This window comes from Neovison vison, chromosome 11 (assembly GCF_020171115.1).
Source record: "Neovison vison isolate M4711 chromosome 11, ASM_NN_V1, whole genome shotgun sequence".
NCBI lineage: Eukaryota > Metazoa > Chordata > Mammalia > Carnivora > Mustelidae > Neogale > Neogale vison.
Genome location: NC_058101.1, coordinates 185,538,582 through 185,826,939, shown reverse-complemented (window position 1 = coordinate 185,826,939; position 288,358 = coordinate 185,538,582). Strand labels below are relative to the sequence as shown.

Below are 288,358 nucleotides of genomic sequence, written 5' to 3'. Positions count from 1 at the left end.
TTTTTATCATTTCACAGTTTCCATGCTGTGCTATTATTTGAAAATGGAGTGATTTAATTTTCAAATCCATAGTTCGTATATCAAACACTCCACAAATAAATAATAATCTCACAGTTTTCTCTTTGCAAAAATCAATTTCATATATATTAAAACAAGTGGGAAAACGTGGACCTCTTCTCTACTGTATCCTCTTATATATCCTACTGTTATGGTTCTAGAATTTTATGGCTTAAACTTTGTTTTTGTTTTATTGTTTTTGTTTTGTTTTTTAAACACAGTTATTGCTTTGGGCTATTTCCTGTGTGAAGAATCATGAAGTGTGAAAAAGAAAACAGATTGAGTGGATCTCTAGCATTAGAACCCAGCACATTTGCGGAAGTAGCGGAGAGATGCATAAGCCTTAGATATTTGAAGGCAGATGTGTTTAGAAAAAAAATAGCCAAACTTTAAATGTTTGGTGGCAGAGATAATAACCAGACAGATCTCTTACATCTTTTTTTTTTCTCCAGAGAGATAAGAATGTTAATGAGGTCAGAGAGCAGCTTAGTGATGGCATAATAAGTCACAGAGCTATTGCACTGAAGAAAACATGAAAAGAAGTTTAAGGAAGGAAATAAGATTTTAACCTTTGGGTTTGAAAGGCCTTCACCATTACTCACACTAGGATTACTTATTTTGGACTAAATAGCAGGCCCAATAGCATTTGATTCTGTAGCTTATATTCCATCAGTACTGATATTAAATTACTGCATTTCAGACTTCAGAAATTGCATATAGATGTACAATAATGTTCTGGGTCACTTTGCTACAAAAGGTCCCAGAAAATTTATGACACGTTTTGGGGAGGAAAAAGAGGAGACATGTTTTAGCTCAGAGCATCCACGTTCTAACAGCCCTGAAGCAGAACCACTTTGTCAACATAGACAGGCTTCTTCATTGCCATCAAGACGGTCTTGGGTTTCTCCATCTGTTGTTTTTGTGCATTGTAAGAACAGAAAGTCTCAGTATTTGGAATTCACTAACTAGTCAGTGAGACTAGGCCAGCATTTTACATTTGTCATTTCCAAAAGCTATTTGGAGAGTCCTTTTAGGATATGTCCAATTTTTTTTAAAGATTTTATTTATTCATTTTACAGAAAGAGAGAGAGAGAGAGCACAAGCAGGGGAAGTGGCAGGCAAAAGGAGAGGGAGAAGCAGCTCCCCTCTGAACAGAGAGCCCAACTTGGGGCTTGATCCCAAGACCCTGGGATCATAACCTGAGCCGAAGGCAGAGGCCTAACCAACTAATCTACCCAGGTGCCCCAGGATATGTCCAATTTTTATCTGATGATTTTGATCAGTAATGTATACTTCAACTATCTAGCTCTCTTACCTATTTACCAGAACAGGTTTTGTGTTCAGACTATGAGTTCATGTATATAATAGCATTTTATAAACGAGGTGCCATCTGAAAATGAGTTGCTATCATTTTAGAGCAGATATGTAGGAAGCCAGCCTTGTAGATTACTGAGCAGAGGCTGGACCCATGTCCTCCTGAACACAGGTAAACCTGTAACACTAGACACTCAAGGAATTTGGACTTCCCTTTCTTCAAAATTAAGAGGTGGTTGAATTAATGATCATCATGATTCTTTTCATCTTAAATATTCAATGTTAGAATATGTAAATCCAGTGGAAATTCAAGCGGCATGAAGGTGGAATGGGTAAAAAATAATATAACCAATTCAACTATAAAAAGAAATACCGACACATGCTATGACATAGGGCACCTCAAATAGCTATGCTAAGTGAAAGGAGGCAGACACAAAACACTACAGGGTTTTACAATTCCATTTATGTGAAACGTTCAGAATAAGCAAACCCATAGAGACAGAAAGTGGATGAGAGGTTGTGTGGCATCATGGCTGAAGGATGTATAAGATTTCTTTTTGGAATAATAAAAATATTCTAAAATTGGTTGTGGTGATAGATGCACAACTCTGTGTGTCCACTAAAAGCCAACTGTGGACATGGGCATTTAAATGGGTGAATTGTGCAGCATGTCAATTATATCTCATTAAAACTGTTCAAAAAGCCACGTAGCTTTAATAGTCCCAAGAATACACTTTGGAAGGATCTCAGTGGTTCTCTTTTACTGGGATGCCCGTCTCTGATTAAAAATTTCTTGGGCGCCTGGGTGGCTCAGTGGGTTAAGCCGCTGCCTTCGGCTCGGGTCATGATCTTGGGGTCCCGGGATCGAGTCCTGCATCGGGCTCTCTGCTCAGCAGGGAGCCTGCTTCCTCCTCTCTCTCTGCCTGCCTCTCTGCCTACTCGTGATCTCTGTCTGTTAAATAAATAAATAAAATCTTTAAAAAAAAATTTCTTGATTGTTCTCACCAGTGAAAGTGATCATTAATGTGGGAAATACAAGATAGAGATAAATAAGTGCTTTCTTACTGACTCCTATCAACCCCTTGCAGTGCCTTTACCTGCTATTAGCATTATTGTTTTCTTTTGCTCTCATTTGACAATGAAGTCTTTATTGTCATGGCCTCTTACTTTCAAACCCATACTTCTGTTTGTAGCCACTTCCACCTGTGGCAACCATGGAACTGGATTTTATCTGAGCAATAAACACTGAGCTGCGGAAAGGGTGATTCACAGGTAAGCGATGGTTACACATGTATTTGCACAGCACAGGAATCATCGAATTTTCTCTTGTAGTTCTGTGATGAGAGGAGATATTATTGTCCTCAATTTAGGGAGAAGGGACCAGGGACCAGAGAAGTTAAATGTTTTGTGTAAGGTCAACAGCTATTACGTTGCCAATCCTGGATCAGAATTTAATCCTACCTGATATCAAGAGCCAAGTTCTTTCTTTCACATTCTGCTGACTCTTTTACCAAGATGAAAAACAGCTATCCTTTTGGAATGCTCTATACTTTTAAAATAGCGTTGTTATATAAAACCTCCTAGTAATACAAATAATCCAGGAAGCTTGGAGAGAAACTGAAACTTTAAAAATCTATCTAACAAAGATCTAGGAAAAATCTGCCTTCAGTTTTATAGAGAGTCTATACAGAGTGTCTTTACAAGAAGTGTTCCCATATGAATTTAGAGTACAATTCAATTTACAGAAATCAGAGGCAGTAGCAATGTTGAAATATTAATCAGAGAACCTTATTTTAAGTCCAGTTATTCCACCGTCTATTTGAGTAAATTGTGAAGTTACATGTGCTTCAGTTTCCTCAATAATAAAACACGAGTGGGGACATTATCTTTTATTCATTCATCTGTCCACTCACTCACTCACTCATTCATTCATCAGTTACATGCCTGGTTTTCTTCTAAGTGATATGAATTCCACAGTGAGGAAGACAGAACAAAACCTTTCTGTGACAGTCACTTGCTACTTTGCTTTGTTTCCAACTTTCTCATATTCTGCTCTTTGTGGTGGGGCTCAACATTTCCTCAGGCTCACTTGCATTCTGACTCTGGATAAGCTCAGCCTATAGGAGGTACTGGCAGAGCAGGGAGTAGGAGGTGTGGAAAAACCAAAGTATTTCTCTCCCAGTTATTCTTCTTTAATGAGCCCTGCCCCTGCTAGGAAATCCCACTATGATTCTGCTTCTAGAAATACTACTTCTTTCCACTATCTCTACAGTCATAGGAGTAATAAGAGCTTCCCACCAATGCTAATATCTCAGTTCCTCATGATCCCAACTTTTGAAGAAAAAGTATAGTCTGTCATTCCAAGGAACCCTGCAAGCACCAAGCAAGATAATCACCATGGAAAACACATCAATGTGTATTATAACCAAACTGTTGAAAACCAGTTATAAAGAGAAATTCTTGAAACAAGAGATCAAAGAAAGAGAAAGATAAGAAATATTGCTGTATTTTCGTCAGAGACAATGAAAGTAAGACAACAAGATGTCTTTAAAGTACTGAAAAAAATGAGCAAAAGACCCTCTCAACCTAGAATTCTATATCTAGCAAAAATGTAGCTCAAAACTTAAGCTGCCAGGTGCCTGAGTGGCTCAGTCAGTTAAGCATCTGCCTGTGTGGCTCAGGTTGTGATCCCAGGTTCTGGGACTGACCCTGGCTTCAGGGTCCTTGCTCAGTGGGAGTCCACTTATCCCTCTCCCTCTGCCCTTCCCCCCACTCATGTGTGCTCTTTCTTTCTCTCCCTCAAATAAAGAAATAAATAAATCTTTTTTAAAAAATGAAGGTAAAATAAAGAGATTTTCAAAAAAGAACTGAGAGAATCAGCCTACAGCCGACCAGCCTGTAAGAAATGTTAAGGGAAGTTCTTCGAGCTGAAGGAAAATTATCCTGGATGAAAAATTAATTCTGTGTGAATGAATGAAGAATGACAGAAATGGTATCTGTATAGGCAAATATAAAAAACTCTCTTGTTTTTAAAATGTCTTTATAAAATTGTTTTAAAAATAATAATAGTGACAACATATTGTGGGTTTTCTAAAAGACACAGAAAGTAAAGTGAAAGGTATGAAAATATAGCCCAAGTAATGAGGTGAGGGGGCAGGGATGGTAGGAAGTATAATTTCATGAGATTCTTATATTCTACACAAAGTATTATAATACTGTGAGAAGATAAAGATGCATATTATAAATCTTACAGCAACCTCTAATAAAAAAGAGAAAAAAAGGATTATAAGTAATAAACAACACGAAGATTTAAAATCTTTATGATTCTACAAGCAGTTTCTCAGCAACAAATATATTCCATTTGCTAAAATACACCTGCTTAGGTTTCATTCAATGCCTTGCTTAATTTGTGATTCTTCTGTATTTCAAATATAAAATTGTAAAGAGGATATACATGTTACTAATTTCTGTCCAGGAAGAAAAACTAGAAGAAATATATAGGTAAGAATTGGAGAAACCTCAATACCCTTCAGGTAATTCACTCATACCTCCTCAAAGAATGCTGGTCATTTGACCATTTCAACTCTATTCATGGAGGTGCTTCTTCAATGACATTAGAACCTCGGTTCTAATAGTTATTAGTTATTGTGTGATACTGTGCTACCAGCACTACATCTATTAACTTTTTTAAGGTCTTTGATATTTCCATGACTGTGTAGTTATAATATTTAGGTGTTCTTGATTGAATAGGTTTCATTTATTCAAGTAGAGTTCTGATTAATTTTAGGTTTCAGTGTTAAGCCTACAGCACACGATATAATTTTGACTTCTGTCTGGCACATTGTCACAGGGCTGGAGAGCTTCTGTGTTGTTGAGAACTTAAGATCAGAAAGATGATATGCATGTTCTCAAAGCCTTGCTGGGGAAACAAGTAAAAATACCAAAATTACAAATTATTTGGCTGATATTAAAAAAAAAACCCAGGATGTTTTATAGAATTTCTATGTAATTCTTCTGTTGCTCTTTTTAAAGTTGAGGAATACATAGTTATACATTAAGAGTCCTTTATGAAATATAGTAGTAATTCTATTAATCTTAGTATGTTTTGTTTTGAAATTTCACTAAGACTTTAATAAATACAGATTACAATTTTAGGTGCAGCACCTCAAAATTTTGTATTTGATGCTGTTCATCACATTTTCAAGAAGTTTGTGAATAAGAAAGGATTAACCTTGGCAACACAAAGACTTTCAAAATGAATTCTAGGCCAATTATCATACCAAGACAACATTCATTCATAGTGGAACAAGCACTTATTAAAAATCTCATTTATGCTAAGTGCTGTAAGGGGCACCTTCATGCGCTAAAGGCTCATATCTACATATGTATATTAGAATATGTATGGAAGTATATTTGAGAAAGAATATTCAAAGTAAAAAAAAAGATGGAATATGGTTGGAATGGAGAAAGAGGGAGAGACTTGAGACAGAGTTAGAGAGAGAGAGAGAGAGAGAGAGAGAGATAACAAGTGCAAAGTAATTACCGGAGTAATTGAAAAATACTTTTACTTTCTTTATACTTTCTGATTTGGGGTTAGATAATTAAACCAAAGAAATGTGGATCAAGTCATTGTAGCAAATTTAGTGTAGCCTTTTGATATCTCCTTCGAGGGTTAAATGTACACTGACATCTTAACAATGGCTAAGTGTGCTTGCCAACTTTGGCTCACAAATTTGGTTAAAGAGAGACAGATGAAAAGAAAGGAAAGGACTTTGAAGGAGACAGGAACAAAAGAGAAAAATATAATTTGTTCTTTCTCATCCATCAAATGAAGGACGAGTTTACATTAAGTTTTCTTAAGAGAAAAATTAATCACTATATAGTCTTATAGTTCTTTGTAATTTTCAGATGGTTGTGGTTGATATTTCAAATATGAAATAAAAATTGTGCACTTATTTACACACATGGAAATGTGCAGAAGATATTGAATAGAGATATGTATTTGATTCCAAATCTATTTTCTTAAAGGAAATAATTCAACCAGCAGAATAAATATAAATAAATATATCCCATTTGCAAAATCATAACAGTAGAAATTATATTGTTTCAGAGAATATGGAAATTGGAGACCTTTTTATATTTTTATTAATGTGAAACTGAATTTTTTTTCTATTCTGCATTTGATTGATTAATTCATTCAGTTACATTTGTGCTCTGTCTTGAGATTGAGCATGACTCATGTACATATTTTTTGAAAACAAAAGTCCAGTATGTAATTTTTTTTTAAGATTTTATTTATTTATTAGACAGAGAGAAAGAGAGCACGAGTGGGAAGGGCAAAGGGAGTAGGAGAAGCAGACTCCCCACTGAGCAGGGAGCCCGTGCAGGGCTGGACACCTGGACCCTGAGATCATGACCTGAGCCAAACCAGATGCTTAACCCACTGCACCACACAGGTGCCCCAGCAAGTAATCTTCCATATGCTGAAAGCATGAATTTTTCTAAAGAGGCCCTAGAAATAGGAAAGACCAGTATTTTGAGATTAGCTATCTTGTATCAGGGCATGTTGTCATAGGCACATACACAAACTACTATGTAACAATCACTCCAAGTCAATGGCTTCAAACATTTTTTTTTCCCTTTCTAGTTTGAGGATTGGTGGATCCAGACAAGACAAGGAAGGAAAATTCTAGTTCATCTCACACATATGTGGCAGGCCCAGGGTTGGCTAGCTTGGTTGGGTTGGAACACCCAAGTGGAGGAGTGTTTTATCCTCCTCCTGGGACCCAAGAGCTCACTGGAGCAGAAGCACAATAGAGCAAGGAGGAACAGGCAAGTCCTCTGGCGCTCAGGCACACTGTCAGTTATATCTCATTCTAGAGCTGATCATACTGCAGGACTGAGTCATCTATTGTGTAAGGAATTGCAAAGTCATAGAGCAAGGAAGCTGGAAACAGGGAAGAGTGAATAATTGAAGTAATCAATGAAATCTACCTTGTCGATGCTACAAATGGAAAGACGTGTAAGACACATTTCAAAGTGCGCTAACTCTGAATAATCCATTGATATTAAGAGGATCTACTTCTCGGGGTACCTGGATGGCTCAGTTGGTTAAGTGTCTGACTTAAGCTCAAGTCATTATCCCAGGGTTCTGGGATCGAGGCTTGCATCAAGCTCTGTGCTCAGTGGGGAGTCTGCTTCTCCTTCTACCTCTCTACACCTCCCTGTGTACGTTTCCTGTTTGTGCTCTCTCTCACTCTCTCCCTCATTCTCAAATAAATAAGTTAAATCTTCAAAAAATATGATAATCTACTTCTCAAGTCTCTGTAACTAGGATCCCACCATTCAAGGCCTTCACCGGGCATGTCGTTGCTTTTTGTCTAATACTTTCAAGTTACCTTTGGAAATAGTTCAGTGCCCCATAAGTGGAATGATCACAAAATTGTATGCATTGTAGTATATATGGTACTGGGGGTGTTATGTATACATTGCATTTTGCTACCATATACTGATCCATGCATCTTGTATCCCAGCGTTTGTACAAGTCTCATTACTATAATATTTTATTGTCCTTCTTTCTACTAGTTCTGTTGTAAATAGAAAGTATGAAAATAATTCCATCTAAAGAAAAGTTCATTTTGTGGTTATTCTTGCATTTCCCTCTAACTCCTCTAGGAAACAATATCAAGAAAAGAAATCAGGATTTGGGGATTAGAAAGCAACAAAGAAATGTTTTTCTTTAATAGGTTGATGGACTGTTAGGACAAAGATTGGCAAAGGAAAGGAGGTTCCCCAAAGATTTACATTTTCATTTATATTTTATTTCCCTTCCTATATTTATCTTTTAACACATAAAATTTAAAAAGTTCTTATTTGCCTATGAGATATTCAGATCCTTTATGTTCTCAGAATAAATAGCAGTTGTTAAAAATAATCTGACTGCAAAACCATCAATATATGCTAGTTCTTATTCACACACTCTGTTCTAATTATGCCAATAAAGTATTTTAAAATAAATCATCTTATGAAATATATTCTCTTTTTCACTTATACTTTATTTTCTTCATTTTTTTTTTTTTTACAGCAAATGAAACCTAAAGCTGCAAAAAGAAACAAAATAACTGTTTTGGTGCCGACTAGTGTTTTCTAGACTTTTAAATTAAAACTTCTCTACTGTAATAGTTTAATAGATTAAAATATTATCTTCTATGAAAGCTGAATAGTTTTCTATTTAATTAGTTTTCGTTTTCAAGCAACCATGGATGAGTGTTAAGGTTGTTTTTCTTTTTTCTTTTTCTTTTATTTTTTTCAATTATAAAAATGAAGCAGTACCATGATCAATTCACTTAGCAATGTTCTTTCAGTTAGATCTCTTTCTTTCCTTTTTCATCATACATCTTAAAATTACTGAGTAACACACAGTAGTGAAACATGAATTAAAATGTTTCATAAAAATGTCAGGAAGATGTTAAGATTAAAGGTATAGTTATATATTTATAATTCACTCAAACAATATTCTTTTCTGTTTAAAGCTACAGGAGGTAATCTCTAAATAATAACTAACATTTGAGCAATCTTTTCCAGTTTGCAAAGCACTTTCAATTCTACTTAGCTGTAGTTCAGAGAAAAGAATTGTTTAAAGTTGCCTAGCAAATAAGATGCAGAATCCACAGCCACATTTTCTGATTTTTAAATTTTCATGTCGCTGAAAGCAGTCTGCCATCTCCATAACCTTGCATGATCTCTCCACTCCTTACCCTTTTTTCCTCAAATTTATATAAACTGAGTTTATGCTGCATACATTGGCAAGACTTGCCTCAATTTTTATTTGGATGATATGTTCGGTCTTCATAACTAAACTGGGAAGGTTATTGCTAGTAGAGATTTCTTGTGCTGTTTCTTTCATCTTTCTCTCCAGTGCCCACAAGTCCTTAACCTCTTCAGGCTCATTATATGCTCAGTAACATTTGGCGACTGGATTTAAAAAACTGTTTAGTCATTAGTGTAATTTATAGCATTTCATAGTTCAAACTAATTTGAAGTTTCTTTGATTTCAGTACATGTGGGCATGTCTCTAAACCAAGGATTCCATAGCAATAAATGGCATTGAGTTTCTGGAATATATGGAAAGAATCTGATTAAAGCAGACTTTGAAGAATTTTGTTGATCCAAACTATCTTTCCTGAAATATAGGTTAATTTTCTCACTTTCCGTTCAGTGAAGTTCCTAAATCTCCTTCTTAAAAAATAAATTTACGTTTTTCTGCACCGAATGTTGAAAGGTTTCCAAAGGTCCTGAAAGCACCGTATTTCATCTCCTAGAGTTTCAATGAACTTTTTCTTTTCTTAATAGCTCAGTGAAACTGGAGAATAATTACTTTTTCGGTTAATGTTAAACTGATGGCATTTTTAAATAAAAAGCTGGCAGCAAATATGATGTCAAGCTATAGTGCACTGAAGAGTGGTTTGGCCACTTTGCAACTCACCTTGGAGACATCAGACTTCCTCTGTCGTGCCAAGTGAAGCATTAAGGAATAACACAATGGAAATGGAGGGGGATGCTGGCATTTTTTTTTTCCCTCTAGGTGTAGAATTCTGTATCTCCATGTACTGTTGCATGAGACTGTCTTTCCAATCTTTTTATAACCAGGCAGTCCTTTTGCAAAGACCCCAAATATCTGTTTTCCCACAATCTAAAAAAAAAAAACAAGTAGATATAAAAAAAGTTAACATTAATAAGCCACGATAGTGCTTTAACTTTTCTTCTGTTTGTTGATAACTTGGGATTGATTCAGAGTCTTTAGTCACACCTTTTGAAATGCCTTAAGAAGACAAGAAAGCAGGGTTTTCCAGCAATGGATCAAGCATCTCTGTGCACTGTACTGGTAACTGGAATGAGCTATTGCAGAGTCAACCCACTGATATAATCATAACAGATATTTCAAGGAGGACACATCTGAAAACGTACTTTTTTATGAGCTCAGTTCTGTGTTGAATGCTGTAGGGGACATCCAGTAAGGATGAAACAGTTGGAATTAGGATACTACACAAATAATTATATTTAATACATCATAGAAAGCATTATGTTTACTAGTACATGTGCAGATGAAATACTTTGTGAGCAGTAATGAAGAAGTGGTGATTTCCTCTTTGAACGGGCTGAGAAGTGGTGAGACAGGAGTGGGGGCAGAGCCAGGAGACCTGGGTCAGGATGGCAGGTGAGGTGACCTGAACTGTGGATTTCCACCAGAAACAAACAGGAGAGAAAGAATTCAAAGTGGGAGAGATTGATTTTAAGCCATAAGTGCAGGTCAGGAATAAAGATGGGGCTCGCAGAGTTGGGAGTTCAGAGCTGGGCACATGACACTGAGGATAGAGAGGATTAGAATGAGAAGGTTTGGGAACCAGTAAGGGTGGTGCCAAAGGAAAAAAATCACCATTACCATGACTTGAGGAGCTTGCCTTAGGTTGGCTCCTTTATGGGGCATAAGAGTCCCATGGAGGAGATGCTATGTGATTAGGGAAAGGTTATGCCCACTTTTCCTGGCACTGCTAGCTGTCTTACTTGTGTGTATGGATTATGTTTGAGGAAGGACTGTATCATTTGTGCTGCAGATTATGTGATTACCACCATATTTATGCATGAAATACAACTTTCTGTGATAGAAAACAGTTAACTAAAGAATATATCATTCAGAATCCAAATATCACTTAAAGCTGAAATTATCCGTATTGGTTAGGTTGAGATTATCAACTGGATTAGATAATTTTTAGTCCTAACTTTGTGTAAATGCTATTACAGTGGACATAGCTGCTCTAAATTTATAAAAGAGACAGTGAGAAAATGGGTATCTATTGTCCGCAGTTCCGTCACCTTTTTTTTAAAGAACTTCGCTGTGGCATATTGTACGTATTATGAACTTCACCCATTTCGGGTATACAATTTGATGATTTTTGGTCACTAACAAGTGGCATTAACATCACCTAAATCAGTTTTAGGACATTTCCTATCCCATCTAAGATCCCTCCTGCTTATTTACAATTAATCCTTCTTTCCACCTAGTGACTCCCCAGGCAATTGCTAATATACTACTTTTTTTTAAAGATTTTATTTATTTATTTGACAGAGAAAGATTACAAGTAGGCAGAGAGGCAGGCAGAGAGAGAGAGGAGGAAGCGGGACTCGATCCCAGGACCCTGAGATCATGACCTGAGCCGAAGGCAGCGGCTTAACCCACTGAGCCACCCGGCGCCCCCAACTAATATACTGTCTTTATAAATTTGCCATTTCTGGACATTTTATATAAATGGAATCATAAGTCTGTCATCTCTTATGTCTGGTTTCTTTCACATAGCATGATGTTCTTGAGGTTCATGTATGATGTAACTTGTGTCCATAGTTCATTCTTTTTTTATTACCGAATAGTATTCCACCACATGGACATACCACCTTTTGTTTATCCATTTACCAATCGATGGATAGTTTGGTTGTTTCCAGATGTGGACAATTATGTATAATGCTGCCATGAATCTTTCTGTGCAAGTCTTTGTGTGGATGTATGTTTCATTTCTCTTACGTAGATACCTAGAATTGGAATTGCCATGTGATATGATAGTTTTATGTTTAATATTTTGGGGAAAAAAAGTGCCCAGTTGCTTTTCGAAGTGTCTGTAGCAGTCCTGTTACCTTTATGTTGACAATGAAGATCGTGTCTGCTATTTACTTCTACGTGGTATTTGTTTGATCCATGGGCCCTATGTCGAATTACATAGATGTAGATATATAGATAATTTATAGGTCTACTCACTCTTTCCTTCCAGTTCTCACAAAAATTCCATGGGTAGGCACCAATGTTAGTATTTTCATATATATCTTTCACTGTGTTCATCTTTTCAATTGCTCCAATATTACTAGCCCAGAATATAAGAAGCATACCTACTATGTCAAGGGAAAGGAGCTCATGTGGTCTAAGAGAAAACAGGGAAGTATCAATATTTGTTGATACTAGGAAGCAAGGTCATTTATGAAGAATCTAAAATCATGTGTGGATGAATAGAATGGGATGCATGAAGAGGTGCATTTCCTTATTTAAGCAAGAAATGGAGTACATTTTAGAAGATAAAAAATCACACTGATACCTAAGAAGTATCCTGTGTTTGGTACTGTCTCAGGCTGACTGTGACTCACACTTAGTTCTTGCCAGCCCATAGATAAGTGGGTGAATTCTTCCAAGGCAGAAACTAGTTCTGTTTATTGTTTTATCCTTGATAACTACATCACAATAGAGACACAGTGCATACTCTGTTGATCAAATGTGGCAACAAATAAATATGTATCTTCCAGAGATATTCTCAGAGGTGTTAGAATTATATTGCGGTGAGTACGCAGCAAATAGAAGTAACATTGAGGGTTATCCAAATCACGAGATTGATTGATTATCATTTGTTAAAATAAAACCATTTCAGCAAGGTAACCTCGCTTCTGTGCTTTAAATTTACCATTATGAATTTCTTCCCAAGGTCAAACTAAGTCTTTGGGGGTACTTTAATTGTGTATATCATGTATACTTGGTTTCAAAGAAAAAACCAAAGTTAAAGATGGCCGAGTGCTGTGGAGTTTAGGGTACAGCAAGCTTTTATTGGGAGGGGGAAAAGGTTATCCCCACCTGTGTGCATTGTAGTAACCTAAGCAAAATAGTATCTGGTTAAAGACATTAGTACTCAATCCAGTTAAGATTTAGGCTTAGGTCCTAATAGCTTCTCCAATATTTATTTATTATATTAAAGGGTTTTAACTTAATAAATACTTAATAATTTTTCCTATTTCTTTCTCTTAATTGACTTAGAATGAAGAGAGACAAAAAGCAGATAAATAATTCCAGCAAAGAGTCTGATTGATTAATGCCATTAATGTATTTTTGGATTAAAGCTAGAATGAATCTGATAGCATTAAGACAATACATGATTGATATTTTCATACACTGCCTCAGCACTGAGTTGGGAAACAACTTGGCAATGACCATTAAAAGCCTTAAAAACCCTTGTGCCTGTGAGAAGGTAATCCCTCTTCTTGAAGTTTACCCTACGAACATAAAGATAAATATACGAAATATGGAAATACTTGGGAAAAGCTATCTGTATAAAAATATTAATCACTGGCTCTACTTTATACTTTTAGGCCCTGGAAACAACTTATATAAACAATAGGGAGTGATTAGGTGTCTATAAAATGACCCATTTGGTGGCATATAAGAGATCCATGGGCCACTTGAAGGGCCTGTACCCCAGCCTGCTGAAGGCTGCCCTCTCCACCCCCTTGGTGTTCTCGTAGGAGCTCTTCTGTAACCTCTTCCACCACATGAAGAAGGCGGACAGCTAGCTCTGAGGGCAGGAAGGACGGCCCCTGAAGAAAGGCAGACTCCTCTACCATCTTTTGTTGCACTGAGAGCTGTTGCCTGTGCCCTGCCTGCCAGCCAGCTGGGCCGTCACCAGAAGGCCAGCGCTTTCTCGGGGAGAAGGCAGGACTTGGCCCGTGGGGACCGTGGCATATAAGGCAGCCATCAATAATGCTAGTGATTACAACCTCGTAGCTCACAAGAAGATGGTTGTGATACAAAGTCTCACATGCATTTTGATGTATATATTTATTTTTTAAAACGCATGAAGGAAAAAATCCTGGAAAAGAAATTTACCAAAATACTAATAGAATCAGGCTTCTATGTTAAGCATACTTTGTCTTTTTTGGTTTTGTTTCTGTGTGTGGTTATGCTATATCCAGGACAACAAAACATGACCATGAAATTACTCATTAAACTTTTAGTTCAAAATAAATCTTTAATTTTCTTCTCTTTTCTTTTTTTCTCTTTCTTTCTTTCTTTCTTTCTTTCTTCCCCCCCCCCCCCAGTGTAAGATCTATTCACTGCCAATCATGGGCTGTATAGCAGGCTTCTATATATCATATTATTTAATTCTATTACTACTTCATGGTACAGATACTATTCTTCACTTCATTTCATTGAGTGGGAAATTCTAGCTTATAGAATTAATCGTGTTAAGTGAGGTAAAGTGAGAGGGTTTAAGTGTAGCATTGAGTGAAATCCTAATCCTGGCCAGTTCCCTCCAGAGCATCACCTCTTAACCAATACATTGTCTACATCAAAATGGGAACTGGGGATTTAGGAGATAAACTTGAGAATTTACAGATCAAGTGTCTGAAAAGAAAGGAAAGGTATGATCCTTTTAGATTTTGGTTTTGCATGAAAAGAATATTCATGTCTGCATTTTTCACTTACGGTCGGGACATCTGGCAACATGAGCTCAGATGCGGGGGATTCTAAAGTCAGAACAAGCAAAAGGCTTTGGCATGTTTCCTCATGAAGAGTTTTACTTGTTCACCTGACTCAACTCCAGACTGCCATCAGATTCTCGCTTGATCTCAGGGATCACTCAGTAAGGTTTCCTGGGGACAGGAGCGACTGCCTGGCCACATTGGGTATTTCTGTACACCTTTGTCTTCTATAAAGGAGACTTGGGGAAAACATACCATCTGGACACAAGGAAACAGGAGTATTTCCAGCCCAGTAAATTGTAAAGACAGAGACGTGCGTGTGCCCCACCCTGATTCAAGGGCCAGGGCAAGGGACCTTTCTTGTGAGCCTTTCAAGGAGTGGGTGGGTGGTATTTCCCTTTCTCTTTCCTTGAGATTATCTGTCTCACCCTGTCTGATCAGCTGAGACAATCCCCTGAGAACAACTCTGAATGAGAATTACAGTAACAGCCTTTGTCTGACAGCAAAGAGATTTCCGTGAGCCAGTGCATTTGGCCTGGAGATGAGCCCAAAGCAGTTTTACACTAGAGCAGTTGAATTTGTCTCAAAAAAATATTTGTTTGCACCGACTGTTTGGAATTTGAATGGGGAGTGGGAGGATCCAGCTGGTGGCTGCGAAGTGTGACAGTGTTTATTCGAATTAGATGGCTTAAAAGGAGTATCTATTCAAGGGAGGAACTCCTTTCTCTGCGAAATGTCCCTGCATCCAATCTCTGTGTGACTCTCCCACTCTCGCAGTTAGAATGGATTTGACACTTTTGTTTAGGCTTAAACAAAAACAAAAACAAGCAAAAAGAGGAAGCCACTATCACATCTCCCACTCTCTTCCTATCACATTAGCACAGCAGCCAGGAGTGCCTTCTGGGATTACAGAAAGAGAACAGCTCAGTTTCCATGTTGTTTGGAACAGTTTGTGCTAGAGCCCGAAGGCACGTCCTTTAGAAAAATGAGGAACTGAGTAGATTCGGGTGGAAGGGTGTCCAGCACTGGTACCATCGGATCACAGTGTGGGTGAGGAGGAAGAGCACTGCCTGCCGTCTGTACATGTGCCTCACTCCCCCTCTGCTTCACTTGCTAAAATTTCACCCACTAAAGGAGATTTAGCCTTCATCTCCAAGTTCATATATCCCTGTTCCTCCTGCCCCAGAGTGAGCAATTTGTAACAATTTGCCCAGTGATAAATAAATGATCATATTGGAATGAAACAAATGGACTTTAATCACGGAATGTTTGCTGTAGGCTTAATAAATATTGATTACCATCTTGATTATAAGGATGTGATCTGTTACAATAAATTTTTATATAAACAACACTACTACACCTGCACGCAACCAGAGGAAGATTTGCTATCAATCCAGCAACAAAAGTTCTCTTCCCAACCTTCTGTGTTCTCAGCTGCCATTCCTTTTGAAAGGGATTTTAAAGGAACGTTAAATATTTTGCAAACTTGCTTTTTGCACTCAATAATTTATTTCTTGTTAGAACGGTTTTCCAGGCTAATTAAGATAAATCGTTTGTAATGAACAGAAACCTGGCATTCATCGACTGGCTGGAAGTCTGAATTCTGAACGACTGAGGAACCCTGAAATTAGGAAGTGATTACTTATTCTATAATTTGCTGGTCCAAGAGAGTACATAGTCACGATTCAGATTACTGTCCACATGTAAGTTATGTTTTATATGGCAGTGTTAATATTTAAAATAAAACTTGCTGGCCAATTCATGGGTTAAAAATCATTTTAAAAGTTCAGAAGTCCAATTTGAGTGCATCTTGACAGATTAAGCCTTTTCTCTGAAATGGGTCCGTTGACTTTCTTCAGAGATCTGTTTCTTTCTTTTTGCTTTCTATTTTCAGATTTTCTTCCATTTCTTCAGTGCCTCAGCTAAATGACATTTTAGAAGGAAAAGCACGCTCAACAGACTGAACTCAGGGGCCCTGGTGAAATGACATATTTTTTCTTTTCTATAAGGGCATGGGGTTGAACTAGACAATCTTTTCAGACCCTTTCAACCCGGAAATTCCATAATTCCAAGTAGTATTTCTTCATTCTCACGTATTCTCATTGCATTCTGACTAAATTCCATGCTGTTGTTTGCAGTCTCTGAGGATCTAGCCCAGTGATTCTAGGACCAAATTATAGCCAACCAAGAAGCACGGGTGAGGGAAAGGTGTTAACATTCAGATTCCTTGCTTCTGTGCCTAGTGCTTTAGGTTTAACAGATCCAGGGTGGTCTTCGGAATTAGCATGTTGAGGGAACACCTGTTGTCATTTCGGCAGCAGATATCTTGTGGATCCTTCCTTTGGGGAAGAAAAAATGGTTTCCTGGCTTATTGATCAGTTTTATTTAATACCAAACCATTCAATTGCAGGCTGTGTGACTACCAGCTGACTTCATCCTGATCATCGTCTATTACAAGCAAACAAAACTTACTTAACATCAAAAAAGAAATCGGAGGGGGAGACAAACCATGAGAGACTGTGGACTCTGAGAAACAAACTGAGGGTTTTGGAGAGGAGGGGGTCTGGGTGTTGGGTGAGCCTGATGGTGGGAATTATGGAAGGCACGTATTGCATGGAGCACTGGGTGTGGTGCATAAACAGTGAATTTTGGAACACTGAAAAAAATTAAATTAAATTTTAAAAAAGAAAATCAACCCTGAAAAAAAAAAACACCAGTTTTTACAGAACTCTGCTTTATTAAGATGTCTCTTTTTCTTGAAACAGCTTTTTATAAAAGGATATAAAAGGGAGCGGATATTGAGGCAGAGATAAAAACTTCAGTTCTAACTACCAGAAAATCATTTCTCAGTCTTTGTGGGGAGAAAAATATGGTTCAGGATTTAGGATTCCATGTGGCTTAGCCAGGTATGAATTAAGATAGCCGATGAATGCCTGGCTACTTTAAGCCATCCAAAAAAAAAAAAAAAAAAAAGCTGGGTCATTTTGTTTACATTTTATCACATTGCATTCCAAAGCACTGCAAGACATCTGGAGTGGAGCTCCTTGGGTTTACTGCATGTCAACACAACTCTTGCTTCTTGCTGCCCCTCAGACAATTGAATGAACTTGACAGCCTATGAATCCAAGGTTCAAAGCATGGATTCTTCTGTGCCTTGTCCATACAGGTTGTCTCTGTGGCTGCTTGGATGTCGATCTGTCCTTCACTATTCTCCTGGGAAACCCACTATCGTTGAAACTTTCCTCATTGTTAAGACTTTTACTGAAGATTTGAAGAGACCAGGAAAATGCTTGAGTCATGCATTCTTTGACTTCTTTACCCGTCTCTCTACTGTTCTCCTTCACTTTTTTAAAGTCTTTAATGTAGAAGATGCCCTATTGTTTCAGAAAGGACAGCATCCCTGATACACAATTTCTTTTCATTGTGACATGTTTTCTGGAAAACTTGGTCAGACGAATGTTTCTCCTTCCCCACCTGGTTACCTGTGGGACCTCTGCCGTGTTAATATATTATTTCATATAAAAAGTTTAGAAGACTACTTTATTATTTAATTCTAAAATTTTTCAACCCCCCCTTTTTTTAAAAGATTTTATTTATTTATTGACACAGAGAGAGAGATCACAAGTAGGCAGAGAGGCAGGCAGAGAGAGAGGGGAAGCAGACTCCCTGCCGAGCAGAGAGCCCAATGTGGGGCTTGATCCCAGGACCCTGAGATCACGAAGCAAGCTGAAGGCAGAGGCTTTAACCCATTGAGCCACCCAGGTGCCCCAACTTTTCAAACCTTTTAATTGGTTATTGGATTGTGTGCATTTCCATGGATGGGGGCAGGTTTGAGAACTATAATACTCTACTTTGGCCCGACACATAAAATTTCTCCTCCCCCTTCCCCCACCATGGAACCCTTTATGACATCTCATAATACATTAGTGTCCTGTAGAGCAGTTTTAGAAACCTATTTCAGGAAAAGGTGGTGCTGATTTTCCACTGTGTGCTAATGAGGAATGTGAACCAGGGAGAATACAGAAGGCATAGCCTGGCTTATTGGGCTGTACTTGAATTTTAGGCAATGGAATATGGTGTAGCCAGAAGGTAAAATGGGCCATGTCCGGTTTTTCCATCAGGATCCTCTTGTTAAGTGGTTCTCAGCCTTTGCGAATATCAGGACTCCTCTTTCACATCAAACTTTTGACGATTCCCACATGATTAAGTTATTATACTTTATGTATTGAAAAATATGTAATAGTAGAAGCTGCTATAATAAAACAAGATAAAACGACACACCTATAAGAAAGTTAATATCGAGAACACTGATGATGCCAAATGCTTGCAGGGATGTGGAGAAACAGGAAATCTTTCTTATTGCTGGTGGGAATGCAAAAGAGTATAGCCACTTTGGAAGTACTTAGAAAATTAAACAGTTTCTTACAAAATTAAGCAGACTCTTACCATATGACCCAGTGGTTGCCCTCCTTGATATTTACCCAAACGAACTGAAAACATTTCCCCACAAAGACCTGCACACTAATGTTTATAGTAGCTTTATTCATAATTGCCAAACTTCAAGGGCATCTTAATTGCTTTGGGCGAATGGAAACATAAACTATGGTAGAGCCAGACAATGGAATATTATTTAGCAATAAAAAGAAATGAACTATCAAGCGAGGAAATTTAAATGTACATTCCTAAGTGAAAGAAGACAATCTGTAAATGCTACCTACTATATGATTCCAGCTATAGGACGTTCTGGAAAAGGCAAAACTACAGAAACAGTGAAAAGGTCAATGGTTGTCAGGTGTTCAGAGGGAGAGGGAGAAATAGACACAACACAGAGGATTTTTAGGGCAGTGAAACTACTCTGTATGATACTACAAATGGTGGGTTAAGATCATTATACATTAATCAAAACCCAAAGAATGTACCCAACCAAGAATAAACTGTAATGTAAATTATAGACTTTAGGTGATAATGATATATCAATGTCTACTCATTGATTGTAACTCCAGGGCAGGATGTTGATAGTGGGGGAAGCTGTGCATGTGTGGAAGCAAAGGGGTTAGGGAAACTCTCTATACTTATTGTACACAAGCTATTAGGACCTTAGCAATCTCTTTAAGTCACTTTACTACCTGTCATTCAGAATAGCAGCTTGTGAGTCCTTGGAAAATAGTACTTGGTGCAGTTGTCAAATGAGGGACGCCTTGGTTTGCCGGGGACTGGTAGATTAGGAACCATTGCCTCATGGCAAAATGTCCTGATTTGGAGCTTTTGTGATTCTAACATCAACGTTTATTTCACACGGGTTATTTGCATCAGATAGGCATCATTTTGAGTTTCTGCACCCATATGCTACTTGCATATTGATATTTTTAGCCAAATACTTCAATGAAGAGGAATGATCACCTCAGCTCAGCCTCAGTGTCAGCACCAATCACATATAAAACATCTTTCTTGGACTCCCTTTTCTCATTCTGAGGGTATGAAGTTTGAACCCAGACGTCTCTCAGGACATCCGTGGCTGCTCACGAAGTCCCATGTGCCCTACAACAGCAATACCCTTCATCTGAAGGGTTTTGTTTTTGTTGTTGTTTTTAATATTCAGTTAACCAGCATATAGTACATCATTAGTTTTTAATATAGTGTTCAACGGTTCATTACTTGCATATAGCAGCCAGTGCTCGCTTCCCCTAAAGAGCTAACAGGTTGTTAGGAATGTTTCATTGAGATATTTGCTACTTTGGCATTTACATAATTTATTCGTGGTCAGAGTGTATCTCCTTAATCATTTGGTAAACATTTAATTTAGTGTACATTAGCATGCATTTATTGTTCTTATTTCCATACTTGTAATATACATACCCTTTGTAGAGTACTTTCTGTGTATTGGGAAACTATTTTGGTGGTTTATATTTGGAATGAACATACATTAAACATCTCATAATAACCTTGCAAAATAGGTATTGTACCATTTTACGGATTAAAATACTATAAGGCTCAACAAGGTGAGGAAATTTGATAATGGTGACGAGCTCATAAATAGCAGAACAATGATTTGACTCCAAAGCTAGCTACAATTTAAGTGATAGTAGTTTTGACTTATTTCACTCAAACAGAGAGAGTCAATTATCATATGGTTTCACTTATTTGTGGAGCATAACAAATAGCATGGAGGACATTGGGAGTTAGAGAGGAGAAGGGAGTTGCAGGAAATTGGAAGGGGAGGTGAACCATGAGAGACTATGGACTCTGAAAAACAATCTGAGGGTTTTGAAGGGGCAGAGGGTGGGAGGATGGGGTACCAGGTGGTGGGTATTATAGAGGGCACGGATTGCATGGAGCACTGGGTGTGGTGCAAAAATAATGAATACTGTTATGCTGAAAATAAATAAATTTAATTTAAAAAAAAGGAAAAATGATCTCAGGGTCCTGGGATCAAGCCCCACATTGGGCTCTCTGCTCAGCAGGGAGTCTGCTTCCCCCTCTCTCTCTGCCTGCCTCTCTGTCTACTTGTAATCTTTCTCTGTCAAATAAATAAGTAAAATCTTTAAAAAAAAAAAAAAAAGCATATAGCATCTTTTTTATTGCAGGGAATATGAGAATATTCTTATCTCTTTATTTATAATTTGGTACCTGGGATAATTTAGTGTCAGTTTGATAAGGACTCAAGGCATTATAAAGTAGGTTTAGAAATGTATTTGCAAGTCCTAATATTCTATAAGAAAAATATCTTAAAACATCAAGCTTGCTCTATGTTAGGTTACAGTTTAAAATTACATTAGTTGTAGAAATATCAACTTTGCTGACATCAGATACATTTCTCCCTGAGAGGAAGATTGAAAACAGCATTATAAGATAGTTAACCAGAGCAAGATGCTATATTTTTGACACAACCTGATATTCCTTCATTGGACTAATATGATTATATTCGGCATCTCACATAAGAAATACACTCATTCATACACATAAAAAATATGTATGTATATATGTATTAACTTCTTTGTGGCAGAATCCAGTACACAAACTCTATTACTGGTCTTTTAAGATCAGAATTCACATCTCTACAACTGTTTTCAAACTACCACCTTTTACCCTGGGGTTGTACTTTTCTTTGATCTTAAAAAGAATCTTTTTTGTTTTTCCAACAGTAACATGGAAACACCCAAATACAAGTGAGCTCCAACTCTGTATCCAAGGAAGATGATTTTACGCAGACTAGATCTAATGCCACTGGGGTAAATGGCATGGGAGGTGTTTCATTTTGTGTTCGGTCATTAGAAATCATATATATGAGAGAAATTAGGGTCTTTTAAGTTATGACCCAGAATACTATTTATACTACTTAATAATTAACTTATAATTTATTTCAAAAGTAGAAGTTTATAGGGTAATTTGGAGAAAACATTCCAGATATTTAGGTAAACAGTTGCCATGAACAGGCTTTAGTTATTTCATCTCCTATGTAGTGGACTAAACATATATGCCATGTGAGAGGGGTTTAATGAGGAAAATAAGAACAAAGGTAAAGCATTCCTAAAATGAAAACACTCCATAAGAACTTATCAGGTGAGAGCTGGCAAGAGATGCAAACAGAATGTTTCTTCTCTTGCTTCTAGAACCCCGAGGAGAGGCTTACGTCAGAAAGAGAATGTGCATCTTATTAAAAACTGTAGCCTTAAATAGCTGTAAATCTTTTATTTCCAGCTCAAGAATGTAGTGCTCTTGCAGCCTGGCAGAGAAAGAGAAAGGAAACATGGTTTTTCTTCCTTTCTTAAGGTAATTAAGAGTCTGATGTATCTTTAAACTGTTTTATTCTTGCAAAGAAAGAAAATGATGGAAATTGTGCTTATAAATGTAATAGATTCTTCTTAAAGAAATGAACATAATGTATTTGGGAATAAGATCACAGCAAAATGAAAATTTTAGCTCTCTCATTTTAAACTTGCATAGCCAGATGAGCGTGGCTGGCGAAGGTGGACCTAAATAATATTCTGTGAGTACCTACAGCGTTTGTGGAAATGTCTGACTACAGTAATTGACTCATTTAGATAGAGTGTTGAAGCAGGATATATCTATTTGATTGGAATCTGAGTTGGTTAAATTCGAAATGGAGAATTGTGATAAAACTGGAAATGAGGACACTTAGTAGATAAATGTCGTCAGTAACAAAATGCATTTATAGCAATAAAATACTACAAGAAAATTACTTCAGAATATTGAAGAATGAATTCAGGAAATGGTGGTTGGGCTCCATGAAAAGAGCTGATAGACTCAATCTGGTTCTTAGTGCTTTATTGTAAGGGTGACCACCACATGAAAAATTCACAAAGGAAGAACCAAAGAGACCTGAACAGAACCGTTGGTTGATTTACCTACTTCTTTCTCACTCCCTCTAGAAAATCTGTGAAAATCTTGCCAATTAGGCCTGCAAAGAAAACAAACACATGTGTGGTTCAATTGGAGGAACAAGAAAGCTCTGGTGACCCATAAGAGCACATTCCATATATTGGCAGCACCATGTCGGTTAGTAATTATATCACAATCCATTTAGAACATACTAAAAAAATAAGAAAAAAATCCAGAATCATGCATAAACTATTTAGTACCAGCCTGAAAACTCTTTAGTATGTATTGCCACCAAATAAACATATAAATTAAAAGTCGTGTTGAGAAAATTTTATAGCAATTTAACAGGATAATTTTATGTTTATTGATTCTAATAATAAAGAAAATAGGGGTTACATGTTGATTTTTTTTTAATTTTAATTTTCTAGTAATTCAGTTTTTATTTTACTTAACAAAGTATTGATTCTACAGCAAATAGGAAAAAACAAACAAAACAAAACCTGATTTTTAACCATAGATAGTCAAGAAATCTAAGTTTAGATTGTAGCTAAATGAGACAGCAGGAGTCCAAAAACTACAACCTGCAGTACTGACCCTGTCCACCTCCTGTCCTGGTTTTGGTTATGTTATTATTGTTGTTGTTGTTGTTTTAGTTGGTCCACAAAGAACCTGCCTTCACATATGAATGTTTGCAATTGATTGAATAATAAGGAGTACTACTTTTGTTTTTTGTTTTTGTTTTTGCTTATAAAGATTTTATTTATTTATTTGACGGAGAGGGAGAGGCAGCAAGAGAGGGAATACAAGCAGAGGGAGTGGGAGAAAGAGAAGTAGGCTTCTCGCTGAGGAGAGAGCCTGATGCGGGGCTTGCTGCAAGGATGGATCCTTGAAATCTGGGATCATGACCTGAGCCCAAGGCAGACATTTTAGGACTGAGATACCCAGGTGCCCCTTGATGATAGGGAGTACTAACTTTGAACCTCAACTATGCACAATGTTATCCCCTCCTCCAAAAAAATTCTATTCATCTCATTAGTAGGGTATTTTTTTAATTAGTGGATTTGTATTACAAATATGTATCTTCAACAATAAAAATTTGTATAAATTTTTCTCTCATATTAAATATGTACCTACATGGTATCCTTGATTTTTTTTCCTGTTGATCCACAAAGCCTAAAATATTTATAACCTAGTCCTTTAAAGAAAGTTTGTCCACCACTGAGATAGAGACAGGTTTTTCAACTTTTAAGAGTTCTTACAAGTGCAAAAATGTGTATATTCTTCAAGTTCAAACAATAAATATTTTATATATATGTGTGTAATATAGTTCAAATACGTATAGATACAGTTGTAAACTCATTAAAAAGAGAGGTAGAAGACATGAACAGACACTTCTCCAAGGAAGACATGCAAATGGGTAACAGACACATGAAAAAATCTTCATCATTAGCCATCAGGGAAATCAAATCAAAACCACATTGAGATATCACCTTACACTCCTTAGAATGGCAAAAATTGACAAGGCAAGAAACAACAAATGTTGGAGAGGCTGTGGAGACAGGGGAACCCTCTTACACTGTTGGTGGGAAGGCAAGTTGGTGCAGCCACTTTGGAAAACAGTGTGGAGGTTCCTCAAAAAGTTAAAAATAGAGCTACACTATGACCCAGAAATTGCATTACTGGGTATTTACCCCCAATACAGATACAGATATAGTGAAAAGAAGGGCCATATGCACCCCAATGTTCAAAGCATCAATGTCCACAACAGCTAAACTGTGGAAGGAGCCGAGATGCCCTTCAATAGACAAATGGATAAAGAACATGTGGTTTATATAGACAATGGACTATTACACAGCCATCAGAAAGAATGAATACCAATATTTGCATCAACATGTATGGAACTGAGGGGATTATCCTAAGTGAAATAGGTCAAACAGAGAAAGACAATTATCATATTGCTTAACTTATTTGTGCAACATAAGGAATAGCATGGAGGTCATTAGGGAAGGGGAGGGAATGAAGCAGGGGAGAATCAGAGAGGGAAATGAACCATGAAAGACTATGGACTCTAAGAATCAGGGTTTTAGAGGGGAGAAGGTGGAAGCGTAGGCAAGCCTGGTGATGGGTGTTAAGGAGGGCACAGATTGTGTGGAGCACTGTGTGTTAAACACAAACAATGAATCATGGAATACTACATCCAAGACTAATGATTTACTGTATGGTGACTAACATAACATAATAAAAAATTGTAAGATAAATAGATAGATTAGATTTTTAATTAAAGTCTTAAATACCATGTTAGACACCATGTGTAAGCAAATGACCTTTGGTTTGAAAAGCATGGATGGATATACAGCTCAAAACTGCATTTTATGCTTCTCACTTCATATGTAATGCCTGATACACTTATCTATTCCCCAGGTTCTTCTACATCTCTAGTAGTATCTATATCCCAGTTCCAAAACTTTCTATTTTCTCTCTCTTTTTTTTTTTTTAATTTAAAAGATCTTTGTATGATAATCTCTCAATACCCTCACTCAACATGATGCCTACTCAGTACCAAATACATTGGATTTTGGAATTTCCAAAAAGTTCTAATTTTTGTTTGTTTGGTTGGTTAGCTTTGTGAAATGGCTCTTTGGTATTGTTTAAACTTGTGAACTTCTAAAGAGTCAGAAAGTATCTTTTTCATTTTTTTGTGCAGTGCTTTGCATGTTGTAGATACAATAAAGGCTTATAGATTTAATTAAATATGCTACTATCATCTATTCAAGACTTGGTTAAAAACAGGTAGATTCTCCATTCCCTGGACTTTTATTTTCTTTCTAATCACTTATCTTGGAGTCATACTTCTCCAAATACTATCTTTACCTTCAATTTTACTGAAATCTCCTAGTCTTCTGAGAACTTCCCCTGAAGCACTCTTGGGCTTTTTTTTTTTTTTTTTTTTTCCCCACAATCCAGTTGTATTTGTCCCTGTTGGGGTGATTGTTATCCTTCTCCCTTCCTATAACTATACTCTCACTGGGAGAGTGGTAGGAGGGGAGGACAGAGAAGTAGCTGCTGATCTTTTTTCCAACCCTGGACATCATTCTTGAAGATTTCAGGATCCACTAATCTTAGCTTCTAAACTCCGGTATTTAGATTTTTTTTTTTGCCTCAAAATTGCCCCTTCCTCTCAGCATTCTCTTGATCATAATCTAGACTACAAGTTTTCCAAATTAAACCTTCAAGCTTCTAAATTGCTGACAACCACCTGATATCTTTCCAAGTTACTCCAAAATGCTTCAAGCAAACTCCATCAGAACCTCAAATCTATGTGCCCCTTTTATGGCTCATTGTTTCCCTCACACCCTCCTTTCCCCACTTGGCTTAGAATTGGTAGCTCATCATTACGGGACTATAAATCCCTTTTCCACAATCCTTGGGAACAAATGTGTTTCAGAATTCAAGATTTTTTAAAAAATTATAATAAAATATACATAACATAAAATTTATCCTTGTAACTATTCTTAAGGGTACATTAATTCATATTAAGAGCATTCACATTCTAGCACAATCTCCAGAACTCTTTTCATCTTGCAAAACTGAAACTCTATACCCATAAAGCAGGAACTGTCCACCCCTCATCTCCTCTTAGCCCCTGGCAACAACCCTTATAATTGCTTTCTTTATGAATTTGATTATTCTAGATACCTCATATAAGTGAAATCATATAGTATTAGTCTTTTTGAAGCTGGTTTATTTCTCCTAGCATAATGTCCTCAAGTTTTATCCATATTGCAGCTTGTATCAGAATTTTCTATCTTCTTAAGGCTGAATAATTTCCCATTTTATGTATAAACAATATTCTGCTTATCATTCATCTGTTAGTGGACACTTAAGTTGCTTACAATTTTTGACTGTGGAGAACAATGTTGCTCTGAATATGAGTGTAAAATATTTCTTCCATGCCGTTTTCGGTTCTTTTGGGTGTGTACCCAAAAATAGGATTGCTGGATCCTACGGTAACTCGAATTTCAATGTTTTGAGGAACTGCCATCTTGTTTTCCAGAGCAGCTACACCATCTTACATTCCAACTAACAGTGTGCCAGCATTCCAATTTCTTCACATTTTCACAAACACTTGTTAATTCCTGTTTGTTTGTTTGTTTGTTTTTTGTAATAATCATCCTAATTGGTGTGAGGTGGTATCTCCTGTGCTTTTGATTTGCATTTCCCTAATGGTTAGTGATGTTGAGCATCTTTTTATGTTCTTATCCATTTTCTATTTAATCATTTTCATGATGCCTTGCAATCTCTATAATCACTTAAAACTATACTTGTGAACCCAGTTATTGTTGTGTACAACTTATTACACTTATTAGACTAAACCACAACACTATGGACTATTATTTGAGGTTGTACGTGTTTATTGTTTTCTGGGACTGAATGACTTATTTTCATGGCATTGGAATTGTTGTAATCTAAGTCTTAAAGGGAAGGGAATGTTCTAATGACTAGTTTTATTTATTTTTTGACAGATTGTCAAATTTTTAGGAGCCACATGATGACTATAAGTATATAGCAGTCAAGAATTATAGAAATGCTTTTATTTTAAATACCTAATTTGTTTGGTTTTATTACAAAATTTATCTAGACAACTAAATAAGAGAGTAAAATCAATATAATTTTCCACATTTATGGACTCTGTAAATTGAAGGGATATCTTTATAATGTATATAATCAAATAAAATATAAAAATAATAAGCTCATGATGCAATATAATCTTAAAATTCCACTTACTTATATAAAATTACATAAGCTATATATTTTTCAATGAGCATTTAAAAACAAACATTTAGTAGGTCAGAAATTTATCTCCAAAGAAATAAAAAACTATTAATAAGGAACTCTCTTGTTTAATAGATATCAGCTTAATTTGAAATTAAAGAACTACCTAGTAATATTCCTGACATAATTGTACTTTCTAAATCAGTATTTTCATTACTTTTTCACAGCCTAAATTGTGACTTCCTGTAATGTTTATGTTGAACAAAACAAGGTTGCTTGAGAATTTACATGCAAATAATATATATAATTATGTATATAATATATACTTTACATTTAATATATAATTATATATTATATATAAGTATAAGTAAGTATACTTATATTTATATATAAATATATATATATTTTTTCATATCCTGAAAGAATTATACAGGGTAAAATAGGGTGAAAAATGCTCTAAATGACCAACTTATTTTCTCACACACCACTTAGATATGTAGTCAGGCCTTATATAAGAGCAAAATTCTCAACCAGCCAATATGGCAGAGGACACAATACTAATGAAGACTTGAATAGTAAGTTAGGTACAGATACCAAATTAAGAGACTGAGTCACATGGTAGGAAGAAAAGCTTGCTAAAAATCAAAGTGTTACTATAAGATCTAGGATTATAAAGAACAGACCCTAAATTTCCAGGGAGTTATTTAGACCTTGCTCAAACTGTTCCTACAGATCTGTGTAGGTAGCTCTGTTAGTGGGCAGGTAACAGAAACTGACTCTGATTAAATTAGGCAGAAAATAAGAAAGTAGAATGTTGGAGAGTTCACAGAATCAAGGTAGAGTTTGGAAATTCAGGCTCTATAACCAGAGAAGAACCAAAAGAATAGCAAACTCAGCCAAGGTCAAACCATGAGAACACAGTGGTTAAAATGGATTTCTAGGACACTTGATGTTCTTGCTGGTAAATTCAAGAGTCCAGGGCTAGTGCTGGGATTTTTTTTTTTTTTTAAAGATTTTATTTATTTAATTGACCCAGAGAGACACAGCGAGAGAGGGAGCACAAGCAGGGTCAGGGAGAGGGAGAAGCAGGCTTCCTGCTGAGTGAGGAGCCAGATGTGGGGCTCAATCCCAGGACTGTGGATCATGACCTGAGCTGAAGGCAGATGCTTAACGACTGATCCTTCCAGGTGCCCCAGTTCTGGGATTTTTTTAAACTGTACTTTATTAACATCTAATTTACATAGAATTAATATACACAATTTTAATGTATAGTTAATCAAGTTTTGATGACTGTGTATACTTCTGTAATTACCATCCTTATCAAGACAGAACATTGTTATGCCCCAGAACATTCCCTTCAGTCAATCTCTATTCTCATATCTCAAACAAAAACTGATCTATTTTTATCACTTTTGATTAATTCTGCCTGTTCTAGAAGTTTATATAAATGGAAGGAGTACACCATGTCATCTTTTGCATATGGCAATTGTCAATTAGCATAATGTTTGGGGATTTGTCCATATTATTATGTTAGTTCTTATCAGTTTCATTTTAGTGTGAAGTAGTAGTCCATTATAAGTAATGATAACAAATAAATAAAAGCTAATCTCTCTAAAAAATAAAATAAATGAAGATATCATAATCAGCTCAAGCATTCTTCAGTTGATGGGCATTTGGATTAGTTCTACCTTTGAAATATTATGAACGGTGCTGCTATCAACTTTCTTATAAAAACCTTTGTATAAATATATGGTTTAATTTCTTTTGGACAAATACATAAGTGGAATCGCTGTATCAAATTGTAGGTGTTTGCTTAACATGAAACTGGCAAAGAGTTCTCAGAGACCATTGTTATCATTTCAGAGTTCTGTTGGCAATATTCCAGGTCTGGTTTTCACCAGTATCTCATACCATCACTCTTTTTAATTTTATCCATCCTAGTGAGTGCTAAGTAGTGTATTATCAAGGTTTTCGTTTGTATTTCACTGTTAACTAATAAGATAGACCATATTTTCACATGTTTGTTTCATGTGCTCATGTTTATTGCCTGTTGTTCATCTTTTGGGTGTGTCTGTTTAAGTCTCTTGACTATCTTTAACCCACTGAGCCACCCAGGTGCCCCGTCTCTTGTCTATCTTGTATTTGGGTTAGTTTGTTTCATGATTGAGTTGTGAGGGTTTTCTTAGTATTCTGGACACTAGCACTTTGTCAGATACATGACTGCAGATATTTCTCCTAGACTGGCTAGAATTTTTGTGATTTTTAAAGAACAGAATTAATATAAAGTCCATTCTATCATTAAACAAATGTTTAGTGCTTTTTTGCACTCTTCAAGAAATTGTTGCCTATGTCAAGGTCATGACTTTTTTTTCTATTTTTTTTCTATTTTTTCCTTTTTAAGTATATATATATATATATATATATATATATATATATTTAGGATTTACATTTAGGTCTATGATCCATTTTGAATTGATGTTTGTGTTGGTGTGAGATAGAGTCGGGGTTTGATTCTATTTTTGTTTCCCGTTTGGATGTTATGCTTTTCCACTATTGTTGAAAATAGCCTATTTTTTGTTCTTCCTAAATTACTTTAATTGTTTTATTTTAAAAAAATCAATTGCTCAGGGCACCTAGATGGCTCAGTGGGTTAAAGCCTCTGCCTTCGGCTCAGGTCATGATCTCAGGGTCCTGGGATTGAGCCCCACATCGGGCTCTCTGCTCGTCGGGGAGCCTGCTTCCCTTCTTCTCTCTCTCTCTGTGTGCTTCTCTGCCTACTTGTGATCTCTGTCTGTCAAATAAATAAATAGAATCTTTTAAAAAAACCAATCAATTGCTCAGGTAGGTGGGCCCACGTTGGACTCTGTGGTGATCCCTGTGCCAACACCAAATTCTCTTGTTCCCTATAACTCTATACTATGTCCTGGTGTCAGGTAGGCTAAATATTCTAACTTTATTGTTGTTGTTCTTATTCTCTCCCCTCTTTTTAATAGAAAATTGGGGTTTGCTACGTCCTTTGATTTTATATTAAATTTAGAATCAGTTTACCAATTTCAAAAATAAATAAAAGCCTGGTGAAGTTTTGATTGACATTGCATTGAAATTCTAGATGTGAAGGAATGGGTTTCTTGTTAATAGTGAGTCTCTCCAGTACTTTGCCCTGCAAATACCCATCCCTTTATCAGTCTCAGACTCTGACCTCCACTTGTCATCTCAGTGGGACCCTCATTCTTTACATGGACTCTAGCAACTTGTGTTTCTGTCAGAAAATTGTTCCAGGCTGAAAGCTGTGTGTGGGGTTGCGGTAACTGGGTATCATCTCCTGGACCTCCCCCTCTCTCAGGGATCATAACCTTTTTCTCCTGTTATCGCCTGGAAACCATTTTATTGTGTATTCTATCCAATTTTACGGTTGATCATACCAACATTTACTTTAGCATGATTGGCAGTATAAATGAACTAATGCTCAAATCTTGGTGCTCATCATGTCATTGGACTTTCATATCTGATTGCCATCAATACTAAACCAACTGGGCTTTTGTCTTTGAGCTTCAAATCTGTGCTATAAAATGTGAAAAATAAGTCTCTACTTCATAAAGTTGTTGTAAATATTAAACTAGTAAAGCATTTAAAAACATGGTCTAAAACATAAGAAGTATATGAATATTAGTTATCTTATTTTTGAATCACTACTGAAGACTCAGTAGTCCCAAACAGAATCATGTAATTGGCAGAACCTAGTTCATGTGCTCTGCTGACTTCCCTGATGCCAAGAAGTTAGAGTATCTAGTGCTTTTAACTTCATAATCAGGGAATCTCTAGAGAAAGAAAGGGCTTGAGATATTGGGTACCAGAAATTGAAAAAATATCCTCTAATACACGTAGGAAGGGTTTTGAACATGGAACCGTGGAAAAGTAAAATCAGTGAAGGTGCCTGTGAAGGTTCTATTTAGCATCATTTATGATCTAACCATAAGAATATAATGAAATGTGTATAGAATATAGTAAAATACATAATAAAAAAACCTCAAAGGCATTTTTCCACAATCTACCAACATATCTTTTGTGTTTCTCAAATTGCTTTTAGAAATTATGTGTGTGCATGTATGTGTCTGTGTATTTTAACAAAGAGTGGAGTTCTTAGGTTTTGTAAATAAAATGTCCCTCATAGAACCAATAATCATGTTAATGTTTAGCGAATGAATAAGATTTCTTTTAGAATTCATTTTCTATAATTCAAAGCACTTTCCTTGTTAAATATATATCACACAAATGCATATATTTATCCATTAATTTTCTCAACCCTAAAATGTTTAAATTGTGCTTTGAAAGAATTCTAAGATACTCAGTTTTTCAAAATGCTGCAAACTAGGGGAAGGCACAGAAGAATAAAGACATGATCAGACACTTGAGAGAGCAGACAAGGAAGAAAAGAAGAAAAAGAATTATCAAAACAATTGGATGGATTCAGAGGAACCATGTCAGTTTTTTCTATACCCCTGGGTTGGTGCTTCTGTTATATGTAGGTGTCTGCGTGCTGAGAGTGAGGGTTGAGTGGGAAAAGAAAGGAACGGTGAAGGAGAGGAACATGACCTTAGCTTTAAAGATAACACATTCCTCTACCATCAGTAGATAAAGCTCACCATTCTCTCTCAACTTCAGGTAGACAGCTTCCCTGAGAGACCTCATCACAGAATTTTCCTTGCTCTAAGTGAGCAACCAGGGACAGTAGCAAAATCCAGGATCAATCCCATCATTTTTTGCAAAAGCAAGTAACTTCCCAATAGCAGGTATTTGACATAAAGGATTGCTTGGGATCTTTTCACCTTTTATCTTGTTCACTATATCCCAATTGTTTGTATCCCCTTGTCTATGAAGCACAAGTACTTTGTGGAAACTGACTGTCTTGCCTTCCTTCATTGGAATCAGAGCACAATTTGGGCAAATGCAAATTGTGACATTTTCTGCAGATTTCTTGGAAAGAAGTTGGGTTGTTTTTCCAAGAAGTATACTGGGAGAAACAATCTTTCTTCCTACTGAGTATAATTAAGTAAGCATGTCTCTCCTGTTAGCAGCTGGTCTCCATCTTTTGACCAGAAGGAGAGGTTTAGATTAAAGTTAGAGCCAGTTTTGAATTGAAATAATACCACTGAAGACAGAGAGGGAAGAGATGGGAGAAGTTTGGGTTTGGTAATATCATCATGCCACCTGACCAAGTCTTCTGAGCCAGTGATTCAATGACAATTTGAATTTAATTTATCATTACATGCGAAAGTTTCCTAAATAATACACTCCCATAGAATGACAACTTCTGGTCACGCTCTACCTGAAAATATTTATTGACAGAGAATTCTTATGCCCTTTTTTCCAATATTAAAAAAATAGTAATTGGCAGTCATAGCTGTGTCTGCTCAAGTTTAGCCATTTTCTCACCATAAAATGTAATTTCAGTTATTTGAACAAAATCCCATATGTCTACTTTTAAGTTTAAATTGTCCTCTGTTTTTGATATTTCTCTTACATAACTAGGTATTTCTTAGTCAACACTGGCCATTTCTTCTCCAGCAATCTTATTATATGTGGACCTTCCCTCTCATATTCCTCATTACAGCAGTGTTACAAGTTCAAATATAAGCAATCAGAGAGCTTACTAAAGCTACCATTTATCTTAAAAGGATGAGTGACCTAATGTCTAGTGAAAGTAAGTTTACATGATGGAGAAGATTAATATTAGAAAACTAACATTAAGGTATTCTATTAAATAGAAAATAAAAGCAGTCACTTTTATGGCTATTATCGTAGTGATTGGGAGTACTATTCCCTTTTGGTTACTAAAGAAATAAATATATTTTGGCTATTTTTCCAACTCCCTTCAAGTCTTTCTTAATTTCTTCGTTTTTCAATACCTATAATTTGAGTATATAATTGGAATGCAAAATTTGCTAGGTTTGTGCCTTTTCACAAAGCTAGCAAATTTTTCATGTTTTCATGTTAGCAAAAAATTTCATGTTTTGAAAAAGTTGTGATAAAGAGTAGACAAAAAAGTTTTTGACACTAACCAAAGGAATAAACAATGACAAATTAATAGGATACAATGACTAGCAAAAGCTGCCGTGAGGCAATGATCTGGATTCGTAGGGGTAGTGAGAGTCTTCTTAGTCCTGGAAACTGATCACTTGATTTTATTAACATTATAACAGTTTATCCTTACATTTCTATTATGAATATTTACTTTGTGATATTATGAAAAAACAGACTTCCAAAGGTAATTTTGTTCCTTATCAAAGTTATCTCTGTTCTTCATCTAATTCAGATTTTTTCTTTTCCCAGTAGAATCAGAGCTAAGTGGAGATAGGTGGTCTACAGATTAATCTGTTGGAATAAAATATAACACTATAGGGAGAAGTTGAAGATCCTTTGCATTAGAGGTAGCTAATCCCTGTCCAACTAAAAGTAAAGTGAGAACAGAATTAGGACAGAGGCTGCATTATGCTTCTATGATTCGGTGTTCATGTGTTTGTGTGTGTGGGTTCAGTATGACTCAGTTTAGAGAAAGGGACAATTTTTTTAAATGCATAGGAAGATCTTAAATACCTGAGGAAATAAAAGAAAACACTTGCTTTCTGTCTATATCTATGATTTTTTCTCATTATTAAAAGTTTCCTAGTATATGGAAAAATATTAAGAGGTGGGATTATTCTCAAGTTTTTAAAGTATACTTTATGCAGGGCATCAGACATTTTTGCAATAAAAACAAAGAGCTGTCTATTGTAGATAGAAAAAGCCCAAATTCAATAGAAAATATATACGAAGTGCTTTTCCAGTCATATGGATGGATTTGTGTTGTACAACATAGTTTCTCACCTCTTGGTCCCTGACTGATACATTACATATATTTTCAAGTAGATGGTCAAAATGAAAGAAGGCTCTAGAAACAAGTGACCCAAAGACCAACAGAATTACCTTGGTGAGCTGAAGTAAATGAAACACATGGGCACCTCTTTTGGATGTAGTCATAGAAAAGTATATGCAAATATAGTGAGACATTCTCCAGAGAAGAAACGTCTTCTGAGAAGGTATTATTCTTTTCCATTATAGGATACTGGGTCCCCTTGTTCTCTTTTCAATTTCTGTATTTTGCAATTAAAATAAAAAGATGAGCCATGACAGATAGGAGATTTTTTAAAATAAGAATAGAGTATATTATTATAAAATCACACAAGCCATCATATACTAGCAGAATTTTTAAAAAAAGAACAGTACTTTTTCAATCACATTAAAATATTTCTTAATTAAAATGTTTGTGATAAATGCCCTTTTCTGTTCATGTATATGCACCCAATCCTGGTTGATCTTATATTTATTGCCAGTCATAAAACTTTCTGCATATTTGGGAGGAATTCTTAATGCTGGCAAGGCTTTGTAAAAGAATGCATTAGCGTTTGAAAGGGACAGCAGAGCTGACCTTGGGAGCCCACTGAAAAATGTTTCACTGAACCAAACAGGAGCCCGAAAAGCAATTGAAGGGTAGAGATTGAGTGATGAGAAAATGGGGAAGGAAAGTAAAGTGAAAACAGGAAAGAGTTTGGGAGGGAGCCTATTAGTAGAAACAAATTAAAAATAAATCATTAGGCACCCAGTGTGATTGTAAAGAAATGAGATAAATGTTCCTGTGTGGCTTATGGAAATGTCTTCTTACTTCAGAATCACACCATGCTCTTAAATCTGCTCACATTTGTCTCATGCTGATCCCCATAGCAACGAATTTCCCATTAAGCAAACTTTGAAAATATGAAAAGTCTTAATTTATGAACTTCTCAAGGGCAAAAATGGTGTCCTTTGTAATTGCATAGCCAATCCCAAACACAGTGTGTGGCACATTGGGGACATTCAGTAAATATTTAGTGAGAAAATAAATTAATAAAAAAGAACTATTTTGTAATAGAAATTGAAATAATAATTACACTTAAAACTTAATATTTATAAGTTCTCTCAATTCTCTTTTTCCCTGAGTTTGAGCTAATTTATTTCACATGGTTAATTTATCTTTGAAACTGTTTATTAAAGATTAACAAATTTTAATTAGTTTTTCAGAAAATATAAATAAAACATTTTCAGTAATTAATGTGCTCTATTCTTTCTTCTAACACTAAATATTGTAGCAAAAAGGCCTTGACTTTGAATTCCTATTTCTGGGCTTAGATTTCTGATCCACCACTCATGTCATCCTGGGGAAATCATTCATTTCTGAATCTTTAAATCCATACAAAATAACCTTTAGTATTACTATTGTTAGGATTAAATGAGATAATGGGTGAGGTGATATATATATAGATATAGATATATACAAATTTTTTTCTTTCTTCTCTTCTAAATTTTGAGACAACTGACTGACTTATAGGGAAGAAATGACCTCTCAATTATAGGGAAGAAATGACCTCTCAGAATTTGTTTATTTTTTGTTGAAAGCTGCTGTATTTCTCTATTTCTTTGAGGTTGTGTCAGAAATATGTTCTTCTCTTCTCAGTGTATCTCCATTGATCAAATTTCTATTACTGTTCTTTTAAAATTCAAATGCCTATTTATTTGCTGAAAATAGACTTACCTAGTGGGAAATAGTGGTTTAGGTTTATATTCCTGTGGAAATATATTTAAATAGTTTTCTAGAAGTAAAAAGCCAAAGTTTCGAAAGCCAGATGTTATAATATATTGTCTTCCCTTGTCATTACCAATTTGCCCTTCAATGCCCAACTGGAGCAGATCATTTTCCACAAAGAAGCCCTCATCTACTTGGGCAAGAGTTCTTTTTTTCCCTTAACTCCTTAATTTCTTATTCAGTTTGTTTTCAGCCATATGTGGTGATATTTTTATTTAATTAACACATATATATTAAAAACCAACACTGAATCAGGCTGGGAATACAAAGAACAGAGAAGACTCAAGTCCAACCATTCAATGTGATATTTACAATGAAGCTACATTTATTTTAGTTCTTCTTTATAATTAACCACCTCATCTTTACTGCATTTACAGAGGGTTGTGTAAAACTTTGCTATATACAATTTTCCTTTCATATTTTACAATTAAAAGAAAACCCACAAAAAATTTTAAATGTTATAAACAATAGTTCTTATGATTAAATTTCTTTCTGAATCAGATGTGTTTGCATTCTTGCAGTTGTATAGAATTGAGACCAAATTTTCAGTCTTAAACTTACTCTTACCAAGGTCAAAAGTAAAATGCTCAAAAACACATCAGATGATTATCAACCTTATTCTCTTCTTTTCAGATGCTATTAATGATTCTGGTACTCATCCTCTCTGTTCATGTACAATGAGTTCTCAAATTCAGAATTGAAACCAGTATTATACTGCATGCATTGTATTCTAGCAGTCTTTCATTTGCCCTAACAGACTTTGAGAATCATTTAAAATTCTATAAATTAGTTAGAAGTCAACCCCCTCCCCATTCCAGCTGGAATCTCAATACAATACAGCTTAAAGTCAAATGCAATAGATTAATGTACGTTGCATCCCTGGTTCAAAAGTAGATTCTCTACTGTATGATAATTCATTTATACTTGTGCTTTTTATAAACACAAAATATATCTCTTTTTCATGTTCATCACTCCCAAAGTCATAATGAACATAGAATAACCATTAGTAGCTATTGATAATGAAGGATCCATTAGATCCTTGGTCATGCTTGTCTGATGTAGTTAATTTAAAATGCTTAAGTATGTAAATAATTCACTATCTTCCTTCATTGTAGCTTTTTAAAAATCCTTTTAAAAATATACTACCTTAACTCATTACACTCCCGGTCTGTTTCTGCATAAAAAGTAGTAAAATAAGTGGCCACTAAATCTCCCCTTTTGTGCAAGTTGCCATTAACTCTCCTTATTTTCTGTAATAATTAAAAATGACAATGTCACTATTAAATGATGCATTTTAGATAAGCAGATAAAGACACTAGGGATATTAGAAACAAAATTGGAGTTTACATGAAGGAACACAACTGACAGGGTTATACATTTTCTCTGGAACTTGTTTGATGATAAAAGAAATGTGTTCAAGTAGCAAAGTCCAACTAAGGTTTATTGAAATCAACTATCTTGCAGAAGAGTAAATGGAAATCTGACTAATTAATTTACAGATTATTTAAATGCAGATCTTAATACTTGATCAGCAGCTTTTAAGTGAAATTCATATGTGAAGTTGCAGTACTTCTGGGTTATTAAAAGACATTAATCATTGATTTGCTCAAGAAGATTTGCAGATAAATCTACAATATTTGCAATATCCGTATCAATATTAGGGAAGGACAGAAATAGACAATAGGGGTGCCTGGATGGCTCAGTGGGTTGAAGCCTTTGTCTTCGGTTCAAGTCATGATCCCAGTGCCCTGGGATTGAGCCCCACATTGGGCTCTCTGCTCAGCAGGGAACCTGCTTCCCCCTCTCTCTCTGCCTGCCTCTTTGCCTACTTGTGATCTCTGTCTGTCAAATAAATAAATAAATAAATCTTTAAAAAAAAAAGAAAGAAAGAAAGAAAAAAGAAATAGACAATAATTTTTTCTTCACAAAGTTAGAGATGAATACTCACTGATGAGCTGCCTTTAATGCAAAGGTCTTGTTTTCTAGGCATAAAATAATCTTTTAAGAAAGTTACATGTGGGTACATCAATATTATCATAATAACAGTTTTCTTTTTAGTAGACTTGCAAAGATCTGTTGGTGCTTCTGAAATTCACTTTCCTCCAAAATGATTTAAAAAAATTAATTTTGGCCTTACTTAAATATGTAAATATTATTGCCACTAAAATTTTGATCGCTATAGGCAAAATAAATCCCAAATCTATAATTAACAAAGTAATTGTATATGTATGTGTGTGTGAATTATTTTAGTGCACTAACATCACCCTCTGTAGAATTTGTGTCATTCCTACCACAGTTGTCCCTCTATTACAACAGGCAGAGAAAGGAAGAAAATAGCCTCTGCATTGTGAAACATAGTTACAGAAATATTTCACAAGTGGAAACTAACTGTGGCAGAGGGGAATTCCTCAAATGGCTTTCAAAGTGGCTTCCAGGCAGAATCTTCCTGGGCGTTATCATCTGCCACGAGTAATTAAACCTTTCTCTTCCAGCAGTCACCGGAAGAGAAAGGGTCGAAACCAGAACATTTCATTGCCGATCTGTCCCAGGAAAGGGCTGAGCCAGAAATTTAGAGAGATAAGGAAATTCTGCTCCAGGCTCCTGTTTCTCATCAGTATGTTAAGTGATTCATTCGGTTTTCAGCGGTGCGGGGTGAGGAAGGGTGGAATTACTGAAGAGCGGGAGAGGGGTCTGATACCAGCATCCTTTCTTTCAGCTCTTCCCAATAAATCTCCCACAGGGTTGCTTTTGTCATTTACATAGAATAGCTAAACATCCACGGTGCCTACATTCAAATGTAAATATTAAAGTATATTCCCAAGGAAAATGTAAAATGCATTTTGGTCCATTTGGTGACTTAAATTATCTGCTCGATTGCTTCTATCCATTAGTGTGGATAAGAGAGAATTGACTGAATATTTCTATGCAAGAACAATCGAATTAGGCCTTCCGTCTACAAAATGACTATCACAACTACTGAATGTGCATATTGCCCACCATAAATCCTTCCTGAAAGTAGATAAAGAATAAATAATAACTCCTTGAGGTATTTAATAGATTTAATAGCTGGGAAAAGGGAAATGAAATACCATAATTATTAAAGATTGTAAGGGAAAAAAAGACAATTTGTGGTCTGCCCAAACTCAGAGAGCTACAGGCTTGCTTTATTAAAGTAAACATAAGTTAGAGCTTCCTAAACAATAGTCTAGCCACCACACCAGACCTGAGCTCCTAAATATTTATGAAAAACTTTATAAGAAAGTAAGAAAGATGTAGTCTACTCCAAAAAGTTCTTTACAAAGATTCTGCTCTAGAAAATACTCATAGCGTATTCTCGAAAGACCATCCTTGAGGTAGGAGCTATAAAGAGCATTTCCATGACCAGTAAAATCATAACAATTTAATGTGCTATCAACATACATAGTTGTACTTGAAGACTACCCCTGTGGGAAGAAAAAAAAAGAGATTTGAATAATATTAAAAATTAACTATAGTTTGTCGTTAGCCTTCTCTCTCTCTCACTCTCTCTTTGTGGGTGTCTCCCTCTTTCTTAAGAATTTAAGATTGTATTTGACATCTGTGCTAAAAATACAGCAGACTAAGACATGGAGGTGATTTAAGTATTTCACGTCTACAGATTAATATTTAAAAGACAAGCAAGCTACGTATTAAATATGTCATAGGAAAAAATCTCCAAAGGCCTGACTTCCACAGCCTAATAGCAGTTGGTGCTTGTATCATTGACCCCGTTCTTTGTTTTACAAAAGGTGGAGAATTCAAGGTTCCTAGAGAAGATTCACTGAGCTGTTCAATGTCACACAGCTAGATGGTAGAAGAGTCCAGCTGAGAACAAAAATCTGAGCTCTGTTGATAAAGTTATTTTGAGAAACATCTAAAACACTCAGAAAACAAATGCCTCGATCAAAGACCTACTTATTCTATTTTGTTGTTTAGTAGTATGTCGGTCATGCACTTTTTTTTTTTTTAATATCTTGAATCTTAATCAATTTGTGTGTGTATAATTTACGTATCCTGACTTTCTACCAAATTCTTAGTTTGTCAAACTCGTGTGCAGTAAGGAACATTCCGCTTGTCAACTCAGCAAACCTCCAACTATCCAGGGGAAAATACCAGTACAAGTGCCCTGAAATGTGATATTTCAGAAGGTCAGGATGGCATTTTGTTCTTATTTTGTATCCTAGCCACTAGCCATATGTGGGTATTTAACTAAATGCTTCAACTAATTAAAAGTACATAATTAAAATTCATTTTCTTAGTGACAAAAAGCCACATTTGAAGTGCTCCAGCCCTTGTGAAAGTTCAGGAACTCCAGTGTGGTTGGTGGTCACTGGATGGGATAGTGACCACCAACCAATTGCCAGCGTTGAAGAAAGTTCTATTGAACACGGACAGTGTTGGTAGAGATGAGGAATAAAGATGGATACAGTATGTTAGAGATCAGAGAGTCATAAACATAGAGGGAGAGAGTTGACAGACTAGATAGACGGCAGATAAAGAGGGAAGGAAGGAAAGAGGGTGAAAGAAAGGACGGGAGAGAGGGAGGAAGGGAAGACCAAGACAAGGGCAACAGAGATAACAAGCTGAGATGCTGAAGTATTTCAGATCTGTTCTGCTGCCGGGTAACTGCGTGGGAAGCTGGCTCGACAACACTTTTCTAAGCCTGATAAAATGTGAATCAAATCCTCAGTGCACAGCGCAGAGGAGTCTTGACTTCTTCTTACAGGCACTTCCTTCACTTCAATTAATTCAGCCTACCCACCATGAGGTAGGTGCCTTGAAGCCGAGTAGAACATAGTGGCTTTCCAATTCTTCAGGCAAAAAGGAGACAAAAACGGCAGTAATGATAATTTAGGGCATGGAGCCTCTGACATTTATTTTAGTGGCAGAGGGATACAAAAATGATAAAAAATGTCTGTATATCTGTGGCTTAAATCCATATTTATAATGTTTCCTTGAAGATTGTATACTGCATTCCCTCTGCACTCATCTTTCTGTCATTTCCTACTGGTTTTAACATCATATTATTATATCATCCGTAGAATTAAGTTTAACGTCTTACAAGCCATTTACCAGAGCTAATCTGCATTTGTTATTAAGTAGCACATATTACCAATGAAGATTATGATCCTTGTCTAATGACTACATGAGGGATTTTTTTTTTATTTCTTAGAAATATATAAAATGAAAAATCTTGAAAAATGAATCTAGTAGTTACATAATCCTTTCCCAGAGAGGAATAGTTTTCCAAAGAATAGTCTCAGTGGTTTTTTACTATGTCAGCCCAGTTAGAAAGGCCCATATGTGCTGGGCTGGTTGCCTCTTCCCTCCCGGGAAGCTACTGGGTCTAGAATGCAAGCTCCAAGCCATCATAGAATCCTGTGGTGGCTGAGTGGGGTTTTCCCACCATACAATAAAAAAGGAACTTGAGCTACCTAAAACAAAAGACTTTAAAAAGTTTTTATTAAATATCTTCTAAATCTATATTTACTTTTTGCTTTGAACTTATATTTTTTTAATTTTCATTCGAATTATTAAATTGTTCTAATGGGAAAGTATCTTAGCTTTTCTTCAGAAAAGGTGACACTCACAAAAAGATTTCAGAAAGATAGATAGATACTTCAGAAAGATAGTTTACATTTAGATATGTATACTAAAATATCAGTATACTGAAATATCTTCAAAAGTCAACAATATGACCCACAAGGCAACTTACACCGATGTTAATGGATATTATCCAGACTCAAGATCCATTTGCCTTTATAGCAAAGAATCCTTTCAATCCAAGGAAAACTTTCAAGTGATCTCTTTCTGTAAGTAGGCAAAATTTATGTTAGTTTCCATCATACAAGTTTTTTCTTCTGGGTTGTATGTTGGTTTTTGGGTTTTTTGTTTTTGTTTTCTTGAGAGAGAGAGTGTGTGTGTATTGTGGGGGGAGGAGCAGAGGAAGAGGGAGACAGAATCTCAAGCAGGCTCCACACTTGGCATGGAGCTGGGCACGGGGCTCCATCTCGCAACCCTGAGATCATAAACTAAGATGAAATCAAGAGCTGGATTAGAGACTGGCACTCCTAGGATTTTTTTATCTATTCAATTAACAAATTGAATAAATAAAATATCTAATTCAATTAACAAATATTTTGCTATGCGAACTATATGCTAATTCTGTGGCAGTGAATAAGAAATTATAGTCTCTTGTTCTCTAGAGCTTAGAGTTTAGTTGTGAACACAGAGATCAACCATGTACTATGTAATATATATCCTACTATATATAATATACATTTATATTTATATTTCATATTATATATTTTTTAAATTTGTTTTTAATGAGGGAGAATTACTGGCTGCCAGAGGAGTGTATAGCAGGTGGACTGGACTAAGCCAAGAGGTCAAAGTGGCCCTCCTGAGCAAATGGTATTTAAGCTGAGTGGGTATTTCCATGAGAAAGGCTAGGGAAGAGCATTCCAAAGAGAGGAAAGAGCATGTGAAAAAGAGAGTAGAGAATATTCTAGGAACTGAAGGGGCATGTGCTTAGAATGAAAGAGAATGTGTACACTCTGAGCTGGAGAGGGGGGCTGAGACTGGCAATGGAAATTGAGGAGTAGTGGATCTGGGGAGCAAGGAAAGAAGCCTGAGGCTGCCATGGAGTGTGGAGTACATGCTTCTCAGAGGCTCAGGGGGATGAGGACTCAGAGATGCCTTGTATGGAAGACAGCATGTGCCTCCGGCAAATAGAATTTTGGTGTAGATGGATGACCATGGTGAGCCAAAATGAAATGGGTTGGTAGTAAATGCGAGGTAGAGAGGAGGCGATAAAAACCATAATTAATGCTTTTGAAAAATTTGGCTTTGAAAAGGAGAGATAAAACCACAGTTGCAGGGAGTAGTTTTGTTTTTATTTTTTTTAATTTTAATTTTTATTTTTTTTTAGTTATGTTTTTATTTTTAAAGATGGCAGATACTAAGTTTGATTTAAGTGTTTTTGGAAAGGGTCCAGCAGAGAGGGGGAAGAAAATGGAGATAGAAAAACAATAGAGGATAATCACTTGCATAAGGAGATACAGAAAGAATGGGATTTTAAATAGATATGACTCTTTAAAATATTATACATGTTATTCTGGAAAAATATTCTACTCCATGTTAGGTCATGGAAAGTCTCTTTGTAGTTCTCACTCTTCTAATATTAATTAATTTAATTTTACTATTTAATCATTTGGCATTGAATTGTTTACTATGCTTTGTCCTGAAATTATTCATAACACTTTTGACTAATAGTGTCTTATATTAACTTAGCATTCTCCTATTACAAATAAATTCCTAGGTCATATCAGCTCATATGACTAATAAATTGTTGACTTAATTGGGAACTTTCAGTAGTTTGTTTTTATTCTCAGATGGAACCTTGTTCTTGGGACTGAACCGGCCTTTGTTATACAGCAGAGTGAATCTCTTGATCCTCTGAATAGAGCAGGAAAACAAAGAGTAGAGGTGGATCTAGGGAAGATGGCAGCTCTATCCAATCACCAGATATGGCCACTGGGGCCACAGAGAGGCAGGAGAGGGTGCCAGGAGCAAATAGAGCCAAGGGCTTCTCTGGGTATGGTTAGAGCAAGCTTTTCTCTGTGAGCTAAGGCAAACCAAAGAAACAGTGTCTAAGAGCTCTGGGTGACAGTCCTAGAGAGAGATCAGCAAAGAACTTTCCTGATCTATGAAAAGCAAAGATGGTGTCTGAGCATTTTGAGGAAGGTCATGCTAATCTTGCAGAAACATGGAGAAGTCACAGGATCTGAATAGGTAATCAGAGTCCTGTCTCCCCTTGACATCAGAACATCAGGGGATGTTCACCTTTGAATCTGGAATATTAAAGCAAAAAAAAAAAAAAAATCAATTGAATTCTTATGTAACAGCAATCAATATCTAGAATGTATAATTTTAAAATATTTCATTGGCAAAAGCAGAAGCAGGAGAAGAGTCGCAGGAGGAGGAGGAAGAGGAGGGATGGGGGAGAGAACAGGAGAAAAACTTGATTTCACTCTTAATGATGACTTGAGGCCTGCCACTTGATGGAAGACTTCATAGAACCTGTAGGATCTTCTTTGGAATTGACATTCTCTATTGTAATTTTGCTTCAGTCTATTTTAAGATTTTCTTTTTGTTCACTGGAAAGGAAAGATCACGTTAAGTTTTAAACATGTAAAGTGTTGCAAGTTGCTTTGTTGAAATAATAGTAAATGTGCACACACACAGAAAGAGAATTTATTACAAACTTACTATAAAACTTTATTGAGATCTATTAAAGGAGACTGAAATATATGGTAAGCTCAATCATATCTTGGATACAAAAATTCTGGCAAAAATTTTGGAAATAAAAATTGAATTTATACAGATCCCGTGACCTGTATAAAGAACTAAGTACTTTGAACTTGTATAAAGAACTAAGTACTTTGTACTAAGAACTTCTGTTCTTAGATGTGTAGGTTGGGGAAACTCTGATATACATAAACACAAAGAAATGGCATCGTTATCACCACTACCATCATCATCATCATCCCTATCGTCACAGTTAACAATGACTGAGTATTTACCATTTAGTTACAATGTTAAACATGTGTGTATCAACTCATAGGAATTTGTACCATATGAAAATGCTGATATTTGACTCTCTTTGGCCTACAGAAATCACAATTACATATGCTTCAAGCTGATCATCTCAATGTTCTTATGAAGTAAATTTTATCTCCATTTTAAAATGGGAAACTGAGGCCTAGAGAGATTAAATAACTTTGCCAAGGTTGCTCAGCTATTTTTTTTTTAAAGATTTTGTTTATTTATTTGACAGACAGAGATCACAAGTAGGCAGAGAGGCAGGCAGAGAGAGAGAGAGAGAGAGGAGGAAGCAAGCTCCCTGCAGAGCAGAGAGCCCGATGTGGGGCTCGATTTCAGGACCCTGAGATCATGATCTGAGCCGAAGGCAAAGGCTTTAACCCACTGAGCCACCCAGGTACCCCAGTTGCTTAGCTATTAAATGGACTTCCATGTGGCAGATTCATGGCGGTGCAGTTGGTGTTCAAACTGCTATGCTGCACTGCCTTTCAACTTGAAAAGAATATTTAGGGCAATGTATCTCAGGGTAGCAAAAAAGCTGGAAGCAATACCAATATCCATTAACAGGGGACTAGATAAACAGCAGACTAGCATGCTACAAAATAGCAAACATGAGCAAGCTAGAGTTACTCTTATCCCATGGAGCCACAAAAAGAGAAGTTCCAGAAAAATAAATAAATTGTGATTATTTGTATGAAGGTAGAAAACATATAAAACTGTTACATGTTGTTGAGGGACAAAGATGTATATGACGTGTGGTTAAGGATAATTATGTTAGTGACAAATACCAAATTATGATGGTGGTTAACATGTGGGAGGGAGGGGGAGATATCAGCTGTGTTATGATATTTCAGTTTTAGTGAGGTGATGGTTACACGGATGCTTTTGGTCTCGTTCTTAAGGCAATTCTGCATTCAAAGGAGGAGAAAGAAGTACTCACAATAAGCAACGCTAGGTAAATGATATGAGGGATAAAAAGAAAAAAATAAGAGCACTTACGAGGGCAGAATGAAAAAAGACAACATTAAAAATTTCCAAAATGTAAACAGGAAGTGGGATACGATTCCATTTATGTGAATTTAGTCTACATCTGCATGTATGTTCAAAGAGGGACATGGAATAGGAATGTCAGGATCTTAACAGTGGTTGTCTCAGTGTGATAAGATTTCAGAGTGATTTATACATGTGCAATTTTCAAGTGTTTTACAGTGTGCTTGCAGAAAAATATAAAATAAAATATAAAATGCAGTCAGAAAAATATACAGCATTACAGACAAATGATAAAAACAAGGTCTAGTCCACACTTAACTTTCCCTTCAAGCTAGGCGAATGCAGTTTTTGCTCTCATTTAGTGGGACAAGCAATCAGTATCTTCCACCAAGTTCATGCATCAGGTTGGAATTCCAGGTCTAGCAGGTCAGTCTAATTAATTATTTAAATAGGCCCTGAGGAATGGTTGGGCTGGGATCTTATCTTCTTCCAGGATATGCTTATATCTTTGACATGCTGGAAGCCATTGATTTTAACTAGAATGGCTGGAAAAGGGAGAAGCGACTTTGGTAACTGGGAGAAAGAAAGAATTTTTAATTCCAAGCAGTGATATATTTTAGGAGGTTGATTAGCATGGGAAACAGATTATTTAGAGGACAGCATGGGAGGAGGGGCTTGAAGTTCTACGTCGGGGCACGGTTTAGGAGAACAGTAGGAGGCTCTACCTCTCCCTCATGGAAATGGTCTGTTCCACACATGCCCCTTGAACCATGAGTGAGCCTTGGGTTACCCCAGAGAGGACCAGAATTTGACAATGCTCTTTTTCATGAAGAATTGAGATGAGCATAGATACAAAACTACCTCATTGCCCAGATAACGAAGTAGGATTTGTTCAAGAGGAAGTCATCTTCCCTACCTCTACTGGGAATTGGGAGATTCTTTGACGCCCTAAAGCTGGGTTTTCATCAGCATCTGGAGTCTGTGTCTTACAGGGTCAGTGACCTCCTCTAGAAGGGCAGATGAGAGGTCAAGCTGCCCAGATGGCTTCCAGGGGAGCCAAAGAGAAAGTGCAAACGAAGTTTCTGGGAGGCTTGGGATCTCCTGCTGACAGACCAGGTTGTGAGCAATTGCTTTTGAGTACTCCTAAAAATTCCTGGAAGACTTAAGGAAGCTAATTTTTGATACGAGAAAGATGGATCATCTGTTCATTGCTAGCGAATATATCTCATTGTATAAGACCATGGTTACAAGGAGAAATATGGGTCATACTTATTTTGTTAAATTCATAACTATGTACTGTATATTGAAGCATGTTAGCAGTGCTGCTCAGGGTTGTGAAGGATGACTTTTTAGAAAGTTAGTAGACATTTCTAATTTGGTTTATTTTATCTCATTTATTTATTTTTTTAATCATGGAGTAAACGAGAGAAAGGGCAATAGAGTAAGAGGGATAAAAGCTAGAGAGAGAGGCAGAGGAAGAAGGGAAGAGGGAAAAAAAGACCTGGAGTTAGACCCAGAAGCAGAGCGGATGGGGAGGAGGGAGGGAGGCCCGTGATAGCTCTTCAGTCTGTTTTTATGGAAGTAAACGGTCCTTCACAGTGAAAGCACAGAGCAGAAACTTGAAAGCTGAAAGGAGTTTTAGATTTCATAAATTCCAAAGAGCTCGTTATGCTGATTAGGAGACACATCTAAGGACTTCCTCAGAAGAACAGTATCAGAGTGAACAGATTCCCGTCGAATGTCATGTGTTAACGAAAGGCTTAATATATGTATTGTTAGCATTTTCTGAACGGAGTTTCCAGCAAATCAGTAACAAATGAATCATCCATAATTACCCGTGTTGGATTAAAGGAGAATGTTTTCCTACTTAAAAGGTAGGCTGGGGTCAGTTTTATGGCAGCATTATTTATGTTTATGCATAAAGACACCTGGTGGCCTGAAATTTCCATTTCCACTTCCATTCCTTTAATGTTTTCACAGGTTTGTACATGCCGAACAGAAATGTCTGCTTCCTGCTAAATCCATTAGAAACTGATACAAGGGCGAGAAGAACGGATGTAACGAAACAGGTAAGGTATTCGAATTTAAAAGAATGTAGAACAACAGACCAGACTGTGGCAAACATGGGTAAAGAAAAGTCTCATCTTCGGAATGGAAAAACTAAGGCACCAAAAGTTAAATCGGCTACCCAACCTCGTATTTAGTAAGGCACACCGCTCAGGCAGGTGTGAAATACTGTCTCACTGTCGTTCCGGTTGGCACTCCTCTGACTGCCGTGGAGGGGGGCATGTTTTCATCTGTGAGGCATCAGTTGTGCCTCCTTATCTGGGAAACTCCCATTCATATCTCTTGCCAATTGCTGTGTAATTTCTTGCTTTTTCACTTTATTTGTAAGAATTCTTTACACGCTCTTCCCACAAAACCTTTGCTGGTACAACTTTGTTCTGCAAATACATTCTTCCTACTTGTCCACTCACTTTATTATTATTGTTATTATTTTATTTATTTTTTTTAAAAGATTTTATTAATTTATCAGAGAGAGAGAGGGGGAGAGAGCGAGCACAGGCAGTCGGAGAGGCAGGCAGAGGCAGAGGGAGAAGCAGGCCCCCTGCCGAGCAAGGAGCCCGATGTGGGACTCGATCCCAGGACGCTGGAATCATGACCTGAGCCGAAGGCAGCTGCTTAACCAACTGAGCCACCCAGGCGTCCCTATTGTTATTATTTTAAAGATTTTACTTATTTATTTAATTTATTAGAGAGAGAGAGAGATAGAGAGAGAGTGTGTGCAAGTGGGGGGACGGCCAGAGGGAGAGAGACAGACAATCTCTAGCAGACTCCCCACTTAGCCCAGAGCCCAACGTGGGGCTTGATCCCAAGACAGTGAGATCACCACCTGAGCCAAAACTAGGAGTCTGGCGCTCAACGGACTGTGCCACCCAGGGACCCCTTGTCCTCTCACTTTTTTTTTTTTTTTTTAATGGGTTTGGGTTTTGTTTTTTTTTTTTAATGTTATGTTAGTCACCATACAGTGCATCATTTGTTGATGTAGTGTTTCATGATTCATTAGTTCCATATAACACCCAGTGCTCAGCACAACATGTGCCCTCCTTAATACCAATCACCCAGCTACCCCATCTCCCCACCCTGCTCCCTTCTGTAACCCTCAGTTTCGTTCCCAGAGTCCATGATCTCTCATAGTTAATCTCCCTCTCTGATTTCTTCCCATTCATTTTTCCCTCCCTTCCCCTGTGGTCCTCCGAGCTATTCCTTATGTTCCACATATGAGTGAAACCATAGGAAAATTGACTCTCTCTGCTTAACTTATTTCACTCAGCATCATACCCTCCAGTTCCATCTATGTCAATGCAAATTGTGGGTATTCATCCTTTCTGATGACTGAGTAATATTCCCTTGTATATATGAATCCCATCTTCTTTACCCATTCATCTGTTGAAGGGCATCTCAGCTCCTTCCAGAATTTGGCTGTTGTGGACATTGCTGCTATGAACATTGGGGTGCATGTGCCCCTTCTTTTCACTTCATCTTTATATTTGGGATAAATACCCAGTAGTGCAATTGCTGGGTCATAGGTTAGCTCTTTTTTTAACTTTCTGAGGAACCTCCACACTTTTCCAAAGTATGTACCAGCTTGCATTCCCACCAACCGTGTAGGAGGGTTCCCTTTTCTCCACATCCTTGCCAGCATTTGTTTCCTGCCTTGTTAATTTTGGCCATTCTAACTGGTGTAAGGTGGTATCTCAATGTGGTTTTGATTTGAATTTCCTCAATGGCTAATGATGTTGAACATTTTTTTCATGTGTCTGTTAGCCATTTGTATGTCTGCTTTGGAGAAGGTTCATGTCTTCTGCCTCTCTTTTTAATGAGTTCTTTTGATGATCAGGAGTCCTTTATTTTCATGTAGTGAAATTATCAATCTTTCTTTTATGGTTAGTTCTTTCATGCTTTTTAAAAAATGCTCTATCTTGAAGTAATTAAGATATTCCTTATAAGGTCTTTTAAAAGTTTGTCATATTGCCTGAAATATTTAATTCTGTCACTTACCTTAAGGTCATACATGTAGAGGATGTGAAGTTGAAATGTAATCTTCATGATTTTGTATCTAAAACTAAACATGCTAGTGCTGTTTATAGACAGTTCCTCCATTTACCCTTTAGCTTTAAGCCCAGTTTCATTAATTATCAGATTTGTATATGTGGGTTTTGTACCCGGAGTTTCTATTTGGCTTCCTTGGCCAATTTGTCTGTCTCCAGACAAATCTTGTGCTATCTTAATTACCTTTGCATTGCAATAAGTTTCGAGATGTGTCTGGCAGTAAGCCCCCACTTGCTTGGCCCTTTACTGTTTAAATCTTAGAATCAACTTGTCAAAATATGTGAAAAAATATTTTGGGCTTTTTATTGGCATTGTACTGAATCTGTAGATATATTTGGGGAGGATGGATATTTTTATGATTTTAAGTTTTTAAAGTCTATTTACAGTTTCTGATGGGAAAGACATTATTTTCTTAGGCCAATAGGAATAATTCTTTTAAATTATTCACAATAGCTTATAGCTGAAGCAGAACTTAATAAACTTGAATTTAAAACAGAATTCGTATTTATAAAAATAAGAAGCTCTTCTCCAATACTAGAAGTTTACAAAAACTCTGTAAACAGAGACACATTCTGTAAAGCACTTGTTACCTGAGACACTTGTTCTTTGTAAAATTCACTGAGTTATAAGAAGAGAAAATCAGTTTTTGTAATTTTAAAGAGCTTAATTTATCTGCTGTGAGTTCATAGATATAATATTCGTAGATGTAATATTAACGTAGAAAGTCCCTCTACAGGCTGCGAAAAGTTTATGCTCTTTTGAATTTAGTTATAGTTCCTGTATGGAATTACTTTTTTTTTTAAAAGATTTTATTTATTTATTTGACAGAAAGAGATCACAAGTAGGCAGAGAGTTAGGCAGAGAGGGGGAAGCAGGCTCCCTGCTGAGCAGAGAGCCAGATGCAGGACTCGATCCTAGGACCCTGAGATCATGACCTGAGCCGAAGGCAAAGGCTTAACCCACTGAGCCGCCCAGGTGCCCCAGGAATTACTTTTTTTTTTTTTTTTTTAATAGCACATTTTTTCCCCACAAATAATTATATCTTGAATAGCAGTCTTCTCAGAAGATTCTCTTATTTATGCATTTCTGATTTTATGCTTTCCCTCTCACGGTGAGATTAACAAACAACTGAGCTTAAAAAGGTCAAAACTCAAGAAGTCTTTTTTTCTGAAATGTGGGACTCAAAATTCACTTACAGATTCAAAACTAACCCAAAGTTCTTATTTGAACTATGAATATGAAGCTTCCTATTCCCTCCCACAAAAAGCAGTTCTTCCAGCCTGGGGGGCTGTGGTTGGCTGACCTCGGAGTAGGTAGGCCAGACTCCCTGTTCAGCAGGGAATCTGTAATCACAGGCGTGTGGGCACTGTGGTGGGTGGGCTTCCCTGAAGGGGTCCCAGCTCAGGTGAATACAAGGAAGGACAATGCAGTTGGGAAGAGAGTTGGACCTTCCCTCACACCATGGACAAAGACCTAACTCTTACACATAAGAAGAGCAGGAAATGAAGGTCAACCCACAGCCTGAGTGCTCAGTAATGGAAAGAGAAAGGATGGGAGGACTTTAAGCTTGTCTTGAGGGCAAAGTACCTGCTCTGGTTACCAAAATGGAGTCCAGTACAACTCTGGTGTTCTGATCCTTGGTAGGAAAGAGAAAATAAGGGTAGAGAGAGAGAACTGGGTAGAAGTTCTCAGCTTCAAAACCACCAGCTCAGAACCCTGCATCTAGATCAGACTAAGGCTTTCTTCCTTTTGCAGCCTGAAATTGACAACCATGTCCACACCCAGTGGGCATGACATTTTCTAGTTTATATCTGTGTCAGTTCTTCTCACAGCTACTTGTACGGCAGACGTGACTTTCAATCTGTACTACAATCAGCGCTATGTGTCTTATCTTCTCTAGTAGATTGAACGTTCTCCAAGGACATGGCTCATGCCTCGTAAAGTGTGTTTCTTCCCCTGCACATAAAACACTGCAGTATCTTGTGAAGAATCATGGTCACAAGTCATACTGGTCTCAAGGCCCCCCCTGCACAGAAGTCTACATGCAGGTCTGTGGACTAATGCATCCTAAGGGATATGAGGCTATGGCAAACAAAAATATGGTTTAAAATAACATCATTGTTCTAAAAGGGAAAGACTGGATCTGAAGGTCTAGTTCTGACTGTTCCCTAACTTAGTGTTCATGGAATTTACAAACAGGTTAAGACTACTGGGGAGAAAAATAAAAATAAAAAATTAACAAAGCAAATGGAACTGAGGTGCACATGAGCTTATCTTTGTGGTGTAGAGGGTATCGGATAGTTATATTAAGTGTTTTCAGTGAATGGGGGACTCCAAAAGATACAGCATATTTTCATCTAGCACATTCAGAGTCCAAGGGCTTCCATGACTAGAGGCATACCAATCCTCAGGGAGACCACCATCACCTGAGTGAATGCCTTGAGTGTAAGGTGACCCTTTTGGCACTGAGGTCAAATCCATGACCAGATTCAAATGCTAACTGAATTCATGAGATGCTTTGTGTTTTCTTGTACAGAAATTGCCTCAGGCATTAGAAGAAACTAAGAAAATTACTCATGCACTTATTTGAAATATTTGTGCTTATAGATGTAGAAATTTTAAAGAGATCTCAGGACTGGAGATCCACAGTGGTAAAGGAGACAAGGAAGAAACACTGAGGATGAGATATAGTAGCTAGAGGAAAACTTGCTTTACTTGTGCATACGAGAGGCACAAAAAATATTTGTTGACTAATAACCAACCTTCAAAATTTTATTTCTATAAGAAACCAACTTGGAACGGGGCACCTGGGTGGCTCAGTGGGTTGAGCCACTGCCTTCGGCTCAGGTCATGATCTCGGGGTCCTGGGATCGAGTCCCGCATTGGGCCCTCTGCTCAGCAGGGAGCCTGCTTCCTCCTCTCTCTCTCTCTGCCTCTCTGCCTACTTGTGATTTCTCTCTGTCAAATAAATAAATAAAATCTTAAAAAAAAAAAAAAGAAAGAAACCAACTTGGAAGTTTCAGAAAGTCATTGAAAAACACAAAATACAAAGAAATGAAGAGAGTTTTATTTCTTACATTATGTTTTCTTTACCTCTTTGATTGTCTTCATCAGTTTTGAATTTGGATTTCCAGATTTCGATTTATGGAAGCTCATTTTTTCTCTCCTGACTTTATAGCTACAATATATCCAACAAGTATAAACCTTGGATTATGACTCTATGGTTCCAACAACCACATATCTGTGGCTAGAATTGCTAGATACGAGAACCTTTATCTTGTATTACATTCAATTAAGCTTTTTCTATAAAATACCATGATTTACTAAAATAGTAAATATAAAATGTTAATCAGTCTTAAATTATTTGCTCTAGGGACGCCTGGGTGGCGCAGTTGGTTGGACGACTGCCTTCGACTCAGGGCGTGATCCTGGAGTCCCAGGATCGAGTCCCACATCAGGCTCCCAGCTCCATGGGGAGTCTGCTTCACTCTCTGACCTTCTCCTCGCTCATGCTCTTTCTCACTGTCTCTCTCTCAAATAAAAAAAAAAAAAAAAAAAAAATTATTTGCTCTAAACAAATGGACAGAACATAAGATAAAGTTAAACAATATCTATATCTAAGTTAATTGCATCTTTTGAAATGAATGTGAAATGATTTCTTTCATTATTTCATCCAACCCTAACATTCCTTAAAAATTAAAACCATTTAACTTTTTCTCACTCTTCAGGCATCAACAGTTCCAGAGACTTGGGATGTAATAAAACTTGAGTGCCCATGAATTTTCCTACTGCAAATAAGTGAGATTTCACAGCAGTTTAATGATATCTCATGGTCTTGTGAGACTTACCTGAAAGATGATTTTGATTTGCCCATCTGATAGTCCTACTGAGCTCTGGAATATTGTATTTACCCCTTTTCAGCAAAAGGACCAACACCTGCCCCTCCCCCCTTTTCCTGCTTATTGCATTTTTCTGCTTCCTTTCATTTCAGAACAAAACTAGAGAATTCAGAATAGCAACCACAAAAACAAAACAAACACAAAACCCATAACATCCTAACTGGTCAAGCATGTCCCTAAGTCATAATCCTTTATCTACTTTTTTTAAAAAAATTACAATCAGATTTTTATTCCTGACACCTGAATACCATATCGCTTACTCTAATTAAGGGCTTAGTCCTTTCATATGCTCTACTTCAGTAATTAAGATTGTGAAACAACCAGCCTAGGAGATTTATAACATATATTTAAGCTCAATTCTTAACAGAGCTCTGCATTTTTCTCTCTTTGACCATTATAAAGTTCAGTCCAACAGAAGTACTTACAAATGTTCTACTCAAAGAGTTTCCTCTGTTCTCTCACTCTGCTTTAGGACCTTACTTTATATGCCTAATTTTCTTATTTCTTTCATTGAATAGAAAAATAACAACTTTGTAGCCCAGAATATATTAATGTACTTTTTAAAAGCTAAATGATAGTCATACAGAATTATAAATTACAGATAGGTGTATAAATTATGGTAGGTGTGACGTGACTGAACAGATTATTTCAAGAAAGGACTTTGGCTTTAACATTCTATCAATTGCTAAAGTAGAAAAAAAATAATTTTTGGCTCGGGGCACCTGGGTGGCTCAGTGGGTTAAGTCTCTGCCTTCAGCTCAGGTTGTGATCCCAAGGTCCTGGGATCGAGCCCCACATCAGGCTCTCTGCTCAGCAGGGAGCTTGCTTCCTCCTCTTTCTCTGCCTGCTTCTCTGCCTACTTGTGATCTCTGTCTGTCAAATAAGTAAATAAAATCTTTAGAAAAAAATAATAATTTTTGGCTCTTTAGTTGTAGAAAAACAATTACATATAAATCACTATTACTTCTTAAGAAAATACTTCTCTGTCACAAATCAACAGCACAAATACAACATATGGCAGTATTATCACTATTTTAGCAAAATGTACTTTTCAAAATCTCAAGTTTATGTTCCTTTTTTTTTTTTTTCCTTAATGGTAACAAAGTGGCTCCAAGTCCTGGAAAAACCCCTCTTCAAATGGTCTATACTTTAGAAATGCTTTTTTTTTTTTTCTTTTTAAGATTTTATTTATTTATTTGACAGAGATTACAAGTAGACAGAGAGGCAGGCAGAGAGAGAGGAGGAAGCAGGCTCCCTGCTGAGCAGAGAGCCTGATGCAGGACTTGATTCCAGGATCCTGGGATCATGACCTGAGTCGAAAGCAGAGGCTTTAACCTACTGAGCCACCCAGGTGCCCTTAGAAATACTTTTAAAACATCAGTATTCTCAGCAGAAGTCTGATCTTTAAAAACTAAAAATTGGAAAGGCATGGCAAACATCATGATGGTCAAACCTTAGGAAAAATGGAAAGGATTAGGGTAACCATATTATAGTATAAATCTAACAATGATGTTTTTGATCCTTATGTTGCATATATAAGTCTCTTTTTAAAAGCTGAAGATACAGTATTTTGATTAGAAATAAAGTTCTAAGACAGATATTTATCTTCCCCACAGGGAGACATTGTTAAAATAAGAAAGAAAAATATGCATGAGTTCAGTCTAGCACTGAACTGAAACTACCACTTGGTCTCAAAAATCAAGAAATATCTAACATTACAGTCTCCTTGTTGTTTGTTTTCTCTCATTTAGTTGCATCATGTTTTTAAATTTATTTTTAAAGATTTTATTTTATTTATTTGTAAGAGAGAGAGATAGTGCGTGCAAGCAAGGGAGAAACAGGTAGAGAGAGAAACAGATTCCCCGATGAGCAAAGAGCCGTATGTGGGACGTGATCCCAGGATTCTGGGATCATGACCTGAGCTGAAGGCAGCCACATAACCTACTGAGCCACAAAAAACATGTGTCCCTGTATCATTCTTTTTTAAAAAGTGAAATAATCTGAGTCCACAGTGTCTTCTCTAACCCTTTGGAACTCCCACATGGATGCCCATTTTGGAAATTTATGAAAGCAGGACACATGATTTGCTTTCATATGACCAATCTTTTCTTTCAGATGATCAATCTTTTTGTGATGGCAAAATCGGGAGTTGTCTTTTGAATTTTAGTTTCATCCTCTAAGTAGCTTTAGTTGGGATGTCTAGAAATCATGTTGCCCCCCTACCTCCATCTATTCTAATCTTTCCAGGGAAGCCTGCTCCCAAACCCTGCCCCAGTGCTGATGGAGAATGGGAAAATTCTACTGTCATGGAAATAGGAGGCTCTTTATTCCACTATTATTCAAGATAAACTGTGGGTGCCCTACTATTTCTCAGTATATACTTGCCTTTTGGGAGGATAAATTCCAGACCTGGCACATTCCTAACTCTCTGGAGACTAAAAGTTCTGGTTTGTCCAGGATTGTCCCAACATAATTATGCCCCAACATAATTGTTAACACTGACCCTTCCACTTTCAAAAGTGTCCCCATTTGGAGAATAATTTATTATTCCGCCTTACCTATGGATCTATACTTATATTCAACTTTTACAAAAGAGCAAGTGAATTGAGGCCTGAAAAGAGAACATGGGTTTTAGTGATTGGAATATTTCAGTGGTCTTTGAGAAAGCCATTTATCTGGAGATTTGTGAAGCTTGAAATTAAAGAGTAAAACTGAAAAAAGGAAACCTAGTTTTAAATGGAAATGGAAGGCCAGAAGGGGGCGCTCCCCTGACTACCACTCCTTGCCGCCTGAGGCAGAACCAACCAGAAGGAGCCTGTACTTTCCCTGCCCTAGCAGGGGGAAAGTAGCTTTTCTCCACCCCTGTTAACAGTCCAGCCAATGAGAGACTGTCAAGGCTCAGCCAATGAGAAGCCACGGCACTTTAAACTCCCACTTTACTCTTTTTTTGTTTACAGCAGCCCCTCTCAAATCCTTACTCTCCAACTTTTCTGCATAAAAGAGTGTTCTTCTCCTTTAGTCTCTGGATTTGCCTATGGTTTTGCCTTAACTTGCGTAATCTGAATTGCAATTCTCCACTACTCCCGAATAAACACTTTTGCTACTATAATAACTGGCAGTTTTATTAAGGTAGGTTGATAAGAGTGAATGAGATGTGAAGAGAGGATCATAGCTGAAGGGGTAGGTAAGATCTTTCACAATGAATCAAAGCAATTCAGATTCAGCATTTCCAAAATAAGCCTGATCATTTCCTCCCCACCTTCTCTTGCTAGTGGCTAAGTACAATTTTCTTTGTTGACTCTCATGTCTCTTTGCAACTAACCCTAACCCTACCCCCATCAATATCTACCCAGGCTGTGCCTAGAATCTGCAGTATCTTCTTTGATTTTTTTTCTCCACATACAGTTACTCTTCCATTTTGGTCTATTCCAACTCTTTTGTCATAAAACTTGAATCAAAGAATTTCATTGGTTTTGCCACTGTTTGGATCATTGCCACAACCTGCTGACCAGTTTCTCCTCCTTTCTAACTCATCTTCCACACTATTGATAGGCTACTACTTCCTGGAGAATATTTATCCGGTCCCAGCCTCCTTTAAAACTTTTGTCTGCTTTCTATGGACAACAAAGTAAAGATCAACCTGCTTAACAGGGCATGGGAGATCTTTCAAAATCTAATCCCAATGTAGGTTTTCCACTGTAGTCCTTAAACTTTGTTCATGAAAGTGAAACTCTGGCCATGCTAATATCTTTCTCATCCCACCTCACTCTCTTCTCTGCCTCATAAATGTCCATATAGCCCTCAAGGCCCAAACTCAAATGCCATCTTCTATCTAAATCTTTTTCCAACTTTTTTTTAAGTAGAAGTTTGTGTTACCTTCTTTTTGTCCCAATGCACTTTTAAAAAAACGCCTCCATTCCATAACTTACAGTGTAGGCCCTCCTGGGTAAGTGACTATCTTACTTTCAATTGTCCAAAACTTTCAGGGCAGTGGCCAAGCTTTATTTGTCTCTGTAGTGAGAAAAGTTAACATTTTCTAGTACATAATTGGGACTCACTCTGTATTTGTTGATAAAGAGGAAGACTTGCCATAAATGTCACCCTCGAGAAATCTCTGTATCTAATTTCTGCCTTTCATTGGGAAACATGTATTCACTTTATTTTTATTTATTTATTTATTTATTTATTTATTTAAAGATTTTACTTATTTGACAGAGAGAGACACAGAGAGAAGGAACACAAACAGGGGGAGTGGAAGAGGAAGAAGTGGGCTTCTTGCTGAGCAGGGAGCCCTATGTGGGGCTCTATCCCAGGACCCTGGGATCATTACCTAAGCCCAAGGCAGATGCTTAATGACTGAGCCACCCAGGCATCCCAACATGTATTCACTTTAGTTTTTATTTAAATTGATTCTGCTTCTCTTCAGTCTTATAATTTTGTTTGTTTTGTTTTGTTTTATTTTGTTTCTCAAACTTAAGAATTTTCAGGATCCCAAGATGACCTCAAGGGTTCTGCTGATAGCAGTTGGGGAAATTCATTATAAATGAATTTTTATATTTTTGGTGATTATTAGTAATACAGAGATAATATACAATAATACCTATTGTGGGTACTGAAATTTTACACCAATACCCAAGCATTAGGTGGTCATCCAGGTGACTGAGAAAATGCTTGTATGAATTTTCAAACTATTTTTTCAAAACTAAAGCACAAAATGAAAGAGTCTTTTAGAGAATCCCTAGACCTCTGACAGACCCCTAATGCCATTTGGAGAACCACTGCTATGTGGAGAACCCTCTTCTTGTGTGCATTGTCAGTTAATCATCCAGAGAACCCATCAAGGGCCACAAAATAAATAACTATGGATGTTTGCCCATCGAGAGAGCTTACACCACTTTCACGGTTGTACCTCACCAGAGAAGAAAAAGTGTTTGACCATGGGACAGAACTAAAACTAGAAGAGAAGGAGGATGGAGAGAAGAAGATCATGAATGAGAGAGGAAGAGCCATAGAAGCAAAGCAAAGAAGCGAACGGGCTTGGATAGAGGCTAAGCATGTCCATCTTCACAGATGGGGACATAATGCACCATAGGATCTTGAAGTCTGCCTTGAACAACCTGCCATGGCATTTCTGCAATTAGAAACTGCAGCATTCAATGTCAGAGGCCATTTCTTGCTTCGGGTAGGAAAATGGCCTCCAGAAATTCTCTGAAAAAGTGTCTTATGTATTACAGGAAAAACCCAACCAAACAAAAATCAGACCAAGTACTGGTTTAATTTTCTCCAATAATTTGTTAGTTTAGACTGATTTCTTTTTAACCACCTGTGCTCTTCAGAGGGATGAGTAATTGATGCTGTAACCCATAACAGCAGCTACAACAAATATAATAATACAAAACATTTGGTAGAAGTTTAAGTGCTGTAGGGGGATGTTCTGCATCTTTTAGATATATGAAATCATTCAGGCCATAAAATTACCTTACGTATTAGGTGCTATTGTAACTAACATTTTAGAGATGGGGAAACTGCCAAACATCACATCTATTGATTTTGCATTATGTTCGTCTTGTCTTCTTTTCAAGAAAACCTCCATTTGGGAACAGGGCTAAAGGTAAGGACAAGATGACTCAGAAAAGACACATCTGTACAGCTAGAAGTAAACTTTGAGCAAATACCCAATGGAATAGAGTATTTTTAATCAATTTAACCAAAATAAATATTCATTCAGTGTAAATGCGTTAAGCTTGAACTTACAAGCATGGAACTGGGAGCTGAAAATAGATAGATGTAATATAAATAAAAATTGAGAAATATATGTGAAACTATCCTATGTATCAAAAGCAATCTATCATCAAGGAGCAATATTTTATGCATAAAACCTTCAGAGCTATTCCTTTCTCCAGGCTTTTAGTCTATTCTTTCTAGCCCCATCAAAGAATGGGGAAGAAGCAAAAGCATTTTTACTTCAAAATAGGTTATTTCTACTCCTTGGGTCTGAAGATCAAAACTAGGTATCACTTGCTCTTTGATCGAATTGACCAGAGAATATTACACTGTATTTATTTATTTTAAAGATTTTCTTTATTTGAGAGAGGGAGAGCAGATGTGCCTGCGTGTGCAGGGGTAGGGTGGAGAAGAAGAGAGGGAGGGAGAGGCATAGGGAGATCATCTCCAGAAGACTCCACACTAGAAGCCTGACCTGGGGCTTGATCCATGACCTTGAGACCATGACCTGAGCCAAATCCCAAAGTCAGCCACTTAACCAATTGAGCCCCCTACACACTCTTGTACCATATTTAGACAAGACTTTCATTTGTACAGTCAAAAATTTTTGTTGAGCATCTAATCTCTGCTGGGCACTGATAGGTTCTATTTATGACAGCAGTGAGTAAGACAGAAATGGTTCTGAGTCTCGTGAACTTTACTGCCGAATGTGGGCTTTGGTGGGCGACAGCTAAGTGAAAAAACATCTGTTGTAAATCAACAAAGTTACTTATTCAAATTGCCAGCAGTAAGGTGGCACACCTCCAGTGATTTATTGTGCAGGAATCCCTCTTGCTGTGCGTGTTCCTGCAAAGTCTCATTAAGACCTTTAAACTAAAAATATCTGATCCAGCTAAATTTTGGAAAAGGAAACTATTATTTGAGGAATTCATTTTCAGCAGCTGAGTGCCTCAGGAAGTTAGTAATGCCCTATGGAGCTTTATGCTTCTGGTCCTCTCATTTGAAACCAGTAGAGGTTGGAACAGTTCTTAGTTATTAACATCTAATGGCTGTTTTGTGACTTCTCAAGTGCATTGGACTCCTCCTTCCAAGTCCCAGGGAATGGAAAGATACTTATTTGAATTTAATTAACTCAGAGGAGATTCAGCCTAAAGGATAGCAATGGAATGTACGGAGTACTGCATGTTCCTACATCATCCCTAAAACTTTATGATGGATTTGTTGGACTCCTAATTGCCAGGAGTTTGTGGAATAGAAATACTGCCTAGAAGTAAAGCCCAGGGTAGGAATTGACTATCACCGCTGCTCTCCCTCGGTGCCTACATTATGTTCTCACCTCTGGCTGCATGCATCTTACTGCAGAACCGCCCTTGCAGAAAGCCTCCTTGTAGGCCAGGATCAAGTTCTGCCAAACACAGGTGAATGGCAACTGATGATACTTCCAATCTCTGCTTTTACTTTGGTGCAAACTCTCAGTATATCTTTCTCTCCTAAACGTGTGTATGCAAATGTCACTCTGCTAACCTAAAAAGTACTTTCATTTTGGTAAGAGTCTTTGAAAACTTCCTCTCTGCCACCCAAATTCATATTTATACTGAAGAGTTGCTATAGGTAGACACAATGGGATCTTCAAGATTCTGTGTGAAAACTTGTAAAAGTAATTCATTTTCATATTCATTCATTCTTGAATATTCTCAAGCATCTATTGCCAATGTGCTGCATATCAGATATTGTGTTAGGTATTGTAGACCTCACACAGAGCAAGAAGTTATAATTATAGCTCTTAGGGCATTTCCAAACCCAGACGTATATTTATTTACTTACCTACTTAACTAATATGTATCATGTGCTTAGGTGTTGTTTAAGGGATCATGGAAAATTCCAAAATAAGAAAGAAATTATTCTAAGGAAGAAGGGCAGGTTCCCTGGACTAGGAGAATAGCAATGGGATCAGAAAAGGGGACATGAGTCTGCGGAGATAGTTTGGGGGTAGAGTCAACACTGGATGAATTCTGGGAAGTGGAGGAAGGGGAGATGTTGATGTGGGGGAGAAATTGAAGTTATTTCGTGCTTTTTACCAAAGATATTTGGGAGAATTGCTGATGCTATTCAACCAAATTAGAAGAGGGAAGAAGAGAAGCCAGTGGAGGGCAAGTTTCAGGGGGAGAAAAGAGTAATAATGGAGGGAGAATGAGAAAAACTTCAAGTGTGACTGAATTTGAGAGGATCACCCACCATGTCCTTTTACACTCAACAAGGGACTGTGAGCAATTCTCATCTCAAGAAAGAATTGTTTCACCAGATACCCGTATTAGATACTATTTGTTTTTATTCTATATCTTGTTTCCCGAGGATTTTTGGTAGCTTAAAAAGCCAACAGAATAAAGTAGGATAAAATGGAAATGAGGAGTTCAGGACTATGATGGATATTTCTATAAAATAAATCCCCCTCACAAAATAAAAATCGTTAGTTTTTGCTATTTATATATCAGGAGCTTCTTGGATCTCATCCTATCCAAAGTTTGGTTGTTTGACTTTTCCTTCAGTTCTGTGAGATAATCTAGACCTTTTTCAACTTCTGTTCCCTCCAGTCAGCCAGAGAGGGTTTTTCTAGCTTTCACCCAAGGAACCCTACCCTGATGTTTAAAAAGTTCCTAGAAGTGAGGTTTTGCAAATCGCAGAATCTTAACTATGTCACCAGCTGAGCCGAAGTAACATGAGGCACAAAGAGAACCCTCTCCTGGACTGGAAAGTTGGGAATCCTGTGACATAGCCAAGTGGTTGGTTAAAGTCTATGTCTTGTGCCTTGGGCAATCAGTCCACATACTCCCTAGGCTAGAGATGAGTGACTTGGTAGAAAAATAACAGAGTCTGGCATATGCTGACTGATTTTCAAAGATTCTGTAAAAAGAGACACTAATCTTTAGTTACAACTTGATTGTGTAAAAACAAAAAGTAAAAATAATTTGTGTTTTGCTTTATTTGTCTATTCATGAGCCCTTTTCTGCCTACGGCTGGAAATTTATGAGCTAAGAGATTGGAGTCTTGGAAGATACACAGCTAGGCTTGATGAGCTCAGCTACAGTCAGTGTCCAAAAAGCAGGAAGGTAAGAAATAGAGTGGAGGATAAGATAGGAAGATAATAAATATGGCAGGCCCACCCAAGCACCTCCTCCTAAACGTCTTCATCCACAGAAGCCAAGATTAAACATGAAGCCTGGGCGCCTGGGTGGCTCAGTGGGTTAAGCCGCTGCCTTCGGCTCAGGTCATGATCTCAGGGTCCTGGGATCGAGTCCCGCATCGGGCTCTCTGCTCCGCAGGGAGCCTGCTTCCTCCTCTCTCTCTCTTTGCCTGCTTGTGATCTCTCTCTGTCAAATAAATTAAAAAAAAATAAATAAATAAAATAAAATAAAATCTTAAACATGAAGCCTGAGGGCCAAGGACAGGTCACTTTGGACTCCTAACCTAAGGCTTCTTCTTTAATACTGCTGGAGGCCCAGATGAGCTCAATACTAGCTAACAGAGAAGCCCCAGTGGAGAATTCTATTTAGGTCATCTCAGATGTGCCTATGGAAGTAAACAGAGAAGATGCTCACAGAAAGAAGAATTGGAACAGACGGGCTGGTGAACCAGGAAACTCGTTCTGCTAGGAGGACTCTAGTTCTTCTTTGCAGTGGACCCATGACCATTCTGCTGTTTTCCGTTAGCTTCTTTTCAAAAGGAGAATAGGAATTTGTTTTATTTTATAATTATTCTTTTTTAATTCCACCATTGCATATTATGTGTATTGGGGATAGCTAAATACATCATTTAAATATATTTAAATCTATCCTTTAACTACAGGTTGCTCCACCAGTAGAGGTTAATCGGGATTTGACCTAGAAACATTCCCAGCACTCAGAAATCCTGACCTTTGCTCTGCAGGCAGATCCTTGTCTGCAGGGCAAGATTTTATGATTTCTTTCCTTGGGGAGGAATTGAGTGGGTTTTAGAGCAATATTTAATATATGCATTAAATTTGGCGTGGATATTTTTTAAATTTATGTTTGAAAAGAAGAATCAACGTGCTTGTTGGAATGAGATGAGTAGTTATTGTGAACATCTGTTGTTTTGCCTATTTTATCAGTCAGTTTAGGCTAAGAATTAGTTTGTGTTCAACCCAGTATTCAGTGGCTTACAACAACAAAGGCATATTTCTTGCTCACATTATAAGTTCTCATGCCAGGATCCACACGGATAGAGCTGCTCTTGTCTGGAATCCTGCAGTGGGATGAGAGAGCATGGACGAACACACCTAGGTTCTTAAAACTTGCACTTAGAAATGACACATATCACTTCCGTTCTCTGGTCATTTGCCAAAGCAAGTCACAAGCCAATGCTGACAACACTGAGGTGGGGATGGATAATCTTCTCAAGAGGAAAGGCATTATTAGGAAGGATTCTCAATAGTCTTCCTTTCTCTGGTAATAGTCACCCAATTTTCTCTTGAAGAATAACCTCTAACTCTCAGCCAATATGGGTTTGACAGAGTTGACCCAGGTTCAGAGAAAGCATGAGAGCTCGGGTTAGCTAACCAGAGGTTTCCATTCTTCTGGCCAAAGCAAATCCAATTAAATTCAGTTCCTGAATGGAAAAACTCTTTTTGTGTTGGAGCTGCAAAGAAGATAGGCTGTCATCCTGGATTACAAGGAGTCATCTAAAGACAGAATCTGCCTAAGAATAAAATCATCATAGAGGCAAACAAAACAGAGAATGGATAAACTGAGGTCTGATGTCAGTATTTGAGTTCCTGTATCTATGCACACCATAAGAAAAGGTCTAAATCTGGTATTCCTCATTATGTAAGTCTATTTTTTTCTTAAGCCAGTCAATTTAGGTCTTGGTTTCTTATAACTTAAAGATTCCTTACTTATAAAGAGGGGAAGTTAGTGCCTAAAATATGTTCCTTATAAATGGTTCTGTGTGCTTTGTTATGAGAGAGGGGCACAGTTTTAGTTACAAGCCACCTGGCTCTCAACTCAAAGAAAAAACTCTGAAGGGACATCTGGGTGGCTCAGTCAGTTAGGCATCTGCTTTCAGCTCAGGTCATGATCTCAGGGTCCTGGGATTGAGCACCCTATCAGACCCCCTGCTCAGGGGGGAGTCTGTTTCTTCCTCTTCCTTTGCCCCTCCCTCCCCAGGTTATGCATATTCTCTTTCTCAAATAAATAAATAAAATCTTAAGAAAACTCTGATTATAGTATACCATTGCTATACCATATCTATTATTACAAGAAATTGTAATGATGTATGTTAAAAGATGCTTCAACATTGATAATTTCATATGGTCCAAACCAGTGCAATTCACAGTACTACATAATGAATAAAAAACTGCCATCAATTGCAGCTTTTCTGAAAGTAAATTTCTACCATGGGACACTGATACAGCTTGCTGTACAAAGTGTGGTCCAAAGAGCATCAACATCATCATCACTGGGAATTTCCTATAAATCCAGAAACACGGATTCCACCATCCCACCCAGACTTACTAAATCAGAATGTGCACTTTTACAATGTCCCCAAGTGACTTTTTGCACATTAAATCTGAGAGGCATCTATATATAAAACTCCTTGTGATATGCTAAAAAGCTTCAAGAGCACCCCTATAATAAATGTACTTAAATATTTATAAGTTACTACAACATTTTTCATTATAACTCAGTGGTATATTGTCAGGTAATTCTAGGAGGGTTGAAAAAAAATTGTAGGAGATCGTCTTTGGAAGTAGTTTAGATTATATGATCCAGATATATATTTATTGTGTTTCCAAAAACCAAAACAATAGATACGGTCACCAATTAGTGGCCTCCCTAATCTCCCCATACCACAATGAAGGGAGCCCCAAAACTTCATTGATTCAAGTAAAATGTGGGTCATGTATGGCATGGTCCACTCCCTGTTTCCAGTCTGGCCTATAGTTTATTTCACCTGATGGATTTGTCCACTTACTTTTAAATACAGCTGGATATTCTGGGTCTTGTGACTCCCTGTGACTCCCAGGACACCAGTAGTGAGGTTAGCTGGTGGCATCAGTTCATCAGCCTGTCAGCCTCATACTGGGTTGATTCAGCCTGGACAGTCAGGGGCTGATTCCTTCTCCATGCTTCCCAGACCAAGTTGCTGGCCATGTCACAGCCCAGCTGGCCCTCCTACTTTTCCTCCACCATCACAAGGTAAGAATTTGTACTTGCCAGGTTAAAGAATCATCTAAAGAGAAGTCAGAGCCAATCTCACATTATGTTCAAATACAGTTACCACTGCGATATATGAGATTCTTATTTTCATATAGAGAGAATAATTCCACTAAGGAGAAAACTAATAAGAAAGGGGCAGTTGCTTTTATTAGGGCTGCATTCTCAATGCACGGTAGTCATTGCTGTGAGCATTGGTGTGTCAGATTACACACTGCAAATGTTTTGCCTTTCCATTAATCAGAGATTGGATTATGCTGCGAACCCGGGGAGAGCGGTATATGTGAGCACAGCTAACCTGCCTTCAGACAGAGCTCCTGGGTACCAAGCACCAAACAGAGGTATAAAGCATCTGGTGAAAATCATTAAAAAAAAAAAGTAGATTTTTAAATCTCTCCACTTCAGCTCCTGGGATAAATTTGCAGTTGGGGAGATCTTTATATACAGACTTAAGCTTCTAATTAGTGAAGGTAACGTTTGGGTATATTTTATCCAGCATAAGTAAACACTCCAAGCTCTTTCATTTGAAACCAACAAAAATATTTCTTCCTTTCTGTCATTGCTTCTGACTTTTTTGGAGGGGAATTTTTAATTCAGTATCTCTGCCATTTGAACAAAAGATGGCACTAGAGAAACTTACTTTTCTGAATTAGAATCTATTTATTTGATTGGGACTAAACAATAGAATGAAAATTGATAGTGCAGATATATTTCCTCACCATTGATATGAATGAGTATTTTGGACATGTACTCAGATCATTTTGCCAGCATAACAACTTAAAATCAAAAGGACCAAATGCCAAGAGCTTGGCAAGTGTATGTGTCTCCTTTTCTATTCCTTCTGCATTCATGAATGCTTAATAAGGTGATGTGATGGTGTTAATTCAAAAGTATCCCAAGAACCAATGTGGATGAGCACGGAGGCTAAAAATAGATAATATCTGGGGTAATACTGATGTAATATTTTAAAAATCTATTTTAAAAATCACTTTATCTTTACTTATATAGTGAAGTGAAATTTTTTGGTGTGGTTAGTTTTAACCAACGTTTCTTTCAAACAGCTGTAAATTCTTTGATTGAAGGATTGGTCTGAGAAAAGTTTATGCAAATTCTTAACTAATTAATATATCCATTTTGGTAAGATGATTTAAAAAAAACAAGACCTTGGCGCACCTGGGTGGCTTAGTGGGTTAAAGCCTCTGTCTTCCGCACAGGTCATGATGCCAGGACCCTTTTGAGTCCTGCATCGGACTCAGCAGGGAGCCTGCTTCCTCCTCTCTCTCTGCCTGCTTCTCTGCCTACTTGTGATCTCTGTCTGTCAAATAAATAACTGAAAATCTTAAAAAAAAAAAAAAGAAAGACCTCATGACTATAAAAGTGGGGATATACAAAATAGGAAGTAAAGCTTATGAGAAACACTTTATAACTTAGTCCTATGTTTTAGAAATCAAATATCACTTAGTTTAACAGAATTTATCCTTCTTTCTTTTCTTTCTGTAAGTTATTTTCTTTCTCATTTTTTTCTAGAGAATACTAATAAATTAGTCTAAAAATAACTTTAAATGTCCAAAACTCAGTGTTCTGGGGCATACCCTTAAGTTTAAAGAAATAATTATTTTGATGGGACCGATATATTAAAAGAAACAAACATACACTATTATGTAGTCAGATATGTTCATTTTTAAAAAACAAAGACTACCAAACTTCCGTGTGTGTTTTACTGAGCACTTACTTTGTGTCCTATACTTCTTCCATGTACATGTGAAGTTAAGCTTTACACCAACCTCTGGGAATTACTTCTCCTTCAAAGTCAGAGGGTCTTGGGAGAAAGGTTCCATTGGGCAGGCAACCAGGACAGTGTTCCTTGATTTTCCAGACCAGAAAAGTGAACAAAGGATCTCAAAGTAACAGATTAAGAAAGTTAAATACAGAGTTTCCAAGTAGGAAAGTAGAGATTTGATGGAGGACTCTCTGATACCGACACCTATATTTCTACGGAGAGTACCTTTTAGTTTCTTGAAAGCAAAGGATTGTGTGTATTTACCTTTACTAGTTCATGCCAGCACAGCCCCTGTAAGTATTCAATAAATGCTGTGGATTTTTATCTTTTCACCATATTTCCTCACTATTCCCTCAGCTCCTTTTAAGCCCCAGTTCTGCACATTAGGTCATTCCCTCATGTGGACAATTGCAAAAAAATCTGAAGTAGTTTCATCCATCTCTTCCTTTTTTTCTTCGGTCCATGTGATTCATGCCCTACTTGCCCAGTACCTCCTCACATTACCATACATACTTTACAGTGGAGTCATGAAGCTCCTTAGTGTTCTCTGAACAGCCCATGTAAATCCTATGACAATATTCCTCCATGGCAATACCCCTTTTTCTCTTTACTGGAATGGCCTTGTCTGCCTGAAAAATCCTGACTTACCTTCAGGACTCATTCTGAAGTTTCCTCTTTGAGATTCTTTTGAACCTACCCAGAATTGCCAACTCTTTTCTTTTTGCTTGGATTGAGTTGGGTTTGTTTTTGTTTTTGTTTTTAAGATTTTATTTATTTATTTGACACAGAGAGAGAAAGAGATCACAAGTAGGCAGAGAGGCAGGCAGAGAGAGAGAGGGGGAAGCAGGCTCCCTGCTGAGCAGAGAGCCGGATTCGGGGCTCCATCCCAGGACCCTGAGATCACGACCTGTGCCAAAGGCAGAGGCTTAACCCACTGAGCCACCCAGAGGCCCCAGAACTGAGTCTTTTATGAACACTGTTACTTCAGCTATTACACTCTGTTATAATGATTTGGTCTATATTTGTTTCCTCTAACAAACTGGAAATTCTTGGAGGCTGGGGCATCTTATTTGTCACTATATCCTTACAATACATGCCCTTGAACTAAATAAATGTTGTTTAATGAATTTTCATTGACCAAATGTATATATAATTCTATGCTTTAGCATTAGGACACTAACAAGTGCCAAAAGGACATGGTTTTCCTTATTAGAGCTAATAATCTCTGACAAAGAAATTTATCTGTAGACATAGCATGAATTCAAACAACTCTTGAGTCTCTTGGAATGCAGGGAATAGCAGTATGACAGCGTGTATCTTGGGAAATTGTGAGCAGGATGACATATTAACCTTTACACTACCTAGAAATCCACACAGTTTTCACTACATTGTCTAAAATCAACATTAGACTTTGAGCAAGAATATTGCTCAGTGGAATGGTATGGTTAGGTCAAGAAAACCAGAGTTCACATGGAAAGAAAATCTAAAAATAATGGCCTGAGAAGTTACAGTCCTTCTCTCTAAGATACAACTGATTTGGAAGGGTATTTCTTACTATTGGCAAGTTGAGAATAACTTTAGAATCAATAGATCAAAGTTGGATAAAAACATTTGCACCACCTGGTTCCAGCTTCTTATTCTGGAAAGATGCTGATTCAGATTCAACTTGAGCACTTCCACAGTGATGGGAATCTCATTGTTTTGGAAGCGACTCTTTAATTTTGAATTACTTGAGTTAACTTAAAATCTGTTCTTTTATAATTTATTCTGTTTATTTTTACTATTTTTTGAAACGACATCTAATTGTTTTTCTGTATGAAAACCTTACATGTATTTGAACACAGCTATCATTTTTCCCAAAGCTTCCTTTCTCCAAGATTAGAAACACTCCATTTCGTGTAATAATTTCTTACGTGATTTTAGCTTAAAGACTTTCATCTCTCTTTGGTTATACTCTAATGGACAAACTCCAGTAGGTGCTCAAATATGAAAACAGATCTGCAGACATAGTTTAAGCATAGTAACCTGTAAGGAGACATTCCTCACTTTATATGTATATACAACTTTATTGTAATAAAATATTGTATTAGATTCAGTGAATAAAGGGATCAAAATACTATTTGCCAAGAATTGTTCTTGGGGCTGAATTAGAAAGATGAGTAAGCAGAATCTTTGCTTCAAGAAGGCTACAACCTAACACAAACTAAAAATGCCCTCTTTTTTTAATGTTCTTGAGTTAATTGCTTATTAACCGACTATAGCAAATGGTTATTTATTATTATTATTATTTATTTGATAGACAGAGATTACAAGTAGTCAGAGAGAGGAGGAAGCAGGCTCCCTGCTAAGCAGAAAGCCTGATGCGGGGCTCAATCCCAGGACCCTGGGATCATGACCTGAGCCATGGGCAGAGGCTTTAACCCACTGAGCCACCCAGGCACCCCTAAAAATACCCTCTTAATAAATTCTGATATTATCAAAATACAATTCTTAAGGTATAAGCAAAATATGATCATCAAATGAACTCATACATTAGGTTTTTAGACAATTGAATATCTGCGGGTTTGGGTTTTTTTTTTTCCACGTGATTTGATAATCATCAAGATCACCCTAATTCAAACTTGTGCAGCTGATTTTTTAAAGTCTAAATGTCAGGGGTACCTGGGTGGTGCAGTTGGTTAAATGTTCTGCTCTTCGCTTTGGCTCAAATTTTGATCTCATCGTCCTGGTTTTGAGCCCGGAGTAGGGCTCTGTGCTCAGTGTGAAGTTAGCTTGAGATTCTCTCTCTCCCTCTGCCCCTCCTGCCCATGCCCCACCCCCGAAATAAATAAAACCTTTTTCAAAAAATGTAAATGTTAGACTTATACATATATCTTTCCTAATTTTATCTTGTTGATTTTGTTATATTTCCAGCATGTCAAAGTCTTTTAAATCTTTATTCTGTCATCAAGTACATTAGTTTTCCTTTTTAAGCTCTGTGTCACCTCTAAGTCTGATAGCAACAGAGAAATTGGCTGCTCTTTACATGAACAAAATGGTTGGTGTTCTGTTTTCCCAGCAGAAATATGTGTTTGGGAATTTGGTTAATGGGAAGTGGTAAGGCATATATTTAGAAAAGGGGTTTATTCACCCTAGACAAATATAGACACTTGGAATTCTATCTGCCATGACTCATAGAAAGCACAGAGGTTTCTCATCCTCTAACTGCTACACGGTCTTAGCTTGTTGGCATATAGTGAAGTTAGGATCTGAGAAACAGGCAAAAGGATGGGAATGGTTGACTTTTTCACACCAGTTTATGACTGTTTTGCAAGTTGAATGGTCACCTCAATTCCAGCCATCCAAAGTAGCTTACAATGTGCTCATAATAATCAAACTTTCTTTCCATCTCCTTTTGAACAACATCTTGCAAAGGTGTCTTCGCATGATGATTTTATACATGTGCTATATATAGCAACATCTCTGCTTCTACACTCCTTGTCCTTTGCCCTGCACTGTTTCCCATGGCTCTTATCACTATCTGGCATACTACCTATGTCTTCCTTGTTTCTTATGCGGATCTCTTCATCTCCCCTGCCCCTATGCAATGGAATATAAATTCTATGAAAGCACAGGTTTGGTTAACTTACTGCAGCGTCCTCACAGCTTTGAACAGTTCCTGGTACTAGCACATGTTCCCTGCTATGTGCTCAGTAAATATTTGTTGAGGAAATGAATGACTGTGGTGGTAAATTGTTCATGTATTTGTCTGGCAAAAGATTAAAAAAACTATGGCTGATAGAAAAATGAGAGGGTCAAGTTTATGTGATCCTTGGAGAGATAAGAATAACTATACAAAGAATTTTGAGCTTCTCTACATAAAAGAAACTCATATATACTTTTAGTGTTGGATGATGTTATTTAGTGATATGTACGAAAGGGTTTATGAAATAGTAGTAATAGATACCCATTTACCAAATACCAAGTAATGGGCTAACTGCTTGACATTTATTTTGTGATTAAGTATCACAATATTCTCATAAAGTAGATTGTATTGTGCATTTTGTTGACACAAAAATGGAGGCTCAAAGAAACTTACCCACTTATGACCCACCACTCAGGGTGCCAGAGCTCCAAACCATGTCTGTTAAAACTCCTTCCTCCTTGCAACATTTACTCACAAGTAATAAGCAAAGAAACAAATGTCTCTTCCTTATATGAAACTTCTTAGTACAGCTGCTGCACAAACTGGGGAATTTATCTCCAGGTGAGGCTTTGGTGATACAGAGGTCTGCAGTGAGTATAACTGCATAATCAAGATGGCTGTGCTTAGGAAAGTGAACCCCTAAATGACATCTGGATATTTTCTACTCCCAGCTTTTCTTACAAATTGAATTTGCCAAGAAAATCAGGTAAAGTAATGTTTTTGAGGCTGTCAGCATTCTTTACATCTGAAACAAGTTATGTGTTTTCTATCACATTCATCACCCCCTCAGCAAAGATTTTATAATCCAAATGGGAGAGCTATGTGAAGAAAAGTTTGCTCTTTTCTCTTGCTGGCAATTTTGTTAGGTAAGATAAACTACAAAGCTTGCTCTTCAGACCCTATCTGAATTTTGAAACTCTCAAAGAAGCAATTTTCACCCAGGGGTTACCAGAAGGAACTAAAGAGGTTGCTCATAAACCAGGCAGATATTACCAGGAAGGGACAGAAAACAGGAGCATACTATGACATGGACTTTTTACAAGCTACTCTTTCAGTTTCACCTATACCAAATTGCCTATGCCAGCAATGACCTTGGATATCTGACCTTGTGGAAACCACTAAATGGAGATTCTCCAGGTTTTGCACCTCTCATGCATGGCGTAATTATTGATCCCATTCTCCTACACTTTGTTGACATGGATGTGGTCTGTACTTCTCTTGAGGTCATCTCTTTCCCTTTCCCTTTTTGAAAACTCACATGTCCAAGTATCATGTGTTTGCTGTCATCACCACTTATACAGAGAAGTAAAATGGATGAGAAGGAAGTAGGAAAAACTTGACACTCAGCAAAGACTACACCAAGGTGCAATTTCTCACCCAATTTCTTTGGCACTGCCCTTGGAGGTCCCTTCTCTATAAACAGTTCTGGGATGGATGAGTTGATTCTCAGAGCAGCTGCTGTGACTCAATGTTCCACCAAAGATGGTGGAATCTTTGGTGGATCCAAAGATCCACCAGGCATGCTGTTGCCCTTCCCCTCATCAAGAATGCCTTTCCCTCATTAATCTTGAATAACTTCTCATTTTTTTTAAAGACTCAACTTCAGCCTCCTTCTAGAAGTCTTTTCTTAGTTTCTTACATAAACTCAAACATTTATTCTTCAGATATCCTATGAAACATTACTTCTATCAGAGTTTGAAAGAAAATTGTTGTAAGTCACAGTCTTTATACTAGAATGTGTGCTTCTTGAGAATGAGCAGTGTCTGTTGCCTCTGTTTCATTAGCATGTATCCCAGCGTCTGCTATCTCTAGCCCTTAAAATTGTTGTTCAGTAGATTAATAGTGAAAAGAGTAAAAGATGATGCAAAATATTTAACAAAGCAGGGAAAGAATGCTGTAAGAGAAGAGCAAGATCGGGGTTAAATGTAGTTGGGAAGAAGGAGGGTCCATAATGTGCTGGTGATTAGTGAGGCTTGGGTTGGAGAGGTGGATTTCAGCAGTGCCTTAAAAAACAGGCAGCATTCAGGAAGGGAGGAAGGTTTTTAGGATGAAGATTCAACATGAAAGGAAGCAGAGATGTCTATAACATTCAGGTGAATAAGGGCCTACAAAATAAGACAAAAGAAACAAAGTGAGGGTGTTTGTGGAGAGTTAAGTCTGTTTTATTATTTAGAGGGTAACTGGGAGCCACTGATGGTTCATGAGAAAGAGAATTACATAGTACAATACTTGTTGTGGGAAGGATGGTTTAAAATTCAGTGTCTTAAAAATCCAGGAAAGAACGTATTTCGAGAGAAGGGTTGCTTCTTTGGAACTGGATGAGAACTGAGAAAAGGCCATTTATAGGCATGGGACCCACAAGGGTGGAGAGAAAGAATGAACACACCACCAGGGAAAGGTAGGAAGACCAGGGGGATTGAGACTGCATGCAAAGTGGAAAAATTAACTTTGGAAATTGGTGTAGATTCTTTTCCCTAAGAAAAGAGAGTAGGAAGAGAATATAGTTGAAGACATGGGACTCTGAGGTAAAGCATGGTAGAGAAGATTTAATATTGATAATTCAGTATCAAATTAGGACATCATTTATATATTCATTTAGGGAAAGGCAGGTCTTACAATGATTGTAAGGAGACTGAGGGGTGGGTTTTGAGTTTGGGTAAGGTAGGAAAGGTCCAGAAGAGTGTTTTCAGAAATAAGAAAAGAAGTCAGTTAGTGTTTAGGAAAGAATGGGCTACAGCACTGAGCTCTTGCCTGATATAAATATCATGGCTTTTTGTTCATTTTTTGGAGGCCACCGCCATGGGTCCAGTCATCTACTGCTGACTAATAAATCCCACCTCCAGTGGCTGAACTCCATGGTCCTTATATTATATTCATAATCTCTGGGTCATAAATGAAGGCACAGCATACCTGGTGGATATTCTGCTTCACGTGGCATTGACTGGGGTCACTCAGTTTATTCTGCAGGTGTCTGGGGGGATGTGGGGATTCCAAGCAGGCTTCACTTTTGTGTCTGGCACTTTGGCAGGGATGGCTGGAACTTGCACACCTGCGTCCCTCTCCATGCACTCTTGGCATATTTTAAACACAATCCCATCAGATGATCCAGACTTCTAACACGGTGACTCCGGAAAGGAAGCAGCAGGGCTCTGTGGGTCTGGAACTGGAAGCCAGCATTGAGCTGCTTCTAGAATTGTTTCTTCAAAGTGAACAGAGAACTGTATCTGGGGAGGAGAATTTCAAGGGGTGGGGGTCCTGCCCCCTACTTCTTGTTGGGAGGAGAATCAAAGCACTTTAGGCGATGTTTTACCTTTATCATAACATTAATCATCCTCTAACGTGTATTTTCTGCTTTCTGTCATCCCCACTGAAATATAAATCATAGAGAGAGCAGGGAGTTTTGTCTGTCTTGTCCCAACTGTCTAATATGTATTAGACATCTAATATTTGTCACACTAATGATGGGAGAATGTAGATAGAAGAGTGGATAATGAGGGAATGAAGTGCTCATGGCTGTGGTCTTCCGGGAAGGTAGGGGAGAACATCAATAGACCACCAGTTAGTGGTTCTCTCCATGTATATGAAGGGACAGCATTTTGCATCAGCAACAGTGGCTCAGTAAGGCTGTGGCTTTCATATCTGAGGAGAAACCATATCAGCATCTTCAGGACATGTGCTCTAGAGCATAGTGAATAAATTTAAGTTACTCCACCTGGAAACAGTCCTTCAGTTCCACTGACCAGTTACCAGTTAATCCTGTGGTTTACAGAAGTCTTCATCTCAATATCGTAGACTGGCTTCAGGGTCCATGAAACTCTCCAAAATTGTGTGGACAAATGTTTCATCAGTGTCTCAAAGGGTGATTTGACCCAAAAATATTACAAAGCACTGTCAGAATAAACTATATTTGGACTTCAGCTTTTAAATATGAAAACTGTCCTTCAAATACTATGAAGAACAAAAAAAAAAAAAAATCACCTGAAATAGAAAAAGAAAAAAAAGGCCACTTCTAACATTAACTACATATGTAGCAAGCAAATTGATGCAATAATGTTTAATGATTCCCCAGGAGCTGTGAAGTTTGATTTGGTCAGTGGCATGTGAACCTGCAGGGATTTACAGGGAAAGTTATTCTACCTACAAAGAGAAACCATAGCATTATGTCAAAAGTCACTTGAAAAGGAAAAAAAAAAGTATTTGAAGAGACTAGACTATAAAAGGTGTATTTCCCAATTAGTACTTAAAAGCCTCTGATCAAAATGTGCTATTTTCTTTTAAAAAAATCTCCTAGGTGTATTTTAATAGTTGAACTTGAACTAAAATTATAACCATTATTTGAAAATACTTTCACATATTTTTCTTTCCTCTTCTTTACCTTACTCACTAAACATAAGTTGGTTTTTTTTTTTTAAGTTAGTAGTTGTCAAAGTTTTAACAAAGATCTATATAATGGGGATATAAATGGTTAAGTATTTTAAGAATTGAGCGGTTTCTAAATTGAGGCTATAAAGATATTATGTAGATTACATCTAGAAACACAAAATCTATAGCTAAGATAATGTAGGTCTAAAGTGGTTCATGAATATTGAAATGTGGAGGACTTTTTAAAGTTTTGTTCATTTCTTTAGTTTTAAATGTTAATTAGGCTATCACTATTAGAGTTTCTTGCTATGATCCCAGTTTTAAGCAGGCTAGAGAGTTAGAGGCTTCATCTTGGCCCCTGCCAGATTCCTTTCTCAATGCCTGAATTACATGAAATGAACAAAAACTGCATGGGATCACCCTTGACTTCTTCCCCATCACATTGATCTGATACCCTCAGCTTCTCAGCTGGAATCTCAGATTCTAGAGCCGTCTAAGTCATATAGCCCAGGTGGGAAAGGCATAAATATGGTACAGACACATGTCTTACAAAAACACACACAATCTATATTCTGATTTGGTCCTTATTCCCAATCCATAGCTCAAATCTGATGTTTTCCCCTTCTGCTCAAAAGTCCACCCCTTACTCTAGATCTTCATGATTTTCCTCCAAGATAGTACCTTTACCTTGTCTTCCTGATGCTATACTACTTTATTTTTTCTTTCAAATGCTGCTAGGACAAAACTGTAGAAGAGTCCACTTTCTCTTCAAGTAGCAATAATGGCTTCTCATTGCTCAATGAAACAATACTATGTCTTCTTCTTCTATCTTTCATACCAACGCATAGGTAACATGACCAGTTAGATAAAGAAGAGTGAGAATAAGGTTGCAATTTATGATTGATTAGTTCATAATTAAAGATCCAACAAAAGCGTATAGGAAGACTTTTTTCCCCCTAGTTTAGGATCCAAGATCCAGGAGTCAGCTATGTCAAGATATAGTATTAGCAAAATGTACACAGTGTGAGTCTGATCTGATACATGGTACAGTAATGAACTGATGTATTATACTTTCTGAGTCACAGGAATCTGGGTCCAGGTGTCTCTGGATCTAAATATGTGTGATGTGTGTGTGCAAGTAGTAAAGAGACTTGAAGGAGAAGCAGCACCCTGGTTTTATCTAGATATTTGCAGAAGAATAAGATTTGTTATTTATTTGGGTTTTTTTTTTTTTTTTTTTTTTTTAGAGGGAGTGGGAACATGCATGAGAGGTAGGGTGGGGCAGAAGGAGAGGGAGAGAATCCTAAGCAGGCTCACGCTGAGTGTAACCCCTATGTGGGTCTCAGTGTCACCTCCCTGAGATCAGGACCTGAGCTGAAATCAAGTCCAGGGCTTAACTGGCTGAGCCACCCCGGTGCCCCAAGAATAAGAATTGCAGGAAGAAGGTGTGTAAATTCTTTGGACAACCGATGGTCTATTAGTCAACAACATATGCTTGCTCATTCAACTGGGACAGGTTTTTTCCTTGGGCTTTTCCCCCAAAACAGTATACTTCCCTTCTAGTCTCTGTTAATGTTGTAACCCTTCATTTGAGATATTACTTCAAAGCTTCTGTACCTAGCCAAAACCTTACATTCCACTTTGGATTTTATTTCAAATGCTGCTGAGATGCGTTCCACTTCCATTTCAGTCATGGTGATATCTCCAGCTTTTTCCTCCTGACCTGTCTCTTCTCAGATCTTCTGAACACACAGTGAATTATGGCCACATCGTGCATACTTAGTTTCATAAGTGGATAATAGGGAGCATGGCTTTAACTTGTTTTCAGTCTTTTTTGTTTGTTTGTTTTTTGTTTTGGGTTTTGTTCTGTTTTGCTTGTTTTGTCGTTTGTTTTGTGTCTTATAGTCAGCCTAGCATAGTGCTAAAAGCAGTAAACAACAACCTTTGGATGATTGTTTTAATCAGAGATCAATTTTTCCAAGAAATTATTAAATTTTCAGTATTATAACTTTTTGAAAGAGGAAGAGATAAATGTTATAATCATTAAACCACAGAATTTAAGACCTGAGGGTGATGTTTGACATCATCTCTTTCAACCTCCACAGCTGATGGAAGAGGAAAGGCTTTGCAGAATAATTAGGTGGTGTGCACAAAGCTAAGCAGTAAACTAGTGACAGATCCAAGGCCAAAACTCAGGACTCTAACCCCATTCTAATGTTTTCACTAAGCTGGACTATCTTATATATACCTTCATAATTGGCATAATTGGTTGAAAATATTTTAACTATACTTGTCTTTTGAGACCATACTTAGACATGTCTTCATATAAGCTGCAAAATACATAGTTTGAATATGAGTGTGGCTTACATTGTTGGTTGACTATCCAATTCCCTTTCCTCCTTTGTTATTATTTTAATATATCTACACATAAATAGACACAACAGAGAGGCATGGGTATGATCCTAGTTAAGACCTAAAAGCTCTCAGTTCTCTTTGTGTTGAATCACCATGTGGTATGTTTTTTGTCATTGATTAAATATAATTGGGCATTCCCTCTCCGCTGGCCAGGACAGCCGAGTGGCAGGTGCCGAGGGGCAGGTGGCACTCAAGCAGCGGCCATTGCACAGAGGTTGTGGAGTTTGCATAAGTACTTACAATTGAAGAAATGATGCCTCTTATCCAACATTTGAAAGGAACGCAACGTAAGAACTTATTTCTTGAAGACAAGAAGACAAAAGGCTATTGGCTGGTGACACTTCTTCATGATAGACAAATTAATTCAAATAATCTTGCCAAGCAGTTAGGTGTTGGGAGTGAATCTTCTGTTTGCTGATGAAACAGCCATGCTAGAAAAAACTAAAAGCTGGCCAAGGCTGTGCCACATCCTTGGCCTTCTTCTGTGATGATGGAGATGAGAAATTTGTTCTGGATTCTGCTGTTTTAGAAGGGGGACAAGAAAAAGTGTACTTTCATCCAGTGACCAATGCTTCAACCATCAACCGTGGGATTGAGCCCTGAAGACTTTCTCACACTTGTGAAGAAGACAAAACATGATCCTATTATACAAAATTGTGATTAAAACAACTAACAGAATACATATCTCTGAAAGCTGTTTTTCTTATTTGTAATTTCTCAAAAATCATTAAAAGTGTTGAGATTTTTTTAAATTATAATTGAAAGTGTGCTAGGAAGTGACTACCTTTACAAATAAAAAAGAACAAAATCCCCATGTGGAGAAGGTTTTTAGATCTTTACCTCTTTGCCATTTTTATGTCTGGAGTTCAGATGTGATACTGGGAGTCCAGGAGCCATCTTGTGAACTTGAGGATGAAAGCCACAATCAATGATTAAGAACAGAATTATAGAAGGAATCCAGGTCCTTGATAACATTCAGGAGAAACCGACTCTGTGCTGAATCAACTCCATACTTCTCAGTGAGAACTATAAATCCCTTACTTATCTAATCCGTAAGATATTAAGTCGGTCATATTATTTGACTAAGTACTTTTGCAGTGACTTTGCTGCCATGGAACTTTTCAGCACATAAAAGCATAACTATTTTATAAAATGGCCTAAATATACTAAGCATTTACTCTAAGCCCTTTTAAATATGTTGTCTTATTTAATCATCACAAGGACTGTATGAGGAATGCATTGATATCTTCTTTATAAAGAAGAAAGTTTAGAGTGGCGAATTATCACATAGTAACTGTCCCTGTGATGGTAATGATCATGTTTTGTCCATCTGTCACACCACATAATAAGCCACAGGGAATACATTTGTGATAATTAAGGTGCTGTTTTAAAATTTAATATAGCTGGGGCACATGGGTGGCTCAGTTGGTTAGGTGGCTGCCTTGGGCTCAGATCATGATCTCAGGGTCCTGGGATCAAGCCCATGTTGGGCTCCCTGCTCAGCGGGGAGCCTGCTTCTCCATTTCCCTCTCCTTGCCATTCCCCCTACTCATGCTCAAGCTCTCTCTCTGTCAAATAAATAAATAAATCTTTAAAAAAATTAAAATAAAATTTAATACAGTTGACCAACAACCTTGTTTTCTTCTCCAGAAATAAACATTGAAACTATAGTAAAAACATAGAACCTGGACAATCTTTATGTCACCTAGGCAGAGAATAAGTTTAAGTTGTGCAGTTCTGGAACTATAACTTGATAATTTCATGAAGAATCTAGAACTGATTGCAGTTTTTGCTCTCTTGAGCTTGACCTTACGTTGTGCTGGAAATTATTCGGGATATAGAGGCCTGAAACAAAGGAACAAAAATGTTACATTCTGCAACTTTTCAGCATTTTGAGACCAACTCCACTTAACTGGAATAGCTTCTAGACTTGCTTTCCTCCTCCTAAAACCTCATTTAAGCTTAGATTTCAAATGGCATAAGTCCCTAAATCTTTCAGGTAATTTATGGCTTCATATCCTTTATTCTGTAGGGATTATTTTCATCATTATTCCCTCAGAAAACAAAGGCAAGCAGAAAACATGATATAGGATGCTCCTGGATAAAAGGATTAAATATCTATGACAATCAAACAATATAATTGAATGCTTATATCACTTAAATTGCCGTTAATTAGAACAGCTTTTTAAAAAGGTAATTATAAATCTAGTTTTATCTGCCTAACTGAGAAAAGTGGTATTTTGAAGTCAACTGTAAATGTACTTCAAGGTAAAAAAAAAAAATCTTTCATTCTCTCATTAACACTAGATAATTGAGACAAAATATTTTCTGATTTGGACTTTTTGCATATTTTCTACAGTAAAATGGAGAAACTTTATCATGACTTTATAGATAATAGATTCAGATTCTTTATCCAATCCAATATTCAGTGTTTTGGATGAGAGTCATAATAAAAATTCCCCAAATTTGTAGTTTTACATGAAAACTTCTGGAAAACTTAGACTATTAACTGAATCTAATACCAACCAGATTTATCGATGATGAGCTTGTTGTTAATGTGCCATGAGAATCTCCATTGAGATCCCTTCTGAAAGAACCTTACCACCTTCACTGGGTTTTCATATATTCCCCATAATACATTTTCATTTGGCTGAACATGTAACTATGTTTTACAGAAGCTCCAGTGCAATTGTTTTAGAGGTAATTCCTGCAAAGAAAAGAATCCTGTCACTAAGAACCCCCATCACCATTGCAATCCATTCTTCTGTGTTAGGGAGACGGGAGCTGAAAGACCTCCATGAGTTAACAGCTCAATAGAGAGACAATATTTGCAAATAGGAAAAAGGAAAAAAGAGTAAAGTAAGAAATTGGCTATATATACAAGTTAAACTGAATGACACAAATGAGAAGTAAAGCCAGACATCAGTGGGGAAAAAAGTCATTGCAGTCACAAATCCTATGACTGGATATGCTGCCCTTTGACTTTATTGACTCATTCATTCAGTACTCACTGGTGACTGTTGTATGCCAGGCACAGTGTTAGACTCTGAGAATATAGCACAGACTGGGACCTCGTGGAGTTTTCAATGTAGTCGAGATCAGAAGAAAAATGATGTAGATGGGTAGTTGTGCAGCAACGCTAGCAAGGCCACTCTAGAGAAATGTCCAGCTTCCATGTGTTGGGGGAGGGGGCCAGTGATCCCTTGGCAATATGGTGAAGGAAGTGCTGAGAATAAAAGATAAATAATTCATTAATTAAGGAAATATGACCTTTGGATAAGTGCCCGGAAGTAGAATTGCTGGATCATAGGGTAGTTCTATTTTTAATTTTGTTAGGAAACACCATACTGTTTTCTGTAGTAACTGTACCAATTTACATTTGTACCAACAATGCATGAGGTCTCCCTTTTCTCTACCTCCTCGCCACTTATTATTCCTTGTCTTTTTGATGAAAGTCATTCTAAAGATGACTTTCCCATTGTGGTTCTGATGTATATTTCCCTGATGATAAGTGATATCCAGAACCTTTTCATGTACCTGTTGACCATTTGTATGTCTTCCTTGGAAAAAATGTGTATTCAAGTATTCTGCCCATTTTAATCAGACTTTTTGTTTGTTTTACTGTTGAGTTGTATAAGGAAATGCAAATAGGATCTCAAAGAGATATCAGCACTTCCATTGCAGCATTATTATGATAACCAAGATATGGAAGCAACCAAGTGTCCATTGATGGATGAATGGATAAAGAAGACATGGTATTCATACACAATAGAATGCTGTTTGGCTATGAGAAAGGAGATCTGCCATTTGAGGAAACATGGATGAGCTTTGAGGACATTATGCTAAGGGAAATGTCAGAGAGAAAGACTAATAGTATACAATATCACTTATATGTAGAATCTAAAAAAACAGGGAGTAGTGTAGTGGTTTCTAGGGGAGAGGGAGTGGGGGGAATGAGAGATGCTGGTGAAAGAGTACAAACTTCCAGCTATAAGATGAAGACGTTCTGGGGACCTCATGTGCAGTATGGTGATTGTAAGGTTTTGCAGGCGAGGTGAACACAATACCAGGCAAGATAGGCGAAAGGCAAGGCTTATTAAAGGCACTCTCCCCTGAAGTTTCAGGGCTCGACAGAAAGGGAGCCAGGAAAGTTGCACTGGGAAGAGGCGGGCACTCTTAGAAGAGGTTCCGCAACTCGGAAAGGGGCAGTCAAGGAAATGGCACTGGGAGGGAGTTGGCGGGAATCTCTTATCAGGCCAAGGGCATGGGCTTACATCCATATATGGTAAGGTATTTAGTGATCAGAAGGTATGGGGTGAGGGCTCCTGATATTCCTGTTTCCTGCATAGGTATCAGGTTACCTGTGGTGACTTGACCTGGGCATACACCCTTTTGGCGGGAGAGTCAAGGGTTAAGGAAGGTGGGGGGAGGGAGCTGGAAGATGGCCGCCCCTGCAGTTATTTCTATTGTTCCTCCTGCATTCCTGGAACCACTGACCCAATAGTGATCATAGTTAATAATATTCTATTATATACTTGAAACTTGCTAAGAGAGCAAGTCTTAAATGTTCTCACTGAGGAGAGAACGGTGTAGTTAATGTGATGTGGTAGAGATGTTAGCTAAGAGTATGGTGGTAATTTTGTAAAATATGAAATCAATACATTATACATCTTAAACTTACACAATGATTTATGTTAATTATATCCCAGTAAAGCTAGGGAAAATATTTACTGAGCTTCTCTCTGTATGAATTCTTACAGAGTTTTTTGTGGTTTTTTTTTTTTTAAGATTTTATTTATTTATTTATTTTAAAGAGCATGACCCTGAGATCCTGACCTGAGCTGAAATCAAGAGTTGATAACTGACTGAGCCACAGGCACCCCAATTCTTACATAGTTTTAAAAATATATGCTAAATATTAGAACTGAATTAAGTGCTTTGGGAGTTTAAAAAAAGGCGGGGGGGGGGCAGAATTTACTATGCCTTTGGAAAAGAGGATTTCAAGTGAAGACTCCACAAGGGAGAAAACTACTAAGCTGAGTACATTTTTTGGTAGAGAAATTAAAGAAGATCATTAGAATAATAAGGACAGCAATGTAAAAGGGCATCCACGTGGGGAACAGAGAAATTCCACCATGCCGAGACCAAAGGAGGCAGGAGTGAATGACAAGAAAGGGAGAAGAAGCAGATGAGACCAGAAAATAGACTGGAGTCAGGTAACAGGCATTGTAGTCCAGCTTACGAGAGTGCCAAGTCAGCCTCCAAGAGCTTGATATGAAATCCATGAAAATGAATGATGTCTTCAAGGAAGAAAGTGTACATTAAAAGCTACTAAATTTAGCTCTGCTAAAGAGTAGAGAAAGACTAATCCACTTCCTTCCATAAATTTACTTAGGAAGGCCAGGAAGAATTGCCTACATTAAGTGCTAATTTTACTAGTCTTCACCTATGACACAAAGATTATTGATGCACCATTAGCAGGCCCAGCTTTAGTGGTTTTCCCAGCAGTAGGGATGAATTTGCACTAAATGTCAAGACTGCCTTGTTATCACCTTTTCAAAAAGGCTAGGAGTTATTAACAGTTGTAGGCCAAGGTAGAGACACAGACAAAAATCGGAAGTGGGCAAATTGTTTTTTAGTTCCTACCAACTTTGCATATGGGAGAGGGATGAGGGGAGAGACAGAGAGAAGGGGGGAGGGAGGGAGAGAGATGGTTGTTGAGAAGAGAAAGGGCTCAAAACAACATTCCTTTGGATTACAAATCGGTATGCATTTCAAGGAAAATGGAACCTAATTCTAATTGAACTATTTATAACTCAGCAAAATTTGATTTGGCAAGAAATAGTGGAACACTAACTAAGTCCCTATACCTTTGTTTCTAAACCTCCTTAAATCTCTTTTCATTTGCTGTAAGAATTCATGACATGCCAGCTCAGAATCTTGAGAGACTGGAGTTTTGTTCCAGGCAGTGGAATGACAAACTACATTCTACCACTCCTAATTGTAAGAAAGAGAAGATTCTTGCTAGATCATTCTGAATATAAACAATTATGCAGCAACAGTGATTTCTGAGACTACAAATGCACAACTGTAAGCAGATTTCATTCTTCTGAGATGTGCGTCAGAGGGAAACACAGAACATGGAAAGAGTTTGCTAAAATAACAATGAGCAAAACCCTGTAAAACAGCTACTTTGATTCTTTTAGACTGGCTGGCTGCCTAGGAGGTGACCTTGGGCAATTTCAGAAGCAAAGAAGAGATTTGAGCCAAAAGTGGGTGGAGGGGATATGAAGAGAGAGGGCACGTTGTTACACATTTCTCAGGAGAAATTGTGAACACTGTGTGACCAAGAACATGTTGCAGGGTATTCATGTGTAATTTTAATATGCAGGAGTAGAACAATTGCTCATCATAATATATGTGACATCTCCCTTTAATTTTTACTATCCATTGATGATTTTTGTCATATAATATGATCTACACCCACATTAATGAATGTTGACAATCTATCAATTCTAAGAATGAAAATAAAAATATTTTGGCCTATATTCATCCTTAAATGAATGTATTTAAAAGCTCTTGATATTCCCTAGATATTCATGTCAGGGACAACTGATTTTAATTCGTCTTTCTGAAGTCTTCTCAGAACATTCATTAAGAAAGGCAGGACTGCAGCATTCATACATCAAGGATTTTATGCATGACAAGTTTCTTGAAAAACACTTAAGGACTGCATGATTCTTGACAACATTTACCACCAGGTGATTGCAATTTGCTTACATTAAAAAAATAAAAAAGTATGTGCTTTTGATTCAAATTTAAAACAATGTTAAAATCTTCAAATTGCCAAGACACAAAGTCAAAAATGTAGTCTGTAGGAAAAAGAAAAAGAAATCACTTTCAAATGCAGTGTTTTATCATTTCAGAAAAAAAATCATATTCAATTTAATACAAATAAAAATATCTATGCTGTGTAGATAGTGCTGATTATTTCCATCATCCGGTCAATAGTAGAAAGAGAATCGTGATAGAAATGGATGGGAGTTGCAGTTTTCAGCAAATTTATAGTTCTGCTGCATTTTAGCAGATGAACTTTAAATAAGAGATTATGTTGCTTACTTGGAAGTTTTTAAAAATAGACTCATTAGAAATAATTCTGGGGCCTGCAGGCTCCACGCTACACCCAATGCTTCTTCCCATTGCACTGCTAGGACCCTAATTTAGGCTCCACTTACGTCTTAAGGGGGTACTGCAAATTCTCCCGTTCTGCTAACACACTTCCAGTCTGCTTGCCCACTTCCAGTCTGTTTTGGGGTGAAGTCCGTCCCGTCCCCCCTCCCCCCCCCCGCCCCGCCCATACAAAAGGCGCTGAAGTTCTAACCTGGGAATGTGACCTTTTGGAAATAGAGCATTTAAGGCTGATTAAGTTAAGACGAGGCCATCTGGATGAGCGTTGATTGCATATGATTTTGTCCTTATAGAGAGGGAAAATTTGGACATAGAATCAGAGGCAGGCAAATAGGAAGACTCAAGGAGCTATGAGCCCCCAGGAGAAAGACCTGAAACTGATTCTTCCCTAGTACTTTCAGCGAGAGTATCCTGATTTCAACTTCTAGCCTCCAGAACAATGACAGTAAACTTCCTTTATTAAAGCCATGTAATTTATGGTTCTGTTATGGCAGCCCTGGCAAACCAATGTAGTACCCCATTCATTCTATTCCGCGGCCAGCACTTACTGTTTTTAAAACTCCACGTGATATTACCACTTCCTCAGTGATGACGGGGCTACATTTCCTCCTGCACCTAGAAAGTGTCAGACACGGATTAGGTACTCCTAATCACATGTTGAGAAAAAATGATAAATGACCAAATTAATTACCTACTAAGTTAAGAAAAATCACCTCATTCAAAACATTAAGAAAATACACCATCTGTCTTCAACCTGATTTTCCAAACTTTTCCACATCTTGTACATTATAACCCAACTTGGCTTTTAGTTGTACTTTCAAAACACCGAATTTATGCATTTCACCAAAATATTTTCATGCAGTATGTGTCAGCCTCTGTGATGTTCATTTTGCACTGATTTTTTTAATCCCCTGCTAGCCTGTTCACATTTTAACTGGTCACAGCCTATGTATTTAAGGTCTGTTAGCCCACCTACTCTGTGAGCCCCATTATAATTCCCCAACTCAGTGTTTGATCTGCTCTCTGAATCTTCAAGCACTTTGGTGACTAATTTTAGGCCATTTATATTCTTCCTTGGGATGTGGATATCTGGCAAGTAGGTGTTTATCTATAATTAAATAATTAATGATTTGAGAGCTGGGACTGTGTTGAATCAAATGAGCATGTCACATAGTAGGAGCGAAAGTAACACATAGAGTAGATGCTCAGTACATACTTTGAATTAAATTATTATAAATTAATGAGACATATTTAAATGTGATACCAGGATGGTCTTTGCCGATTTTGCAGAAAAAAGGAAGAAGTGGCAACAGAAACAGAAGTTGCATGAGGTCAGCCCCTTGAGACCAGAAGTGGCAAGGAGAGGGATTGTCCCCTGAAGACTCTAGGAAGCAGCCCTGCCCCCACCTCGATGGTTATCAGGTAAAGCTCGTTTCAGTATTATGGCCACCAAAATGATTGTACTATTATTTGTGTTGTTTTAAACCACTTGTGTTGTGGCAATTTGTTAATTACTGCTAGAGGAAATTAATACAGGACTGAAAGTGTTACTTCTGGATATACCAGTATTTCCCTGAGAAACGCTATGGAGAAAAGAGCATTGTAATCAAATATACTGGCCACTGTGGCATATCCCTCTTGGAGATTTGAAATTCACATCAGCATATTAGGCTCTGAGGAGACATAAAGTAAAGAATCTGTTTAACACAGCACTTAGCAAAAGCATTTGACCACATAACCACCCTCCCGCAACACACACATACATAAACACACGTACAGACCACATACCACCTATTAAAGTCCCAGAGAACACTTCTGGGAAATTCTGATGCAAGCTAATTAGATCATTAGGCAAGTGTTGCTCACGATGGCAGGACCACAGAGGTATTTCCTTAGGATTCACTCAAATGGTACCATCTGACATAGAAACTTCTAGCTCCCAAAGTTAAGCTGATCTAGAGTCATGCCATATTCATTGTGAAGTTGCTACCAAAAAGTGACAAAGAGCACGTGATGTTCTAAATAATGAAAGTATTTTACCATTTAAAATGTCAGTGCTTTGATATTTAGGAATTTTAAAGTAGTGAAATTTTTAAATTGTCCCATTCTAGTGACAGGCGTCAAGAACTCCTTCTTTGATTTAGCCACTTATTTAAGGATCTTCATTGGTACTCATAAAATGATTTATTTGCTTATTTTTTAAATTTATTTGACACAGAGAGAGAGATCACAAGTGGGCTGAGCAGCAGGCAGAGAGAGAGGGAGAAGCAGGCTCCTTGCTGAGAAGAGAGCGGGGCTCCATCCCAGGACCCTGGGATCATGACCTGAGCCAAAGGCAGAGGCTTTAACCCACTGAGCCACCCAGGTGCCCCTCATAAGGTGATTTCTTACACAGATCCTTCTTTTGATTTTCTGGTACATAGTGGGCACAGACCAATGGAGATTGGGATCAATCTGGGCCACTAGCAAGGGAAATTAAATGCTCTAAATACATGTTTAACCTAAGCAGGTGTTTTGGTCACTTGCAGTAAGTTCTCCCTTTTTTTTGTTTCCTAAAGTGGAATTTTCTGATTCTAAATCATCAAAAACCACATCATGAAAGCCGAATACTCTGGATCATGCAATGAGGTTGTTGTCCTATTTTCCTGAAAGCTTGGTAGCAGAAGATGTGGTGTCTAAAATTCGTGGTTCTTATACCATATGATGGCTGACTAACTCGTTTACTTTATTGAGTCCATATTTATTGATTGCCTAATATCTGCAAATTTTGAGAGCTACCGTAGTGAGGGAAAACAAAAATAAAATGCAAAACCTTTAGCCTTGCCTTCATGAATCTTACAGTGTAGGTGGTGGACAGACAGACATTAGTCTCAAATTTAAATAAATGTACTGGGTAAGCCACAGAATAGACTGTTAACTGGTAACTTAATTACAGCAGCTTTCATTCAAGTACAGCTTGTCTGTAGAAATCAGACCGTAGTTGGGGCATCCTGGGATCATGCCCTGTGCCCAACACAATGGGCCGCCCACCTAGCAGGGACTCTTCTTCTCCCTCTCCCTCTGCCCCTCCCCCTTCTCATGTTCTCTCTTGCTATCACTCTCTCTCTCAAATAAATAAATACAATCTTAATAAAAAAAGAAATCAAGTCATACTCAGAATCAAAGACAAGCAGCTTTCTTTCAAAGAAAGTTTATTGGTAGGCCTAATCTTGCTTATTTCAAAACAAGGGAACTCCTCAAAGTTTATGTCATAAAACGTATTAGCTCTGCTCACATTTTTTCAGAACTTAAGTTTTAAAACAATCCTTCACAAACATAACAAAGCCCACAATAACACTTCTAGGTTATCACCGGAAAGCAAAATGCAGAACATTGATTCCCACCACCTGGGGATCAAGGCAATAGCTAGGGTGCAAAATTTAAGGAGTCAACCAGAAAACTCAGTACTCAGGGGAAATTATTGTAAGAGGATTAATATTTTTTAATATTTTAGATTTATTCATTTGACACACACAGAGAGAGAGAGAGAGAGAGACAGGCAGAGTCAGAGGGAGAGGTAGGCTGCCTGCTGAGCAGGCATCCCGACGTGGGGCTTGATCCCAAGACCCTGGGCAGCTGCTTAACCAACTGAGTCACCTAGGCACCCCTATAAGAGGGTCATTTTTGGCAAATGAGTATAAAAATAGAGGATGAACAAGATATAAAACCTTGAAATAAAGCTGGAATCATTATCACAGATATTTGACTCAACACTACACTGGTCATTCCCCTTCTTCGGCTAATCCGCTATGTGGCTGTTGTCCGTTTGTTCATCCAGATTCAGTCTGTCCCCAACTCCAATCCTTCTCCAAAGGCTTTGTACCTCAGGAAGCTATCTTTAGCTGGGTGCCTTCTAATTAGGCTCAGCCAATGGAAATTTAGCAGACTAGCAGAGGACAAAGGAGTAATGAGGTTAGGGTATTTATTCCATGGTTCCTTTCCTACTGGGTGGAGGCCATGGCTGTGCTCCCATACCAAAGGCCATAGCTCAGCCTCCCTCCCCTGCAGCTTGCTTATAGCCCCCTACCTCTGCTCCTTTGAGCCAGTGATGATGGCTTTCTTTCTTTGTGAGGATGCTTCAACATCTCTCTTGGGTCCCCATAGCCTTATCTGCACCTCTGTAAATAGATTCCTTATTAAACTCTCCAACAATATCCTGTTTAAATAGGCTAAATAGTTCCTGCTGGGACCCGACAGCCTGGTACCAAGCCAGGTCATCTGTATGCAGTGCCAAAATACAAACCATGACTAAACAGTATCTTAATTTACATTCTATGATTGAGAACTTAGTATGATTGGACCTTGTTCCAAAAGCAATGCCTTTGTATGATCCCTCAAGTATTGGCCTGGCTACTTTGCCCTCCCAGTCCAAATCTGGCAACTGGTTTGTTTCAGAGATGCTGAGCAGTTTTCCGTGTTTCTTAACGCTAGATAAAATACTTGCATAATTAATGCAGTTGAGAAAATTTTGCAAATACATGTTGAACTCAGATTATATGAAATATCCATTTCATCATGCAGGCATTCAATCAAAATTTCTCTTAATTACTGGGCCAACTTGAACAAAAACTGTTTGGTTGTTTTGGTTTTGTTTTGTTTTGTTCTGTTTTTAACCTGATTAGTTAATTAGATCTATGATATAATTGGAATGGGCCCTGGGCTGAAACGAACACAAAGGAAGGATTTGGATGACTACATCAGTTCTCATCTTGCAAACCATGTACTTTTCACATTACTACCAACAAAAACAGTATTCAAGACAGCCTTGTAGACTAACATAAAATGTTTATTTGTTAGCATAATTCTTTCCCATGAGGATCATAAAATTTTGGTAACTCAACTTTTTCATTGTCAGGTATGTGGCAGTAATTCAGACAATATTATACTAAATTTTCTCGTTTCTCAAATTTTAGTGAATGTTTTAAGCTTTTAATTTTCAGGTATGCATGTATAATTGCCATTTTTGTAATAGTTTTATAATATTTTATTTTGTAATAGTCTAATGAAATATGAAAGGGAGTAATAGAAGGCAGATATTTATAAAAAATTATTTGTTTTCATCACGATATAAGGATACTGCTATATAAATAGAGATTAGTAGAAAATGTATAATTTCTTGATTGTAGAATATATAATATTCTACTTATTCATATCCAACCACACTTCCCTTCCCTCCCTTCTCAGGTAATACAGGTCATAATGTATTTGTGTTTACATGGGGGTATGGGGGGGCACATAACTTACTTATTGAAATCTTTCTTACATTCTGCCACTCTTTAAACTACTGGATGTTTCAGAGCTTCATGAAAGACACTAACATTGACATTAACTTCTGTGTATTTTGCAAATACCCTCTATAAAATCAAATGTTCAGGGCTTTTGAATTTGGTCAGAATTTTATTTACTCACATCATTTATTATTGCTAGAATTTGGCAAGGTTCTAATATAAACCCGAGTACTGAGCCTCCAAAAGTATTCAAACAACTCAAATTCCGCAGATTCTTTTCAAATAAAATAAGTCAGAGGGCACAGGGAAAAATGGAACAAATTAGATTTTTCCTGTTGAGATAGATCAGGATGCAATGAAATCAGTCAAGATCTGGCAACCACAGAAGCACTGTACAAAAGACAGTTTCTCCCTCTGTGTGTGTGTGTGTGTGTGTTCCTGAGCATCTCATCTGAAAAAGCAAAGGAGTTTAATTAAATGTGGATTGAGACTCCCAGCCACCATATCAGCCCTGCTCCATGATAGATGGAAGTAGTTCTGTTGCTCAGGACTACTCACTTAATTCAATTGTGGTTTTCGGCTGCCAGAAATAAAATAAATAAATAAATCCCCGCACTTAACATTTACTTGATGCCTTGCTTTTTTAAGGATTGAGGTGGCAAGCCAGGTGAAGGAAAACATGGCTAAGTACGTCTTGGTTGCGAGGACTTCATCTCTTCTGGGCCCCCTCTCCAGCCCCCTCCCCAAGCGATTACCCAACACACCCCCCACACAGGGGCCCCCACCCATATCAGTGTAATAAAGTCTCTCAGGGCCATCACTTCACTGCCCAGATATTTTAAATGTAAATTAGAACACCTCCTGAAATGGATTGAAAAGAAAATTCATAAGATCAATTTCACAGGCCAGAGGAGAGCAAACTAATAATATGGATACTCAAACAATAGAGCACATAAAATAGCAAGGATATCAGGCAGTTTGCCCAAAAATTACATATTCCGGGTGACCTAAATCCATTTGCATAAGCCGCCCGTGCTACTGTTGTAGTGTTTTGTTTTTCCCTCTGGTGGTTTTAGGACTCTGGCAAAATTCAACCTGCACAGTTTATGAAAGGTTTCTGCTGGGTGTCTTCATTTAAAAACTGCATTGGCAGAACAGGTGTAATGGTAATCGCCTCAACATCATGTACTTATCACAATTATTATCAGACGCTGGGGATCAGAGTCTCCAGGCTCCTCTGATCATTTTGTTCTTTTTATCTTCTGTTATTCCCAGGAACATCCATTTTTAGAATTAGGTATAAGGCAGAGATCTTAGTGACTCTGTGCATGTACTTTGGAGTTGGATGCATCTGGGTTTGAATCCCGACAGTGTCATCTGCCTGTCTTATGTTTGGGCAAATGACTTAACACCAGTAAGCCTTTCTCATCTGTAAATGAAAATGGTGCCTAATCCACGGGGCTGTTGCGAGGATTAAATAGCATCATCCTAATAGCCTAGCAAACTGCCTCGTGCTGCCAAACTGGTGTTTTATAAGTAACTTCAAAGTGTGTTTTTCTGCCTGCATCTCTCCTTTTCTTCTAGTCAGCTCAACACACCATTCATTTTTCTCTCCTGCTTTTCCATCTGCCTCTTGCCAGCCATGGGACCCAGAAGCACTAAAACTCACATCTCCTCAGTCTTCCTTGCCAATGTCAGCTTCCATCAGTGCCACCCACCAACTCTGCCATCCAGACCCGCTGAATTGCCCCTAGTCTAGCCCCACTGAGGGCCTCTCCTGGATCTTCGCCTTGCACGTGCTCTCTCCTCACTGCGTGAACAAACCTCAGTTCACTTCTTAGGACTACACTCAAGGATCGGTCGCCTCCTCATCTCCACACTCGGTCCCTTCTTTCTCTGTATCCCCATTTACTCTGACAGCACTGATCTCCTTTATTGTAATTGATTGTCTATGTACACAAGTACGTAGAGTCTTTCACCAGATGACACTGACTGGAGATTAACCACAAGCATCTCTGGATTTTCGTTCGTGTCATTTTCCTGCTCTTGTCCTAATATGCTGACAGTCATACCACAGGAGTTCAATACAGTTTTGTTGAGTAGCGGTCTGGGCACCTCTGACACAGAAGTGAGCAACAGTCGTATCACTCAGTGAAACTCAAAGTTGCACAGCGTGGTAACCGTCATTAATAATACTATATTGTGTTTCTGAAAGTTGCAGAAATTAGATCTCAAAAATTCTCATCATAGGAAGAGTTGTAACATGTGCAATGATGGATTTTTACTAGGCTTATTGTGATGATTGTTTTGCAATATATACGTATATTAATCTTTATGGTGTACACCTGAAACTAAAATGATATTACGTGTCCATTATATCTCAATAAAAAATAAAAACATTGTTTGCCAACCCCCACAATTCACCATATATTCACACACCATGCATGAATAACACAGTCCTTGTCCTCTAGATACTGAACATCTCTGAGAAGAGATGAATATGTAAACAGCTAATTGTCATGTAATATGCAATAGAAGGGGCCATGGGCAGTCAGGGGAAAAGCATTTATTTAAATATGAAAAAGTTTAAAAAGGGATTCTGAAAGAGTTGAAACCTGTGCTTCTAAAGAACATCTCTAAAGCATTATCAACATCGTTTATTGTTATCATTTATTTTCAAATTTTACAAGGACAGCAAATTCTAAACATGTGACCCATGTGAATTTCTATGAACTTAATATTCTGATTAACATAAGCAACTATATATAGAGATTATTAGTCTTGTGCAATAATTTCAAATTATTCATATTAACATATTCTTAGCACTAAAATTAAATTAACCATAATTGCATCTTTGATGATTCAGAAGGCATGTTAGAATACTGCAGTGACTCAAGGTCAGTGTGAAATTTGTCCTACTGCATGAAGCAACTGGTTATTTGAACACTGTTTGAAGTAAGTGTAAGTACACATTTGCTGAAACATTTAGAATTTTGCCACTCAATATGTAGGACTACATAGCTGATACTCAAAAGGCCATTAACTGTCATAAATAACGTAATACATATTCTTATTCCCTCTCTTCGTTCCTCTTCTCCAAATCTAAGAATACAGCTCTGGGGCATCTGGGTGGCTTAGTTGGTTAAGTGTCCAACTCTTGGTTTCGGCTCAGGTCATGATCTTATGGTCATGAGATCGAGCCCCACGTGGGGCTCTGCACTGAGTTGAGCATGGAGCCTGATTGGGATTCATTCTTTCCTCTCCCTCTGACCCTCCCTCCCTGCTCATGCACTCATACTCATTCTCTCTCTCTCAATCACTCTCTCAAAAATAATTTATTAATTAACTAGCTAATTAATTTTTAAAATTTAATTAATTAGTTAGTTAATTAATTAACTGCCCTATAGGACAGGTATGTGGACATGAGGAATTTATGCAAAATTAGAGAAATGGCCATTTTATTAGGGTTCATCAATTTCTTTTAAAATTTTTGTTTAATTGGCACAGAAGTAGTGACTGAAAGATTTCAAAGTAGGCACTAGGTTCATGTGTCAGCTGGAGTGAACCTCCATTATGAACTGCACTTCAGTCCTTTTTAATGTAACTCTTGATGGGTCAGTAATTCTGTGAGAACTCTTTCATATCAAAATGTCATTCATTTTCAGAGAAGACAATTCCCAACCATTCTTCTTAGTATTTTTTTTCTGACTACTTAATCCATTCAACAAATTTTAACAAGTTATCTTATCTTTCAACTTGTACTTTGTCCTAAAAATTTTGGAAGAGATTATACAGAAATTCTTAGGCTAGAACCCCATTACCAATATCTGTAAGACTGTCTAGAGTCCACAAGTCATGAAATAAAGAATTGAAAAACAGCATTAACGAAAGCTTTTATAGCTTCTGATGTATGGTTTATGGATCCTATGTATTTTATTTTGGGATACACGTATTGGCCATAGGTATTATGGGTAGATAATTCACCAAAATGAAAGTGAGCCCTATGAAAAATAAGCTAATTACAGATCACCATAAAAAGTTAACTAATATCCACCTTGCTGCTTTTCACGTGCGCTGCACGGAACTGGCGTTGCTGTGTCTTCCTGCTGGACAAGAATGTGGACATCCTCATGAGCTTGTTTCAGGATTCATCAGAAATAGGGATTATACATATGATTACACAGCAAATGAAAACACTGAGTGTCACACAAAATAGAGTTATTTCACTGCATTAACGTCTCCCCTCCTAAAAACCACAGTAGCACCAACAGCATGAGCACAAACAAGCAGAGGACACCAGCGGCTGCGGCTTTGTTTCTGGGACTCCTGGTGGACGTGGGCATCTGAGGGCATCTATGGTTCCTCCATTACAGCTAAATCTTCCAAAAGCAGCAGTGGATGGAAAGAAGTTTTAACTCTGAGTGAATACAAAAAAGACTCTTCTGAAAACGTTCCTTCTACTACACACCGTAGCCAGGCGAAGATAGCGGTGCTTTTTTTATTCTCTCATTCTCATAAAAACCTGGACAATAATTGGACAATTCACGGGGATAAACCTGGATTCTCCCTTTCTATCTTAATCTACTTCGTGAGAGGAAAGAGGAAGAAAAATGCTCTCCTTCTATTGTATTTATGTTTTGTATTGCTGTTATCCAATAAGATAAAAATAATTCAAGTTTTGTAAAAATTTTTGTATAGGCATTGTCCTATGGTTTAAAAATAAAAGTGACATAAAAATAATATAATAGAAAATAAACAGGTTTTTGAGTTTCTTTTGTGTCCTTTTTAGTAAAAGACTGAATACTACGAAGATCTTTCTACACTTTTTTTTTTTCCGCTTATTATGTATCCTGGAAATTTCTTTCACAGCAAAATAAAAAAAGTTTGCATTCTTCTTTACATGAATATTGTAGAAGTATCACTGTTTATGCATTAATTACTTTTTAAAGTGAGGAAAATGCAAGCTATAAATTTCATCCTCTTCTTTAAAAATACAAGCTTTCAAATGACTTAATATTTTAGACCAAAGGCAAAAGAAGAGTTGAAATCCAGTGCTTTAAGGTCTTCAATGAATGTTACAGCCACAAATCAATAGATGATAGTTTCATGTTCATATTGCAAAATATTACTGGTTCTGAACAAACAAGGTAAGTATGCACTCTATAAAACTATATATAGTTTATGCATCAGTATAATAGCTGCTGTCTCTAAATACAAAGATCATTCAAATGGCCACAAAACAATTCTTTAAAGATTTACTGAGATTATACTTTGCCTCATAATATTATTTTCAATGGCTTGGCATGTATGTTAAAAGTTGATTCTTCCTTTTAAGTAAATAAACTTCTTGTCCTTTATTCCCTGTCTCTTGTAAAAATAGGACAGGGCTGATGGTGTTGGGAATTTGCAAATGAGTTTAGTCTATTATAGCAATGAATACTTGTTCTCGCTATTTTTAAAGCTATACTATGTGATTTTCATGTTATTCTTTTGGATTACTGAATCACTAGCTCTCTCTGTTGAGTAAGTGAGTTAAAACCAGGAATATCCACACAATTCTCACATAATTGATGATATCCATCCAGAAATAGAGAAATGCAAATGAGAAAAGGACCTTCTGGAGTCATTTTACAGATAATTCAAGCAAGTGCAGAGAAATTAAGTAAAGTTGTCCATGATTGTATAGCTGAGCTAGAATTTGATTTCAAGAAAGTTAATTCTGACTGGTCCTCTTGGTCCTAAGAGACACTGCTTTATCAATAAATAATCATGTGTACACAGCATATTATGTGCAGAAAGAGATGAAGAAAAGAATAGGATCTCTTTTTCTAAGGATATAAGTACAAACTGAAAGTGTCAAACTTAGCAGTAAGTTAACTTTAATGCACAATAAATACTTTTGCAAAAATAATGCAAAATAAAAACTTTTACATTTTCTTTTTTAAGATTTATTTATTTATTTATTTGGAAGACAGAGATCACAAGTAGGCGGAGAGGCAGGCAGAGAGAGAGAGGAGGAAGCCTGGGATCATGACCTGAGTGGAAGGCAGAGGCTTTAACCCACTGAGCCACCCAGGTACCCCTACTTTTACATTTTCAAGGCATTTGAAAAGTGAATTAATTACCAAGTTCCTGGCAATTGTTGTTATAAGTGCAGTGTAGAGTTTGGCTTGTTCCAAGGGCAAGGTCAAGTCCTGTGTGTTTTCTGAGTGGTTTCAGAGTAGGTGGAGCTATAGAAAGAGCTAGACGGCCCAGTCAGGTGTTTTTGTTCTTCGGATCTGGTAACTGAAAAGCTACTTAGTTATTGTTCCAAAGATAATCATTTCTGGAAGGAGAAGGCATAATAGATTCAGACAGGAAGTTATCTAATAATTATTGAGCACCTTCTGAGAATATAGAGGTTCTATCTTCCTGGGGGGAAGGACATACTTTTATTGTATACTAGAAAGTTATAGGTGCCTTAAAAAGGATGACAAAGAGTGAATGAGGCTGTCATTTGAAGCAGGTGGTCAAGGAAGGTGTTAGTGGTTGAACTGTATCTCCTCCCAAATGCATACATTAAAGTCCTAACCCCAACACTTCCAATGTGACTTTATTTCGATATAGAGTCCTTACAGATTTAATTAAGTTAAAATGAGGTTGTTAGGGTGGACCCTAATCTAATATGATTTATTAAAAGGGGAAATGTGGATACAGAGATACAGGGAATACAATGTGAAGATACAAGGAAACACTCTACGAACAGGAAGATGGCCATCCCTACACTGAGGAGAGGGGCCTGAAACAAAAATCTTCCTTCCCAGCCCTCAGAAAGAACCACCCTGTTGACACTTTGATTTGGAACTTCTAGCCTCCAGAACAGCAAGACAATCAATTCCTACTGTTTGAGCCATACGTTTTGTGATACTTTGCTTCGGCAGCTCTAGCAAACCAACTCAGAAAGTCTCACTGGGAAGGCAGCGTGTGAGAGAAGACTTGAAGATGATGAGAAAGTTGGCTCTGAAGCTATTTGCGGAAACTGTTCCAGCAGAGAGCAAAGAACTCAGGCCAGAACCTTGGTAGGTGTGTTGGCAGCCCAGCAGGAGGCTGGTGTGGCTGGAGCGCCGGAGCTGATGGGTGAGCAGATAGGGATGGGGTCAGAGAGAGGGAGGGCTGAGGAGAGGCACAGAGGCTGTAATGCCTTACAAGCCATCGTCAGGATTTTAGCTTTTACTCTGAACAAGGTACGAAGCTATTGGAGGGTTTTGAGCAGAGGAAGGATATGGTTTTACTTAACAAGATCATTTTCCTGCAGTGTTGAGCCCAAACCCTGTCCACAGTGCTGGGGCAGATAGAAGCTGGGAGACCATGGGGCTGGTGTCCGCCATACTGGTGGAGAGATGGTGGTGGTGGTTTGCACCAGGTTAGCGAGCATGAGAAATGGTTGCATTGGAGATCTCTCTAGAAGGTAGAACAAACTGGATTGTCTGCCGGTTGCATAAGGAATGCTGAAAACGAAAGAAGTCAAGAATAACTTGACTTGTCACTGGTGACATTGAGAAGAGTGGCAAAGAAAACAGACTTGAGTGAATTTAAGAGAGAATAAGAAAAGAAGGATCTGATACAATGAACACAAACATTTTCAAAGCAGTTTTCTCTGAAGATGAGCAAGGACATGGAAGAACTAGACAAAGGGTGAAGTGGGCTAAGACATATTTGGGGGGAAGAATGAAAGTATGTTTGCATAGTGATGGAAATAATCCAATAAAGGGGGAAACTGCTGAAGCTGATGCTACGGTAAAGTGCAGAGGGAAGAGATGAGGGAGCATTGACCTTGAACAAAGGAGAAGGCTGGAATGTAACACTTAGAAGGGCTGTAGGAGGAGCAGTGTTTGCAGGGAGAGCCAAAATTCGCTAGATTTGCAGAGCAAATGCACTTTTCTCCCAGCTCCCTTTAGAATAGTCTCAAAAAATAATTTTAAACTGGCCTCACTGGGGTCACATGTCTGCCCCTGGCCATTGTGTCCAAGGGGGTAAGGTACTGAAATTGGCAATATTTACTAGCACTCCATTTCTCTTGAAAGACTTAACCATTAAAACCATTAAAAGGAAACGAGTGAAATTAAAGCAGGCAAAGTAACAGAACACAAAAGAACTTTTTTAAGAAAATATTTAAAATGATGTCGTCTGCAATACTATAATGACCATAAGCATACTGTGTGTTTCAAACTGGGAACAATGCATCATTATGTTGCTGGGGAGTTTGGGGACAGGAAAGAAAGAAGCGAGCCAACATACCCAAAACAGGAAAAACCCTGAATATAAAATTCATAAATCCTAAGTGTTCCTTGACTTTCTTTTCTTATTCCTTTCTCATTGACTCACTGCTGTACTCTCTCACTTTTAAATTGGTGGAGTTCATCACTGTAGACATTCTTTGAAAGGTGGCTCCTTTTAGATTATGGAAGCGGTAGTTCAGAGGAAGTACTTTTATAAAGTAGGCAGTTGTAGCTTGTTTCAAATCTGTATCACTTAAGTGAAGCAGAGAGTTGAACAGAATTGCTTGGTGGATATTTTGAAAAGAAAAATTGGGGGGTCAGGTTAGGTTATTATCGACCTCCCCAAAGACTGGGGTTCTGATTCTGACACATAATTATTCAACTTCCCAGTTCACTTGAATATATATACTCTGCTTTAGTGATCAGCTTCTGGATAAGAGAGGGGCAAATTGGAAGAGAGAGAAAATCAAAGTGAATGTCAATTAATGCAATTCACAATTCAAACACCTAGAGTGAAACCATACCAAGATGGGAAAGAAGAAATTTAACAAAGGATTCTAGCTCCTTGACCTGGTACAGAAATCTCAGTATTCATCAGTTTCAAGGAGTTATACTACAGAAATCCCTTGACATATTTTTAAATGCCCTTTCAGCAGAAGTCTTAAATTTGAGTATGGTCTTTGTTCTCATCTAACTACCTGGTTAAATTGTACCAAGCCACTTACCATTTTGAGCCTTGGTGAATTAATTTCAAAAATCGTAAACTGATGTGAAACATTAATCACTGCTTATTAAGATACTCGACCATATACAGTAATAGCAATATGATATGTGCCTTTTATGCATGTATATCATATGCATACATATCTATTCTATATATTACATATATATGATATGAGCTGGGGATGATTTATTTCGGGTCTATGTTTTGCTGATAAACTGCAGAGATTTTAAGCATCATGCGTAAACCTTCATGTTTCTTCACTCATAGCTTTGCCCAGTTGTTTTGAGGGTCTCACATGCAATTTTATATAGTTTCTGCCCCATGTGGGCACCTAAAACTACAAATTTTTAATGCAATTATTTTTATCTGTGTTCACATTCCTTGGCTTTAAATATTGTTATCACACCATATTTGAATATTTGAAGATTCATTATTATCTCCACCTTCCATTTCTCATTTTTAGTTCCGAAATCAAAAGAGGCATGATACCAAATATTTCTACTATTGTGTATCATTATCCCTATACTTCTAACACTGGATGCAACAGAGGTTGAGCTTATTGGGAAAAAATGTGACTCAGAAGTAGAAATGAGTCATATCAAGTACTTCCCAGAAACATGTGCTGTGAGAATGATTGGTTACTCTTCTACAGCAATAGATCACTGGGCCTGAGGGAGATTGCTCTTATAACATCAGTGATTTTTCTAAGTAGATCAGGATCTCCTGTCAGTTTTGAAAGAGACCATCTTTAACTTTGCTTACCATCACATCTGGCAGAAAATTGTGGAAGAACTTGGTGATCTCATTTTAGGTTCCTTTAAAAGTTAGAGAAATTGGATCGGTAAACAACTGCCAAGCTCATGACTGTACTTTTTAAAAAAGATTTTGTTTACTTATTTTAAAAAAAGAGATCACAAGTAGGCAAAGAGGCAGGCAGAGAGAGAGGGGGAAGGAGGCTCCCCGCTGAGCAGGGAGCCCTGCGTTGAACTCGATCCCAGCACCCTGGGATCACAACCTGAGCTGAAGGCATATGCTTAACTGACAAAGCCACCCAAGAGCCCCTATTCTGATATAATTTCAATACAACAGTATATGTTCACACATTAATTTCCATTGCATTTTTATGTAACTTTTTTTTTTTTTTTAAGATTTTATTTGTTTATTTGACAGACAGAGATCACAAATAGGCAGAGAGGCAGGCAGACAGAGAGGAGGAAGCAGGCCTCCGGCTGAGCAGAGAGCCCGATGCGGCGCTCAATCCCAGGACCTGGGATCATGACCTGAGCTGAAGGCAGAGGCTTTAACCCACTGAGCCACTCAGGCGCCCCTATGTAACTTTTTATCATCCTCATTGTTCTATAATTGACACAATTAAATTAACCATTTGAAATTTACAATTCAATGGTGTTTAGTATATTGACATAGCTGTACAGGTATCACCACAATCTAACTTTGGAATATTTTTATTAACTCAAAAATAAAGCCATATCCATTAACATTCACTTCATAATCCTTCATCCCTCCCATCCCCCTGCCCTGGGCACTAGGCTAATATACTTTCTGTCTTTATAGATTCACCTATTCTGAACATATTTTTATAAGTGGAATCCTGGAGGGGGAACAAGGTAGCTCAGTCATTTATGCATCTGACTCTTGATTTCAGCTCAGGTCATGCTCTCAGGGTCCTGGGATCAAGCCCCACTTTGGGCTCTGTGCTCCATGTGGAGTCTACTTGTCCCTCTCCCTCTGCTTGTGCTCTCTCAAAAACAAACAAACAAACAAACAAACAGTATCTTTTAAAAAATAGAATCATGGAATATGTGGCTCTTTGAAACAGGATCCTTTCACTTACCATAATGTTTTCAAGGTCCATCTGTATTGTAGCATGTATTGGTAACTTGCTCCTTTTTATTTTCAAATAGCACTCTATTATATAGGTATACCACACCTTATTTATCTATTCTTTACTTAAAGGGCATGCATGATACTTCCATTTTTTTCTATTTTGGATGATGCTACTCTGAATATTCATGTACAAATTTTTGTGTGGACATATATTTTATTTATCTTATGTATACACATAGAATGGAAATGCTAGGTCTTATGGTCACTACTTAGCATTTGGGGGAACTACCAAAATATTTCCAAAGTGGCTGTGCCATTTTATATTCTTACCAGCAATCAATGAGGATTAAACTTCTCCACATCATTGTTCAACACTCATTACTGTGTATCTCTTTGATAACCATCCTAATGGCTGTGAATTAGTATCTCATGCAGCTTTAAGATACATTTTCCTGATAATTACTGATGTTAACCTATCCTTTATGTGTTTGTTGTCCATCTGTATACCTTCTTTGGAGGTATATCTACTCAAGTTCTTTGCCCGTTTTTAAATTCAGTTCTCTTTTTATTATTGAGTTATAAGGGATCTTTATATATTGTAGATGTATAAAAGTCCATTATCAGATATGTAATTTTCAAATACTTTCTCTTATTCTCTAGGTTGTTTTTCAGTTTTCTTGTTGGTAGCATAACGTTTTTAATTTTAATATAGTCTAATTTATCTTTTTTATTGCTGTTGCTTGTGCTTTGGGTTTTGTATCTAAGAAACCACTGTCTAAATCAAGGCACAGAGGTTTGCATCTGTTTTCCTCTAAACCTTTTATACTTGTGCTCTTATATTTAAGTCTGTAATGTATTTTGAGTGGATTTTTGTGAATAATGTACAGTAGAAGGTCCAAATGTATTTTTGTGCATGTAGATATTCAGTTGTCTGAAGATTGTTAAAATTTATTCTTTACCCATTGATTGGTCTTCACACCCTTGTCGGAAGTCAACCAACTATAAATGTATGGGTTATTTCTTAACTCTCAGTTGTATTCGTTGATCCATAAATTTATTTTACACCAGGATTACTGTAGCTTTATAGTAACATTTGAATTCAGGACTTGTTCTTGTTTTTAAAGGTTATTTTGGCTTTCAGGATCCCTTGCATTTCCATATAGATTTTTGAATTAGCCTTTCAGTCTCTACAGGGAGTCTGGAGACCCTCTCGTGATTCATTGGGGCCTTCCTCCCCGCTCTTCCTGCCCAAGCTGCCTCTGCCACTTGGGCTACTCTGGGGAAAACATGGTATCTGCCATCAATTTGTGAACAGTGTTAGCTCTCAGCTCAAAAGCAAATGATTTAACTTTGTGAACCAATCAACAAGAATAAGGAACTTTTTGCAACTTTTTGTAACTTATCTTACGGTGGGCACTATGTCTGGATGTCTTAGAACATTTCTTGGGTGTCCTTGCCCTTGTGTTAGCAAAGTTTCCTATGCCCAGTGTTCCTGGTTTCCATATATGATTCTTTTTTTTTTTTTCAATTCTTTTTCCACATATGATTCTTAAAGTTACAGCTTTTCATTAGTACTTGTAAATGGGGAGTGTATTCAATATGCAACAAATAATTTCGCTGGGCTTTGCTGTCAGTTAACAAATGCACTTGTGAAAGCAAATAGCCCTTGGGAGGAATTGGCATCTTAAAGTAGCAATAGATAAGCTTCAGATGAATACAAACTAACTAACTTCAATACATGCTGATCTTTGCCAGCTTTACTTGCGGCAAGTGGCAAAATGCTTTAAGTGTGCCTTTCCATATCTTGACATAGATATGATGGGTAACTGTAAAGAGAATAGAAATCTACTAATCATGGTTTTTGCTGTCTGTATTTTACGATGTTTTGACAATTTAGGGAGCCCTGTGGACCTGGGGAGGGGTTAGCTAATTCCTAGAGACAGCTAACAACTTGCCTGTGAGCATGCATCTGATATGCAAACCAGTCAATCCCTCCAGCTATTCCTCTGTTTCATTCTCAGAATCCTGCAGTCAGGAACATTATCTCCCTGACTTAAATCACCCCAGATCTAGGTACAGAACAACTAGGGATCACTACTATAATCTGAAGCCTACCAAAATTACTCAAACTATCCATTCCTAAATTTGCTTAGCTTGCTTGATTTACCTTGCCTGTTTCTTCCATCAAAAACCAGAATAAAGGCTTTGAGCCGTGCTTTCCCCTTGCTCCTTCTGCCACCTGACTGACCCTGCTGCTTCCCCGTGGGGAGCTGTGTGGAGGGGTGTGTCTCCTCCTCTTGAGAACTACTTAGCAACAGTATTTACTTTTTTTTTTTTTCTTTAAGATTTTATTTATTTATTTGAGAGAAAGAGAGAGAATGAGCAGTGGGGAGGATCAGAGAGAGAGAGGGAGGAGGATACTCCCCGCTAAACAGGAAGTCCAATGTGGGGCTCCATCCTAGGATCCTGACCCTGGGATCATGACCTGAGCTGAAGGCAGAAGCTTTAACTGATTGAGCCACTCAGTGCCTGCAACGGTATCTCCAATGGCAATAATCCCCTGATCTGTTGTCCTTTTTATATCTGAAAAAAAAAGACCCCCCCCCAAAATAAAAAAACTCAAGTGCATTTTAGAATAGCACGCAAAGCCCTTTTTACTATACTGTTACATGGAGGGTAATTCACATAGGCTAACAAGCACTCTCCTTCCCCAAACAGGCTAACCCCACCCCTGCCATAGTGATCAGTCATGATGGGTTGAAGTCATGTAAAAAATATATTCTAGCTTCTCTGATACTACTTGGCTGAGTACAGTAGCTACCAAAACATATATCTCAGATTATGGCTAGATTCATTAAGTCCCTTAGCAATGTTTACCGTGAGTTAGCACAATTGTATTCAACCAATTAACCTTGCAGAACTTTGAAACCTGATAAATAATTAAAGTGAAATTTTTACTTAAGTTAATTAACATCATAGGACTGGAGAAAGAAAACTTGTCATCTCTTTAAAAGAATATTGAGAGGTGCCTGGGTGGCTCAGTCGTTAATCATCCACCTTCTGCTCAGGCCCTGATCCCAGGGTCTTGGGATCGGGCTCCCTGCTCGGCAGGAAGCTTGCTTCTCCCTCTCCCCCTGCTTATGTTACCTCTCTCACTGTGTGTCTCTCTCTGTCAAATAAATAAATAAAATCTTTATTAAAAAAATAACAGAACATTGAAAGACTTGCAAAGACTTTTTAAACATTACTGTTATTCGATATGGCAAGTTGTGTGCAATCTGGACCTCAAGAGATGGAAAAATATTTACCACACATGATGTAAGATGGTGACATTTTTGCAAGTATTAGTCAGAAGAATGTTATGATCACATTCAGAATATAGTATATATATATAATATAATCCAGAATATAATATATAATCCAGCCATGCATCATAACATTGATCAGGAAATGTTGAAATATATAGAGCTTGATGAGTGACTGAAAACCAAGGATGAAGAGGGGCTATAAATCCCCAATCTGTGCAAAAGAGGATCCCAGAAGGTAAATCAGTAAACAAGCTATCAGCTTACTCTTGAAACTAACATGCATCTGAATTAAACGAAGGTGAGACCATCATCTTGGCCAGTGGCGAGTATTAGAAGAATGGCAAGGGAGAACCAAGACCAGTCCTGGATATTAGACAATTAAACTTTTTTTCATCTGGATGTTAGACATTAATTTTTTTTGACACCTTCAGTCCTGTGTTTTCAGATACCATTCTTTCTACAAAGAAAGGAAAAAAATTATCAAACTTTACAGTATGCTGCAGATTTATTTATCCTCAGGTTCATGGTATTCTTGCATTAAATCTACCTTTTTTTCTTAGATTAAAAATAAACCTTTCAAATTTGTTATTGATTGCATTGAATATGTGGATGAATTTGAGGAGTATATTAGTTTCTTATTGCTGCAGTAACAAATTGCCATGAACATAGTGGTTGAATACAGCGCAAGTGTATTTTCTTACAGCCCTGGAGGTCAGAAACCCAAAGTAAGTGTCGCTTAGCTATGATATCCATGGGGCTGGTTCCTTCTGGAAGCAATGAGGGGAAAGTCCATTTCCTTCCCTTTACAGTGTCTGGAGGCTGCTCTGTTCTTTGGCTGTGGCCCCTTTCTCAACTGTAAATTCATTACTACAGTCTCTGCTTCAGCAATTTCATTGTCTTTTTTTTTTTTTTTTTAATTTCATTGTCTTTTGACTCTGACTTCTCCTGTGTTCTTCTTATAAGGACCATATGACTATACTCTGTGTATCTGGATAAACCAGTATAATCTCTCCCTGTCAAAATCCTTAATTAAACCACACCTGCAAAGTCTCTTTTGCCATACAAGGGGACATTCACAGGTTCCAGAGATTAGAATGTGAACATATTTGGGGCAAGGCATTATTGCCATTTATAGTATTTCCATCTTAATAATATGAAGTCTTCTGACTCATGACCATGGGATGTGTTTTCATTTATTTAGATCTTCTTTAATTTCTTTCAATAGTGCTTTGTCATTTCCAGTGTATAAACTTTTCACTTCTTCTGTTAAATTGATACCTGAGTATTTTATTCTTATCGATCTATTATAAATGGAATTGCTTGCTTAACTTCATTTTACAAATGATTAATCTAGTATCCAGAAATGCAATGGATTTTTGTATTTTAATATTATATACTGCAATCTTATTGACTCATATATTAGTCCTAATGGCTTTATAGTGGATTACATAGAATATTTGATATTCAAGACCATGCCATCTGAAATGGAGATTATTTTATTTCTTCTCTGCCAATCTGGATGACTTTTATCTCATTTTCTTGCCTACTATCCCTAGATAGAACTTTCAGCAAAATATTGAATAGAAATGGTGAGGTCAGACATCCTTGTCTCCAATGCATATTTATTATAAATGAAATCTCAAACTGAATTTAGAAAAATCAGGATTTACAGGTAAGTAAAGTGTCAGAAAATACGATCATCTGTACTTCTGCATTTGGATGGAGTAGTTTGTGACAGATCAAGGTACTACTAAGAACAAGTGGGGAAAAGGAGCCAAACAAAATATAAAATGTATAATAAAATGATCATTTTTAATCACATTGGAAAGTTGTGGAAGCAACATGTACTAGAGGAACTATGGTCCAGGATCATCTTGAATCTTGGAAAGGTGAGCTGATTATCTGCAAGTACATTTTTTGGAAAGCATCTGAAATTTTGGATGTGGCCTAACATCTGAGAATATGAGCTTGGCCTGTGTCGAAAGCTTTAGAGGCAAGGGGCCAACATAAGAAATGAACCAGACATAGACTGAGTCCTAATAAAACTGAAACCCAAGCTTTATTCAACTCAGTATTAAGGTGATCAGCCCCGTCTCTATTTGTCTACATTTAAAAATTTACAGTATTTTGGTTATAAAAATATTGCTATATTTGCCAATATAAAGGATCATATAGTTGAATACTGAGAATAAAACTAGAACAAAACACACCTACAGAAACTCAAGTGTTAAAAGTCATCAGACCAGAGCAAAATAACCATGATTAATATATTCAAGGAAAAAGAGATGAAGAAAGGATGAAAAATTTGCCAGATAATTTGTTTCTATAAAATGAATAAATGGAAATATTAAAATGGACAATTTTATCCTGACAATTCTATGAATGAATTTAACACAATAATACAAAAAATCAAATGCCAAAATATACAACTAAATTTTTTCCATACTCTTGGATGTTAGAACGTGAATTTCTAAAAATTCCAAGGGTCAAAAGAAGAAATTAAACAATATTTATATTGAAAACCATAGACTACATAACCCATTAAACTTGCTAGATGCAGTCATTGCAGAGTTCAGAAAGAAATTTACTACTTAAGTGCATATATTAGAAAATAAATACCTAAAAAAAGTCAGTGATCTAAACTTAATCTTACTAAGCCAGGAAAAGAAATCTAACCTCTATAATGTGTATATGAATGTACGCATATAAATAAGATAAAAACATAAGTCAATAACATTGAAGATAAAATATGCAATAGAGGAAAATTAACAAAGCCACAATTTGGTTCATTGGAAAAATTAATAAAAGTGATAAACTACTATCAAGACAAATAAATAGAAAAAACGAAAACACACATTACCAATATCAATAAAGAAAAAGATGATTTTTGGTTTTGTTTTTGCTTTAGTGAGAGAGAGAGAGTGAATGGGGAGAAACAGAGGGAGAAGAGAAAGAATCCTAAACAGGCTGCATACTCAGCACTGAGCCCCAGGCAGCATTCGATCTCATGACCTTGAAATCATGACCTGAGCCAAAAATCAAGAGTCTGATACTTAGCCAATGGAACCACCCAGGCAACCCAGAAAAAAAAGGATTTTCATGTAGAAATTAGATTCAATAAAAAGAGAATGAGAACATGTCTTGAAAGAATGAAATTCAATGATGTAATTAGAAAGTACATTGAGTCTTGTCATTTTTCTTTTCAAAAATCTTCCAGAATCTTCTTATTGCCCTGAGGATAAGGAAGGACAAGTATGATCTGCTTCTTGTCCATAGATTAAGGTCATTTTCTGATACAGGACCAGCTTTTCCCCCTCAAAGTTACAGCTATACTGCCTACTGGCTCCCTTTAGTCCGTCATACGTACAGAGTTCTAGCCATTATCAGGATTTTCCCAAATGCTGCTGTCTCTGCCCTAGACTCTGTGAGCCAGGAATTTGTAATAGGGCCGCTTACTCTTGAGAGTCCTTGAAAGCATACTTTGCAATCTTGGTTTAACCTGACATAATTTCTTAGGCTATGAAAAAGTCCAGAGCATAATCTCCAAATATATTATTGCAGTGAACTCTGTAATTTATTTTTCTTGAATTTAGAAAAGAGATAGTGATTAAAAAGATAGTCCATAAATACATAAAAATAGAAAAGAGAAAAGAGCAATCCATATTTCAATCTTCCAAAAGAAAAGTATTGTTAACATTGTTGAGTAGAGTTTTACACTTTACTTTTATGTAACATGATTTTAAGTAATTTTCCACATTATATTGTTAGGAGTTTGTAATATTCCATTATATAGATATATCATAAATAATCATTTCCTTTTGATGGAAAATAAACTTCTGATTCTTCTCTATTATGAAGAATGCTTTCATAAACTTTTTTTCATAAAGCACTTTTTGACTTTAGGTTTATTCCTTTAGACCATATTTCCTAATTGTGTCACTATTAGATCAAAAAGTATGCACGATTTTAGAGTGATTACTATATAATGCCAAAGTACTGTCTAAAGCAAAATGCTACTACTCAGTTCATTAGAAGAGTATTTCAGTGCCCACTCTTTTAAGTTCTTCCTAAGACAGGATTTTCTCAATTTTTAAAATATTTTCTAATTGGGTAACAAATACCATGTTTATTTTAAAGACAAATTTCTAAAATAAATAAATAAATAAAGACATTTCTATTTTTTTCCTGTTTCATTCAGTTTTTATTTTTTGTACTAATATTAAGCTTGACTATTTTCCTTTTTTTAATTTAATTTAATTTAATTTAATTTTTTTCAGTGTTCCAAAATTCATTGTTTATGCATGCAATATGTGCCCTCCATAATACCCACCCAGATTTCTATTTATTTTATTGCAACTAATTTCTATAAAGGTTCATGGTTCAGTTGCATTTTCCCTTGTTTATACATGTTTTTATTTCTTTTTTTTTATTAGAATATTGTCTTTAGGTAGATAACATTTCAGACCACTTGACATCATCAGCAGTAAAGTTACATAGCCCTTATGTACAGAATAATACAAGTATAGATGTCTTTAAGAAGTAAAGGGGGTGTTAGTTTTCTTGAAAAGTACTTGAATTGACCTTCAAACCATTCATCACACAGTTTATAGTAACTACAATTCCTCAATTTGTTGTTCTTTACCACTCCTTGCAAAGCACTATATTAGACATAGTTAAAAGCACAGAGTTCCTAAGGCATATCTGCTCTGTATTGGAGAGAGGTTGCTGATGAAATTGTTAATTAGCAATTTATCAAGATATCCATGTCATTGTGTATTGTAAAATGCCCATGGGCCAAATGTAAATTATTCATAAATTAACATAGGAAAAGCAAAAGCCAGATCAGCAAGTTGAAGGTCATATCTACCTGATGCACTGAAATGCTAATCAACCCATAATTATTAAAGATGAATATAGATAGAAATAAGCCCTTCTAAACAAAACCTACACATTATCATGTACCTTAATTCACTCAATAAAACTTCCAAATTAAATTTATGAAATTGTTAAAAGTCAGTCCCATTTCCTCCTTAATAAATGTAATTTTTCTAGTGAAACCTATACAATGCAGACACTTAGAGCATCATAAAAGGCATTAGGAGATACCTAATGGAGAGTTTATTTTCCACTAATAACAAACAGGACAAAGACATTTCTTTTCTGATTTATAAATGCTAACTTCCACCTTCTTGGCAAGCAACTAAATGTGTCTTTACAATATAGATGATCTGTCACTCTTGGTTAGTTACTTTCACTTTCCATTAAGGATTCATCTTAATGCTACATGATAGAAAATAATATTGGTGTGCATCTCAGATTTTCTACTATCATAAACAATTTTATTATCAAGTATGTCAGATCATTTCAAATTAGCAACTATCCCTTGGGCCCTCCATGTATACAGCACTTTAAGTTGCTAGCTTTATCATGGTGAAGACAACCCAGGTCCTGTTTTCAATGATGTTGCAGTAATGGATATGTTTCTGATAGAACTGGGATTTCAGTTTATCAGACATTTTATTGATTAACACTTACCACCAGTAACACTTACCACCACCAGAATTGTGCACGTAGCTCAGCTCCAGGGAATTGACCAAGGTGTCTATGAGGATACAAAAGACCCTCAAATGGGTGCAAATCAAGATGTAACAAAAATAGTGTATTTTATTTATTGAGCATTTTTATGTGGTATAGCTAATAAGGAACTTTTTTATGTATCTCGTGGGGAATTTCTTTATATATATGTAATTTTTTTGCTTTATTCCTTATGACAATGTATAAAAAGCTAACGTTATGAAAATCACTTTATAGATAAGAAGACTAAGGCTGGGGGTTGATAGTTTCACCAGGATCCCATTACTAGTGGCAAGTGTCACCAAGCAAGTTCTGATCTCACAGCCAGTGGTTTTCACCATCCTGCTGTATCTAAAATGTTCGAGTGTGGTTTTCTTCAAGGCCAAGCCATTGACTCCAGAGCCACTTTACTCTTACAACAAGATACCACATGTTTTGCATATTGCTATCTATACAGAGAGTCAAGAAATAACCTGGTATCCTCTGGGGGCCCCCTAACTCCATTTCTGATCTACAAAGCTGTAGGGATCTTTCTGTTGCTTTGTACTCTGATTATCATTTCCTTTCCATTGCACAATCAACTTCAGTCTGGGGCCCTTTAGAGAACAAGGAAGAAGTTTTGTGCTAAAATTTTTAAATACTTTTTATCAAATGCAAATAAGATGATCAAACTCTGGGAAAATGAAATCGAAGGTAATAATGCCAATGTAACACTTCCACACAGAGCAGATGCTGAATGTTCAAAGATCCCTATAACCTGTTGATGTAGTCATACTTCTAAGGAAATGAATCTGTGCTCCTGAGCATTTTTCCAAGTTCTAATGAGCATTCACAATGGTAAAGCAATTTGCTTATTCCTCCTTAATTTATTTGTGTTGAATAGAGCTTATTCAGCCACCAGGAAATGTGGTCAGCCTTGTGATAGCTAAAACATAGAGGAGTTTGTGAACACTTTTGAGAAAATGAAGGTTGTTTGGAGAAAAAACAGAAGAGGAAGAAATCACGGGCTTGGAGGATATTACAAAGTAAGCAAGTCTGGTAACCAAGAAACACAGACAGAAAGGGGGTGTTGAGAGAAACCAGCCTTTCCAGAGAAGCACTTGGCCCGGGATCATCCGAAGGGTCAGTTGGGGAGAACACATCACTTCTGAAGCCTCTTGTGGTATACAAAAATCCTCTGGTCCAAGAGCGCTGACCCATGTCTTCACAACCAACTCTAACCAGACACTTCACAGGCAAGTCAGAAAGCCTTAATGTGCAATTGTTCTTCTTGAGGTCTGAGCTGCCAAATGAATAAATGCTTCCTGGCAAGGCGTGGGCAGAGCCAGAACCCACTGCCTGTTCCCTCCACATTTATCAAACCAAAGTGAGCGTTATAAAGGTGAAGAGTGAGACATTATGTTTTTAATGCTTCATAAAAATGTACCAATTATTCTTTTTCAAAGTGTTATAAGCTTTATTTTGTTACCTTTTACAAATATGTGAACAATTATTCTAAAACGCTACTTCTCGTGTTCTTCACTGTAGAAGAAAAAGTGTGTCTCACTCCCAGACCACGGAGGGAACTGATTTATATATGCAACTGGTGTGCCTTTGGTAAACCAACCTTTTGCTCTGGGGTGAAGATTTTGGTAATTTTTTATGTCTGCTGTTTCAGGAAGTTCTAGAAGTCTTTTTTATTGAAATAAAAAATGGGTCTATGATGGAGATGATTTGCTGGTATCAGTGGTGGTGATGGGCCATTGAGAGTTTCCAATGAGATTATAACAATTGCTTTGGAAACTGGAATGTACGGTGCAACGTGAACATGTAATTTTGATTTGGTTTTAATAAAAAGAATAGCAACAGCAAATATTTGTGTTTTTGTCTTGTCTGAAGAAATTCACAGCTGTACTCAGTTGTGATGAAAATGAGGAGTGAAAAAACACCCAAAGGAGGAAAAATATGAAACCAAACTTAATTTTCTTTCAACAGCAAGTATATATCATGCTTTCTCTAGCTTCAAGCATTGCCACATGGAGTTTCCCTTCCTCTGCTCAGACTCCCTGACCCGCAGCCTCTTTACTTGATTAACCTCTTTAGTCTCAGCTTAGGCATCACTTGGGAAGAGGAGTTGATGAGATTCTTGCAGAACTTGAAGAGGAAGCTGTGTTTCATGTCTGGTTTGCCGTGTGTACAGCATAAAGAGGCCACGTGTGAAACTCGTCACGGAATAAACAAACTCAAATGAAGGAATAGTTTGAGACAGAAATGACCATGAAAATGTCATCCTTACCTCCTTGCACACATTCTCCGGCCCACCCTGAAATTTAGAAAACTTTGGCAGAGGGCTTGGTCATCTCCAGTATTTGGGAAGGGGCTCAAGCCGATCTTATGTGGTTCCAGGGGCTGGAAAGTGTCCGCTGACATCTGGAAGACATGAGCACAACCAGAAGAGTGTAGCCTGTTGTCAGGAGGTTATTTGATAGACAGGTAAGGGCAAAAGAAGAGAAGAGAATGATCAATTTGATTTATACTAGTTTTCAGTAGAGAGATGCTTGCTTCTTGTTTAGGTGATTCACTGGTCTGTCCCATCCATCTACCTCTCTGGATCATAGATTCACAATGTTTTATGTCTGTCAGTTGTGCTGGGCTCCTAGCAGGAGCCTCTTTTATGGATGAAAGACAAATTTATAGACAAAAGGACAGATAGCATGCCTAGAGATAGCATCTTATAGCCCTAGTAATCTTCCTAGAAAATTCAAATCTATAAAAACCTTTTCACAATGTACCAACAATACAGAACAGATAATATTATATCCAGATGATTGAAGGACTCAGAATAAAAGTGTGGCACATACAATCCAGTAAAAGTGTTTGGATCTGGTGGTGTCCTTATTCGCTTTTGTTTTAGAAGAGATTTGACCGATGTTTGTGGGGAAAAACGTTGTCAGTAAATGAGTTCATTTGGTAGATTTGTTCTCTCCCTAAACATGGCCCATGAATTTACAAGTGATTTAATGGTCCATTAAATACCTTTTTTAAAATATATAATTTAGGACATGTAATTTATTTAAACTATAGTATTTATCATAAAATCTTGAATAAAGAAACAATGGAGAAGGCAAAATATCATGATGTAATGATACTTATACCAAATAGTTCAGAAAAGTTCACTTTGTAAATCTACCAAAATCCCTGTAATCGGTTTTGGTTGGATAGTCCCTCTCCACTGGTGGGCAGTTAGAAGGGAGTTTGGGGCAAGGACAATGAAGAGGGGCCCATGACTCTTCAGTCATGACTGAGACACTTCAGCAAAATATTACTGTTTTATGAAATTTGAGACAATTGCCAGAATTTAAGAAGTTACAACATTAAGAGTTGGTTAAGGACTCTTACTGTCAACAGGTGGGGAGAAATCCTAGTCTAGACCATGGCATTTGTCCCTTAAATCCTGCAACTAAAGGAGTCTTTGTAACAGGGTCAAATTAACACATGGCACACTTATGTTAACAAAATTCAACCGGAGTCCTGAGGACCACCCTTTTTGAAAAATAGCGGTACTGACCTTTGCAAATAATCCTCACAATTACCATTTTGTATATGAGCTTTGAAGTCACAAGAACAGAGTTTCAAAGCTGGCTCTACTCCTCAGTAATTGAGTGACTCTGGGCATCAATTAACCTCTCTGTGTCTCTCTTACTTCACCTATAATGTGGGGATAATTATAGTATCGACCTCATCTATATGTGCAGAGATAATAATAGTATCTACCTCAGAGGTGTTTTGAGACTTAAGGTAATAAATGTAAAACATTTAGAACAGTATATACTTAGGAAGGTCTCAATAATAGTAGCTATTAATATCTTTTCAATATCCTAAATTTACAAATGAGCAAGCTGAAGCTCAAAGAGCTTCTATACTTACCCACACATTGTGTCTCCAGAAAGTGGCGGAGTAGGGAATCAAGTCTGCTCGCACCTGATTACAAAGCACATATCCCTTCCCACATCATCATATTCCAGGTCTGCATAAAGACAAGCGGGTCATCCATTTGGTTAGGTCAGGGAGAGAGGTAAAGGGAGGCTGACTATGGTAGAAAGGGGAGTTTCAGACTCAGCGGTAAGGTTATTGGAGCCGGTGACTTGGGTATGACTGGAGGCATCACTTAAGAAAATGACATCAAGTGGTTGTAGTTTGAAGATATCCAAAATTTTATCCTACGGGGGCATATGACATTCGTAAACAAATCTCTTCATAGTCTGCGTCTTAGTTTCGCAATTTGTAATATAAAAAGAACAGACCAAATCATCTTTTATTTCCCTTTCACACGTAAATCTTTGACTGGGGACACAGTGTTTGTTTTTGTTTGATCTAGACTTCCGTCTTTCACATTTTAAATGAACCCTTTAAGCAAACCCCATTTATCATGAATAAATATTTGTTGAGTCCTTACTCAGCATATAAACCATGGCAACTGTTACAACAGTTAAAGAGAGAAGTTAAGTGTTAATCCTGCTCTCAAGTCACAGCACCCCCAGCCCCCATTGCCCCACCTTCCAGCAGGAAGAGCTGTGTATAGGCACAGAGCATTCAAGGTAAGCAGAAAGCAAGTATTCTCTTTGAAACATTAAAGTAAAATGCTACTGACATTCAAACCTTGGACGGTGTGGGGTGTGAGCAGGGCCTAGAATCTGAATGCGCAGAACAGAGGAGAAAAGAGATACTTTGATTAAGTTTAGAGAACATGAAATACTTACACGAACCAAAACAGCCTTTGCTGGAATATAGTGAATGTGAATGAAGAAACAGAAAGCGAGGTACAACTTCCTTCCTATTTTTTATGTGTGTATGTATTTATTTATTTATTAGAGAGAGCATTTATTTATTTTATAGAGAGAGAGCATGAGCAAGCAGGAGATATGGAGAAAGAAAGAATCTTTTTTTTTTTTTTTAAAGATTTTATTCATTCATTTGACAGAGAGAGACCACAAGTAGGCAGAGAGGCAGAGAGAGGAGGAAGCAGGCTCCCTGCCGAGCAGAGAGCCCGATGTGGGACTCGATCCCAGGACCCTGAGATCATGACCTGAGCCGAAGGCAGCAGCTTAACCCACTGAGCCACCCAGGCGCCCCAGAAAGAAAGAATCTTAAGCAGGCTTCATGCCCCGTGAAGAGCCAACATAGGACTCAGTCAGGACCTGAGCTGGAACCAAGAGTTAGAGGTTTAACGGACTGAACCACCCAGGCGCCCTGAGGTACAACTTCTTAATAGGTACAAGCTCCATAACAGGAGCTGTGGGGTCAAGGTAAATGCTGGACCATAGCCTGGGGCCCATAAGGAACCTTTTAAAGTTTTAAGCAGAAGATGATTAGGTTAGAGCCGGAGTATTTTGGAAGGACTATGACAGCAGATGGTTTGGCAGGAAAGGAAGCTGAAGGAAGGTCACCGGGTAATGAATTGCCGTTGTTAATCTACACTGAGGAACGAATGGACAAATACATGCCTCTGATTGGAGGACCTGGTTTAGCCTGTTGGTAGCCCATTAATATGCTTTTTGAATGAATAAATAATGCTTTAAGGTTAGAGAAAAGATGAGAAAATGCTCTGCTGACCCATAATAAAAATCCAATAGACTTGAGCTGACAAGGATTAAGATAATCCTGACAAAAATATAATAGCATTATAGAAAGCAGATTAAAGAACAGGAGTGTTTTTGTACACACGAACAAAAATACAATCCAAGACATTAAAATGTCCATGTTATTTGCAGAATGGCTCTGTGTGATATTTTATTTTCACTCATTTCCATATATGCAATCAAATCTCCAATATATTTCACATCCAAGCGTGTGCTATGAAATAGGATAGTCTGGTCTAATAGTATTGCAATTACACAGCCTCGAAAAATGCATACAGATCTTTCAGAAAAAGAGTTGCTTCCACAGTCTGGTATTCACTCAGTTGGTGAGTCCCTTTCCAACATTTCTCCCCTGCTTCAGTTCAGTTCTTTGGTTCAGTTTTCGGAGTGTGCGTGGAGGGCTCCAAATAAAATAGAACTGGGTGAGGTGAGTCACTTAAATGTTAATTGTAGCAAGCCTTCATTGACGGCTAGACAGAAGCCTAGGAAATATAACGACTATATTGAACAGGTCCTCTCCTTAAACAGTTTTCTGATATTACTACCACGTGTTCACACCCATTGGTCTTTCCCTGGGAACTCCTTAGAAATGCACATTGTTTACGACGAACTTTCTTGGAAAGAGAGGGGGCTATGAACCCCAGCCTCCCCCTTAGTACCAAAGAGACATAGCCTCTCTTAGAGAAATGCCTCTCCTTGTCCCATTTTTACCTGCCTTTTTTCTTTTTATTCTGAGACACAGCCCTTAAGCGAAGGAAAGGGAAGGTTAAGTAGGTGATTACTATGGAATGTCATGTACAGTGAGGGTCTGGAAATAAATGCCCCTGTTGTACGGCTTGCTCTTTGAGCTTCTCCATGGCCATTTAAATGCATATGGAGACTGGCAAGGACTCCAATAAAAGAGGTCGGCTGTGTTCTCTTACCTGATTCAACTTAGTCTTCTGCTACCTGGTGTAAATGGGAATCATAAAATAGGATACTTCTATAGCTTAATATTTTACTCATCTATCTATTTAATTGGTCATTTTTGATAGGAGACTAGACTTATATTTTTAAATACAGGTTTACAGATTGGGGATGTGATTTTTTATGTATTTATTTATTTATTTTAGATCACACTCGTGATACATCCTTGCAGTTGTAGAATTATGGCTTCTTGAGGATGAGTTAGAACTTAATGATGATCAGGCAGCAGTATGGGTGCAGAATCCTCTGGGGCTTTTTCTTCCATACCAGTCTGTTTCGGTTGTCTTGCTCACCCACAAACAATAGCATATGTAACAGTTTGGGTTGCTAAACCTTCAAACAAAGTTGTATTAGTTTAGAAAGAAATGACAGCTTGTCTTTTCTGCACTCGTATTTCCTCAGTTTATTAAGCAGCCAATTAAAATGTATCATTATATAATGAAAGAAAGCCGGCCCTAAACAGGTTTGGGGAAAAATACAAGCAGCCCTTGCTAAGCATAGGGCTTACCTCGTGGGGGCAGAATTGCATGGTGCCTATGGCCTGGTGCCCGCTAACCCCATGACCTCAGGGTGCTGTGACAGAGGGTTGAACCTAAGAAATGGAGACCACCAGTTAACGCCTGACTTGGTTAAGAGGGGATTGATTACCCACACTCACTCCTTCCAGCTTTGCCAGCACCGGGATCCTTCCCGAATCTCTAAAGCGGTTGCTTATGTCTAGCCCAAGGTAATTGGATCCTGTAGCACTGTATCACTCCCCCAAATATAGTGTCTTTTGCCTTTAAATAGTGGGTACTGTTCATAGTAAACTAAGCTGGAGCTGAGAACTACTTATCATTATCCAGCACTCAAAATTGAGCAGGTACTGAGCTCAGTATTTTTAATCAATTATTTTATTGAATCTAACAACCCTGTGCATGAAACGAGTGTTATCAGTATTAGCAGATGAGAAGACAGAAGCTCAAAAATGAAAAGTGATCTCTCAGACATCTCACAACTAATAGGCACAGGCTGCAGATTAAATTTCATATCTGGGGGCACCTGGGTGGCTCAGTGGGTTAAGCCTCTGCTTTCGGCTCAGGTCACCGTCTAGGGGTCCTGGGATAGAGACCTGCATCGGGCTCTCTGCTCAATGGGGAGCCTGCTTCCCTTCATCTCTCTGCCTTCCTCTCTGCCTGCTTGTGATCTCATTCTCTCTCTCTCTCTCTCTCTCTGTCAAATAAATTGGTAAAGTCTTTAAAAGTAAATAAATTTCATATCCATCTGAGCATAAAGCTGAAGCATTTAACCATTATGCTGTTGTTTACTATTGTCTCATTTCTTTGTTCGTTAAAAAAATACATATTGGGGATCCACTGACTGGAATATGAAGGTTTCTCAACCTTGATTGCTTTCATTATTAGTCTTTTCCAAAAGGGGTGCCTCAGTGGCTCACTCTGTTAAGTGTCAGACTCTTGGTGGTTATGGCTCAGGTCATGTTGTCAGGATCATGAGTTCGAGGCCCCCATCTGGTTCTGCACTTGGCACAGAGTCTCCTGGAGAGTCTCTTTCCCTTTGCCCCTCCTCCCACTTGTGCGTGCATGCTCGCTCTTAAATAAACAAATCTTTAAAAAAGATATTAATCTTTGACATCTCTGTCATCTAGTGTCAGTACTCATTTCTGAATTTAAGTGATCAAAACTCACTCCAACTATTTATGACAATATTTTTATCATTCTTCTTATTTTTTTTTTAAATATATATTTATTTATTTGAGAGCAGGATGGATTACAATTAGGCAGAGAGGCAGACAGAGAGAGGGGGAAAGCAGGCTCCCTGCTGGGCAGGAAGCCCGATATGGGGATCGATCCCAGGACCCTGAGATCATGACCCGAGCTGAAGGCAGAGGCTTAACCCACTGAGCCACCCAGGTGCCCCTATCATTCTTATTTTTTAAGGATTCTGAGAGTCCTTTAAACTCGATTCTTCCCTCTTTCCTTTCTTTTTTCCTAAACAGAGTGCATATTATGGGATTCATTAATGTCATAACTGGGCTTTCCTGCTTCCACCTTAGCCCACAGCGGCCCAGTCACAGCCCAGTTGCCAGGGTGATTCTACTAAAACAAGTCAGACCACATCAGTTCTCTGCTCTGACCTTCCAGCAGCTATCTGACTTAACCAAAATGCAAACTAAAGTCCCTAAAGACATTCGAGGTCTTATGGGATTTGCTTCCCCATCTTCTCACCTTTTAGAGTTCATCTTCCGTTCCTCCCTCCCTCTGTTCTCGCCACCAGTCTCCCTGCTTTTTATGAATCATCAGGCATGCTCCTGCCTCAGAATTTCTGCATTTTTTGGTCCCTTTCCTGGAACCCACTTCTCTCTCCTTCGCTACACTAACTTTTTTTTTCAAATGTGACACTTTCATTGAGATCTTTTTTTGCCCATTCTGCTTGATATTATACACACCAGCAGCCAGCATTTCCTGCTGTCTTTCCTTCCTTATTATACTTTTCTCCATCATACTCATCACCTTCTAGTGGTATATATATTTTACTCATTTATGTTGTGCTCGTGATGCCTGGCGTCCATCTGAGTAAAATGTCTGTTTTGTTCCCCTGCAGGATCTTCAGAGTCTAGACCAGGTGCTCAGCACAGAATAATACTCTACATTTTGTTGGATGAATGACTGAAAGAATGAATGAATATTTCAATAAAAATATCTTATAAATCATAATGGATGTGGGTAGGAATGTGAACATGTTTTAAAAGCATTAGTGGAACTGTAGGCAGTTTGAAGATGAGCTATTTAGACTTAATATTTAAGGTAGGAATAAGAAATTCATAAGATACAATAGTATTGTATTTTGACAATGCAAAATTGTTATTTAATCATAGAAAAGATTTTAAAACGCTGAAGTTTCATCACCTGGTGGTAGCATGAAGGAAAATCGACTGTATACATAGATAGATAAATGACATACATACATTTCACACACAAACATCTCTGTATTAGAAGCTGAGGAAGTATATTCTTGGGTTTTATTCAGCAAAAACCACCACAGGACTCTGTCTTGTAGCATTTTATAATCTGCCAAGCCAACTTCATCTAAGTCTGTTACAATTAAGGGACGAGGAACAGTTACAAATGGACTGTATCAAGTAGTTCTTCAAGGTAAAAGCTTGACTAGCAGGGAATTACATCAACCTGTCCTTAAGGTCTTGAGAAGCTTAACAGTTCAGGTTGATTAAATTACACAGCAGAAAGAAGGATTTTCAAATCATGCTTGCTGTATGAGTTTCCATGAGAAATTCAGAGACCAAAAGTAAATAACCGAAGTCTTAACATGGTGCAGAACGATGTCACATGTCTGCTAGGTGAGCGGACATGGAAAGATTATGCCCATTGTGGCTATTTAGAAGAAATATTCTGGCTTTCTGTTCTATGTTTTTGCCATAATAACTCCTACTCATTTGGCGGGACAGATACATCAAGTGTAATTTTGAGGTACATGTTAAAGGGAGGCATTTTTACGCACAGAACAACCCAGCTGTATCCACATCCGTCATAGCCATACAAGGGTTGAACTAGAAAGTATAGATGTTTTCTTTCCAATTCTATTGTGGTACAATGCCAACAAATCTCAAAAATCACAATTCATCTAATATCACAAGTCTTTCTGAGCCCAAAATGCACCCTCTAGCTCGAGCCACATGATAACCTAGTCATCATTTTCCACAGTCCTTTGTTGTTCTGTAACATCATCTTTAGAAAACAACTAAACTAACAAATAATACCAGGTATGCCACTGTCTTCTTTTACTATGTTAGCCTGGCCAGAGGAACTCCTTAAAACTCATTTCTCGAAGGCTGACATGTGAACAAAACGAAATTTCTAGCAAGTCTAACACAAGAAAACTGCTTTCTTTTTCTTTTTTTTTTTTTTTAAAGATTTTATTTATTTATTTGACAGAGAGAGATTACAAGTAGGCAGAGAGGCAGGCAGAGAGAGAGAGGAGGAAGCAGGCTCCCCGACGAGCAGAGAGCCCGATGCAGGACTCGATCCCAGGACCCTGAGATCATGACCCAAGCCGAAGGCAGCGGCTTAACCCACTGAGCCACCCAGGCGCCCCAAGAAAACTGCTTTCAATTGAAAATCCCACTTCTTTCGTGTTCAGTGCTGAGTTGCTTCTTCGGCAGAGGAAATACCAACATCCTTTTAATCTATATCAGAGAGAGATGAGCACAGTCAAGTTTTGTTACTGGCCATATGGAATAGGACTATATTGAATTGAGCATATTTCAATTAGTTTGTGTCAGCTTCTAAAGCTTTATGAGCAGTCATTGGAGAAAAAAGTCTTGAGAATGGGTCAACAAATTGAGTGTTTTCTAGGGTTTTGTTTTTGTTCTGAGAGGTGTACAGATTTTTTTAAATGGGGTCTACTATGTCATTGGATCTGCTGCTTTTCCTGGAGTTAGCCCTGTGTGGGTGCAGGTCTAGGATGCTTTTGGAGGGAAATCAGATGACATGCTATCTTCATTCTTTCCTTTTTGACCAAGAAAGATCTTTATCAGCTATGCTGAGCTAGTTATTTCTTTGGGTAGCATTTCCTAACCTGCATCTAACTGCTTACTAAATATATACAAAACAGACAAAGAATTCCAAGTGACCTCAAGTCATGTTTTATAAATCATAATTGTACAGAGTTGAATTGGGGTGGTTGATTCATGTTTCCACTTCTAAGATCTCTTGCCTACCAGCATCATGCAAAGGCATAAAGCTTTCATGTCTAGATGTTTAGATGCTTCCGAATGTTTTCTGACCTCCTCTCATTTCCTCCTCCATATCACCTCTTCTTCCTCAGCTCTTTCTTCTCTGAAATACCAGTCTTTCCCCACGTGCCAGATGCCTGATCGCGTTTCTCACCAGCCGTGGAGTTACCACATCATCCTTGTATTTTGTAAATTGTTGTAAGTTAAAACTATTCTATCTTCTCATTCATCCTGGAAGGGGTGTTGTTCCTGAGTGTGGAAGGGACAAGAATGAACATTCTTGTACTCCTCTAATCTCAACTTGGAATTCATTCAAATTTCCTGTTATTTCCATTCATCGCATCCTTCAAGAGACAGCTAAAAATTTAGCTGGTCTAAAAAGCATTCTTGGGGTCCCTGGGTGGCACAGTCTGTTAAGCCTCTGATTCTTGATTTCTGCTCAAGTCATGGCTCAAGGTTGTGAGATGGAGCCCCATGTGGGGTGCCATGCTCAGCCTGGAATCTGCTTGAGACTCTCTCTCCCTCTGCCCTCCCCCCAAATTAAATAAAAGTAAATCTTTTTTTTTTTTTTTTTTTAAGATTTTCATTTATTTGAGAAAAAGCAAGAATGCACCCAGGAGAGGGGGCAGGGGCAGAAGCAGAGGGAGAAGCAGGCTCCCAGCTGAGCAGGGAGCCCTACCTGGAACTCTATCCCAGGACCCTGGGATCGTAAACTGAGTGAGCCAAAGGCAAATGTTCAAACAACTGAGCCACCCAGGCATCCAATAAAAATAACTCTTTAAAAATAATAATAGAGGCGCCTGGGTGGCTCAGTGGGTTAAAGCCTCTGCCTTCGGCTCGGGTCATGATCCCACGGTCCTGGGATCGAGCCCCGCGTCGGGCTCTCTGCTCAGCGGGGAGCCTGCTTCCTCCTCTCTCTCTCTACCTGCCTCTCTGCCTACTTGTAATCTCTGTCAAATAAAATAAATAAAATCTTTAAAAAATAATAATAATAATAATAAATAAAAATTAAAAGGCATTCTTTATGGATCCACCTCAAATTACTTTACATTCCAGTAGCACTTCTTTTCATGACTTAAATATGTGCTCATATTTTAAGTATTTTCATATATAAATATTATAGTTCCCTGTCCATAAGGTTAAATCAAGGAAAAGGGCTTTGTTCTTCCATTTAGAAACTTGCATTTAGAATCATAGAGGATTAGACCCACAATTCACCTTAGAGATCGTCCAGTTCAATGGCCTCAATGTAACGATAAGTAAATGGAATCACTTTACAGCCTCCCATTAACATATAACACACCGTACACAGTAAATATGCAACAAGCGCTTGTTGAATAAATGGAGTTCAGCTGCTCATTTAACTGTTCTCATTACCTTTACATGGTTGGCAGCATTTATTAAGTGCCCACTTCTCTGTGAAACAGAGGTGGATGCTGAATGAATGGAACTGAATCACAGTATGAGACCTAACACTGAAGCAGTCTACTAGGTTGAAGGTGTACACATGGCGGAAGGGTTGAGGTTGGTGTGACATGTCGGTAATGAGGTGATGACTAATGACCAAGTTTCTAGCAGGGAGCGTACATTGCAAGGAGTCTGCCAGTCCTCTGCAAAAAAATGATTTAATTGATAGAACGAGATTTTAGAAGTTGAACAACAGTCCTGAGGCATCCTGGAAGATGGAGCATTCATTCATTTGTTATACGCTGTGCTGGTAACTGGTTGGACAACAATCCTCTTGAAAGAATGTATTCTAAATTATATTTACATTTCTCATTACTTCTGTTCTCTCCTATCACATGATTCTTCGAGGACAGTTCTAGTTGTTGAATCTTTAATGTGCATTCATGGTTGTCAGAGAAATGGTCTTTATTTAAAGTCATGTGGTTCATGTTGGAAGCATTTAATTTGAATATCTAAGTTAAAAATGCAGTTAATTGGTCTCTGGCTTAAGAGAGAACATGCTTTAAGCCATGCTCAGGAGATGAGAATGATTGCCCAAATCTATTTAATCAGTTTCTTTCTTGGAAGAGATAAACTTTAAAGCCCAAAAAGGGTAGAAGGGCAGAATCAGAGTAGGAAGCTACTTCAGACCAAGGGCAATGAGTACTATAAGTAATGTGTCTAAGTTGGAAGACAGATGACTGAGTAAATACGAGTATCTCGGAAAAGAGAAAGGCAGAATATTTGGAATGCAAAGTCAATGCTGTATACTATAGATACACATAATTTTTTAAAGTGTAATACACATTTAGGAAAAAATTCAGACACTATGTAAAGCTTTTTGGAAGAAAGTAAAGGTCTCATTTCCCACATTTCACTTGAACCCTGTGGAGGGCGGGGAGGGGGGAGTTTGTTATCAGTGTCTAATGATTCCCTCTCAAAAATTCCTGAACACACCTTCATCTCTATTTCCATATATACCTACCTATCTACCTATGTCTCTTTAAATTTGTCTATAGCTATAGTTATCAGGCTGTTTACCTTTATATTTCTCTATGGCTACATGGAGTTTAAGGAGAATGAATGAAATTGTTAGACACTCCACTCTGCAACTTTCCCTTATATTTTATATTTTAAAAGTTAGCAACATATCTTGACATCTTTGCAAATCAGCAACAGCACCCTACCTCCCATTGCAAAATATCCCATGATATGAGCATATAATTTTTAAACTGAATCACTTCCTTATTGATAGACATTTAGATTACTTCAAGGTTTGTTGCATTTCACTTCCCTAGGCATATTATCTCTGTGACAGATTCAGAGCACTTTAAAAGCTTCTAAGAGGAGAAGTGAGCAAAGTTTTCAAGAAGGGTACATAGTTAGAGGAGAAATGAGTAAACATGGTTTGAACCAGATGGAATATTGAATGCAATCAGAGTCAGAACCATACTGCATAGTAATACGTACATATGAAACTCCTCACCATGTTCAAATTATTTTTAGTTAAAGCTAAGAAAGTTAGTGAAATTTTCCATATTTAAAAATCCACTTAACACTGATTACATAATCCAAATTATCATTCTGGATATTACCAGTTTTTATGTTTCAGTTTGAATGAAAGACATTTATGTAGAAAAGAAGTAGCATTTTTTTTCTCTTGACAACTTTTTCTTTTTTAAAATCAGAATCAACAGTGAGTCTTTCCAGGAACTGAGCTTTGTACTAACTCATTCTCTACTTCAATGTGGGAAATGAGACTTTTACTTAATAGTTTCCCAAACTATCAATGATTCTTTTCCTCAGGCTTTATAATTGCTGCAGACTTTAGAATAGGAAAATAATTCCAGGTTGGAAAAGCTAATTTATACCTTCAAAACCTACCCAGAATCCACTTCAAATCTATAAAAAAGCAAACAAACAAACAAACAAAAACAAAAAACAAAAAACAAGTCCTCTGCAAATCCATAAGTCAGGATGAAGCCACAAAATGAATAATCTCTCTCACAAGGATGACATAAAGAAAATGGTTAAATGTAATATTTGCTGGAAAAAATCACATTACAAATGTTGAATAATGAATTTTAACTATTTTAGTTATGTGCAAAATGAAGAGGGTTAAAATGGAAAGTGAGATGATCTTTTTTTTTTTTAAAGATATTTTTAAAATCTTTTTTTAAAGTTTTTTTTTTTTTTTTTAAGATCTTTGAAGGAATCTTTAAACATCTTTCATCTTGGAATGTGGTTCCTGAGGTGGGTATGTGGTATGGGGCTGAGTGTCCCTCCATGGTTATTTGGGTATGGTAACTGTACCTTTGTGCCCTGCCCAGATAAGGGAGGGATTTGAGCAGAGGATAGGAACTGAAAAAATGAGAATGAGGTCTTCAGACAAGAAATCGTTCACACGAGGCCAGACAAGAGCTTTTCAAGCACTTGAAAGAGAGCTAAGTATTGGGAACAGCAATTGCTTCATTGTTGAGGACAGCAGATTCCCTCAGTATTTCCCATTCCTCCATTTGCACCCAGCAGTCAAGAGTGGGGGTGAACAATTTTGTTTCTTTAGAGAAGCCCTCATGCATGGCCTCAAAGGACTGCAGACATAGTTCTAGGGAAGCTGATGAAATACTTAGCAATTTCTGTTACTGTTGGAATGTTAATTTCAGTTGCTGAAGAAAATGTTTTTGGCAACCACTGTCAGAAAATGAACTGTAGGTGGGTATCCAGTTCTTAGAAAGCTATTTTGGTCTAGAGTTATGATTTCTCTTGATTCCGGAGCACAGATGGAAAGTGAATTGGAGGGAACCAAAAGGAAAAAATGGCAAGGGAATGGAGAGAATTGGAAGCAAGTGACCCCAAAACATCTATAATCCACTGAGCAATCAGCAGAAATGTTAGTAGCTCTTCATGGGTAAAGACTGCTAATTTGTTAGCAAACAGATATTCCCTACCTCAGCTTACACAAACCAAATTTGTTGAATTAAAAAGAATTAATTTATTTAAATGAATTTAAATGTTTAAATCTTCTCAAGGGTAGTGCCAAATCACTAATATAATGTAATCTTTCATTTTTAAAGTTGTTTCCACCTCCTTTTGGTAAAGCCATATACTTTTTAAAAATTTTTTATTTTATTTTTTTCAAAAATTCCAAAATTTTGTTCCAAAATTCATTGTTTATGCACCACACCCAGGGCTTCATGCAATATGTGCCCTCCATAATACCCATCACCAGTCTCACCCAACCCCCCAACCCCCTCCCCTCCAAAACCCTCAATTTGTTTCTCAGAGTCCACAGTCTCTCATGGTTTTTCTCCCCCTCCAGTTTCCCCCAACTCACTTCTCTCTATCTCCCAATGTCTTCCATGTTACTCCTTATGCTCCACAAGTAAGTGAAACCATATGATAATGGACTCTCTGCTTGACTTATTTCACTCAGCATAATCTCCTCGAGTCCCATCCATGTTGATACAAAAGTTAGGTATTCATCCACCCAACCCAAAAAGTTGGGTATGATGGAGACGTAATACTCCATTGTATATATGGACCATATCATCTTTATCCATTCATCTGTTGAAGGGCATCTTGGTTCTTTCCACAGTATGGCTACTGTGGCCATTGCTGCTATGAAGATTGGGGTACAGATGGCCCTTCTTTTCACTATGTCTATATCTTTGGGGTAAATAACCAGTAGTGCAATTGCAGGGTCATAGAGTGGCTCTATTTTTAATTTCTAACTGAAAAGGTAAAGGATCTGTACTCGAGAAACTACAGAACCCTCATGAAAGAAATTGAAGAAAACACAAAAAGATGGAAGACTGTTCCATGCTCATGGATTGGAAGAATAAACATTGTTAAAATGTCTATACTTCCTAGAGCAATCTATATTTTCAGTGCCATTCCAATCAAACTTTCATCGGCATTTTTCAAAGAAATGGAACAAACAATTCTAAAATTTGTATGGAACAAGAAGAGACCCCAACTTGCTAAGGAAATGTTCAAAAAGAAAAACAAAACTGAGGGCATCACATTGCCTGATTTCAGGCTTTCTTACAAAGCTGTGATCACCAAACAGCATGGTCTTGGCACAAAAACAGACACATAGGCCAGTGGAACAGAGTGGAGAGCCCAGATATGGACCCCCAACTCTATGGTCAAATAATCTTCGACAAAGCAGGAAAAAATATACAGTGTTTTGAAAAAAGACAGTCTCTTCAATAAATGGAGGTAGGAAAATAGGACAGCTATGTATAGAAGAGTGAAAATCTACCATTCTCTTATACCATACACAAAGATAAACTCAAAATGGATAAAAGAGTTCAACATGAGGTGGAATCTATCAAAATCCTAGAGGAGAACATAGGCAATAACCTCTTCGACATTGGCCACAGCAACTTCTTTCGAGATATGTCTCCAAAGGCAAAGAAAACAAAAGCGAAAATGAACTTTTGGGACTTCATCAAGATCAAAACCTTCTGCACAGCAAAGGAAACAGTCAACAAAGCAAAGAGGCAACCCACAGAATGGGAGAAGATATTTGCAAATGACACTACATACAAAGGGCTGATATCCAAGATTTATAAAGAACTCCTCAAACTCAACACACACAAATCAGATAATCACGTCAGGCAGAAGACATGAACAGACACTTCTCTAAAGAAGACATACAAATGGCTAACAGACACATGAAAAAATGTTCATCATCATTAGCCATCAAGGAGATTCTAATCAAAACCACATTACCACATTAAGATACCACCTTACAAGAGTTAGAACAGCCAAAATTAACAGATAGTAAACAACAAGTGTTGGAGAGGATGTGGAGAAAGAGGAACCCTCTTACACTGTTGGTGGGAAAGCAAGTTGGTGCAGCCACTTTGGAAAAGAGTGTGGAGATTCCTTAAGAAAGCCATATACTTTTAAGTTTAGATTTTTTCAAACAAGGAAGGTGACAGAAATTGTATCACATGGAGGTGTAATTTCTGCATATTTGGCATGTCTTCCAACAGCACTGTAGTTAAATGTGTCATGCACCTTGTGTCTTAAACTTCAGTATTTGACCATTTAAATCTGAATTATTTCAAATCTTTAAGCCATTTGCGTAAATAAATAGAACATATATGTTGCAGTCTTATTAAAGCAGATTTGAACTAGAAGGATGAAATCATTAGAAACAGACAATATTTTAAGTTCTGAAGAAGGGGAAATCAAGCCTTTATTTATTTATTTATTTATTTATTTTAGATTTTATCTGTCTGACAGAGTGAGAGATCACAAGTAGGCAGAGAAGTAGACAGGCAGAGAGAGAGGGAAAAGCAGGCTCCCCATTGTGCAGAGAGCCCGATGCAGGGCTTGATCCCAGGACCCTGAGATCATGTCTTGAGCTGAAGGCAGAGGCTTAACCTGCTGAGCCACCCAAGTGCCCCAAGCCTTTATTTATTTTTTTAAAAAGATTTTATTTATTTATTTATTTATTTCTCAGAGGTGGAGAGAGAGAACACAAGCAAGGGAGTGGGGTGCAGAAGGTGGAGAGAGAGGCAGGTTCCCCACTGGGAGCAGGGAGCCCAACATGGGTCTCCATCCTAGGATCCTGGGATCATGACCTGAGTTGAAGGCAGATGCTTATCTGACTGCCCCCCAAGATGTCCCGGAAATCAAGCTTTAAAAATATAATATAAACATATTTCCCAAGTATTTGTAATTTTAAATATGAATAAAGGAAGAACATACTAACATGTAAGGTAAAAATGGAATAAAATATTTACATCCAGGATCAATACTCATGAGCTATTCTTTTTTCCTTTTCTATTTATCAGTACCATTTTTTTCAAGAAGCATAGCCAAGACCTAGTATTTTACAACTATTGAGAAAGCATATTTTTTGTTACTTGAATAATAAGTTTTTTAAATGATTACGTTTGTTGAAAAGAGTAGAAAAATAACACATTGACTTCACAATATCCTATTTCAAAATTTCCCCATGCCATGTTTCTCTTTTATTCACGTGCATTTTAAAATTAACTTTCATATTGAGTGAAGAATGGTGTGTCCTTCAGCCTAACCCCTCTATTGTTATGCCTGATTATACTTGGTGCTTTCCATATGTAATCATATTTTAAAATTAGATTTAATGCCTTAAACTTGGTCAGAGTGTTGATAGAGAAACAGCAGGTAATCTGACTTTAGAGTTGTGCTGCTTATTCTTTTCTTTTCTTTTTTTAAATACTTTCTGGCCTATCTCTAAATAAGTTTATTGTTCTCAGCCATTTCTGGTAACAAAATTGAAGTGGCTTACATTTCTAACCACATCTGGCTCCTTGAGAAATTAAAATATTGAAGCTGGGAAGGGTACCAAAAATATGTTTAATTTTTACTCCCATTTTCTAACCAGATAGGAAGCAGTCAGTCAGCAGTATTTATTGGCTTCCCACTGGATGCTGTGGGCAATGGAGTAGATTATATGCAGAAGTGTTGAAAACTGGACAATATATCCATCTAGTGTAGGAAAGATTCTCTGGTTTACTAATGCTCCTATAAAGGAAAGAGTCCTTTTGATGTTAGTACGAATCTAGATGAGATAACAGAGAGGTGAGAAGCTGACCCAGAATCAATAGCTAATAACAAAATTTCAACGGATAATCCCAACACTCAATGCTAATAAGGTTGAATAGTAAAAAGTAAAAGCAAAAAAAAATAGAAAAGTAAAATCTGCTCTCTATATCTGAAAATCTGAGTCAAGGAAGAAATAGACATAACAACTATGTGAATTCATGCAAATTTTTGCAAGGGCTTTTGTCTATTTTTCTACCTTTTACTTTCAAAATCAGAACTTAAATAAAATGTTAACTTCCCCCTAACCTGATAACTGTTTTTGGTCTATCTCAATATGGTAACAATTTAATCATGAAGACAATATTCTAGTCATCAGTGCCAGAGAAGTAATAGAATAAGACTATAAGGCTGTGTCATTACCACACCCAAGTGTTGCGATTTGTTTGAGTCATCATATTGGCTTGATTAAAAAAAAAAAGAGGATGTTTATTTTCTTTTTGCAAATTTTCAAATGCAAATTTCCAAATTTCCATGGTTGTGTTTTATTCGGTTTATTTTATTCAGTTAAAAAACAATAATATTTATTGTTATAATCAAGCAATGCAGTATGTCTTGATTAAAAAACCCCCGTTAAAATCTGTTTATGCTCTAATAAACCACACCAGAAAATGCACAAAGTAGTAACACTCTACAAATATTCCATATATCCTTTGTAAGGGGCTTATTGGCTTCTTTGACTAAATAAATCACATCATTGCAACATTAGACAGCAAATGTCATAATCCATTATCTTCCATCTTTCCATTCTGTGGGCATTTCCAAGTTTTGCACCACATTAGCATTCCAAATGTTATTGGTAGTAGGTGATTAAAACAACACCACAGCAAATGGGGCCCATATAGTGGTGTCAGTTCCAAAATTGCTCTTGTACATTCTCAAAGTAATATATAAGCAGTAGCATTACTAATTGCCTTTTTAAAGAAGGAGTTGTATCCTCATAGGCATAATGTCTACGTAAGCCAGAGATATCACTTTCTTTCTTTGGAGTAGTAATCGCACATAATGTAATTGCTAAAACCCCTGGAAAAAATAGTGAGGCACAAAAAATACACACGATTTCAAGTTCTGTCTTGTTTGTTTTATAGGTTTGCCTTTACTTGCTTGAAACATAATATACAAATACTTCCAATCTTTGAGGAATCAGTCTCTAGATTCTGTTTTTATTGACTTCTTGTTCTTGAATTTGTACCGTGGTATCTGTGAAAGGAACAGAACATAATTTAAGTGTCTCTTTCTTGGGACGCCAGGGTGGCTCAGTTGGTTAAATGTCGTGAGTCTTGATTTTAGCTCAGATGATTATCTCAGGGTCCTGGGATCAAGTCCTGAGTCAGGCTCCGTGCTCAGCAGGAGTCGGGTTGAGGATTCTTGATTCTCTCTCTCTCTCTCTCCCTCTGACCTTCTCCAAGCTCACTCTCTCTGTCCCTCTCTCAAATAAATAAATAAATATATATTTTTTAAAAGTCTTTTTCTTAATTTAATATCTGACTCGAAGATTTCTATTTCCATGGTCATATCTCACTATTCATCTCATTTGTCCTTTCTCCGTCTCTGTTTTTATTTTTCTCTTTTTAGGAATCTGTGTTGGAAGGAGATTTCCTTTTTCTCTGTTTGGAAATGAGCAAGGATGAAAATCAAAAGTTACGATAAGATTCTGCTTTATTTATTTACCTGCTTTATCAAGGAATGAGGGAGGACCCTAAAGTAGATCAACACTTATTTTTCCTTTTAAATATGATGAACGAAAAATAAATAAATATGATGAAGAAAGCCATTTTGATTTATTATTTTCTTTCAAAAGACAGGTGACATCTCCTGCAATGTTGACTTTAGTTACTAATCCCCTTTTGGCAAGCCAAAGAGTTTTATGATTGGAAAGATTTTCACAGTCAGACGCTCTACTAGAATGAAAGGCTATAGAGCGCTTCACTTCAGCCAAACCAGCAAAATCCTTCCATTGCCAATTTTTCTTTTATATTTTGAAGTTGGCCTCTCAGCACAGATATGATTCACACCATTTAAAAATAAATCTGGCATCTGCAAAGCAGAAAATTTAGGCTGTGTTGTCATAGTATCAGTATTTCCATTCTTAGGCCTGGACACAACCTAAACTTCTATAGAGAAGACACGGTTCCTAATTCTATGGTAAAGGTAAAGACTAATTTTATTAAGGTATACATATGATTTTTTTTTTACTAAAGAATAAAAGTATCACTTTTAAACATAGCAAATGAAATATTTTTATGAGTGATTTAATTCCATAAAAAATGTATATTTGTGTCAAGATGTGATATCCTAGCACAACAATGGATTTTGAGATATATATACCTTAAATAAGAATTTGAATTACATATCAATATGCTATTCTGTTCTCACTTTGTCATAATGATTTCTTCATCATCTGCTTAAAAGTCAATACACAACTGATGACATTCGCCTGGCGTACATGTGGCAACTGGCCTCTGAAGACGTTCTGTGACAATCCTGCCCATGGTCCCTCTACACACATGCTGCTCTGCCCATGAAGAGGTGAACTTTTCCCTCTACCTGAATTCTGTGATGTTTTGACCAAGAGGATGCAGAGGAAGTAATGGGACTTTGGAACCCAGACCTCGGAGTGTGATAACTTTCATTTCCTCTTAGACTCTTAAGCCTCTATGTATGAAACTCAAACTATCTTGCCTCTCTATATATGACTGTGGGCGGGGCAGGGTGGATACTGTCTAGAGACGACCTGGAAGACAAGACAGCACCAAAAAAAGAAAAGGCAAGACCACAAGTGCACTCAGCCAGGAGCTGCATAAGGAGACACAAAGGACAACAAAATATAAAGTGGTATCCTTGATGAGATCCTGGAACAGAAAAACTCATCAGGTAGAAACTAAGGAAATCTGGGGGGGGGGGAAGGATGTGGACTTTAGTTAATAATTATGCATCCTTATTGGTTCATTAATTGTAACAAAAGTACCCTACTCATGTAAGATATTAGTAATAGGGAAGACTAGGTGTGGAAACTTTCTATACTATCTCAAGTATTCTGTAAATGTAAAATTGTTCTGAAATATAAACTCTCCTGGGAGGAGTGGGGGAAGACTCATAGCTGAGAGGACCAGGAGGGAGCTGGACCTGGAGTCCCATTCGTCTGCCTGAAGGGTGAGAAGCTCCAGGTAAGGCAGGAGGAGCCCCTGCGGAGCCCCAGCCCCACAGAAACAACAGCTAAGAAAGCAGTGGTTTAAGCTGTATGTTTGGGGGTTGTTTGTTGTGCTCCAGTAGGTAACAGGGACAACGTGCCTCTTGCATTTGCTCAGGTCAAGGAATATGCATATTTTATTATATTTATCTTAAAAAAAGAAATTATGGGGGCGCCTGGGTGACTCAGTGGGTTAAGCCTCTGCCTTCGACTCAAGTCATAATCCCGGGGTCTTGGGATCGCCCCGCATCAGGCTCCTCGCTCATGAGGGAGCCTGCTTCCTCCCCCTTCCCTCCACCCCCGCCTGCTGCTCTGCCCACTTGTGATCTCTGCCTGTCACATAAATAAATAAATAAATAAGATCTTTAAAAAAAAAAAAAACCACTAAGAATTTAATTCCATTCCATTGGGAGGACCAGAGGTGTCTGGAGAAGGGTTTGCTTTCAGGGAAAGCTGATAGCTCATTTTGAAATATGAACACACAGTTTCTGGGGTCAGAAGCCTGGGTTTGTATATTCTGTTTATCCCTCCAACTCACAGTGTGTAATAGAAGTTACTTCTCCTTATTCACTTGGAGTTTCCCCCCTCTATTAAATGTGTTACCGTGTTGTATCATGCCATTAATGTGTCACTTAAAGAGAATGCATTTAAGGGCTTAAGAGAATTCCAGGGACAAAGAACATAGTTAAACATTCCCCATTAGTGGGATCCACTAAATAGGTCCTACTTTCAGGGGGTACCTCCTCCCCGAGTCCATGAAGCTGCCATATTGTTCAGTTAACTGCAGACTGAGGTCTAGCCCTGTTAAAACCATGTCTGAGCAAATATTATAAACTCCCAGTTGTTGAGTAGTTAGTGTATGTCAAGTATCTTAGGTGTGTTATCTCATTTAATTTTTATGACTACATCTGAGATGGATATTATCTCTTTCTTCTATTCAATGAAAAACCTCAAGCTTTAAAACTGTTTAAGTTACTGGCCAAGCTCAAACAGATCATAAATGAGAGCGGTGGCATCCACGCCCTGGCTGTCTGATTTCAGTCTATGCTCTCAAACATGCTATTCTTTATTCCTTCTGTCTGCATGATCTAGTCTTTCTTTGCCTTTGTTAATTAGATACTGCTCTAAAATGTACTATTTTACCTTGAGCCTGGAAATATTGGTTTATATTGTGTTATGTGAAAGGAAGTCTGTCATGTCTTTAGGTCCCTCGGTTAGCACTTCATAAGCTGTTAAAATTATTTTACTTATGTGAGACAAGCTACATATTAACCAGCCTAATCTAGGTCAGATTTTTACAGTTGCTTTTCTGTGAAACCCTTTGGTAAAAGAAGATACACACATATATAGATATATACACATATACATAAAAAAAGAAATATATATACATATATATGTATATATAATTTAAATTGAAAAGGCCTAGAAGTGGATTACTATACTCAAGTAGTGGAAGGAAGTACTTTTATACTTAAAGGTAGACAAATTCAGTACAGTAGATAAAGGTCAAGAAAAAAATCCCCCACCATTCTGCAGGGACTGAGCTGAAGAAGAGAATCACGTTGTGATCAAGGGCAACGATTGATAATGATAGAGATATGAAAAGGAAACATAAACAAGATAGGAGAAATACAATATGGTCTGCTAATATTGGCCATGTTCCCAAGAATTCAGCCACACGGAGGAGAACCAAAGTCATATAACTAACCTCTGATCACAATCTCTTAAGAGTAAATAAAGAAGGAACTGGAGAATGTCTATACAAATATTCCACAAAATAACACTTAAAAAAAAAAAAAAGGCTTACAGTTGATTATCAGCAAAATACCCAGGATGCCCAAGCCCATCAGTTTAGGAGCTGCCTTTCTTGGGGATGGGAGATGGCTTGCCTCCTGATAAAAATGGCATTTCCATTTCTTCTTTAGGGCTCTTTAACTGCTGCAGTTGGAAACATGGAGGAGGCAAAAGGAGATCAGGGTAGCAGAAAATAGCTTCTTATAAAAGAAAAAAGCTTGTTTTAAGGTCTTGTTTTGTTTTGTTTTGTTTTATTCCCAAGCGAAGGAATAGTTCCATTACTTCCTTACTGCACTGAATATCCTAAACGGATGATCGGATGCGTGGTTTCCTGCAGCAAGGTGCTTGTTCTGCCTTATGTGATTGCTGGGTATGTACTTGCTTTATTTGCTTGTTTTTGTTCACTTTTATACATTTTATAAAATTCTGTATACGTGAAGTTTCGGGTTTGGGGTAGGTAGAATAATGATTCTGCCGTATCTGTCTATGCCCTAATCCCTGGGACTTGTGAATAAGTTATATCACTGGGCAAAATGTTCTGTGTAGTTGGGATTAAGGGTCCTGTAGATGGGGAGGTTAAATTGGATTATCCAGCTGGGTCCAATCTAGTCCTTAAAAGGGAAGACCCTTTCCTGGTGGGTCAGAGAGAAGTGAAGGACAGAGATTCCACGGGAAGCTGCTGGTCTTCAAGATGGAGGAGGGTGCAGGGAGGTAGGGAAGGTGGTGGCCTCTGGAAGCTGAGCCTGACCCTCGGTTTACAGTCAGCAAGAAAAAGGGGACCTCAGTGCCACAATTGTAGGGAACTGAGTTCTGCCAACAACCTAAATGAGCTAAGAACCAGACTCTAGATTAGAACTCAGCCGCGCCAATCTCAATTTTCACCCTGTCGGATGAGCAACAGACATTCGACCTGCAGAACTGTAAGATAATAAATTTGTGTTGTTTTTAAGATGCTAAGCTTGCGGTAATTTGTTAGAGCAGCAATAGAAAACTTATGTAAGCTTAATTATTATACTCTGTCCATATTTTTATTTATATATTTATGTTTATATTTATATATTTATATTAATATATAAATTTTATATCTAATTCAATATATATGTAATAAATATTTTATATAAATATATTTATATTAAATATATCTATATTTACATTTTTACAGAGCATAGCACAGTGCCTTACTTATATATAACGTATGTAGTAATTATGTTCAATTATTATTGCTAAAATTTATTACTGTCTTGTCCTAAAAACAAACACAAAGAGGCATAACCATTATTGCTGTCATTTTTCAGATAAGAAAATGAGACTTATAACAGAAGGTGATACCTAGGCATTTCTATTTCTTTTTCATATTTGTAAGAGATTCTATCCTGAAATTACTTCAGAAGAATTTAACCCAATTAGTTAATAAATAAATAATATTTTCTTCTTGATTAGAAATATGTGGGATTGCTTTGATACTTAAGTGTATTTTGGTCTTAGAAATGTTTCCATCACCTCCTTGCTTTTAGCTGACTCCTACATGTGTTGATCATGATTACTTTTGCAAAGTAGCTAAGTATCACAAAATAGAGACACCTGATACTTTATTTCTAGTAATTCCAAGTTAAGGTAATAATAATAATAATAAATAGAATGAAGATAGGGCTATAGGTGTGTGCATATATATGAAATATGTACCTGAATAATATAACTAAAGAATCTGTTGAATGGATAAAGATACCGTATGTATATACAATGGAATACTACTACTCAGCCATCAGAAAAGGGAATCTTGCCATTTGCAATGACATGGATGGAACTAGAGGGTATTATGCTAAGTGAAATAGGTCAATTAGAGAAAGACAATTATCATATGATCTCACTCTAATGTGAAATATAAAAAAACAGTGCAGAGGATGAGAGGGGAAGGGAGGGAAAAATAAAACAAGATGAAGTCAGAGAGGGAGACAAACCATAAGAGACTCTTAATCATAAGAAACAAACAGGGTTGCTGAAGGGGAGGGGAGTGGAGGGATGGCATAACTGAGTAATGGACATTAAGGAAGACGTATGATGTAATGAACACTGGGTATTATGTAAGACTGATGAAACACTGAACTCTACCACTGAAACTAGTAACAAACTATATGTTAATTGAACTTAAGTTAAAAGAAATTAATTTTTAAAAATCTGTAATAAATATATGTACATCTGAAAAAACACTTCAGGATTATACATAGATTTCATATATATATGAAACAGCTATATATATTTCAGATTATTTTATGTATACACATGTATATATCTGGGCTATATATCTATTCATATATATGTGTGAATCCAATATATATGAAACAGATATAACTGATATGATATAAGAGATTTGTTTTTGTTTTTGTTTTTTTTTAAGATTTTATTTATTTGACAGAGAGAGATCACAAGTAGGCAGAGAGGCTGATTGGTGGGGGGCGGGGGGAGCAGGCTCCCTGCTGAGCAGAGAGCCCCATTCAGGACTAGATCCCTGAGATCATGACCTGAGCCAAAGGCAGAGGCTTAACCCCTGAGCCACCCAGGAGCCCTATAAGGGATATTTGAATTTCAAAAGCTAAGTTCTCAGTCAATTCACATTCTCAAGGTACTTTTTATTCTACCCTGAAGAAGTCCTGAAATAATGGGGGAGGGTATAAATATAAATATAGATTGTTGTTCCAAGAGGTTTCATCTGAGAAAACTATGGTTAATATTTTCACTGTCTTAGAATCCAGGATCTCTACTGATCAATAATTTAATCACTGCATTTACTAATTTCTTCATTAATTAATATAATTCTTTTAAAGATTCCTTTTTGGAAAAGCATGGTCTTTTTGGAATGTTAGTATGCTTCTCTGCAAGAACAGTCACATGGGAACCAAAGTGTATTTATGAAAACTATATTCACCTCATTTTTTACCTCGCAATGATGTAACCTGATATGAGGAAATAATTATACCCTCTTTAACCCACATAAATCTAAATTCCAAGATCTATAAATCTGAATCCCAAGGTGCCAGGAATTACCTTAATTCTAAATGGTTAAGATTTTGAAATAAGTTCTTTGGATGTCTTTGTCTATAAAAAATTGAAATTATTTTTAAAACCTAACATGATATGTAGATGACTCTGTATTTTGTATAGGTATGAAAATATTCCAGAATGTGATAAAATAAATGAAACTAGAGTGATAGCTAAGAAGTTAGGTATTTAAAGTAGAGGAAAATGTTTTAGCCAGCATTTTAACACACATAAAATTTTAAAAGACACAACTCCACATTTATAATACAGTAAAAAAGAGTGTTAATCTTTAATTTTTTCACTTATTCCAATCATTACATATTGACCACTAAAATTTGTTAATAAGATATACTAAACAAAGATAAGAAAATCTCTTCAGGCAGCATTTTATTGGTGAGATGCATTTTATCAAGACCTCTCCAGTGCTCCGCAGAGCTCTGTTACTCTATGTCTTGCTCTACCTCATAGAAATCTTTCCCGTTTTACCAGTTTTCTAGGGTTATCAGAGTTAATTTGTAGATGCATTACTCTAGTCCCTGGCTCTGGGCTCATCACCCTTTCTATGTCTCTGTGTCTCCTATTCTTATAAAGACACTTACCATTGGATTTGGTTTCACCCTAAATCCAGAATGATCTCAAGATCAACAACATAATTACATCTGAAAGAACTTTTTGCCAAATAATATTATCTTCACAGGTTCTGGGCATTAGAGTTTGGATGTACCTTTCTAGAGGCCATTGTCCAATCTACTACACTCATCTTTAAAATTCCTTGGCCTTCTGCCTTTAGCTCGGGTCATGATCCCAGGGTTCTGGGATCGAGCCCCATGTTGAGCCCCGTATCAGGCTCTCTGCTCAGTGGGGAGCCTGCTTCCTCCCCTCTCTCTCTCTTTGCCTGCCTCTCCACCTACTTGTGATCTCTGATCTCTCTCTCTGTCAAATAAATAAATAAAAAATCTTAAAGGAAAAAAATTTTAAAATTGCATGGCTTTTTGTCCTATAGTACACCGAATCATTGGCCATCTCCAATATATATACAGATAGATAGTAACTATCAGTCTATCTTTCTAGAACATAGTAGTTAAAAATGGGGCCTTTTTTAACTTTAATTTTAATTTTTTTATTTTTTATTTTTTTATGTTTTTATAAATATATAATGTATTTTTATCCCCAGGGGTACAGGTCTGTGAAATGCCAGGTTTACACACTTCACAGCACTCACCATAGCACATACCCTCCCCAATGTCCATACCCCTCCTTCCCCCCTCCCCCCAGCAACCCTCAGTTTGTTTTGTGAGATTAAGAGTTACTTATGGTTTGTCTCCTTCCTGATCCCATCTTGTTTCATTTATTCTTCTCCTACCCCCTTAACCCCCCACGTTGCATCTCCACTTCCTCATATGAGGGAGATCATACGATACTGTCTTTCTCTTATTGACTTATTTCACTAAGCATGATACCTCTAGTTCCATCCATGTCCTCGCAAATGGCAAGATTTCATTTCTTTTGATGGCTGGATAGTATTCCATTGTATATATATATATACCAACTCTTCTTTATCCATTCATCTGTTGATGGACATCTAGGTTCTTTCCATAGTTTGGCTCTTGTAGACATTGCTCCTATAAACATTCAGGTGTACATGGCCCTTCGGATCACTACGTTTGTATCTTTAGGGTTAATTCCCAGTAGTGCAATTGCTGGGTCATAGGGTAGTTCTATTTTCAACATTTTGAGGAACCTCCATGCTGTTTTCCAGAGTGGTTGCACCAACTTGCATTCCCACCAGGAGTGTAGGAGGGTTCCCCTTTCTCTGCATCCTCGCCAGCATCTGTCATTTCCTGACTTGTTAATTTTAGCCATTCTGACTGGTGTGAGGTGATATCTCATTGTGGTTTTGATTTGTATTTCCCTGATGCCGAGTGATATGGAGCATTTTTCATGTGTCTGTTGGCCATCTGGATGTCTTCTTTAAAGAAATGTCTGTTCCTGTCTTCTTCCCATTTCTTGATTGGATTATTTGTCCTTTGGGTGTTGAGTTTGCTAAGTTCTTTATAGATTTTGGACACTAACCCTTTATCTGATATGTCATTTGCAAATATCTTCTCCCATTCTGTCAGTTGTCTTTTGGTTTTGTTAACTGTTTCCTTTGCTGTGCAAAAGCTTTTGATCTTGATGAAATCCCAATAGTTCATTTTTGCCCTTGCTTCTCTTGCCTTTGGTGATGTTCCTAGGAAGATGTTGCTGCGGCTGAGGTCGAAGAGATTGCTGCCTGTGATCTCCTCAAGGATTTTGATGGATTCCTTTCTCACACTGAGGTCCTTCATCGATTTTGAGTCTATTTTCGTGTGTGGTATAAGGAAATGGTCTAATTTAATTTTTCTGCATGTGGCCTTCCAGTTTTCCCAGCACGATTTATTGAAGAGGCTGTCTTTTTCCATTGGACATTCCTTCCTGCTTTGTCGAAGATTAGTTGACCGTAGATTTGAGGGTCTATTTCTGGGCTCTCTATTCTGTTCCATTGATCTATGTGTCTGTTTTTGTGCCAGTACCAGTCTTGATGATGACAGCTTTGTAATAGAGCTTTAAGTCTGGAATTGTAATACCACCAACTTTGACTTTTTTTTTTCATTATTCCTTTGGCTATTTGCGGTCTTTTCTGGTTCCATGTAAATTTTAGGGTTATTTTTCCATTTTTTGAAAAAATGGGTGGGATTTTGATAGAGATTTCATTAAATGTGTAGATTGCTTTAGGTAGCATAGACATTTTCACAATATTTATTCTTCCAATCCAGGAGCATGGAACATTTTTCCATTTCTTTGTGTCTTCCTCAATTTCTTTCATGAGTACTTTATAGTTTTCTGAGTATAGATTCTTAGCCTCTTTGGTTAGGTTTATTTCTAGGTATCTTATTGTTTTAGGTGTAATTGTAAATGGGATGGACTCCTTAATTTCTCTTTCTTCTGTCTTGTTGTTGGTGGAGAGAAACGCAACTGATTTCTGTGCATTGATTTTATATCCTGACACTTTACTAAATTCCTGTATAAGTTCTAGCAGTTTTGGAGTGGAGTCTTTTGGGTTTTCCATATATAGTATCATATCATCTGGGAAGAGTGATAGTTTGACTTCTTCTTTGCCAATTTGGATGCTTTTAATTTCCTTTTGTTGTCTGATTGCTGAGGCTAGGACTTCTAGTATTATGTTGAATAACAGTGGTGATAATGGACATCCCTGCCGTGTTCCTGACCTTAGCGGAAAAGCTTTCAGTTTTCCTCCATTGAGAATGATATTTGCAGTGGGTTATTCATAGATAGCTCTGATAATATTGAGGTATGTGCCCTCTATCCCTATACTTTGAAGAGTTTTGATCAGGAAGGAATGTTGTACTTTGTCAAATGCTTTTACAGCATCTACTAAGAGTATCATATGGTTCTTGTTCTGTCTTTTATTAATGTGTTGTATCACATTGATTGATTTGCTGATGTTGAACCAACCTTGCAGCCCTGGAATAAATCCCACTTGGTCGTGGTGAATAATCCTTTTAATGTAGTGTTGAATCCTATTGGCTAGTATTTTGGTGAGAATTTTCGCATCTGTGTTCATCAAGGATATTGGTCTGTAATTCTCTTTTTTGATGGGATCCTTGTCTGGTTTTGGGATCAAGGTGACGCTGGCCTCATAAAATGAGTTTGGAAGTTTTCCTTCCATTTCTATTTTTTAGAACAGTTGCAGAAGAAAAGGAATTAGTTCTTCTTTAAATGTTTGGTAGAATTCCCCTGGGAAGCCATCTGGCCCTGGGCTTTTTGTTCAGAGATTTTTGATGACTGCTTCAATCTTCTTACTGGTTATCGGTGTGTTCAGGTTTTCTATTTCTTCCTGGTTCAGTTGTGGTAGTTTATATGTCTCTAGGAATGCATCCATTTCTTCCAGATTGTCAAATTTGTTTGCGTAGAGTTGCTCATAGTTTGTTCTTATAATTGTCTTTTAGTTCTTTGGTGTTAGTTGTGATCTCTCCTCTTTCATTCATGATTTTATTTATTTGGGTCCTTTCTCTTTTCTTTTTGATAAGTCTGGCCAGGGGTTTATCAATCTTATGAATTCTTTCAAAGAACCAGCTCCTAGTTTCATTGATTTGTTCTGTTGTTTTTTTTGGTTTCCATTTCATTGATTTCTGCTCTGCTCTTTATTATTTCTCTTCTCCTTATGGGTTTAAGGTTTCTTTCTTGTTCTTTCTCCAGCTCCTTTAGGTGTAGGGTTAGGTTGTGTACTTGAGACCTTTCTTGTTTTTTGAGAAAGGCTTGTACCGCTATATATTTTCCTCTCAGGACGCCTTTGCTGTGTCCACAGATTTTGAACCGTTGTGTTTTCATTATCATCTGTTTCCATGAATTTTTTCAATTCTTCTTTAATATCCTGGTTGACCCATTCATTCTTTAGAAGGATGCTGTTTAGTCTCCATGTATTTGGGTTCTTTCCAAATTTCCTCTTGTCATTGAGTTCTAGCTTCAGAGCATTGTGGTCTGAAAATATGCAGGGAATGATCCCAATCTTTTGATACCGGTTGAGACCTGATTTAGGACCCAGAATGTGATCTATTCTGGAGAATGTTCCATGTGCACTAGAGAAGACGGTGTATTCTGTTGCTTTGGGATGAAATGCTCTGAGAATGTTCCATGTGCACTAGAGAAGACTGTGTATTCTGTTGCTTTGGGATGAAATGTTCTGAATATATCTGTGATGTTCATCCGGTCCAGTGTGTCGTTTAAGGCCTTTATTTCCTTGTTGATCTTTTGCTTGGATGATCTGTCCATTTCCGTGAGGGGAGTGTTAAAGTCCCCTACTATTATTGTATTATTGTTATGTGTTTCTTTGATTTTGTTATTAATTGGTTTATATAGTTGACTGCTCCCACGTTAGGAGCATAGATATTTAAAATTGTTAGATCTTCTTGTTGGACAGACCCTTTGATTATGATATAGTGTCCTTCCTCATCTCTTATTATAGTCTTTGGCTTAAAATCTAATTGATCTGATATAAGGATTGCCACTCCTGCTTTCTTCTGATGTCCATTAGCATGGTAAATTGTTTTCCACCCCCTCACTTTAAATCTGGAGGTGTCTTTGGGTCTGAAATGAGTTTCTTGTAGGCAACATATTGATGGGTTTTGTTTTTTTTTATCCATTCTGATACCCTGTGTCTTTTGATTTGGGCATTTAGCCCATTAACATTCAGGGTAACTCTTGAGAGATATGAATTTAGTGCCATTGTATTGCCTGTAAGGTGACTGTTACTGTATATTGTCTCTGTTCCTTTCTGATCTACCACTTATAGGCTCTCTCTTTGCTTAGAGGACCCCTTTCAGTATTTCCTGTAGAGCTGGTTTGGTGTTTGCAAATTCTTTCAGTTTTTGTTTGTCCTGGAAGCTTTTTATCTCTCCTTCTATTTTCAATGATAGCCTAGCTGGATGTAGTATTCTTGGCTGCATGTTTTTCTCGTTTAGAGCTCTGAATATATCATGCCAGCTCTTTCTGGCCTGCCAGGTCTCTGTGGATAAGTCCATTGCCAATCTAATATTTTTACCATTGTATGTTACAGACTTCTTTTCCTAGACTGCTTTCAGGATTTTCTCTTTGTCGCTAGGACTTGTAAATTTTAATATTAGGTAATGGGGTGTGGACCTATTCTTGTTGATTTTGAGGGGGGGTTCTCTGCACCTCCTGGATTTTGATGCTTGTTCCCTTTGCCATATTAGGGAAATTCTCTCCAATATACCTTCTGTTCCCCTCTCTGTTTCTTCTTCTGGAATCCCAATTATTCTAATGTTGTTTTGTCTTATAGTGTCACTTATATCTCAAATTCTCCCCTTGTGGTTCAGTAGCTGTTTGTCCCTCTTTTGCTCAGCTTCTTTATTTTCTGCCATTTGGTCTTCTATATCACTAATTCTTTCTTCTGCCTCATTTATCCTAGCAGTAAGAGCCTCCATTTTTGATTGCACCTCATTAATAGCTTTTTTGATTTCAACTTGGTTAAATTTTAGTTCTTTTATTTCTCCAGAAAGGACTTTTATCTCTCCTGAGAGGGTTTCTCTAATATCTTCCATGCCTTTTTCGAGCCCAGCTAGAACCTTGAGAATCATCAATCTGAACTCTAGATCTGACATATTACCAATGTCTGTATTGATTAGGTCTCTAGCCTTCGGTACTGCCTTTTGTTCTTTTTTTTGTGGTGAGTTTTTCTGCCTTGTCATTTTGTCCAGATAAGAGTATATGAAGGAGCAAATAAAATACTGAAAGGGTGGTAAAGACCCCAGGAAAATGCGCTTTGACCAAATCAGAAGAGACCTCAAATTGTGGGAGGGAGAAAGGGGATAAAAAGAAGTTCAGGAATAAAAAATTGTTTTAAAAAGAAAAATATATATATATTAGATAAACTAGTTTAAAAACGTTAAAAAAGAAAAGGACAAATGTTAAAAAAAATTAGCAGAAGAAAAAAAATTAAATTAAAAAAAATTAACCACAAGACTAAAGAATCATGGGGAGAAAGCCATGAGTTCCATGTTTTGCTTACTCCTCCACTGGAATTCTGCTGCTCTCCTTGGTAGGTGAACTTTGTCTTGGCTGGATTTCTTGTTGATCTTCTGGGGGAGGGGCCTATTGTAGTGATTTTCAAGTGTCTCTGCAAGAGGCGGAATTGCACCACCCATACCAGGGGCCAGGCTAAGTAATCTGCTCAGGTTCGCTTTTGGGAGCTTTTGTCCCCTGAACGCTTTCTGTAGAGTTCCAGAGGATGGGAATGAAAATGGCGGCCTCCCAGTCTCCGGCCTGGAGGAGCTGAGAGCTTGGGGCCCCACTCCTCAGTGCACCCTCAGAGAAAAAAGCCCAGTCACTCCCGTTTCCCTGGCCTCTGGCCACACTGAGCTCACCCAGCTTGCGACCAGTTCAAGGTAACCCTGAGCTGAGAACTCACTCCTCAGCTCTGTCTCTGTAGCCGGCTTCCCTGTTCTAATACCCGCAAGCTCTGCGACACTCAAGACACCCCCGATCCTTCTGTGACCCTACGGGACCTGAGGCCATGCTAACCCCGCGTGACCCCTGGTTTAGCCTCTTGAGCGATGTCCCTCAGTGGAGCAGACTTTTAAAAGTCCTGATTTTGTGCTCCGTTGCTCTGCTGCTTGCCGGGAGCCGGCCCCTCCCCCTGCGGTCTATCTTCCTGTTGCTTTGAATTCACTTCTCTGCCAGTCCTACCTTTCAGAAAATAGTCGATTTTCTGTTTCTAGAATTGCTATTCTTCTTCTCTTCGATCTCCCATTGGATTTATAGGTCTGTGCAATGGTTTGTTAAGCTATCTAGCTGATCTCCTGCTACCTGATGTCATCTCAGCCTGCTACTTCTCCGCCACTCCTCCCCCTCAAAAATGGGGTCTTTTAACAGGAACCAAACTTCTTTCAAATCCTGTTCATTTTCTGGATTGTTGTTTTACTAGCAATGTAATGTTAGATGAGTTGCTTAACTCTCTCTGTCTTAGTTTCCTTTTCTGTAATAAGTGCATAATAATAGTACTTACCCCATAGAATTTTTGTGTTAAATAACAGTACTATGTATAAGCACATACACGAGAGTGTTGGCTATTACCATTAAGGAGCAATTGTTTTCTTTAGCAGAAGATATTATTTTGAAATGTAGTCTTACAAGAATAGTTCAAGAAATTGTTGGTTCTGCAGAACTGCATTTTCTATGGGAGAGAGAAAATCGAGGATTTTAAGTCAATAATTTGACAAAATGGTGGGAATCCACTTAAATATAGAGCAGGCTCAGGGAAAGGATGATTCTTATGTCAGCCCTGTCCCTAGATAGAACCTTCTGGGCTTCAGGGGCAACAGGGCAGGAAAAGCCAAGTCACGGAAGAGAAAGGGAAGAAAATAGTCATTTCTATTTATGAATGTAGAGGTTGAAGTAACAGCAGACAGCCTAAGCCAGAAATGAGAAAGTAGAATGGAGGCTTGTTAGCTATTCACAGAGAAGTAAATGAGAAGACCAAATGAGAAAGCTTAGAAAGAAAACCAGTACCCCAGAGAGGAGCAAGACCTTAGAAAACGTCCAACTGAGGAACCCAGAAGAGGAAGAGTTCCCACTAAGTTCAAAACAGCTCTCTGGGGATATAGGTAAGAAGATAGAATATGCAATCTTACAGAAGCTAGGGGAAAGAGTCTCCTGAAATAGATCAGAAACCACATCAAATGCTTCAGCAAGGTCAAGGGTGCAGAAAAGACAATGGCTTTTTCTCAGTTTGCAATTAGAAAGCCATTATTGAATTTTAGATGAGCAGTATTTGTAGAGATTTGGGAAATCCACCGAGATTCCAAAAGGTTACACTCTGTATGTGTTGAGGAATTGGAGCCTGTAATTATTCCAGGCGCTTAGCAATAAAAGAAATGCATTTTTTAAAAAGGCTGGTAGCAGGATTTATTGCAAAAGCAAGATTTTGGAGCCTATCTGAAGATTATGAAGATGAAGTTAGCAGAGTGTAATAACTGAAAGATAATTTTTGTAATGGCCTAGAGGATGCAGGAGGGGCTACAGGGGAGGGATGGAGACCTCAGGACTAGAAAGGATTTGGATCAGCCACATACAACAAATACTCCTATGACCCAGAGAAAGAAGATTCTCATTTTTCTATGTTTCAGCAAATATTTACTGAACACTTACTAATGAGGGAAGCACTAAAAAATAGACACTGAATACAAAAATGGACGAGAAAGTCCTTCATAGGCCTCCCCTTCTAGTTTTTATATGCGCTGAGATCTATTTGGTAGAATCCAGGGGCATCAAATAGCATTTAAACAGCATAATGAATGACATTTAATGGCATTGCTATAACTACTGAAGAAAATTGAAGGTGACGTCTTGGAGGGTTCAACAGCCAATTATGGCATAAGCTGAAAATATCTTGAGTTGTTAATGTCGAGTTCTAGCTGGAGCAGGGTTTCTCAGCCTCGACACTGACACTTAGGGTTAGTTGGTTCTTTGTGTGAGAGACTATCTTGTGCTTTGTAGGAGGTTTACCAGCATTGTTGGTCTATACCACTAGATGCCAATAACATTCCTCCATCAAGGGTCTACAACCTAAGGGAAAAAAATGTCTCTAGACATTGTCACATGTTCCCTAGAAGACAAAGTCACCCTAGAAGACAAAGACAAAGAGAGAAGCGATGAGCTAGAGAAATGTCAGGGATATGGCTGACAGAGACACAGTGTGAAGGAAAGAAGAAGCTAACTGGAAATATGTGGGATGAAGAGGGGTCCAGGCAGAAAAGGCCATAATGATGGTGAGCATCAGATTCTGTATGAGTGAGGGGGTAGAAGAGTTGAAACGATAGGGATGTATGATTAATTTGACATGTCCACTTGACTGGCTAAGAGATATCCAGATATTTAGGGATGTTTGTGAAGGTACTTCCAGAAGACATTAGTACCTGAATCAGTAGATTGAATAAAAATTATGATCCTCACCAATGTGGGTGAGCCTCATCCAATCTGCTAAGGACCTGAGTAGAACAAAAGGTTAGAGAAAGGAAAATTTGTTCTGTCTGCTTGAGATGGTACATCCATCTTCTGACCTTGGATAATGGGTTCCTGGTTTTTAAGCCTTTGGACTGGCATGATATTAAGTCACTGGCTTTTCTGGTCTTCCAGCCAGTAGATGGCAGATCATAATTGTGTGGGCCAATTCCTATAATCAATCAATCTATCTGTCTATCTATCTATCTACCTATCTATGTATTCTACTCATATCCATCCTATTGGTTTTGTTTCTCTAGTACAGAGTACTGTCAACAGCACTATATAGAACATGGTATTCAGAAGACCTGGGTTTGAATTTTGATTCCCTATGCAGGACCTTGAGTAGAACATTCATCTGCTGAGTCTTAACTACTTTTGTAAAACGAAGGTAATATTTCTGGTTACTCAGTTCTGTTGTGGACTTCAATGAAATACTGCATATTGAATTACTTTATACAATGAAAACTTATTGACAAAAATAAAACTTTTGTTAAGCTCAAAAATATGAGAAGGAAAGAACAGTAAAGGGTAAAACAAAAAGCCCTAGCTATTCAATGTGAACGCGTTGGAACATAAGCCACACTTCAGAGATGAGCCGTTTACAAAACCTCAACTTTTTTAGGCTTGTTTCTAAAAACTTTCTAATGCTTTCAGTGTTCTCTGCATAATCCTGATGGAAGACAGATTTTGAACAAAATCAGACAAGAGAGTTTGGATAGTAGCCTAAAATTATGTGTTCTTTTTGTGTTCTGTTAATTTAGAAATAGGACATTTCTGGTTTATTTTGATGTGTTTAAATGTGTGTAATGTACAGCTATATTTGGGCCTGAAAACCCTGTGTTCTTACCACCCTTGTCATCCACACGAACTAAAAATACAACACTTTTCCGAAAAGGTTTCAATGCCTAGATCCTGCCTGACTTTTATAGTTAACCTATAAACTGCAGATAATATAGGTTTACAGTGGAAACGCTGACAGGCACTTAGGTCTACGAGATCTAACTTGCTGGCCCCGACTTGCAGCCCTTTATGATGCCACCGCAATAAGTTATTCAGGATGATCTTTCAAAATGAAGGGCTCCAATAAGGTGAGTTTTGGTGAATTCATGCCATCAAAAACAAGACATTTTGACATTGAAATTATTTAATGCAGTACTTTCTTGGTCCTAATTCTGCATGGATGTCAGACTGTTTCTACTTTTAAATCAGTCATGCTATCTGAAGAAATGCTTTGGGAAATCCTTTTTTTTTTTTTTAACGTGTATAAGTTATTACAACTGTTCCTTTTGACTAAATCAGCTTTGAACACCTGCGTGTCCCCCTTCCCCATGGTCTACTGGGGTCCTGATTGTCTGACTGATCTTCTGACCTATTTGTGTTTGCATTTCATGGGTAGAGAAAAAGCTTCATTCTGGCTTATACTTCACATTATAGATCTTACTTCTTTATGTGTAATTGCCCTGAACAGACCTCCATGTGTTGACAAAACCATCAGAATGGCAAGACCAAGAGAAAATAATTTCATGCATGTATTAGAAAAACATTTTATGTTGCTTTTTTTCCTCAGTTTTCTTAAATATGAAAACTGGTTACAAGGGCATACTGAAGTGTAACAAATTCAACAAATTCTCAGTTTCACACTATTTCCATTAATATAAAAACTTCTTCGCACTTTGAACTTCAGAGCTGGCACCAAGCTACAGTGGCTACCAATTTTTAATCTTTTGGAGCTTTGCATGCATGGCAGAAGTGAACATTAGAAGATAGCAAGTCAATATAGAATGCCTTCTAATATAATTTCTAAAACCACTTACTAAAGTTTTTTATGTAAAATATAAAAGATATAATTTCTGTATATCTATACAAGGTGCCATAATCACTTTTCTAGTTTATCTTTCTTGCCTGTTAAGTTGTAAAGTAATGCACATGTTTGTCTTTGAATGAAAAGATGTATATTAAAAGAAACTAGGTACCTTGAAATAATTTTTTCAGTTAGATACTTATTCCTGCCTTTTGAACATGTTCACATGAAAAGAGAAAGCTATTCAATATCCCTGATACAATATTTTTACTTTTCTGAACTCACATCTTCATGTACTAAATCTTATTATCAAATAAAATTTGTTAGAGCATCAATGTAGAGGTTCCCTTTCAATTATTTTTTTGAAGTCTTTATATTGGGATTTTGGCATTCTAAACACAAAATCCTTTTTATAGACTCTATTCCTTTTTAAAATCTGCTATACTATTCTGAACATTGTGTGTATTGCCCATTGTTTGTTTGCAGACCTTCCAGGCATTTTCTCCAGGACCATACAAATTAGATCCCAAGGGACTTTTCTACTGAGTACCTCTTTCATTGCTGATTTCTTCTATTTATTTCTAAAAACGTGTTAATACTGGATAGTATGAAGAGATTGAGTGGATGCCAGGATTACGTTGCATGAATACATTTTCAAGAAAAGAGATTCACTGCAATTTTTAAGCCAACTGTATGCAAGCCAGGATTGGGGATGCAGTGAAGTAAGGAAAGAATGTATCATGCCTTTGATTTTTATGGAAATCCTCTATTTTTTATGTTGTGCTTTGTTTGTTTGAGTTGCACCATCCCGCCATTGCCAGCCTTACTTGGAAAAGATCTGCTCTATTTTAAGTTGCTGTTTCTATTAGTTCTAAGACTATTGTGCGTGCAAGCATGTGTATCTGTGTGTGTGCACGCACACATGTATGTGTATAAATACACATATGGGAGGACAGAGACAAGAAAAAGCCAGAAAGTGAGCTCACTGTGAGACACCAGAACTCTCTATTTTCTACCACCTTTTCTATAGCTTTTGTTGGTTTTCACTTTGGCCCAATCATTTCCACCTTTCTCTATAGGAGTCCTCTGTTATTTTTACTGGCAAGACTTCCAACATTTTAAGCTGTGGTTGCTTATAATCTACAACTGTACATTCAACATAATTTATCCCTATCACCTAAATTTCAACATTATGAATTATCTTAAGACTCTCACCATTATTATCATTAACAAGGCAAAGCAGGGTTAAATATTGCTTTGTACATTGCAATATTTTTGTGCATTACATTGCTTCTTTTTTTAAACATTTATTTATTTATTTTTGACATATTGTATTATATGCTGATATTAATTATCTAATTTTTTAATATTTTTATTATGTTAGTCAATGTATAGTAGGTCATTAGTTTTTGCCATAGTGTTCTTTGATTCACTGTTTGCATGTAACACCCAGTGCTCCATGCAATTCATGCCCTCCTTAATATCTATTACTGGCTCACCTATCCCCGCCCCACCCCCCAAAACCCTTAGTTTGATTCCCTCAGTCCATAGTCTCTCATGGTTCATCTCCCCCTCTACTTGCCCCCCTCTTCATTTTTCCCTTCCTTCTCCTAATGTCCTCCGTGCTATTCTTTATGTTGCATAAATAAGTGAAACCATTTGTCTATTGAAGGGCATCTTGGCTCCTTTCACAGTTTGACTATTGTGGACATTGATGCTATGAACATTGGGATGCATATGGCCCTTCTTTTCACTACATCTGTATCTTTGGGATAAATACCCAGGGGTGCAATATCTGGGTCATAGGGCAGCTCTATTTTTAACTTTTTGAGGAATCTCCATGCTGTTTTCCAAAGTGGCTGTACCAACATGCATTTCCACCAACAGTATAAGAGGGTTCCCCTTCTTCACATCCTCTCCAAGGATTTATTTGTGAGAGCAAGAGAGAGAGATCATGAATGGGGAGAGGGGGAGAGGGAGAGTGAGAATCTCAAGCAGACTCCATGCTGAGCATAGAGCCTGTCTCCAGGTTTGATCTCATGACACCTGTGTGCATACTGTACATACTTTTCTATATCTTGCTTTTTGTTTGTTCGTTTGTTTTTACGTTATGTTCTGGTGATGTTACCATATCAGTTCATAGGAAGGGTCCTCATTCCTTTTGTACAATTGTATTACATTGTACTTTATTATGCAATGGTAACTTACAAACTAGGTAATTTTCTTTTAATTAAAATTTAATTAAAATTTGATTATTATTTAAGGAGACATTTAAATATTATGGTAATATATAAAAATATATTCCTTGAACCCTACAACTCCCCCCCTGTGAGTTCATATTTGGAGAATATATTTACTCAACTGTGCTCAGTATTAAGGTTTTTTTAAAGCACTTCCCTCTCATGGAATTTCCAAACTAAACCCTAGAGTATAAAATAATTTGGGAACGTCTTCCTTTTCTCCTACCAGCAAACATTTTCCCTATTAATTAGTGTTGCCCTCTCTGTCCAAAAGAATTGCACCAAGGTTTTCTAAATCAAACATTCTACTGAAGGATATATTTAGTTCTTGGACAACTTCTGATTTTGTTTAAGAACCGTGATGAATTAATGTCCAACGTCATGGATCCTTCTATAAAGTCATGTGTGGTTCTCAGAATGTGCTTTTACCCTCTACCTAGGACAGTCTCCTCCCACTGGTTAATTCACTCTAACACTGAACTCTTGCTCTCCTTCTCTGAATAACATCCTCTCATACACTCCCCTTGCAGACAGAATGAGGGGGTTCTCCTTTACATTCAAAAAACATGGCGTGCTTAGGTCAGTCTAGGCACTTAACCACTTGGAGTGACTCATTGTTTGCCCTACTCCAGTCTAATTGGAGGCCTGTGCCACTCCTTCCAGTATCTTCAACAACTGAACACAATACCCAAGCAGGAGATGCATTGAAAAGTTGTTGTACATATGGATTATTAATTGTGTCACATTCATTTTTACGTTCCGATATGCCTAGCAAACGTGTAAATAGAGACAGTATATCAGGCATCTTTCCTGAACTGAAAGGTTTAGAGGCTAAAAGGGGCATTACCATCTATTTAGTTTCACTTAACATTGATACTTCTGTTTTTACTTAATGTTATGCGGGGTGGGGGGGAGAAGATCTTACCAAAATTGTTCAGTTATAGAAAATGGATATGAAACAGACCCTATGGGTTTGGAAATACAATAGTAATAGCACATTACCCAGAGATAATAAGATTTTGTTTATCTCTTTTTCATAGCCTGCAGTTAAAGTATTCTTTCTAGGTCATTCTGCTAAGAATTCTGAAGGGTTCTCATTTGTTGAGTTGAATAGAATGTAGAACTTTCCCTCTGATTCAAAGAACAAAAATTTTTCTTAAAAAAAAAAAGTCAAGGAATTATAGAAAGATGTCTATGCTCTCCTATACTTAGAACATTGAGAAAAGAAATAAAAATTGTTCTTAGTAGATTGAATTCTTACGGATTTTGGACATTTTGAATGTGATTTTCTTTGATTATTTTAGCAAGATTTTCTTTTTTTTCTGCCTAAGTATTATATTACCCACTCTGAAATACCCTCATGAAGTTTATAAAATTCTTGCATTAATTACTTGAACTTCAGAAAATAACATCTGGTCTGTAAACTATGAATAGTAGAAACATATTTTCAAGAGCAGCATGTAGACTTTCTGTTTTAAAATTGGATTGAATATGAATATGCTATATAAGAAAGTACTACACGTAATAATTTTGTGGTAGAAGTGAGCTATGTATTTCCTTCTAGAAGGATATAGGTAAAGTCGTTTGCCAAAAAATAATGAAGACAAAATTTTTTCCTCCATAGGACCACTGTATCACTTTGGCTTATACCTAAACCCTCTTCATAAATTCTCTGTTATGAATGGCCTCTCAAAATAATAATTCTTTGATATTGAGAAAAGTCAGTCTTGAATCTGGTGTCTTCTTAAACTTCATAGGTAATAAAAGAGTAATCCTAACTTTTCACCTTAACTGAAATAGTAACATCAACAATACATTTTGTTGTCTGCTTCTTTCTGTTCCTAAATTGTAGAGATGATTTACTTTCAGCAAACCCATAAGAGATGATGTCACTATAATTACATTTACTTACATTTTTATAATATTAATGTAAAAACAATATTATTCCAATTATTACATATAATATTTTAATATGCTTCTCTTTGGTGGAATGGTTCAAATTTTCTTTTAAATACTCTGGATATCTTCTGGTGGCCTCTCCATACCCACTCTCCACCCAGTTCTACCTGCCTTCTGCCTCCAAGAGTCCCAGTATACAAATTAAATAAGTGGGTTTGTTTTCTGATTTCTGGTCAACCTTGTCTAATGGGAGCCATCTGAAGGAAATGATGGTAGAAGGAAATGGAGTTGTGGCTCTTAATTCCTCTCCCTGTCAGGTGTGCGTAGGCTGACTTGATCTATCCAGCAAAGACGACAGTTCCTCTCAGGCAGCCCTCTCCGTACCAGGAGGTCTCCAGATTTTATGTAACAACGTCTCATATTTGCCTCTTTAGGCTTAGATCAGAAACTACTCCCTGTTACTAGCCTCAGCTATTAGAAGACCCTTCACTGCTTTTCCTAAACCCTGCCTCCAGTTCTGTAAAGTATCCTGTTGAACTCTTCTCAGAATGCCCAATTTGAGTGAGCTGTCTGCTTCCAGACAGAACTCGGACTGGTATATCCACTACCTTTGCATATCATCTGTTGAGATTCAGTCCCTTAATTTATGTGGAGATCTATTAGTGTTCACATATGGTATCCGAATAGAATATCAATAGAAAAATAATAAGTAATAGAATAAAATAGAATATCTGAATATTCATGGCACAAGTTCAAATGAGAAATAGCCATATGAGATGGACTGTCTGTTTATAGGCTTTGTCCTCTATAAACTTTATTCAGAAGCAGAGTGTCTCATTCAGAGTCACATTTCTCATTTTTAGAACACGATTATAATTAACTTGTCTCTGTGTTTGCCATACCTAAGACATTTTATGAACTACAAATTGGAATGCAAGAGCTTAAAAGCACACTAACAGAGGCACCTGGGTGGCTCAGTTAGTTAAGCATCTACCTTCCGCTTGGGGTCATGATCCCAGGGGCCTGGGATCTACCCCTATTTTGTGCTCTCTGCTCAGTGGGGACTCTGTTTCTCTCTCTCCCTCTCCATCTGTGTACACTCTCTCTCACTTGCTTGCTGGCTCGTTCTCAAATAAATAAATAAATAAATCTTAAAAAAAAAACAACACACACTAACAGCAAAATTTAGCGACAGATGACAGCCAAACACTAAGAAAGGTGACAGAACATATAAATAGAAGACACAAGCCTTAAAAAGCACAGCTGTCTAGAGCAAAAGGAAAAGCAAACATTTCTAGACACCTTGATAGACACTGGAAGCATCATTGCCCTCTAACCCAAAGGAAGAACTCCTGTCCATTTGATGATCTCAAGCTACATTGTACTGTGCCTAAGAACACAGGCACACAATATGTGTTAGAAAACAAAACAAAACATGATGGCTTGTTAAGCTTTTTCTCTAAGTAGAATTATTTTATTTTCCAGGGAATAATAAATTTACATCAGAATTTAAAGGCACATATGCATCCCTCATATAAAGACTGAATATTATGAACTTAATTCAATGCTATTTTCATTTATTTTTTTTTATAATTTATTTTTTATTTATTTTCAGCATAACAGTATTCATTATTTTTGCACCACATCCAATCATTTATTCTTTGGTTTATAACTTCTGTCTATGTATTTATTCTATCTACTCTCTTAATTTTTGACCATTCTAGCATATCTGAGTGTGATCTTTACAACTATTTGGTTTCTCCGTTTCCTAACTTGTTCAATAACCATGACCTCCATCCTCCACATGCTAGACTTAGCAATTATCATTATGTACAGACGTCATTGTATGTATTTCATAAATTAACATTCCATGACCATCATTTCTTATTTTTCAGCTCACTCAGTCTATAACAGCAATGCTAATGAACCTAAATTCCAAGACCAGTCATTATAATCTCTTCCTGGAATACGTGTCCCTCCCTTTCCTTCCTCTCAGTGAGGTAGGCTGAATAATGGCCCCAAAAAAGAGATTCATCTCCTGATCCCTGACCTGTGAATGGTACTTGAAATGACATAAATAAACAAACTAACTTTGCAGATGTGATTAAATTAAGAATCTTGATATCAAGAGATTATTCTGAGTTTTCCATGTGGATCCTAAAGGCAATCACATGTTTCTTTATAAGAGGGAGGCAGAGAGAGAGATGTGACACACCAAAGAGGAAAAGGCAATGTAGCCACATGGCAGAATTTGGAGTAATGCAGCCACAAGAAGCCAAAGAAGGCTGGCAGCCACCAGAAGCTGGAAGAGGCAAGAAGTGGATTCGTCTCTAGAAAAAGTATAGCTCTATTGACACCCTGATTTCAGCTCGGTGGTACTGTGAGAGAAGAGATTCCTGTTTTTTTACATCACCATATTGGTGGTAATTTATAATCCTGGTTAAATCCAGCCTCTGTTTATTCCACATCTACATCCATGTAACTGAATGTGGGATTGGGTGAAAATTACAAGCAAGTTGACATTAAATTCAGACACAGTCAGATCCTGTCTGCAATTAGCTAGTAGGTCCTTAATGTTTCCAACAACCCTATTCTACTTGCTAGCCTATCCAAACATCTAGGTGACTTGCACACGCTCTGACTCCTCAATCTTCAATACTTCCACCTCCATCTGTACTCTCAACGGACCATCTTCTTACTTCACTTAGAAAATTCAGACTAGAATGAAGTTTCTACTGACTGTTATTATGGCTAAGTCCTGACAGGTGTTCTTTTTCTTTTTTGTAAGGCACGTGCCTGGCTTGAGTTTTGTTTGTGGAGGCATCCATTTCAAATAGACATCTATTTCAGAGACCTCCATCTCAAATAAATGCATTGCTAGCCATGTAACTAGATAAAGAGCAAGGTCACCTTCCTGCACTGAGGCTCCTTTGATTTTGAAATCTTGGTTGATTTCTATAACTGACCATTTGGACATTGTGTCTTTCTCTTGCACTTTAAATTTCCATGTTTATGTTTGAAATTCACCGATAAGGAGTGAGCTCGCAAAACCCTTGGCCCCCACTCTCTGTTGCACTAAAACCCTGGCCCCTGTGCATACACTCTTGTGCTCATTCTCTTTTTCTCTCTCTCTCTCTCTCTCTGACCTCCGTGTGGGTCCCCAGGTGTTGCTATGTAACTTCCAGTTCTTCTAAGTAATAAACTGTTTCATCCCCCCAAAGTTTCCTGATTGCATCAAAGTTTTCCTCAGGGCATCTTGCAGTCATAAGAACCACAAGAGCCAGTCTCGTCACAACATTGGCTATTGTAGGCTGTAACTAGCCCAAAACCCATGTCACCTCACCTTCCTCTGCTCATAAACTTTGTCCTCCTGCCCAGAACCATAGAATATGTATGATCCCATCTAGGTACAAACCTTGCACTTATGCATTAGAGCCTACTCTTGCTTGTCTATTGCAGGAAAGCAGTTCTCTCTAGCATATAACATCATCCTTTTCTTCTTTACCAAAGTGCTACATTTACTACTGGCATTTCATTCATTAAAATCCTTTACATTCACTTATTATCCTTTAGAATGACTCCTCCAAGAATTACCCGTTTTCATTACTCAAATTCCCCTTAGTCTCTGTTAATGTGTTTGAATCCAGGTTTCAGTTCCCTTTAAACTGCTTTGCTAAGGGTCGCCAGTGACCTCTGTATTGTTAAATCCAGCAGTCAATGTTCAGTCTTCATGTTTCTTGACTTTTCAGCCATGTTTGATAGAGTTCTATACTTCTTTCTCCATACTATTTATTCCCTATCTGGCTTCTAGAATGTTACATTCTCTGGTTTTCCACCAACTTCATTCTCCTTTCTGCTTCTTAATGCTGGAATATCTTAAGTCCTCTACTTCTTGTATACTTTCAGTTTCTAGATAATCTTTCCAGTCTCATTCCTTTAAATACCATCTATAGGCCAATGACCCAAAAGTTGCTTCAACAGTCAATATCACTCTCCTGAACTTGCATGTCACATACCTACCACCCTCCTCCATGACCCCACTTGGATTACTAGTAGGTCTGCTAAACTCAAAACTTCTTAATCTCCACCTCCCTCAATGTAATCAAACTGCAGCCTTTCTTATCAAAGTTGATGAAAACTCCATCTATAACTTGCTCAAGTCCAGAACATTGGAATCATTGATTTCTCTCCTTCTCTCACATCCCTCATCTATTATATCAGGTTGGCTTCAGAATATGCCTTGAATCTCAATCTTCACCACCTTCTTTCCACCTCCTTTAAGCTATCATTTTATTCCCTTGACTTGGATGGCCTAATAACAGGTTTCCCTATGTCCATACTTCTCCCCATAGCATAGCAGCTTTCTCAACACAGGAGCCAGTGTTCCTTTTGAATGTAGGTCAGAAAATGTCATTCTGCCCAAAACATTCCTATTTTCACTTGGAGTGAAACTATAAAAGCTTGCAATGGCCTACAAGGTCCTACATGATAGTTCTTTGTTACCTCTTTGAGCACATCTCTTATAACTTCCATTTCATGTATTTTTCCAGATACTGCCCCTTGTAGTTTTTCAAATATACTAAGCACATTCTTACACCAGGGCCTTTGCACTGACCATTCCTTCGGGATATAACTCTACCTAATTAATTCTCATGGCTAAACTCCTCACACCCTTTAAGTAATTTCACTTGAAATCCTTCTCAGTAAGGTCTACATTCACCGCCTCTTAAAAAGCATATCATCTTAAACTCTTAATTCTCCTTGCCCTGTAATATATTTTTTATTTCCTAAAGAATTCATCACCCTCAAACATACTACACAGTTTGCTTAATTTTTATGTACATAATATATTGTCTGTCTCCCCCTTCTGGAATGGAAACTCTTCAAAGGTGGTATTTTTGCTTTGTTCACTGATGTCTTATAAGCACTTAATTGTCTGGCACATAGTAGGTGCTAAAGCATTATATTTTAAGTATCAATTAAGAGTTGCTTAAGAGGTATACATACCTGTGTGAAGGCGACATGTAAAATGACTACTACGTTCTGGACGATGCTGTCTTTGTTCTCAAACCAGTATAGCCACGTGGAGGCCCGAGTCTTCAGAACGCACCCCAAGAATGTACACTCCAGAAGAGGGTCTGCATTTGCGATTATGTCAAGGGAGGACTTTTGGGGACTGCCATTCTAAATATCATGTAGGAATTTAAAAAGCCAAAATGCTAATTATTTCTTTCTAGTGTGTAAAAGGAATGTTTTTAAAAAAACAAAACCCAACTCTTTGAGGATTTTTATCAACTCTTTACTCAGTATACAGGTCACACTCCCAAGTATGGAAGATAGTTTTTATACTTAATTACAGTAGGGACTCATTCCCAGTCAAAGCAATAGTCACGACGTCACATGGAACCAATAAATATGGATTGTTTTTAATAAAGTGAAGACTGGCAATAAAGCTGTCCGTTCAGTTGCAAATATTTGGTTATAAAAGGTATAGCCACTGATATTCTTTCATGTTTAGAAATTCTTTCTGATATTATTCAAAAAATGTTTTTAACCATGCTAATAAACTTTTTTGGAGATTAAAAAAAAGAGTTGTTTAAGAGGTATAAAACTTTTATCATGAGAGATATAATGAGTATAAATTAATATTATAATTTTAATAATTCATATTAATCTATGAGGCTAATATTAAGAATTCTCATCTCTTCAAATATTTTAATTTTGAGCAAAAGCACATTATTAGCATAGTGTGATATTTTATTATTTTGGCCTGGAAATTCACTACTTTTATTTTGAAATTTCTGTCTTAAAAATTATATTGAAAAAAGGAGAAAACTCCCTTCTTAATCACAAAACCTATGATTGCCATGCTCAAAGGATTATATAATACTAATCAGTTTGGTCCTGTATAAACTTGGATTTATACAGATTACCTGCACCCATAGCATTAGAATGTCAGAGAAGCAGGGAAGCAAAAACTAATGTTATTGAGTATCTAGCTTCTGTCTTTCTGGTACTGTGCATCCTACTTCCACTCTTAAAGTCAGCTTGTTTCTCAGCACTGTGATAGGTGATTTACATATGCAGTTTCAAATAATTATCTCAACAATTCCACCAAGTAAGTAACATTATATGCATTTTACAGGTGAGAATACTAAGTGGAGGAAAATTGGAGTCATTGGCTTCAAGTGGCACGAATAGAAGAAGCCAGAACAGAGTTAGAGGTAGGGGTCCATGATCTCAAAGTCCATGTGGTATCCACCATAGTGTGAGAGGTAACTGCTAATTTATGTAGGAGGCTAGATTCAAAAACCGTTTTTAACTTAGGGGTACTCCTTTTCAAAAATGCAAGTACCCACAGTGAATGGAATGATGGTTCCGTAGCAGCTGTTTTTGATATCCATTCCAGAAACTCATGTATTCTGAGCATAACTTGTTCTCAGCTTTTAAGACACCTTTTTCTGGTCATCACCCAGAACTTTACCTTAGCTTTTATCATATGACATAATAAAATGCAGATGTAAGACATGTTTTTCTTCACTGGATATGAGACAAACCACTGATGTTGGCCCTTCCAAGAAGACTCAAATGCACACAAACACACAAACAAGTTTTCCAAAAGGAGAGAAAATTTCATGTTATCTGCAAGAATATGAGGTTAAAATAGACAGTAATGAAGAAGTCTGGTCATATTCAAATACTCGGAGGCCACCCTTAGGAATGAAACATTCATTTAAATGATAAAATATTTATAATTTACCCTCACTATTGTGAAATGTCACTGAGGAGTTCTCCAAACAAATGTGCTTTGTGGTGGGTGAATTGTTATGAAAAATATGAAGGAATAACTTTTACATTTTAAGATGTTGGGAATAATAGGATAACCCCAGCTGCAGTTTCAGAGCTTAGAAGACCTATAGGATGATGGTCTAGTGCTCCTCAAATATCGTTCCTGGATTTTATTTGTAGTTATTTAAATGTGAGTTATTCCTTATGCATATTTACTCTGAAGTTAACAAAGAAAGATTGCATTTCAAAGAAAGAAAACATCATCTTTCCCCCACTGCATTTGGTTAACACTATAAACAATCTATCTAAAATTATTTTTTAAAATAAAGTTTAGTGATTCTCAGCAATAAGTGAAAGGAATGAAAATTAAACAAAGAAAGGAATTAATAAGTAATAGTAAAAATGAGAAATATTAAGTTTTATGTGGGGACTATTTATATTATTCAAATCTAGCAAAAGAGGCCTCCGATTTTTTGAAATCTTTTGATTTTTGAGAAATAGTGTTCCTTAATACAATTGTTATAAAAATCTGATGATCCATGAATTTCTGAATTTTTGGATTTTTGTTATGAGAATTTTTCCCCCAATAATTCCTCTGTTCTGTTTTTTTTTGTTTTGTTTTGTTATTTGTTTTCAAGCTTTAAATGTTATATTAATTTCAGGTATTTAATAAAGAGATTCAACAATTCTATACATAATTCAGTGCTCATCATAATTACTCTTAATACCCTTTAGCTGTTTCACCCATCCTCCCAGCTGTAACCAATAATTTACTCTCAATATAGTCTGTTTTTTGAGTTTCTCTCTTTTTCTCTTCATTTGTTTTGTTTCTTAAATTCCTCATATGAGTGAAATCATGATATTTATCTTTCTCTGACTTATTTTACTTAGCATTATACTCCCTGGATCCATACATGTTGTTGCAAATGGTAAGATTTCATTCTTTTTATTACTGAGTAATATCCCTCTGTGTGTGTGTGTGTGTGTGTGTGTGTGTGTTCCACATCTTAGCCATTCATCTATCAATGGACATGTGAGATGCTTCCATAATTTAGCTATTGCAAATAATGCTGTGGTAAACATAGGGGTGCATATATCCCTTCAAATTATTGTTTTCATATTTGTTGGGTAAATAGCCAGTAGTACAATTAATGGATCATATGATAATTCTATTTTTAAGTTTTTGAGAAATTTCTATACTTTTTCCACAGTAGCTGCACCAGTTTGCATTCCCATCAACAGTGTAAAAGTGTTCTTCCTTCTCCGATCCTCACCGATTTTTTTGTTTTTTATTTTAGCCTTTCTGACAGGTATGAGGTGATATCTCATTGTGGTTTCATTTGCCTTTCCTTGATGAGGAGTAATGTTAGCATCTTTTCATCTTGTCATTGGCCAACTGTATGTCTTCTTTAGAGAAATGTCTGTTCATGTCTTCTGCCCTTTATAAATTGAATTATTTCTTTTTTCCTTTTTTTTTTTTTTGTTGTTGTTGTTGTGTGTGTGGAGTTGAATAAGTTTTTTTCATGTTTTGGTTACTAACCCCTTATCAGATATGTCATTTGTGAATATCTTCTCCCATTCCATAAATTGCCTTTTAGTTTTGTGATTGCTTCCTTCACTGTGCAGAAGTTTTTTATTTTGATGTAGTCCCAAAGTTTATTTTTACTATTATTTCCCTTGCCTCAGGAGACATATCTAGAAAAATGTTGCTAAGGGCATTGTCAGATAAATTACTATTCATGATCTCTTCTAGGATTTTTATGATTTAAGGTCTATGTTTAGGTCCTTAATTCATTTTGAGTTTATTTTTGTGCGTGGTGTAAGAAAGTGGCCCTGTTCATTCTTTTTCATGTAGGTGTCCAATTTTCCCAACACCAGTTGTTGAAAAGGCTGTTTCCCTTGTCTTTTTTCTTTTTGCCTCTTTTGTTGAAGATTAATTGACCATATAATTGTGGGTTTATTTCTGGGTTCTGTGCTCTCTTCCATTGATCTACGTGCCTATTTTTGTGCCAGTATAGTAGTATTTTGATTACTACATCTTTATAGTATATCTTAAAATCTGGGATTGTGATGCCCCAATTTTGTTCTTTTTCAAGATAGTTGTGAGTACGCTGGGTCTTTTGTGGTTCCATACAAATTTTAGGATTATCTATTCTAGCTTTGTGAAAAATGCTATTGATATATTGATAGAGATTGCATTTAATTTGTAGATAGCTTTGGGTAGTATAAACATTTTAACAATATTGTTATCTCAAGTCATGAGCATGAAATATCTTTTCATTGGTGTCTTCAATTTCTTTCATCAATGATTTTACAGTTTTCAGAGTACGTGTCTTTCACTTTGGTTAAGTTTGTTCCGAGGTGTTTTATTATTTTTGGTGCAATTGTAAACAGGGTTGTAGTCTTCATTTTTCTTCTTGCTACTTCATTATTAAAGTACAGAAATGTAATGGATTTTTGTACATCGATTTTGTGTCATGTGACTGGCCTTATTGAATTCATTTATCAGTTCTAGTAGTTTTTTGGTGGAATCCCAGGATTTTCTGTATATAATGTTATTCATCTTCAAATAGTGTAAATTTTACTTCTTCCTTACCAGTTTGGATGCCTTTCATTCCTTTTTCTTGCCTGATTGCTGTGGCTGAGCCTTACGGTACTATGTTGAATAAAAGTGCTAAGAGTGGAAATCCTTGTGTTGTTTCCAATCTTAGGGGGAAAGTTCTGTGTTTCACTATTAAGTATGATGTTAGCAGTGGGTTTTTCAAATATGGCCTTTATTAAGGTATTTTCCCTCTAAACCTACTCTGTTGAAGGTTTTTATCATGAATGAATATTACATTTTGTCAAATACTTCTTTTGCATCTATTACACTGTTCATATAATTTTTATCCTTTCTCTTGTTGATGTGATGTATCACACTGATTGATCTGTAAATACTGAACCACCCTTGTATTTCAGGGATAAATCCCACTGAATCTTGATGAGTGATTTTTTTTAATGTATTGTTGGATTCAGTTTGCTAATTTCTGTTGAGGATTTTTGGATCTGTGTTCATTGGACATATTGACCTGTGGTCTCTTTTTTGTAGTGTCTTAATCTGGTTTTGGTATCAGGGTAATGCCAGTTTTATAGAAAGAATTTGGGGGTTTCTGTTCTGTTTCTTGGAATAGCTTATGAAGAATAGGGATTGACTTCTTTAAATGTTTGGTAGAGTTTACTTGTGAAGCCATCTGGTCTTGGATTTCTGTTTGTTGGGACTTGTTTGATTACTGATTCAGTTTCATTGTTGGTAATTAGGTTGTTCAAATTTTCTATTTCTTTCTGCTTCACTTTTGGGAGGTTATATGTTTCTAGGAATTTAACCATTTTTTCTAGGTTATCCAGTTTGTTGGCATATAACTTTTCATAATATTCTCTTATAATTGTTTATATTTCTGTGGTGTTGATTGTTATTTCTCTTCTTTCATCTGTGATTTTATTTGAGTCTCTCTCTCTCTCTGTCTCTTTTGTTGAGTCTGGCCAGAGAGTTAACAATTTTGTTGTTCTTTTCAAAGAATCTGCTTCTGGTTTCACTGGTCTGTTTTACTGTGTTTTCAGTTTTCCATTTCATTTCTGTTTGAATCTTTATTTTATCCTTTCTTCTACTGGTTTGAGGTTTTATTTGTTCTTCTTTTTCTAGCTCTTTAAGTATAGAGATAGGTTGTCTGAGCTTTTGTTTGCATCCTGTGGTACAGGCCTCTGTCGGAGCTGCTTGCACACCGCCAGGCTTGAGGCATCACTTTGGATGGTTTCTGGCCAAGGCCATACTGGAGGGGGTAGGTCCATTGGAGAATGCAGTGGTGGGGCACACCATATTAGCAAGCTTTGCTTAGGTCTCTTGATGGGAGGGGACCTGGAGCAGTGTTAGAAAACTCCTGTTGCAGGGTTAGAGTTGGTGATTCTGCAGGAGAACTTGGGAAGCAGGTATGTGGTGTTAGCACAGTTTGCATGGGTCTCCTATGAGAGGAGACCAGGAGCCGAGGCCCGGCCGGAAGGGAAATTTCTATAGGAGAACATGAAAGTGTGGTGCTCTGTTAGCAATTTAGGTAGTGGGTGTTGGAGATACACAGCTTCCTGAAGGTATCTGCATGTCTAGGGTTGTCATGGAGGAGGGAATGACACCTACCTTTTTCTTTATTCTTGGAGGAGTGTCCTAAAGATCCCTGCCCATCCAGTCCATACTCTGAGATTAGTAAATAAATCTTCCCATATACACCAGGTGTTTCTCAAACTACTGCTTCTATGCTGTATCTCCATGGGGCTGTTTGCTGAGCTGTCTCCTTAAGGTCAAGGACTCCATTTCCTCTTGCCTTCCTGGATCTTCCAGAGCTGAGTCAGCTGATTTTTAAGGTTCTAATTTTTAAGCCCCACTATTGTAAAAAACAAACAAACAAACAAACAAAAACTCAACAGTAGGCCCCTCTGGTTTTCAAAGTCAAATGTTATGAGGATTCATCTTCCCCATGGGGGTTCTCTGGGCCTGGGATGCTTGGCATGAGGTCTATTTCTATCCTGCCTCTGTATCCACAGTGTCCCTTCCTCCCATGCATAGTCCCAAGGGTCCATTGATCTCCCAATCTCATCTCCACACCTCCTACCCTCTTTGATATGGTCTCTTCTCTACATTTAGCCTTGTCTCTATACTCCATCTGTCAGTCTTCGGATCATTTTCTGTGTTGTTTACCGTGATCTGGGTGATTTCTGGTTGTATTCAAGGTATCAGATGAGCTCAGAGTCCTCCTCCTCTGTCATCTTCCCTGGGAGTTCTCGATTCTATTTTTAAAGCAGGTTTACTGAGATATAGTTTACATCCTATAAAACAGATCCATTTCATATGTACGTGAATAGCTTTTGGTATGTTTGCGGTGTTGGGCCTCCATCTTTATAATCAGTGTTAGAACATTTTTATCATTTCTGAAAGAAACCTCATAGCCTTTAGCTATCATACCTCCCCACCAAACATTGTATCCCCTGAAGTCCTAGGCAGCCACTCATCTATTTTCAGTCTGTAGATTTGTGGATTCTGAACATTTTATATAAATGGAATCATAGATTATATGTGGTTTTTAACTGGTTTTTCGGTAAGTGTGTTTTCAAGGCTTATCCATAATTGTAACGTATATTAAAATACATCCCATTTTATTGCCAAATAATATTTCATTGTGTAGACTTACTATATTTTACTTATCCATTGATCAGGACATTTGACTTATTCCTACTTTTTGCTCTGATAGATGTGCTACCATGAACATTATGTACAGATATTTGAATGGGCATGTTTTCATTTCTCTTCCATACAGACTTAAGAATGGGGGTTCTGGACCATATAGTAACTCTACAGTTAGCATTTTGAAGAACTGTTAGACTCTTTTACTAAGTGGCTACATTATTTTACATTTCACAGTGTATCAGAGTGCAATTTCTCCACATCCTTGTCGATACTTATTATTATCTCTTTTTTGGTATAATGGACCTAGTGCATGTAATTGGTATTTTATGATGATTTTGACTTTTGTTTCCCTGGTATGTAATATTGTTTAACATCTTTTCATTTGCTTATTGGCTATTTGTACATTTTCTTTGGGGGAATTTCTATTCAAATTCTTTATCTTTATTTTAATTACATTAGTTGCCTTTCTGTTATTAAAGAGGGCAAGTGTTCATTATATATTCTAGACACAAGTCTCTTAGATATATAATATGCAAATATTGTTCCCATTCTATGTGTTGTTTTTTTCACTTTCTTGATGGTATCCATTAAAGTGCAAAAATATTTACTTTTATGAAGCCAATTCATTCTTTTGTCATTTACGCTTTGAAAAGATTTGTTGAAGAAATAATTCCTCTACCAGTTGTCCTGGTATTTTGATGAAAGCCAATTGATCATAAATATGGGAGTCTACTTCTGGGGACTCTCATTTCTTATTTCATTGATCTAAATATCTACCCTTATGTACCATATTATCTTAATTACTATAGTTTTGTAGTAAATTCTGAAATAAGGAAGTATAAGTATTCCAACATTTTTTTTTAAATGGTTTAGCTATTCTCTACCCTTACATTTCCATATGAATTTTAGGTTGTTTTAAATATACTCTTGGGGACTCCTAGGTGGCTCAGTCCATTAAGCATCCGCTTTCAGGTCAGATCATGATCCTGGGTCTTGGGATTGAGCTTCATACCTGTCTCCCCACTCAGTGAGGAGTCTGCTTTTGCTTCTCCTGCTCTCCTCCCCCAACTCATGAACACTCTCTCTATAATAAATAAATAAATAAATAAACTTTAAAAATAAACATACACATTCTCTTCCAGGAATTAGTATATTCCCTGGGCATAATTTGCCTTCAGCTTTAAAACCACTTCATGCGGAGTCTCTTTTGTTTGTTTCGGTCTGTCTTTTGTTTATATCTCCAGTACCATCTATCAAAGAGTAAAGACCGATTTAGGATATAAACCAATGTTTCATGAATCTTTCCTAATATTTTTTTCTTTTCATTCTCTTTCTCTGCAATTTGTTGCCTTGAATTGTCCCATTTTGTTTAACTCCTATTAGTTTTTTTTCCTGAGTTTGAAATTTTTGTTATTTACTGGAGTTGGGAAATTCTGTGTCAACTATCATGGTAACATCTACCTAGAAGTTTGAAGCCAAATTTTATTTTATTTTACTTTTATTTATTACTTATTTTTATTAATATATAAAGTAGTATTTGCCCCAGGGTACAGGTCTGTGAATCGTCAGGCTTATACACTTCACACTCACCATATCATATACCCTCCCCAATGTCCATAACCCAGGCACCCTCTCCATAACCCCTCCTCTCACCCCAGCACCCTCACCTTGTGAGATGGAGAGTCTCTTATGCTTTGTCTCCCTCCCGATCCTATCTTGTTTCATTTTTTCCTTCCCTACCCTCCAAACCCCCCAACACTGCCTCTCAAATTCCTCATATCAGGGAGATCATATGATAATTGTCTTTCTCTGATTGACTTATTTTGCACAGCAGAATAACCTCTACTTCCATCCATGTCATTGCAAATGTAAGATTTCCTTTCTTTTGATGGCTACATAGTATCATAGTATTCCATTGGATATATACCACCTCTTCTTCATCCATTCATCTGTTGATGGACCTCTAGGTTATTTCCATAGTTTAGCTATTGTGGACATTGCTGCTATAAACATTTGGGTGCATGTGACCCCTTGGATCACTACATTTGTAACTTTAGGGTAAATGCCCAGTAGTGTGATTGCTGGGTCCTAGAGTAGCTCTATTTTCAACTTTTCGAGGAACCTCCATGCTGTTTTCCAGAGTGGTTGTACCAGCTTGCACTCCCACCAACACTATAGGAGGGTTCCCCTTTCTCTGCATCCTCTCCAACGTCTGTCCTTTCCTGACTTGTCAATTTTAGCCATTCTGACTGGTGTGAGGTGGTATTTCATTGTGGTTTTGATTTGTATTTTCCTGATGCCGAGTGATGTTGAGCATTGTTTTATGTGTCTGTTGGCCATCTGGATGTCTTCTTTGCAGAAATGTCTGTTCATGTCCTCTGCCCATTTCTTGCTTGGATTATTTGTTCTTTGGTTTTTGAGTTTGATAAGTTCTTTATAGATTTTGGATACTAGTCCTTTATCTGACATGTCATTTGGAGTATCTTCTCCCATTCTGTCAATTGTCTTTTGGTTTTGTTGACTAATTCCTTTGCTGTGAAAAAGCTTTTGATCCTGATGAAGTCCCAATAGTTCATTTTTGCCCTTGCTTCCCTTGCCTCTGGTGATGTTTCTAGGAAGAAGTTGCTGCAGCTGAGGTCGAAGAGGTTGCTGCCTGTGTTCTCCTCAAGGATTTTGATGGATTCCTGTCTCGCATTGAGGTCTTTCATCCATTTTGAATCTATTTTTATGTTCTGGGCAAGAAAATGGTCCAGTTTCATTTTTCTGCATGTGACTGTCCAATTTTCCCAACACCATTTGTTGAAGAGACCATCTTTTTATAATGGGACATTCTTTCCTGTTTTGTCAAAGATTAGTTGACCATAGAGTTGAGGGTTCATTTCTGGGCTCTCTATTCTGTTCCATTGATCTATGTGTCTGTTTTTGTGCCAGTACCATCCTGTCTTGATGAATACAGCTTTGTAATAGAGCTTGAAGTCTAGAATTTTAATGCCACCAACTTTGGCTTTCTTTTTCAACATTACTCTGGGTATTCGGGGTCTTTTCTGGTTCCATATAAATTTTAGTATTATTTGTTCCATTTCTTTGAAAAAAATGGATGGGATTTTGATAAGGATTGCATTAAATGTGTAGATTGCTTTAGGTAGCATAGACATTTTCACAATATATGTTCTTCCAATCCATGACCATGTTATGGTTTTTCATTTCTTTTTCTCTTCCTCTATTTCTTTCGTGAATACTTTATAGTTTTCTGAGTACAGATTCTTTGATTCTTTGGTTAGGTTTATTCCTAGGTATCTTATTGTTTTAGGTGCAATTGTAAATGGGATCAAATCCTTAATATCTCTTTCTTCTGTCTTGTTTTTGGTATATAGAAATGCAACTGATTTCTGTGCATTGATTTTATATCCTGACACTTTACTGAATTCCTGTATAAGTTCTAGCAGTTTTGGAGTAGAGTCTTTTGAGTTTTCCACATAAAGTATCATATCATCTTCAAAGAGTGAGAGTTTGACTTCTTTTTTGCTGATTCGGATGCCTTTCATATCTTTTTGTTGTCTGATTGCTGAGGCTAGGACTTCTAGTACTATGTTGAATAGCAGTGGTAATAGTGGACATCCCTGCCATGTTCCTGACCTTAGGGGAAAAGCTCTCAGTTATTTATAGAATATCAGAGAATATTTGCTGTGGGTTTTTCATAGATGGCTTTGATGATATTAAGGAATGTATCCTCTATCCATACACTTTGAAGAGTTTTGGTCAAGAAAGGATGCTGTACTATGTCAAAGGCTTTTTTCAGCATCTATTGAGAGTATCATATGGTTCTTGTTCTTTCTTTTATTAATGTATTGTATCACATGTATTGTATCACATTGATTGATTTGTGGATTTTGAACCAAGCTTGCAGCCCAGGAATAAATCTCACTTGTTGTGGTGAATAATCCTTTTAATAGAATGTTGGATCCTATTGGCTAGCATTTTGGAGAGAATTTTTGCATCTGTTCATCAAGGATATGTCTGTAATTCTCTTTTTTTGATCGAGTCTTTGGATTTGGGATCAAGGTAATGCAGCCTTATAAAATGAGTTTGGAAGTTTTCTTTCTATTTCTGTTTTTTGAAACAGCTTCAGAAGAATAGGTATTAATTCTTCTGTAAGTGTTTGGTAGAATTCCCCTGGGAAGCTATCTGGCCCCAGACTCTTTCTTGGTGGGAGAGTTTTGATGATGACTTCAATTTCCTTGCTGGTTATGGGTCTGTTCAGGCTTTCTATTTCTTCCCGTTTCAGTTTTGGTAGTTTATATGTCTCTAGGAATGTATCCATTTCTTCCAGATTGTCAAATTTGCTGGCATCTAGTTGCTCATAATATGTTCTTATAATTGATTGTATTTCTTTGGTGTTGGTTGTGATCTCTCCTCTGTCATTCATGATTTTATTTATTTGGGTCCTTTCTCTTTTCTTTTTGATATGTCTGGCCAGGGGTTTATCAATCTTCTTAATTCTTTCAAAGAAGCGGCTCTCCGTTTCGTTGATTTGTTCTACAGTTCTTTTGGTTTCTATTTCATTGATTTCTTCTCTGATCTTTATTATTTCTCTTCTCCTGCTGGGTTTAGACTTTCTTTGCTGTTTTTTTTCCAGCTCCTTTATGTGTAGGGTTAAGTTGTATACTTGAGACCTTTCTTGTTTCTTGAGAAAGGCTTGTATTGCTATATACTTTCCTCTCAGGACTGCCTTTGCTGTGTCCCACAGATTTTGAACAATTGTGTTTTCATTTTCATTTGTTTCCATGATTTTTTTCAATTCTTCTTTAATTGCCTGGTTGACCCATTCATTATTTACTAGGATGCTCTGTAGCCTCCATGTATTTGAGTTCTTTCCAACTTTCCTCTTGTGAGTGAGTTCTAGCTTCAGAGCATTGTGGTCTGAAAATATGCAGAGAAAGATCCCAATCTTTTGGTACCAGTTGAGACCTGATTCGTGACCCAGGATGTGATCTATTCTGGAGAATGTTTCATGTGCACTAGAGAAGAATGTGTACTCTGTTGCTTTGGGATGAAATGTTCTAAATGTATCTGTGATGTCCATCTGGTCCAGTGTGTCATTCAATGCCTTTATTTCCTTGTTGATCTTTTGCTTGGTTGATCTGTACATTTCAGTGAGGGGGGTGTTAAAGTACCCTACTGTTATTGTGTTATTGTTGATGTGTTTCTTTGATTTTGTTATTAATTGGTTTATATAGTTGGCTGCTCCCACGTTAGGGGCATAGATATTTAAAATTGTTAGATCTTCTTGTTGAAGAAACCCTTTGAGTATGATATGGTGTCCTTCATAATCTCTTATTATAATCTTTGGCTTAAAATCTAATTGATCTGATATAAGGATTGCCACCCCAGCTTTCTTTTGATGTCCATTAGCATGGAAAATCATTTTCCACCCCCTCACTTTAAATCTGGAGGTGTCTTTGGGTCTAAAATTAGTTTCTTGTAGACAGCATATTGATGGGTTTTGTTTCTTTATCCATTCTGATACCCTGTGTCCTTTGATTGGGGCATTTAGCCCATTAACATTCAGGGTAACTATTGAGAGATATGAATTTAGTACCATTGTATTGCCTGTAAGGTGACTGTTACTGTATATTGTCTCTGTTCCTTTCTGGACTACTTTTAGGCTCTCTCTATGCTTAGAGGGCCCCCTTTCAATATTTCCTGTAGAGCTGGTTTAGTGTTTACAAATTCTTTTGGTTTCTGTTTGTCCTGGAAGCTTTCTATCTCTCCTTCTATTTTCAGTGATAGCCTACCTGGATATAGTATTCTTAGCTGCATGTTTTTCTCGTTTAGTGCTCTGAATATATCATGCCAGTTCTTTCTGGCCTGCCAGGTGTCTGTGGATAAGTCTGATGCCAATCTAATATTTTTACCATTGTATGTTACAGACTTCTTGTCCTGAGTTGCTTTCAGGATTTTCTCTTTGTCACTAAGACTTGTAGGTTTTACTATTATATGACAGGGTGTGGACCTATTTTTATTGATTTTAAGAGAGGTTCTCTGTGCTTCCTGGATTTTGATGCTTATTCCCTTTGCCATATTAGGGAAATTCTCTACAATAATTCCCTCCAATATACCTTCTGCCCCCTCTCTCTTTCTTCTTCTGGAATTCCAAAATTCCAATTATTCTAATATTGTTTTATCTTATGATATCACTTATCTCTTGAATTCTTCCCTTGTGGTCCAGTAGTTGTTTGTCTCCCTTTTGCTCAGCTTCTTTATTCTCCATCACTTGGTCTTCTATATCACTAATTCTCTCTTCTGCCTCATTTATTCTCGCAGTAAGAGCCTCCATTTTTTTTTTTTTTTTTTTTTTGTACCTCTTCAGTACCTTTTTTATTTTAGCTTGGTTAGATTTTAGTTCTTTTATTTCTCCAGAAAGAGCTTTTATTTCTCCAGACAGTGTTTCTCTAATATCTTCCATGCCTTTTTCAAGCCCAGCTAGCACCTCGAGAATTGTGATTCTGAACTCTAGATCTGACATGTTACTAATGTCCATATTGATTAGGTCCCTAGCCATTGGTACTGCTTCTTGTTCTTTTTGTGTGTGTGTGGTGAGTTTTTCTGCCTTGTCATTATACCCAGATAAAAATAAATGAAAGAGAGAATAAAATACTAAAAGTGTGGCAACGACCCCAGGAAAAATGTACACTAACCAAATCAGAGGAGACCCCAAACTGGGGGGAGAAAAAAGGGGGTTAAAAAGAAATTTTAAAAAAATATATATATATGTGTGTGTGTGTATACATATATGTATACATATATGTGTGTGTGTATATATACACACACATATACTAGAATGGTGAATAGAACAGAGCCAAGCCACCCATTTGATTTTGGGTGTATTTTGGTCTTGGAAGAAAATACCTCCCAAAATTTTAAAGAAAAAAAAATATATATATATACAAAAATAAGGGTAAACATGATGAAGGGAAGGAATATCATTATAAAGATGAAAATTTTTAAAAAATTTCTAAAAAAAGAATTGATAAGATAAGTTGGTTAGAAAAAGAAAGAAGAAAATAGGGGGGAGAGAATGTGCTCAGGCAGGAGGCTAGAACAAAGCCCTGTGCTAGTTTTGGGGTATATTTTGACCTTTTAGAAGAAATTGTATCCCAAAAATTTTAGAAGGAAAAAAAAAACCCTATATGTATACAAAAATAAGGTTAAATATGATGAAGGATAAAATATGACTATAATAATGAAGGTTAAAAGGATTTTTTTAGAAAGATATTGTTAAGATAAACTAGCTAAAATATGTTAAAAGAGGAAAGAGGAAAAGTTTAAAAATTAAAATTAAAAAAATTTTAATTTAACTTTGCAAGACTAAAGGATCATGGGAAGAAAGCCATAAATTCCATGCATTGGTTTCTCTTCCTCTGGCATTCTGCTGTTCTCCTTGATCAGGGAGTTTGGCTGAATGTTCTTGTTGATCTTCTGCAGGAGGGGCTTGTTACAGTGATTCTCAAATGTCTTTTCCCGAGGCAGGTTACACCGCCCTTGCCAGGGGCCACACTAAGAAATCTGCTTTAGTTTGCTCTTGGGACGTTTTGTTTCCTGAATACTTTCCGTAGAGCTCTGGAGGATGGGAATGAAAATGGTGGCCTCCCAATCTCTGGCCCAGAGGAGCTGAGAGCTCAGGACCCCACTCCTCAGTGCGCCTTCAGAGAAAAGCAATCACTCCTGTCTCCCTGGTCTCTGGGCACGCTCTCGGCTCACCCAGCCTGCGACCAAGTGTTTCTGTCTCTGACACAAAGTCCCTTTTGGAGTCTCCAAACCCAGCAAATTCCTGTCTCCAGAGAAGGAAGCTGAGTCGCCCAGGATCTGCCACTTGTGGTGTCCCTGCTCAAAGATCAGTGGCCTGGCTGTGCCGCAGATCATAGTTTAAGGTAACCGGGAGCCGAGAGCTCACTCCTTGCCTCTGTCTCTGTAGTTGGCTTCCCCACTCCGATGCCTGGCAACTCTGCCACACTCAGACACCCCCAGTCTTTCAGTGACCCTGCAGGTCTTGAGACCACACTGCTCTGTGAGGGCACCACCCCCACTTAGCCTCTGTAGTGATGTCCTCAAGGGAGCTGACTTCTAAAAGTTCTGATTTTGTGCTTCACTGCTCTGCCACTTGCCAGGAGCTGGTCCTTCCCCCACAGTCTATCTTCCTTCACCTTGGATTCACTTCTCCACACGTCCTACCTTTCAGAAAGTGGTTGATTTTCTTGAAGCCAAATTTTAAAGTTGAATAGTTTAGCTAGTATTTGCAGAAATGTTTCAGTTTTTTTAAATATGGAAAGCAAAGACAGATTTTTTTTTTCTCCTAGTAGAAGACAGTCTCCTAGTAGAAGAAGAATTCAGTGGCAGGGTACTTCACTAGTGATCAGTAGGTATAGGGCTTATCCTGGTTGTGCCACTGACCTTGCCACTGTGTGACTAGGGGCAGAAATACCTGTATTTTAAACATACTGTTTCAGCATCTCTTATATTGCCAACATTGTATCACAGGGGACTTATTTATTACAGTAAAACAAATTCCAACTCTCAAGGAGTTTGCCATCCAAGAGTTGAACATTTCTATAGAAAAGAAATTAAAACATAGACTTTCATTGTTTCTAAATCTATTTGAGCTCACTTTCTCATCTTAAAAGGAGAGGTTTGCCTAAATGGCTGAACCATACTATTATATATACTATAATACTATTATATTATATATTATGTTATATTATATGGTTATAATAGTAACCATACTATTAGCTTTAATATTCCTAGATACTCAAAGATAAGAACCAGAACAAGTAAAGTATTGATGAGGAAAAAAAAAAATTCCATTGTGGGGAATTTAGCTAAAGAAAACATGGAGCTGATCGACTGAAACACTTTAAAACAAATGGGAAGCCCATCAGCATATTATGTGTCCCTACTTTACAAAATCTTAAGTTCTTAAGTTACTGAATAGGACAGTAGAAAACCTGATGTCCTTGAGCACTATACTGTGTGGTTTCTTGGCAACTTATTTGAAGCAACTTTTCATTGCTACATCAGTGTAATAAATTTTCCAGTTTAAAAATTACCAAGCCTGATACTGCGTTCCATAATTCTCAGTTCTGTAATCACTGAGAGGAAATATTACAGTGGTTTAACGTGACAGGTAGACAAATGGTGAAAGGGATTTTATTAAATCTTCTTCTAATTCAGGGACAAAAGAGCACATTAAGAATCATTGTTCCTGTTTCCAAATTTTCTCATGCCCAAATAGCTGAGCATTGACTTCCAAGAGGAGAAGGGATAGAAGATTTGATTGGGGGCCCCTTCCTCTTCCCTGTACAGAAGGTACAGCAAAAAAAAAAGTTAATAGCATTTAACACTCAATAAGAATATCAGAACCTGTTCAAAACTTATTTCTGAAGCTTCTTCACCTTCGAATGATTTATATATTCCATACATAATTCGTTAGAACTTCACTTAAAGATGAAAAGAAATAGCAAATAATAGTATCTGTGCTCTCTAAACAGAAAATTTCAAGCCTTTTCAGAAGGCATTGCATGGGGAATGAAGTATGAGTCCCATGGGCCTTGTTTGATTGTGTCAAGTGCTACTCGTATGAGGGAAACACCAAGATGCTTATCTACAAAAACTAATAGCCAACTTATTGTTTCTTATGTATATACAATTTGTGCAGTATAATATTGCTTGCAGAAGACTGGAAGTAACTCATATGTCAATCAACAGAGAAAATATTAAATTATGGTATAGCCATACAATGAAATTTTATGCAGCTGATTAAAGAAGGGTGAACCCTGTTGTGTGCACGTGTGTGTGTGTGTATGGTCAAGGCAATTTTCAGTTTAAATTTAAAGAATGTCTAAGACACTTTCTATATGAGCAAAGAAAATGTTTTACAAATTTCCTCAAGGGGGGTTGTTTAACCTCCCACTGTGACCCCTGAACTTCGGGCCAATATTCCAGTTGTTCCTCATTAGTACACCCATCGCCTGGACCCTGGATAGATTTTTGTTCCAGACTTGTCTTAGAAACTTAGAAAAATCTTAGGATAGTACTCAGGGAAATGAGGTTTGGGGCTTCATGAGACAGTATTTATTCTAAGTGCAGTTATGGAAATACAATCAATTTCGAAGATTGGAGTCACTGTTGGGAATTCCCAGGTAAACCCGGTTTGTTCTGCAACCCCAAGGACTAGCCTGCATCTGAAATGCCAGCTGACCCACCAGCAACACCAGCATAGCTAATATTCATTGGGTTCATACTCTATACTGGTTGCTTTATATTCATTAATTTGTTTATTTCTAATCATAACCACATGAGAGGTAGGGACTATTATTGTCCTTGTTTTAAAGATGAGATTTAGGGAAAATAGGTGACTTCTTCAGGAATACATAGCCAATAAAAGGTTGAGCCAGAACTGAAATAAAGGTGATCTGACTCTAGAAACCTTGCTTCTATTCACTAACCCAAAACTCTCTCCAAGGCTCGGTTTCAGCCCAGAATGCTCCTATTCAGAGGTGCTTGCGGTTTGAAGAAATCTAGACTTATATTGGCCCAGATCCTTCCTCCAGCATAGTGTGCAGTGCAACAAACTGGCACAGGAATTTGGCTCAGAAATGCCTCTCACTCTAGGTAGGACAATCTGGCTCACACTGAATGATTTTGTGCTGGTCTACTTTGAAATGTTGCAGTAAAGCATCATTAAATGATGCTGCACAGTCATACTCGCTGGGCACCTAAAAGCAACGAAAACACACCCACCTACAAACATTTCAAAAGGCTTCATGATTAGTTTTTCTGCATCCTAACCACTAGCCAACAAATCATTTCACTGTTTGCCACAACAGACTCATGCTCTTCTTGGCTCGCTGCTAAGACTCATGCTTGTGCCTGACTGAATGTTGCCCGTCCTTCATGGCTGAAAAGATATGCAAGTGCTTCAGTTGTCCTAAGTAGAAACAACAGTTCTATATTTTCATTGTGACATCCTTCATTCATTATCCTCTTCAGAGCTATTTTGTTCCTTCCTTAATTTCTCACCCCTAGCCATAAAGGCATGTTTTATCATACCATGTTTAATCTGCTGTACCCCACAGTGCCTTTTCTATAGAAATTCAGCAAATTTCCTTTTTAAAAAAAAGTAAAATAAATGGGTGTGTTGAGATGCCATGATATAGGGCACAGTCAGTACATTTTGAGGGAGAAATTGATAGAAGGAAACGTTCATGAAACAATTGGACAATTTGGTGTTGTCTCCATAAAGCAAATGCCTTTACTCAGAGAACATATATTCATGCAGCATTGCTAAATGCATATGTAACTCCTCTAACAGACATTTGTAGAATCCAACTATCATGCTCCATTCCAAAAGAGCAACAAAACAAAAATAAAATCACGGTGTGATATTTAGGGTAAAATACTTGCCTGTATTTGTGGACATGATTTGAAAGTTACACAAGGAAGCTAACACACAGAGAGAGGAGATTCGTCCCATCTAATTTCATTTTCTATTCTGTTTTATTTATTTTTTTAAGATTGATTTACTTTAGAGAGAGAGATCATGAGAGCATGAGTCTCCGGAGGGAGGGTGGGGCGCCTGGGTGGCTCAGAGAGTCAAGCTTCTGTCTTCTGCTCAGGTCATGATCTCCAGGTCCTGGGCTCAAGCCGCCCATGGGACTCTTAGCTCAGTTGGGAGTCTGCTTCTGTCTCTCCCCCTGCTTGTGCCCTCTCTCTTATTCTCTCTCAGATGAATAAATATTCTATTTTAAGAGCCAGTTCCCAGAGGTTCTTTCCTGTCAAAGGCATGGGTAAATCCTACTTAGCTAGACATTATAGCAGAATAATTTAACTGTGACTTTAGAGGTAACACTGTGTCTCTAAGCCTTCCTTGGACACTTCATACTTGTGGGAGATACAGATCAGCCTTTTGCTTAGGTCTTCAGCTTCTCAGGGCTCCTTCATCACTCTCTAGTATCTGAATCTCAGTCTCCTTTTTCCAGACACTTGAACATCACTTGACCACAGATGAGAGTTCCTCTGGCATGGGCATGGTGTGAAGGTCTACAAGGCAGAATATAAGTATGTATATTTATAATGAGGGATGTCTTCCTCTCACTCCTATCTGAAGCATGTATTTCCTGATATTGAGTTAGCAGAAGGCCAGCATTTTTCTTAAAGACTCCTTGTGGTTTTCAATTCGGGTCAAGGGAAGGTAAGTGAGGTGTACGAATGTCATCAAAGGGTTGTGAAAACTGACTACAGCATTCTTGCTGCATGGATAGCACACTTTCTGAGTGAGTGGCTGGATGCATTTCTGCTCCCACAGCTACACTCACGGACACACTGACTTCTGCTCTTCTATACCAACCATTCCCGTCCAGCGGGCATGTTTTTGCAATAAATGAGATTGACATGGTTTTTTATCCCAGTTTCCATGGACTGGGGAGATAGCCTCACGAATCGTTTTAAATAACCTCACCTTCCTGGGCAAGAACACCGACTGCTACATACTCCAGAATCCACCTGCTATGGGCTGCCCAGTTACCTCCCTGTCTTTTGCCTTCTCAGGTGACTGGGTCCCACTCAGTGGCAGACAAATGTATATTTACAACTCCCTTAAATTTTTATTATGAATTTCAGCTTCTTTTCTTCCCTCATACACATCTGCAGGACTGAAATAAATTCTTTGTTTGCTCAGAAACTTTCTTTGCCTTCTTCAGAGAGCTTTCTTGCTCTCCATTCTTGAGCTTTCCTAGTTAAGTAGAGGAGAGCAATTTCTCTTTTCCTCATTTTTCTAGCAATTCTAAACAGTTTAGACACTCTGTTTTGGTTCACTCAAACTCCCTTATGTCTTTTCCCTATCTGGGAGAGAAGAAGATTGGAAAACTAAAAGTTGTACTTTCCATACTTCTTTGATGCCAGGATTCTGGACTGATGCAATCATGAGAAATTTGACAGGCAGAGGTGAACAGAGTCCATCTTACTGAAAGTTTTGGACGGTGCTTCCAGCCGGCAAGCTCACGGGAATATGAAGTCCCCCTAGCACCCAGTCAGGGTCCAGTGTGTGGACTCCTGGACGTTTAGAGGCAGTGGCGGCAGAGGAAGTGGTTTTGGCTTCTTATTTCCAGCAAAGTCACCTCAGGGATTGTAGTTCTATTTTCTGTTCTGTGTGTGTTGTTTTGTGTAATTCCAAGACATTAAACCCAGACCTATCCTTTTACAGATCTTACAAACATCTAACTGGCTGTATTAACTGCCTTTCTCCTTAAAACATCTGGAGTTGTTTGTGGTTCTTCTACCAAACCTTGACTGATACATTTCCCCCATGCTTATATAGACTATATAACTTTCAGAAACTTCCAGACCACCAGTCTTTTTTATAAAACAGTCTCAGCTCTCAGCAACTCACCAGACAGTGTGATGGTGGCACCAGACTCTGTCACACTCTTCCATGTTTCTTTGCTTTGGACTTACCCTTGATCCTTAATCATGTCCCACACCCTTCTTCTCACCTCCTCCCTGACTCCCTTTCTTGTACCCCAGGCTTAAATGTCCTCCCTGCCTTCCTTCGGCCACCAGAGCCAAGTTAACTATTTCTCCTGCACCTGGTACACAGTTCTGTCGCTGAACTGGTTGCCCCACATTGCAGGAAGGCATGCAGATTTCCATGTCCTCTCCTAGAGTGTTGGTTCCTTAAACGCAGACAACTTGTACACCATTTGCTGTCCAGTGTCTAAGAAATGAATAATAATTAATAAAATTTTAAATGAGTAAATGGAAATTATTCATGGCTGCCCATTGACTTTCTATTATTCCGGTCTTCTTTATATTTGATACACTTCCCAGCTGCATGTATATAGTAGTGCTGTTGCATGACAGTGTTGTCCAGCAATGAATGAAGTAGAGCATTAAAACTTCCCACCATCATAAACAGTATTTACAGATGTTTTATGGCTGTTGTCAAGCTGAGTTACCCCATTCAAAGCATATACATTTGAATATGGGCTGATTTATAGCCTATATTCTCAGAGGGGAGATACTGAATCTGTTCAGCTTATTTGATGGAAATACTGTGCATGAGTCCTTCAAACATAACTGGAGGAAAATAATTTAAATACTCATGGTAAGCGAGAGAGTTTCATCATCTTGTGCTTTAACACAGAAATATCCATATTTGTTGCTTCATGCATGTGAAGAACATGCTCTTAATCTCACCACAAGGGGCAAAATTATAGCAGATGGCAATTATACCGCTTCTGAAACTGGTATTTCTTTTTATTGAGAGTAATATGTGAATGCGGCATGGGAATTTTATTACAGGACTTCTATTAATACTGAACTGTGCTACTCAATTGCTGCCTAAAATTTGACTTTCTACTAACTTTCTCCTTCTATCTGATCATTTGTGTTTAAAACACCACATAGGCAATTATGGGAATGCCAAAGCAAAGAATGTGTAAAAGTTTATTTGTCTTTGTTTTAATAGAATTTGAGAGAATTTAGTTTTCCTGACAGCATTGACTTTTAACTTTTTTTTATTATGATCTTTTTATTAGAAGAGATGTTATTCCAAAGAAACATTAAAGTAATTTTTAACTGAAAATTATAACTCCTATTTCATGCTTTTATGTTTTCTTTCTATCACACCCAGAGTCAAAAGTCAGTAATGAGTACAAAATATTTATTGGAAATGAAAGTATAAAATGGGGCCATACTGGAATCCTGACAGATTTTATACTGTTTTCATAACCATGGCTAAGTTCCCTAAAGAAATATATATTCCCTCCAGGAGAAAATACACACCAACTGTGTTTTTGTAAATGTGTTCTTTTCACATGAAGGGCATTCATTCTAAGCTGATTTTACAAACCAGAGATCTTTACATCTTTGACAATGAAGGTTGGAGTTTGCCCAGTTACTGGACAATATGCACAGTGTCAACATCCACATGCACAGTGAATTCTTGCTGCTTTTATGTCAACTAAATATCTATTACTGATGGGCTCCATTTTAGAGATAAGTTTCTCCTATGATTTTACTATTAAGCAAATTGAAAATACTTTAAAATATATTGATTTAAATTTAAAGATTTAAGGGGTCTATCATCATTGTGGCTATTCTGAAGGACTAAGATAAACTCTCTTACACAATATTTGGTTTGGGTGTCAAGACAGACGACCTGTGACACACAAAGATCAAAAGATTGATTTCTCATATAGTGAGGCACGTGGGGGAAGCAAGGAAAACTTCTCAAGTAGACCCCATGATAGCTTAGGAGTGCAAGAAAAGAGATGGGTTTGGATTTTTTTTGACAGGTGATTAGAGGGTGCACTGGGATAGAGATGCTCTAGTGTGGTATGTGCAGCCTGTTGGTGCAAGAGGATGGAGATCCCCAACTTTCTCATCAGCTTGCATACCTGTGGGACTTAAAGGAAGGTGGGGGAGGTTAGGCTTAAACCTTGTCAACAATCCAGTTTCAAAACACAAGGAAGAATCTTTAATACAGTCATGCCTTTTATTGTCTCTATTTAATGTGGAGCTCCCTTGGGGGATTCACAATCATTTGCATCCTACAGCCTGACCAGCCATAGCAGCACGAGCAGGAGCTTGGGTTATAAACATGTTGAGTTCACCTGTGAATCCTGTTGGTGTTGGTTGGTTGTTTTTCACATGGCTATAATGAGCATTGAATGAGATTAAATGGGTGCAAAATATCTGGCACACAATAGTTGGTCAATACCAGTAACTATTAGTGTGTTTTGTGGGAGGTTTTCTTAAACGTTGAATCGTCTGGCATTTATGGCAATTTGGGTGCTCTCATTATGAAGCAAATAAAAAAAAAAACTAACCTCTGCCAAAAATAAACAAAGTTGGATACTAGTGAAAATGGGAAGGATGGATTTTAATTAGTAATAACTACCATCATAGGGAAAAGTGTCCAGCGTGAACTGAACTCAAGTTTGATTTGCACAGATGTAAATGGGTGTTTTAAAGAGAAAATGAGGGAATTAGGGAAGGCGTGACCTGTAGTTTGAATAAAGTCAGAGAAGTGAAGAATTAAAAGCAGGAAGGGGGACTCATTCATGTGAAACCCATCTGGGTTTGGTAGCTGGTGCTTATTGAAGTGAGGCTGCTACCCTCCCAAAGAGAAGGAGAAACCAGAGCCCTATCTTCAAGTGTTGGCTGGAGCAAACAGTAGATTCTTTTGGCAGACTTGAGCTTTCCCAGGCAGGAACTTGGGGTAGGAGGGTAGGGCCGAGTGTCATGGCCCCGGCTCTTAGAGACAATGTTAGGATTTGTTTAAGTCTTCATAGGTCAAGGTTGAGACCTCGTTGAGAAGAGGGTTTAAAGGATCGTACCTAAGTTTCATCAGGAAGAGAATCTTTGCGACCTCAAAAAGGAATGTTAGAGAAATGGCTTTATACTAAATTTAAAAGCTGTTTAAATTGATTGCGAACAGAAATTTAAAAAGTTTGGTTTAGAGCATATACAGTCATTCACTTTAATTTGAAGTTGAAAAAATATATGAGGTTTCATCTTCTTTTGAAGAAAGGCTTACAAAGGCAGTTAAATAATCTTTATTTTGAAGTGATTATAGATTGACAGGAAGTCACAAAGAGATGTATAAGGGATGCTCAATCTCCCCCAGTGGTAACATCTGACAAAATTATGGCACAATATCAAACCCAGGAAATCAACACTGATGCAATCCACAGAGCTGATTCCAACTATGTGGATTTTATTCTTGTGTAAGAAAGTCAGTATTCTAATTCCACAGTGATACACTGCATTTAAAATGCAGGACAGAAAGACTCATTGGACATGCCCAACTTGGGCAAGTACCTTTGATTGAGCCTGAATGTTTCCCATACCTTTAATTCTACCCTTGCCACACTCCAGGCTCAACACTTTCTCTCATCCTTTTGTCTCATTTTGCTTCAATATTTATTTTTACAAAATTTCAGACTCTTGTACAAGGTGTAAGAATTGCACAAAGAATTCCCATATACCTTTTCCCCAGATGCCTCAAACATTACTATTTTACTATATTTGCTTTATCTATCCCTCTTTCTACCTCTTTCTCCATCTCCACACATACATGCACACACGCATGCAGGCACATACATTTTACCCATTTCCTCCTAAATACTTCAGTGTTTGTTTCAAAGCAGACATTGGGTTTTTTTCTAGCCCTGGTGCAACTGTCAAAAAACTACTGTTATAACCTCTACAGACCTTGTTCAGATTTTGCCAATGACCCAGTGGCAAATGCATCCAGGTGTCATGTTTCTTTAGTCTCCTTTAATCTGGCACATTTCTTCAGTTTTCCTTTGTCTTTCATAACATTCACATTTTTTTTAAAGTACATGCTAGCTATCTTGTAGAATCTTTGTTAATTTAGGCTTGTCTTCTATTTCCTTGTGATTAGATTCAGGTTATGCATTTTTAGCAACAATAAAAACAAAAAAAACCACATAAGTAATATTCTGGTCTTCTCAATGCTTCATATCAGGAGGTAAAAGATGTTTATTTGTACTGTTATTGGTTATATCACTTTTGATCACATGGCTAAGGTTATTTAGAAAGCTTTATTTAATGCAAAATTATTACTTTTTTGTTTGTATTTATTAAGCTTCTGTGGACATAACAAATCTCCCCTCCTCTTCTCCCAGTCCTTTAAATTTCAACTCAAATATTCCTCCTCCTACCTGACATATCTTTCCCTATATACCTAAATTACCAAGCACTTAACTTCATTATAGTATTTTTTATATTGAAAAGTAACTTTTTTTCCCTTTAGTACCTCATAGTTTAGAAAGCTTAGTCATCAGGGACTGTATCTTATTCATTGTTGTATGTATATTCTAGAAAATTTATAGGTTTTCAATAACTATTAATTGAAAAAGTTAGTAAATGAGCAGGTGAATTCCAAGAGGCAGAATTAAGTGGTATTATTAATTAATAATTAAGAGGTATCATCTTTTCCATTTTATAAAGAATACTGAAGGTCAGCAAAGTATGATTAAATCATGACACCAAGAATTTAACAGAGCTGTTCACTATGTAACAATGAATATTATTGAGCTAATTTCCTTTAAATCCAAGAGGTTACTTTACCTTACTCTATCCCAAGAATAGAAAAGACAACAGATGTTTTTTTAAATTTAGGTTCACAACCTTTGGTGGATTAGAAAATGTTTTGTGACTGCTGATAGTACACAGGTTATAAGTTAGCTAGTGCAAAGGCAATGCTGCGAAACAAACCACACACAACTTAGTGGCCTCCTGTTGCAAACAGTACTCTCTAACACATGGTTGGGAGATATCTGAGAATCAACCCATCTAGACTGAGCTCAGCTAGTCTGGCTTTGAGCTTCAAGTTGGATTCAGTTATGCTCCATTGATCTTTCATTCTCTTGGACCAGCAGGCCATCCCAGACCACGAGAACAATAGGGGCTGGCCATAACATGCACTGCTTCCTGAGCTAATGTGCAGAAACAGCACACTGGAACTGACTCCCTCTACTGACTGCTTGCCAAAGCAAATTATATGACCAAGCCTAGCTTCATTAACACTGGCAAAAACATTCTCTCTCTAGTCAAATGGCAAGAGGTGTGGATCCAAGAGGGGCAGAGAATTGTGAAGAGTAATGGGGGAGGGAGAATGCAAGATGGTGGAGGAGTAGGAGACCTTAGTATCATCTGGTCCCAGAAACTCAGCTATATAGCTATCAAATCATTCCCAACATGTGCAAACTCAACTGGAGATGTAAGAAAAGACTGGCTGCAACTCTACAAATAGAAAATTGACCACTCTCTCAAGGTAGGAGGTGTGGAGAAGTGAATCTGAGGTCATATATGGGAAGGCAAACCATGGCAAGAGGTAGCCTCCATAAGCCAGCTACCAGAAAGTGATACAGCAACAGAGCATTAAATAAGAACTTTTAGAAGACTACTCCTTTGCAGGACATCCCAACCGGAAAGACACTCAGGTGTTTAAGAGGGACAGAATCAGCTGGAGCAATGGGTCTCAGGATCCTTGGGGTTGCAGAAAGACGAGGTATGCCTGAATGTGGCAGAGCTCCTGGGCATTGGAACTGGGAAGCTGGCTGCAATCGGTCAACCCAGGACTGGGCTTTCAGCTCAGGGTTGCGATAAAACCCAAACCCTAGTACAGTCAGGTGACTGCTCTCTGAGCAGGACCCAACAAGCAAAATGAATGGCAAGACTTCCTTTTCTCCCTGGGATGACTGCATGGGAGTGACCCATAGAAGTCTGCAGGGTTTAGAGACTCCAAATGGAGTTGTGTACCTGGGAAATGCTTGGTCACAGGTTGGGTGAGCAGAGTGTGGTAGGAAACCAGAGAGACAGGAGTGATTGATTGCTTTTCTCTGAAGACTCACAGAGAAGTGGGATCCTTCAAGCAAAGAGAGAGCCCAAAGGTAATATAGACCAGAAAGGAACAGAGACAATAAACAGAAACAGTGACTTTATAGGTAATAATGGCACTAAATTCATATCTTTCAATAGTTACTCTGGATGAAAAATGGGCTAAATGCCTCTATCAAAAGGCACAGGGTATCGGACTCAATAAGAAAGCAAGGCTCATCAATATGTTGTCTTCAAGAGACTCATTTTAGGCCCAAAGACATATCCAGACTGAAAGTGAGGGGATCAAAAATCAGTTATCATGCTAATGGGCAACAAAAGAAAGCTGGGGTGGCGATTGTTATATCAGACAAATTAGATTTTAAACCAAGACTGTAATAAGAGAGAAGGAAAGATACCATATCATAATTAGAGGGTCTATCCAACAAGAAGATCTAACAATTGTAAATATTTATGTTCTAACATGGAAGCAGCCAATTATATAAACCAATTATTAACAAAATTAAACACATCAATAATATAATAATAGTAGGGGACTTCAACACCCCACTCACTACAATGGACAGATCATCTAAGCAGAAGATCAACAAGGAAACAGGGGCTTTGAATGACATACTGGACCAGATGGACTTCACAGATATATTCAGAACATTCCATCCCAAATCAACAGAACACATATTCTTCTCAAGTGCACATGGAACATTCTCCAGAACAGATCACCTACTGGATCACAAATCAGGTCTCAACTGGCCAAAAGATTGGGCTCATTCCCTGCATATTTTTGAACCCCAATTTTTTGAGACTTGAACCCAATCACAAGAGGAAATTTGTAAAGAACTCAAATACATGGAGGCTAAAGAGCATCCTACTAAAGAAATACATGGAGGCTAAAGAGCATCCTACTAGAGAATGAATAGGCCAACCAGGAAATTAAAGAACAATTTTAAAAATGCATTGGAAACAAATGAAAATGAAAACACAACTCTTCAAAACCTTTAGGATGCAGCAAAGGAGGTCCTAAGAAGGAGGTATATAGCAATACAAACCTTTCTAAAAAAACAAAGTTCTCAAATACACAACATAACCTTAAACCTAAAGGAGCTGAAGAAACAACAGCATATGGTGCCTAAACCCAGAAGGCCAAGAGAAATAATTAAGATTAGAGCAGAAATAAATGAAATAGCAACCAAAAAAAAAAAAAACAACAACAACAAAAAACAGAACAGATCAATGAAATTGGAGCTGGTTCTTTGAAAGAATTAATAAGATTGACAAACCCCTGATCAGACTTATCAAAAAGAAAAGAGAAAGGACCCAAGTAAATAAAATCGTCAATGAAAGAAGAGAGATCACAACCAATACCAAAGAAATGCAATTATAAGAATATATTATGAGCAACTAGATGCCAACATATTAGACTATCTGGAAGAAATGGATGCATTCCTAGAGATGTATAAATTACCAAAACTGAAACAGGAAAAAAATAGAAAACCTGGACAGACCCATAGCAAGCAAGGAAATTGAAGCCATCATTAAAACTCTCCCACCAAGAAAGAGTCCAAGGCCAGACAGATTCCCAGGGGAATTCTACAAACATTTACAGAAGAATTACTACCTATTCTTCTGAAGCTGTTTCAAAAAATAGAAATGGAAGGAAAACTTCCAAACTCTTTCTCTGAGGCCAGCATTACCTTGATCCCAAAACCAAAGACCTCACAAAGAAGAATTACAGACCGATATCCCTAATGAACATGAATACAAAAAGTCTCACCAAAATGTTAGCCAATAGGATCCAATAGTACATTAAAAGAATTATTCACCATAATCAAGTGGGATTTATTCCTGGGCCGCAGAGGTGGTTCAACATCCACAAATCAATCAAAGTGATACACTACAAAAATAAAGGACAAGAACCATATGATCTGCTCAACAGATGCAGAAAAGCATTTGACAAAATACAGTGTCCTTTCTTAACTCAAACTCTTTACAGTGTAGAGATAAAGGGACCATAACTCAATATCATAAAAGCTATCTATGAAACCCTCAGTGAATATCATTCTCACTGGGGAAAAACTGTGAGCTTTTTGCCTAAGGTCAGGACCATGTCAAGGATGTCCACTCTCACCACTGATGTTCAACATGGTACTATAAGTCCTAGCCTCAGCAGTCAGACAAGAAAAAGAAATAAAAGGCATCTGAATCAGCAAAGAAATAAAACTCTCACTCTTTGCAGAAGACATGATACTCTATGTGGAAAACCCAACAGACTTCACCACCAAATTGCTAGAACTCATACATGAATTCAGCAAAATGGCAGGATATAAAATCAATGCACAATAATCAGTTGCATTTCTATACACTGATAATGAGACAGAGGAAAAAGAAACTAAGGATCTGATCCCATTTACAATTGCACCCAAAACCGTAAGTACCAGGAATAAATCTAACCAAAGTGGCAAAAGATCTGTACTCAGAAAACTACAGAACAGTCATGAAAAAAACTGAGGAAAAAACAAATGTAAAAAATGTTCCATGGCCATGGATTGGAAGAACAAATATTGTTACAATGTCTATGCTACCTATAGCAATCTACACATTCAATGCAATCACTATCAAAATACCTTCTACTTTTTTCAGAGAGCAAGTAATCCTAAAACTTGTATGGAACCCCAAAAGATCCCAAATAGCCAATGGAGTGTTGAAAAAAGAAAACCAAAATGAATGACATCCCATTCCCTGACTTCAAGGTCTATTAGGAAGCTGTAATCATCAAGACAGTATGGTACTGACACAAAAACAGATACCCAGATCAGTGGAACAGAATAGGAAACACAGAAATGGGTCCTCAATTCTATGGTCAATTAACTTTGACAAAACAGGAAAGAATATTCAATGGAAAAAGGAAAGTCTCTTCAGTAAATGGCGCTAGGTAAATTGGACAACCACATGAAGAAGAATGAAACTGGACCATTTTGTTACACCATACACAAAAATAGACTCAAAATGGATGAAAAACCTAAATGTGAGACAGGAATCCATCAAAACCCTAGAAGGGAATACTGGCAGCACCCTCTGTGACCTTGGCTCCAGCAAATCTTGTTAGACACATCTCAAAGGCAAGGGACACAAGGGAAAAAATGAACTATTGGGACTTAATCAACATAAAAAGCTTTGCACAGCAAAAGAAAGAGTCTACAAAACCAAAAGACAACCAACTGAATGGGAGAAGATACTTCCAAATGACATATTAGATAAATGGCTAGCATCCAAAATGTATAAAGAACTCATCAAACTCAACACCCAAAGAACAAATAATCCAATCAAGAAATGGGCAGAAGTCAGAACAGACATTTTCCCAAAGAAAACATCCAACTGTTCAACAGACATATGGAAAAATGTTCCACAGCCCTTGGCATTAGGGAACTACAAATCAAAACCTCAATGTGATGCCACTTCACACCAGTCACAATGGCTAAAATTAACAAGTCAGGTAATGACAATTATTGGCAAGGATGTGGAGAAATGGGAAGCCTCTTACACTGTTGGTGGGAATGTAAGCTGGTACAGCCACTCTGGAAATCAGTATGAGGGTTTCTCAAAAAGTTGAAAATAGAGCTATCCTATGACCCAGCAATTGCACTACTAGATATTTACATCAAAAATACAACGTAGTGATCCAAAGGGGCATGTGCACCCGAATGTTTATAGCAGCATTATAGCCAAACTATGGAAAAAGCCTGGATATCCATCAGCAGATGATTGTATAAAGAAGATGTTGTATCTGTACAATGGAATATTACTCAGCCATCAGAAAATGAAATCTTGCCATTTGCAATGACATGGATGGAACTAGAAGGTATTAAGCTAAGTGAAATAAGTCAGTCAGGGAAAGACAGCTATCATATGATGTCACTTGTATGTGGAATTTAAGAAAAAAAAACAGGATCATAGGCAAAGAGAGGAGAAAAACAAAACATGATGAAATCAGAGAGGGAGAAAAACCATTAGAGACTCTTGATCATAGGAAACAAACTGAGGATTGCTGGAGGGGAGGAGGGAGGAAGGGATGTGGTAATTGGGTGATGGACATTGAGGAGGGTTTGCGATGTAAGGAGCATTGATATTATAGAAGATGGATAATCACTGACTTCTATCTCAGAAACCAATAATGCATTATATCTTAATTAATTGAATTTAAATTTTAAAAAAATTTTAAAAAGTAATGGGAATAATAGTGCAATTACCAAAGGAATACAAACACAGGAATGCACATATGTAAACTTTGAGTTGAGGAGGGGCACCGTAAGATGGCAAATCATGTGAGAGAGCTCCTGAGTGTGTGTGTGTGCCTGGGTGCAAGCAGGTTTCCCTGCATTCTAGCTAAGTCCATATTCTGACTTAGATTTAGAAGTCTTGGCTTCCCTAGTGGGTACATATGTGTGCAACCTAAGGCATTTAGACATTTTGATGTTCACCATATGCCCACCCTAATTCACAGAATTTTAGTGAGGATAAAATGTCACACATGATTAAAAAAAAAAACAAAACTGTGAAAAGTTACAAGTACTGTACAATGTCGTATTGTTACTCTGACCCTTTTGTTCTTCAGTCCAGATATAAATTGCTCCCCAGATCCTATGATGATTCTTATTTCCAGAACAGTAGAGTTACTTCCTGTGTAGAGACACATCAAGGTTTATTGGAAAGAAAAATTAAATTCTTCCATTTATGGAATTCTAAGAAAAACACTAGAAAGTGTCCTGTATGCCAGGTAATTTTTCAAAAATTAAAAAAAGAGAAGGATGAAGAAAATTCCAAAAGCAAAGCATCTTTCCCTGTAGCTTCAGTTGCCAACAAATATTTAGAATTGAATTCTTAAAACATGTATTTGCTGAGTGCTATTTGAAAACCAAACTATATTGCAAAACACAACACCATCAAACAGAGAGCATATTAAATTCTGGAAAGTTCACTAAAGGTCTTAACCTGCTTCACAAAAAGCAGACAAAAAAGTATTTTCCTCAGGTTCATTCACATTCCTTCTGTCATTCAAGCCATAACTACAGAAGTCATTGTTTGCTTTTATGGATCTGTGGGTCTTTTTGGCAACAGAAACCAATGTTTAAGTCTTTAAGAATGCGAAATGACTGCTTTGTTCTGTCATTTAGTCTTGGTAAGTCTTTACATCAAAATTTAAAAAATACAATCAATCATTTATCAGGTTTTTTTTTTCTTTAATCAGGAAAAAATGAAGAACAGCCACTCTTAGTTTTAAAAAGAGAAAGTATAAAAAAGTATTTATTCTAATAGATAAAAGGAAAAATATCACATAGAGCCAGAACGATGCTTCTATAGATCACAAACTCAAGGTGTTCATCATTTCATTGACTCCAAGATAAAAATGTATACATATTCATAGACTTCAAATTACAGATCTGTTTTCTGTAGTGCCAAAATTCCATTCTACTTATTTACAGTCATCCGTTTTTCAGCCATTTTCTTTATTCTTTTCTCAGTGGAGTCACCATGAGAAGGAAGATAGTCTCAGAATTTCTAAGCAGCTTCTCTTAATAGATTGGTCTCTGGTAGAACTAAATGTGCCTAAATTTGATGTTCACAGGCACTCTTCTTGGAATAGCTCTCTTAATTCTCCTCTCCTCAAACTTAAATGTTTTCAACAGGTACCATAAGCATATGTTCAAGATTGGCTCGAAACATTTTCCTAGATTTCATTTTGATGATTTTCATCTTACAACAAACTATCTTGCACAAATATAATGACTACAGAATGTGAAGCATGCCAGTCCTTCCCTATTACATCTCTAACTTCTCGCCTGTCTGAAAGTCAATATTAATACCAATCATTTTAAGTATGTAGTAGAGTTTGCCTTCAGAGCCAAATACATCCCTGGGGAAAATGCAAATGGATAACACTCTGGTTCCCTTTTGTAGAGAATGATATAACTGGGCTTCTAGAATTATACTTAGATCTCAGAAAGTTTGTCTCTTCCTTAATCTTTTAAGTGCCACGTCATTTACAGTGTGGGTCTTTCACATGACAGGCTCTGCAGGAATAACAAGAATACCATAAAGCTTTGCTTAAGAACTGAGTTTTGCACTTAGGCTTTATTCTCTTCCTTTCTTTCTTCCTCCATATCTTCCTCACTATTTCTTTCCCTCCCAAATTTAATTATGAGATTTGATTTACCAAACAATAGATTTTTTATTTTCCTTATTGAGTTTATATTTTGCCTATAAAGAGATTTCAAATTTGCTATCATAGAATAAGTGAGAGAGAGAGAATCTTGAGTGTTCATCTAAGTCATTTTCCAGGACAGTATTACATGATTTTAATTAGTCTGTTAATATTGCCTTTTCTGTGCAGTGTCTTTCAAAATTGCCATCTACTACTGGTTTGCTGGTAAAATTCTCACAAAGTCAATCTTTTTTTTTTATATAATTCAGGGTTTTTGATACTATAATGTTTTCAAATGTGAAAATAGTAGACTTACTATCTCCTTTATTGTGGTTAAAACATAAAATTTGCCACTTTAACCATTTGTAAGTGTATACAGTTCAGGAGTGTTTAATATATTCACATGGTTGTAAAAGGGGTCTCCAGAACTTTTTTGTCATGCAGAGTTCATACCCGTTTAACAATTCCTCTTTTCCCTCTCCCTGTAGCCCCTTAAAACCACCATTCAACATTCTAAGAATCTGACTACTTCAAAAACCTCATATTAGTAATCTCACACAGTATTTGTTTCTTTGTGACTGTCATGTTTCCCTCACCATATCCTCAAGGTTCACCCCGTTATAGCTTGTGTCAGAATGTCCTTCCTTTTTAAAGCTGAGTAATATTCCATTGTTATATATATATACCACATTTTGTTTATCCATTCCTCCATTCATGGACATTTGAAATGCTTCCACTTCTTATCTATTATGAATAATGTTGCTGTGCACATGGGTAAACATAAATTGACTATATCTTGCAAAGAACAGGAACTTTTAAATGATAGGAACTTTTGAATGTTTCAGTCATCAGAATTAAATCTTGGGGATGTTTTCTTAGTTTCTATAATTCAGAGTGAATTTTCAATTAAATACACTGCCCAACAACTTATAATGGAGAATAACAGATATAATTAGATTAAAATTTATAAATTAAAGCTGTTCTTTCTTACATGGCTCAGGGCATTCTTGCAACCTGAATGGGAAATGTGTTTAGGGGAGGTACATATGAAGGATTCTTGGGGTACTTTTCTCCCCAGCAGAGGCCGAAAGCTAATCTTTACTTCATAGATTAAGTCCACTCAGAGGAGAGATTTTGTGGTTCTTGGTGGCCTCTGGAGAATGACTGTTACACAATCAGAGTGCTTTTCTGATCACTGAATTATCAAGAGTCACTCTAAGAACGTGGCTCTTTGTTGTAGATCCAGAATTACCCATAGAATCTCTTTTTCCAATGCTCTCCATGACCAGTGATTAAACTTAAGGAATCCACAATAAAAAGAGTAAACAGAAAGTGTTGGCTTAAATGTTATTCAAAGATACACTCATGCCTGCTTTATAATACCATGATAAATATTTATACAGTGATTATACTACTTCCACACTACAGCTGACACTTGACAGCAAGAGTTTGAACTACATGGATCTACTTATATGCAGATTTTTATAGTATAGTACTATAAATATATATTCTCTTCCTTACAAGTTTCTTAACATCTTTTTCCTAGCCTACTTTTTTATAATAACAGAGTATATAATACATGTAACACAAAAAAATTTGTTAATTGATTACTTATGTTATTGGTAAGGCTTCTGATCAACAGTAAGCTATTAGCAGTTAAGTTTTGGGGGAGCTAAAAGTTATACTAGTATTTTTGACCGCATGTGGTCAGTGCCCCTAACCCTCATGTTGTTCAATGGTCAACTGTAGATTATAATAATCTGATTTCTTATTGGTTTCCCCTTTTAGACCATAGACTTCTTGGGAACAGATTTTATGCTTTATTCAGCTAGATATACATATGTGATGTTTATTTACCCATAAGTCGTATTAATAAGATACAAAATGTGACACAAATTTTAAAGTCATTGAAGTTTTTTTAAAGGACAAGGGCCTGTAGCATATGCTTATTTCATTACTAAATAGTAGCAAACCATGTATGAGGAGGTTTGGACATACAATCTAGTTAGAAAACAGCAATAAATTCTATTGTAAATGAATTTGCCTTTGTAAGACCAAGGAAGCAAATTCCTGACACTGATTAAGAGAAAAGTGTGCATCATTAGTAAAAACAAATGACTCTTGGGCCTTTCAAACATTATTTTGATCCACATAAGTAACATGCATACCTAATTATAACCAATCATATAGGCTATAAAGTGGTTTCGATACTATAGAAAAGTGATCTTACCAGAAAGCTTTTTTGATGTCTCATATTTCAATTTTTGTATATACTGAAACATGATTTATACAAATTAACTTATTGAGAATTTTCACTGGTATGTGTGATTAACAGAAAAAAAAATAAAAGTTATTTCCTTGATCCTGCCTTTGGTAATAACCCAGAGCTATTAGAATCTCATTTACTCTCCTGGAGCAGTATCACCAGGGAGCCATGCTTTCTGACAGGAGAAAATCCTGTCTTTACTGGGAATGCTACAACTACTGTGTCATAAATCAAGAAGCCCTAATGGGTTGGGGGAAGGGAAGCTGCTATAAGGAAACATAATTAAACCACTCTTTGAAGGCAGTGTATGAAGGTAACTGAATCCATTTATCCCTTCCATGAACTTCACTCTTATGTGTTTGCTAAGGCTGTATCAGAAAACCAATTACAGATGTAGCTTCTGCAGTTTGCTTGCTATCACTGAGGAGCAGCTAATGTCCTATAAACACTACTCTATTATCTCATTAATTGAAGAAACACAACTCAAAAGGGAAGTGTGTTTACTTTCGTGGTAATTAAAAGAAATATCTAAAAGACTGGGGACTTAATACCAACCTGCGTGCCTTTGAGAAATAGTAAATGGCCTTAAATTTCCATTTAGCATTAAAATATCTAAATTCCCAAAGGAAGCTCAGAAGGGATCAAGTTAAATGTGTTAGATGGTATTTATAATCAGGAAACATTGTCTAGAACATAAAAGAAATATTTATATCCTTAGACAAAGGAGCTTCCGACCAGTATCCAAGAAACATACAAGCAGTCTAGTCAATGTTTTGAAGATAGAAATGAAGGTTCACGAGTAATTCAGGAACACGTAGAGTAAGAGGAAAGAAACTGCTCCTCATCTGGAGTGAGCTTGAAAGACTTTGAGATTAGGCACAATTTTAAGAGCTTTATAGGTTATGAAGGTATTTGGTATTGGTGGCTTCTGTACAATACATCATGCATTCTAGAAAGATACAGAGATGCTAAAATTTTAGACTACAAAGAGATCCTTAGAAAACAAAAGCTCAAAACACTCAACCAAAATTTCCCCAAGAATAAATTATGCCCTGAAGCCCAGCTTCAATAATTTATTTGAATGGTCTGAAATAATGCATATGCTTCTCATAGTACCTAAACCATGAGTGAAAAGAAAATTGGATTATTTATACATCAAAGTACTTTTGGTGTAAATTACCAACAGTCAGACACTCAGTAAATTACCAACAGCCAAAATAGAGTATATGATTACAGCTTAGCTCCCCAGCCTTTTCACTGTCTGCATTAGAATCCCAACTGTCTCCACATAAAGGACTTTCTGGGTCAATTTACTTTAAAGTCCCAATCTCATTAAAGATGTTTTAAATGTGCAAGTCTATCTTAATTTCCTCAAATCATTTTTAATGAGTCTTTTACAAAAGCAAGAAACTAATGGATTTACCTGCTTTTACCTCTTATATAATATATGTAAGAGTATAAAAAAAGCAGTAAAATACAGAGAGTTTGTGAATGGCTACTTTGGGGTGGCATTTAGTCTATGTTTAACAGGGAGTATCTTTCATGTTTTCTTCAAATACTTATGAGAACCTAAAGTGACATTCTCAGGCAGTCGAAGTACATGGTAAGTAATTAGCAAGAATCTAAACATAAAGTTATGTTAATAAAAATGGTCACGTAGTCTTCCTATGAATTTGGTAAATGATTATTGTTGAGAATAAATCCTAGCCATAGCTCCTTTCCTAGCATAACTCAATCTAGCTTGCAATATAATGTCATCCATTTGCTAAACAGTTATAAGAACTATGTGGATAATAGTCTTTTCCTGTGATGCAATAACTTCAGTTGACTCTTGGAGTTATGTAAAAACTAAGAAAAGTAGGCAGTGATATGGGAATTGGCCTAATTTTCTGTGATTTAATCTTTCTTCCTTGACTCCTTTGCCTTCTCTCAGAAAAAATTCATGAAGAATAAGTCTTGGATCCTTTTCAATTAAAGCAAGTTTCAGACCCACTTACTAGAAAAGATAGAAAATATCCCAAAAGATCATGTACAGTATACTTTTGCTTTTACAGTTAATATCTCTAGTTACATAAGAAAAAAAATAACTTAGAGGGAAATCAAGTTCTTAAATGTGGAAGAAGACAGGGTTCCAGCTGGGTTTCTAAAACAAGACCTTTCCCTTTGATTTATTCCTCTATTGTGAATATTTGGCCTGTCTCAGATTCCTCTTTTAAAATACGAATCCTCCCTGGATTGGGTTATATGTTAGTATATGAAACCCTTTCATTCTGGACAGCATTTCTATGGAGAGGGCCTTAACTTCATTTCACAGTTTCAAACAGGGAGATATAAACCCCAGTTGAGTACTGAGATTTTTTTTTAAGATTTATTTATTTATTTGAGAGAGAGAGACAGTGAGAGAGAGCACGAGCGAGGAGAAGGTCAGAGAGCGAAGCAGACTCCCCATGGAGCTGGGAGCCTGATGCGGGACTCGATCCCGGGACTCCAGGATCACGCCCTGAGCCGAAGGCAGTCGTCCAACCAACTGAGCCACCCAGGCGTCCCGAGTACTGAGATTTAAACCCTATCTTCCGACTCCTAAAACTGGATTTTTGCCACTATATCTGACTTAATGCCATAATGCCTTAATGGGAATTATTTAAAGAAATGGCAATTGTAATGGAAGGATTGACATGATGGATTTGGACTTTGTTATTCTCCTCTCCCATCAAAGCAAAAACTACAATCCAATTCAATTAAAATTTGTAGGATATCCTATGCTCAGTGTAGGGTGCTCAGCATTGAAAGTTATATACAGATGGGAAGAATCAGTCCCTGTTCTCAAATAATTTATATTTAGCATGAAAAAAGAAAATATGATTAAATTCAACCAATCTGTGACAGTCCAGTGTGGGTAGGCAAGCGCTCCATCTTGTCCTACATGTGTGTCCTTAGAGAAACAGGAAGTGCTGTGGGGCAGGGACAAAGGAAGGAGTCAATCCTTACTTTCGTGGTAATTAAAAGAAATATCTAAGGTGATATGGTGACTGAGAGAGGAGATATACAAGAGAAGGTGAAAAGGAGTCACAATACAGATTTTCTTTGCTTCTACGCATTGCTTAAAAGAAATAGGACTCTTCTTTTGGTGTCTCTGTTTCCTGTATAAGTAGGCTTCGTGTGGCAAAGTCTTCTCCACTCAGAGACAATGTTTTTGGTTTTGTGTATGTGCGTGTATGTGTGTGTTTTAAGATTTATTTATTTATGTATGTGACAGAGAGAGATCATAAGCAGAGAGGCAGGCAAAGAGAGAGGGGGAAGCAGGCTCCTTGCTGAGCAGAGAGTCCGATGCGGGGCTCGATCCCAAGACCCTGGGATCATGACCTGAGCTGAAGGCAGAAGCCTAACAACTGAGCCATTTAGGGCCCCCACCCAGAGACCACGTTAAAGGTGATTACAAACTGTGGTGGGGAGAGTGTGAGATAGTTGAATAAAGCCCTAGGTAATCGGTCAGACCTGAAGAAGCAGGAGCCCACTGGTGTTTGATGTACCCTGGAAGGAAAGAAGCCATGACCTTTTGTTCCCTCCTCTCCCTGCTTTCAGGCCGTGTGCTTCTGAAAGCTTCCTGACAAACCTTCTTTCTCTCCTGCTTCCCTCCAACAATGTTCATAAACCTGAAGTTCAACATATTTTAGAACTGACTTATGTGAATGGAGTATGGAGTTTATGGAACACAAAAGGGAGTATTGTTTTCGGACTACCTGGCCTTTGCAAGTGTGTTGAAAGGATCCCCTGAGGCATGAGGTGATATAAGACAGGACAAGAAAATAACCTAAGGGAAAAAGGGAGAGAAATAAGTTTAGAAAAGTATATATGCCTTCGGGGAAAAGAGTATGGAGTCATCTGGTTTGGGAAGGAAAAACAAGAAAAGTTGGCCACCCAGGGACAGTAGGAGTTTCCACCTGTGAGCAAGAAAGAATGTTTTCCTAGTCTGTAGTACTCTTCAAAGTATACAGGAAATGACCATCAGTTTTTAAATCTGTTCTCAAGATTGCCTCTTTCTAACAGTTTCTTATGCATACATTTTCCCATTTGAAAACTAGTTTATCTTGATAACATTTACCACTTGTTGACTTTGTCTTCTCTTCCTGTGCTTTCAAAAATATGCAGATTAAATTAACCTGGGAAATCATACATGCAACATCACATTGCATCTTTGAAGTGTTGCACGTAGAGCTTGGAGATAGTCCCCCTACAAACACAGAACACAGGATATCTTTCAATTCCATTCAGGCTGTTTTATCAAAAGATACCTTGTAAACACAGACTTGGATGCCTTGTAAACAACAGAAATTTACTTCTCACTGTTCTGGAAGCTGGGCATCTGAGATCAGGGTGCTGGAATGGTTACAAACTCTTCCAGGTTGTAGACTTGTCCTTTTGTTTCATGCAGTGGAAGGGGTGAGCAACTCTCTAGGATCTCATTTATAAAGGCACCAGTCTCATTCATGAGGACTTTGTTCTCATCACCTCCCAAATGTCCCATCTCCTCGTATAATCATTTTGGGTATTACATCAACAGACCAATTTTGGAGGAACACAATTTTGGAGGAACATTCAGAGCAGAACACAAGAGAACTTGCAAAAGATTATTCTGCCCAAGGATTATTTTCCATACTTTAAAATAACTCATGTGACTTCATAATAAAGTATCCAAAAAATAGAAAGGACAGGGAATTTGGGATTGAGAAGACAAGTAAGTGAACTTTTGAAGATATAAGAGGTTTCTAATTCTCATAGTTCAACATGGAATTTATTAATAATTATACTTGCTAAGGAAGGTACATTTTTTAGCTCCCCCCGAGGGACAAACATTTTGCACTCTTTGCTGACTTTTTGTGTTCTAAAAATCTATAAGTTGAAAAATGTTATTCTCGAATGACGCTGAAGAAATAGTTCTTTGAGAGTTGATATAGTATTAGAAGAATCAAGCTTTGAATCCAGCATTATCTAATACCTAAGGTCTCTATATGTTTATTCTTCCAAGGTAACAAGTGCAAAGGTCTATAGGACTCAATCAAAAAGTAGAAAGATGAGATCACGTTGGTGATTCTCAAGTTGTGGGGGAGTGTAGATTATAGTGCTTCTCCTACCTAATAGAAGTACAAAAAAGATTTTGTAAACATTAAGTTTGCCCCAAAAAGGACGGTAGGGGAGAGAGTTTCCCTGAGGGTCACCAGTTTGTGACTACATAATTATAAACCACCTCATTAATTTCATTTCTTTAATATAGATATGACCATGGAGTAATTTTTGCTTGGGTTTAAAATTTGTTTCTCAGCTCAAAGTCTGTGTTTACCTCCTCTCTATGATTAAAAAAAAAATGTTTTTATCCTTATCAGGAAAGCAGTTTTACAAAACAGACAAATATGCCAGTGGTGTTGAGGTTACTTTTTCCACCAAAATTTTTGCTAACATGTCATAAGAAACAGTGGCTGCATTTGAGTTTGGCAGAATGCCACAAGGGAATGCAATACCTAAGGCCTGAAGTTTAAACTTTCTGCATGGAACATTTACTATAACCACCCCACAGTTCTAGAAGCCATGATAGACATGTACCAGTTGTGCACGTTTGAAACTTTATATGTGTACTGACATTATCATTGCTCTGAGACAATCCACAGATCGGAGATAGAGAATAAAGCATTGCCACTGTATTAGAAATACACAAATGTTAGTTCAAAGGCAGGGGGTGGGATGTGGAAGAGAAGACAAATGTGTGATAAGAAAAGGACCTAAAGTCTTTGCACATCGAATTAGTTTTTGAGGAACAGTTGTTCTTTATATAAAACGGCTTTTAAAGTAGGATTAATACTTGTTTGCACATGTTTGACAAGATTATTGAATTTCGAGAGGTACCTGGGTGGCTCAGTGGGTTGAGCGCCTGCTTTTGGCTCAGGTCATGATCCCAGGGTCCTGGGATGGAGTCCCACATCTCTGTCTCTCTCCAATAAATAAATAAAAATCTTTAAAAAAATTATTGAATTTCTATAAAATGCCTAATTTGATGAACACTAGACTAGTTGGAAATGTCTACTAGAATCAGATATGCTCTTTTGTTCATATTGTCTATCCACATTTGGTTTGTACTTACATTTAAAATCAAATATAATTTCAGTTGACTAAAACAAGATTATCTAGAAATATGACAATAAGTTCTACACAACCTATTATTTTAATTACACAAAAGAGCACAATAAGATTTGTTTACTAACAATAGTCTCAAAATGAAATGGGAAAGCATATTGCAGAAAATATGCTTATATTCTTTATTATTGTTGTGATCACTAAAACATTTCCTCATTATTTTCCTTTCCTTGGGATTTTTTTTTTCTTTCTTTCTTTTTTTTTTTTTTTTTGGTTAATTTGATAAAGATCGCAAGTAGGAAGAGAGGCAAGGCAGGCAGAGAGAGAGGGGGAAGCAGGCTCCCACCGAGCAGAGAGCCCGACATAGGGCTCAATCCCAGAACCCTGGGACCATGACCTGAGCCAAGGGCAGAGGCTTAACCCACTGAGCCACCCAGGCACCAGACCTTAGGATTTTTTTAAATAATAAAGGATTTGATAAGGGGTTGATATCCAAAATATATTTTAAAGATTTTATTTATTTATTTGACAGAGAGAAATCACAAGTAGATGGAGAGGCAGAGAGAGAGAGAGAGAGAGGAAAGCAGGCTCCCTGCTGAGCAGAGAGCCTGATGCGGGGCTCGATCCCAGGACCCTGAGATCATGACCTAAGCCAAAGGCAGCGGCTTAACCCACTAAGCCACCCAGGCGCCCCCCAAAATATATTTTAAAAATTTCATAAAACTCAATAGCAAAGATACAGTCCCATTAAAAAATGGGCAAAAGACTTGACATTTCTCCAAAGACATAAAAATGGTCAACAAGTACATGAAAAGTTGCTCAATAGTATTAATCGTCAAGAAATGCAAATCAGAACCATGATAAGCTAGCACTTCACATCTGTTCAAATGATTATTATCAAAAAGACAAGAGCTAAGAAGTATTAGTGAGCATGCAGAAAAAAGAGAACTCTCATACACTGTTGGTGGAAAGGTAAAGTGGTGCAGCCACTGTGGAAAACCATATGGAGGTTCCTCACAAAATTAAAAAAAGAACTACCACATGATCTAGTAACCCCACTTCTAGGTATACTTTCAAAAAATGAAATCACTGTCTCAAAGAGAGATTGGTGCTCCCAAGTCCCTTGTAGCATTTCACAATAACAAAGACATGGAAATGAACTAAGTGTCCACTGAAAGATGAATGGATAAGGAAATCTTAGTATATTCATAATGAAATATTACTCAGCCAAAAAAAGAAGGAAATCCTGCTATTTCCTACAATACAGGTGGACCTTGAGAGTATAATGCTAAGCAAAATCAGTCAGAATCATACAGTGCTGTATGATTGCCCTTTTATGTAGAATCTAAAAGTACCCAAACTTATGGATGCAGAAGACAAATCAGTGGTTTCCAGAAGTGGGGTTGAGGTTGGTGGGCTAGGTGAAGGTGGTCAAAAAAATGTAAACTTTCAGTTATATAATAAGTGAGGCCTGGAGATACAATGTTCTGCATGGTGGCTATAGTTAACACTGTTGTTTACTCAAAAGTTGCTATGAGAGGAGAGTTGATGCTCTCACCATAACAAGAACAAACAACATAGTAGGGTGATGAATGTGTTAACTAATCTTACTGTGGTTAACATTTCACAATATAACACATGCATTAAATCATCACATTGTACATCTTAAACTTATACAGTGTTTTATGTTAATTATTATCAAGAAGGGAAGGAGGGAGGGAGGATCTTCACAGGCACCTCAAACTTAACATTTCTCTTCAAGCTTTCCTTATTTTTTTTTCTCATAGAATACTGCAGGAACATTCTAAGGGGTTTTGCTATCACTATTCTTCCTTACCTCCAATATATCCTCCACACTTATTCTATGGTTTTTTTTTTCCCCTAAAACAAGAAGCCAGACATTTCACTCCACTATTCAAATGAAGGCAAATGTCAAATCCTACCTACCTCCTGAATGTGACACACACGTCTTCATAATCAGACTCCCTCACACGCCCTCCCTACTCCTACAATATATATGTACCCCTTGTCTAACCACCCCCCATCTCTCTGGTCTCATCATACTATTCCATTGTTTGTTTATATCATACTTTATTCATTCCCTTTTGTATGATTACAGTGCTTCTTTCGTCAAGATATCCTATCCCCTATGACTCCACTCTACCATAAACTGGGGAACTTTGGTGACTTTGGGAACCTCTACTCATCTCCCAAGATCTAGTCCATATATCACCTCCTCTCTAAAGCTTTCCACAGCCACTTACTTTTCCTTCCTTTTAGGTTGCCATACTAAAAACAGAAACATAGTTTGCTGTTAGTAAAACAATGATCCTATAAAGTATCTTCCTGTTTCTCCATAAGAAGATGAGAAGACTATAACACATGTATGTATTATCTAGTGGTCTGCTAGCCACCGGCTAATACCAGCATCTCATCTCATCATCGTCTTGTGAGAAATGATCATAAAATATTCAGTAATTTGGAAGCAGTTTGTTCAATTATTAGTAGCTTGAAATTGATTATAGTATGAGTATTTACACCACAAAATTGACTAATACCACATATAAGGACTCTTTTTTTTTCTTGAAGAGATGGTTTGTGAACATATTTGGATTTATCTCCCATAGTCTAATAGAATACCTGTGTATTCAGTGGAATAACTTGGTTTATTAATGTGATTTCAGTTAACTGAAAATTACTTGGTCATAAATGAGACAAAGTTAACTAAAGGAACAATGGTACAGTTTCATATATTATTACAATTTGAATTATAGTCAGATTACAAAAAAATAAGTATAGGTTTCAACTTTATAGTTTATAGGTTTCAACTTGGAGATTTTATTCCACGGCAATGTGATTGGTAGACCAGGTAATAAGTGGCTCAGTGCAGGGATATTTGCTTATTTATCTTTAGGTCTTTATACATCATTCAGGATCTGGCATGTGGTTGATCCTCATGAAATTCTTATTAAGCACATTTCCACATGAAAAACCATAGAGTATATTTCTGTATGTGAGGGTTGGCTATTTTTATCCACTCATATAGAATCACTGCTGGAAACTGGCAGCACCCATATGGTAAAATTTTTGTTCAGAAATAAAAAATTAAATTGTTTTAAACCAAATAAGAAATTGCCATTTCTCCAGAGCTGTTGATTTTTAAGAATACTATATATTGAGCATTATGTTTGCTTATTTTTAATAGTACCCACATCTATGTAATGACCATTTTTATATATTAACTACTTATAATTTATATAATTTCTTATGGTTACTAAATATACATATGTTAGTAACTATAATACTGTAACTAAACATAGTTACTTAGTGTAGATGGGAAAAAATATTTATGTGCAGGATAACTAAAATTTTTTCACTTACATTTGTGTTTCGGTTTTTATCCATTTCAAAAGTCATATGTTAGTTACATTACTGGTTGTCAGTTTTCACATCAGTATCACCAGAGGAACTGTTTAAAACAGAGGATCTCACTGCATACATTATGAAACCCACAGAGCCAAATGCAAACCAGCTCAGGCTTACAATTACCATTTTGGATAAAGTTTGTCCAACACTTTTACTTTATAAATGGGGAAGTAATGTCAAGAGAGGTTGATTTTATTTGTTCATCTTCAGAAAACTGGCTAAGGGCACAGCCAAGATTTTAACTCAGGTCATTGTTAACTTGTCATGTTTAATGGTATATAAGTTTTTTAGTGTGTGCGTGAGTATGTTGACTGTAGGGAAGCTAAGACTGCTATTCAGGAATTATTAAAAGCTAGAGAATAAAAGAAGAAGCACTATAAACTTGAGGGATCTAACTAGCAATTCAGTCATGAACTGGGTGCCCAGAGAGAGATTACCACTACTTGAATGACAAACAAGTTACAGACTCAAGCCCACAGCTCATTATTGGGTGATTAAATATGAACTTTCCCAGGTTTTTTTTTTTTTTTAGGTATGTGTGTTCTTTATACATTGTGTGTTTTATCCCTTACTGTCTTGTTTTATTAAGTAATTTTGAGGGGCACCTGGGTGGCTCAGTTGGTTAACCATCCTACTTTTGCTTTTGGCTTGGGTCATGATCACAGGGTTACAAGGTTGAGCCCCAGTTCAGATTCCATGCTGGGCATGGAGCCTGTTTAAGTTTTTTTCTCTCTCTATCTCTATCTGCCTCTCCCCTTACCAATCTAATTAAAAAAAAAAAAAAGATAATTTTGAACTTCCTACCATAACAAAGCAAGATCACTTTCTATATTGTTCTCTTATTTCTGATTTCATATGTTATGATTTTGTGAAGTAAAGGAAGATCACTAATAAACAGTTTTATCAAGCTACTTTACCATTGGTACATACTAAGGGTTTGAAAAATGATTCTCAACATATAAATGATTCTGTAACATTTGAATATATTTCCTATAAGCTGTCCCATTTCCTCCATCTATTACAGAAAGAATTTTAGAAATCTATTTCAGATCAACTTACCTGAGCCTTGAAAATTTTTCAAAGAGGGTCTTTTCACATATCTTATTTGGGGCAGAAAATTTCCCCCAAAATTTTTCCTTGATTTTTCAGGAAGATTGAGATATTCCTTATAACTTAGGTTAAATATGTCTCACAGCTTACATTTTAAATTTATGGTCATATAATATAGAGTCTAACTCAAGTAACATTCATAGTTTATCATAGTGGCTAACCACTTCCAATCAGTCACAGTCTTACTGTCTCAAGTCAACTTTTTATAACAGTTGTCTCAGTAGGCTTAATTACATAATTCAAGGGGTACACTTGCTGGAATTAAAAAAAATATATCAAGTTCTTGTTGGGGGTAGAGACCATAGCATCGTTATCTCAACAACACTTAGCACAAGGCCATGCACAAATAAATTGTCAAATGTTTATCACTTCCAGTTAGATTAAAAAAATAAATTCCTCAAAACAAAAATTATCTCAGCTCTCCTACTCAGTTCATTTTTTTCAAATGTCTGTGAGTTTATAGTCTGCATAATTGTATTTTAATAAATATTTCTATGATATCATATTAGAAATGTATATCTACTTTTTACCTTATTAACTTAAAATAAAAGCAAAAAAAAACAATGATTTAGAAAAATAAATTTTTTTAAAAAAAATAGAGATAATTTCAGAATCTTCCTTCATCTACTTAATGTTTATTGACAACGAAAATATTTTTGTACTAAAAATTCCAGGGCCTAAAATGCTTCAGGAAAATAATTTAGGAACAATTACCCATTTATTACAAGTCCCACTTTACAACCTACTGCTAACTAAACACATGTGTACTATTGTCCAGTATTGAGAGAGAGGGAAGGTTTGCTGAGATTCTGACTTAATTTATTTTTTCCTTTAACTGCTGCTCATATGAGATTCTTATGAAATTATGAGGAGTGGCTACCATTAAAAATGTCTATTTATTTGAATGGATTGTGAATTATTTCTGTACCTCAGTGATAGCTAAATAAAGATTAAAGACTTAGAAAGTAAAAGGTATGAAATAAAGTAGAAAGTAAAATTATGCAAAAATGTTTTTGTTCATTAGTTAAAATAAAATTTTATCAGTTAAATGAAACTATTAGTATTCTCAATCCTTAGAAAAGATTCAGATATTTTATATAATTTTGTTATATTATCATCCTTTATTAATTATGTAATTTAATTCTGCAGTCAGCATCTTCAGTGATAATAAACATCTTAAAGCTTGACTCTAGAAATGTTTATAATAAAATTCTTCAAATACCCAATTATACATATATGATATATACTTTTAATTATATTTGTCACCTAATTTTTCCTCTAGTGTTCCATTATATTCATTGTCATCTTTGATATTACTTCAGGGTATATTTTCAAGTTTCAAATGTTCAGATATAGATTTTCAGATACTAATGAATATTTAATTCCAAGATAGTTAGATATGTTATAATATGTAATTTACATTGTAATGAGAGAGCAAAATGCAATGAAATAAAACACAAGAATCAACTGCCTATCTTTATACCAGACTATAAAAATTTTTTAAATGTTTATAAAAATGAAAATTTTAAATATAGTCTTAATGAGACAAAATTTTCTTATAGAAGCAATATAAACACCTAAGCAACAATTTACTTCACTACCTAAATAGAAAGGGACTGTATATAAGCTGATATAACTATATCTGAAACTACATATATGCAAATAGGTAAAGAACATTTTATTAATAAGACTTTATCAAATCAGAGGTAGAAATCTAGAAATTCATTCTACTTCCTGTTTCCTAAATATTATTTTTGTTTTGTTTTGATTTAAATTAATAATACTATTTCATGATAAAAATACTAGTAAGTTGTGTGTAGTAATGCTTTGAATTAATGATACCACACTCAACAAATATTTATTGATCCCAACTATGGTCAGACACTAAACTAGACTCTGGGATAGAGCCATGAACAAAATAAGGTTCTCTGTCCTTGTGAAGCTGTATGTACATATGTGTACTGAAGGGGGTTTGGGAAGAAGGAGGGCACATAATAAAGTAATTAACATATGCAAGATTTCACAAGTTATCTAATATTATGATAAATGCTATGGGGGATGGGTGAAAGGGAGCATCAGGAATGACATAGCAATGTTTATCTATGTTGGGAAGAATGGCCTCACTTAGAAGTTGAGATATCGGGGAGGGGCGGGGGGGTTGCTGAGTGGCTCAGTTGGTTAAGCCTCCACCATCAGCTCAGGTCATAATGGGACCTGATCCCCGCGTCAGGCTCCAGCTCAGAGGGAGTCTGCTTCTCCCTCTATCCCTTCCCCTGCTAGTGTTCTTTCTTACTCATTTTCTCTCAAATAATTAAGTAAAATCTTAAAAAAAAAAAAAAGTTGAGATATCATTATCAATAGAAAGACAATGAATCTTATGGTTGTGCATATATTTAAAAAGACCTCAACAGGTAGAGGGTAAGTTGGAGTCAAGGCCCTGAGGTGTGTACCCAGGATGATTAAGGAATGGCTCCAGTATGATCAGGACTGAAAGAATGAGCAGCAAGGCAGTAGGGAATGACATAAAAAAAAGTAACATGGGATTAAAGCACACTTTTCCTTTTACTCTGAGATGCAAAACGATTTGAGGCTGTGAGCAGAGAAGTGACATAACCTGTTGATTTGAACAGGGTCACTCTACCTATTGACTAGGAGACTAAACCACAGGAAGGCAAAATGACTAGAAGCAGGAGAACGTTGAAATAATCCAGTTAAAGGGGATCATACTGTCTTTTGGCCAGAGTACAACCAGCAGAGTTGGTAAAGAGTGGTCATATTTGGATCTATTTTAAAGACAGAGCCAGCAGTGTTGCTGATGGACTAAATGGGTGAGAATTAGGGGAGTCAAGACTGGAACTTCAAACCCAAACAACTAGAAAGGTGGAATCTCTATCAACCAAGATGGGGACAACTGTAAGTAAATTGGGTTTTTTGTTTGTTTTGTTGGGGGGGCAGAAATAACCCCAGAGCTCATTTTTGGACATGTTGCACAATAGATGATAGATAGATATAAACTTGGAGTCCCAGAAGAGGACCAAGTTGATAGAAATTTTGAAGTAGTCATATACAGATTGTTTTAAAGCTTTGGAACTAAATAAGATATTCACTGGAGAAAATATAGATAGTAAAGAAATTCAAGAACCACACTTGAAGCAGTCCAGCCATAAAAGGCCTGGCAGGCACAGAGGAAAGAGCAAAGGAAGCTGAGAAAAAGTGGCTGGTGAAGTGAAAATAACGCCTGGGGGAAGAGGGGGCGAGGGACAGGTCTTGGAAGCTGAGTAAGAAAAGTGGTGTTTTTGTGTTTTTAAGATGGAAGACATGCTTACCTGCCTCAAATGCTACCAAGAGATTAACATGGAAACTGCAAATTAACTGTAGGATGTAACAATGGCACATTTATAGGGGAGCTTGCCAAAAGTAGTTTTTACGGAGTAAGTGGGGGTAAAAGACTGGTTGGATTGCTTTGGATGGGGGAAAGTGGAAAAGTTGGCAGGTGGGAGAAAACAGAATTTCCAAGGATTCCAAGGACTATTGCTACTGAAAGAGACAAATAAATGGGACCAGGAGAAGAAAATAGATCTAAGAGAGGGTTTTGATTTTAGATGGGAGAAATGCCATGTTTGCTGATGGGAATGATCTGGTAGAAGGGGAAGAAAAGATGATTCAAGGGACTGTAGGAAGATTTGCTTTAGCCATATTTTGGTATTCCAGTGGAGGAGCTGGGCTTAAACAGCAGCATGAGTATTTCAGGAACAGAGTTACAGGGAGAACAGAGCACAGAACAGATACTGGGCTGAACATCTGTGCTGGAAAGATCTTGTGGAGGATCTCTCCTGGTGGCATCTGTTTTATCAGTGGAATCAGAATCCAGGTTATGAAATGAATTTAAGGGTAAGAAAGGAGGTTTGGAGGCTTGACTAGAGAATGGAAAGTATGAAATAGTCATCTAGTTGAGTATGAGAGGGAATGTACTGGAAGAATGTGTTACAATTCCTGAGCAGTATTAAAAACCTACTTGAAGTTAGTTGTTGTGAATCGAGACTGAGACTATCAGGATAACAAACCATGTAACATACTTCTTGCTGTGTTTCACTCATTGGTCTGATTCCCAACCCTAGTGATGAAGCCAGGAGATTTAACTGGTATTCGGGGCTCCTCAAGTCCAATATTGCTAAAGAGATTGCCTTTTATTAGGGGTGGGTACAAAAAAAAACCTCAGGGAAATTGCAGAGCTGATTTGTGTGAGGGATTGAGACATTGAGACTTCCAGTTATTAAAATGGTTTGAGTACAGATGCTCTTCATTTACTCAACCAATATTTATTGAGGGCTTTACACACTGAGAATACAGTAGTAAAAATTATAAGAGTTTATAACCAACATACCTTTACAAATTGTAAAGACTATACCTCTAGAAGGAGTACCATCTCAGAGGGAAGGTCTAGGATACAAATATAAATGGTAAACAAAGACATGTTCCCTAAAAAAAGAAAAAAACAAAAAACCCATATAAAATAATAATGACAATGATAATTTGTGAGAATAAATGAAAAAAAAAAAAGTTCTGTACAAGAAGGGACTATCAGTGGTGCCTGGTTGGCTCAGTTGGAAAAGTGTGTGACTCTTGATCTTGAGGTTGTGAGTTCAAGCCCCACATTAGGTGTAGGGGTTACTTAAAAAAATAAATAAACTTAAAAAAAAGAGAGAGAAACTATATTTGAGAGGAGTTGTCAGCCTTTATTGGTATCATTGTCTCACTAGAGGGGAGTGTTTCATGTTTCTCTCCTGTGCTGCCTCCAAGATTTTCTTTGTCTTTGGTGTTCAGCAGTTTGACTATCTGTCCCATTTTTGTTGTTGTTGTTTTGTATTTGTTTGTTTTTTTTTTTCCAAACTTGCTTAAAGATTACTGAATTTGCTGGATCCCTATGTTTGTCATTCATCAAATTTTTGAAAATCATGCTCATTGTTTCTTCAAATATTTCTTTTGGCCTCTCTTTGTTTTTTCTGGAAGCATAGTCACAAAGAATATTCAGTTGTTGTCCAAAAGGTCACTGGGACTGTTCATTTTTTCCCCCAATTTTCTCTTTTCCAGATTAAATTCATTCATTCTTTCTTTCTTTCTTTCTTAAGATTTTATTTATTTATTTGACAGAGAGAGAAAGAGAGACAGCAGGAGATGGAACACAAGCAGAGGGGGGTAGGAGTGGGAGAAGCAGGCTCCCCATGGGCAGGGAACCTGATGCAGGACTCGATTCCAGTACCCTGGGATCATGACCTAAGCTGGAGGCAGACGCTTAACAAATGAGTCACCCAGGCACCCCAGATTAAATACTTTCTGATGACCCATCTTCAAGTTCACTGACTGACCCTTTCTTTCTTTCGCAATCACCAATTAACTGTTAGGCCCATCCTATATATTTTTTTGTTTTTCATTTTAGATATTGTACTTCTCAGTTTTAGAATTTCCATTTCATGGCAGTTTCTACTCTGCTAAGATTCCCATCTGTTTATTCATCAAGGCTATATTTTCCCTTTATCTGTTAAAAAATTTCTAGTGGGTAGTATAGTATTTTTATCTGTCAATTTCACTATCTTGGTTATCAGGAGGCCTGTTTTTATTGATTGCTTTTCTCTTGACTATGGGTCTCATATTCTTGTTTCTGGACACTGTGAATAATAGATTTCAGTGATTGTATATTCAGTTATCTTGATTTTTGTTCTAGAAGACAGTTAATTTAGCTGGACAAGGCTTGCCTTCCCTGCAGTGTGGCAGCTGAAATCCAACCTTCCTATTCTCCCCTCTTATGTATAGTTGAGAGACCAGCCAAGGGTTTAAGTGGAGTTTGGAAGCAGATTTGAGGACATCTGCCTTTGCTCTGTCCTTCTAGAATTTTACACTTCATTTTGAAGCACCTGTAACAGTCCCCCAAATCAGACCTTTGTTATCTGACTTTTTTAAGTTTGTAAACTGTGGCTATATGTTTAAATTTTGGGTGTCCCATACTAAGTGGACAAGATAATGTCCTCAGGCAAAAGCCACATAAAGGCAAATGTCACCCAGTATAGTCTCCTCTGTCAAGGGTTGTTTCCATTTCATTATCTCCTTGAAATTGGTCACTCTCCTGTGACTTCAAATGGTATTGAAATATTTTAAATAGTTTTTAAAAATATTTCCCCACCCTGCCCCAAGAGTTTAATCTGATACTAGTTCCTTGTCATTATTCTATTGATTGAATTTTTATGCTCAGTTTTTAACCAAACACATGGCATGTATTAGGTGCTCAAAACTGATAAACCAATTACTAGGTATATGACTATTTAAGCAGTTTAGAAGACATTGTTATGTTGTCAGCCACCTTCAATATGTCTTGAAAATGATAGTTAACGTCTGTGTTAATGCAGTTTGAGTTTTAGGATAAGTTTGAAATTGTTCTGAGTAAAAGTAGAGCAATATTTTGGATAAATTTAAACCTGATGTGGATTTTAGTAGAAAATAGTCTAACTTGGTTAAGTAAATAGCCAGATTATAAAGATTTCAGATGGTTGGGAAGAATAACTGATACTTTAAATGCCCTTTAATTTCTGTCCAAGGAGTCAAGGGGAATTTAAGGAAAAGTAAAGGAGTGAATTAGTCTCCTTAACTATTTATGGTAACTTATTAGAAAAACACATTTTCAGGGTCTAAAGTGATATAAATTGGAATGGGTAATTCTAATAGAAATGTACATAACACTATCTAGTGTATGTTTGCCTTTTATGGTGAAACTATTTATAGATTATTAAATATATTTGTAACTCCTATTTATAAACTCTGTAAACTTTTTATCTATAATTATGTCATCTTGGTTTGCACAAACCCTTAAGTCCTTGTGGTCCATCCCTGTTTAACCCAAGGATGGAATTAGAAATTTTTACCATGCCCTGAAAGACTCTGAATGATTTTGATATTATTCTACAGGACAGATGAGAGAATGAGGCTCTCTGCAAAATGCAAATATAACGGTTTTCTTCCTAATCATAAAGTATTGGATTGTTCAGAGGGCAGGGTCAGATTCCTGAGAGCAGATATTAGAGCTAGTATAGTGATGAGCCAGAGTCCTTATATTGAGAGTCATAATGCCTAGCCTCAAACTGTGCCCAGGAATAAAATGGAAGCCCTCCCTGGAACCCAAGTGAGGGCCAGACTTCTCAAATACCAAGTGCCAGACCGCTTCTGCTACTTTTTTTGTGAAGGAATTGTGGGTCCACCTTTTCACTGATTTTTCTGGATCAGCTCAAAGATTGTCATGGTGCTTGTCTCTGACAAGATAAAAGGACAGGGGCCCCTTTCCTAGGGAGATAGAAGAGCGAACAGTGATTCTAAATGCCCTTCAACTCTAACTTTAAGTTATTTGTCATTGTTTTTTGCCATTTGTCACAACATTTAGGCTATTTGTTCATAAGACCAAACAGATACAGACACCTCAGCGACAGGGGTAATGAAAAGAACTTTCACATTGATAAAAATCAAATCAAATATCTCCCCACGAGGGACAATCAATGACATAGCAAAGTGTTTCACTTTGAGGCATAATATCATCATAATCTGATCATGCTATTTTGACCAACTCATCCTGAAATCTCTTTGGGCAACTACAGTTCTGCCAACCCTCTTCTTCTATGCTTACTTCACTGATTTTCCTGAAGGCTGGACATTCATTGCTGTGGCAGTGGAGACAGAGGGTGGGTACTGCAGGAATACTAGTCATAATGAAGTCACAGTTCTGTACCTGTCACTGCAAACCACCAGTGATGATGTAATAAAGAAACTTTATGTCATTTCTAAGTACAAAAATAAGTTTCATCAGATGAAGCTTGAGCATCAAAATATTGGGATTTCCAGGATAATATTAAGGTTGGTGGGAAAGAAAATAGAAGACAGTACTTCAGAAAACCATGGGTCCTATCAGAATATTTAGAGCATATGGTCGCTGTGGGTGTAGTAAATAGCACAATGGTTTATTAGAGGGTTGCTGTGGGATTTGTTCTTTACAGCTTCCATAGACAGAGATTCAGACCACATAAGACTCTGCTATGATCGCTTCAATGGACAAAGCCCACAGAGATCCTTTTATGTCCATCTTGGTGACATAAACCTACCCGGTGTGATTTGCTCAAGAAATTAGTGGATCAAAATCACCAAAACAGAAATTCTTTTGTATTACAGTCTATGAAAACAAAATAGCTTAATTGAACAGATAAAATCATAAAAAGCATTTAGTTTGCATTTTCTCCACACACTCAGGGCTTGTCCCCAGGCTGGGGAGTTCCAACAACCTATCAGAGAACAATCTGGAAGAATTCTGCATCTAAAACAACATGCTCAAGAGCGTAAAGCATTCTGAAGTGATTGGAGCACTCACTTCTCTTACCCAGAGAGCCAAATGACACCCCATAGGTAATAAATTTCTGCTTTTGATTTTAAGGTCCTACAGGGCAGGATAATTCTCTTTGTTTGGCTCCTAGAACAGTGCTGCATACATTGGAACATTTAATCAGTGCTACTTGATAATGAATATAGGATTTTACAGCACAGAATCAAATTGGTCCTGAGAGAAAAATATCTAACTCTCGGAGCTAAGTGCTTTCTTCTTAGTTGCTGAGTTGCGTCTTCCCGGATCATCTTTGTGAAACATCCTCAAGTAAAGAGCCACTTTCACTTACCTTGAACCTCCCCAAAGTCAGGCCCAAGGATGACTAAAAATAGCGCACAGACTACATGGTCCACTTTACTTAAAAACCTCAAAAACTAACAGTGATTCTTGAGGAGTAACCCATACTTAAGGCCATTTTGCAGGAAAGTCCTGTTGCCACCAAACTACCACAAATTGAGAAGCACTCAAGATCCAGAGGTCCTTAAAATATCTTGAGAGACTATTGAAAAGATAATTCACCTCCAACATCAAGGACATAATTCCTTTGACTAAGTGAGCGAATGCAATAAGTACTACATAGTCACTTATTAGACTCACATTTCCAAGTGCATTCAAGAGTCCCGACAAAGCCATCTGTGTCTAAGGGCAGCCACGTAACCCAGGTGGCGCGGCGGACACGTCTGGATAGGATTCCTAAGGTTGGTTCTCATCTGGTCTTCCTCTTCCTCCATTCCTGCCCAGACCTTTTTTCAAATTTGATTGGGGTGCTTGGGTGGCTCAATTGGTTAAGCATGGGACTTTTGATTTCAGCTCAAGTTACAATCTCATGGCTCATGGGAGCCCCACGTCAGGTTCTGCACTCAGTGAGGAGTCTGCTTCTCTCCTTCTCTCTCTCCCTCTGCCCCTCCCCCTGCAATAAATACATAAATCTCAAAAAAAAAAACTTTACAAATTTGACTGATTCTATGAGCTACGCAATATCCTTCCCACATTTTCCTTTCCTCTGTAAATTAGCCAGTTCCTGTTTCCATTTTTCAAATTTAAGAACCCTGACTAGTAACAATGGGTGCTTTATGAATGCCTGCATGAACAAGATGCATTGACAAATACAGAAAAAAAAATAGAACTATATATTTATTGTGTAATACTACTTTTATTTAAAATTTATGAATATGTGCACAGGAAAATGGAAAAATGTCTATTAAATATCTAATAGAGGCTGTATCTGGAAGAGTAGCATTATAAGTATGCTTCATTTATCTCACACATTTCTGTTATTTTTCATTTTTAAGTAAATCTATTACTATAAAATAAGATATAAAAAATACTTCTCTAGAGAAATTTACAAAGAACTAGTATTTTCACAATTTTCCTAATCCATAGACTGTCACAGCTTCAACTGTTACATATGGTAATAGTTACATGGAGAACAATGGTGTATTAAATACTAACGTCCATTGGTGGAGGGGGAGGAACAGGAGCTAATACCTGTTACAATGGACATGGGGTGGGGTTATAAGTAGTAATACAAGTGGTCAGTGGCTATTTAGTAAAGAAAATTAGAACTAGAATTGGAGCACGTTTGTGTGTGTGGATGTGTGTGTGTGTGAGAGAGAAAGAGAGAGTAATTAGTAGATAATTTGGCCCTAAAATTCAGAAAGAGGACAGAATGAATAAAATTCTATTAATGAAGCTTAGATAAGCATTTCACAAGTGATTTCAATAAAATCAGAAATCCTTTACTAGCACAGGGACCCTTATCCAGAACATGCAGTATAAATGAATGAGAATACCATGGGTATTTTGTGATCAAAAGCATAAGACTATATGATCTTGAAGAATAATTTTAAATCTATTTAGATGTTTATTAGTGAAAAACTAGAAAAGAACAATCAATAAAAGTCATGCTATAGAAACAATATCAAAAGCACAGTGGTTTACAGTAGCAGTGGCTTCTTTCCCTACATGGTATGTGGGCACGGTCACTGAGGGCAGTTCCCTCCCATGCCTCCTTCATTATTAGGCTCAGGGTGATGTAACTGTATCTGGAAAATGTATGGCCTTGTCAGAGAGAAATAAAATGGGAAAACCCTCACTGGACCTTAAGGTTCTCTCTTAGAAGTGACATGTATTTTCTACCCACTTTCCATTGGCAAAAATAAATCACATGGTCAAGTCTAATTTTAATCCCTACAGAGAAAGGCAGTGAGAATTTTAAACAATACTTTTAATCACAAGAGTGTACATCATTGAACCTAATTATGAAGTTCACCAGTAAAGAACACTGGGATAAATGAATAAATTATTTCTGTGATTTTGCTATGCAAATCATTAAAACTATTGGCACACATGAAAACTCAGTGCAATTTAATGTAATCATAGCTTTAAAAATGTCTACTGATTATATCATAAAATGAAAGTATGATTAATGCTGAAAAGACATTATTTAGCTTCTAAAACTGTTTTCATTTTCATACTGTTACATAAATCTTGATGTATAAATCTTAAGTCTGGGCCTGACTTAAATTTCAAAAGTAGTCAAGCTGAATAAATAACTTGGGTGGTGGAGGTATAAAGCTAGGTAAAAATTAATAATGTATCTATTTCTCTGGTTGAGAATTCAAATTCACCAAAAAAAAAAAAGCCAAAAAACAAATAAAAACTAAAAAAAAAACTAGCGAACATCAAGTTCTAATAGGTATTGGGTACTGCGACAGGTAATTTTACCAACAGTTTATTTTTTTTTTTTTCATCAACTTTTCCTTAAAAATTCTTTGGTTGGGTAATTTATTTTTTTGCCAGTGAGAAAATGTATTAATTTCATCAGCTCTAAAGAGTCAGAGTGAGACTTAAGCCCAGAATATCTGACTCCTAAGTTCATTGCTTCTTTTTTTTTTTTTTTTTCCTGTCCACACATTTAAGGATCTAAAAGGCTGCGCATGAAATATATGAGTGTGCCAAGGCTTGAGATCAAACACGGAGAAATTCTCTAACATCTGGGCTGTAGTATCCGGAGAGATTTTGGCTGGAGATAATTTGGCAGCTTCCAGAGGCCTGCCATCTTCAGCTCCAGCAACCCTTAGCTCCTTGCTCAGTTCCTGGGCTGCCAAGCTTTGTGAGCTTCTATGCACTCTGCAAGACATAAATAGGTTCTCTCATTATCCAAATGCTTCTGGATAGAAGCATTCACAATTGGATTAAAAGAAGGAGCTGAGACAGGGCTTCAGAAACATCCACAGGATTCTGGCTCCGGGCTCTGAAATTCCTCCATATTGTCGCCACATGAGGGAGGAGCCTTGGCTTAGTGATGACCTGTGTCTTGCACATAGTCCTCCATGGCCCATGTCTAACAGCAGCACTGTTGCCATTTGATGGTCAAGTCAATTACTTTACCAAATTGTTTTTTCTTTTCTTAACTGCTAGTCTTGGACAAAAGAAACCCAAAGTGGCCAGGCAACAGTGATAACTCTAGTTGAATAGGATTCTCATTGTGTCCTCTCATGAAAATATCACCCTTTGGAGATAGGCTGTCTGACCTGATGGAGCCCAAAGTTGCCAGGGGAGAAAGCCCAAAGTCTCCTCGGGGATTTACTGAGAATGATGGTAAGCAGAGTCACCACTGCTTTCACCCTTTGGTTCCCCAGCCTACGTATTTTTTCCTGTTTAGGACAGAGTTCTATTTAAAAACTTTTGATTCAAGGTGGATTTTGCATGCTGTAGGTTCATGACTCATCCTTATAAAGTAATACCACTGAGCTGATGCTTAGCTGTACCTTCAGCAGGCCATTCGAATGTTCTATCCTATCTGAAGCTTATGATTGGGACATAATGTAATATGACCAGTGGGTCTCATCCTATTTCAATTTCCTTTGCTGTAAAGTGAGTCCACTGATCTGATGCCATGCTATGTGGAATCCCATGCCAGTAGATCAAACACTGTACAAACTCTTGGAATAGGAAAAGCAAACTTAAATCTGGAATGTATGTCTGCTTCTGTGATAGTGAATTGTTTGCCTTTCCAGTTGGAAGGTGCCCAGGATACTCAACTCACCCCCGAGTGGCCAGTTTGTTTTCTTGAGAGATGGTGCTATAAGTGGGGCTCAGTGTCAGCCTCTGTTGCTGGTAAGCTGGACGTCAGGTGACAGAAGCAGTTTAATCAGCCTTGATAAACAAGAGCCAATACATAGCTTCCATTTCTCCCACTGTGACTACTTTTTCATTTGTGCTCCTTGTGCCAGGGTAGATCTGGCTACTGATAGAATCTGGCTGATGCCCACTAACTAAGTCATTTTATATAGTTGGTGTTTTAGTGCTCTTCTATGGATTCCTCTTATGGGAGTTAATGTGGGATACTATGAAGATCTTCATGCTTTGTGCCCACTCTCATATGACCATCTGCATGCTTCTGGTTCAGACTTCTTGTCCCTGCTATTTCACTCTTCATTCTTCTAGATTCCTGAACGCCTCAGTCAGGCTATTTGCCACTGCCCATGAATCTGTTATCGATTCTCACCTTGGTCCACTTTCCTGCCTGCTTGAAGCTCTGCCCATCGTGGGGATTCTTCCTGAGGACATTCTTTCAAGGCCACCCCCTGAATAAAGCTGTCCCGTCTTGGATGCATCCACATCCCAAGCCAACATATAAACAAATCAACCTTCAGTTTATTCCCCCCCTCGTATGTCAGATATTTGTAAGAATTATTTTCTCCATAGAGCTGTAGGTATCTTGTGAGAGGGGTGCTACCACAGGATAATGGATGACATGAGGATCTGGGATACCTGGTCTCAAAATTGGCTTGTGTTCTCTGGTTCTGGTCATGTTTCTTGCATATATCATTTCCATCTTTTAAAAGTTTTTTTTTAAATTTTAATTATTTATTTTGACAGAGAGAGATCACAAGTAGGCAGAGAGGCAGGCAGAGAGAGAAGGGGAAGCAGGCTCCCCACTAAACAGAGAGCCCGATGCGGGGCCTGATCCCAGGACCCTGAGACCATGACCTGAGCCAAAGGCAGAGGCTTTAACCCACTGAGCCCCCCAGGCGCCCCCATTTCCATCTTTTGATGGGTTATTTTGGGGTCCATCTGACCCAGATCATGGAGTAAAGTTCCAGGCATGTGGGACTTCATGTATCATGGTCAGGGGCTGTGTCTGTATCAGGGCTCAGGGATATGCCAAGAGTTGTTTTTCAAAATATGTGTAGTTCTCCACTGAAGATGGCTTGGCTTGCCATATGTTCACATGAAAACTCCCAGTCCTTCCTTCGAGTTCACAGAAAACTTGAAGACCATAGGGTCTGACCCAAATGGCAGGGGTGCTTACACCAGAATCTGAAAATGATGTAGAATTATTTCTTTCTTTGGCCCCACTCTACACTAGAGCCCTTTTTGTCACTAAGTACAGGCACCAAATCACTGTTTTCAGGTGTGGAAGATGCAGCCTCCAAAACCCAAAGAGGTTTACCAGGCATCGCATTTTCAAATTCACGGTGGGAGGCATGCAATAATTTATCTTTTATTTTGGTTGGTATGTCTTGGCTTGCTCATGATGATGGACTGCCTAAAATCTGTAATGATGTGGAAGAATTCTGACTATTCATAAGGTTTATGTACTACCCTCTGTCACCTATATATCTAAACAAGGCCTTCAACAGGCTGGCCACGTCTTGCCTATCCAACTTGATTAGCATGATACAGTGGAAGAATGTGTTGTTCTGCAGGACATTCAGACAATTCAGAACACTGCAGATCACACTATGACAGGGGAGAGAAACTTCACATAGCCCCAGGGCAAAACTACAAATGTATAGTTTTATACTTTACAGGTGAATGTAGATTGCTTCTGATTCTCTTTTCTGATAAGATCAGAAAAAAAAAATCATTCACCAAATCAAAGTCCACATGCCAGGGACCATCATATTAATGAAACATCCAGCCCTGACATTATGTGGGACTACTACTTATAGTCTGCTGTCATCCTTAGGATCCTTCCTGTTCCTGGAAGAGCCAGACTACTGAATTAATTGGAAACATGATGAAACATGATGAAACCCATCCTTTAAATCGTTAGGGGAGGCACTGGTTTCTGCCCTTTTCCTCCTTACCCTGAGGTCCAATATTAGTTTTCACTTACTGTTTTGGTGGTTTAGGGACATCTCTCAGGGGCTTTCATCTGGATTTCCCACTATCATAGCTCTTACTTTGTAAGCAAATGACCTGGTGTGGACTATTCCAAAAACAGAGTGTATAGATCCCAATTACATATTTGAGGGCCAGGAAAATGACCTCTGAGTAGTTAGCAGACCATGTAGCCCCTTTATGGAACTTGTCTCAGGCAAAACATTATTTATTATCTGCCCTCCCACATTTTACCACACCAATAGAGGAACTATAATGATACCTTAGGTCTCCAGGTATCAGTGTCAACTTGGGTCTTCCTGGCATTCTGCAGGCACAATAATTCCATTTCTCCAGTATGAAGTGGCCTTAATGAATGGCCATCAGCCCTCCTAAGGAAGGACTGGGAGATGTTGCAGGGTCCTTTGTCTGGAGACTCAGTTCCTTTTCAATGAAGGGATTCTAACTCTGAAAAGGGGCCCTGGTCCAAAAATTGGACACAGACATTTGCATCTATCCCTGAAGGTGGGAAAGATCTGACTAATCTCTCATATCAGCATCCCAGCAAAAGAAGCACCAAGACATTCCTTGGAGGGGGGACATGGATGATGGAGCCTCATGTCCTTTATAACCCCTCTCAGTTCTTTCTTTCTTTCTTTTAAAGATTTTATTTATTATTTATTTATTTTATTTGAGAGAGAGAGAGAGCATGAGCAGGGGGAGAGGAAGAGGCAGAGAAGCACACTCCCCACTGAGCTGGGAGCCCAACATGGAGCTTGATCCCAGGACCTGGAGATCATGACCTGAGCCAAAGGCAGCCACTTAACTGACTGAGCCAGCCAGGCACCCCACAGTAAGATTCTCTTTGAAAGAACACATGAGCCTAAAGCAACCTCAGTTAACAATTCTTTTGGATAATTATAGAAGATACCTATCAGTGAAAAAAGGAGGCAGAGATTGCAACACCAACTTAGTGATTATTTCTGAGAGTATGGCCTCACTGTTACAAGTGTTAGCTGTCATTATCAAAAACCCTTTAGAAATAATTAAAAACAACACAAAGTGGCTATATTGTGAGATGACAGTAGTCATACAAAAACAGTGTAGAAGAGAAAGCTAAAGCCATTCTAATTGTCTAGGCATTGACAATCAAGAATTGTGACAAAAGTGTCTCAAGCAACTTAGAGAAAAGTCAAGATCTTGGGCTGTGGAAAAGGGTAAGATGACTCAAGAATTCACCCTAGTAATGATTAAGACCCTGATGTCAAAGATGCATAAGAAGAAGATGGTGAGATGGCTTTTTCCTCCCTCTGTCATGAGAATGTCTTACGGTCTGTTTCTCTCCAGATCATATGATGCACAGAAAGGTTCCAATAAATTTTCCACGAGTTCTTCTTGCATCTCTAAGTTAAGAACCATATGACAGCTTTCCCTGAAATAGCCAATGCAATCCTTCATTAAATGAACATAATCTGTGCAGAATCCAGGTTGAACTCAAATAGGGCAAGCAGTAACAAAGGAGAAAATCTGGAATGGGAGAAATACTCAGAGATGTGGAAGACACAAAGAGGGGAAATGGAAGAGGGGAACACTTGAAATTAGAATAAAAGAAGAAATAGAAGAATAAAAATTCAGTGTGCGTGCATGTACATAGTATTGCTCTAGAGATGAATGCATTTTGTTACTTCAGGCATTTCATTTTATTTTATTTTATGCTTTGGGCCTTTGTAGACATCTTTAGGAAATCTCATTTGGTGGACAGTTGGCCTATTTCCTAAAGTTTATCAGAATCCTATTATACTTTAATCCTCTCCTAAAGCATTTATTCTTGGCTCTGGATTGTCCACAAATCCAATTAGCACACTCTCAACTCAATTTACCAAGTATTTAATAGCAAGACTGGGTAGAATGTGATTGAAAAGGCATTCTTCTAACACACAAATTGTTGTTAGACTATTAAAAATAACTGCAATTCATATTCTGAAATTTTCCCCTTAAGATTGGAATGAAATCAAAAGTATCACTGTAGCAGCAGTAACAATAACCAACATTAGTATACTGCACCTATTTTTACAAAACCCATTCACAACCATCATTTTAGTTATTCTTTTCAATAACCCTTCGAGGACAACTAAGCATCGCCAAATAAATTCTTGATACAATATTGATCGACTTGGGAAAATGTGAAAACAGTCATTTATCTTTGTAACACTGATAAAATAAAACCCCTAAAATGGCTTAGGCAGTTTGGCATACATAAAGTTTAAACTTCTGTTCGATATCTTAGTATTGCCTATTAACCTTGTCTGACGATATCAAACCATATTTTTCTTGTCTCAAAATATGCATCCTTATCTCCATCCCACAAAAATCAGCTACTCTCTTCACCAATGTGTACGAAGGAAAGAAGAAGAGCAATCGTCATCTAAATTTTCTGAGAGTCAACAACTATCCACGCGGGCAACGGAACTACACTCAATCACCATGTCTGCTCATACTCCCGTTGTAGGAGGTGGTTATGTCCCATCATCCTATCAGCTCGTTCCTCTCCTTTCCACGCTGCAGTGGACCTCAGCTGACCACATAAGGAACACCATGGCCGCATGGAGGTTTTCCTCTGAACTTCCTTTGATTCTCTGGAAGTTGGACCTGTCAAACCGTTGTCTTTGGAGAATGCAGGCCGTCAGTACAATGACTGACCTACTCTGTACTCAGGTCATTTAGCCTGTTCACAGGTGCTCCCAGGAGCAAACGGTCACAAGGAATCATTTTAGAAACACTTGGCCCCAAGATTCTTTTAACCCCAATCAGGTGTTACCAGGATGCCCCCACAGATGGATACTGCTTGGCCAGGAAGGAGCAGTTTCGTATCTGTCTGTCTGAAGACATTGTTTGGATCTTTCCGTTCCAGCTGCCGTCGGCTGACAAATTCACACGAGGGACGCATTTGGTGGCTTTTCTAGCAGACGGCACAAGCCGACAGAACATTTGCCATGTGGGCTGCCTGGCTGAAGCCACCCCAGGTTTTAGAGCCTCTTCCTTGCCTTGCCAGCTTCCTTCATCTTTAAGGGAAGTGTGCTGATGGACAAAGTGAAAGGCTTCCCCTCTCATGCATTGTTGAGACATCTCTGGATGTGCAGGGAGTTTTCTCAAAGCTTTCACTGAGCAGGGCTACTCTTCTGTGCCAGAAATTTCCTCTGTACCCCGAAGAGGCTGAAACCCCTCAAGGAGTCTGCTCTGAGTCTGGGAAAATAAGTTCATACTTTTAAAAAGGCACTTTTAAAAACCTTGATGTTTTTAATGATCCTGAGTTTTTATGACAATATTATTTCTCAATCAGTCCTTTCCCTTTTCTCTCTTCTCTCTTGTAAAATTTCCTGTCATCCTCTGTGATTCTCTACGGTGCTTCTATTTCCTTTTGCAATGGACGGTGGGCAGGCTGCCAGGCAAGCGTTATAAACGTCCCGATCTATGTGGGAGGATATGTTCCATTTTCACATGACCCAGAGAAGAAACTTACAATATGAAAGAGAATTTAATCATCACGCCAAGCTTGCTATACAACATTTGGCTATGCTTATTTTGATTTACTTTAACTATTCACTCCCCTAGACCAAAGCACAAAATCCAAATATGTAGATACATATATATGTATATATATATGTATGTGTGTGTATGTGTATATATATATATATATATAGTCATTGTTTTAACTTGAGTCCTCATAAATCAAAGTCTGTTGTGGCATATATGATTCTTCCTTTCAGGGAGTGCAATCCCAGGGACAGCAGTGGGTGGAGAAGGGTAGTACATGGGAACAGAGGTTGAGCAGAAAAGGGAAAGCTGTCTCTTATCAACCACCACTGGCTTACTGCTCAGCTTCTCTCTCAGGCCTGTTTCCACAGCAACCCTCCCCATTACCCACTGTAAGTATCCATGTATACGTGGATATGTATCACTTCGTAAATTGTATCCTGAAACAGACACTATTCAGTCAGTGCAGCCATAATTTTGGTAATAACATGGTATATCTTTGTTAATTCATTAAATGATTTTTTTCAGGCTTGTTGAAATCAGTAGACTTGATTTAACATTAGATATAAGGCTAAATAATTAATGACAAATATTAAAAAAAAAGATGTAAGGCCAAAAAGATAATCTCTTCTCTTCTCCCTGGGGCCACAGACGCTCATGGGTAGTACCAAAAGCTCCCTAGAAAATAGAAGGTATTCATGGTTCTAAAAAAAAAATTGGAACAGGAAGGGACACATGCCATGTTCCTAGGGGAGACGTAGGCTTTGTTCTTTGCAATGGCCCCTACAAACTTTTGCAGAGAAATAGGGGGCATCTTTCTGCCTTGTATGTGTACACTGAGGAGCTGATTTAGCTGAGGTGTTCAATACATTTCTGAACATCATACTTCACTTACAATCAAGTGATAGCAACAAAATTCTACAGAAGTCCCAGGGTTTTCTCACATTGTGTTTATCTCAGCGTAGATGTTCCGATGAGTTATTTTATTAATCACATATAACATGTAATGTAGTTATCCTACATATAAACTCAGTAGTTAACATTTGACCTCTTGTGTCATGTTTGTTTTTCAAATAACGAAGCATCTGTGAGCCATACATCATTACCATTTTTCCTGATTTGCAAAAACCACTTCTACCCTTTTTAAGTGAGGATTCCCTCGGGCTAGATCAAATTTAATGAGATGACCTCTCTTGCATAATTCCCTTCAAAGATGTACAGAGAGATACTCTTTTACTACATTTATAATTATACACCAGTTTTATAGAATCGTCAGCAACATGCCTGGAAGAAACCTCGCACAGATTGGTATATGTGATGAGAAATTATTCCCCCAATTTTGTATTCTCTCACGCAATCTACTTGTGGCAATGGAAAGCATTAATATGGAAGAGTGTATTTTAAAACAGTAGCAACTAGATGAATGAATCGTTTAGTTGAAATGCAATAAAACAGTAAGATTTTTTGGTTCCACTACAATATCTGTAGGAGGGTGATATGTTAAGCAGCTCAAGTAATCCTACTCTGAGCTAGGTAGGCAGCTCGAGTCTCCGTTGGATTTATCCCTGCATTTATTCAGCTGTGTCCTTACACATACATCTGTCTTGTTTGTGTTAGATCTTCTCGTTTGACTCTGGCTTGGTAAGACGGGGAAGGGGCGCTGTTGAATGAGGGATGTTGGTTACATGGATGGGGACGGAGAGCATAAAAGGGTAACATGGCAAATTTTAAGGTCGATGTTTTGAAAGCAGACTTATTTGAAAACTCACAACAGGGCCCTCATGGTGAAAAAATTGCTTCCCTGTGTTCTATTAATGTGCTTATCATTTGATAGCCTAAAGGAATGACTCTTTTTTTTTTCCAATTTATTTATTTTCAGAAAAACAGTATTCATTATTTTTTCACCACACCCAGTGCTCCATGCAAGCCATGCCCTCTATAATACCCACCACCTGGTACCCCAACCTCCCACCCCCCCGACACTTCAAACCCCTCAGATTATTTTTCAGAGTCCATAGTCTCTCATGGTTCATCTCCCCTTCCAATTTACCCAAAAGCACATACCCTCCCCAATGTCCATAACCCTACCCCCCTTCTCCCAACCCCCCTCCCCCCAGCAACCCACAGTTTGTTTCGTGAGATTAAGAGTCACTTATGGTTTGTCTCCCTCCCTATCCCATCTTGTTTCATGGATTCTTCTCCTACCCACTTAAGCCCCCATGTTGCATCACCACTTCCTCATATCAGGGAGATCATATGATAGTTGTCTTTCTCCGCTTGACTTATTTCGCTAAGCATGATACGCTCTAGTTCCATCCATGTTGTCGCAAATGGCAAGATTTCGTTTCTTTTGATGGCTGCATAGTATTCCATTGTGTATATATACCACATCTTCTTGATCCATTCATCTGTTGATGGACATCTAGGTTCTTTCCATAGTTTGGCTATTGTGGAAATGCCTGACTTACAAACTTGGTGTCTTTACCTAAGAGAAATCCTGGGAGGTGGGAAGGAGGGAAATCAACATAAAATCAATGTGTGAAACATTTCAAAGAGAACAAGGTACCAGCTAATAAACAGGAGGCTTGATGAAGATGGAACAGAGTTGGCTCCTAAGAGACAGCCATAATCCCGTCCCATCCAATTTCAATGAAATCCGTGTTCAAAGCAGTAGAAAAGAGGAAGGTGAAGGCAGTTTTGAACGTGGGAAAGACTTTATATTTGCTAACATTTGCGTGTTATCACCATGTGTACCTCCCATACATCTGTATAGCCGTGTGTGTGTGTGTGTGTGTGTGTGTGTGTGTGTGTTTTGAAGGCTATCAGGTATACAAAGTTGCTACTCATTTTTATTTTAATATAAAATATCTGAGTTACTAAATTTTCATTTGGCGTGGTTTTTTCTTTAATTTTATTTTATTCTTTCAGGGTTCCAAGATTCATTGTTTATGCACCACACCCAGGACTCCATGCAATACATGCCCTCCTAAGTACCCACCACCAGGAGTGGTTTGAAAAGGAATATCTTGTCAACTTCTAATAAAATCTAAAATGGATTAGATTGCTGATTCCATTGAGGATTATATTTTAATTCTCTACCAATCATTCTCCCCCTCCTCAAGGAGCTTGATATAGAACTAATTTTAAAATTTAAATGTGATTAAATACCTAATTGAAATAACAGTGGAAGTATGATTGTAACAGAAATTAACAATGCACAAAGGGTAGTATTTTGGAGGTTTTGATGTTTGGCAATTTTTGTTTGCTTATTCTCACATTGGAAGCACTCTTCTGTGTTCTAAGTACAGGATTATTTCTCACCTTGAATGACATGCTCTGAACACCATTGTGACACTGATGGTAGTTTCTGTGGACTAATCTTCCCTAATCAGAAGACCAGGCAAATTAAATACACATATGTAATGTATATATAATCCATTATATACAATTATAATGGATTATATATTCATTACCTATGTTTGTACAGGCTCTCCATCTAAGGAAATTAAAAATATCCCCATAAATAGTTATAAATCACTATTTCCTGGATGGTGCTTCTATCTCAAACATCTGTAACAAAACTGAGAACAAGGCCAATATATAGCCAGGGATATGACCTTCAGAGATTATGTTGTTAGAGTCCGTGATCAAAGGAACGAGACTGATACAAAGCAAAGGTCAAGCAAAACTTTATTTCGCGCCAAGCATCAGGAATCAAACTACCGGTCAGAGCTACCTCTTACGAAAAGGCGGTGACGATGAACCCAACAAGGTCACTTCCAAGAAGGCCACTCTGGACGAGGCCGCTCTAGATGACGCTGCTGCTCCGCAGATGAGGCCGCTCCATGATTGGAGCCATTCCCAAGAAGAGGCCGCTCCCAAGACAAGGCCACTGCTCAATGAAGTTGCTCCCCGGACAAGGCCGCTCCCAAGAAGAGGCTGTTCTGGACAAGACCATTTCCTGGATGAGGCCACTCCCAATGACGAAGAAGCAACAATGACAAGGAGGACAACCCAGATGACACAGACTCTGCTCCCCACGATGCTACTCTGACCAGGCTTCCACCCGGAGGAAGCCACCACTGCGGACAAGGCCACTTGTGGTTCGGGGTGGCGAGGCATTTTGCAGCGAGGCTGCTGGTGTCTAGGGGCCGTTGGCATCTCAGGGCTGCTCACGCCTCCAGACCGCTGGCATCTAGGGGCTGCAGGTGTCAGGACCGACTGCTGGCATCTAGGGTCTGTAGGCATCAGGACCGCAGGCGCCGAGGGACCGCTGACAACTGGACCGCAGATGTCTCAGGACCGCAGGCGTCGAGGGACCGCTGACAACTGGACTGCTGGGCCGCCGCTGGAGGCTGGAGGCTGGAGGCTGGAGGCGGCAGGTGGTGGCGCTCGGGGCCGCCACCAGAGGCTGCAGGCGGCGGCGCTCGGGGCCGCCGCCGGAGGCTGGAGGCTGGAGGCGGCGGCGCTCGGGGCTGCCGCCAGAGGCTGGAGGCTGCAGGCGGCGGCGCTCGGGGCCGCCGCCGGAGGCTAGACCGCCGGAAGCTGGAGGCTGCAGGCGGCGGCTTGGGGCCGGCGGGAGGCTGGAGACTGCAAACGCGGTTGTAGCTCTTACAAGAGCTGTTACAGCTCTTCTATTCACCGTTGACTCCCCTGCTCTCCGCCGACTTCCACCGCTCTCCGCAGCGCTTCACCGCTCTCTGCCGACTTCACCGCCTTCCGCGGACTTCCACCGCTCTCCGCGGACTTCACCGCTCTCCGCCGACTCCATCCCTCCTGTAGCAGCCGCTGCTCTCCTGCAGCAGCCCCCCTTTGACAGCCTGGCAGAGTAACCTTTATGGGGGTGGTTAAGCCCCGCCCCTACACAGGTGGCCAATTGAATTCCAATTTTCCCAGTGGATATACATACGGCTTACTGATTGGATGTCTCCACTCAGTCTGCCCCACCCTTACATTCAGGGTCCACAAGCAAGTTCCTCTGGGAGGGGCAGACCCTTACAATGTGAATGACATAATGACTTTCCCTAATTTGTGTATGATGTGGCTGATGTTCCTCACCATTCAGGGGTCCCACTTCTGTTCCAGGTATTGGCTTTGAGGTTTTCTTAATCACAGATTAGAATTTTACTAGACCCAGTCCCTGGGCCACACTGGTTACATAGCATGGCCTTGGTTATCCTATACAGGCTACCCTGAATGCAGAAGTCCTCACAGAGCTTTGGTGAATTAGTTTTTCCATATGTTCTGTGGCTGTCCCCACTTTTAAGAGCTCTAATGCAAGTCTCTGATGTGGGTAAGGCAGAGAGAAAGTGGAGAAAGTAAACTACCCAAGCAAGATCTCCCACATTGACTCAATTTCCCAGGACCTGTCTTGTGCCTCTAGAGACTTCCTCTATTACAACAAACATCTTTGTCAGTCTCTGGAACATGACCAAACACATCTGAACATTCTGGAGAACAAAGCTTCGGTTTAACACCTGCCACCCTCTCCTCCATTACCTATTTTTTTTTTTTAGGTACTTTTCTAATAAATGATCATGAGGAAGGGGGATATGTTTACATTAATTCAAATTTTACCACCCAGACAATGTATTCTACTCAAGATTCCCATGTAAACCGTAATACCAAATGTCAAACCTAGCTAGTTAAGCAAAAGATTAATGAACACAGTGCAAAATAATCTTTTTTTTTCCCCTCCAGGCATGCAGTTAAGAGAGGTAATGTCCCACTTTGAAAATATCTTCGAGTTCTGTGGCAGGTTTCTGTCATGAATTTGGCTCATGGGTACATCTACTTCTATAAAATAACTCCTATTACAGGCCTCTTATACCATGCTTTAAAATCCTAGCACCCATTCCCATTCAGTCCAGTCTTTTATTTCCTCTGACATTCACTTAGAGAGCTTTTTTTCAATATGCCTACTGTGTAGTCGGAACTTCTTTGTGTGCAGCTAGTTTCTCCAGAAATACAAATGATTACCATGCATTATCTTTAACTAGCACAGTTTAATTTGCCGATTTGCCGTCCCCTCACAGAGAGTGATGTCCTGGGGCAAAGAGTAAGTTTTCAGGTGACTGTTGGAAATAAGGCTATTACTCGTCACAGATTGCTTCCTAAGTAAATTGCTACACTGAGGTATTTTGTTTAAACAAAGAATACCAAAAGCATAAGAGAGGTGTATGTCAGGAAGAACGTAGCAAGTGGTAAGAAAAGGTGTCCTTAAAATAAATTTGCCAAGACTACAGTAAATGAGGCATGGAGTTGAATACCCCCAATGCCAGATCAACCATCTAAATTTGTGTGGCATTGGAGAGTTTCCTTGGGTATCAGACGTTTAGTGGAAAAAAACAGGACAGTTGTTCAACCTAACCCTAAACCCATTGGAAACCACAGAATCTTAGCTGGGATTGTGATGCTCAAACAGTACAACAAAATAACAGAATACTGCAAAGCAAGGACTGGAACATTCTCTCTTATTTCCGTTCTATTGCTCATTTCTTATGAGGACAATCAAAAAGTCACTTAGTGCTGAGAACTCTTTCTACTGCTTGAAAATAATTCATCACCTAAACTCACTTGATGCTTCTAAAAATGGTTCTTTAAGGTAAAATATCATGGCTCATTAACTCACAAAATTAGTTGAAAGGACTCTAGCCACCCTTATAATGCAGGGAAATTTAATTTTTTCTATTATTAAAATTACTGCCTTTCATATCAAATAGATGAAATTTTATATTTTTTTGTGATTTATCAGAAAGTACTCACATTAAACTATTAAAATGGAATAAAATATATTCTAAGATCACTCATTTACTTTTGCCCATTTTATCAAGTATAAATAAATATAATTAACATTTATGGAGGGGCATGTAGTTTAAAAGTATATTAAGATATTTCATTAGTCATACACAGGTTTTTTAAGGACAGACTTCATCTCATCCAAATAAATCTCAGTGTATCTTTTACCAAATAGTTCACGTTTCACTTAATTGTCCATATCTAAATTTGAAATTGCTTTCTATTTATTAAAAAACAACTCTTTTCTAAATACAAATGATCACATTTCACAAATGAATTTTAGTAAGGTTATTGATGAGTTTAACATTCTTAAGTACAGATACTGTTAGTTTAAAGATATCTGATAAATATAAGCAGTACCTGAAATTTGAGAATAGGTAAAAAAGAATTGTCATGCAGGGCGCCTGGGTGGCTCAGTGGGTTAAAGCCTCTGCTTTCGGCTCGGGTCATGATCCCAAGGTCCTGGGATCCAGCCCCACGTGGGACTCTCTGCTCGGCAGGGAGCCTGCTTCCTCCTCTCTGCCTGCCTCTCTGCCTACTTGTGATCTCTGTCTGTCAAATAAATAAATAAAATCTTAAAAAAAAAAAGAATTGTCATGCAAATAGCATAATCATCATGTAGTAACAGGAGTGAAGACAAATGCTTCCCTGACACCCCTAACTGATAAGATTATATCCTAAGTCATGAGATCTGCCCTATCTTTCCTACCTCCACTTACACTTGTTCTTTGTTATAGAATGCTCGACAATTTGACTCTAGAATATAGATTCCTACAAGGGCCTCCTATGGTGATGAATGGTTCATGAGATTTACTTTTAAAAACATATCCTTATTTTATTTTATCATTAATAAGTGTGATTATCCAGTTTTTAAATAAACCAATGTTCCAAAATTGAAAGGCAGACTGATGCAATGAATCTGAATGAAAATTTCTCAGGTCTTCCAAATTTATTTTCACGTGTTTGTAAGTATTTTTATAATTCAAGAACTTTTTTTTTCTTTTTCCAATTTATTTATTTTCAGAAAAACAGTATTCATTATTTTTTCACCACACCCAATGCTCCATGCAAGCCGTGCCCTCTATAATACCCACCACCTGGTACCCCAACCTCCCACCCCCCCGCCACTTCAAACCCCTCAGATTGTTTTTCAGAGTCCATAGTCTCTCATGGTTCACCACCACTTCCAATTTACCCAAAAGCACATACCCTCCCCAATGTCCATAACCCTACCTCCCTTCTCCCAACCCCCCAATTCAAGAACTTTTTAATTTTAATTTTTTTAGTGTGACTAATTGACTTTTGCTTGTTGAATAATAAAAGGCCTACTTATTTGGTTAAAAGAAAAGCCAAAATAGAAAGAAAAGGCACTGTGGCATTTCCATTACTTTGTATATCCAAGCTGTGCTTTTATTGATCACTAGGAGTCAAAACAAATTTTTAAAAAATAAAATGGAAATATGTGGAAGAACTTTCTGGACCAGAGAAAGACAATGACCTTTCTCTATCTACTACTAAATAATGTCAGAACTTTGATTAATTATTGATAACACCCATCCCGAAGTCCTATTGTAAGCTTGTAAAAAATGCATTTGCTAGTCCAGTTTTATCTGCTCTACCAGTAAGTTTTGGTTTTGATTAACAAACTTTTCTTCAAGAAAGGGAAAATAGAACTGTATGTAATAGATGCTTTCAAAAACATCAGCTATCCATTGCATGATCTATCTTGCTCATTTTCATTCTTCCATGAATAATATTCATTTTAATAATTTGTCTCCTTTGAGCAGGTTCTCAAAATGAGGAGACTAACCGTAGCTCACATATTGTAGGAATACAATCACAAAGCAGAAAAACCCAAGTAGTTAAAGATCGGAAATTTGTTTACTCACTCATGACTTTAATAAGTTTTTATTAAGCATTTACCACATGGCAAGCCCTGCTGAATGTCTGGGGAATATAGTGACAAACAAAAAAACAAGATCCCTGACCTGAAGTAGCTTATGTTTTAGTAGATATATGGGTGATGAACTTTGAAGCAATAAGCTAAGAAAATAACTTCAATTTGTGATGTGTTAATGAAGACAATGAGTCAGTTGATAAGATAAAAAGTGGTAGGTACCTCATACCTAGAGTAGTAAATTCATAGAGATAGAAAGCAAAATGGAGGTTTCCAGGGGCTGGGGGTGGGGTGCATGGCAAGGCATGGAGAGTTAGTGTTTAATGAGAGCAGAGTTTCAGTTGGGGAAGATGAAGCAATTCTAAAGATGGATGGTGGTGATGTTTGCTGGGCAGTGTGAATGCATATATTGGGCTATATACTTAAAATGGTTATGGTGGTAAATTGTACGTGTATCTTTTACCAGAATTTTTTTTTTTTTAAAGATTTGATTTATTTATTTGTCATAGAGAAGCGAGAGCAAGCATAGGCAGACAGAGTGGCAGGCGGAGGCAGAGGGAGAAGCAGGCTCCCCGCCAAGCAAGGAGCCCGACGTGGGACTCGATCCCAGGACTCTGGGATCATGACCCGAGCCGAAGGCAGCCGCTTAACCAACTGAGCCACCCAGGTGTCCCTTACCAGAATTTTTTAAAAAAGGAACTAGAAGACACAGTGGTGGGAAAACAAAGCTACTTTTTTTTTAAAAATATTTCAAGTTTTTATTGTTAACATATAGTGTAAAATTGGTTTCAGGAGAATTTAATGATTCATCACTTACACTTAACACCCAGTGCTCATCACAAGTGCCCTTAATACCTGTCACCCGTCTAGCCCATACCCCACCCACCTCCCTCCATCAACCTTCAGTTTGTTCTCTATCATTAAAAGTCTGTGATTTGCTTCCTTCCTTTTCTCTCTCTCTCTTTTTTATCTTTCCCCTATATTCATTTATTTCAATTCTTAAATTCCACGTTATGAGTGAATCATACGGTATTTGTCTTTTTCTGACTGACTGACTTACCATAACACCCTCTAGGTCCATCCATGTCATTGCAAACGACAAGATTTCATTCTTTTTGATGACTGAGTAATATTCCATTGTATATATACACCACATCTTTCTCATCCATTCACCAGTTGATAGACATTTGGGTTCTTTCTATAATTTGGTTATTGTCGATAATGCTGCTCTATATGAGCTATGGTTAGTCTCCTCATTTTGAGAACCTGCTCAAAGGAGACAAATTATTAAAATGATAAGGTACATTTGCCCCTTTGAGTCATATTTTTATATCTATACCTAGTAGTACAATTGCTGGATCATAATGTAGTTCTATTTTTAAGGTTTTGAGGAAACTCTATGCTGTTTTACAAAAGAATTATTCACCATGATCAAGTGGGATTTATTCCTGGGCTGCAAGTGTTAAAGCAATATTCACAAATCAATCAATGTGATATACCACATTAATAATAAAAAACAAAATAATAATAATATACCACATATAATCCTCTCAATAGGTGCAGGAAAAGCATTTGACAAAGTATAGCATCCAGTCTTTTTTTTTTTTTAAGATTATTTATTTGAGAGAGAGAGAGAGAGTGCGTGCATGGATGAGGGGTTGCCGAGGGAGAGGAAGAGAGAGTCTTTAAGCAGACTCCATGTTGAGCATGTGGAGCCTGAGGTAGGGCTCGATCCCATGACTCCAAGATCATGACCTGACTGGTCCACCCAGGAACCCCCTCAATGGGGATGGAGGGAACATGCCTCAATATCATAAAGTCCATATATGAAAGATCTGCAGCTTAAAAAAAATCTACTTTAGATAAAGTGATACGGAAAGATAACTTAGAAACCGCAATACTTCAGACAGAGAAAGAACAAAACACCCAAATATACAAAGACTGGAGGAAAAAGACTGTTCTTTTTCCTAAGGCAGTCAGAGCTGAGTTCCAGAAATAGATGCAAACAAAACTGGTGTAGCTTGTGCAGCATGAGCCAGTAATCTGATGGGCGAAGACGGAACGGGAGTCGTTCACCCAAGTGCTGCAGCAAACAACCTCGACCATCAGGGTTTCAAGCTGTCCTCAGCCTAAATGGCTCAGCTTTCTGCCCCCAAACAGCAAGACTGCCCATAGAGTCACTCCTGGTGACATGGTGACCCCCAGGAACAAAGATGCTTAGAGCAGAGGACTGTGGCAGTCTCTTCCCAGGTTAGAGGGACAAAGCCATCTCTACCAGGGGAGCCGGAAGCTGTGGCCCAGATCTGCAGGTGCACGGAAAGAACGTCTTTATAGCACTTCAGAGCCCACATCAGCAACTGTTACTAGAAACAGCTGTAGACATACAGTAGAAGCATCTGTGCTTAACTGTGAGTCACTATAAACGCGGAGGCTGCAAATGCCACACAGGCAGGAGAAAGGGCCCGAAATAGGTGTCATGGGAGGTTTTCCTTATGGATGGCCCCTTCCCTTTAATATCCAAGCACAGTAACTAAAGTTCCACCCTCCAGGTCATAAAATCTTTTTTTCACTCCTCTGTAGTGGATCATCCTCCCCGAGGACCTGAGAATAGGGTTGGTTTTCTATTTTCTACTTGAGAGTCATCTTCGGCTGGCCTTCCCACTCTTACCTGCATCCTGACCACTGCCCTAGGTCCAGCCTCTGGCCTCTGCTGGCTAAGCTACTGGTGGGTCTGACTCAAGGACCCCTGCCCCCTTCCTGCCCTCCTCAAAGTCCCAGCAATAGAAGGCAAGTGGGTTACCCTGTGTGTCTTACTGGGAATGTTTGGAACAAATAATTTATTTTTCCTATATATGTGTTGATCAGTCTCTGCTAAAGGAAATTTCATTGCCAGTGTCCTGCCGGTGGTCCAGGAGTCCTGCCATCCTGCTCTGTCCCTCTTTCCTTCCTTCCATCTACCCTTCCAGAGTCGTCCTCACCACACATGCCTACCTCTGTTAGCAAACTCCAAAATCCCTGGTACTTTATTTGGCAGCACAGGATCCTTCTTCATCTGAAATATTCTCACTTAGATCATTCTTGGAGCTATTACACAAAAACAAGTGATCACACTGACGTGTTGTCATGATCCGTATTTGAGCCATTTAAAGGTTAAAGTTTGCATTCTGTGAAATTTCCTCATTTTAAGAAATTCCATGGACCATATTTGATGCTCTCTTATAACTGTCTTGTCCTTACTCCCTTAATTTAGTGGAATATCAAAGAAAACCAATGTTGGACAGCATTTTGGTTTTGTTTGTTCTTTTCAAAAAGTCTTCAAACGTGTCATTACATCCACTCTGGGAAGAACAGAGAGATTTCTGCTCAGTGCTTGAGGACACTAAAGATTCAAGAAATTTGTAAAATACCCTGAGTTCCCTGTACTCCTCCACCCCTGTGCCAAGGAGTTAAAGGTGAAGAGAAACAAACAGGCTGGGTCACATATCTTTATCCCCAAAATCAGTGAGCTCAGTGAGAGACACCCCATTCCCCAAAGATCCTGGTCTCAAGCAAGCAGACCATTAGGTCTATGTGCTGGAGAAAGTCTTTAACCAGCTGCCTCTCATCCTCTCTAAGGGGGAAAAAGTTCCTTGTGCTCAAGACTAGGAAACATGGGGCTTTTTGATACTGTGATTTTGATATTGTGATTCATAACAAAAAATATATATATATAGTCTTCAGTCCCTTTTCTGGCACAGAGCTCCTAAAACCCTTGGAATATCCTAAGTGATAAGAACAGTGAAGGCCATGTTCTATATTGATGAGGTAGCTTGGACACATCTGAGGTTGGGGACTGGTGGCCTGGAGAGCCAACCACGAGATTGGAGGGTTGTTGGAACTTTCAGTCCCACTCCCTGAATTCCAGGGAAGGGAGGGGATAGCAGGTTGAATCAGTTGCCAATGCTCAGTGATTTAATCAACCATGCCTATGTAATGAAACCTCTGTAAAAACTCAAAAAAGTTGGAGTTTGCAGAGCTTCTGGTTGGTGAATACATGGAGATTTGCAGAGAGTGGCACTTTAAGACAGTATGGAAACTCTGTCCCATGCCTGTGCCTGTGTGTCTTTTTGATTTAACTGTTCTTAAGTTATATCCTCTTATAATAAACCAGCAGTCTAGTAAGTAAACTGCATTTCTGAGTTCTGTGAAGAGGTCTGGCTGATGAACCAAACCCAAGGAGGGGGGCGTGGAAACCTCCAACCTATAGCCCAGGCATTAGAAGCACAGGTGACAGAATGGGTTTGCAGTTGTATCCGGAAGGGGGGAGGCGGTCTTATAGGACTGAGCCTTAACCTGTGGGATCGGAGACTTTCCAAATAGCTAGCATCAGAACTGAGTTGAATGGTAGGAAACCCAGCCAGTGTCAGAAAACTGCTTGGTATAAAAGAAAAATCAATCAATCAATCAATAAATAAATAACCCAGACATGGACATCGGGTGCAAAATCTTGGGCTCCTATCCAGGCTATCACTCTGTAACTGTTGCTCTCCAAAAAAGTCTCATCTTCAGCTGAATAGAAACTCAAAAATAGAGCTTATTTTTGTCTAGGAGGCAAAATAGAAGAGTGACTTAGAGCTTTAGCTTTGGAGTCAGAATGCCCAGGGTGACTTCTGGATCTGCCAAAATTCCATGACAACAGGCAATTTAAACTGTCTAAACCTTAGTTCTCTCCTCAGAAAATGGTGATGGTAATTGTATGTACCTCATAGGATTTCTATGAAGGTTAAATGAGATGATTCATGCAAAGTATTTGGCCCAATGCGGGATATAGAGTAAGCATCAATAAATATTTAGAATTATGTAGAAGGACCTTCTACCACTCTTTAATTTTCTTAGGGAAGTCTGAGTTGTTTATGTTTCACTTTGTTTAAAAAAAAAGTTTGCTTTTTTTTCTACAAACTGAATTAATGACTTTGAACAGAAAAATACAAATTGGTTTCAATTAAAAGTTAAAACAGTTGGAACATGTTTCCTTGTCTTCAGAGTGTAGATTTTATAGAGGAAACTGGAGATGTTTTAACTATAAGAGTCCAAGTCAGTCTCTATTTATCTTTCCAAATGTATAATCATCCTTTAAGATTTTTAAAAATTCCACAGCCAAAGTTATATCATCTTTAAGAGATAAAGTGTTCTTCTCTTAGTCTTTTTTTTTTTTTGGCATAAAATAAATGGTCCTAAAAGTTAACTCTCATGATCATGAAAATAGAATTATTAATGGGCTCTTGAACATACACATAAGGAAAAATAAGACTATGTTCATATTTCTCATCTGGCGTCAAAGAGAGATCATTTGGTCACAGCTTGGGTTCAGCCATCAGCTCCACCATGGAAAGAAATGACCTATTTCACTTTGGTATTTCTCACTGGAGATTAAGATATATAAAAGTTTAAAGGGTAGTATCTGCTGAATAGATCCATGCAAAGAAATCTGTATAAATACAGAGATAGATATGCTTAACTTTACAAAACTATAAAAAATTACAATAAAAGCATTTCAATTGAATGCATTTTACTTACAGTTTAATACGTTAAAATTCTGAAAACATCCTATTACAGATTTTGCTCTGCCATTTCCAGAAAGAAAATACAACTTAAAAAAAATAGTCTTAAATATGTATTTCATGAATGTTTAACTTTTTTTTTTTCCTCTCAAAATCTGGGTTGCAAATGAGGGCCAGTTTCATTCCATTGAACTGTATTTTTAAAAATAACTCCTCGGGTAATGAGATTATAACAATGGAAAGTCCTGAGTTGATTATAGACTATTGTTCCTCTCTACTTTCTCAGCCCTGATTTCCCAGCTAGGACAGAGAGATTATCGCAGCAGAAACTGTCTCTCATTAGGGTGAGGGCTTGAGGACCTGTAGGATGAGGCTATTGGTAAAGGATGGGCTGCTCTTGCTATCCTTGCTAGAAATCAGCTGGTTCTAGAGTTGTTTTGACTCTTAGACATCCCAATCCACTTGGTGTCTGACCCAGAAAATGGCATTTAATTGTTTCTGGACTTCCTTATTTAGTTGTTTCCTGCCTCTCAAACAATTGAAGGGAGTAGAGTGGCACACAGAAAATAAAGAATAGCATCCCACTACAAATTGAGGTAGTGTATACCTAGGTAGTAAACTCAGTGCTAAATTAGGGAGTTGAGGGTGCCTGGGTGGCTCAGTGGGTTAAGACTCTGCCTTCGGCTCAGGTCATGATCTCAGGGTCCTGGGATCAAGCCCAACATCAGGCTCTCTGCTCAGTGGGGAGCCTGCTTCCTCCTCCCTCTCTGCCTGCCTCTCTGCCTACATGTGATCTCTGTCAAATAAATAAATAAAATCTTAAAAAAAAATTAGGTAGTTGAGTGTGCAAGGACTGAGATATAGTCAAGAGACTGATCTTTAAATTGAGAAAGTTGCCTCAAAATTAGTTAAGGTGAGCATAGATGAAGAGAAGGGGGTCTTAACTAGAGCATCCACATGGGAAACTCAAAGAGTATATCGTCTGATGGGTAGGATAGAGCCCAATTGCGGAGGACACTGAGCAGCAACAGAGGAGTCCCTGGGTTTCAAGTTAAAGAAAAAAGGAAAAACTCTAGTAGGGGGAAAAGCCTGATGATAAGCCATATGGCAACATTAATACTAAAACCTCCACTTTCCAGTGTGTAAACATGGAAGTGCTTGTACGCTTACATCTTACAGATTTGTCTGGGGGAAGGTGGAAATCAATGAAGATGTTATTGACATGCTGCAGCGAGAAACTCATAATCTCTCAATTTGTGTTAACAGTTGTATTAACAGCATAGGCTCTTCCTTTCAAAGTGTGCTCATAATTCTTCTAGTCGCTTGTTAATTCTAGCAGTGGCTGCCACAGCTCCATCTACAAAATGAAAATGGCAAAGGGAGACAGCCTGGCAGTGATCATATCTGTGGGTGGTTTGCCGAGATAGCCACTGGTAGTCCGCTCTTTTTGGTTTGAAATTATAATCTTATTTCTGAGGTCCTAAGACACACGATCTAAAGAAATCTAAAGGTGGCTACAACATCATGGAATCTGACAGGAACCTTGGAAAACCTTGCCATTCATGTCAGTCAGGATGGACGGAGGTTCCCAGGAGGGGAGCTGTCATAGGGCATGCATGTGGCTGCTGGACCCAGCTCAGGGCTACAATCGGCAGGGGAGCAGGAGGACCAAATCCTTTGTGAGCCCGGAACAAACACGTCACCATCACACTGTATGGCCTGGTTCAATCTTATATTTGCTGAAAGAGGACTTTGGCCAAAAGATGAAAAATAGAAGATGACTTTCTGAAAACCTTACTTTAAATTCATGTTACTACATTTCTCAGGGTTTCTAAAATGCTTAATAAATTAACTGTTTATAAATGAGTACTTTAAAAAGGGTAAAATGGGATAGCATTTTATGAAACATCAGGCAAATATGTATTTTTTCTTAATTTTTAGACAGTTTTATTCTATCAATTTATAGTTTGTCAAAATTCAGATTTTGTAGTTTACCTGCTTAATGTGCCAATGACTAATATTTCTTTAAACAGGACAAATACACAGACATCCTCTATTTGCATATTGCAAGGGACAACTAAAATTCATGTTCTCAAATTGAGGGAAAAACATCTTTGCGACCATGATTATTATGTAGGTTTTCCCTTTTAGTGCTCCTTTTTCAAAAGGCACTGCAGTTCATTTCAAAAATTTAAAGGCCTCTAACATGCAGAATGATGATAATATAGATGTTTCATCATTAGTGTAGAAAGTTTCTATAATTGGGTTTCAATTAAGTTATTATAAGTAGATATTTCAAAACCTGAGTGGGTGTTTGTTAATGTATGCAGCTGATAGTGTCTTTTATCCCACTGGATTGTTAGTGACTTTAGACTTTTATAAGGACTTGTCACTGTCATTTCTTCCTTGGCACCCTATTTTTGTTCCCTGGTTAGGCATTCTGGTGGCAACCTTGAAAATATGAATAACCAGGAAACAAAACTCAGAAGCCATATTACATGGCTTCAACCCCAAACTTCCACTCTACATCCTTACCTATTATGTCCACATGACCTAAGATGCCAAATAGCATTTGTGGTTCCAAAGGAAGTATGTCATCTGAAGATCAGGAGCAAGAGAAAATGTCCTGAACACAGATCCTGTTGTTTAAGACGCACTCTAGCCTACCTGACCTACTAGAGGATGAGATTGAGCTGGTGGATACCAAGCAGTCTGTTGTGTAATAAAAAGTCCAGTCCCCCAGTCATGTCATCCCATTTTTTATTACCAGGAGCTCCTAGTTTGAACTGGCACATGCAAACTCTCAGTAGAATCCACTCGAGATCTCTGAAGATGAGATTTGGACTAACAAAGAAGTCTCCCCTAGCACCAAAGCAAGCACAGATCTGATAATACTGCCCTCCTAAGAGGGTCCCAGGGCTGACCCACCAACCAGAACTTCTGACCCCAAACTGTGTTTGCAGGTCATAGAACAACACGACAGACTTCCATTCTAATGATTGCCTTCTTGTAATCTCTAGGAGCTGTGGCAAACTTCCACCCCAGATGCCGACTGTGACCCCAGGCTTCTCGTTCTTGGTATACATTTCACGTACACATCAGCCTTCTCACACTTCCTGCCCTCTCCTTATGGCGTGCCTGCAGCATCACTCTGCTCACGTGTGTTCTGGCCAAGGTTGAGGCATTAGAGAGCATTCAGGAAAAGGTAAGACATCTGTGAGTTGGCTATATGCCAACACCGACGTCCTATTATGCCTTAAATTACTGGGCTAGAGCGTCAAAAGAAAACAGGGAAATAGCCATACTACTCACTGGCCAAAATTGGGTGGCTCAAGGCAATACATTCTTCATGCCTAGATGCTGCACTGACATTATTACAGGAGGACGCTGATGTGTAGAAATGTAAAAATTCACGATCTAAGAAAAAAGAAATGGCATCTTGAATGTAAGTTGAAAATTCTTGTATAGTTTCAGGAAAATACTGGGCAATGACAGTTGGTTAGTAAAGCAGTTAAGAGGAAGAAATCTGGATGCCTGGATGGCTCGGTGGGTGAAGCCTCTGCCTTCAGCTCGGGTCGTGATCTCAGGGCCCTGGGATCGAGCCCCGAGTTGGGCTCTCTGCTCGGTGGGGAGCCTACTTCTCTCTCTCTCTCTGCCTGCCTCTCTGCCTACTTCTGATCTCTATCTGTCAAATAAATAAAATTTTAAAAAATAATAATAATAATAAAGAGGAAGAAATCTAGAACTGGTCTACCTACATTCCTATCCTGGTTCTACTACTTTTACAACATTGTAGGATGTTGGGCAAGTTCCAGAACTTCTCCAAGCCTCAGTGTCCCTAACTGTGAAATGATAATGCTGACTCTCCCGTCTGATTGTTGTGAGGATTTGGTGAATTAATATGTGATTATAAAAGCACTCAAGAAGTCCTACATGCTACCATTACTGGAGTAAATAACAATGAAATGAATCAGCATGAATTGCTGAAGAGTAACTGACTGGGTTCAAGGTGAGTAAAGATATATGCTGGAAGAAAAGCACATTCAGTCTATCTTCGTAGAGTAAGAATATGGCAGATATTTGCAATATATAAATCACAAATGGGAGATGCAAATTCAGTAAATTCCAAATAAATTTATTCAGTAAGTTGTGTTCTACTCAGATTCTAGTATCAGAAAGCTGTAAACCTTCTCTTTTAGGCTCTTTCATTGCTTAACTTCTGAAACCGGTTTTACAAACTTGTTCTTTTGTCCCTTATTCTCAGCTTCTCACATGTACCAAGTCTGCAGTGCCTACCAACCCTTCTTCAATCCACCTGAGCAATCCCCATTTTCTTCCTATGTCTTTAGTAAGAGGAGAATTTAGAAACTAATATCTCCAGATTTCATGCAAAACAAATATTTCACTTTTCTCCAAAAAACACCTACATTATCTTTATTAAAATAGCACTTGTTTGGCTTTACACTGAATCCAGAATGGAAAAAAGAATTGAAAGATTTATTATGTAAAGTGGACTCAGCATTCACCAGAAGAAACTACAAATAATAAACAACCATTATAAAGTTACCTTGAGTTCCTGATATATTTAGCTGAAGTGGTAGATGTAGTTCATAGCAGGTGGGGTCTTGCTGAACCAGAGCACCTCAGTTTCTCTCTGTTTCACAACTTCTTCCTACCCCTTCAGGAAAAACATGCTGAACATTGATGCATGTGTAGGCAGATGTAGTGCCTTTCTTGGCTCTTGATGGAAACCAATGACCAACAAGACTCCACAGGCATCTAGGAGGAGAACAAAGCGTTGTCAGCACGGTGCTCCTGATTTCTATCTCCAGCTTCACAGCATTCCCATTTGCCCTGCCCCAGCCCCTATTTATCTCTTACTGTGGCATGGTATTGGCAGTTTGGTTCCGAACTTTGTCCAATCAAAAATCCAATTATCCACAAAATGCTATACCCATCCAAAAAGAAAATTACAGTAGGTGATGTCTTTACTGCAGATAGAAGCATTGGCCAGGGTAATTTCATGGCCTAAAGAAATAATATGTAAACTTATGTTATACATGCATGCAATTATGATTATGATTATGACTGTGGTTAGATGTATTAGTCCTTTGGGGCTGGTGTAACAAAATGCCATAGACTGGATGGCTTCTGAGAAGTCCCAGATTGAGGACCTGCAGGGTTGGTGTCTGATGAGAACCCTCTTCCTGTCTTACACACACAAACAACTGTGTCCTTATATGGCCTTTCTTGTGTGTGTGCCCATGGAGCTCTCTCTTCCTCTTCTTGGAAAAAAGACCACCAGTCTGCTAGGATTAGGGTCCACCCTTATGACCCCACTTCACCTTGCCTAGAAGCCCTGTCTCCGGATATAGTCACATTGAAGGTTAGGGCTTTGGAGGGAGGGGAAAATTTATCCAGATCATATAACAATAATATGGACATCACTCCTAACAATGTGTTCAGGAAATTAACATAATCTATTATAATCAACTGTGAAGTCATCCTATTTACCCTATAGCCCGTACCACTCACTCACTCTCAATTCTAGGTCTACCATCTCAGTAACAGGATAGCTTTTCTTATCACATATTTCTCTGATGATTTCAGTGAACACATCCAGCATTATTTCAGCAGTGGGTATATAAAATCAACAATCCTGCCTTTCCCACACCAGCCAGTTTCTTACCTTGCACCTGCCAGGTCTATTTTATGACACTTGGACCTTGTGGCACTCTTCCTATTCAGGCTTCAGGAGTACCCGTGGTACGTGCCCCACACTCTATGATCCCTGATGTTGTCTCTGAGATGTGGAAGCCGTATTACACGTGTTGGCCACCTCACTTCTATCCACGTTGTCATTTCATGTATGAAGCCCAGTTTCCCACACTTCTGCGAGCTCCCTGATTTGTCAAGGAAAAGGAGAACTTATTTAATTGTGGTCAATGCATTTACTCACTCTCTCTGAGGTTTTTCATTTTCCAACCAGTATATCATTCCTCCACTTACCACGAAGTCCTCAGAGTATCCTTCCTGTCATGCCCATGAACACATGCACAGTCCCCCCCCATCCCTTCTCCTCCAAGCACATAAACACCCTCCTTTCGGGTCTGTTCATTCCTTACTGCCATGTAGTGACCTCTCTTCAGGAGAAAGAGACCATATCTCACAGGCCACATAGACCTCCACCCTTATATATATGTAGAAAATTTCTCAGAATTCAGAGAAGCTGTCAGATCCAGGACTAGTGTCCTAATTGCAGGACATATAGCTTGGGGTTTTCTTGAAGATTTTCCAGAAAAGTAACTGCAAACTATCTTGACAGGCCTGGTTGGTGCTACTGTGATGGTAGAACATGGAAACTGATAGTTTATGACAAAGATCCTACATGTCTGGGAAGTCTAAACCTAGGAGTCATTTTAGATGGCTCTGAGGTATTTCAGGATTTTAAAAGGTTAAATGGTTTCTCAAGCAACACTGGAAATAGTATAAACATCTCTTATTTACTAATCATCTTCAGGTTATTGTGATTTATTCAATGCCTTTCCTTTCTAAGACCTCGCTTACCTGACCCTTCTCCTGACTAGATCTGAAGGACTCATGATAGAGGCCTGAACTAAACTGGTCCATGAGGTTATTGTGTTTTGTTTTTGTTTTTGTTTGTAGGCGTTTAGAATGGAGACTGAGAGGTTAGTCATCCCCTATGGGCTTCTTGAGCTAAAGGCAGAGGAGTCAAAGATCTGCAGAGAAAAATGATTGAAGCTAATATGCATGGAGAAGCAGAATCAGGATCCAGGCAGCCCTAGAGGGAGAGAGAGGATGCCTGAGAGAATGAGTTTTGTTTCCACAGGGCTTCCGAGTTGATATTTCCAGTGGCTTCTGAGGCCTGGCAGCAATTTCTGTGCTTGAGCTCCATGACTGTCCCCTATGTGGTGGGTTGAACGACATATGGACTGAATGTCTGTGTCCCTTAGAAAATCCAGTGTTGAAAGCCTAGTCCACAACATGATGGTATCAGGAAGTGGGGTAATTAGGTAATGAGGGTGGAGCCTTGTGATGGGGCTAGTGCCTTCATAAGAGGCATTCCAGAACTTGCTTTCTGTATCTGCTCTCTGTCCTGTGAGGAAAGAGCAGGAAGATGGCCATTTCCAAACTGGGAGGTAAATTCTCACCAGACCGTGAATCTGTCGACACCTTGATCTTGGACTTCCAACTTCCAGAAGTGTGAGAAATAAATGTTGGTTGTTTACACCACCCAGTCTGTGGTAATTCGTTATAGCAGCCCAATCTTACCAAGAGATAGAGTGACCCTTAAAAGATGTGTCCACCTGAAATCTCAGAAAGCAGCCTTATTTGGAATTAGGTCCTTTGCAAATATAAGTAAGGTAAAGATGTCACCATGAGAACATCCTTGTTTAGGGTGGACCTTAAAGCCACTGATGGGTGTCCTGTTAAGAGCCTAGAAAGGAGAAGACAGAAACTGAGGAGAAGACGTGTAAAGACAGGCAGAGGTCACAATGGTGTTTAGACGAGCCAAGAGAAGTAAGGATTGCTGGGCAGGCACCGGAAGCGAGGCGAGGGTCAGGCAAGGACTCTCCCTCAGAGTCCTCAGAGGCAGTGCCGCTCTGCTGACACGCAGTGTGGAACTTCTGGCCTCCAGAGCTGGAAGAGGATATATTTCTGTCATTTTAAGTCAGCTGGTTTGTTACGGTAGCCTGGAGAAGCTAATGTACCCTATACGTCTTGTAATTCATCCTGCTCAGACTAACATGAGTTACATTTAATTTTACCAGTAAACAAAAGCTATTTAACTAAGACAGGGGTTATGCATAAATAAGTTATATTATGGAGGCAATGAAAATTATTGTAGAACAATTAAAAACTTCAATGTGGTATTAAAATATTTAGTCGACTGTTGAATCATACCAAGGACATAATCTATATCTGGACCGGTAATCTCCTTTGTGGGTTTGGCCATTTGACACCAGCTTAACATCCAATACCATTATTTTCCTTCCTATTCAAAGGCGTGAATATTCTTGCATGAATGTCATTTTTCAAAGTGATATCTTCTAATCATCTATGGGAATAATTGCTTTTTCTTTATATACAAAAGTGCAGTACAAATCTACAGCATACTTAGCTGAAAACAGGAAAAATCTCCTCTGACAGGAGACAGAATAGGGGCAAGAGGTTCTGAAGACTGTTCGTGGCAATCACCACCCACCGTCTCCTTCACACATGGATGGGAATGCTCTCTTTGGCTAGGGGCCGCTCTCTAGTATTTCCAGCTATGGTAAGAGATTCCACTCCCGCGCGCGCGCACACACACACGCAAACATCAAATCCACCTAGACCTAGAAAATCAACCCAAACACCAGAGCAGGAAATGATTTAATTGAACTCTCTTGGTTTCCAGAGAAAAAGCTCAGGCCCAGCAAGGTGATGTGAATTCCCTACAGCTGCGTAGCTGCTTGATAGATCTTTACTGCTAATAAGTGCAGGAATGAGGAGGCAGCAGGACTGGGCTGCTTAGAAATTCACAAGCCTGCAGAGGAAAAGGAAAAGGAAAGAAAAAAAAATTTAAAAAAACAAATAGCAAAAACAAAACACTACAAGATTTTAAAATGCTATTTTGTGGTCACTGGAGGTAACTTTGAATTCTGACTTCAGTTCAATTTCTCTGTCCCTGAAGTGGATAAGAAAGAAGTTCATGTTTCTTTTGAAAGCTATGTTGTCTGTTCAATAAAGCTGAATGGTAAGAAAACAAGGCTCTGCACTGCCCTTGTCTGTCTTTTTCAGCTGGGTGTATATTCCCAAGCTATGTCACACATCTGCAAGTAAATTAATCCAAGAGAAAGGGAAACGGTGTTTATTTAAAGTTCAAGGCATTTCTTAAATATAAGCATTGGGTCCAATGGGTCACTGATTCCATTTTCAGTGCACTGATAACAAAATCCATATATTTAAACATTTAAAAAATTAATGATAAGGTAAACCTTTTCCTTGTTTTTGCTTCTTCTCCATGACATTTCTTGAGGGCTTAGGCATTTGGCCCCTAATTTTATTTTCACTTCACTGCTCTGACAGCTAAGCTGCATAGCTTGGCATTAAAAAAAAAAAAAAAAACAGTACTAGTTGTTGAAATATATAATTTCCTCAGTTTGGGAAGGCTTGCAATGTCTGGTCACTTCCTTCCTGGCCATGTTGGTTGGCTTTAGTGACAGGATAGGTCATGCAGCTTCGTAATGAAAGACGAATTGTTAAGAAGAGAGGGAGTACAATTATCTGGCCTCAGAGGCCAGTGCAGTGAAGATACAGTGGCCAAGCTTGGCAGGAACTTGAATCCATGTCCTCTTCCTCCCGCCAGGACAGGAATGTCAGTGTGGTCGATTCTCCAGATTTAATATTCTTGGCATTACTCAGGCAGGAAAGTAGCAGTGTTTTGGGGGGTTTTGTTTGTTTAAAGAAGAACCCCTCTTTTTTCTGTAATCTTGATAATCATTGACTTCTACTCTGGAATCCTGGAAAGTCAGTCTTGACATTTACCAGGAAGATCTTCATCCTTACCAGTCAGTGATTCTCGCAGGCTCTCCCTACCCATCACCTCTACTTTGGCAGGCTCTTCCTCGGGCCATCCGCAAATCAGCCACCATCTTGATCCCAGCCCCTCTGTAAACAACTTGCAAGTGAGACCTTTGGAGTCCAAGGAAATCCAGGCCCTCACCCTGCCTGCCTTTAGCTGTATCTCTGCTTGCCATTATTTCTCACACGGAAAGAGCAACTCGTCCTGAAATCCCTCACTTCTTGGCATGGAGCTTAGAAGCCTTAAAACATTTAGCTGCATTGTTGGGGCACCGAGGAGAGATTCTGCTGGCTTCCAAGCCCAACCGGAAGTGCCTTTGAAAACAAAAGCCTGGCAGTGCCCGGAAGTGCCAACATTGGCTGAGTTTATAAATTGTAAATGACCTGTGTATGTTCTGCGCGGTCATGGAAGAGGAAGACCTAGCATTTAAATATCCACTCCTCAGAAATAAGCAGGAGAAAGAATACTCACGAAAAAATAAAGAGTGTAAGGTGAAGGAAGTTTGTTGTTTTTTTTCCTACAAGGTCTCAAGCAGAGCCGTGCTGTGGCTGCGGGCTTGTAGGCAAGAAGGCGCTGGTCTCGTGGGGCACGGGTGCTTCTCACTGGAGGTGCTGGGAGCAGTGGCCTCCCCTTTGGGGCAGTCTTGGGGAAGAGCTGCCAGAAGAGTCATCAGGTGGGGATGGAGACCTTCTCACCTAACCTTGCCTGAAGGACAATTAATGGAGGACCCTTCTGGAACACCCAGAAAGAAGCCTCCTAACTGGAAGAGTCTACTTCCAATTACTGAACTGAAGGGCTTGAAACTGACCTGTATTTTTCCTGGTCACTCAGAGTGTTTTGCTTAGAATTGGGCTTACCTAACATTTAATGCCCCCTTGCCCTTTCATGTAACAGAACATATGTATGTTATTTATCTCTTTTCTCCATTCTTGTATAGTCCAGCCTTTCCAGCTTATCACCATTATTTATGGCTCTACTAAAATGTAAAACTGGCTTCAGAAATGTCAAACAGAATAATGGGAAAGGAAAAATCAGAGACAGAAGTCAGCCATAACCAGTCCCATAGCTCCCAACGCTACCTGACAAATGTGAGTTATTTTCTTATAGAGAGTGCTTTGGTGGCAATGTGAAAATGCCATCCTTTACAACACGTGCACACACAGGCACAGACTTGTCTACAGAGGTAAAAAGACCATTTGCTGAGATGTCAGTTTACTGAATTAATTCTATATTTAGTACTACCTCCATCTTATATTAAAGGGGCTTGCATGTTCTTTTGGGGACAATCCCATGTAAGCTCATTTTGATGGGCTACATTTAAATCAAAAAGGAAAAATGGAAATGAAAAGAGAGAAAACAAAGCTGAATGACTCAAAATGGAAAGGATGGAATAAATTTTACAAAACAACAAATATTGGTACGGGGGGAAGATTACAAGTCAAAATTAATTTGACTAAATTTCTGTCAGCCTTACAAATGAAAAAAATACCTATCAAGCATTAAGAAAATGGGGAGCCCTAGGTACTAGTTGTGTATCTTTTTCTAACTAATCATATGATAGACAAATTTCTCAGCTGTATGCTACCACCACTTCCTTGTGTGGGAAAAGGAGAATGAGACGATGTCTAAAGTCTTCTGAGACCCTGAAGATATGTACATTTAAGTCAATTTTTAAAACTCCATTGCAAAAAAACAAAACAAAACAAAACAAGAGGGTTAAAGAGGGTATGATTTTGAAAAAATCACTGATTATTTTTAATAATGGTATTTTTCTTTTTAAAATATTACATTTATAAATGGAAATGCATTTCTAGTTTAATTTTTTATTCATCTAATCTCATTTGGAACATCATCAGATATCTGGAGGGTAGATGTCATTAAACTAACTTTAAGTGTAGACACTGAGCCATGGAAAAGCTCCAAGACTGAGAAGTACAAGACCCAGATGCAAAAATCTAAGTTTTCTGAGTCTCAGTGCCATGCTGATTCTTCTGAGGTATGAGAAACATAAATAACTTTTTAAAGAAACATTGAATGCATCCCTACAATGCTGAGATCAGTTCCAGTAAATTTGAGGAAGCTGGCGGAAAACAGAAAGAAACGGAGCTCTGAAAGGCTCCAAATATCACACCTACAAATCTCTCTCCACGCAGGAGCGAGAGTGAGGACAGGCTGTTATTAAGGCCTGTTATGAATATATGCTGTCTTAGCTTGGTTCCCTGGAAACGGAGTGTAAATTGGAGATTTGTGTGCTCAAGATTTATTGGGGATTGTTCTTGGGGATTATACATGTGAAGCAGTGAATGAAGCAAGAGCAAGCACACAGTAAGGCTGAACCGTGATGGAGTTGCAACACAGACCTCAAGCGATTCTTCAGGGAGCCCTAGAGTTGAGCTCCCCTGCAGACCTGCTGCTTATTGAGGCAGCGGGGCAGGCCTCTGTATCCCTCCAGTGACCAGCATTGGATGCAGGCTCTCCCTGGGCTGGAGACAAAGCACTGGACCAAGTGATTTCCTTCTGCCAAGACAGATTTTCACTTCAGGACTCAGCTGCGAGATGTCAGCACCCAGTAGCCCCAGCCACGAAGGTAATCATTTCTCTCCATCCTAATGAGGGATCTGGGTGGTCTCCACAGAATCTGCTAAACAGTCCATCTCTTGGTGAGGTGGGTCCCCTTACTACCTAGCCACTAGGAACTCGGTCATAAACAAATGTATTTGGAAAACCTGAAGGGAGGAAGGAGATCTATCTCCTGAAAGTCTCCCAGGAAGCTATGATTGCCAACTCACTAAATCTTCCAATGAGTTTCTCTTTATGTATATCACACACATTAGAAAATCATTCTGTTCGTAAAACACGAGGGACTGACCAAGAAATCTTTACTCATGAAAGTATTTGAGGGGAGAAAAAAAAAAAAAAGACCGTGGAAAGTGACTACTGACAGCACTGTGTTTCTTTGTGGGGTTTAGTGTGGAATAATATCAAAGATGTGAGTTTTGAAGGCAGAATTAATCTAATTACATTAACCTCTCTGATCATGTTTATTCGTCCTTTTTATCAGGGCTTTTTGTATATGAATCATCTAATTAAACAAGAAACATTTATTGATACAGTTTATATGTCCCTTTTCTAGACAGTGTAAGGGAGACCAAAAAAACCGTAAAACTCAATCCCACCTTCCTCTTGTAAAAAGAAGGAAACATGTCACTGAGTAGAAGACACAATGCTGTAATCACAATGTAGAGTTAGAAATACATAGAAAGCATTTTCAGATAGGAATTATATGAAATACATAAATAGGCATGGGGCAGTTAGTCATAACATAGGGATTACATTCCCAATGTAAGGGGTAGTGGGAGAAATAGATTTAAGGTTTAGATATGGCAAGATTGTAGAAGGCCTTGAAAGCCAAGATAAAAGATGAAGACTCTAGTAAATAGGTGTTAAGAAAGGGACGTTAGTTGGGCGCCTGGGTGGCTCAGTAGGTTAAGCCTCTGCCTTAGCTCAGGTCATGATCTCAGGGTCCTGGGATTGAGTTCTGCATCAGGCTCTCTGCTCAGCAAGGAGCCTCCTTCCCTTTCCCCCTCTGCCTGCCCCTCTGCCTACTTGTGATCTTTCTATCAAATAAAGAAATGAAATCTTAAAAAAAAAAAAAGAAATGGACGTAAGCAAATTGGCCTTCTAAGTGGCATGTAAGAAGCATGCAAATGGATTGAATTAATGGGACAACTCCAGGGTCTGAAAACAGTCTTTAGCATTTAAGGGCATGTTGATTTACCTACCCACAAGCCTGACAGATGTGGAGAATCATGTTGTTATGGAAATGGCATAAGATATAAAAATAATTATAAAAAGTCTATACATTTTAATCTCTATATGATATTACTATGGTATTGCTGATCAAAAAAATTTGTTAGAAGTTTCTGAAAAATAGAGGACCTAGCAGTTATTTTTCACCTAAGTACACAACATTCATTAATTTTCCCAAAAGCTAACCTTTCTTTCTCTAGAGTTTTGATTAAAAATAAAACACCTTGACTGAATTTGCCTAGACCATTTAAAGGTTTTCCTAATATTTTCCAAGATGTGTTACTTTTGTTTCCCTATGTGTTTAACTTCTATTCTCTCTGACAATTTTATGTCTAGCTGGAAATCTAAACATTTCTTTCCTCTCAAGAAATGTATTAAACTGCAAAAACATGAATCCAGAGTTTGAACAAAACAAAACAAACCAACTTCAAGATATTCATGAACTTCAAATCATTCAAAATTCACCAATCTGTATATATTAAGCTGCAGGAATTTTAGCAATATGTGTAATATGACATGCTGTCTGTTTTACATCTAGACAAAATAAATAAAGATGGCAATAGTTTTGTGGAAATCTCTGTACACACTAACATTATAAGATATACTTGGTAGGAAGTCTGTTATGAACATTAAAATGGCATCTTTTATATGAATTTTTCACTAAAGAACCTGACCCAAATATCTGGTAAGGACGTATGATCACATCTCTTCTATTTTTTTCAAGCATCCACAATTTAGAGAGTTCCTGGTAAAGAGAAAATTTCACTGATTTTAATCCTTTTTTCAAGTACTACCGTGAGGATAAAGACTCTACGCATAAGCCTCTTCCTCTACTCACCTTCTAAATATTGAGGTCTCTCCCAGTTGAGTTCTAAGCACTCTTTTCTTACTCATATGTACCCTTTCCCAGTTGATTTCAACCATTTCTACAAATGTAGGTACCATCCATGAGATGATAAATGTTCCTTTAACCCAAACTTTCCTTCTAGATCCAGGAGCTGTCTTTTGAAATCTATACTGAATGACTCTTACACATCTCATATAGCTTGGTTGTTCCAAATATGTTATTTGACCCTCCCAGTCATATTCCTGTTGTAATCATCCACATTTCAGTAAATGGTACCATCACACACTCAGCTACCAGCCAAGAACCTAAGATTCACATTTGACCCTTCCCTTCACTTAACCCTCAGTTCCACTCACCATCCTGTCTTGGAGCTTCCATATAGATCCTTACCTTTCTCCATCTCTGCTCTCATTACCCTGATCCAAGTCACAGTGATGCCTTGCCTAGATTACTCATTAATCGGTCTCTCAATTTCTGCTATTACCCTTTCAACCTGCTCTCCCATGAAGCCACAAAAATGATCTGAAAATGTAAATCCTGTTATAGGAGCAAAACGCTGCAAGACACTTCCTATATAAAATCTTTGGTTTTCCATGACTAAAAGGTCTCTGCATGGCTTGGCCCTTGCTTCCCTTTCCAATCCTTTAGTTCTCCAGCCCCTGGACTCACTGCACTAGTCATACACCCATCTCAGAGCCTTCAAATTTATTCTTTTCCTGTCCTTTCGTGTGAGTGGATTTTTCTCAACAATTGTCTTAGTTTAAACTTCACTTCAATAAAGAGGTCATCACCCTAAACCATCTTAAAGTAGGCTCTTTAATTTTTTCTCTATTTCAGAGACTTGGTTATTATCGCATAGAAATTCAGAAGCCCCACTTTTGCTCTTTATAACACTTTACACTATCTGGATTTTATTTATCTGATTACTTGTGTGTCTCCCCCACAAGAATGTGAGTTGGAAGTCAGGATATGTTGAAGTTTGATTCCTAATACTAAGCACCATGCTTGGTCATCTAGAGGATAAACCAAAAACACTCTAGAGTGAATGAGTAAATGCACGGATGAATAAAATTTGGATTTGGAATTTAAAATAACAACAGTACTAAAATTACAAACTCCTTTCTAGAAACTATTTTCTGAGAGTTTAGTGGTTAGGTGTAATGGTAGAACTGACAAACAGCCACCATATTGGAAAGAAGTTCTTCTCAAAGTCATAGTATGGAAAAATAGAGGAAATAAAATATTTCCATGAGGAAAAAAATAGACCATTTGTAATAAGATTGCCACAAATTTCTGGCTGTTTCAAAAGGAATTGGCAGTCTCCAGTTGAAGTCGAGCCAAGGACAGTAAATAGGATGTGGTAATATATCTCAGGAATCGTGTACATTGGCAAAGTTGGAGGAAGACAATTTTTCAACTGCTGCTTCTACTATATTTGGGCATGAGATAGTATCATTAGTCTTTTTCTTCCCTTCAAGAATGACACAATTTACAGTTTTAGGAAAACTAGTTCTTTACTCCTAAAAATAAGTCTAATTTCATAATCTTCACATTTAATAAGGTGTGAATTCATAGGGCCTTAAAATGGTGTCATAATTTGGAAATATATGAAACACTCCAGTTATATTTAAATCTGCCACAAAATCACTATTGTAATGAAAACACTTGGGCTTTGCTCATCCTGGCATGGCAAAAGAGGCAAGCTAGTAAGACATATTTCTAATACTAAAATAAATGAATCACCCTGGTTGCTCATAATTTTGGAACCAGGACTGAGTTTCTTCTCAAACTGAGGAATTTTTGCTGACCTCTTACATTATCCCTAATTGCTGGGGTTTCAGTGTCAACCATAAAAACTTTAGTCCCCACTTGTGATTTTGATGATGACGTCTTTTGCCTGCTGGGGCAGAGACCAAGCTATATGTTCACCAGACCTTCTTTTGTTTTCCTCCTGGGCACAAGCAGACTGTTTCCCAGCCTTGCTTACAGTTAGGGTGGGGCCATATGACTGAATTCTCGTTGTGTAATGTGTGTGGAAGTGATTGACGTTGCTTCTACATCCAGCCCCTAAAGATCTTACGAGGTCCTCTTATGGTCCCTCTTTCATTTACACCCAGGCAAAGGTAGAACCTTCCAGTGCAGGAGTCTAAAGATTTCAGATTCACTGCATAGAAGGAATCTAGGTCCCTGAGTAACTTCGTGGAACCGAGTCATCGCCCTGCCTCGTAACCCTCCTGGTTACCACAGGGCTATGGTGAGTGCAAGAACCAAACCCCCACTCGCTGCCTGCCTCTCTGCCTAATTGTGATCTCTCTCTCTGTCAAATAAATAAATAAAATATAAAAAAAAAGAGGGTCTCAATAATGAAGGACACATTAGGAGAAAACAAGGACATTAACAGTCAAATGACATGAATGAAATAGAGTTAAATGTCCGTGCGGAGTAGGAAAGTATAACTGCTGTTATTATTAAGAATCATAGATACAATTTTTGTGTTTCGGTTGATTTTCTAATGATTAAAGTAATTGAATTCTTACAAAACTTTATAAACATTTTAAAAGAACAAAAAATTTATAAATCTATTGGTATAAAAATCAAACATTCTTCCACAGTACAAAAATTATTTACACTAAATGCATGCAGAACACTATATATTTGCTTTGAAGTAGCAGAATATCTTTTAGGACTCTTTTTTTTTTTAAGATTTTATTTATTTATTTGTCAGAATGAGAGAGAGGGAGAGAGAGAGAGCAAGTGCACACAAGCCGGGGGTGGGGGGAGGGTTGTGGCAGCAGGCAGAGGGAGAAACAGGCTCCCCGCCAATGTGGGACTCAGTTCCAGGACCTGGGATCATGACCTGAGCCAAAGGCACATGCTTAACCAATTGAGCCACCCAGGCATCCCCTAAGACTCTTGAGAAGTGTGGATATATTTTATTTTACCCAATAAATCCAAAACATTCACCATACATATTTTCATTGATTCTTGATTGAGAAATTCATCTGATGAGCACTAAAGTTTCCCTTTCACCTTGAAAGAAAGCACATGTAGATTTCAAAATTAAATTTTAATTTTATCATTAGTTCCCTTCTCTTCTTCTCCTTCTTGCTGTACAATTAAGACCATCCTGGGAGTATCCTATTAGATATTGTCCTATAGATGTATCCTAGTAGATATTATCTTATTAGATATTCTCAAGATGATCACAATTGTCTGTCATCGAGAATAATTCTGCTTTTCATTAAGTTCTCACTAGGTACTTGAGGAATTTGGAATGCAACAGAGTAATTATCCCTGTCATTAACTGCGTTCATGAACTGGACCTGAAATTTCTCATTTTATTATAGTGGAAGTTGGGGGTGGGGGAGCAAAAATTCTTTCAACAGCAGCACAGAAAGGAGAAGCTTCCCATAAAGTCAGCGTTAGTGCCTCTACATTGCCCTCCCTCCGAGGTAATTCCTATGAACAGCAGCTCCCTGACTCCAGGGAAGCAATCTCAGTGCAGGCCTTAGGAGTTACATTGTGGATAAAACAAGTTCTTCTATCTAGGACAGAGTCTCACAGGACTTCTTATCAACTCCTGTCTCTACAGGGTCTTATGGAATATCCTTTCTACTGACTGAAGAATTTTTCTCAAATAAAACTATTCCTTTAAAAAACAGATACCTGGGACGCCTGGGTGGCTCAGTTGGTTAAGCAGCTGCCTTCGGCTCAGGTCATGATCCCAGCGTCCTGGGATGGAGTCCCACATCCGGCTCCTTGCTTGGCAGGGAGCCTGCTTCCCCCTCTGCCTCCGCCTGCCATTCTGTCTGCCTGTGCTCGCTCTCTCCCCTCCCCCTCTCTGATAAATAAATAAATAAAATCTTTAAAAAAAAAAAAAAAGGGAAAGGCCTTCCCCCTTTGACCTTAAAAAACAGATACCTTATACAGACAACTTCTGCCCAAAGTTCCCAACACAAGGCATTTCTATGGAAAACTTTCCCAAGAAGCACTTTTGATTGACGTGTCTCACATCATCCTTCAGAAAACTTTTTTTTTTTTTAATTTGAATTTGTGAGGTACCTGGAACAAAGTGACCAACCACATGGTAAATCAATTTCAAATTATTTATTTAAGAAATTCTGGGAGACAGGTACTACATAATAGTTATCAAGATAATATCAAAACAAAGTTCTGTATGTCAAAGTTATTTTCACTATAATGATGCTTGATTAAAACTTGAGAGAGCAGGGGTGCCTGAGTGGCGCAAATGATTAAGAGCCTGCCTTTAGCTTCACTTGGGTCATGATCTCAAGGTTCTAGGATCAAGCCCCAAGACTGGCTCACTGCTCAGGAGGGATTCTGCTTCTCCCTCTCCCTCTGCCCTCTGCCTCCTTGTGCTCTCTTCCGTGCTCAAATAAATAAAATCTTTTTTAAAAAATTGGGAGAGCCCCACAGACCTGTACCCCTGGGGATAAAAATATATGTTTATAAAAAATAAAAAATTAAAAAAAAATCCACAATAAAAATTGGGAGAGCCAATTTCTAGTATAATCAAGAGATTTTTATAGACTCTTCACTGATAGAATTGAGGATATTTGACTTGTGTTTAGAAATGGAGAGTTTCTCAAAGACTTTTATCACCAACACTACAATATTAGCCAAAATATATAATATTTGAAATGTCTTAAGCAAGATTTTAAAGAGGATTTCCAGCTGCCCACCCCCAAAGCCACTGAGCTTTAATAAAATAACTTGAATATTTGATAGGTTATGTATGTATTATTCAAGGATCTTTGTTCATTCAGGCTACTTTTATCAAAAATACCCAAGCTGGGTGGCTTCTAAATAATGAGCACTTAGTTCTCACAGTTCTGGAGGCTGGAAAGTTTGAGATGAAGGTGCTGTCAGATTTGATCTGTGGTGATAGGCTACCTGCTAGTTTATAAACAGCTGTCTTCTCACTGTACCTTCACATGGGGGAAGAACAAAATAACTCTGGCTTTTTTATGAGGATACTAATCCCATTTGTGAAAGCTCTACCCTCATGACCTATTTGCCTCCCAAAGACCCCACCTCTTAATATCGTCGTATTGGGGGTTAAGTTTCCAAAACCTGAATTTGGGGGGACATCTACACATTCAGGCTCTTGCAAGAAGTTTGGGTCAGATTTGGAATTTGAAATTTAACCCAAATGATGTATGATGGAATCTAAATATATTAAATGGGAATTGATTTAAACCATAAGAGAAGAAGACTCAGGAAGAGAATTTTGTTTGTGACATTATGAGCTTCCTTGGAGACCCAGAGGTGTCTCACCCTCCAAACCCGCGAGTGTCACATGACGTCACTTCCTGCCAAGCCAGAACTGAGGGCTTTCTTTTTTTGAACCTTCATCACAGACACCATGACTACCATCACCACCATTCCAAATCCCTTCTCTTGGGCAGTTGATGGCAAGCCTAAAAGAAGAAAATGGTGCACACCTGCAGGACATGAGGAAGTGTGGAGAGCATATAAGCTCAGTGTGTTTAAGGAGATGGGTAGGGTTCTTAATTTATCCATTCAACAAGGATTTATGACTGACTGTCTTCTGTGTGCCATACTCCATGCTGGGGGCTGGGTGCAATGGTGAACCCGTTGGACACAGGGCTCTCTACCCATTGAGCTTATGCTCCAGCAGGGAAGACCTATTAACAATCACACAATAGAAAAGTAAAACCCCAAGTATGAAAAGATGGTATGACACACAGATAAAGTCCTCTGAGAGTATGTATTATGGGGGACTGATCCAGTTAGAGGGGTCAGAGAAAGGTTCTTGGAAGAAAAGAGAACTCAGTGGATAGCAAACAAATAAGCATGAACTAAGGAGGTGAAGGAAGGAGAGGCACGTCTTCCAAGCAGATAAAACATTCTGTCCAGAGACCTTGTGCTTATCTTTGTCAGAGAGAACCCGGGTAGTGAGAGGGAGGAGTGAAAGTTGGCGTGGTCAGGGACACAGCTATGGCGGAATATCCACAGACTGCATTAAAGAGGTTTATTTTCATCCCACTATCAGTACAAATCCATGAAAGCATTTTAACATTAACAATTTAATGTCTTTATTTAGAAATTATTACACTAGATATTGAATAGACACTGCTTAGAAGCTTCGATAAATAGGATCTAGCAAACGTTGAGAGTTATGTTATTTGAAAGGCAACATGTAATGATTAGGCAATCCATTTTCTGAGTCTGTAACCTCACCTCAACCACTTTGGCCTAGAAGACTCAGATTTTACTTTTTAATGCCCGCTTTCGCATGCCAGAAACTGATGGTTTATTCATAGGTTCTTTTAGTAAATATGATACTTGTTAAGATTTCATTCATAACATTTAAAAAGAAAGGATTATAGAGCGTGTATACGTACCATGATCAGAAATGACAGTCATTGTTTTGACTTTTAGAATTTAGGTTTTAAAGAAAAGAGGCATAAAAACTATATGACAAAAATTAGTAGTTTATAGACAAATTCAAGAAAAACCTATCACATTGATTACCTTCTCTCCCCTAAATATTTGTAAGTCCTTAAGGAGATGGAGTTAGGCTAATATTGACAATTTCCTTAAGTGACCAGCCCTGTACTTTTGAGGCTGTAGGAGCTCAATGAATACTTTCTGATTTAATGAGTTTTCTAAGTACTAACACATTCTACCTTAGAAGAGCATTTTGATTTAGGGGTTAGCATGATGGCCATGCACTAGATACATGTTTTATGTTTTAGAGAATGGAAATGTCTAAACTATTATGTCCAACTTTTGTAAGATAAAAAGTATTTCCTGCCTGGTGAAAAACATTTCTCCCTATGAAATAATTGACTCTCGTTGAAATTCATGTTTAATGAACTAAGAAGCAGAGAATCGGTCATAAGACCGGAATGGTTGAAAGGAGGCTGTTGAAAGCACCATTGATTTATAGGGCTTGGACTCAAGGTGGAAGTTTATGGACAAGACATCTTTTGTCATGCATTTTCCCAGTGACAGGGCATTTACAGACTAGCCAAGTGTTGCTGAGCTGATGAATTTATTAAACTGACCTGCCATCCCAAGGAATTTCGATATGGGGACACTGAATGGCCCAGTCATGAGAACTTTAGTGGTCCTCCCCTGCCCTCCTGGAAGCAAAGCAAATGGCAAGACAGTGTTTTTACTTTGGCTTAAAAGTATCTGGACTGGGAGGTGGGATCCCAGACATGTATGGGCTTGGAGGACTTTTACAAGCACTGCTGGCCCCAAAATAGCTCAGAGAGAGGGTCATAGATTGATTTGGGCTATCCCACTTTGAAACTACACCCAGAGAATTTCTGGATTCCAGAATCCTCCAGGATATTCTCAACTCCTAATGACACATGTGGAAGCAATTATATACTACCTATTTTACAGATATCTATTCCAGACTATGTAATAATGGAGTTCCCTTTAGAACTACTGATTTGCCCCCAAATAATTTCTTTTCTCTTTGAACTTCAATCATGGAAGCAAAGTATTTGAATCTCTGATGCAAAGGCCCTGAGGGCATGGAGCTAAAACACTTTTTATTGTACTTTTCAGGCTTTTAAGACTATACACATTCCCAAAACAAAAACAAAAGTGAAATATAAAATTTTAAGACATATAGAAAAATAGAATGCTACAAAAAAGACATCAACTCACCATCCACATTAAACTACGGTTAATAGTTTGCATTTTGTGTCAAACACTATACTCTATAAATCAATACTTAGATCATTACTTATGTCTATCTGTTTAGTTCTATCATTTAAAATCTTTTATAGATATCATGACACTTTCCTCTAAATTCTCCAGTATGAAAAGAAATGCTCTCCTGCTAGCAATCTCCCGATCCTTTGACTTCCCTGTGTAGAAACAGATGCGGCCAAGAATGGTATGGATAGTGTTTATTGCAAGGTCATGTCCAGGCATGAGGGTGTCGACAGCCTTAGTCAGGGGGATACCGGGCTGCTCCCTGACCAGTGTCGGGGAAAGGTTTTAAAGGGGCTGAGGCAGGAAAGGAGTGATGTCTAGGCATGTGGGGGTAGGGAGGCACAGGGAGCTGGGCGGGCAGGTGCAGTCGACAGGACACACTTCCTCATATTGTGCATTTTATTTGCACATTAGGTCTTCACCACGCTGTGATTTTTGGCATTATAATGAGGAGAAAAGTCAGTGAAAGGTCAGGGCTGGGTTCATGGTGGCTCTGACTTGGTTGGTCCTCCCTTTGCAGGAACAAACCAACTACCTAGGTAAGATGGGCCCTGGAGTTTGCTTCATGGTTGTGGCTTTTGGCTTCCTGATTGGATGTAGCACCGCTAGGGAAATGGGCATCTGAGAGATCCCGAGGTTTTCTGCAAATTCTCATTCTGTAAAAGAAATGCCTAGAAAAGAGGTCTACAAACAGGCAGATGGATATTTAAAGAGCTTTCATTTTGAAATAGGCCGAAATTGCAAGGAGTTCAGGGAGGGCCTAGAGTAACTTTATTCCAAGGTGTGCTTTTCCAGACAGCCATCTCAGAATCCCTGTCTGTCTCACTCCCCTGTGATGGCACTAGCATAATCCCACCTAATGAAATGAACAGCAATTCCTTAATAATATCACATACTCTGTTTATATGCAAATTTCTCCCAAATGTCTGTTATAACTATTTTTTTTCTAATCAGGATTCAATCACAAAGTGCTTGATATATTTGTTTATGTCTCTTAAGTCTTTTTAAATCAAGTATAGCTTCCTCCTTTTCTTCTCTCCAGGAGTAATAGCATTTAAAGGCATCAGACCAGATGCCATTTAGAATGTCTTACATTCTGCATTTGTCTGATTGCGTTTTCATGATGTAATTTGTGTGTTTCTCTATCCCCTGTATTTTTTTGTAAACCGAAAGTTAAAACGAGCATCTTGATTAAATATAAGTAAAACACTCTTGGCAAGAATAGTTCATGGAGAAAATTGGTGTTTCTTGTTGCATTTCATTTACAGAATGTCTGAGTCGTTCACTAGTAAGTAGTGTTACAGGATTAATTTTGTTACAGTCAGAACTTTCCACCAGAAATGTATGTTTCCTCCTTTGCAATTAACAAGTGATCTGTGAAGAGATACCCAGCATTATAGGTTCTGTTTCCCAACATTTCACCAGAAAGTGTTCATATCCATTAAAATTTCTTCCTCTAGATGTTTCATTAAAATTAACAAAATGGTGATTTTCTGATTCTATTGCTTTTACATCAATTGTTATGCTTCTGTAAATAAATACAAGATTTTATCACTAGGGTGACTTTTTTAACCTTGAAATGACAGTTCTTATTAAAAAGCAAGATAAATATTTTATTCTCATCTTTTAGTTGCCAGTTTTCAATGTAGGGATATTATTCATCTCCAATGATGACAAATGAGTGGGGTTTTTTGTTTGTTTTTTAAAGATTTTATTTATTTATTTGACAGAGAGATAGAAAGCACAAGTAGGCAGAGCAACGGCAGAGGGAGAAGCAGGCTTTCCACTGGGCAGGGAGCCTGATGAGGGACTCGATCCCAGGACACTGGGATTGTGACCTGAGCCAAAAGCAGTACTTAACTGACTGACCCACCCAGCCACCCCAAATGAGTGTTTTTGATTTATATTTCCTTTGCTTAATATTACTATAGACTCAATGATATATGTTTACAGGATGGATTTCAATGCATTATAGTAACTGTTATTCACACTTAATTGTCCCCATTTGGACGGGGGGAGGGACAATTCAGGCTGGTTACTTTGTCCTTTTGACATAGCTTCATAGTCCTTAAATACATTCCTTCTTAGAAGTTCACTGATGTTGCCTCTCCTGCTTGTTTCCCCATCTCCCGAGGGTCCCTGAGTCCTTTGTGTGAATGACAATTCGATTATGAAATCTGTAGGAGGAGTGCTGATTTCTACAAGAAGCATTACTGCTTTTAGATTTTTCCAATAGAGCTAGAAATTTTACTCTTTAAAACCATAACTTCATTTAGTATTTTCAGCTTAATATTGCCTGCTTTAACTTCACTTTTTAAAATTTTATCTCTTTTCTATTTCATTGCAACTCTTGGTTCTTAAACAAAACAACAATTAACATTAAAATGAAACAACTGAGATGATTTTAAGATTCCTCTACCTTTTTTAACCTTAGAAGATATCTCTAAGAATAAACAGAGTAGTATATTCTAAAATCACTGTGGGTTTTTTTTGTTTTTTTTTGTTTTTTGTTGTTGTTTTTTTTTAATTTCTTTGACAGAGAGAGATCACAAGTAGGCAGAGAGGCAGGAAGAGAGAGAGAGGAGGAAGCAGGCTCCCTGCTGAGCAGAGAGCCCGATGCGGGACTCGATCCCAGGACCCTGAGATCATGACCTGAGCCGAAGGCAGCGGCTTAACCCACTGAGCCACCCAGGCGCCCCTAAAATCACTGTTTCGATAGGCTAATAAGTGCCACACATTTTTTTGTCTTATAAAACCTACCTCTTTTTATTCCCCTTTCTTTATTTTAAAGCTCTTTCTTATTTATTTATTTATTTGAGAGAGAGCACAAGCGGAAGGAGTGGCAGAAGGACTGAGAGAGAGAGAAGCAGACCACAGAGTAGGGAGCCCAATGTGGGGCTCAAACCCAGGACCCTGGGATCATGAGCTGAGCTAAAGCAGACACTTCAACTGACTAAGACACTCAGGTACTTCTCCCCTTTCTGTTGTTTTAGTATAGATCTTCCAGTAGATTCCAGTTACGTGTAGTATGAAATCTAATTGAATTTGTTTTTCCCAACCTTATTCTACATTTCTACAACCTCTGGTGTGACTTTTAAACCAAGACGTCTTCCTCCTAATATAGAAAAATTTCGTTCTCCAACACTGCAACCCCAGTGCCAATTTCCTTGATTCCTTCCTCCCTTTCAGAACTAATCCAAATCTGTCTTAAAAATATTAACAGGATCTTCTCTGGTACTAGCAGCAATTACATATTTTGAAAGACACTTGATTACATTTTTACGCTGTTTGACATAGTTATTGTGAACAGAAAGGAAAAGTCATTTTAAACCATCCTAATGTGGCACTGTGATACCCAGAAGTCAGAGAGAGTATTGGGAAGAATCCATGGTTAAGCTGGAAGAGAAAGCCCTGAGTTAAAACAATTATTCTGTCAACTCAGATGAGAAAAAAAACTTAACTAAAGAATAGTACTACTGTGGAAAAAGTGAGGAATTTGGCTAAAATTATCGCAATTGAGTGTCTAGTTTGATCAAATCCTCAAAATAATTGCCAGGAGTTCTTTTTTTTTTTTTTTTCCTCCCTTACCTGACACCATAGGCTTTTTCTCAATCTTTGGAGAGTTGTGGAAAATAATCACAAAGTCCGTCTTGCCCATCATCAGAGTTGTGCTGTTTTTCACGATGGCGTTCAGAGTTCCCTTTGTGTAATGACTTTGACTCTCTCCCCAAAACTTAGCACATACTTAATAGATGATATATTTCTCAGATGAATAATTTTGGGGGAAATTTTATAAAGCAGAAACTTTGTGGTACTCCATAGGAGTCTGCCATTTCTATAAACTTCACTAACAGTCTGCCCTGATTCTTGTGGCAAATATGAACTGCTTTTTACCTCATTCTGAGACTCAATAATAAGATACAATGATATTTAAAAAGTATTTTAATTTACTTGAGAATGTCATCAAAATATGCTAGATATCCAAGAGTTACCTTAAAAACAAAACAAAACAAAAACAAAACCTGGAATTGACTGTATTGCTTGGACAAGAATACTTAATGAAATTCCTATTTGTATAGATCCATCTAGATTTTGAACAACATAATATAAAATAGTAATAGAGTGTCTTCTATGTCTTCTATGTCTAATGTACACTTTAGATAACAAGAACTCACAGAATAAATAATATTAAGTAAGGGGAAAACTGAGCTGAAGTAATTTTAAAAGGAAATAAAGGCATACAGAATCTAACTGCATACAGAGCCTTTAATCCTATGGGTTTTCAAATGGGTACCATTGTGTTTTGTTCTTGCAATATTCCACTCTCTGTGTGCATTTTAAGGACATCTAATTTTGAAGAAAATGAACAGAACAATATGGAGAAAAACTTGTAGGAATCTTTACTGCTTAATATTTTGGGAGCCTGAATAATGACCTTTAGGAGGTCTTACTAACACCAAAGAAGATCAGCATTATTTGTTGATTCACATTAGACATCAGAATCCCAAGAGCAAATTGGGAAGCTCAGATTTATCCTTTCCCATCTGAAATTTAATTTTTCTTTTGGATAAAGGCTAACAGGCAAAGAAACAATCTGGAAGAGACTGACTAGTATCTGTTTTGGTATGTTGGGGAGATCACCAAACATAAAAAACATACTGAAGCCAAAGAGAAGCAATGAATTAAATTCACAAAATAATATGATAATATTCTTTAGCCACTGAAGAACACAGCAATAATATTTCCAGCCATAGACATCTCAAATAGGAGCATTTGGATGTGTGACAGCTGTGGCGGTCAGATAAGGGAGGCATTGTGAAACAGTAGAGAAGTAATTTTCCTGCAACTTATTTATAGTCTTCAGAGCTATAAAGGTAGTGGGAGAGGGTGTGGGTGGTGTAGGAAAATCAATCCCAGCATTCAAGAGAAAAAAACTCAATACTTATTTTGTAAACTTGATACATTGAAACAGTGATACTGTTATTCCACTTCATTTCCCACACTTTTTAGATACAAATCGGCCCAGTGAAGAATTCTCACTGGTGCCAAGATGCATCTCCTGGTAGTTGTCAAATGTTGTAAGACAGCTGTAAAGCTGCTAAGAGTAATTCAATTGTAGCAGATTCTAATGACGTTTATGTCGACAGAATAATATTCATGGCATGTAGTTGGATGGAGCCTCGTGGAGATCTAATAACCTTATGGCCTAATGTGAATGCCTATCTCCCTAAAGTAGCCAACAAGAGTTATTTGAAGCAACCTACGGAGACGTGTTGTCCTCCATTCTTGAAATTTCCATTGGGCTCTGAGCCAAGATATAAGTGCAATGGCAAAGTCTAACCCCTTTAAATGCAGGACGGAGGAAATCTAATTATTGATCAGCCAATTGTTGGAATGTCTTTTTTTCTAAGATTTTATTTATTTGAGGGAGAGACAGAGATAGTGACAGAGATAGTGAGAGAGAGCATGCAGGGAGGGAAGGAAGAAGCAGGTTCCCTGCTCACGACCAGGGGCTCGATCCCAGGACCCAGAATCATGACCGGAGCAGAAGGCTGATGCTTAACCCACTGAGCCATCCAGGTGCCCCAGTTGAAATGTCTTTAAACTCTTTCCCCAAGACTTCCTAGTTGAATTATAAGAGCAAGAAGAAAGAGAGAAACATTTTTTTCTTCCCTTCTATGGGGGGGAGGTTATGAAATCATAGGGAAAAAAATGTTCTGACAAAACACGGTGTACAATCTCATAAAAATACCCTGTATGCCTCTTTACCCTGAGTGCTTCAACTGTGAAAATAATATGCCTTAAAAATTGCGAAATACATCTTTAAAGAATTAGACTTTTAAAGTAGATTACTTGTAACACTGTGGCTATTGTCCCCATAGCAGCCCCAAGGGGATTAACTTACGTTCTCCCAGAAAGAGAAATGCCATGTCCTGCTCCTGGGAAGGACCTGAGCTTACTTGGGAAATAGCCACGTTAAAGTGTTGTCAGTAAGAGAATCCCAGGGTCACCTAGTCCCATGTCAGCTTGCATTCTCTCTGCTAGGAGAAACCAGGGACTTTGATGTCACCTTAAAAGCCAGTCTTTTTCAGAGGAGACCCAGGGGCCCTGTGGGTCAGATATGACCAAGGGACTGTTTGTGTAGGGCAGCAGGAATGGGGAAAATAGAGAATAAAATCAAAATGAAAGTTGAAAGAAAACTCATTCATTCTGGAGCAGTAGGATGAAATATAGAAAAACTGGGGAAATCTGATTTCTCTACCTATTACCGTGCAATCAAAGTACATTTTTTACTAATTCTTTAAAGGTCTCTTAAATCAGCTGGCCTTAGCAATCCCCTTTTATCACTTATCCCCCCCCAACACACACACACAATACACAGTATAGTGCTTGGGATGTAACATAAGTAAAAATGAATTCAGTAAGACTCAGTCTCCGTTGCCTGAGGCACAGATTTCTTTTGTTCTGTTCCACGGCAGTTGCCACACATGGCCTTGCTTCCTGATTTTATAGATTTATCTGTGTCTGTCTTCTTCCCCTTAATAATCTGTAAAATTCTTGAGCATGGGGACTTGGTCTTATTCTACTTGTCTCCTTCAAAGCGTGAAAGATCCTTCAGGAGGACCAAAGTTGGCAAGGTAAACAGGATCCACGGAAGCTGGTCTAGCACCAAGCAAAGCTACAGCCCAGAGAAATGCCCTTTAACTTCCCTTTCTCAGACTTGAATGACTGCTTGTGTAGACAGAACAGGAAAACTAGGATAGAAAACGGAGTGCTGCTGCCAGTAATAACGGATTCCATTTTTAGAAAAAGGTGCATTTAAAATTTTCAGTATGATTTTACTCTTCTTCTCCACTCCCACAAAACTGTATTTCATCTAAGGGTAGCAGGGTGGTACCATTATGCATATTCAGAAATCAAGTGTTGGGTTTTTAAACATTTTCTATAATAGGTCTAATCTTTTTCCACACCAGCTGGGAAGGAGAAAAAAGCAATACTTTCCTTCCTCCATTAACAGTGTACAGCATCCTTCTAGTATGAAGCAGGAATAGTCTGTTATCTTTCCCTGTTTCAGATGATGGCTCCGTTCCCCTGGACCGAAGCCCATGCCACCCTCTTCCATGCATTTGCATGGCACATGTGTGTGCACACACATGAACTATAAATGCGTACGGACAGACACACAACTCCTGCATGAGATGGCTTCTACACAAATGAAGAAGAAAGATGTCCTATTAGCAAAGGGAAAGAGGGACTTAAGTTAATGAGGTTTTGTTTGTATCTTTGCTTGTCTTTGCTCTGAAATACTGGGTGAAATCTGTGCTTGGTTCTAATATCTCTGTGAAGGACTGTGGCCGGTCCTTGCTCACCGATGCTGCTGATGCCTGTGGGTCTAGGCTTCCTCCACAGTGTGGCACCTCGCAGGGCCCTCCACCCTGCAGGGACTCCCTCCCCATGGCGGTTCTGTGGCAGGCTTGTTGGCTCTGACCTCAAGGACCTTCTGCTTCTGGATTATTTCTAGATACACAGAAGCCTGAACATGGTGACTCAGGCCACTTTCTGCCTAACTGCGCCATACCACATTTGAGAGCCCTGCATGTCGGGGTCCTGCTATGGCTGTGCTGTGGTTGATGTGCCCCAAGATCCCACACTTTCTCTTCTGGTGGTGGCCATTTTGCTGCCATCTCCCTCATCTGAAGATGAGACCTTCCCATGAGTGGCCCTCTCTCAAAGTTTCAGGTGGAAAAAAGAGTATTACTCTTTTTACTTTTGATTTTACTTTTCCTTTCCCAGGATCTAGTGTCCCCCCATTCTCCCTAGGTGTTCATCCAGAAGAGCAAACTGAAATATAATCATGACCATCTACTTTTCTTATCCTTTCTCTTTTCTCTGTCATTTCAGATATGTGAACTGATACCTCATTGGATAGACATAGATGAAACGGGGCGTGGGTATTATGCTGATGAAATAAGACAGAGAAAGACAAATACTGTATGATCTAACTTACATACAAGATCTAAAAAATCTAAACTCATAGAAACAGTTAACATTGACGGGAGGAGTTTAGTGCTGGAAAGATGGGTCAAGGTGGTCAAAGGGTACAAACTTTTAAAGATTTATTTATATATTTGAGTTGGGGGGTGGAGAGTAAGAGGGAGAGGGAGAGAGAGCTGAGCATAGAGCCTAACATTGGGTTCCATCTCATGACCCTGAGACTGCAACTTGAGCCAAAAGCAAGAGTCGGACTCTTAACTGACTGCACCACCCAGGGGCCCCAGATGTACAAACTTCTTATTATTAGGTAAGTAATTCATGGTGACTATAGCTAACAATATTATACAGTAGTCCCTCCCTTATCTGTGGGGGATTAACTCCAGGACACCCACTGGATGCCTGAAACCATGGATAGTACTGAACCTTATTTATACTGTTTTTTCTTCTATACACATACCTATGATAAAGTTTAACTTATCAGTAGGGCACAGTAAGAGAGTAAGAGTAATCACTAACAATCAAACAGAACAATTACAACAATGTAATCTAATAAACATTATGTGAATGTGGTCTTTCTCAAAATATCTTATTGTGGGGGCACCTGGGTGGCTCAGTCAGTTAAGTGTCTGCCTTCAGATCAGGTCATGATCCCAGGGTCCTGAGATCAATCCCTGCATCAGGCTCCCTGCTCAGAGGGAAGCCTGCTTCTCTCTCTGCCTCTGCCCCCTTTTCTGTCTCTCATGAATGGATAAATAAAGTCTTTTAAAAATAGATCTTATTGTGACAGTGTGAGATGATGAAGTGCCTACCGGATGAGGTAAGGGGAGGAGAGGTGAATGAGATGGGTTGTGATGGATTGTTAGGCCACTACTGACCTTCTAATGAGACATCAGGAAGATTAGCTGCTTCTCAACCACAGTTGACCAGGGGTGACTGAAACTGCGGAAAACAAAAAGGGGGAATGCTGTATTGTATCTTTGAAAGTTGCTAAAAGAGTAGATCTTAAAATTCCTCACCAGGAGAAAAAAAATTGTAATTATGTGATGACATGTTAACTAACCTTATTGTGATAAAGATTTTGCAATTTATACATATGTTAAATCATAATGTTGTACACTTCAAAACTTTCGCAATGTTATCTGTCATTTACATATCCATAAATTTGGAAAGTAGAAACTCATCAAATTGCAGATAATAAACTGTGTCCCAGTTATACTTCAAAAAAGCTGTTTAAAATGAATAAAATGGGGCACATGGGTGGCTCAGTCCACTGAGCCTCGATCTCTTGGTTTTGGCTCCGGTCCTGATTTCGTGGGTTATGAGATCCAGCCAGGGGTCTGGCTTCTGCTGGGTGGGGAGGGGAGTCTGCTTGAGGATTCTCTCCCTCTACCCCTTATTCCACTTGTGCACATGCACGCTCTCTAAAATAAGCAAATCTTTAAAAATAAATAAATGAATAAAATGTTAACTGGGATGGGGAGACCATCTTGGGAAGGGAGGAAAGAATGTGCAAAGCCATGGAAGCCTGAGAGAGGGTCCTGAATTTCTCAAGATTTCAGAGTGACATCAGTGTAGGTTTGGGAGAAGGGCATGTGAGGAAGGAAAGAGCCGCCGAGTGGAAAGACAAATCCCACATCTTCGACTCATAGGTGAAATGCTTTCTCTGTTTATGCATCTGTATTCCACTTTGCTCTAGAGGAGAATTCTGACAAACAGCTAGCTTGCACTAACATGATTCTCTGGATCTTCCTGTAGCCTCCTGCATGAGATCCCCCCGCAGGACTCCCGACTGCAGATTTCTTTGGCAGAGTGTGTGACCCTAGAAACCAAAAGGTACAAAAAGTTCTTAGATGTGATTTTAACAAGATCCAGTTTGGGAAAATACACAATAAGAAACAAAGCAAAGGTTAAAAATAGCCATCTCGGAAATAGGGAATTCTGGACAGACATGAGTATTGGAAGAGGAAGGTAATGTCACATACGTTACTCGGGATATTAGGGTAAAACCAGGCCAAACAATACCAAAAGCTGTCGACAGTAGTTTGGCATCAGTCAGAGGAAAGTCTCAATCATTCAGGAAGATTTTTCCAACTCTAATTTATCTAATCCTGTGAATATTGACAGATTTGTTTAAAGAAACACAACAATACAGGAAAGAAGCTACATGAAACTTGCCAATAAACAAAGTATGTCAATTTCTGTGCCAAGTTGTCTTGCCAAGTTATCTTTAAAAATAACGCCCGGAATTACTATTAAGTGATAATTAAAAGGAAAACGTATGCTCAGCGCTGGCTCGATTTATTGGGAGATGGTAAATTTTGAAAGCCCTGTACTTCATAAATGTGTGAGTAACTTCTGTTATGTAGTGAAGGAACATAGGGTAAGTTAAATGTTTTGATTGATTAAAAATGCCAGTGTATGTGTAATCAATGTACTATTTCTCTTGCCATAAATTTAATCATGAATTCATCATGAGTTACACAGAAGCAAAAATTTAAAACTCTTTCATTTGATTAATGTAAATCCACATGTGGACAGAAAACTAAATCCAGCAATGTCCCAGCAAACAAAAGAAGAAAGGGAATACTACAGCCTTAAAAACTATCTCTGAGAATTTAAACCAGATTAGAATAAGTGTAGAGAATTTTCTTGATCTAAAATTAATGTCGGGGCGTCTGGGTAGCTTAGTGGTTTAAGCCTCTGCCTTCGGCTCAGGTCATGATCTCAGAATCCTGGGATCGAGCCCCGCATCGGGCTCTCTGCTTGGCATGGAGCCTGCTTCCTTCTCTCTCTGCCTGCCTCTCTGCCTACTTGTGATCTCTGCCTATCAAATAAATAAATAAAATCTTTAAAAATAAATAAATAAATAAAATAAAATTAATGTCAATTTGCACAACAAATAAATTATGTCATAAACTATCATGGCTTATTCGTTTATGAAAAATCCAGAGGATAACGGGAAAGCCACCAAATTAGGCCATTCTCTCAGAAACATTTGACTCCTACAATACTTCATCCACTTATAGACACTTCTTACTAACTATACGGATTTTTGCCATATGCCATTTTTACAGAAGTGTTCAACATTGTGGTACCTTCATTCCTTAAGTTATGCGAATTCTGTTTCAAGGCCTCCTTAACTGTATTATGAGGCCAGGCCACAGGAGAGATTGAAAGAGAAAGGAGAGCTCGAATTTCTTGCTTTTAATTCTCATAGCACATTAGAGTCTCTCCAGGACCTGGTGTCCCAGACCAAAATAAAATGTGGCTTTTTGTTTCAGATGGTACCAGAACACAATTACGGAACATCTCCACTATGGGAGAAAAGGGTCAGAAGGCTATGATCTGGATGTCCTATGAACACCCCAATTCTAAGAGTTACATTTTTGTTTTACAAATAAAAGTTTATTTTGTGGAGAACAGTACAGCCCTCCTTGCACTGGCTAAAGAAAAGCACATTTCACAGGGGCTAAAGAAATGTTGATGCAGAAATCAGAGCCCGGGTTATTGGCCTAAAAGGATCTGGAGAAATAACAAAGCTGCTTTTATAGACGTCTTTCTAGAGATCAGGCCTCTGTGATTAGGATGTGAAAATCAAAAGGTTTGCTTCTAATATTTCCCTCTCCATGCTCCCTTCTGGGTCATGACAATTAATTGGCCTACTTGGGGCTAAGTGCAGCTTGCTCTGTGACATTTGCTAAGAACCTATCTGGGAGTCAGGATAACTCCTCGGGAATTCCACTTTGCCGCCAGTGAGAGACTCCAGGACCGAAGCTTCCCAGTCACCTTTACAGAATGACTGAAGCCCGAACAGCTAGCAGTTGCTTTTTCAAAGCTCACACATGAAAGATTGTATGTGGTTTGAAAGTCGTATTATTAAATATTAGATGGGCAAAATCTTTTTAGAGCTAAGTATTGAGTATTGCTGACTTTCATCTACTTTGCTCCTGACTAAAGTGATCCGTGTGGATTAAGGCAATAATTCAATCCGAGTGTTTGCTTTGTATTTTAAAAACAAATGAAATGTTAAACAGTTGTCAGGTGTTAGCTTGATCTCATTGTAACTCTTTGCTAAGATTACAAGGATTACACTGAGCACTTGAAGCACGATTTCAATAGTGACAAATACCAGGTTACCATTATCTTGTTTCAACATCTATCCAAGAAGTATTAAATAATCAGATAATGTCTCCAAGCTCTCAAAAAATTAAATCCCTTTATGCTAGTCCACGCATGCTACTAATCATAAGGAAACCACAGGAACTATACAAGAAACAGCATATATGATTCCACTCACAGATCATGTGTCGTCAATATAAATTAAGAATTAAGATACGCTGTTCTGACTCCTCTACACGTCACGTGGCTCTAGGCAAGAGAACATTATCCATGGGTTTGCAGGATCTCTTCTAACTGGCAAAGCTCCCTGTGGGATCTCCATCCGTACTTGCTTCTGGTGATTCCTACCTATTTTTTTCGCTTTGGACCTGGCTTCAAAAATTATTAGAGAATCATGCATGGTGTTTGAATTAGACCTTCAAAGTAGTATAATCTAATCCATTCACTTTATAGATAAGAAAGCCTGAAGCCTATAGGGTTCTAGTTCGCTTGCAGTAGAACTCCAAACTTCCCACCCACAGCTCAATTCTATTTTATTACACCAAGTTATTTGTTTGGGAATTTTATTGTCTGCTTGCTCTCTAAATCATCATTACTTATGCAGAAGAAAAGATTTAGAATGTTTAAACTTAACTCTAGGACACTGACTTTTTTTTTTTAAATTTTCACTTGGTGATGCGGGTGACTATAAACATTTTCAGGGAGCAGCAAGGATTCTAAGTATAGCATAACGTTATCATGTTTACTTTAGTAAATATTTGTTTGATGATAATGATCGATTGACTCCTTCCCCTCCCTTGTACCATCTCATTTCTCTCCTACATACGGTGCCTACATGTCTTTGAACAGATGATTTCCTCCCACTCACCATCCACTTTTCTCTGCAATTTGGTTTCCATCTTTCCTAAATTCACTGAAACCTGTGATTTTTCCTAGATCAAAGTCAACAGCCTTTGTCCCACCATCTGTACACTGCTCTAGACAGAATCGCATGACCCTCCTCCCCCGTTAGCCCAGTCTTCCTCGGCATGATTCTGCCTTTGACTTCTGTGTCTCTGGGTGTTATCTAAGATTAAATACTTGATCTCAGATTTGTAAGTGAAAATTAAGGAGCTGGACAACAGTTTCTAAGACATTTGGAAGTCTCAGAATAATAGGACTTAGAAAAGACTTTACATTTGTGAGGGAAAAAATTAGGTCCACTTACCTTGTAACTTTTACTGCCTTACTTCATACACTTTCAGATTGGTAGAGTCCCTCTTTCTGAAGCCACCAAACTTAAGTGATAGACCCCTGTTTTCCCTTCTTGATTACTGTCCTATTCTATTCAATGAGCCATTTGCCATCATATTGTTCATAGATCTCCCATCTTAAAAATTAGCAAATCCAACTCCAAATCCTGCTTCATTTATGTGCTTCTTTTCAGAACAAAATATACCAAAATTCTTCCCAATGCCTGCTTTCTATTGTCTCTCCTCTCGGTCTCCACACGATTGGGGTCTGTCCTTTGTCCCAAGGAAATGGCTCCTGCCAGGGTTACTCATGATCTCCATGTTGCCACTTGGAGTGGGCGTGTTCCTCTTCCTATTTCACGTACTCACCAACATTTGATACAGAATGTAATTTCTTTCTTCTTGAAATCATTTCTTCTCTTGTCTTCTCAGACTTAACCTACTTCCACTGAGAATTCAGTCCTAGGATCTTCTTTCTTCTCCCCTCATCTTCTGTTCTTAGGCATAACTAAGCCCGAGTATCTCACCCCAACTATCACTTCAATGCCCAGATATCTCTAGGCTAATGGTTCTCTAGCTACAACCTCTCCTTTGATTTCCAGATTTATAGATCTCTTATTGAATGCCATCTCTTTTGGTCTAAATTCAAATGTAAAAAAGCCTCACATCTATAATCATTATCTTTTACCAACTCAGTAAATTGCACTCTTCTCCTCCCTGAACAGCTCAAACCCAAATCCTAGAAGCACAATTGGTTACTTTCTCTCTCCACCTACTTCCTCCATCAGCAAGTCTGAAATACTTCCAGAATCTGAATTTCTTTCCTTCTTTACTGCTACATATCTATGTCCAGTTATCATTCTCTCTCACTGGTATTAATGCCTCAACTTCCTGGTGGTCTCCCACAATTCATGATTGCCTTGGTCTCCTTCAAGGCATACTCCACACCTCTAAAAACAAATCAGATTGTCTCTGACCATTTAATACCTTATAATATCTTTCCAGGATAGGTCGTTTAAAATTCACGACCATTTACCAGGGTAACATGTCCTATCTGATTTGGCCACTAACCACTTCTTCAATTTCATCTTCCATTCTCCAGCTCATCTGGTACTTTGCAGGCACCCTGGGCTTCTGTCCGTCCTTCAGATCCGAACCAAACATCACTATGGCAGGATCTATGAGTTTCTCCATTTCTAAGTTGGTTTGCTTGGCTCCTTCTGTCATTTATAGTTCAACCCTGATGTGCTATACATTTTTAATTTATTTTCTTGTTTATTTTCAGAATCCTTCACAAAAATGGAAGCTCCAAAAAAGTGATGAACTTACAAGTAAGTTTGTTTTGTTTTATTTTTTTCTGTTGTTTCTCCACTGCCTAGAAGAATGTCTAGCTAGCACAATTATTTATCTTTGAAGTACCTATCCATATTCTTTGCCATTCTTATACTTCATTTACACTGAATGTGTAAGAGGTTTTAGCTTTTAAAAATGTATGCCTGTGCCAATAAATTCTCAGCCTTAAATTCGTAATTTTCTTAATAAGATAAAGAAAAATGATTTAGGAAGAAACAGAAACCGGAAAGATGCTGACAATTATGAAATATAATTATTCAATAGAATAATCAAAATTACTCAAATATTAATGGGTCCAAACTATTTTACAGAAAGATTTATGTTAATCCTCAAGTAATAAACTGGTTTACACTTTAAAAACAAAACAAAACATTATAAAAATAATCTCAGGAAGGTGGGTGGGTGGGCAGGTGAAATATGTTAGGGGAATTATGAGTATATGTATCCTGATGAGCACTGAGTAATAAATAGAATTGTTGAATCACTACGTTGTACACCTGAGAAAGCGCCGAATCCTAACCACTAGACCACCAGGGAGCGTCACTACGTTGTACACCTGAAACTAATATAACACTGTATATTAACTGTACGGGCATTAATTTTTAAAAATAATAAAATTAAGTGTGTTTCTCATAGACAAAATGTCCTTGGGTCATGGGTTTTTAATCTACTCTGCGAGTCTCTGTCTTTAATTGATGTATTTAGACTATTTACATATAAGATAATAATTGATGTATTAAGGCTTGTAACACTGCTCTGTTATTTACTTTTTTTATTTCCCATTTTTTTATTTCTATTTTTATTTCCTATTGTATTTATTTTTCATTTCTTATTCTCATTTCTATCCTTCCAGTAGGTTACTTGAACATTTTAAAGTTTTTAATCTTGATTTATTTAATTTATAATTACTACAAAGAAAATGAAATACCTATAAATCTAACAAAACATGTACAGCATTTGTATTGAAAATTACAAAATGTTGATGAAAGAAACCAAAGAACTAAATAAAAGGAGTGACATATTGTGTTCATGGGTGGAAGACTCAAGAGTTTATAAAAAATGGGTGTTCTCCCTAAATTGATCTATAGATTAAGACAATATTTATCAAAGTTCCAGCAGGGATTTTGTAGACATAGAGAAGCATATGCTAAGTTGATATGGAATGATGCAGAAACTAGAATAAATAAGTTGATCTTGGAAAGAAGGAATAAAGTGGGCAGAACCACTGTACCCCATACTGTGGCTTATTGGATAGCTATAGTAGTCAAAACAGGGTAGGATGCACAGAGAAATAGACTCATGGACCAATGGAACCAAATAGAGAAACCTGAACTAGGTCAACACAAATATGCCCAGCTGATCTTTGGAAAAGGTTTAAAAGCAATTTATAATAAAATATCTGAATTTTTAAAAAGGCATTTCAGAAAATAGAAAGGGAGAAAGTATACCCCTACTCTATTCAGAAGTCTAACCTTATTATAAAAACAAGGGAATTTCTAAATTCCCGGTTCTAGTTACGACTGAGTAACTAATACTATATTTGCCCTTCCCCTATAAACTTTAGGAGGCAGAAAAAAAAATACAGGGAACTCTTTTCAAACATTGGACAACAGACAGTGTAGGACTCATCCTTGAATAAAGGGAAATGCCTTAGATTAACCCAATATTTATCTAAGGTTTCTGCAAGTGACACTATCTAAACCACAGCGCAAGAAGGACGAGCGGAGCACATGCTTTTGCCGAGCTGACGAAGCACAAATTGTAATTCAGAGATGCAGGAAACACTGGAATTTGTCATAAAGACTCCAGAGAGGGGGCAGTTGAATACAGAGGAATCTTAGATGTCTGAATGAAAGCTCTGCCTACCTTCTTACCGAGAAATAGGTTGTGAATCATAAGTTAAGTCTGTGGCAGGCCTACCACAGAGTAATTGTTGTGGGACTGGGAGCTGAATGGCGATATTCACATTGTGGGACTGGAGTTCCAGGCCCGTCACAGTGGAGTGACCTTGCTGAGATCCTTGTCCATTCAGCTGAGACCTGAGAAAGGCCCCGTCTTAGAAGGAAGAACTACAAGCCAGAGTAAGGTGCACATGCTATGAGGTAGGGCTAAGGAGATCAGTTCTAACAAAGCATAAAGCTAAGCCTACCAGTATCAAAAGAATGGGATAGTCATTAACTAGCCAAGAAAGAAAACTTAATACCCTTTAAAGAATACAGTATTAGCCAGGCTCCTTATATCACAACATCCAAGACATTTAACATGCAAAACCAAATAATTACATGTGAAAAAGCACATGATTAGGTAAATGAAATCGTTACCAGAAACAGGATCCAATATAATCCAGATACGGATATTAGCAGGTAATATTTTTAAAACTATAGAAAATATGCTCAAGGATTTAAAGGAATGGGGACATAAGAAGTGAGAGGAATCTGTGTGCAAATTATCAGTGGTCACAAAAAATGTGGCAGAGCAAATGGAGAAGGGGAAAATAACAGAAGCCATTACTGGAAAGTTAGATTAGAATGCAATGTTTTTACCTTTCTATATGGATTATAGTCACAGAAAGTGTCTACGCTTCTCAGCTTCCTACCTACGTATTAATACGTATTAATACTGGGGTTAAATTAAGTCTTTTTTCAAATTCTTAAATATAGCCAGTACAAAAGTATCCATATAAAGATAGGGGAGGTCAGCTCTAAAATTATTCATTGGACATCTCTTGATACTAATATTTATGAATATTTACTATATGCAAAATATTGTTTCAGGTGTTTTCATTTACTATTTAATATTCATAATCATTTACTTTTATTATTTCCATTTTGCACAAGAGGAAATTGGACCTTAGAAAAGTTAACTAGGGCACCTGGGTGGCTGTCAGTTATGCATCTGCCTTCTGCTCAGGTCATGATCCCAGGATCCTGGGATTGAGTCCCGCATCGGGCTCCCTGCTTAACGGGGAGTCTCTTTCTCCCTCTGACCCTCCTCCCACTCATTCTCTCAATCTCTCTCTCTCTCAAATAATAAATTAATAAAATCTTAAAAAGAAGAAAAAAGAAAAGTTAACTAAATTTCTCAGTGTAATACAGCTGAAGGGGGTTGAGAGACTCTTCAAAGCCAGCACTGTCCAATTCCCCAGCCTCTTGCTTTGATCAATATCAATTTTTTGATCAATCAAAAAATAATATAATGTTATTTTCAATCAGTGAGAATATAGCATGTGTACAATCCATACATTTCTTGAGAGAGATAGACACATCGATTAAAAGTAAGATTCAAAATTATAAGGGTAGCTAAGTTTAAGTTCTGAACCCAAACCGAAATTTTCATCACATGGTTTGAATGTCTGAAATCATTTTAGTTTTAAATCTCTTTATCTTTTAAATGGCTAAAATTAGCATACAAACATTAGTGCTGTTACAGAACGGTTAAATAGAATAATTTATGGGAGCCTGGGTGGCTCAGTTCGTTAAGCAACTGTCTTCAGCTCAGGTCATGATCCCGGACTCTTGGGATTGATTCCCGTATTGGGCTCCCTGCTTGGTTGGGAGTCTGCTTCTCCCTCTGACTCTCCCCACTCTCTTTCTCTCTCTCTCTCTCTCATTCCCTCTCAAATAAATAAATAAATAAATAACATCTTTTAAAATAATATAAAGTCCCAGTGAATGCCTAACAAAGTCAGCTTTAGTACATTAGGAATTAGTAAGTTATCAAATGTTAAGTACAGACTCAAGTACTTTCTACAGCTTGGCCTTCTGTCTTTGGGTCTGTTCTGCCTTTTACTCTCATGCAATCAAGTAATTGGGTGTTTGTATTTGTGTGAGTATGGGCGTGCACGCATGTGAGTTCCACATGTAATGTGGAGGTAATATTACCATGCTCCAGTAGCTAAGGTATTTTGTAGGGCAAGCGAACTGGAACTTGAGTACCTGGCTGCCCCTGGGAAAACTACCTTCGATTATAGGACTTGAGTCAATAGGCTTTTTGGCCGGAGTCCAACTCTATGGGAGGTCACATTTTTCAAAAGTGAGTTTGTAGTTTTGTATGTTTATTTGGTTAGTTTGTAACATCACTGAGGCTTTTCTGAATTGAAATTCTTATACTTCTTAAATATATTCTGGTAAGTATATTTAAATGTTCTTTTTCATGTATTGCTTCAAATCGGGTTCAGAAACCTAAGGCAATGGTATTCTGCATCCTGACCCTTAAAGTTAATGACTTCTAATTAGCCCAGCAAGAAGCTAATGACTTGTAATCACTTGCCAATTGATTCTGAGTATTTTCTTTGTGAAATGGTCTGGGTGAAACTGGGAAAGTTCTGGCTGGTAGGGAAAAACCAGAGGGGGAGCAGAATTTAAGTCACTCACAAGATGAGTTCTGGAAAATATTCGGGGTGACAGGAACGGTATTTGTGGTCTTTTACCAATTATAACATCTATGAAGGACGTAAAAAAAAAAGTTGCTCATAAATTAGAAACTGTTTAACTGAAACCCTGAGAAAATTGTTAGCTAATGCCAGTTCTGTGACACTAATGTTTGTCATTTACATCAATTCAGCTACAAAAAGAGGAATAAGTACACAGAATTACATATCAGATTATTGATCTGATGAGACACTTTAGTTACAGAGATAGTTACTTGGCTTCATTGAAGTTGTTTCATAAGAAGAGAGATGGAACAGGTAGGTTATGAATCCATGAACACAGATTGAGAATCTCCACTTGGACCAAGCTCTGGCTATGCATATGCATTTACCCATTGGAAGATGAATAGTCCACAACCTCTTTATTCAGGAGTTTACAAATTATGGCTGAGTTTACACTGTCCCAGATTAAGAAATGATCACTGAGGTGAGAAACTCTATGACAAAGGGCAGGGATAGCAAATTTGAAAAATGCACATATGGTCCTCTCAGGTCCTTCATATAAAGCATACATATATTTTTGTATCTCTTAAAATTTTCCAGTTACTAGCCACATGGAAATTTAGGAGCTGACAGAGGAATTTCAATATAAGGAAGATTTGAGGGAACAATGGTGTTGCCTAGCCTTATGGGAATTGAAAGAAATGTTTTAGAGACTATTCAGAAATGGTCCCTATAACTCCAGCCATGGAATAAGATATCTAGTGTAAGACTAACACTATTCAAAAGTATTATGCATTAAAAAGAGTGTCTTATGATTAGGTATAGCTGGTTATAGTACAGTGATAGCAACTGGAAAAAAAATGTCATTATTAGTTACTATTCTTCAAGGTAAGAAAATTTACAGAAAAGCTTGACATTATAGAACAAGTTTTACAGCCATGATGTACTGGGCTGTAATAATAAGGAGAATTTTAAAAATAAGATAAAGCAAAAAATGCAATGTTTCAAATGCTATCCTTTCTTTTCCCCTTAGAAAATGGCTAAAGAGCAATTCAGCCCTGTAATTCTTTTCCAGCTGAGAAAAAAAGGTCAGAGTTATCAGCAACCCTGGGTACTCATTAAGCCACAGCCCTCTCTGCCTTTCAACATTGCCAATACCTCATTTCTCCTCAGTCCTACAGCAGGATTGCCCACCGACTCGTTCATTTTTACCTGGCGCCCTTCTTTCTAAGCATCTGCCAAAATATCCTACTTAACTACCGTGGCAAGAAAAAAATCATCAAATAAGGCAACTGTCTGTGCAGGTACCTTCTAAGATGGCCTGTCTGTCATTTTCCCTGGTCGGGGGGCGGGGGGGGACTCTGAACTGAATGGACTGCCCCAAGTGTTAGGCTCCAGTAAGATTCCCTGCGACCTCAGCCAAGCTCTTTGATTCACTCTCCTGGGCTTGTGCTTGAGTATGGAAATGGAAGCATCTCAGTAGGGCTGATCAGATGCCTGGCACCTTCGCTTTGACTTTTTAGAGGGCAGTATCACTGATTTTTTTTTGTTTGTTTGTTTCATTTGGTGGTTTTAGTTGATTTCAGTAATTCTGATATAAATGTATGTGCATCTACATATACATATCTATGTGTGTATAGGCGTGTATATAAAATATGTACATTATATGTACTATATGTACTATATATGTTATATATAGTATTATTATGTTGTATGTATATGTGTGTGTGTGAGCTTTATGATAAGCACATTTTTATTGTATTTTTTACCAAGCACAAAAGCCAATTTGAGAACCCTTGGGACAATAATCTGAAATGTCTATTTTTTAAGGATTCATGCATCTGTGTGCCCTTAAGGACAGAAATGAAAATAACCATTCAGCACGATAACACTGACATATTGGAAAATAAACTCATTGATTTTCCTTACAGAACAAAAACTGAAATGTGACAGTTTTGTTGTTGTCATTTTAGACCAAAGACTGGCACTTTTGGTCCCCCTTCTTATCCCAAAAACCATTTTCCCCACTACTGTTCTCTATCTGATGCTCTCAGCACTGGTAATCCCAAGAGAAGATCTAGTTTCAAAAAACACAGGAGAGTTCAACCCTAACTTCTACTTGCACAGTAAGATACAGTATGTTATCCTTGCAGACAGATAAGGAGAAGGATCATCAATTGCTCTTTCCTTCAAACTGCACAGTCCTCTGAGTAAAATTAATAAGGACAAACACTATTAGGCCCCATTAGCATGGGTAAAATGTTTATGTAAAGAACCTCTAGCTAAGTAAATGCAAATGGTGGTAAATCACAGGCAGTTTTAACTGTGCTGTTTCCTCTCTGGAAGGAAATTTTTGAAAATCTTTGCATGGTTTCTTGTTTCTCATTTTTGAGGGTTCAACTCAAATGTCATCTACTGACAATGGCCATTCTTAACTATGTCATCTCATACAGCACCCCAATCTCCCTTTTCCATATTACCTTGTTGAGCCTTTATAGCACTTTGATCTTTAGTTATTGTTCTTTTGTTAATTGGCGGATTGTCTCCCCCATTAGCCTGTAAGCTCCAGGAGAACTACGAGCTTGCCTCCCTGATTCACTACAATATTGACAATACCCAGAATAATGGCTGGCATATAGCAAGCACAGGTGAATATCTGACCAGTGAGTGAATTAAAGAAATGAAATGTTCTTTCACACATTGTAAAGAAAAGGATTGCATAAAAATAAAAGGGTGACCCATTGCTAACCAAGTTTAAGACTAATATGACATGGAAATACTTGCATAGCTTACCAGTCAATGCTTATTGCATACTTCAGTCTATTAAACTTCCTGAAATTCTATATATAATAGGCATCTTATATGTGTGGAGAATATGCAAAAAAGAATATGCAAATAACAATGACAAATGGAAAGTGTTACAGTGGAGTTTGAAAAATCAACAAATCTAGGCTTCTCAATGTGACAATTGGCTTGAGCTCGAATTCCTAAGTAACTGAATAAGAATCAAGTTCCCTTTACGAATTTGCAGATTGAGACACACTGACTCTATCTTCATTGCAAACTCATGAAACGCAGCAATTATAAATTAATCAAAGTAGATTGTAGGAGAAAAAATTCATAATTCAGTTCCCTCATGGGTCACCTATGGACAACCCAACAACATAATACAAAATAACAGGAGTTGTTTATTTCAATATATCTGCTAATTATGTTAAATGTTGTTGCCCAAATTGATTTTGAATTCTCATGAAAAGAAAATCTTAAAAAGCAACTATTATTTTTTCAGCCATAAAATCAAGATAGGAGTTGTATGTCTCGTAACATACTTTTTATGGCTTACCTTTTTTCTATAAAAATGTCGTAAATTATATGACTCAAATACATAGTTAAAGGGGATGACTGAAAGGATTTTGATCAACTCATGTTTCAAGAATATTTGTCTTTTCCCCAGATTTTTACGTGTCAAATTTACTGTATGGCAGAGCTTTTCAGTCATTGCAAACTAGAAGAACTTAGTTGTAGACTCATAGTAGCCATTCTCACTATATTTAGGGTAGAACAAAATCATCTGACTTCAGTCTGTATTATGTTAATAGAAATAGAGCATATAAAACTGTGTTTTTTAACTTATACACCTTTCCTTGATCTTACCATTTGGAAAAGTTTTTGTTTTAGGTTAAACCCTAGTGCTGAAGATCTATGTGATTCATTGTATTATCTATACCCAAAACATGAAGGTTAGATTAAAATATAATAAAATTTTAAAATTAGGATTTGTTTTTACCATGAAAGACATATGTGAGGAAATGTGGATTTGCTAAGCTCAATTTTTTTCTCTCTTTAATGATAATTGAGTCTCTTTTTATAATGCAATATCAAGTCAGACTGCCAAGAAAAATTGATTCTGAAAATCTGCCATACCTATGTTGGAAATACATATGATTGCACTGAAGATTTACCACAGAGAACATGTCCTTACATGGTTGCAGGTTGGGGAAAATATTGAACCTGTAGAAGTTAAATGTCAGTTTGTTCAAATCAATGACACTAATTATGAACTCATTAGAAGAATTCATCGAGAAACAACATGGAGACATGTTGGTATATATCTAGGGCAATCCTCCGGGAGGCTCCTAATAAATATTCAGTAATCACAATGTAAAAGCATTTTGAAACATTTTTAAAATTCCATGTTGTCAGAACAGTTTCTGAGCCTCTTTTTCACTGCACCAAGAAAAGTTTTAATTATTTACTCAAAGATGCTTGCAAGCACTAATGCCCTGGGAAGTGATCGATACTACTGGTGATTGATTGACTGGTGTCTCAGTTCTGGACAGAAGGGTTTCTAAGTCACACAAGCCTTCCTGCAAGATGAAGACTGAGCTATGGAATTGTCTGAACATATTGTAAAGTCACCCTATGTAGGTAAATTCTGAAAATTTTATATGAAACAGACAAGGCCATGGTGAAGTTTGAGGTATATTGTATAATAGAATATTATTTTATAGTTTTTAATTGAGAAAAATCTCATTAATTTTATAGTTTAATATTTACTTTAAATGATTTGGGGCTTAAACTATTTATATTTTCCAAATTCTCCTGTGTTTCTTTCTCACAGTCATTGCTGAACACAAATTTATTTTCATTTGTTCATTGCTGAGCCCCTCCTCTAATGAAACTGCGACTAAGGACAGAGTTACTTGAATATAATTCATATTTTTAAAATATCAAGTCCAGAAATGATATTGCAACATCACTTTCTCATGGCACCATCATCGCAATCCTGAGAAAATCTTGACAAAATTATTGTTTTTTGATATTAAGTACCAGTAACAATATGTCTGGAAATCAGGCTAAATAATATATTAAAACCTACCCTGTTAAGAATGTCAGGAAAAATTTGTTCATGGAAAGCTTAGTTTAATTTTTATTTATCAAGTTTTACCCAAACTCAATCTTTCTTCCCTTCTCCAGTTTTTATATATTTTAGGGAAATCCTGATGACATAAAGATTGATGAAAATCAGCTCATAATAGAACTCATTCTTCAGGGGCACCTGGGTGGCTCAGTGGGTTAAGCCTCTGCCTTCGGCTCAGGTCATGATCTCAGGGTCCTGGGATCAAGCCCCACATTGGGCTCTCTGCTCATCAAGGAACCTGCTTCCCCCTCTGCCTCCTCTCCACCTACGCCTCTCTGCCTACTTGTGATCTCTCTCTGTCAAATAAATAAACACAATCTTAAAAAAAAAACCTCATTCTTCAGTCTATTAGAAAATATATATATAAGTAATCATTAAGATACAAGCTGTGTAGAAGCTGTAATCTTCATACATTGCTGGCAAGAATCTAAAATGGTACAGGCAGATCAGAAAAGATTTTGGCAGTTCCTCAAAATGGTAAACATAGAAATACCACATTATCCAGCAATTCTATTCCGAGGTCTTTACCCAAGAGAAATGAAAACACATATCCACACAAAACTTATATACCCATATTTTTAGCAACTTTACTCATAATAGCCAAAAAGCAAAAACAATCCAAATGTCCATCTACCGATGAATGGATAAATAAAGAGTGATATCCACACAACGGAATATTGTTCAGCAAGATAAAGAAAATGAATTACTGACATATGGGCTACCCTCGATAAAGCTCTAAAATATTCTAAGTGACAAAAGACCACATGTATTTATCTATTTATATGGAAAAATCGATAGAGAAAGAAAGTAGATGAGTAGTTGCCTAGAGCTGTGGGAGAAGAGTGGATGGAGGTGGGGGGGGATCAATGCTAGTGATTACAAAGGTTTTGGAGGAATAAAAATATCCTGAAACAAAATGACATGGTTGTACAACCTTGTGAATATGCTAAAAACAATTGAATTGTAGTTTTAAATAGATAAACATTACAGTATATAGATCATGTATCAATAAAGCTATTAAAATACAAGTTGATGTGCTATAATATACAAATAAAAAATAAAGTGCTCCTGAAGGGTGAAAAGGAGAATGAATAAGTCCTTGTGAGGTAGGGTGAGTGAAGGAATAAAATGTTCAAGGTCTCCTAGAAGAGGAAGCATTTCCTCTGGATCTTAAGGACCAAGGAGTTCTCTTGAGTTGAGAACATAAATCATGTAAGACTGAGCAGCAAAAGCATTAATTCAGGAAAGGACTATAACTAATTTGAAGGGTGATTAGGTAGTGAGAGGATAGACAGTAGTTGAAGTGACAGAGAATGCTAGGAAATAAGATGGAAAAAAACAGGTAGAAATCAAGACTGGGAAGAACTCTTCAGGCCATGCTAAGGAATGATCTATTTCCTTGTAGATGACAGAAAGCTACTCAAATTTTTGTTAAAGAACATTAGCATATCTCTTTTACTTTTATAGGAATAAATACATCTTCTTCAGGTTAAATTTTCATCCCTAGTCAAAATTGTCTATGGAATCTAGGAATTAATAAGACACTTTAGTGGTTTTGATCACCCAGCAATTGAAGCAACAGGAAGAGCAGAACTCTTCAATTTGGGTTAAGATTATTGCTAACTCTATGGTTCCAGAGGGAACAGACATGCTCTTTCTTTTTCTCATGCTCTTTTCTTTTTCTTTTTTCTTTTTTTTAAAGATTTTATTTATTTGACAGTACAAGCAGAGGGAACAGCAGAGGGAGAGGGAGACACAGGCTCCCCTTTGAGCAGGGAGCCCAATGTGGGCCTTGATCCCAGGACCCTCACATCATGACCTGAGCCAAAGGCAGATGCTTCGCCATCTGAGCCACCCAGACACCCCTGGAACAGACATATTCTTACAGACATACCTCGCTGGCCATATTATCTAATGATAGTAAGGCCAATAGTAGTATACCATGATTCTGCCCAAAGTCTCTGGGCTTTGTCATTACTTATTTGTTTCTCTGATTGGGTCTAAGAAATAAGAGCCCCTTTCTGCTTGGTGTTAAAACGAAAAAGATGGCAGAGGCTGCTGGTGTCTTTACTACTAGCCTCACACAGAATAATTGTCTATCAAAATTAAGCAGAGAAATAAAAACTCTCACCAGTAAGAAACCTGGGCATCCGTCAGAGATTCCTGATGGTATTTCTATCACGGCTCCAGCAACCTCCGAGGCCACACCCTTGCCTTTCTTGTAATTCAGTGAAACGAACCATTAATTTTCTCTTCTGGTTTAAACTAGTTAAAACTGAGTTTCTATCACTTGTGGAAAAATATTTCTAAACATCATGGAGTTAGCCGGTTTAGCCAGTCACCTATAGATTCTTGCTGGCTTATTTGGTGCCAGAATTTATCAGTCATCTGATGTTATGACCTTCTGATTTAGGCGGAACCCGGGTACTTGACTCAGAGGCCAGAATAATGTGTATGCTCTGTGGAAGGGGCACTTGAGAGGGAAGAAATGGAGGCGTTCCATCAGCTGCAGACATGAGTTTCTGGCCTCGGATGTTGTGATATTCTAAATGGGCACACTTGCTCTTAGAAAGCCATTTGCAACTGAGAATATAGGTCAGAGTTACCAAATACCCAGCATGTCCGTATCCACCATCCCTTGGTACTTTTGGCAGCCACGACTGACGAGACAACAGAGCTATGTCGCTCTCCCTACCATTCATCACACAAGCCCACTAGGAAGCCACTGAAAGTAAGGAGAGTTTGCATACAAGATGAAGCCCACTTCCCAGCCCAGGATCAGGTCAGTGAGAATTAACTCAAATAACAAAATCATTATGAAACCTTTTCTCTCTTCTGCCTAAAGTTGTATCCTGCTACCCGTTTAAGACTGAAGGGCTGCTTTCAGGAAATCTATTATTCATGTAGGCTACAGTGTCAGTTTAAGCAAAGCGTCCCCTTTCTCTAGTGTATGTGCTTCTTAATCCTTTACTACAAACATTGGATGAAAGGATTTCCCTTTGGTGATAAAGAATTCCAGGCATCTGAGAGCAAATGGAAGAGTTATTTCGGGAAGACTTTTTCCCAGAGCCCCTGAAAGCCCACCATGTGTTTGGAGCTAATCCGCCTTTGTCAGAAGTCACACCATATATATTCCACTCACCAGACCCACTCTAGACAGAATTCACAAGAAAGTCAGACCTAGTTCATTAACGTACAAAACACAAAGGCAAAGCCTGCACATGCTTCATTTTATAGATCAGTTCAGAAGTTTGTCAAATCTTGTTTGAATATACCTCAATATCTATAGATCTAAAGTTTAAAAATAATCCATATTTTTCTATCTGCTATATTATCATATTTCCTTAGCCAATGTAGTAGTGGGGGAAAATCAACCAGCTGTTTCTAAAAGCTAAGCTCATGAATCTTTGCAACAACTGTTAGGAACCTGTTCTCTTATAAAAACAAACACATGTGTATTCACACACACACACGTGCATGCATGTGCACACACACACAGATGAAGGAGATTATTACAAACGAAGGAAACCATATTAATATAATTTAATGCACATATACATGTTAATGCCAAGGGTGGAAAAGCTGAAAGTAGGCATGGAAAGAAAACCTTGTCTCTTTTTTCTGCCTCTAAAAGTAGTCCTACTCTTCTTTGTTTCTTCTCATAATGTTGTTCAGAACAATGAAGGGTCCGAGGTTTTATCCAGCCTGGAAGTTAACAAGTTTAGCACACCACGGCTTCACAGATTCTATCAAAAGTCATGAGACTCAGAGATCAGAGACCAAGGACTTTATCATTCAAGAAATATCAGTAGCCAGAGTATCAGCATTTTCTTGCTCCAGTTCTATAAACCTGACTCCCAAAGGGCAACTCAAAGAGGGTCAGGGGATACCTGTACCCACAATAAGATGTATTAGAGAAGATCCCTGAGTTTAGGGAACCAAAATCTTTTATAATGGATACCAAACCACTTGTTCTATATTATATTTCACATTGTGTCTTATCATTATTATTATCTTAGGAAAATCTGCCTTTTGTTCTCAAGAGAGACACTATCTCTATGTCCCAAGGCTGTCTGCTATTAAAAAACAAAACCAAACAAAAACCTTGAAAATAATAGCACAGAATGGTAGTCACTGCCTCCAATCACAAGACACATAAAAACAAGAGATACATGGAAAATGATCTCCCAACAGATGTATACAACAAATTCTTATTTGTTGCTCAATATGGTTTTGTTCCTATTAAAATATAAGTGAAATTAAACTAATAGTGTTCAGTAGATTTCATGATAAAACTTTTCATTGAGAATTTTTTTGAATGTAATATTAATGGATTCCAGCCCCGTAGGTGGGGAAAATTCTGTTAATATATAAATTCAGAAAATATCAAATTTCAAGAGGAAATAGTGTCATTTTATCCCCATCTTATTTGTGAAGTGTTATACACATTGTAAACCAGAACATTTTATAATTAGAGGAAGAGTTTCATCTATCTAAAATCCATCATTTAAAGATGTACATATTGTATATCTTTAGTACATATTGTGTAGTGATGTAGTAGTGTAGTACATATTGGACCTTGACTGCCTTTGTAACAAATGTGTAACAAATATGAAAATTAATTGTGTGTGTTCCAGAAAATCAGCTTTACTTTAGATAAAATATAAAATTGACTAAGCCAAAATCTTACCTTTATGCTAAAAAGGATAACTCCTTTCAGATTTTATAATCAAAATCTGTAATCAAGTAGTAGTTTACATATATGGTATTGCTAACTGGAAATAAAATTTGACACACACTACCCTGTAATATTTAATCAAGTGATTGAAGTAATTGCAATATTTGACTGTTAACCCTCCAGGTTTGTAAAACGCCGTTACCCGTGCACATGACTCCCCGAAGTTCGCACCCAGTTCTGGTGCAAAGTGATGATCCCACTTCCAAGCTAGTTTCTGCTTAGGAAGGAACCCTCTGCTCTCACTTTGGGTACAGACTGAGTCCTGCCTGCCTTGATAGTTGCAGGGTTGTGTCTTTTCTAGGTTGGTGTCCCCTGTAGGGGATGCTAAACAGGAGAGGCCCTGTGAGGAGTCCCCACGGGATTAGTATAAATAGTTGAGTCACATGCCAACCACCGATCCAGCATGAACTTGATCCAAGACCACACCTGGTGGGCTTCAGACTGAATTGAACTTCTTAGGCCACCTACCTTCCATGTGATTAGGACGGTATCCATGGTTTCAAGGCTCTAAGTATTCCACACTCTGGTAGTTTCCTGTAGTCCCAGGGCTCTGGATTTGTTTATTCCTTTCTAAACATAAGTTTAAAGGACCCTAGATCAGGTTATGATACTTCAATTGAAGGCTTCTGCAGTGACAGAGTTGCCCTCCTTGAGAGCGAGCCTACATAAGGAGATGTTCAAATGTTTCTTCTCGGCTCTATTTCTTGTTTGTGTATCGTACTGTAAGCCTGATATTATGCATTAATGTGTCCCTTGTCATCAGGCTTGTCTGTGCCTTGTACTGACCATTCCTTCCTTCTTCTGTCACTGCACATAAATCTTCACCCTGTTGCAAATTAGCCCATTTTAAGTTATTCTCTGGGGGTGTGGCTTCCTGATCGGCATGCCCTCCACCCTTTAGTGAGGATTGGTTCCACGACATCTTGAACAATTTAAGAACACTGTTACAGCATGCAACATAATGACCACTTTTGTTTTTTTCTTTATTTCCTTCATGTCTGAGCAGCAGAGTGTCAGATGAACCTTTAAATATGATACAAGTTTGTATTTTTCTTTAGCATAAAGCCATAATTAGTTTGTTTCTTTTACACAGTATAAAACGAACAAGATGGATTAGAGTGGTTGCTTCAGGTAATTATGTAATTAAGATGTGTGTGCACTACTAAATGAATTCATAATCTTGAGGATATTCTTTTCAGCTCTAACTAGTGCATAGTGAGTTTTAACTTAAAATCTCAACAATTTTTTCCCTTAACATGCCAAATTAGACCTTATTGACATGTTGACCTACAAATTTCCTGTTTATGTTTACAGTTTAAGTGGCAAAGAAATGCTCCAGAAAGGCTCATGATCAAGTCTGAAAATCTGAATTACCTAAAGAGCACTTGTTAAAAATTACCTCAGTGCACTTACTGAAACTAATAGTCAACAGCTTGGATTTTATGTACTCCTCGCTTCTAAGAGCTTGCTATGAATTAAATCTGTATAGCCTGACAATAACATTA

General features: G+C 37.7%; 1 pseudogene; it reads left to right on the top strand.

Annotated features, from left to right (window-relative positions):
- The first annotated feature begins 86,703 nt into the window (after positions 1–86,703).
- Positions 86,704–216,875, top strand: LOC122890390 (annotated as a pseudogene).
- The last annotated feature ends 71,483 nt before the right edge of the window (positions 216,876–288,358 follow it).